General features: G+C 33.5%; 1 protein-coding gene across 1 annotated transcript; it reads right to left on the bottom strand.

Moving 5' to 3' along the window:
• Positions 1 to 214,879: 214,879 nt before the first annotated feature.
• On the bottom strand, positions 214,880 to 216,478 carry LOC149545385 (borneol dehydrogenase, mitochondrial-like). Its single transcript, XM_089790637.1, has 2 exons — positions 216,320 to 216,478; positions 214,880 to 215,833 (listed from the first exon to the last, which is right to left on the bottom strand). Exons 1-2 carry the CDS (start codon positions 216,355 to 216,357, stop codon positions 215,038 to 215,040), a joined length of 834 nt encoding a protein of 277 aa, XP_089646763.1. The 5' UTR covers positions 216,358 to 216,478; the 3' UTR covers positions 214,880 to 215,037.
• Between the last annotated feature and the right edge of the window lie 71,880 nt (positions 216,479 to 288,358).

Genomic DNA, 288,358 nt, shown 5'->3' with positions numbered 1-288,358 from the left:
TGTTGGTGCATTTGCACGACACTTTTCTGTATAGAGAAAAAAATAATGTCAACAAAGTTACTTTTATGTGCCAATGATGAAACAATTTATTTTCTAAAATCATGTATGTTTTATGCATATTCTAATTGCCTAATTTATAATTTTATACAAACTACAATTTTTTGTTTGGAATGTATTAGATTTAAACATGTCATGATGTTTTACATACAATTTCACTATTAAATAGTGGTTTCATGTGTGATTAATACAATGTGATCCTTTTAAAGACGATGTGTATTTTTTTCATACTTTGATAATTTAATACTTCAAATGATATTGCTAGATTAGTTATTTGTTAAAATTTTGTATTCATGTGTTTTCCAATTAACTTCAGTTAAATAGAATCTTTATGTAAAATAAAATTTTGTGATGTATTAAAAAGTTCATTATGTTTCTCATTATATATATTTTATGTTATAGATAGTATTCAACTTAATACAAAATGGGTAAAAAAATATTGCAATTATATCATTGAAATGTAATAGTAACAAGAATAAAATATTGTCAATTTATATGTAAAAGAATAACCAGAACAATTATTTTCATTGATATTTTTAAAAGTTTATATGCTAATAATTTCTACTTTTTTGGAAAATACATTAAAATCATATTTACTTGTTTAAAATTTTGTTGTCCTCATCCCTAATTTTATAATAGATATTAGATTAAAAATCAATTCTTAAGCAAACTTTAATATGTATATCAAATTATTTATCATATGTATTTGATTTTTGAGATCATTATGATCTTGATTATTATATATTATTCTATTTTTTTTAAAATACATAACATTTTGCACAACTATTAAGTATATGACTACTAAATCTAGATATATTATTTTCACTATCTCTTCATTGTATCACCATAATATTTTTGTTCAAGATGGAGTAGTACTGGGATGGGTGACTGATAAGTGTTCCATTTATTCTCATGAGAAATGGAATCATGTTGATAATTTAATACTTCAACTGATATTGCTAGATTAGTTATTTATTAAAATTTTGTATTCATGTGTTGTCCAATTAACATCAGTTAAATAGAATCTTTATGTAAAAAAAATTCTACGATGTATTAAAAAGTTCATTATGTTTCTCATTATATATATTTTATTTTATAGATAGTATTCAACTTAATACAAAAGGGGGAAGAGATTATTGCGATTATATCATTGAAATGTAATAGTAACAATGATAAAATATTGTCAATTTATATGTAAAAGAATAACTAGAACAATTATTTTCATTGATATTTTTAAAAGTTTATATGATAATACTTTCTAATTTTTTAGAAAATACATTAAAATCATATTTACTTGTGTAAAATTTTGTAGTCCTCTATTGTATTTGAAATTGTAGAAAAATTAAAGCTAAGGGATATAGTCTAAACAGTACTTTGCTTATTGATTTTTAGCTACGCCACCAAGACGTGACAATTTTTAGTCTGAAGATGAGAGAAGACAATATCAAATAGAATATCAAAGCGAATATAGGCATAGACAAAAAGAAAATATGGATGATATAGAAAAGGAGAAAAAATGTCTACTCTATAATGAGAAATGAAGAGAGATATGCTAGAAAAAGACAACACGTGATGGATACAAAAATAAATAATGAACATAAAATTACAAGGAGTACAAGAAATTTAGGTAGTCCAATTGTCTCTAAACAATATAGACCATTAGAAGTTGATAATGAATAACTCTCAATTTGATCTTTTAACTTTCCTTCTATAGAGAACGACATGCTTCAAATATCTCAAGATCAAATGGACTATATATCATGTGAACATGGAGAGGTAGCTGAAAGCCAAACAAAAAAAAAAAAATTGCACTCAGTATAGTGTTCAACAAGATGAGCATAATGCTGGACACATGGAGAGAAGACTGTTGGAAGGAACACAAAGTGGAAACATGTTTGAAAGAAATGTGGGTAGAAGGAATTGTAGGAGACAATATCATAAAGATTATAGAAGACAACAAATAGATGAAATGAATGAAGTTGAAAAGGAAAATAAACATCTCATTTGCAACCAACAAGATAGGCAATGTAATGCTAGAAGAAGAGCACAGAGAATATTAGAAGAAACAAAAGTCCATAATAATAGTTTGACAACTACATTAGTGGGTGAAAATTACCATCCTACATTGAGAGGTGTTGCACCACTAAATTCTATGGATGAGAACATGAGTAAATAAAATGAAGATGTTGGTTATGCTATAGAGACTAAGAGGATCTCCAATGAAATATTTTGAAATAGTTATCAAAACCTTCAAAAACTCTTTCAAAATAAATTAGATAATTTGGTTATGCCTACAATGTGCTACATGTGTCAGGAGTGTTATGTTGTTGTTAAAGTTAATCATATAGAAGAAGGTCCAATCTATAGTCAGTGTCAGCAAGAAAATGGAAATAACAGATTCTCATTAGAAAACAATATGGACCCAGGTTTACAACCACCTGAACTTGCAAATTTGACTCAAGTAGAAGAAATGTTAATTGCATGTGTAAGTCCAATTCTCCACGTAACACATGCAATAGGGGGGCAATATAAAGACAAGGGACACACAATAAGTTTCCTAAAAAATATTGAGCATGTATATCAAAGTCTACCATGCCCAATAAAAGACTTACCCATAATAATAGTTCAAAAAATAGATCAGTGTGGCGCAAACTACGACTTTACAGTTAACAAAATTCGGGTGTACCATGCTCTAAGGTATAAAATTGAAAATGAAAATTTTTATACTAATGTTAATGTAAATACTCATGCATTGGATGATATTCAAATGCATAATGATTGTAATATATTCCATCAACTAAAGACTGTTCATGTAGATGTTGACAATGAATCAAAACAAATTATATGTCTACAAAGTGAGATGGATGAGGTTAATGATACAAACATTAATTATTCCAAATCAATGGCAACAAGACTAGGGAATCTTCAAAAGGAAATGGAATTCATACATGCATGGGTTAATAACCCCAATATAGATCCTATGAGTTTGATTCACTGGCCAGAAATAGGTACATCTCCAGTGAATGAATACATAACACCAGGTTTAATAGACATGGCCTTTCCAACATTGATTCCAAATGGACAATGTGACTGGTTAGAGCCACGTCTACGAAGAGTATACCTTAATGAATATGTGAAGCATCTAATTTGTTATAGGGATCATGCTTTGGTAAAAATCCCCATTTTAGATATTACATGGAAAACATGGTAATGAGGCATCGCGCACAAAATTCCAGTTCAGTTTTTGTAAAACAAAACATTGAAGAGTTGCTAATGACACTTGATGAGTAACGAGAACATATGGAAAATTTGTCTGGCACACACCTTACTAATAAATTTATTCATTTTGGAACAACCTTAAGAGGTACAAGGTCATATTGGAAAAAAAGTCAGGCATAATTATATGATTTGCTGAAACAACTGGGGACTCCCAAAATTTTCTTTACACTTAGCATAGCTGATTTGTATTGGCTTGATCTACATGCACTGATGCCTGGAACTCAACCATCAGATCCAAGGGAGGCATAGAAGTGGAGGAGACAAAATGTTATAGATTATCCTCATATTGTTGCACACTACATGCACCTTAGACATACAATATTTCGTAAAGAAATTTTGGAGAAAGGTTTCAATGTTAAATACTTTTGGTCAAGATATGAATGGCATGATAGGGGTCTCCACATGTACATGGATTTTTGTGGCTTCATGGAGCTCCAAATATGGATAAGTTAGATTGGCATAATGAAGAATAGGTAAGATAAGTTGAATCTTTCTTCCATCGTATTGTGCATGCATGGAATCCACGGGCATGTAGTATAGAAAAAATATGTAGGTATTTCTACACTGAGTTTCATTACGTAGACATTTCTATAAAAAAAATAAAAATCATTAACCGTATATTTTCACACCCATCTTTTTATTTCTCCATTTAAAAGTCTTTATTTTCATCAAGGCATTTCAGAATTTTGCACAACATCCATGTCTTAGAAACACAAGCCAAATACTAGATATTAACATGGATGATGATTATGAAGAAATATTGAATACCGTACAATGACATATAGTCTATAAAGAGGGAGCATGTCTCAGAAAGAAAAAGGGAAAAATTGCATGCAGGTACTATCTATTTCATTTGTCCTTGATAGAACTATTCCAATAAAATATTTATTGTGTTGTAGCTTTCTTAACTTAAATTGTAGGTATAATGCTCCTTGGGCAGTAAATAGAAATGGATCAAAATTGTCTATAGACACAAAATCTGGAGAAAAAAAGTTTGAACCTCAAAGGAACAATGATAGAGTCAACTCACATAATCGTTACATTTTTCAATTGTGGAGAGGAAATATAGATTGGCAACCAATTTGTCATCACATGTTGTTATTAAGTATATTGCAAAGTATGCATCCAAAGAAGAGAAAAGTTTTGAGACCTATCATCAAATGTTGAAATGGTTGGTAGATATAGAGAATCCTAATGACTTTGCATCCAAAGTCTACAAAAAGCTTTTAACTAAACTATTATTGAAAGAGATGTTGGAGCCTAGGAAACATGTCACATGCTCCTAGAACTTCCATTGGTCGAATGTAGTAGAAGATTTGTTAATTTGAATGTCTCTCTGTAATGCCCCGCCAAAGGATCCAAAGAATTTAACCTAGAATTTCACTAGTTTGGTAACATTTTTTTTATGAAAGTAATTACCACATATAACTTATGCACGATAACGGAAGCAATAGCAATGTCCATCTAAAGAGTAAACCTAACATACATAACAGATTACATTCTTTAAGATCCCCTTAACGTGAATTACTTACATGAATCCATCTAGTACAACATCCACATGAATAAATAATGATAAGTCCAATGTTCAATTATTACATATCCAACTCCTCATTCATCCTCTATACATGTCACAGGGTATGAAGGCTTAATAGAATATACATATGTAGAATAAGGTACATCATCCTATTCTAATCCATGATACATCAAAGTAAAGATAATCACATGATACACATCATAGAAGTCTTATACATCCATCAAAATGATCAACAAAATAAACTAAGTGCACGGTTCCTCCCAACCGTTAATAGCATCATTAGACCATCGTGGGCCCTAGCCATCCCTCCGTGCGTAACATTCCAATTCATCGAGAAGATCATCGGTATTAACATAGTAGGAATGTCACTCCTAATAAATACAACATCATATGTAGAAGTAATCTAACATTCAAACATAAGCATAAGCTAACATCATCTAACATATGCTAATCATCAATGAAAGGATACATATCCACCATCACGAAGGACGCATCAGCCACGATGTCTCAATGAATCTCAAATGATAATAGTGAAAAATACACTACCACCCGACCGTGTGGTACCTATGTGGTCCACTCCCACCGTGCTAAGGAGATAATCTCAAGTCCCAAACAGGCTATCAAAACTACATAGCACAAATCTCTAAAGTCCAGGAATCCTAAACGTATACTAACTCAAGGGTTCCAATCACAAAATAGACATCTACTTCCCAAAGGCACACAATGACATGTAGAAACCTACTATGCAAGCGGGAAAGTGTCATCGCATTTATCTCGTACAAGTTACCCTGGCAGTTAGCTAAACTCCACAGGTCCATACAAATCTCATGCGGCCACTAGTATCCTTTCATACAGACAAGGCATACTATGGAATACAAGGTCGCAACCATGCATTCTCTCTACTCCCATCCTAGCCTATACAAGCACTCAAGGCATGGGCGAGAACCAAAAACTCTTATCTTTTTTAGGTTCATTCAGTTAGTATTAAGTGTGTGAATATTATCACTTATTAATCCAACTCACAATGAGTTACCCTGGTAGCCTCTTAGGGCCCCGGCCCCCATTGCAAGCCACTTCCTGTCACTACATGCAGATATCCTACCCTAATGCTCATGGTATCATAATCATAAAGAGAGTCCATAAAATCATCAAATGAGAATCATCAATTATCCATGATAAAATCATCAAATATGCATAAAAGCATCAAATCACCATGAGCAAACATCCATAGGAAATCATGAACACAACAGCTCTCTATTGGCAACTGAAGTATCACTGATAATCAAAATATCCATTAGTTCTCAATAACCAAAATATATCTCAAAATCATACTGATTGAAGACTCCAAAATGGTTGAGTCAAACATGTCACAACATGACATCATCAATAATAAATCCACATTTCAGTCCCATCATGGCGACTGGAATATAACCAAGGATAACTGATCGATGACCAAAAATAATGGTTAAGTCAAGGGTCTCAAACATAAGAATCTCAAATTTAACAATCAGTAATCACAACCAATACATAGAGCATTCCATCACATAATCATGGTTGGGTTTATAAAGATCGAGAATAGAACATCATCATGACATCACATTCACATAACCCCCAAGCCTCTGGTAGACGTCCGATACCGGTCAACACTAGTCAACCCAAAACCCAAAAAATTAGCATAATGAATACACAATGTAAACACATGTTTTGGTTTTGCTAAGTTTTCAAATTTGAATTCATATGCAAAGTCTCAGTTTTTGTATTCCAAGTTTAGAGGAAGAACATTTTCCTACGTTTTTCCATGTATTAATTTTTGGATGGATTAAAAATTCCCTCTAAACTTCAGTTTCCAATTATAATATTTAAAAGACGTTTTCACTAACTTAATTTTCATATGCTTCATATATTTTACAATCTTAAACTATTAATTAATTCATAATAGTTAAAATTATAAAATTACAAAACTATTCATCATTAAAAAAGATGAATTCATAAATCTTTTATTATCAACTTTAAATCTTTTAATAACATATATATATATATATATATATATATATATATGTTACATATATACATATATATATTTATATTTAAATATATACATACGTACATATATAATATAATATTTATTTTTTTGCATTTTATAAAAACGAAACCGAATTTTTATTAGTTTTGATTCATATCACATAAAGGAAATCGAATAACAAAATTTCCTTAAAACAAAGCTGAATCGAATATGCCGTCGGCTGTCACTGTTGTGACATTTGCCGCAGGTACCCTGCGACCGATACAGTAGCGGGTACACTACGTAGCAGGTACCGTGCGACCCTTTAAAGCACGGGTACGGGGTGCGATTTCGCCCCCACCCAAACATGCATTAGTATTTATTTTAACATACAATCGCAACGCGATTTAATAAGTTGCAAAATATGTTTATTAAAACGTTTTTGCCACAATAAGGTTATGATTATATAAATATATTATATATATATATATATGTATGTATATATATATATATAATAAGGTTTATGTATATATATATATATATATATAAAATATACAGAATCACATTATGTTTATAAAAATACAAGCTTTCATTTTCAGAACCTGTCTATGAAACTTGTTCTTTTAAAAATTCTCTGATGACTAATTCTAATGGGTTTGTCCATGAATTTCAGCCCTAGTCCGTATTATTTTCAGATCTAAGCATATAGAATCCTTAAATAAAACTTAATTGCCCAAATTGAAAATGCACAATGAAGACATATGGAAAATACGAAGAAGACAGGGGAGAGCAAGATGCAAAAGTATCGTAATGAAATCACAAGAATCTACCCGGATTCTGATGCTAACTCGCTTATCCTCAGATAACCCGCAGAGCAAGCTCCCCTTTTTCATAATTTTCCCGAATCCTCCAATGCTTCAACTGTTCTCCATGCTAACCACACTATCCATGCTATGTCCAAGCTATGTCCAAGCTATTAATGAATGCCCGTATATAAAGAGCTCCCAAGAAAATCCTAGAATGCTTTTGGAACCAGCTGGAGGATGTCACCAACTAAGCACGGTCCATTTTCCAACCTTTTTGGTAAAGCCCTAGGGTTGTAGAGACCATGTGCTTAATTGATGCACTAACCCCCGTGTTGTTGACACATGAAAAATAGAGAACTACGTTAATTCCCATGCAATGCTTATAACTCCAATTACTTTTAAATAATTCCCATTTAAACATTTATAACTCCCACTTTAATCTTCATAACTTTTATTTTAATTTTTATAACTTTTATTATTAATATTTGTTTATTAATTTATTAATATTTTATAATTATTATTTATTTTAATTTCCAATTTTCTTTTAATTTAATTCCTTTATTTCTCAATTAATTCACCTTTAAATTAATTATAATCAAAATATCAAAAATCATGATATTTAATTTTCTCAAATAATTAATTTATTAATTAAATCTATTTGTTAAGACTTAATTAATAGAAAATTCACCATAGACCTTCATGATAAAATATGAACACCCATTATAGGACAATTCATACAAAATCAGTCTAAAGGATTAAAAATCACAAAATGTATCATCCGACACATTCAGTGGGTACTCAACACTGATACTTGTCCTAACTCACTAGGACAAATGGTTTTAGGGTTTGGGATTTGGAATTGAGAATTTATCTCCCCTCTCGTATCATTGAGATAGTGTAATAGGGTACGCTCATCCTGGCGATTCAGGGAAGTCGATACTCGGTACCTACAACCTGCAGAAAAACCATGCATGTACATATAATATATATAGTGCTAAGCTAAACCGGCAGTGGTAGGAAGTGGTGCATCGTGTAGATCCCGACTAAGCAGGTGACTACGACTCCCTTCCTTAACCACATCAGAAACACCATACAATAAGAAAACACGCACACCATACACATGCAAGTATGGCGTAAGTATCCATAATAAAACTCATGAAATAATAACCATCTAGCTAATCATCAACAATAACTAAAAACAATATAATGATCATCATACATACATGAAATGTAAAGTCTAGATGAACTCATCATATAATAACTGAATCCATAACATAATGTCTGATAGTGTCAAAACAATACCACTAATCCATCTACATAGTACTAGTCCATCAAAGTCTGACAATAATAGCAATAATATGTCCAGAGAAGATGTGAACGAGGGTAGGCACTACACTCTCAAAAAATATTCAAGCCTGTTATGACAAAGAATGAAGATTGTATTGAAAAAAAAATAGAATCATTCATAGATTCATATATAAGAAGACCTATTTCCATGGACTCCATCAATTTGATTGATGCCTATAGAGCATGGATATATAATAAAAAAAGGAAGAAAGATAATAAATGGGAGCATAGAAAAAAGGTTGCAATTGTTAGAGTCTTTCCAAAATTTATTTCTACTCTGCCATGTGTATTAGAAAAGTTTGTTGATTTCTACTTTTTAGAGTTGTCTAAACCATTCCGTGACATTCAACTTGATATTGGTGATGATAATATGACAATAGTTTCAAACTGGGATTCACTAGATTATGTTCCATGGCATGTTGAAAGAAGAGTGGATGTAGAAAGTAGTGATGGTAGTTCTGAATCTGGAAGTGAGAACAATGTAATGGGTCCTCGTAACATTATAGAACATGAATGGGAAATCATCTCACGGATGAATCGTGGTCGAATGATGGAGATTTCTGAAGTTGATATGCTAGGAAAAAGGGACATGGATAGGCAACATAGTTGGTCAGAGCAATACAAGTCAAATGAATATACTTTAGATGTAATCAATTTTATTAGTGGAATGAGAGAAAATGGATGAACTATAAATCTTCAATGTGAACAAGAAATTAATAACAGTAAATTGGGTGAAAAGCATAAAAGGGCATTTGAGATTATTGCAACACACTATAATAGTGGTGATAATGAAACACCCCTCTACATGATAATTCAGGGTACAACTAGTACAGGAAAGTCATTTTTGATTGGTGCAATCAATAATTTTTTTAAAGATTCTGCATTCCCTGAGCATTGTCCATTGTTAATTCTAGCACCGACAGGAGTGGTTGCATACAATATATGTGGTTCAATAGTACATTCCAAATTGAAGATTCAAGTAAATGATTTTAGACGGTTGGAAGGAACACATTTGACAAGTTTCCAAGAAGAACTTAGTCAAATATGATATATTTTAATAGATGAAATGAGCTTTCTTAGGGAGAAGTTACTTGAGAATATCGACTCTAGACTTCGTCAAGCATTTCCTCAAAGCTCCCATCTTAACTTTGGAGATATTCTATAAAAAAAATATAATTGATGTAGTAGAGAAACTAAAAAATTAGTGTCAATATTTTTTTATTTCAGAATTGCTAATAAATATTTTATATTTTTTAAGGTATCTCAGTGATTTTGGTTGGTGATCTTGGCCAAATCCCTCTTGTGAAAGATAGGGTAGCATATGACAGTAGGAGCCGTGCAAAAGTACTATGGGAAGATTTCAAGATTGTGATTACATTGGAAAAGGTTTATAGACAATAGGGAGAGAATCAAGATCAAAAAAAGTCCGGCCAGTTGCTCACAAATATTAGAGATGCTCAACCAATAATTGACAATTGGAAATTTCTAATGTCATGTACAACATGCAATATTCCAAAAAATTTAAATGATGATTTTGACAACAATGTTCATTTATTCTCTACAAATGATAATGTTCACAAACATAATCGAAGAAAATTCCATTCCCTTCGAGAACCAGTTGCACATGTAATGGCTACAAAGTTGTCAAATTATAGTTTGGTAGATGATAATTGTGTTGATGATCTTGATATTGAATTATTAATTTCAAGGAAATCAAGTGTTATGTTGACATCAAACCTCTAGATAGAATTAGGACTTGTAAATGGAGCTCTGGGTTATGTTGAGGAAATAGTCTACAAGCCAGGTAGTGGACCACCTCAACTACCATTATATGTCATGGTAAAATTTGATGCCTACTCTGGCTTTCCATTCAATAATGAACACCCTAAAGTAGTACCTATTAGTGCTATACAAAGAGGTTCTACAACTCAAATGCCTTTGAGACTGGCATGGGCATTGACAATACGTAAATCGCAAGGTTTGACACTTGAAAAAGAAACAATTGATATTGTACTAAGAGAAAGAATAGGAATGACATTTTTTGCAATTTTCTATGTAAAGTCACTATAGGGTCTGAGGATAATGCTACCATTTTCTTTTGATCGTTATGAGAAGATGAAGAATGGAAAATAGTTAGAAAAAAGAAAAGTTCAGGAAAAAAGGCTAAAGGCATTAGAAATAAACCATCATGATTGTATAGTTTAGTAAAATCTTTTCTACAACTGTTACATAATATGGATTTGTATATAGACATGTTATAAACATAGGAGTTATACTATTTGAGCAAAGATAATAAAATTGGACGAAAAATTAATAAAACAAATATCTTGTTGCTTTGATGTTCATCGTTCTTAATGAACTTTGTACTTCTTTTATAACTTCTTTATTCTTTTGTATAACAAAGAACTATTGGTAAAGAATTACCAAAAAAAAAATTGTGGAAAGTTTAAAATTGCCATTTGATATATATATATATATATATATATATATATATATATATATATATATATATATATATATATATATATATATATATATATATATATATATATATTTTCGTCAATTATTTGTATTTAATATGTTGTTGGAACTTAATGTGGTTTAATAAATATTATTTATAAAATATTATTTTGATGTTCATCATTCTCAATGCACGTTGTACTTCTTTTATAATTTCTTTCTTCTTTTATATAACAAAAAACTGTTGGTAAAAGTATACCAAAAAAAACTAATGTGGAAAGTATAAGATTGCCGATAAATGTTTTATTATTCTTGTTCATCAATTATTTGTATTTAATACATTGTGGGAACTTAACATGGTTCAATAAATATTACTTATAGAATAGATATAAAATGTAATTTCTCTCCTTTAATACTTTTATTTCTATTTTTAGATATTAAAATGGGAAAAATGTGGAGGTAAAGAATGATTAAAGTTGATGACACATATCATCACTTGGATCTTCAGACAATACATGCTCATGAAAGAACAATTTATTTATTTTTTAAAAGAAATCTTTTAGAAGTAGGGTTTTTGAAATTTTATCCCCCAACTCTTCAAAATTTTGGTCACTTCTACCGAGATCCTGATTTTTCATATTTGGTTTGTTGTGAAGACTGTGACCCTGCAGAGCTTTATTTTGTTCCTATAGAGGTTTGGTTTGAGAAATCTCCTTATCCAATGTACTCTATAGAAAATGGCCCTATTTGGTTAGAAAAAATTCTACGGTCTCCACAAACTAGTACTCAAGGTCTAGTAAACTATCATTATCATGGTAAAAATTTTAGATTGCTGTTTGGTGGATTATAGAACACCCTATGGAATCAAGTTGTAGTAGATAGACGGTGACCTCAAGGGGTCTTCCTGAATCTATCAATCCATGAAAGAACAAGGAAGATTGTTGCAGAGAAAATACCAACATGGACACAAACTACTTGTGATTTTCAAAGAATAAGGTGAGGAGTTACAAACACATGGTGTTTGTGATGTAGAACTTATGAACATCTCTATTGGTTTGATATTTTGGATCCTATGGACTCTGTTTTTTTTCAACGAAACACTGTTCAATTTGATGATGATAGTGATTCTAATTAGAATATTTATCTATCTATTATTTTATGCAAACAATGTAACTTTGATGTTAATATAAAATTGGTGAACATTCCAAGTATCTTTATATGGATTATAGATAAAGTTTATAAAAAATATATCAGTTTACATTTATATATTCTATATGAATATTTTATTTTCACAAATATATGATTTATATCCATTTGGGTGTACTAATTTGATGTATGGTAAGTCTTGACATTTTTTTAGTTGACATATGCTATCTTTTCAGCTCACCTATGTCTCAAACTCAATATGAATATTATATAATAGTTGTACAAAAGAACTTATGAATATGAATATGAGACAAATGCATATTATTTAACAGTTGTAGATATAGTCATGATGCTTTATTTCTAAATTTTTTAGCTTTTTTCCTTTGGCTTTTCATTTCACATATGTTGTCTTTTGGGTTGACCTATGTTATATGTTACAATCATTAATCTCAAATATATATTTTACAAAAAAATTTCCCTTCATCTATTTCTCTAGCTCAATATGAATATTATTTTCCTTCTTGTCATTTGGGTTTTCCTATATTTGTATTATATATTTCTTTTCTTCTTCAATTGATAAATAATAATAGAATCTGATTCTCTCTTCAAATATTTGCATGTTTAGGAATGATTAAAAAATGGATTTATCAAACAATGAATCTGACATCATTGCACCAAGTCCCATTGTTTCTTTAAACTCAAATGGTTCACCTCAAACACCAATCGATAAATGTGAAAAGTTTGTGCTACAATGTCGTTACCAAATGATTCAGCATTTTGAATCTACAACATTGTCGGTAGATTATGTTTTAGATAATGATATTTTGCGAATGTTGATTGTTGTGGATAAGATACAGGAGATGTTTAATCGAGTATCTCGATTTCCAAATATTTGGAAGAAGTGCAACATGATCACAATGAGAATGAAGGCTGTAATACTATTCTTATTGGTGACTATTTTATGAGGTCATTTCATTGTAATAATTAGTTTGTATCATAACTTTTCATGGTTGGAGTTGTTTACAAATATGCTTACAATTCAGATCCATGCCCGATAGAAAAGACCATAGTAATGTAGTATATATACATAATAAATCAGGTTTATGTTTTGTGGCATATGTTACACTTTCATTTGAGTAGACTTTGAAAAATGTATGTTTATTCTTATATTTCATGCTTAGTAATTTTTATAGTTGGTAGTAGTGTATTGAAGAGATATGGATTATTTTATACAACTTACAAATAATAAAATTATTGTTTAAATATACAATATAAATAAGCTTTACAATTAAACACTCATCCACCATAGAAAATAATAATAATAATATTGTTTAAATATAAAATATAAATAAGCTTTACAATTATTTTGTGACTTTAATTTGAAACTCATTCAAAATCTAATGTTATGCTTTTGATTAGAATAGAATTTAAAGGTGACTTAAGTGCAAAGGGATTAGAAAAAAGAAGGATATCAAGGGAATAAATATAAATATCTAAACTTTATATACCTTAGAACCACTAAGTTGTGTGTCATTTTTGCATTCTAGCAATAAAAAAATAAAGCAAAAAAAGAAGGAGACTAGGCGAGAAACCATTTAAAAACCATCCAAACTAGGTTCAAAATCTTTCTTTGTGTTCACTTAATATTTTGTTGACATTTTTATGTGTGTCTTTAATTTGAAATTGAATCAAAATATATTTTTATGCTTTTCATTACAAAAAAATTTTGAGGTGACTAGAGAGTGGGAGGTTCAAAAAAAAGGAAAATATTGGGACAGAAAATAAAAATATGTAAAACCATTTTGAGTACTTACCCATACATTCAAATAGGTTAAAATTTAAGTCTTAAAACTAATTTTAATTCTTTATATAATTCTATAAAACTTTGAATATATATATAAAGACACACACACACACGCAAAATATAATAAGAATAAAATTAAACCTACATTTTTAAAGTATTCAACTAAGCAACTACAACCCCAAACCTACATTAAATTAGATCTATTTGTCAAATTAAAAAATTGGTCTTTTACATAATAGAACTATAGAATTTCATATTATAAAATTGACCCAAATAAAATCATAACCTTAAACTATTATTAGGTTTAAGGTTATGATTTTATTTGGGTCAATTTTATAATATGAAATTCTATAGTTTTATTATGTAAACGACCAATTTTTTAATTTGATAAATAGGTCTAATTTAATGTAGGTTTAATTTTATTCTTATTATATTTGTGTGTGTGTGTGTGTTTATAATAAGAATAAAATTAAACACACACACACACACACACAAATATAATAAGAATAAAATTAAACCTACATGTTTAAAGTATTCAACTAAGCAACTACAACCCCAAACCTACATTAAATTAGACCTATTTGTCAAATTAAAAAATTGGTCTTTTACATAATAGAACTATAGAATTTCATATTATAAAATTGACCCAAATAAAATCATAACCTTGAACCTAATAAACTTTTAAGTAGTAAGTAATCCTAAACATAATACTAAATCAACTAAACCCCATATAATTAACACTAAACTAATTTTAACTACAATTATAAACCACAATAAAATATATAAATATTATATAATTAAAGAGTACCTATTAAAAAATAAATCTAGATGTGATAGACAAAAAAAATTAAAGACAATCTAAAATTTAAAAAAAAAATCTAGATGTGATAGACTGAAAAAAATTAAAGACAACCTCAATTAAAAAATATATCTAGATATGATAGACTAAAAAAATAAAGAAAAATATTTTTGTCAGCCAAATGATTAATCTAATGTTATATAGTAAATTAAGTAGAAAACTTATATTTAGGAAAGTAATCCTAAACATAATACTAAATCAACTAAAGCCCGTATAATTAACAGTAAACTTATTTTAACTATAATTATAAACCACAATAGACTATATATATATATATTATATAATTAAAGACTACATGTTAAAAAATAATTCTAGATGTGATAGACTAAAAAAATTAAAGACAATCTATAATTAAAAAATAAATCTAGAAGTGATAGAATAAAAAAAATTAAAGACAAGCTAAAATTTAAAAATAAATCTAGATATAATAGACTAAAAAAATAAAGAAAATTATTTTTTAGACCAAATGTTTAATCTAATATTATATAGTAAACTAAGTCGAAAATTTACTTTTAGAAAAGTTGTATCATCATAAATTATCTTAATAACTCCACATATGACACACTAATAAAATCAGTGTTTGATTTACTTTTTAATGTGATATGAACACCTATGTTCTATTTCTATTTTTAAAAATAATTGAACAATAGGTTTTCTATTAAACCAAAATAAATGATAATACAAAATCAAAGTTAAAAGAAATGCTAACCCCAATTGATCAAAAATTCATTCTTAGTGCTAACCCATAGATTCAACTAGTTTTTTTTTTTTTTTTTTTGTCTAAAACCTAATTTTTAATTTATTTTTCTACACACACAAGACACATACACATATATATTGAAGAGAGAGAGAGAGAGAGAGAGAGAGAGAGAGAGAGAGAGAGAGAGAGAGAGAGAGAGAGAGAGAGAGAGTACATTGAAAGATAGAGGCAAAAATAAACCAACCTAAACTCTAACCACAAAAGAACCTTAAATATGCTAAAATGTTAAATCATTCATTAATTCATTACATAGTAACCCTAGCATAAAGTGCACCCTATTAGTGACTAAATGTTGACCCAAATTGAATAATAACCTTAAACCTAATAAACTTATAAATGATAATGAATCCCAATCATAATAATAAATTAACTAAAAATCATATTCTTAACACTCAACTAATATCTATCGTCACTATTCTTTTAACATCCCCTCCTGATGCTACTATATATATATATATATATATATATATATATATATATATATATATATATATATATATATATATATATATATATATATATATATATATATATATATATATATATATACATTTAGCCGAGAGATATTGAGGCTTTAATTTTTTAGTATAAATATTTTTGTGTGTAAATTAAAGCCTCAATATCTCTCACCTAAATGTGTGTGTGTGTGTGTGTGTGTGTGTGTGTGTGTGTATGTGTATAGTGTAGATTCTTGTCATATCACATATTAGGAAAAGATAAAATATGAAAAATTTATAATATTGTTTTATTCAACATTTTATTAATAAGTATTGTCCTTAGTATAAAATGTAGAACACAAAAATAGTGTAGAATAGTATGCTAAAAAGAGATATTAAGTATAAATTGAACCACACCACAAAATTAGTTTGAAAACATACATAATAAATTGAATTATTTTAGTATAATAATATGTTAGAAATAGATATTTAGTATTAAACAATTTTTATTGGCATATATTTGTAAATGCAATTTTAACTATCTTGAAAATTTGTTGAAACATTACAATTTGGTAATTAAATAGATAGCGACAACAAAAAAGGAAAGATACCCATAAGATGCATTATTTAGATAATGTGTGTATTGTGTCTATTCACAAAAAAAAAATGAATTGTCATATTTTAAAACTAATTTTATTATTTTTTTTTAAACTAGCAATTGTCATTTTATATTAAGAACATTGAGTGATATAATATGTTCAAATGGAGTGATTCTAAAGTAAAATTGGTATTCTCAAGTTAAGATTTTTGCATTCTACCTATATCAATTTAATGTTTGAATTTCACAACACAAAAAAAAACTATAAAATGTTGTTTAAAAAATATTAATTTGAAATGCCAAAAAAAACTTGAATAAGATCATTTAACATTTTTATAGAAATTTTTATCCTTTATATAAATTACACCTCAATACAAATATGATGTGGAATAGAATGTTGGAAATATATATTAAGTATAACTTGCACCATGCCACAAAAATAGTTTGGAATAATGTACTACAAAATGGACTTTCTAGGTATAAGCCATAATATTAAGTGATAATATATTAGAAAGAGATATTTAACATAGAAAATAAATTTGTTGGCATGCCTTTATGATTGCAATATTAAAAATCTAAAAAAATTGTTGAAACATCACAATTTAGTTATGAAATAGATTGTGACACTTGAAAATGAAAAACATACACCACTTATGTTCTTTAGAAAGTGTGTGTTGTGTCTACCCACAATGACTATTATGAATCATAAAAAAATTTAACTTTTTTTTAATTATACTTTAATTATTTTATAGAAATTATCAATTTATATTACGAAAACCAAGTGATATAATATATGCAAGGAGGTTGATTGCAAAGTATAATTGGTAGGCTCGATGTTGGGATGATGTTGGGATTCTAGGTTCTTGTTATGTATATTCAAGGTTCAAGTATTTTCATATCAACAAAATATGTGAAAGAGTATTACAAAAGGATAAAGAATGAAATAACAACAAAAATATAATAACTTCATATTTAAAATGTTAATTCTAACTATAGGTTTCTTATTTAAAATTTTTATTTTAACTATGTATTTCTTATGTGTACACTAGACACCATTTTTTTTAATCAAAACATTAGGACTGTGCATAAGATTTGAACCACTTAACCTTAAATTTAAAAATAAAAAATGTTTTTTTCACAAACTAAATTCAGCATAATACAATTCTTGTGCAGATTTTCAACTTTGTCTTCCAAGTTTAGGTTTACCAATTTTAAGAAAGAAATAACCACTGATACCCATTTTTGTGCACCATCATTATAGATTTACCTTACTCTAGAAATGCTGTGTTACACATGATTGTAAAATAGAAAAAACCATATGCATTTTTAAATTGTTCTTAATGTGTAAAAATTCACCTCGAAGATGAACAATTTAATTAAAACTACAAACTTATAAAAGACACTTAATTCTACAAAATAATAGTCATTCAAGAAGCTAGGAAAAAAAAAAAAATTGAACCATATAAGCTAATAAAAATTGAGATATGACCCGAATTGATGATCCCAAAAAGGAAAAAAATCATGTAGTTTCCATACAATAAAACATCTAGAGTGAGAAAGTGACACCTTTCGTGAATGAAACCACAATGTTAAGGCCAAATAGTCTTAGGTACATATTTCTTTAATGTAGTAACTCCTTAAATAAATGTTTCATTACAAAATATTTATTAAACAACAAGAAATCAAGGTTTTTTTCCATGTGGAAGCTTTATAGAAAATTTCTCATAGGACAAGCTCCAAGAAAATGAAAATGGTAGAAACCTCTTATAAACAACCAACACAATTTTAGTAGATATCTATATATGGTTGTGATGTTAAATTTATTTTTTTACAGATGCCAAGATGGTAGACTAGGTTCCACACTATTCAGAAGACATCCTTAAAGGAATTAATATACCATCTTGTAGATTGTAATCTAGAGATCCATTATTTCTTCTTTCAACCACTAAGCCTTTGTTGATTCCATCCAATATATATATATATATATATATATATATATATATATATATATATATATATATATATATATATATATATATATATATATATATATATATATATATATATATATATATATATATATATATATATATATATATATATATATTCATGGTCAAGTCACATCTCATGAGTTTCAAGTTATGAGAATCTTGAAATTAACAAACTTAACCAAATCTCACAAGTTTTAATGTAACAAATAAAGATAAATGTATTTCTTAGAGAACATGGAAACTCAACCGAATTCATAAAAAATATTATTTTTCAAAAAAATGTGTGCAATAGATTCAAAAAATATGGAGTTTTCAATTGAAACAATAAAATTTTTGTTGTGCCAAACTAAATCCAAATTGTAAAATGTTTTATTAGGTGTTAAATTTGCATAGTAATCTTCTTCTTCATGCAATACATATTTAGGCTCCCAAAATTGTATAACAATATCTCTAATATTTGAGATTGTAGTCATTAATCCTTAGTTAGTATACCTAATTGGATTTGGAGGTGTTAAGGAAATAATAATGATTTATTAGAGATATGTGCAATATTTAGCTAGCTAAATGTGACTCAATAGTCCTAGCTAAGGAAAGAAATGTTAATCCATAGACAAATTAAAATGATAAGGTACTCTAAATAATAATCATCTATTATTGAAGAATACTAACCAATACATATTATTTCTTCCTAGCATGACTCACTGTGTACAATAATAGGAATTTAAAATTCTTTGGTATGAAATAAAATATATGTAAGAGGAGAAAACATAAAATATGATTGATTGATTGAATTTTATTTAAATTATATGATTCTACATTAATATCTAAATGTCATATGACTATTGCGATTCACATTCAAACAATCAGCCTAATGAAGTCCAATTGACATAGCCATAGAATTTGATGTCCTCTCCTTACTATTATAACATGAGAAGATGACTAGGCCTTGAAAGGATCTCAGTGTTTCTAGAATTTTTCTAAAAACCTTCAAATGAGATATACTAAAATTAGATCAAAATAAAAATATCGTATCCTCCTAATTTATGAAGTATTGATTCACTCATTAATCAAAGATTAAAAATATTACATTTTTATAAGTTCACAAAATCCACCTCCACTAAGAAAGCCCTTTTTTATTGTGATTAACTTCTTTGCAACCTTGGAAAATGCATCTGCAAGAACATCTTGTTGCATACAATGTTAGAGAAAAAGGTTAATTTAATTTAATTTATTAAATTACCTTTTCTCCCTTCTTAAGATTTTGCTCTATGTATTTTTTTTTCTCTATTTTATAATTAAATAGTAATTATTAAATAGCTCTTACCTTTAGGTTACCCTCTTTAACTTTTAGGTTACCCCTTTTGTTTTTCGATCTCCTTTTATAAGGATTGGTCTCTTTGTAATTCATTATCTCTTTTTTTTTATCTAAGAATGCAATTTTCATGTTTTCAGAGCAAACCCTTGCCTCCTCTCATCTTTTTCTTCTGTGATGGATGTTTGCATGCAGGTGATTGTTGGGAGCTATGTGATTGATCTATCATAAACTTCAACATGGTATCAGAGCTCCAAATCTTCATGCCCCTATTTAGTTTATGAGAGATTTTTAGTGGCTTTCAGATATGTGCTTTTTTATTTTAGAGGGTTTCATTTTTCACAAGCATTCTGTATTGAATATGGTGGTTCACTAATTTTTGAGTCACTTTGAGCCCATAAAGACATTACTATTGAGCTCAGAGTTCCCAAAACCTCTATTTCCATATAAAATTTGTCCAATTTGGACACAGTTAAAATTTGAGGCAAAAAATTGCTCCCAAAATTGGGCACGCTTCATGAGAAAATGATTTATTTTTAATTAAAAAATAAATTTAAAAAATAAAAAAATTTAAAGAAGGAAGAAAGCACTTTAAAAAAAAAAGGCATTTTTTTTTCCAAAAAATTCAAAAAGCACTTGCATGCTTTCTTTTATTTTTATTTTTATTTTTAAAAAATCATATGATGCTTATGTCAGCAAGGTATTGGTACATGTCAGTTCAAGTACTAATAGCTGCAAGTGTTTACATTATCATTTTTGGGTTAAAATTTGACAGCCTTCAAATTGTCACCTTCTTTTAGTTTTTTTGTCATAAAAAGCACTTGGTAGTATTTTGGCTGTAACTTGAGGATATAGAGGTCTTCTTTCGATCCAAAAGAAGTCTTGAAAAGCTGGCTCTAAGATGGAGATTGTGGTACACTATTGTTTTGGCTTTGATGCAGTTTGTTTGCCTATTTGAATAGTCAAAGAAAAATGTTCTATTTTTCACTCCAAAGGGAATATCTTGAGTGTCCCAGCTCCGTTTTTTGAAAACATGATATATTTGGAAAGATGGTTCAGTCATCTTTCCAAAAATGCTAGTTTGTCTTCCAAATTTCCCTCCAAGATCTTTCTATTATGTTTTTTTCTTTATTGCAGTATGGTGGATATCTTGGGTGTTTTAGGTCTAGGAATCATTATCATGGCATGGGATCTCTTCTTTTGGGTTGTACTATCTGTTATATCAGCTCTTTTACCATTATGATCCTTGATGATATTATTTGTAAGTATTTTAATGCAAAAACACTAAGATAAAGTGCCACTCCTTATTTTTTGGGATCTTTTTCATCATTGTGATTTATTGTACTTGCACTACATAAAGTGCCATGGGGGGATAGTTGTTTGCATTTTAGTGCCCTCTTTCTTTGTCAAGTGAGTGTCCCTTCCATGACATTAGCCTCATGGTGTGTTGATGACAAATGCCTTTATAAGTGTTTGTAGTTCTTCCTCATTCTCAATGTTCTTGGTTCTTTTTGTTATGTAAGAATTTTTTGGCCCACTTTCCCTATTGCCTACCACCTCACCCTTGTCTACATTAGGGGGAATCTTCTATTGTTTCTAATACTTCCTTGGCTCATTGGAGTGAGCTATGTATTCAGTATTTGATCCTATGTACTAGGTGATTGTAGTGAATGGATACCTATGTATTTTGGTGAGATGGATCATCTACCATATAGACACTCTTCTTTTTGTTCTTATTTTGGTTGCAACCTTTCTTGGTTTGATTGATCAACTCTATAGGCTTTGATGTTTCATGCCTTCTATATTTTTGAGTTCAGTTGTTTGCCTTTCCTTGCCTCCTAATTTGGTGTAGATTATAGTCTTCTCTACCTAGTCAGGTTCTATTTTAGAGAAGGTTCTACATATTAGTAGTTTTCTTTTGATAGAGTTTGTGGCTTCTTCATGCTTCCTTGGTTTTCTTCATGATCCCTCTTTGTTCCTATTTTCTAGAACATTCCTCTAGTTGGAGGCTTCTATAGTCCTTCACTAGGTTTTTAGCTATCTCTTTTTGGAGTAGAATTTTTCCTGTCTATTTCTATGTTTCATAAAGATTTTACTGTGATTGGGTACCTCATTAGGCCTTGTTGCTAGGACCCAAGTTTGATGCAGAGCCACAGCTTGGAAAGCTCAGTAGGAGAACTCACTCAATTGAGTTACATCAAGGGGCATCTACAACAGCAAGGATCGAACTCGAACCAAACTAAATGCAAATCTTCACATGCACACCAAGATCTTTAACTCGGAATGTCCTTCCAAATCAAATTGTTAAGGCTGAGACTCAAAGAAAATGTATTCCATCTCCGTGCCGCCTACACTTCAATGTGATCGGACTCGGCAAAGGTTTGCATGAAGAATAAAATGGAGTGATAGAACATGTAGAAGATCCACCAGAAAATAGACTGTAAAAGAATGTTATAACGTCTCATACTAATCCTCCTGCAACATCATTCAAAAATTTGCACCTTTCTGCTTTCGCACGGACTCACCACAATCTTTCCTCACCTTTTGTATTCCTATCTTAGAAAATCGGGTGCAACTGAATCATAAATGCCATGCTTGAAACAACAATCTCAAAACCATATATCTCTGCTGAAAAACATCAAAAACACCATAGAAAACCGAAACTTTGCGTAATGGAAATCATTTCATATTTTCCAAATGGAAACCGAAAAATCTCAGCGATTTTTGGAGAGTTTTGAGAAAAAAAACTGACAACTTCAATGAGACTTGCACAAGAAAACCAAAACGCATTTCATACTAAAAACTGAACCATGCACCAGGAAAATAAGAAGAAATGTTCTATTCTCTCCAAAATTCGATCTTCCAAAGCTGAAGAGACACACGAGAAAATTGCAACTTTTCTATTTTACTCAAACTCAAATGAATCTCTTACATAGCCGAATGGCTTATTTAAAACTGACTCTCCTTTTCTAATAAAAGGATGAGAAATGTTTTTTCGTCTTCTACCCCAAGAAAAGGATTAGAATTCAAAAATTGCCTACTACCTATTATTGGAATCTGACAATCATGCAGTAGGCCACATGTTTTTTTTTCCGTCTTCTATCCAAGAAAAGGATAAGAATCTGAAACTGCCTACTACCTATTATTGGAATTTGACAATCATTAAAACTATTCTAATTTAAAGAATCTACACCCGGTCCTAGGTGGCTATATCTGGAGAGCTCATCAAACTGCTACTCTAGGTATGCCACCACATGTAGGACGTTTATTGAAAACATTAAATTTAAAATACACAAAACATAAACATTTCTTATTCTATTTTTCGTTCTGCTACTGCAGCAAAGTTTTCTTTCAGCATTGCATTGTAGTTTCCTTGCTCTTTTTGCATTGTTTGTAACTACATTGTTTCTCATCTTAAGGGGGGTGTTAGAGAAAATGATTAATTTAATTTCATTTATTCAATTACCTTTTCTCCCTTCTTAAGATTTCACTTTATGCATTTTTTGCTTTCTCTATTTAATAATTAATTAGTAATTATTAAATAGCTATTATCTTTAGGTTACCCTTTGTAAATTTTAGGTTACCCTTTTTAGGTTTTAGTCTCCTTTTATAAGGATTGATCTCTTTGTATTTCATTATCTCTTTTCTTTATGCAAGAATACAATTTGCACATTTTCAAAGAAAACCCTTGCCTTCTCTTGTCCTTTTCTCCTATGATAGGTGTTTGCATGCTAGTGATTCTTGGGAGCTTTGGGGTTGATCTTTCATCAACTTCAACATAAAAAATAAACACTTATATCTCATAAGGGAATCTTGTTGAATGGAATATTTAATTACAATAAGTCTATTTGCCACTTCTAAATTTTCAACCAAGATCTTTAGTATCTCACAAGCACAAATAATATGCTTAACACTACTAGCTTCAACATATTTTAGATTTGGAGAACACCTAATGTGGAACTGTAAGACATATTCCTTAGGGTTAATTATGTATATAAATTTCTCTATTGTGGCTTCATTCAATGACCCTCTACCAAGCATAAATAAAAATCTCATGTTTCTCATGTTAGCATCACTACCTTTTCCCATACCTTCCTTTCTCATTCATTTTATGGTTCCAATCATATATTGACATAACTAGAACAAGAGAAAAAAAATGGTTGTAATTATAACATCTTCTCTTTTTACCACTTTAATGGTTTCTTTCTATAATACTAAAAGGACAAATACCACAATATCAAGGCTCCATTATATCCTCTTGCCTCACAAAGCAGTTCCTACATTGATATTAACATTTATAAATGTTTTTGGGGATGCTACACATCATTTCATGGCACTTATTTCTATATTAATAACCTACAATAATATCTTAGTGTGCTCTTATATGTCTAAAAATTGTATCCATTGGGGAAAAATATTGAATCAATACCAAAGATAGTTCTATAATTCATGACAATAATATTGAGAATTTGTAAAGATATCTTCTAGGCCCATGCTAACATTTTTAGTACCCACTTGTCTTAGAAAGTGAGGTTTACCAATACAACTAAGAGGAGGGGGTGCATCAATTATATGAAAACTATAACTTAAATGCAAATTTTTAATTCAATGTCAATAACTAATATAGTGAAAAATGCTAAGAATAAAACATGCACAATGACACAATTATTTGTTAACTAGGTAAACTGCAGTGGGGATTGAACCCTTAAGAGAATGTTCTAATATAAAAATTCCTTGTGAAAGGATGTGACCCTCTTAGTAGCTAATTAAAATGAAATTAGTACATATAGGCCTTATTGTGATATGTTAGATTCCCATCAAAATATTGTAGCCCTACTAGGAGTATAAGGAAGACAATAGAACACACTATCCAAATTGCTTCAATGCTAGTATATAAAATAAATCTTTAGGATAAAAGATCCAAGTATTGAACTGACCAAACTTGCAACTGAACTACAATGTAGTTGCTTTAAATTTCACAAACCTAAATCATCCTAATCCTTTAGTCTTCTCTGGTCAAACTCAAATCCTCAACATCTGATCATTAATTATGAGATCACTTTACTATCTTGAATTATAGTTTAACCCAAGGAAACAATATTTCCTTTTTATATCTTGTCCTAAGACGTAATTGGGTTATCCTTTTGAGATTCCCCAATGTATAACTAATTATATAGGATGACATTAATATGTTGCAATAAAGTGCCACGTGCAATATTACACTTTACAACATCCAAACTAATTCCCAATACAAGAGTTTGCTAACAATGGACATATAACATGATATACTTCAACATCCTTTGTATAATGATATGTAGAATCTAATATCATTAGGAGAATTTATTCAAGGATGATCTCTGTATTGACATATAAGTCAAGTTTTTTATTAGTAAAACACATTTATTCAGATTGTGTATAACTATCGAGCTCATTGTACAATTTATAGTGTTTGCAAAGAATTTTAGTTGCTATCAAGTTCTATAGTTTCTACCAAGTCCCTTGGAAAAATCCTAGTGATTATCGAGTAGATTCAATTAGTGAGAAGTCTAGCAGTTTAAACGATGCATTTTAGTTGTTGTTGATTTTATCAGTGTAAGCTAAGCTATGCAGTGCTCACCAAGTTTGTAGTCAATGTGATGCAAATCCAATGTTAACCAAGCTACTCTATGATTTGGTTTATACCAAGCTCAAGGTGATAGTGTTTACAAAGTTTTTCCATGGTAAACATGTGATTCAGTTCATGCCAAGTTTCACAATATCTACTGAGTCATCAATGTAGACGAATTTCAAGATTACTTGCAAGTGATAAGTATGGATTGAGCTTCTATTTCTATCGATTACATGATGATTCCATGTATTGATAGTGGACATCAATTATCATAACCTCACCGAGTCAATCTTCAAAACCTAATTTTCTTCGTGTGGGATGACTTTGTCATATCTGTTTAAACTTGTATTATGACCGACTGTGTAATTATGTCAATTGGACTAATATATATATGTAATGTATTGTATCATATCCAAGCATATGTATGTAGTGCAATGTAAGAAATACAATCAATAAAGAGCTAGAAAAGAGTGAATTACAAAGGCCATAGTAGTATAAGGAGCAACAAAGACGTACCTATCACAAAAAGGTGATTAGTACAAAAGGGAATCTGATTCAACAAACCAAGTTGCAAATCAAAGATCTATTAGTGCTTCATCCTAATAGGTGAATTAGTCAAAATCCTTTAAGAAGGTAGGCTCAATAGTATTTCATAAATGTCTTTACCAAGTTCATACTTCATGGTATATTTTAAAATCCTTTCACAAGGTGAATCTAGCATTTGTTATTGTTCTTAACAGGGTAGATGATCAGAAGTGATCAATGTAAGCCTTAACAAGAAAATTTTATACTATAGTATTGAAGTTTGTGTGTATTATCCCATCCCAATTTTACTTTCTATTTGAAAGGATTTTGAGTCAGAAAATCTTTGTGTCAAAAGTGTTATGGATACTTTCTTGTTTTTACTTCCTTATGCACTCAATTAGATTAGGTTATATGTGATGAATTAAATGCCATTTGGAATTGAAATTGTTAAAGTTTTAAAGGTTACTGATTCACCCCTCCCCTCTTAGTAACTTATCCTAGTCTTGAATATTTCCAACAATTTTTATCAGAGCATTTTGGTTCTCAAGAGAAAGTTGAAAATCTTGAACAAAGATCAAGGACATGGAGATATTCAAACTTGACAAAGCTAATTACAATGAGAAGTTGGATTTGGAAATTGCTATTTCCCAACTTATGAAAGCAAAAGAGAAACTTTCCCAATCCCTAAAAGGAAGAAAAAAACTTGAAATTCAAATAAATGATCATCACTACATTGAAGAAAGAATTGAAGAATTTCATCCTTCAAGAAACTTAGATGAAGCAAATAATGCAATCAAAGAATTCCTAGAGAAGAATGGTTCACTACAAGAAGTGAGAATACTAAGAAGAGAACAATAAATTCAGTTAGTAAGGCTATGCAAAATCATGGAAGGAAAAAACAAAACAAAAGAAGAAATGAAAGGAAAAAATAATGAGATTCAACATATATCCCTTCAGTAGACCGACTTCATCAATCATCTCACCAATGTAAATGAAGAAATAATGAACCTAAGATCTAAGAATGAAAAATTATAGAATGATCTAAATTCTAAAAGGAAACTCAATGAAAGGATGATGAAATCCCAAGTAGACATGAATCATTTGAATGAGAAATAATCTCTATACAAAAGAAAATTGAAAGCAAGAATTGCATGCAAAGAAGAAGGTGAATCATCCAAAGAAAGTACTCAAAAGAATCAAAGACGAACTTGCAATCACCATGGTAAGATAGGTAATACATCAAAAAAATGTTGGAGTAATGGGAAAGAAAAATTTAATGGAAAAGCTATAGTTGCAATCAGCATGGTCATAGGGCTAATGAATGCAAAGAGAAACCAAAATTTGAAGGCCAATGTCACAAATGTAAGAAACATGGACACAAGTCATCAAAATGAAAACCAAGACATTGAATCATGTAGAAAAAATTGTGAAAGCTATATTTGGTTGGGACTACAACATCTAGTATAGATGCCATTATTATGGAGAATTTGGACACATTGACATGAATTGTGTTAAACGTCATATGAGGAAAAGAGATACTGCGAAAAGATGTTTCACTTACACAGAATATTGGTATATGAATATTGGTAAAATTAAAAATGAAAAGAAGGCAAAGGCTGATAACATCCAGAAGTAGATGAGACAACAAAGGCTCCATATGTCTACTGAGGATACCAATTCAAATAATGATGCTCATGTCACTCAAGAATTTGGTGACTCTACCATTTCTAATTAAGTTCTCAAGAGAGAACTAGAACTAGGCTATCAAGAAGACATCTGAATCTATTCTAGTTAAATGGTCACAAAGATCCAAATTTGTATTTAGGATGAAAAAGGATCATAGAATGATATGGATACTAATTTCTACTAAGTTACCTTCTCTATGGAGTAAGGTTGGGTCATAGACTCTATCAAGCAAGGTTGGGAGTAATAAACATACGTATGGTTACTAAGTCATGAAGACATCACCAAGTGATCAATGCAAAATAGTTGATGATAGTCTTTCAACATATCTACTTTTTTACTGAGCATTAATGGAGAAATTTCAACAAAAGGAATGGAATCAAAGTCATTTCTTACCATGAAATTTTGATTTCTATTGCAAAGTGAAATATTCAATGCAAACAAAGTGATTTGAGAAAATTTCTAGAAATTTTTTTTGAATTCTCTCAATCTACCAAGTAAAGATGGCATCTAGTAATAGTAAGGTTAAGTGAGGAACTGACATGTTGGTTCATGGAGTTGAGTGGAAGGCACAAAATTTCAGGATCACTCATGCATTTACAAACCCCTAGATCCAAGCAATGTACAATGTCAAATTCCTCCAAAGGTACTTCTAATTATTGACATTCACACTCATTTCAAATGTGTTATTCAAGAGATAGGTACATTAGAGATGGACAATGCCTTAGGTCAGCTATGTGTGAATGAAGTTTTTAAACCCAAGCATCAACATCTAGAAACCAAAGGGTTGACACATGTCCCTCACATGCCCCATGAATTTCAAATCAAATGGATTAGGTTTATCCTCAACCAGGTGTATAATAAGAAACTATGGTTAGAACAACCAATTCTAATAACTTAGAAGCTAATTCATCGAATCATTGGGCTTCCAATGCTAGCCAAAATGAAAATGAAAAAAAACTTAGGTTTGGCAGAATTGGAAAACAAAACCCTAGTTGAATGGGACATCAGAGGAATGAAAATCAACAGTATCTTAAATGTGGAATTGAAGTTTGGTATTCACATCATTACAAAAATATATATAGATCTAGTAGACTAAAAAGTGTGTCATGTGAAGCCATGGACTTTGGATAAAGGTGGTTAAGAACAATTTATAATATGACCTTGCCGACCTATTGTTAAAGTAGCTCAACAAGAACATGGAAAGCATAAGGAAATCAAAGAACAATCCATGTAAGTTTGGTTCTTTGTTAACTTGCCTATTGTTTTATGTACATAAATTATTTCCTTCTAAAAGCACTTAAGTTTTAAGAAAATATGTGCCTATACTTTACCAATTAAATGAGTATATTGTTGAGATGGGTGAGAATTACACCAGTATCATGGACAACTACTTTGATGCATTTAAGGAGAAAATGAAAAATAGGTTTAAAATTCCCAAGAAGTTAGTTGAAGACTATAAAGATGATGTATGCTTCATCTTGGATAGTGAAAAGGTGTACATTCAGGGAGTTAGGCCTAGAATTGCTTGGGTAAAATATATTGGTTATGAGGTTAATATTGATGAGACAAAAGACATCATTGAAGCTCTTTTCAATTAACCAATTGATCCTAAGGCCATATACTTTCGAATGTATCATGAAGAAAAGGCCAGGATTGAACTTGAAATAAAGCTTCCTTAGGTGGATTGCAAAAGCTAAAACGAAGCACAACCCTTTCCTTAGTTGAGGGAAAAGGTGAGGATGTGCAAGGTGAGGAAGCAAAGGATGAGGAAGAGTCAAAAAAAGAAGAAACTTTGAAGAAGAAGGGCAAGGTGATCATCATCAAGCCAATAAAACCATCAATTATAATATTCACCAAGAGGTCAAGGAAGAAACATGACAAAGAAGGTGGAGGCATCATATTCAGCAAACCTCCACCCAACTTTTAGGATAGTTTAAAAGAATTGAAAGATGGAGTAGGCATAAAAAATTTCAAGGCTTTGAAATATGAAAATAGGAAAAATGAAGAGAAGAAGAAAATAGAAGATCTAATCATAGACAAAATGGGAAAATGGAAGTACTCATTTGATCAGATTGCTTCTTAGATTCGCAATATCTTAATGGAAAAATAAAGCCAAGGTGGGAAATTCCATGCAAACTATTAAGGATATAAATGGGAAAAACTTGAGGTTGTTATTACTAAGCATATCTAATGTAGAGGTAAAGGAAAACTAAAGAAAAATGAAGATAAGATGACTCTTAAGTTTAATACGTGCTTAATTTTGATGAAGGATATTGAATATGTTGTGAAGAATGCTACAAACACTTTGAAGAATGTTTATCATCTTCACAAGGCAAGTGCTTTTTTAGTTGATGTGAATGATGATGATGATAATGATGATGAAGAAAAGGAAGAAGAGGATGATGAAGGTTCAACTCATTTTGTTATAGTTGATTATGAAGAATACAAGAAGCAATAATTTTCCAAGGAAGAAAAGCAAGATGATGAGGAGACTAACCCAATAAAGGTAGCTATAGTAGTCATTGTGTCACTTTCACACTTCCCAAGAAAACTTGTAACTATATGATTCATGGAGAATACCTTATGAAGTTTGATTGTGACCACCAATGATAACTCAAACATCTAATCACTCTTTACCCCCACTCAACTCAGAACATCATTGATAGAAGTAACTTCCACTCCATCTACTAAGCTATAGACTCCTTCTTCATCAACCAAGTTGGCATCATCAACTATGCATACATTGGATACTTCAATCTTGAGAACATCAGTTGTAAGTACACCAGTTTTTATTACTTTAGTTTTAGGCTCTACAAATTTTGGCTACATCAATTTTGAACTCCTCAAGTGTTTCTATAAGTATTCCTTTAGTTAGCATAGTATCATTTTTTACTACTAGCCCTAGTATGTCTACCATTATTTCTATTTTGGATATAAAAGCAATAAGTTTAAGGATAGTTGAGCCCAAGGTTCAACTAAGCACAAAATTTTTGGGGAAATGAAAGGATATAGAGGAAGACATTGATTTAGATGAGAGAATAGTAATCCCAAATTGGGATATTTATAAGCTCACTTTGGACCAATTATAAATATTTGGTGAACTCCTCCAGAAAAAGGCTACACAAAAAGGGCTAAGAGAGGACAGAGATAAAGAGTTTAAGATAATTGAAGATGCTAAGAACATTTTGACAGAAGCCATAGGTATTGAGGTTGATTCTTCTCAACCTATATTGTATCATCTAGTAGTAGTCTAAAAATTTAATGAAGATACTGATGGACAAGATAAGCTAGTGCAAAAGGCTAAAATGAAATTTGACAATAAAGTGTTGGAGCACATTGCTCAGTAGATAGGGATTCATCAAGTAGAACTGTACACAATTTTGGGCAATTTTGAAACATCTTGTTCAAATGTGTCATCACTTTTTGGGAAGCTTTTTTGAGGTTTCAAAATTTTCCAAGGAAATAGAGGAAAAATTTGGCCAAAATAGATGAAGATATGAAGGCTAGTGCTCAGCAAATGCAACTTGACCCTAGTTCAATCTTTGCACATTTCAAGAAAATAAGATTTTTGTTAGATATGCAAGAAAAATTGCTTAGAGAAGAAGCATGTATCAGATCCACTTTGACAGACATAAAAAAATATGATCCTTCCCAATATGAATGTGCTGAAAAATATATTTTACATTCAAAAACTCTCATCCCTAACAATAACTTCTATATTACATACCATATGATAGAATTGTTAGCCGAGGTACAAATTGCACTTCAAACATGCAAGGTCCTACAAGATAATTGGGATAAAACCTTAGAAATCATTCTCAAGGTACATTTTGAATTCTTATCCTATTTTGTTGTTTATGTGTGAATAAATAGAATAAATCTTTGGAAGTACTATCAAAAATGCGGAGAGACACATTATATAAGGAGAAAGCAAATATGAGGGAGAAATATGCTATGGGGGAGAACTTGCAATAAGTAAGGTATGTATAGTAAGACTGTTTGTATATAGCAAAAAGATGCAAAAATATCTATAATATACCTACAAATCAATTTTGAATAATCTCAAAGAAAAGGCAGTCCGAGCTAGTGTAACATGGTGATGAATATAAGGTATTCAATTTTGGTTGATAAGTATTTTTGTCACTAATGCCAAAGAGGTAGATTGTTGACATATCAGTCAAATTTTTTATTAGTGACACACACTTATTCAAATTATATATAGCTACCAAGGTCATTGTATAGTTTACAAAGTTTGATAAGCATTTCAATTGCTACCAAGTTCTACAATTGTTATTGAGTCCCTATTAGAATATACAAATGGGAACATTACATCTGAGAAGGGGGCTAAATCATAAGTAACACATTTTAACCATAATTTTTTAAAACTAAAAATAGATTGCATGCATGTAAACATATCAGATAAACATAAAGTAAAGACATGCACCAAGACACATAACACCAAATTTTGGTCAGCTACAAACCCTCTGAAAATGAGAATGTAAAACTAGGGTGGGGATGATAGCCACAAATTATCACTATAGAAATATTGTTTCACCACTTGCAATGGTCTACCTTATGAGAGGCCTGCCCTATTGAAGGCTTTACAATGTATCAAAAGTGACCTGTTCAAAGGATGTACAAAAAATTATTCAAAGTATTACCCTATTAAAGGATTTATCACCTTCTTAAAGGTTCTACAAAATAACTATTAAGCTAACCTATCAAAATAAGATTTTCCTTCCTAAGACAATTTCTAGAAAGTATTAGATTGAATTAACCTAATAGATTACAATCCTTTAATTCTAATTTTAGGCTCTTGATCTGCTTACTCTATTCTAATCCTCTATGGTCTAATGTTTGTGCATAACCCTTCTACTCTGTTCTGACCAATTGTATTCTACGGTGCTAATCAATTTTCTAAGTCTTGAAATCCCTGTTGTAATTTGTTTTCTTCAAAAATTCAACTGCTCAACAACTTAGCAACCTAGAAACTCTAAATCATGGGGTCTTTACCTTCATATAAATGCTTCAAAGACTTAGGGTTAGGTTTGAATTCACTAACTTATTTTCTTGCTCAAATCATTGCACTTTTCCCATAAGTTTCATTCATTCTCCATTTTTTCTAATTGGCTTCATGTTGATTACATAGGTAATGTAAAATATTTGATCTTATCTCTAAAATCCTTTGTGATTCACCTTGAAAATGGTTTATATCTAAGTTTTTGAAGGCTCAAACTCATATATTGAGTTTTTGTTACTTGGCACATACTAATTGCTAATGCTCAGCACATATAGGATTTTGGCTTGCTTAGTATCCGTTTAATGCTTGGCACCTATAGTGACTCAGCACATGTAGTTTACCTGACACCTAAAGTCACTCAACACATGTATCTTCCTTGGCACCTATTTGAGTTTTGACTCAGCACATACTATAGCTCAACATGTATAGTTTACATAGCTTAAACTTGAAATTTGGTTAAGTGTGTTGACACTCTATTGTCAAAACCAATTTGAGATTAAAAAAACTCCTTCTTTTACATGAGTGTCAAAAAAACTTAACTAGGTATTATATATCTAATCTTATGTTTAAAATATACATCCTATTTGTCATATGTACAAAATTTCAAAAAATCTATTCAAAATTTTGTATAAGACAATCTACCTCAAAATCTTGTAACTCCCCATTAGGCAATGTGATACTTCTTTATCCAAAAATCTAAGACACTTTATGCTAGATCTATCTCATCCTAATATATCTTTTTCTTGTCCCATTGTCCCTTGAATGACCTATTCTTCCTAATTTTTTTATGCCCATTTTGCACTTGATATTTTTATTCAATTTTCCTCTTACATCATGTCACCCCCTTTTGGCTATCATAGGGTATGTAAAATCTTCCCCTTTAGTTATTCTCCCAAAAAGAATGTAATTATTCAAAGAATGTAATTATCTCCCCCTTTTATTTATCCTCCCCCTTTTTGAAATTTATGTCAAAGGGTCCTAGGGATGAATCGAATATAAAGTTTGATTTACCTGCAAAATGCTTCTCACTTTGAGCTAGATCTTTAGGTATTTGTGAGCTAGAAATCTTTAGATTCCCTTCCAAACTCAGTAATCTCTAGCTTCTTTCCTATGTGAAAAATGATGAGTCACACAATTTTGAGTGCAATGAGAAAATGTTCTCAAGTACTATCTTGTCCTTTTCAATTTTCTTTGCTAGGTCTGCTTGGGTAAGTGTTATTTCACTAGATATCTTCTCATTGACTTTCATCTAAAATTTTGTCTTAGACCCCTCTAATAGTTTAACATTTGTATCAAGGTCTTTATTATGTATCTGGTCCACTATGTTGGAAAATTGCTCCATAATGGGCTTGGTTTCATTAGGTACTTTTAGGCTGAAGGGATCAAGAAATGTCTTGAGTCATAGCTTGGCACGAGTATTTCTTTGTCATGTTTAGGTTCTCCATAATAAAGTACACTTGTCACCTTTGTATATCTTGAGCCTGGTGCTAATATTTTCAAAGGTATCATATAAGTGCTCAACTATTTTGTGGGAGTTCCTATTGTAGGTAGATTGACCAATGTCTAAATTTCTTATTGTTCCTTCTCTTTTGGGGATTTCTCCTCTTCCTTGTCCTCTTCTTTTCTACATTGATCAATGATGGTGATCTGAGGAGGTGGACCTTGGGTTTGTACTATAGGATCAAAGATGTCTTTCTGTCTTGTACTGTCCTTGTCCTTGTCCTTAGTAGTAGTGGTGACTATCACTGATTAATAAACCATAGTAATTACATCATGTTTCTTTTTCTCTGTTGGTTTTCCATTAGTACCTCTAGGAGTTTATAAAGGTGGTTCTTGTGTGCTCACCTTCTCCTTTGTGATTTTAGCTACTACATTTTACAACTCCTATACACTCACCATGACAAGGTTCAAGCATAACTATGATTGCATGGTTATCTAGTGAAGGATCTTTTTGAGATATTTTGTAGTCAAATGATTTATCTTCTGACCTAAAGTGTCACAAACATCCTTGAAAGTTACTATTTCTGCAGGTGTAGGAGTGACATGTGGAGGACTTGGTGGTGGTATTTAGGTATCCTGGACACTTTTGTCTTCCTACTACTCTTTAGTTGTTGCCTCTTCACCATGTTGTGTCTTCTTTACTATTTTCTCTTCTTTTTCTTTCTACCTTCTTCCTCTTTTTCATTCCCCTTTTCTTCTTCTCTTTCCTTCCCCCTTTCTTCTTCTTATTTCTTTTCTTTCTCTTCCTTTTCCTCCTTTTCTTCATCATTCCCTTCCTCAAACAAATCTTCTTCTCCTTCCTTGACTGTTTAGAGTCCATATAAAGCCTTCCAGATGAGTGTGGACTTCTGCACAACATCTTCAAATTGATTTTGCAAAATCCTAAACGCCCTGTATTTGGGTACAAATTTTCTCCCATGCTTCTTATTTTCCTTTTTAATTTGACCTTTAGTCAATTCTAGTATCACATGAGCTAGTGTGGACTCTGTATTCTCCTTTTCCATATTAAGGTAGTAATGCCATTTATTTTCTACAATGGAGCTTAACTCCTTAGGCATTATATTGTCCAATTCAAGTGGGGTGGTCTTGAACTTAGCCATCATAGTGTAGATAGACTCTTCCACTATGTTTTGGTCTTCCCTTGATAACTTATTAAAATTAATGGTATTTAAACTAGTTAAATCAGCATTATCACTAATTTTATTGCAAACATTTTCCAATTTATATTTGGTAGAATGTATTACCAATCTATATTGCTCCTCATCAAACTCTATTTTTCTTCATCTAATTTTGGAGATGCAAAATATTTTCTTCTCTCCTTTGGTTCTGTAGGCCCTCCTTGCTTTTTTCCCTTTTGTCTCCGCAATTCTTTTACTACTTGTGTAGTCTCCCTACTGTCTACCCTCATAGTTGGCTTGTCTAAGCTCGGCTTTATTTATTTCTTCTTTCTTTTGGGCTATCTAGCTGGCTATTTTTGTGTTTTTCTCTTCTTTGGCTCATCCTTGGGTGCTTCTTGCTCAACACCTTCCTCTTCTTCTATATCCTCCCCCAAGCCTTGTGTCAAGTTTAATGGGCACTGCCCCTGTTCATCTTCATCTTCATCACCTTCATAATCTTCTTCTTCCTTGGCTTCTGCAACTCCTCTAAATTTAGCCTTCAAATTCTTCACCAATTTATCTTTTCTTTTAACAATGGAAGCTATCTTCAATTCCATATCAACTTTGGACCTAAACACATCACAAATTCCAAAATTAGGTGCACTCTTATCAATCCCTTTTGCAATAAACATTGTGATTGCTACAAATGCCTCATCTACGTTAATATCATATCCTAGAGGCTTGAACCATCCGATCCTTGGAATACCTACCTATATATAGGTGTAGTCAATATCTACAAGAAAGGATACATCATTTACATGCTTTTCTACTAAGAAAATTGGTATTCTTAGCCTTTCCTTCCTTGACTTCTTGAAGTCTTCAAAGTAGCAAGTCATAAGGGTTTCAAAATTAGTTCCTATATACTCAACATATTCATTAACTTGAGCTATTATTGACCTATTTTCTTTCCACACTACTTTACCAAAAGAAGGAAACTCATTCTACACAAAGAAGAAAATACAAACCAAAATTGCACCAAATTTACACTGTGCACACTTGTTTCTCCTTATTGCTCCTAAATTCGCATTAATTTGTTGCATTTGTAGCTCAGTAAGATCATAGGTATGATCTTTCTTAACAAGATTATATAGCACATCTACTAAAATGCATGGAATGTTGTTAAGTCTATTGGACTAATAGAATATATGGGAGATGACTCTAACATCAAATTTGATGAGGGTATCCTAAATGGTATCAATTTTCATCCCTCATTTGATCCATTTTTCTCCAGTGTTTTTCTCAATAATCTCCTTGGAGTCACTTCTTAGGGTCTTTGGCTGATCTAGGGTTGGGTACCCTTTAATTTTGTGCACAATTCTTTTGGAAATTTTTACTAGGTTATCTTCTAACCATAGGCTCCCATCATGAATCTTTCTTAACAATAGTCTTATCCATTATGTTTTAAAGAAAATGGGTCAAACCCTTGGTTTCAACAATTTTGTACTCATCCTTCAGAGCTCTATCTACACATAACTTATCATATGCTTCCATAATTTCCATAACACCAATGGCTCCTATCTTACAATTATAGCACCTTCTAACATCCTAAACCATGACAACTTTGGGTGGAATGATGGATAGGGAACCAACTGGGTCATTTTTGTAAGAAACTTTGGGGATGGGAAGAAAATTTGGTTTCTTAACCAAGTTGGATACTAGTTGAACCTCAAATGACTCTTTATCTTGAGTTTTCCTTGAACTGGATGCCATTACTTCCTTCTAGGGTTTGATTTTGAAGAAAAATAGAGATTGCATAACTCGACACTTGAATAAATTCTTTTAGATTGATGTAATTGTGCTGAATTATGGTTGAAATCTACTCAAACATTGGTTTGTCTGCTCAAAAATCACTCTTCTTTCTTTTTCATCTTCACTCTTTGATCATAATGAAGAAATATGAGTGGAAAACACAATCATATACCCTATTTTAGTAGCATTTAATGCTTAGTGCAATGACAACTATTCAATCAATTTTTTAAGCATTTTAGCATTACTCGACATCATTTGATTTTTAACCACTTGACATCCACTAAAGTTTCCCTTAATTGGCATCAACTAAGATTAGCTTGGCAACACTGCCAACTTAGTCACAACTAACAACTTGGCATGTACTAGGATTTTACTTGGCATCTAAGGTAAACTTAGAAACACTTTCCAAAACTTGAATTTTTAACTTTGCATCTTTACTTATGCTGATTTCTCCTTTTTAATACTTGTTTGTCTTGGAATTGATGCATGATATAGCTTTGTATATCAGTCCCATACACCTTCTCTTGCTTAGTTAAATGAAGTGTGACCACTTGACCTCTTGAGCGAAGTGATCCCTCCATTGGATATGTTGCCTCAATCTCTTCTCTTCCATGTTCTATTCATTACTCCTCTGATGTGTTCAACATCAATCTTTTATTTTCCTTTGTTGAAATCAAAGTTAGGTGCCTTCGACTTTGTTGGAAAAAACTTGCTGATGTGTCCTATCTTTAGACAACTAAAGCAAGTGGTTTGAGTCAACCATCTATTATAGTTGCCACTGAAATGTGTTCTTATGCAATTCTCAAGAATCTGCCCATACTCCTGACAATAGTGACAACTTTTCCTAGTATTATAGCCCCAATTGTAGTGGTGTCCATGGATTTTAGTCTTTGCTAGTTGATTTTGTGTCCACATAGGCTTTGATTTGTACTCAAAAGCTCTATGATGATACTTCTTGCAATCGGCGTAGTGACCATCAAATCTTGTTGTCCTTAAGGTTTTGGTTCTACAATCTTGTGTTTGATGTCCTTGCTTATTGCATTAGTGATGGTGACCCTTGTTGTTGGGTTTATCCTAGTGATTAGCCTTCTTACTCCTGCATACATTAGAGATGTGTCATTTTTTACGACATAAATGACACATGGGTTTAGTGTCCTTGTCTTTGTCACTTCTTTCCTTTGCATTTTTTGATAACTCTCCTTCTTTAGTGCTACTAAAACCTATTCCTAAAGTGTCATTGCTATATCTACATAATTTTATTTGTTGTTTAAAGTTCTTGACAACTTCACTTGATTTGTTGAAGTTATTTTCTATCTCCTTCTCTCTTCTAAAATCATTCTAAAATTGTTCATTTTGCATTTTCAATGAGGAGATCTCAATGTCCTTGATATTTAGCTCATGATGGGCATTCATCATTTGGCTAAGGGTGTCTAGTTGCATGTTGGAAACTCTTGCAAGCTCTATTGACTTCTCCTCCAATATCTTGGAAAGGTTTCTCTTATCATCTTCAATCATAGCCCTATTTTCCATGGCTCTTTTCTTTTGTTCAGTTATCTCACACAACATCATAGCTTGTGACTCTTGATCAATTTTGAGAGACCTTATCTCTTCTACTTAAACTCTATTCTTCTCCATCGAGTCTACTACTGCTACTATTAACCTCATAATGGTTTTTGACACTTGAGTGCCAACACACTTAATCACATTCCACATTGGAACTGAGTATACCATGCATGCCGATTAATCTTCATGTGCCGAGTAGTTTTTTGATGTCGAGTGAAGATCAGATATAGAGTAAAGATCAGATACTGAGTAAAGATCAAATATCAAGTAAAGATCAGATATCGAGTGAAAATCAGATACCGAGTAAAGATCAGGTGCCGAGTAACATAAGGTGTCGAGTGATAAAGTTTTGTTTAAGTGCTGATCTATCCAGGAAACAACATGTGTCGAGTATTAGCAATACTTCACGAGCCGAGTAACTCAGTATATCAGCATAAGAGTTTGTGATTGCACAAACTATGATGCAAATAGTTTTTGCAGCTGACATAAGGTAAATCTCAGAGGATTTAATGATGAAATTGAATCTTTTATTTTACCTATGCAATCTACACGCAACCAATAAGAAAAATGATGAAGGCATGCAACCAATAGAAGAAGTGCAAACAATAAGCAAGAAATGAAGATTGAATATGGATCGTAGATCCATACCTAACCCTAAATTCTCAAATGCCTTTATAAGGAAGATGAAATTTCATTGTAAAGGAGGTGTGAAAAGACATACAAGGGTGCACAAGGAATTCTATTTTTAGAAGGGAGGATTATCAGATCACAAAAGGATCAAGATCAGAGGAAGCAGAATAGGTGCCTGCATTCAACAATCAAGGATTGTAATCTATCAGGTTCATGATACCTAATACTCTTTAACAATTGTATTAGAATGAAAATCATATGGTGATAGGTTAGCTTAATAGCTATTTTGTAAATCCTTAATTAGGTGACTAAATCCTTTAACATGGTGGCACTTCATGTTAAGTGTTTGAAATCCTCTAACCAGGTCACTATTGACATAGTGTAAAGCCTTTAACGAGGTAGGCCTTTAATAGGGAAGACCATCAGAAGTGATTGAACAATATTTCTGTAGTAATTTTTGTGGGTATCATCCCCACCCTAGTTTTACCTTCTTATTCCTGGAGGGTTTCTGGGTTACCAAATTCCAGTGTTATGAGTTATTGATGCATGTGTTTAATTACATGTTTATTTAATGTATTTACATGCATGCAATTTACTTTTAGTTAAAAGTTTTATTGCCTAAAGTGTGATACTTATGATTCACCCCCCCTCTCATAAGTACTCTTTCCATATTTGAATATTCCAACAATTGGTATCAGAAAAAATCTAGGTTCTCACAAAGAAAAGCCTAATAGCTTGGAGGAAAAGATCTAAAGATGGAAGCTTTGAAACTTTGAAAGATCATTGAAAATTAGGTGATAGATGTGCAACTTTCTCTGCATAGCTTGGAGGAATTTAGAAACAAGTTGAGAAACTCATTAAAAAAAAGGAAAGATCTAGCCATAGCTGAAAATGATATACACTACAAGGAGATTGATACCACCAACATATTTTCCAATGGAGACACTAAAGAGTTTGATGTAGCAATAGCAAAATTGATGGAGAAAAATAAAATTCAAGCAGAGGAGATAAGATCTCTCAAAATGGAACATGAATCATAGGCCATAATGATATGTGAAATTACTGAACAAAAGAAAAGAGTAGTTGATGATAAGGTCATGATGGAAAATGACAAAAGAAATCTTGCAAACAGACTTGAAGAAAAATGTACTGAACTGACAAGGATCTCAAACATGCAGATGGATACACTTGCCCAAATGATGAACCTTCATCATGAACTCAATGTGAAAGATATTGAGATCTCTACTTTGAAGATGCAGAATGAAAAAATTTAGAATGAATTGAACAGAGAAAAAGAGGTAGCAGAGAATCTCAACAAATCAAGTGAAGCCATCAAGTATTTTGAATAGTTTTTGAAATCCCCAAAATCTGCCCATGATACATAAGGACTAGGATACAATAGCACTAAAGTTGGGGAATCATCAAAAAGTGCTGAACAAAGAAGTGATAAAGGTAAGAATGCAAAAACCACTTGTCATTGCTGTAATAAGAAGGGACATACAACTAATGTGTGCAGGAGTAGAAGATTCAATCAATCAAACATACCCAAAAGTTTCTGTCACAAGTGCAACATGCAAGTACATATGACACAAAATTGCAGATCCGATGTCACAAGGACTCAAAGATTTGATAGACATTGTTACAATTGCAAAAGGTATGGACATAGGGCATTTTAATGTAGATCGAAACTTATGTGGACATCAAATCAACTAGCAAAAATAGAAGGGAATAAAAGCCATTATAATTGGGATTACAACATGAGGTACAGTTGTCACTATTGCTAAGAATATGGACATATACCACAGAACTGCATAAGAACACATTTCAAAGGGAACTACAAAAGGTGGTTGAATCAAACTACATGTTTCAGTTGTTTGAAAATTGGTCATATCAGCAAAAACTGTCCTACAAGATCAAAGGCACCCAAGACTGAAGAAAACAAAGGAAAACAAAAGATCGATGTCGAAAAGATAAGAGGGAAAATGAATAAGACTTGGGAAAAGAAAGATGAGTGCAACACATCAAGTGGAGGGATCACTTCACCCAATTGGTCAAGTGATCACACTTCATCAAACTAAGCATGAGAAGTACACAGGACTAATATACAAAGCCATATCACACATCAATCCCAAGACAAGGAAGCTAAGCAAAGTATAAATCTACATGAAACAAGATGTCAAGACAAAAACTAAATGTTGCTGCCGAGATGACTTTGGATATCGAGTTAAACTCCAACAGATGTCGAGCTCCCAATAGTGACCAAGTTGATAACTGATGCCGAGTTGGATAACTCCAATGAAAGCCAAGTAAAATGAAAATAGTGGAAGCCGAGTTAGGTCAAAATTTCTTCAGAAGCCGAGTTGGTAGCTGAACATTTAATGCAATGAAAATAGGGTATATTATAGTGATTTCAATCAATTTTACTCATCGCGATCAAGAAGCAAAGAAGAAGAAAGAGAGCTGAGCAACTTCATAGAAAAAATCCAGCATTTCAAGTAGATTGCAACCTCATTCAAATGTTTTTCATTGATCTTAAGGTATTTTCATTTGTGCCGAGCTACATAGTTTCATATCCTTTTGTTGTGAAAACCCTAGTTTGCATAAATGGCATCAAATTCAAAGAAAATTGAGGAAAAAAAGTCTTTTGAAGTCTAGTTAGTTTCAAATGAGGTCAAGCATCCTGATTTCCATCCTATTCCTGAAGTTGGCTACAAAAATGACCTAGCCGAAGCTCTCTCCCATATTCCCCCAAAAGTTGTAATGGTTGAAGACATGCAGAAATGTTACAACTACAAGATAGAAGCTTTAGGAGACATGGAAATTAGAAAAGCATATGATAAACTGTTTGTAGATGGAGTCTCGAAAGAAGAATTCAAAATCGTAGAAAGAAAGGGTTTGACCCGAGTTTTAAGTTTTCTGACTGTATCCAAAACAGAATGGGTTAGACTTGTACTAAGCAAAATTCATGGTGGAAATTTGTGGTTAGAAGATATTCCCATCAAATTAACAAGGGAAATTATACATAGAGTAAAAGGGTACCCAACCCTAGATCGGTACAAAACCTTGAGAAGTGAATCAAAGGAGGTTATTGAAAAGAATATTGGTGCACAATGGAACAAAAGAGGAATGACAATTCATACCATATAGGATCCTCTAGTTGAGTTTTCTGTTAGAGTCATCGCCCATAAATTCTATCAATCCAATAGACTCAATAGTGTACCATGCATTGTAGTAGATGTAGGTTACAAATTGGTGAAAAAGGATCATACTTATGATCTTGCAGAACTGCAATTGCAACAGATCAATGAAAACCTAGCTGCCATAAGAAGAACAAAGGGCACTCAATGCCAATTTGGAGCAATCCTAGTTTGCATATTCTTTTATGTCCAGAATGAGTTTCCTTCTTTTGGAAAAGTAGCATGGGGGAATGACAGAACCATCATTGCACAAATTAATGAATATATAGAACAAATGGGAGAAAATGTTGATACCTTGATGACAAGCTATTTTGAGGATTTCAAGAAATCCATGAAGCAAAGATCAAGGATACCAGCTTCCTTAGTAGAAAAACATACAAATGATATATGTTTCTTAGTTGACATTGATTTTACCTATATTCAAGCAGTTATACCAAGGGTAAGATGGCTAAGGCCATTTGGATATGAAATTAATATTGATGAGGCATCTGCAACAATAACTGCATTATTGGAAGAAGAAATAGATAAAAGTGCTCCACATTTTGGCACTTATGATGTGGTAAGATCAAAGATAAACATGGAATTAACAACTTCTTCCACATTGAAGAAGAAAGAAAAATTAATAAAGAATATTAAGAAGAAATTTGGCAAAGAAATTGAGGTTGAAGTAGAAGAAGAAGAAGAAGAAGATAGTGATGATGAAGATGAGCAAGAACAAGGGACATTGGAACTAACTCAAGGTCTTGGAGAAGACAAGGAGGAAGGTGCAAAGGAAGAAAAAGCCAAGGAAGCACTAATTAAAGCTAAGCCAAAGAAAAGAAAGGCAACAGAATAGCCTTCAACTAAGCCCAGATCAAAGAAAGTTGCCATGCCATCACCTCAAAAGCCAACAACACGAGCATCAACAAGGGCCTCCACTCAAAAGGCCAAAGAGGAAGTTACCAAGAAGAAACAAGTCTGGGAGACATAGGAAGAGCCGATGAAGAGAAGAAGGTATGTGGCTCAACCTGACATTGATGAAGAAGACCAATCTGAAAAGGTAAGCAATTCATCAGTTGATACCTTATGTAAAAAGATTGGAAATGGTGACTTGAGTAATTTAAATAAAGTTGATTTTAGTAAATTTACAAAAGAAGAACAAAATAAGATAGAAGAAATAGTGTATGGAATGATGGCACAGTTCAAGTACACTCCACTTGAACTAGATGGTCAATTGCCAAAAGAACTGTCAAAGATTGTAGAAGATAGATGACATTTTTGCTTAAAAATGGAGAAGGAGATGAGAGAATCAATCCTAGCAAGTGTATTACTGGATTTGACCAAGGAACAAGTAAGGAAGGCAGTCAAAAGGCATAATAATAGGTTTACACCTAAATACAGGGCATTCTTCATACTTCAAAAAAGGATGGAAGAGATTGTTCAAAGAACAATGAAATCATGGAAGAATTTGTACAAAAAGATTGAAGATTTTCTTGAGGAAGAATACAAGGAAGAAGCTATTGTACCAATAGAGGAGAGGAGAAAAAGGAAAGCAGAAGAAGAAAAGAAAAGAGAAGAAGAGAGGAAAGAAGAAAAAAAGAAAAGAGAAGAAAAGAAGAAGGAAGAAGAAAAGAAAGATGGAGAGGAGGAACAGACACAAAAATAGGACAAAATGGCAACATCTGAGCAACAACAGCAACAACAATTGTCACCCCCTAGACATACTCAAGAATCCATATCACCTGCAGACACTGTAACTATTACTAAAGTTCCTAATACTTCTGGTCAGAATATCAATTCATTAACTGCAGAAGATCTTAAAAGGATTCTTGACCAATATACACAACAAGCAATATTGCGTACAGATCCAATATTGGTCAGTATAGATGAATTGCAAAAAATAGTATAAAGTACAATCAAAGATAAGGTGAATCCATAAGAACCACCTTCTATTACAACTACTAGTAATCAATTCCAAATGCTAACAAGAATAATTGATGCTGCAAGACAGAAGAAAAGTGTAGCTGTAGAAAAAGGAACAGAACAAACAAGACAGACTATTACATCTGATCCTAGAGCACAAACACAAGGTGCACTTCCACAAATTACAATAATTGATCATGGTAGATAGAAGGAGAAGGAAATAGTGAAAACATCTAAAGAATAGGAGGCAATACAAACATTAATAAATTTTCCTACCTTGAGAACTCCTTCACACCAGCCATTGCAAATATCTATACCATCATCTAGTACTACCAGAGTTGCAAGGGTACTTCACTATGGAGACCCTGAATTAGATGAGGAGATAGTCATACTGAGCTATGACTCAAAATCAATAACTATTGATCAAATCAATCAGGTGCAGGAAGCACTGAATAGGAGAAAAAGACAGGAGATACTCAGGAAGGAGTATAAACATAAGCAAACATTATATGAGATTAAGGACATCTTTATGGATGCCTTCAATTTCTAATCACCAGATGAGTCAAAGCATATCACAGAGCAATTAATAGATATTGTTGACCAGGTGACAAATGAAGACTTAGAAACAAATGCAAAACTTATGGAATGGTCAGAAAGAAAATTTCAAGGGAAAGTGAATGAGAAAATATCAAGACAAATTGCACTTTCACAAGTTGAATTGGAAAAATTTATTGACAAATTAAAAAAGGTACTTGAGAATATATTCTCACTGTACAAAACGTTGTGTGATTTTTCATACTTCACACAAGAAACAAGCCAAAAGATACTGAGCCTGGAAAGAAATTTAAACATTTGAAGCATGCAACTACCAAATGATCTAGCTCAAAGTGAGAAGCATTTTTCTCAATCACTTCACACTCACAAATAAATAGCTATATTAACAATAGATGAGGCTAATATCAAGGCCAAATTAGTACAACTCCAGTCCTCCATTACCCCACATTTAGAGATACTCCATAAAGAGCAAGTATATGCTGAAACTGTTCTCAAGAAAGACCCAAATCTTTCTACATTAGATGGACTTACTCATCTTGCTACCAAGACTGCCATCCAGCATAAGTCACTGGAAATTGCTTTGAACAATTGGGCTGTAGCTCTCAGGATGATTATGGAGGTAAACAACACATTTTTGGCTAAATATGGTCTTAACCCTTAAACATTCTTTGACATAAGTGTCAAAAAGGGGGAGAAAATAGACATAATAAGGGGAGTTATACAAAATTATAAAATGAGAAAAGATACAAAGGACGAGCTTGATATATAGATAAGGCACAATCAACTCAAGGGGAGTTACAAAATTTTTGAGGTATATGTTGTAAGATTTTAAGTTACAAATTTTGATCAAGTTTTCTTTAGAGTCTGTACATACCAATCAGATCAGTAAATGTACTTATAAGGTTAGTTAAGTGTTTTTGTCACTCATGTCAAAGGGGGAGATTGTTAACCTCATAATGGTTTTTGAAACTTGAGTGCCAACACACTTAATCACATTCCACATTGGAACCTAGTACACCATGCATGCCAAGTAATCTTCATGTGCCGAGTAGTTTTTAGATGCCGAGTGAAGATCAGATACCGAGTAAAGATCAGATACCAAGTAAAGATCAGATACTGAGTGAAGATCAGATACCAAGTAAAGATTAGGTGCTGAGTAACATAAGGTGCTGAGTGATACAATTTTGTTCAAGTTCTGAGCTATCCAGGAAACAACATGTGCCAAGTATTAGCAATACTTCAGGAGCTAAGCAACTCAGTATATCAACATAAGAGTTTGTGATTGCACAAAATATGATGCAAACAATTTTTGCAGCTGACATAAGGTAAATCTCGAAGGATTTAATGATGAGATTGAATCTTTTATTTTATCTATGCAATCTACATGCGGCTAATAAGAAAAATGATGAAGGCATGCAACCAATAGAAGAAGTGCAAAAAATAAGCAGAAAATGAAGATTGAATATGGATCGTAGATCCATACCTAACCATAAATTCTCAAATGTCTTTATAAGGAAGATGAAATTTCATTGTAAAGGAGGTGTGAAAAGACATACAAGGGTGCACAAGGAATTCTATTTTCAGAAGCAAGGATTATCATATCACAAAAGGATCAAGATCAGAGAAAGCAGAACAGGTGCCTACATTCAGCAATCAAGGATTGTAATCTATCAGGTTCATGATACCTAATAAACTTTAGCAATTGTATTAGAATGAAAATCCTATGGTAATAGGTTATCTTAAAAACTATTTTTTAAATCCTTAATTAGGTGACTAAATCCTTTAACAGGGTGACACTTCATGTTAAGTGTTTGAAATCCTCTAACCAGGTCACTATTGACACAGTGTAAAGCCTTTAACAGGGCAGACCATTAGAAGTAGTTGAACAATATTGCTGCAGTAATTTTTGTGGGTATCATCCCCACCCCAGTTTTGCCTTCTTATTCCTTGAGGGTTTCTGGGTTACCAAATTTCAGTGTTATGAGTTATTGATGCATGTGTTTAATTACATGTTTACTTAATGTATTTACATGCATGCAATTTACTTTCAGTTAAAAGTTTTATTGGCTAAAGTGTGATACTTATGATTCACCCCCCCTCTCATAAGTACTCTTTCCATATTTGAATATTCCAATAGCTACATCAAACTCTTGGGTATCTCCATTATTAAACACTTTTGTGGTATCAAAATCCTTGTACACTGTGTCATTCTTAGCTATGGAAATATCATTTCTTCTCTTTAAAGATTTTCTCAACTCTTCTTTAGCTTCCTCCAAGTTGTTTGAAAAAGAGTTGAATGTCAATCATCTAGTTCTCTATGACCTTCCCAAGTTTTTAGACTTCCATCTTTAGATCTTTTCTCTAAGCTATAAGGTTTCTCCTTATGAGAACTTAGCTCCCATACCAAATATTGGAATATACAAATGGGAAGATTACTTCTGAGAGAGGGGTGAATTAGAAGTAACACATTTTAACCATAAAATTTTTTAACTAAAAATAAATTGCATGTATGTAAACATATCAGATAAACATAAAGTGAAGAAATGCATCAAGGCATATAACACCAAATTTTGGTCACCCAAAAACTCTCCAAAAATAAGAAGTTAAAACTAGGGCAGGGATGATACCCACAAATTATCCTTAGATCAATATAGTTTGACCACTTTCAATGGTCTACCTATGAGATCCCTACCCTATTAAAGGCTTTACACTCTATCAAAAGTGACTTGTTCAAAGGATTTACAAATAGTTACTTGAAGTGTTACCTTGTTAAAGATTCTACAACATAGCTATTAAGCTAACCTATCAATATAGGATTAACCTTACTAATACAATTGCTAGAGAGTATTAGATTGAATTGACCTAATAGCTTATAATCCTTTATTTTTGATTTTAGGCTCCTAATTTTCTCACTCTATTTTTATCCTCTATGATCTTATGTCTATGCATAACCCTTCTGCTTTGTTATGACCAATTGCAATATGCAATATTGATCAATCCTCTAACTCTTGGCACCCCTGCTGTAATTCACTTTCTTCAAGAATTCAATTACTCAAAAACTTAGCAACCTAGAAACTCTAAATTTTAGGGTAATTACCTTCATATGAAGGCTTCAAAAAGTTAGGGTTAGGTTTGAATTCACAAAATTATTTTCTTTCTCAAATCCTTTAATTTTTCCTATAGGCTGCATATATTCTACATTTTTTTGATTGGATGGATGTTGATTACCTAGGTAATGTAAAAGATTCAATTGTATCTCTAAAATCCTTCATGATTCACCTTGAAAATGGTTTAGATCTAAGTTTGTGAAGGTAAAAACTCATATGTTGATTCTATGTTACTTGACACATACTAATTGGTGATGCTTGACACATATGAGATTCTAGCTTTCTTAGCTCCTATAGTAACTCTTTCTTGCTCAACATTCATTCACTACTCAGCATCTTTAGTGACTTAGCACATGTAGTTTACTTGGCACCTAAACTTTCTCGGCACATGTATATTGCTTGGCACCTGAAGTTCACTTGGCACCTATTGGATTTTTGACTCGACACATACTATAGCTTAGCATGTATAGTGTACTTGGCTTCAACTTGAAAGTTGGTTAAGTGTGTTGACACTCAATTTTCAAAACCAATATGATACCAATAGCTCCTTGGACAAATCCTAGTGATTACCAAGTAGATTTAGTTATTGAGAAGTCCAGTAGTGTAAACCATGCATTTTCATTATTGTTGAGCTTACTAGTGTAAGTCAATCTGTGCAGTGTTTGTTGAGTTCATAGTGTATGTGATGCAAATCCAATGTTAACCAAGCTACTCTATGATCTAGTTTATACCAAGCTCAAGATGATAGTATTTACCAAGTTTTTCCTTGGTAAACAAGTGATCCAGTTCATGGCAAGTTTTAGAATATCTACCAAGTCACCAGTGTAGATCAAGTTCAAGACTACTTGGAAGTGATCAATACTCTTCTACATCTATTGATTGCATGATGATTTCAATTATTGAAAGTGGATGCCAAGTATCATAACTTGATCGATTTAGTCTTCAGATCCTAAGTGTCTTCATGCGGGCCAACTTTGTAATATTTATGTAAACTTGTATGATGACCAACTTTGCAATTATGTTAACTAGACTCGTATATATATGTAATGTATTGTATCATAACCAAGTGTATGTATGTGGTGCAATGTAATAAATTCAATTAGTGAAGAGAATAAAACAGTGAATTACAAAGGCCATAGCAGTATAAGGAGCAGTAAAGACCTATCTAAGACAAAAACTTGATCAGTACAAAAGGGAATCTCATTCAACAAACCAAGTTGTAGATCAGAGATCTACTACTACTTCATCCTAATAAGTGAACTAGTCAAAATAATTTAACAAGGTACACTTAATAGTCTTTCATAAATGTCTTTACCAAGTGCATACTTCATTGTATATTTGAAAATCCTTTCACAAGGTGGACCTAGCAGTCCTTATTGCTCCTAACAACCCTAGATGATCAGAAGTGATCAATGTAAGCCTTAATAGGCCAACATTATGCTATGGTATTGAATTTTGTGGGTATCATACCCACCCCTATTTTACTTTCTATTTGGAAGGTTTCTGAGTCACCAAATCTTTGTATCAAAAGTGTTATGGATGCTTTCTTGTTTTCAGTTTCTTATGCATGCAAATAGATTAGATTATATTTGATGAATTATATGTCAATTGGAATTCAAATTATTAAAGTTTTAGAAGATACTAATTTACCCCTCCCCTCTCGGTAACTTAGCCTAGTCTTAAATATATTTCTAGCACTATGATCTCTCATCTTCATTCAATCTCACTCATTAGATATATGAAATTTATCACTTACCTATTTTCCTACACACTAGCCTATTACCAATCTTTGTCAAATCAAATATAACTCATCCAATTATTGATACTAAAATATGTAAAAATGGATGGAGTATGTAAATGCATGCCTGATATGAATATAATCTCACATAGCTTATCATGTTGATACCCAATATCAATGATCAAATCTACCAATATGATATACAATATCTCTATCTATCCCATACCAAATCATATATCTATTGACATCAATGACAAACCTTTCACTAATGCAATGAGTTGAGATGTAATCATAGTGCCAAGCACTTCCCTTAATGCTAATAGTTTCATCTTCTTTACACACTTTTATTGTCTTGTTCACTACATACCTAAAACAATCCTAGAGCCAGTTATGTCATCTAAGAGTGCATATACTCCAGCTTCACTATCTAGTGACCAGTAAACAAGTTTATAATTTAGACAAAAAAGGAACACTCTGCATAGAAATTGTATGAAATGAGAATATTCAACTCTAAATCTTGACATAAAATATAAAATTATCATTTTATCATTAGGTAGAGTGATTATTTTCCTTGTTAGAAACTGTGACCACTCTTCCATTTATAGAAAGAAAAGATCCCATTGTTACCTAGAGAAAAATAAATTTATAAGTAAGAAAAATGTCCCCAATTGAAAATACATGCATGCTTGCATAAATTTATTCTCCCCAACCCTATATAAATGAACACATTATCCTCATTTACATGTTAGAATACAAATACCATCTAGAGGGGGGTGAATCAGTTGTTTAAAATACTTTTCAAAACTTGAAACAATTACAATCTATAAAAAGTTAATACATGAACAAGATAGTTAATAAATAACAAAGTGACACAATATTTTAATATGGAAAATCCCTTAGGGTAAAAAACTACTTTGAATCTAAAACTTTATTGGCCTCTTGGGAAAATCTTTTAGAGCTATAACTGCTAGAAGTACCAACACCTTGTTTTAGAAACACTAATTCATGGAATACCAATACCTTACACCTGAAGGAAACCTTTATGTATACAAGAAGAAAAAAATTCCAAAATGAAAAAATGAGATATAAAATTAGAGGATCATCTATGTTACAACAAAAATCATGAATCACTAGTTTCAACTTCTTGTTGAAAACATAATGCAGGATATACGTTTATTCTCCTCAAAACATCCAATATCCAAATATGTTTTCTTTTCCCATTAAAGCATCTAATCAAGCACTGATGTGAATGAATAAAGAAGGAGTATGTAACCCTTCTTCTATCTCTGATAAACTTCTTGAATGAAAACCAAATCACAAACATGAAACAAGAAACATAAAGCATTACCCTCATCTTTGTTGTTAAAAATTTGCCTACAAACTATTTGGTCTACAAAGAATTCCACATCAATCCTTGAACTTCTAGACAAACCACCTATTATATTCTTTAGAGAAATGTATCCTCTACTTATAAACCAACAAAGGTGAAATTTTGGAGGCAGGTACATACCCCAAACTTCTAGTACACCAAAACAACTCAAAGCTACTAAAACTTTCATAACAATTTCGTAATTGTTTATGATAAGAAAACTTTTTCTCTTTTTGTACATGTGTTATGAAAAAGCTAAAAAAGTTCCATTTTAGCTAACTCAAAGAATTTTGAAAAAAGATATGATAGTTGGGATCTTTCAAATAAAAATCCTTGTCAATTTTTTCATAGACCAAAACTATTTTTTGTAACCATTTTCTAAACCAATGTGAACATTATCTGATAATTGTATAACACTTAACTTGTATTTTTCTTGAATATATTTCAAACAATATTCAAGGGAATAAAATAATATGATTAGATTATGTTAAACATACCATATGCTTATTATAATTTCATTATTGACATCAATGACAACAATCAAAGACCAAATTCACTGCCTATTTTTTTGTTTGTTACTATGTCCTTTTTGCCTTTTTGTCTTGGCTTTTTCCTATGTCATTTCTTGAACTATCTATTTCTAGTATTTTCTTAGGACTTTGTTAATTAGTTGGGCCTCGTGCTTATTTTCATCCTTTGGACTTGTACTTTTTGGCTGGGCTTTTCACGCTTATTATCAGCCTTGTTTATGTTTAAACTCTTGGGTTTTAGGGTCCCTGTAAAACCTATTTATTTAATAAAAAACAATCAAAGACCAAATACCAAGGGTCCAACATACTCCCCCTTTTTCATTGATGTCAATACCAACTTCCACCTATATATTCATGTGTACCTATATATCATAAATATGTACCTGTATAACCTTGTATCTATACCTTTCTATCCATTTATACGTATACCTATATATACAAATGTAGATATCTTCATCTTCATTTTTCTCCCCCTTTGACACCAATGAAAATGAAGATATACCAAGGTTTTAGTGTAACAAAAATATTAGAAAAATATGCTCCCCCTAAAACCTATCACATTTATGAACTTTATGCAATAGAAGAAAGGGATAAAACTGGACATCTTGTTCTTAACCCTTCAAATATGGCTCTTGAGAGAGGTTTCATAAATATGTTAGCAAAATGATTTGAAGAAGGAACAAATTCTAATTCAACATTACCATTCAAGAAATGTTCCATCACAAAACAATAATAAAGATCAATGTGCTTAGTGCATGAATAGATAACCAGATTCTTAGAAATATTGATCGCACTCTAACTATCATAATAGATAGGAACTAATTTAGACACAATTACTTTCATATTGTAAAAGTTTGAACCATCGAAAGAACCTGCTAACAACAAGAACATGCAGCTATATATTGAACCTTTATAATAGCAAGTTTAGTAGACTCTTTCTTCTTACTATGCCAACACACTAGCTTGTTACCCAAGAAAAATGTTTCTCCTAAAGTACTTCTTCTTTCATCTAGATAACTTGCACAATCTGAGTTAGTATAAGAAACAACTATGAAATCATCATGTTTAGGATACCAAATCCCATAATCCAAAGTACATTGAATATATCTAAAAAATCTTTTAACTACCATAACATGAGATTCTTTAGGTGAAGATTGAAATCTTGCAACCAAACATATAGAATCAATGACATTAGTCCTCAAAGTTGTGAGATATAGTAAAATACCAATCATGGATCTATAAGTAGTTTGATCAACATCAGGAGAATCATCATTTTTAGTAAGTTTACATACTATTGTTATTGATGTTCCCATAGGGTTACATTCTTCCATATGAAATTTCTTTGACATTTTTTTTGAATACTTAGTTTGGGATAAGAATGTACCAATTTCCAACTGAGAAATTTTCCACCCAAGAAAATAAGATAGTTCCCCAAGCATGGACATCTCAAATATCGATTTTATAAGCTTTGAAAAACCTTGACTTAAAGAATCATCACTAGATCCAAATACTATATCATGAACATAAAAAATAACAATGAGAACATCATCACATGTACCATATATGTACAAATTTCTATCAACACCACCTCTTCTAAAGCTATTTTTGATAAGATATTGATCCAACACAAATGCCAAACCCTTAGAGCTTGTTTCAAACCATAAAGAGCCTTTTTTAACTTTTAGACATTATTAGGATAGTCTTTATTTAGAAATCCTTTAGGTTGATCCTTATAAATCTCTTCATCAAGACACTCATTAAGAAATTCCATTTTAACATCCATTTGATACATTTTAAAGCCCTTGAATGCTTAATATGAAATAAAGATTTGAATTTCTTAAATTCTTGCCACTAGTGCAAAAGTTTCATCAAAGTTCACACCCTCTATTCATGTGTAACCCTTACAAACCAATCTAGAATTTTTCCTTGATATCTTTCCATTTTCATCAAGTTTATTTCTAAAGAACCATTTAGCACCTATTACATTTTTTTTCTTTAGGTATAGACACTACTTCCCAAGTTTTTTTTCTTTCAATGTGACTTAGTTCATCTTTAATAGAATTAACCGAAAACTCATCCACACTAGCTTCTTCACATGATCTAGGTTAAATTTGAGGTAACAAATAGAGATGGACACATTCACTAGATGTAGTTCTTGTTCTTGTTTGAATACCTGCATCTTTATCCCCAATATTTTGTTGTTGAGGATTATACTTCTTCAGTCTTGTTCCTATAGCCATTGTACCTATGGGTTTTGGTGTTTCTATTTGATCTTTTACCTCCTCTTCCCCTTCAACAACTTTATTATCTTCTTCTTTCGAGTCTTTAACACTCTCTTGTAGGAAAGTATTATCCATTCTAATTTTGTTTTAATCCTACATGACTTTGTCCAATTTCATATGTACAAATTCAACAAGTTTATTCAACCTTTTATTAGAACATTTGTAAGCTTTAGTTTGAGAATAATATCCAAAAAAATTCGTTCATCACATCTTGAATCAAAGCTTCCTATTTTATCATCAGAATTTGTAATGAAGCATTTGCTTCCAAATATTTGAAAATGCTTAATAGATGTAGGATATGCATACCATAAATCATAAGGAGTGTACTTAGATTTTACCCTTAGTTATGCCCTATTTAAAATATATAATGATATTTGAACTGGCTCTTTCCAATACTTGTTCAGTACTTTATATTCATCTATCATAGTTCTTGCCATTTCTTTCACTATTTGGTTCTTTCTCTCAAAAACTCCATTTTGTTGAGGTGTCCTAGATGCTACATATTGTCTTTTGATGCCATGTTTTCCACAGTAATCAACAAATTCATCTGAAGTAAACTTACCAACTTTACTTGATCATAAACATTTAATCTTCTTGTCTAACTCATTTTCAACCATTTTTCCTAAAAATATTAAACTTGTTGAATGCCTCTGATTTAATAATGTTACCCATGGCATTCTTGTATAATCATCTACAAATAATGAAATACTTTGCACCATTTAATGACATTGTCCCTATAGGACCACATAAATCAGTATGTACTAATTGTAATGGTTTAGAAGAAAAATATTCTTTTGAAGGAAAAAATGCCTTTATTTGTGTACCATGTTAACATCATTCATAAATAACATTCTTTGGCTTACTTATACATGTCATACCTCTTACTTTTTGATGTTTACTAACTTTTACGAAGTTATCAAAATTTAAGTGCCCAAGCCTTTTGTGGCATAACCAACTTTCATTCACTTGTCCCATAAGAAAAATATCTTCATGATTGTTAGTATTTGTGATATACTTTAACTTTTGTACATTCACTTTAGATATTTTACCTGACACAACCAACTATCTAGATTTTAATTTGATTTGGCAACCATGGTGATCAGAAACAACTTCATATCCATGACCACAAATTTCACAAAAACTTAGTATATTTTATTTCAATCCATCAACAGAATACACATCATGAATGGAAATTTTTTCACTAAGTATCAAAGAACCCAAACCTTTCGTTTTCCTTGAAGAACCATTACCAAAACTAACATTGCCGCCATTGTAGTTAATCAATTTGTCAAACTTCATTCTATCTCATGTCATGTGTCTAGAACAACCATTATCAATTATCCAAAAGTCCCTTTCTCTAGAATGTAGAGCCAATTGAATGAACATAGACTTATTAATACTAGACCTCCATATCTTAGTCACTTTAGTAACAAATTCTTTATCAACTTGTAGACTAGCATAAGATTAATAATTCTAAATTGACTTAGTTTTGCAATTCATCATAACATGACCAAAGATATTGCATTTATAACATTTTAAACTATCAATTTTAGGAAAGTAATAATCAAAATTAAAATTTGAATACCTCCTTGACATGTATCTTCAATTACTTATTCTATGTCCACATTGATGACACATGAAGCACTACCCATGAAAGAAAGAAGCGAACCTGTTTGAGTATCTTTTACCCGTGAATCAAGTGCTTCATATAACCTAATTTTTATCATTATAAATCTGATTAAAATCTGCATTTTTACCTACATTTGAGGTGGTAGCATTCTGATTTGTATCCTTAGTTTCAGATTTAAATATCTTGAATAAAGATTTATCTTTCTTGTCACTAGAACATTTTCCAAGTTTAAAACCAACTCATGTTAGATCATCAGTTCTTCTTTGTTTCATTAGCATGTCACCCAAACTAGTGTTATCATATTTTAATAAACTTCTTCTATATCTACTTCATACATTAACCTTGTAAATTCCTAATCTTTAGAACTTAACTCTTCCTTAGTGACAAAGAAAATTCTTTTTTGTTCCTCAACTTTTTATTTCAATTCTATAAATTGTTGATTTAAGTCCTTAATTTCTTTTTCAAAGTTCTCTTTTTCTTTTTAGAATAAATATTCTTGAACACTTAAATTCCTTTTTGTCCTTAGTTTCTTTTTCAAAGTTCTCTTTTTATTTTTATAATAAATATTCTTGAACACTTAAATTCCTTTTTAATTCCTTGATGTTTTTAAGTGCATAAATAAATTCACATTCTAAATCAGCCTCAACAAGTTCAATATCATCATCACTATCTGATACTGGAAAAGTAGTTTCTATAGCCATGAATGAAATATCATTTTTATCACATTCAAAACTACTACAATCACCATCTAATACATAAAAAATCAAACTCTTCTTCTTCTTAAAAAAAATCTTTCTGTTATAGTATTTCTTTTTACTTGATTTCTCTTTGTCATAATCTACTTCATCATGACTATTATAAGGAAATTTATATACAAAGTGTCCTAATTTATCATTATCAAAGAATTTGAAAGGAATTTTACCTGTTTATTTACCTTCTCCTTTATTTAATTTCCTAGATAAATTCACTTCAAGAACATCTAGATCTTTTGATTATGAAGAGACTTGCTTCACATTCTTTACCACCTTGAATGTTGCTTCTTTACTTGTGGATTCCTAATTGCCAAACTTTCTCATTTCATACCCTACAAGTGCTCCATGAATATCTTCCATTGTATAGCTATAAATATGTCTAGTTTATTATATAGAACATATCTTAGAATAAAATTTATTAGGAAGAGATCTCAAGACTTTCTTTGCAACATCAATATCATCAATTTTTTCACCAAGTCCTCTTATGCCATTTACAGTTTCATCTACCTTAGGGAGATAGTCTTCTACCTTTTCATCATTATCCATCTTAATGTCTCCAAATATTTACTTCAAATTTTTTATCTTCACTTCTTTAACTCTATGATTACCATAATATGTGTTTCTCAATTTGTCCTATAATTCTTTAGAAGAACTGGAATGCATTACCCTAACAAAAACATCTTTAAATAAATTGTTAAGTATAGAAAATTTAGCTTTCGTATCAATTTCATACTTCCTCATTTTATTAGGATCTATAAGTAAAGTATTAGGAAATTTATAGCCATTAACAACTAAAGCCCAAACATAAACATTAATAGATAAAAAATATGTTTGCATCATTACTTCCCAAAAAGCATAATTGGATCCATCAAAAATAGGAAGCTTTGAAAAACTATTTTGAAACATAAAAGATAAGTATTCCATTTAACCAAAATCTACCCAAATTTGTTAAAATTAATATAGGAAACCTTGCTTTGATACCACTTGTTGGAATAATTAGTTGTTTAGCATACCTTACAAAACATGAAACAATTATAAGCTATAAAAAATTAACACATGAGAAAGATAGTTAATTAATAAAAAAGTGACATAATATTTTGACATGAAAAGACCTTTAGTGTAAAAATCCAATTTCAATTTGAAACTTTATTGGCCTCTTGGGAGAATATTTTAAAGCTACAAGTTTGAGAAGCACCAACACCCTATTTTAGAAATACCAATTTCAAGGAACACCAATCCTTACACTTAAAGCACCAACTTCATGAATACAAGAAGAACCTACTTACAAAATGAAAAAATGAGATATAAAATTATAGGATCATCTCTATTACAACACAAATCATTAATCACTTGTTTCAACTTCTTGTTCAAAACATAATGCAGGATATACTTCTATTCTTCTCAAAACATCCAATATCAAAATATATTTTCTCTTTCCATTAAAAGATCTAATCAAATACTGATATGAATTAATGAAGAAGTAATATATAACCCTTCTTCTACCTTTGATAAATTTATTCAATGAAAATAAAACCACAAATACAAAATAAGGAGCATAAAGCGTTACCCTCTTCTTTGCAGTTAAAAGTATACCTACAAACTATTCGGTCTACAAGGAATTCCACACCAATCCTACAAATTCTATCAAAACCACCTATTGAATGTTTTAAGGAATGTATCCTCTACTTATAAACTAATAAATTCAAAATTTTGGAACTAGGTACATACCCCAAACTTCCATTAGACCCAAACTACTCAAAATTGCTAAAATTGTCATAATAATTTGGTAGCTATTTCTGATAAATAGATCTTTTCTCCTTTTGTACATGTGTTATGAAAAAGCTAACAAAGACCCTTTTTGGATAACTTAGAGAAATTTCTAGAAAGATTTCATGGTTGGGGTCTATTAGATAAAAAACCTTGACTTTATCATAAACCAATACTTTTTTATAACTATTTTTGAAAACATTGTGAACATTAAGTGTTAATTGTATAGCACTTAAGTGCTTGCCTTGAATATGTTTTGAACAATAATGACGGACATCAAATAAGTAAATTAAATTATGTTAAGCATATCATATGCTCATAATAATTTCATTATTTACATCAATGACAATAATCAAAGACCAAATACCAAGGGTTCAACATTACAACCATCACATTTATGATTCTCTTAGGATGTGCTCCACTAGACAAAGATGAAAAAACATTGATAATAAAACAACAAATTAGGATAATATTTTTTTAGTTTTAGAAAAAAATATGTATTGGGTTATATTTTTAAGTTAGTCGATCAAGAAATAGAAAAAAGAGCTAACAATTAAAAATCTCCATATAATTAGAGTTAGGTAATATGCCTCATTTAAATAGACTGAACTCATAGATTAAAAAATATCAACATTCAATTCCATATAGAAATTTAAAGAGGAAAACAAGAAAATGTGGTTATAGGATTACCAAAAGGAAGTAGCATAATTTGAGTCCTCAAATTAGAAAATCTAAAGATAAAGAAAATGTACAATTTTTATATTGTAAGATTTTACGTGAAAAGTTGAATGTCAGGGATAAATTGAGTTGTTTTGTCTTTGCAATATGCCTTGTGTCCTTTTTGTCAAAATTTTAAACACATCATTTTGAGTTATCCTCCAGCTAATTTAAATAGAATATTATGTTTGATCATTTTCCTTCCATTCTTTATCATGTTTTATGTTTGTGGGAAGAAATTCTTTAGCTTTATCTTTGTAAGAATGTGGTTGCAAACTCTATGAGATAATGCATCTTGGTACATATTTGGGAAAGTAAATGTCAAGCAATAATTTCTAGCCATTTTTTATTGTTTTTTAATTAAAATATCTTCTTTTTATTTGTTCTTAGTTGAAGACTAAGCAACAGAGTCAATTTAGGAAATGTCTATTTCTATAGCTCCACGCTAGTGAGATGGAATGTTTGAGAAAACTCCAACAACTTATTAAGTTTCAAGTGTATCCCTAATGTTACCCATGTACTATTGTTGTTTAGAGCTTGAGACTTGGCTTTCTAGCCTATGAGATGGTTGTTATGTAGTTTCCTTGGATTGTTTTTGGTTTTCGAATCTATGGGATGGCTAATATAGTCTTCTACTATTAATTTAGTACCTACAAAATGTGTTTTAAGCCAATTGACTATTGCTTTCTCTATTTGTAATTTTTTTAAACTAGATTTCTTCAATAAATAAGAAAAAATTTAATTCCATATATATTTATATATCTTAAACACTAACTATGCTAGGTAGCTTTACTATAGAATCTTGAGAAACTATGCAGTACAACATGAAATGAGATTTAGCTAGGTGATATGGAATTGTTGATTGGTTTTGACAATTGAGTGTCAACACACTTAAGATATTTACTAAGTTCATGCCGAGCTAGTAATACATGTTGAGTTTAATATGTATAGATGTCAAGTTAGTCATCTCTTGAGTCAATCAAGTGTCAAGAAAATAGAGAGTGGCAAGAAAATTCAAGTGCCAAGTAAATTGTAGATGCCAAACAAGTTCAAGTTTTGAGTGAGATTAAATTATAGAAAGTGTTGAGCATTAGTATTGTTAAGTGTCGAGTAACATAGAATGGACCTACTTGTTTGTGATGGCACAAACAACTATGTAAACCATTTGTATTCCAACTCATGGATAGATCTCAAACCTTAGAAGATAAGATCAAATCTATTTGGCTTTCCTATGCAATCAACATGAAACCAATCATAAAATTTGGAAAGGTTAAATGGAAAAAATGATGAATCTTAACTGTAGATTCATACCTAACCCTAAGTCACAAAAATCTTTATAAGGAAGTCAAAGCCCCATAATTCAAAAACATAGATAGAGAGTATGTGAGTGAAGAATAGAAGAAGGAAAAGGGTTGAAAATACTTGGAGGTATTCAAGATTACTTATCATAGTGAAAGAATTATAGAATCAGTTAGCAAAATAGAGGATCAATGATATCACATATTCATATTAGATTAGAGAGGATCAAGATCTGAAATTTTCAATACAAGGTTCTAAGTTGTTAGATCAAACATTCTACTATTACTTTCTAACAATTGTATCAGAAAAGTGAAATCCTTTGGACTAAGATTGACTTAAAAGTCATTGTAAAATCCTTTAATAAGGTGACATTCCAAGTGAATATTAAGTAAGTGCTTTAACTATGTGTGCTTCTAACAGGGTGTTAAATTATTTTAATAGGGTAGGATCTAATAGGAATTTGTAAGACTTTAATAGAGTAGGCCTTTCATAGTGTAAATCATGAGAATGGTCAACTTTTGTAACCTCAATAGGTGAACACTTTATTGCTACAGTAGTGATGGATTGTGGGTGTCATCCCTACCCCATTTTTACCCTCTTATTTGGAGGGATTTTGGTTGATCATATATGGTGTCAACTTTTTATGTGCATGCATTTACTTTACATGTCATTTCAATAAGTTTCATGCATATATTGTTTCAAGTTAAAAGTTTTATTGGTTAAAGGTTATGACTTCTGATTCAGCCTCCCTCTCAGAAGTATATTTACATTTATAATTTTAACAGTTTCTATTATATCCAATTTCTCATCAAGAGAAGCCTTATAGCTTAGAGAAAAGATCCAAACATGGAGGTCTACAAACTTGGGAAGATCATTGAGATCCAAGAGATTGAGATACATCTCATTCTGCATTAATTGGAAGAAGCTAGGAAGGAATTGAGAAAATCGTTAAAGAGAAGAAAATAAATTGCCATTGTAGAAAATGACACACAGTACAAAGAAATTGACATCACCAAATTATTTGATAATATATACTCAAAAAAGTTTGATGTAGCAATAACAAATCTAATGGAGAAGAATAGAGCTCAAGTAGAAGAGATCAAAAAACTCAAAATTGTGCAAGAATCAAAAGACATAATGTTGTGTGAAGTGACTAAACCAAAGAATAGAGCTATTGAAGATAAGGTCATGATAGAAGAAGACAAGAAAAAAATTTCCAAAAGATTGGAAGAGAAGTCAACTAAGCTTGCAAGAATATCGAACATAAAATTGGATACCCTAAGTCAGATGATGAATGCTCATCATGAGTTGAATGTCAAAGACATTAAGATCACCACATTGAAGTTGCAAAATGAACATCTACAAAGTGATCAGAGAAGAGAAAGAGAGATTGCTCAAATATTCAACAAGCTAAATGAAGCCATCGAGTACTTTGAGCAATCACTAAAATCTCCAAGATCCAACAATGATATGACTAGGCTAGGCAATACCAACATTGAAGAAGGAGAATCATCCAAGAATGCTAAAGAAGGGAATGAAAAAGGTAAGAATTCCAAACCCACTTGTAATTTTTGTGTTAGGAAGGGACATATTGCTAATGTGTGTAGGAGCAAGAATGCAAATCAGCATGACAAACCTAAAAACTTGGGTCACTATCACAAGTAGAATAAAAAAGGTCATCAAAGGCAAGAATGCAAGACAAGAACCATGAAAGAACCAAGATTTGAAGGTTACTACTACAACTATTAGAAGTATGGAAATAGAGCTTTCGAGTGAAAATCTAAACCCATGTGGTCACCAAATAGACTAGCAAAGGTAAGAAGTCATGGACACTTCTATAATTGGGACTACAATACTAGAAAAAGTTTTCACTACTTCCAATATTATGGACACATTCTTGATAATTGTATTAGAACACATTTTAATAGTAACTACAATAGATGGTTGAGTCAAACCACTTGCTTTAGTTGTTTGAAGATAGGACACATCAACAAGTACTACGCAACAAGGTCAAAGACACCCAATTCTGAGTTCAACAAAGGAAAGGGAAAAGTAAATGTTGAACACACCAGAGGAGAGATGAATAAAACATGGAAGAAATGAGATGAAAGAAACACATCAAATGGGGGGATCACTTCACCTAATAGGTCAACTGGTCACAACTCTTCAAACTAAGAAAAAATAGGCATGTGGGACTAATATTTAAATGCTTTATCATACATCAATTCCAAAATAAGTTAGTACTAAAAAATATAAATTAGCATGAGAAAAATATGCAAGGAAATGAGGAAAATCCAAAGTGAAATCTTCAAGTTTTCACATTAGTGTCGAGTGTGAAAAGTTCTCCTCAGATGCCAAGTAAATGCTAGTAAGTGCCATGTTGTTAGTCAAAGGTAGTTAGAGACAAGTAAGTAGATGTTGCTAAGAAAAAGTAATGTCAATAATTTCTAAGTAAAATGTTAAACAACAACTGAATGAAGGGAGATCTCTATGAATGTTGTGTAAGACTAGAAACATATAGGAGCTGAGCTTACATATGCACCATGCATTAAATGTGATATTTTGAAGGGTATAATGCTGATTTTCATTCATTTTTTATCATTATGAATCCAGAGCAAGAGCAAGCAGAGTGAAGAGTGTTTGCAAAAATTATAGTAGAAATCCAGTGTTATTTCATCGATCTAAAGGTATTCTTCACGGGTCAAGTTACAGAGTTTTAAATTTGTTAAAACCCTAGTTTGCAATATTTCTTCTAGTTCAAAAATGTGAAGCATAAAGAGACATCTGAGGTTTAGTTGGTTAGTAATGAGGTTAAATAGCCAAATTTCAAGCCCATACCAGAGATTGCATATAAACAAGATCCCTTAGGCACATTCTCAATGATTCTTCCCAGGGTTGTAATGGTACAAGGTGTGAGAAAATTCTATAACTACAAGGTTGGAGGGATTGGGTACATGGAAATATGTTAGGACTATTAAAAACTATGTGAACATTGGGTATTGAAAGAAGAATTTAAGATTGCAAAGAGAAAAGGGTTAATCGGTGCCCTAGAATATCCCACCATTTTCAAGACATAGTGGGTTAAGACAGTCCTTAGCAGAATACATAATGGATGCCTATGGTTAGATGGTGGACCCATCAAAATAACAAAGAAAATTGTGCATAGGGTTACAAGTTACCCAACCCTACATCGGCCGAAGACCCTAAGGAGTGAATCAAAAGAAGTGATTAAGAAAAACATTGGAGAAAAATGGAACAAGAGAGGAATGACAATTGACACCTTCATAGGCTCTCTTCTTGATTTTTTTGTTAGACTATTTTTTCACAAATTCTACAAGTTAAGCATAATGCATAGTGTTCCATGTAGAGCAGTAGATGTAGGTTACAAGATTGTGAGGAAAGATCATACCTATGATCTTGCAAAATTGTAGATGCAACAGATAATTGAAAACCTAGGAGCAATAAGGAAATCTAAAAGTGCTCAATGGAAGTTTGGTTCCATATTGGTATGTATATTCTTCTATGTGAAAAATGAGTTCCCATCTTTTGGAAATTTAGGATGGAAGACCAATAGGTCAATTTCTATGCAAATAAATGAATACATTGAACAAATGGGTGACAATTTTGAGTTAGTAATGACTAGCTTCTATGAGGACTTCAAAAAGTCCATGCAATAGAGGTTGAGAATTCTTGTTTCATTCATAGAACAACATTATAATGATATCTTCTTTCTTGTATAAATTGAATACACATACATTCAGGCTATATTGCCTAGAGCCAGATGACTAAGACCTTTAGGTTACAAAATCAACATTGGTGAAGCCTCACCTACTACCACTACACTACTAGTAGAAGAAGTTGATAACAGAGCCAAAAATTTTGGTAACTATAATGTTGTAAAGTCTAAGGTTGAAATGGACTTAAAAAATACCTCAACCTTGAAAAAGAAAGACAAAATGGGAAGAAAGCTAAAAGCTAAATTTAGAGAAAGTGTTGGAGATGAAGTACATGAAGAGGAAGAAGAAGAACAAGGTCAAGAACCTCTTGCTTTAACCAAAGCTAGGGGTGAATATGTAGTAGAAGAAGATGTTGAGGAAGAAGAAGCTAAGGAAGTACTAGCCAAACCTAGAACAAAGAAGAGGAAGGATAAGAAATAGGCTGCAGCATAGCCAAAGGAAAAGAAAGTAGCAAAAAAAATCTCTACAAATCCTACAACTCTAACAAGAAGATCTAGTACAAGGGCCACCACTATAAAGGAAAAGAAGCAAGAAAAAGAAAAGAAGAAGGCTACTAAACAAAATGGTCCTATGTAGAAGAAACCTAGAAGAAAGTACATTTCACAACCAAAGATTGATGATGAGACGACTGAGTTAGAGCACAATAGTCAGTTTAGAGTGGTAATTCATGCTCCCAAATCTGATTTAGAAAAAAATTGTGACAATGTTAGGGATAATGTAGACATAACTAGATTAAAGAACATTAATTTTAGTAAACTGGGTAGAGAAGACCAAAATATGTTAGGAGACACAATTTATGCCATGAAGGAAAAATTCAAGAATGCTCCTCTTGAAATTGATAATACAATGGCCAATGAATTATATACACTTATTGAGAAAAAATGACATTATTTTTTAAATCTTAAAAATCAAATAAGGGAATCAACCCTTGGTCAGGTGATGCTAGTGCTATCAAAGGGACACATTACTAAAGAAAATAAGAAACATGTCAACAAATTTTCACCCAAATATAGAGCTTTTAGCATTTTGTAGAATAACATTGAGGATGTTTTCAACAACTCCACTAAAATGTGGAAGTTAATTTATGGCTTGACTATTGTTAAAGAAGGAGAAGAGGATCCCTTTGAAGGAAGGAATGATGGAGAAGAATAGGATAATGACAAAGACCAAGAAATACAAAAGGAAAATCAAGAGAGCATACTAGAGGATTCACAACAAAAAAAAGGATAAAATGGCAATAGTTGATGAGTAGCCAAAATAATAGAGTGTGCAAGACACACAACTGCCAACATTAAGCCCTCCAAATGACACAAACACACCTGTAGACACTATAATAGTGAAAGATGTTCTTGATAGCTCTTCTTAGAACATCAATCCATTAAGTGTAGAGGATCTAAAGAAGATCCTTGACCAATCCACAATACAAGCCAAATTGTGTGATAATCATTTATTGGTCAGTGTGGATGAGCTACAGACAATAGTAGCTAACATAACTAGGGATAAGGTAAATACACAAGAACCACCTTTTGTCATTGCTACAACTTCTAGTGGTCAATATCTAGTGCAACCATTAGATGATACATCTACAAAGGTTGGCACAAAAATAAGAGTTGTTATGGTTGAACAATAGACTCAAACTATCAAGGTAAGAGATCCCACAAATGATCAAGAAGGATAGATAGACGTATCTATGCCTAACACACAAACTCAAGGTGTAGGACAAATAATTTTTATTCATCAAGGTAGATCAAATGAAGATAAGGACATCCCAAAGGAGAAGGAGGAAGCAGATATCCAGACATTGGTAAATTTACCAACAACTTGCACTATTACCAAAGTCCTTCAAAAATCAAGCACTGAAGCAGTACCACTTTAGATTTCAACACTACACTCAAGCTCATCAAAATTTTCAAAGTTGCTTCACTATGCTAACCCAACTCTAGATGAGACAATAGTGATACAAAAATATGACTATGCAACCATAACCTTAGAAGGGATAAATATAATGCAAGAGGCTATGGAGAGAAAGAAGAAAGAATAAATACTCAAGAAAGAGTATAAGAAAAGGCAAGGACTTCATGAGATCAAAGACAGCTTTTTAGATGCGTTTAGCTTGCAAGCACCTGATGAATCCAAGACCATATTTGAGCAATTGTCAAAAGGGAAGGAATAGGTAACAAATGAAGACTAAGACACAAATTAAAGAGTATAAGAAAAGGAAAGCACTTTATGAGATCAAAGACATCTTTTTTAGATTCCTTTATCTTGTAAACACTTGATGAACCAAGTCCATATTTGAGTAATTGTCAAAAATTAAGGCATAGGTAACAAATGAATATCATGACACAAATGCAAAACTCATGCAATGGTCTAAAAATAAATTTCAAGCCAAGGTCAATGAGAAAATATCAAGTGAAATTGCACTATCACAAGTGGAATTGGCTACAAAGATTGAAAATTTAAAGAAGATACTTGAGAATATATTCTCATTTTACACAAAATTTTGTGATCCCACACTCTTCACACAAGAAACGAGTTAGAGGATATTGATTCTAGAAAGAAACCTAAAGATATGAGGCATGTAATTTCCAAAAACCCTAGCTCAAAGTGAGAAGCATTCCCATATAATTCTTCACATGCAAAGGAACTAGTTGTATTAATAGTAGAAGAGGTTAACACAAGAGCCAAGATAGTCCACATTTAAGCTTCCCCGACCCCTCACATGGAAATACTATAGAAATAACTAGACTATGTAGAAACAATATTGAAGAAAGATCCTAGTCTTTCAACTTTGGATGACTTAGTTCACCTTGCAGCAATGAAAACCATCCAAATAAAATCCCTAGATGTTGCAATGGACAATTGAGATGCTACTTCAAAGATTGTACTAGAAGTCCACAAGATTTTTTTTGCCAAATACTCAATCAATGTATAGACACTCTAACATAAATTTCAATAGTGGGGAGAAAATATTCAAGCGAGAGATATGCAAGAGGAGAAAGTAGAAAAAATAGAGCATATTAGATAAATAAAGAGTATCAAGAAGAGGCAAATCTACTCACAAAAGAAGAGATTTTGGACACAAATAAGACACATAAACTCAGGGGGAGATACAAATTTTGAAGCATACAGTCTATTTATAAAATTTCAAACATTTCAAAGTTTTGGATATATGGTGAACTGTAAATATATTATACTTGAGAAGACTATATTTTCTATGTATAGTAAGTTCTTTTTGACACTCATGTCGAAGGGGGAGATTGTTGATTGGTTTTGACAATTGAGTGTCAACACAATTAAGATATTTACTAAGTTCATGCCAAGCTAGTAATATATACATAGTGTAATATGTATAGATGTCAAGTCAGTCATGTGTCGATTCAATCAAGTGCTAAGGAAATAGACAATGACAAGCAAGTTCAAGTGTTAAGTGAATAGTAGGTGCCAAGAAAGTTCAAGTGTTGAGTTAGACTAAATTAAAAGTGTCAAGCATCAGTATTATCAAGTGTTGAGTAACATAGAATGGACCTAGTTGTTTGTGATGGTGCAACCAACTATGTAAACCATTTATATGCCAACTCATGGATAGATATAAGAGCTTATAAAATAAGGTTGAATCTATTTGACTTTCCAATGCAATTAATAGGCAACAAATAAAAAATTTGGAAAGGTGAAATAAAAAAAAGTATGAATCTTAGTCATAGATTCACACCTAACCTTAGGTCACAAAAATATTTATAAGGAGGTCAAAGCTCCATAATTTAAAAATATATAGAGAGAGAGAGGCTATGTGAGCGAATTACAGAAGAAGGAAAAGGGGTGAATTGACTTGGAGGTATTCAAGGTAACTTAGCAAAGTGAAAAAAATGTAGAATCAATTAGCAGAACAAATTATTAGTGATATAGCATCTTCATATTAGATCAAAGAGGATCAAGATGGACAGAATCAAGATCTGAAATCAGCAATACAATATTGTAAGTTGTTAGATCAAACATTCTACTATTACTCTCCAACAATTGTATCAGTAGGGTGAAATCCTTTGGACTAAGGTTGACTTAACAATTATTGTAAAATCCTTTAATAGAGTGACATTGCAAATGAATGTTCTATAAGTCCTTTAACTAGGCACACTTCTAATAGGTTATTAAAATTCTTTAGTAGGGTAGGATCTAACAACCCTTTCTAAGATTTTAATAGGGAAAACCTTTCATAGGGTAGATCATGAGAATGGTCAACATTTTCTAACCTCAACAGGTGAAAACTTTACTGCTGAAGTAGTGAAGGATTGTGTGTTTCATCCCCACCCCAGTTTTACCTTCTCATTTGGAGAGTTTCTAGGTGATCATATCTTTTGTCAAATGTTTATGTGAATGCATTTACTTTACATGTTATTTTATTATGTTTCATGCATATATTGTTTCAAGTTAAAAGTTGTATTGTTTGAAGGTTAGTCCCTTTGGGTGATCATATCTTGTGTCAAGTGCTTATGTGCATGGATTTAGTTTACATGCTATTTTAGTATGTTTCATGCATATATTGTTTCTTGTTGAAAGTTATATTTTTGAATATTAGTCCTTCTAATTCACACCCCTTCCCCCCCCCCCCCACACCCCACCCATTTGTAATTCCAAAAAAAAAGTGTTAATAAATCCAACCATAGATTTGGTTATGAAATGAAAGAAAAAATTAAAAATGGTCAATGAAACATATATTCCCACTAGCTAGAAATTGGAAAAAATATGGAATATTCATTACTATGTGTGCATGACCTACTTTAGGTAGCTCTTTTAGCTTGTAATATTGTCTAAATGTCATTGACTAACCTTTAACAATAATCAAAATTGTGATGCACCACATTAGTAACCCACTTGATGGGAATGTTTTCTCTTTTCAAGGTCCTTTCCTTCATTGGCGTAGATTAGCCCCATAGTAGTTCAATGGATGAATGGAATATTAATTCAAGAAGCATATAGAATTGAAATTCTCATTTGAAAAAGGGTGGACTTTTCGGTTGAACATTTGACAACAAGTGACAATAAAAAATATATTCTTCGTCATATTTATTTCCACACTGCTATATGGATAATACAATATATTTAAATGTTAATGTTCATGAGGACACCACATTCAACTGCATAATTTTTCCTTTTCACATAATAAATAAATACATTTTTTTTTGAATTATGAAAAAAAATAGAATGTTAATTTTTCAAATTAAATTTGTATTAGTATTAGAGATTATTTTTAAAATATGAATGGCAAACCTTTCATAATGTCTAAATTTGTTTCTTAATTTTATTTTAATAATTTAAGATAATAAATAAGTGTGTGTTATTTGTATTTACCATTTTTTAAATAATATAAAATAAATCTATTATAGTTCTAACATTATTATACATTTTAACAAGATCGGATAATTTTTAATATATGTTTGTATACTCCTTAAAACACAAAAAAGAAAAATATAATAAAGGTAGATGATAATGATAGACAATGATTTATCAACTTGCACATTCATTAGTATATAAGAAAAAAAATCATTGGCATTTCAAACCACAATATACAATCGACACTGAGTAAATAAATTAAATATTAAAAAAAGTCACCATTTCAAGATCTAATAATGGATGGAATTCTTAATCAACTTTTTTAAAAATGTGTCAATTTATAGTAAATAAACATTACTAGAAAATCTTATAGTAGAACTTACTAGAGATTCTTAATGACACCTTCCTATTTCACCTCTCTTCTGTCCATGAAGCTAGAGCTTAGAAGACCCTTCTTTACTAGTATGAGATGGTTTTGGGATAGTGTATAAATTATCAAAAAAAGAAAAGTGTATTTTTTAATACGGAAAAGGATCTAAGGAGGATATGTATCCTAATCTTGGAATCCTAGGATGTGAGCTTACTATATACCTATCTTAACCTCCCTCTTATAATAAAACAAGTGTCCTCAAAATACTAGAATGGGTTGGTGGAACACTTATATAGAGCAATCTTATAGGATAGAAAGGAAAAAAAAATGAGTAGTGCAAGGAAACTTTTGTTGGAGATGCAATAGGAAAAGTAAAATTTGAGGGGGGAGGAGGGGTGGGGGTTGAATAAGTTCTTGAAAATTTTAATGATAAAATCATTCACCTCACATCCATCTCATAATTCAATAAGCAAACTGAAATACTAGATCAAGCGTATACATCTAAAGCATGTAAATTGGTAAACATTATCACAAATGACATAAGATATGATTACCTAGAAACCCTCCAATGAGAAGGTAAAAGTGGGGTGGGGATGAAACCCACACATCTCTACTACTGTAGCTATAAAATGTATCTAATGAAGGTTACAATTGTTTCATAATAAGATATGATCTACCCAATGAAAGGTCTGCCCTGTTAAAGTCTTACAAAGACTATTAGGTCTCACTATGTCCAAGGATTTCAACACCCTATTAGAAGTGTGCTTGTTTAGAGGACTTCAACTCACAATGAAGTAAGTACCTTGTTAGAGGATTTCAAAACAACCTGTTAAGACTACTCTGTTAAGAGATTTAACTGATTCACCTATTAAAATGTCTCAGGAATGATCTTGAGGTTAGCACTCTACTACTAGATAATAGATCACCTCTTTGCATGTATTCTCAATCCTCCTCTAATTATATGTATCTATTCTACCCTTTGACTTCTTTTCTATGTTCTCATCTAACTGAGTCTGCAATGCTTTTCTCTTGATCACTATTCCTCTCTTGCACTAAAATTCTCTCTTTGCATGCACAAACTTCTCTTCTTTCTCTATCTTCTCCTCCACACATACTTTGTAAATAATGGTTTTCCCTCCTTAAGAATATTTCTTTGACATAGGCTTAGGTAAGAATTAATGACTGTGATTCACCCATATTTTTTCTTAATCCTTCCCTTTTTCTCATCAAATGCACGTAGTGCATAGGGATCATCAGTTAAGACTTATCCCTATTATCAAGGATTAAAATAAATCTTAAGTCAACTCGAAAATGTTATACATAGTAGTTTGTACCATTACAAAAAAATATGTCAAAACTATATAACTCAGGATTTGAAGTCTCCAATTCTTTTCATCAACTACAACTTCAATTTTGTCACTTGACATCTGAATGGCTCAGCACACACTATTGACTTGACACTTGAATCACTCAAAACATACTGTTTCTTGACACTTGAGTGACTCGATATAAACTACTTACTTGACACTAGAATCACTTGGAACATACTATTGCTTGAAACTTGAGTGACTTGGCATGCACTACCTGACATGTTATGCTTGACATGCATTACTTGTTTGCAATGAACTAAGTACATAATTTATAAATGACTTAAGTATATAGGCACTCATTTCTCAAAACCAATATGAGATCAGCAACTTGGACTTCTCTTAGATTCCTTATTGGGCATCCTTTTATAATTCCTTTCATTTTTTAAACTCCTAGGTAGATATAAAGAGATTATTGCAAAAAATTCAAAGAAATTTCCTATGGTCTAGAGTGGAGGACAAGAAAAGAATAATTTTAGTTAGTTGTGAGAAATTTTTCCAACCTAATTCCATGAGGGGACTAAACAATAGAAGAATTGGGAATTTGAGTAAGGCCTCACTGGCTAGGGTTGGATGGACACTTGTTAGCTCCCTGGGAACTTTGTTTAGTGTTCTTAGGGCTAATTATCTCATAGGTGAATCATTGGACCAACATATTTGGACCATGATTCTCTCCCCTAGAGAAAAAATTTGGAACCATATTGTAAAAACCCACAAAAGTGTGAAGAAGGATACTCATTAGATTTTTGGGAATGGGAAGAATGTTGACTTCTAGGAAGATCACTACTTACAAGATGGCCCCCTCATGAATACCAAGTTCCAACCTCTAAGACATTCATGTACTAGGCATTATGGTACTTTTGTTTATAGCTACATTAACCTTGCAAAAGAATGGAAAATACCTTACAATTAGGACAATCCTAGAATGAGGCTACTTATGTAGCCCCAGGACATGTTACAGAATTGTTCTATCCCCTCTAGCTTATTGTATGATTCTTTGCAATGGAAATTTACTCCCTCTGGGAAGTTCACAATGAAAAATTCTTATAATTCTTGTACTAAGGGAGGTGAAGGCCTGAGGGAATGGAAAAATGTTTAGCACCCCTAGATCCCACCACAAATAAATTTCTTTCGATGAATGACTCTACACAAGGTAATCCTTATCATTGATAATCTATAAAGGAGAGGATTCCAACTAGTTAACTATTGTGTTTTATGTTATTACATAGTGGAATCCATTCAACACCTTCTCATACATTCTCCCTTTCTCTATGGAGGTTTGAAAGGAGATCTTCTCTATGTGGGAGATTCAATGGTGCTCAAATGACAAGACTCCATTAGTTTGTTAATTGGGATTATCCTTCTAACCACCCATACCTTAAAACCTTCAAGAGAGTCATCCCCCCTTATGTGTCTTGGAAAATTAGGAAGGAATGGAAAAATCACATATTTTGGTTGAAGGCTTCTCCTAGCAAGGTGGTGTCTCAACAAGTGATCAGGATATTGAAAGGTTGTAGTGGGATCTCGTAGTGGAATCTGCCATAAGGGACCAAGATATTATATGAGCTAATTATTGTTACTTAAGTCTAAGGGTGGAAATATTTGATAGCTCTAAATTTTTTCCTAGATGTAAAATGATTTGGCAACCACCACCCCTCCCAAAGGTTTGTTGAAACTCAACTTCAATGTCTTGGAAATTCATGGGAGGATAGTGACTCGAGGTGTTGCCCTAGATAATACTAGTAAGCTGGTGGTTTTCAATGCTAGGAACTATGGGGGGAACAAATAATGAAGTTGAATTTTTATCCCTACTATGAGGAATGAGGATAGTGAGAGCTAGATGGATTAATGAAATGGCTATTGAGGAAGATTCATTGTTAATCATCAATATTGTGAAGGAAAAAGTTGGCCAATGTAACTAATAGATAACCTTACACAATTAAAAATAATAATTTTTTGACTAGGGAAGCCCTTGATGACAAGAAAAATCATTATGGGAATGGAAACTATAAGGAAAAGGACTAATATCTAAGTTCCTCATCAAATGATTCGACCATGTTGGGAGTCAAAAACAAAGCATTTGGAAAATTAGCTCATGTTAAAGGAAATATTTATGTTAGGAGATCTTGAACCCTATTTAGAAGGTTCCCCTAATAGGAACTCATGTGTACTAAATATATTTCATTGATTTCTAATAGGGGACATATTTTCACAATGAACTTTTATATTAGTACGTCATTTTGTGGGTACCATCCCCACTATAGTTTTCTCCTTGATCAAGGGTTTCCCTATTTAACATATCTAATGTTATTGTGCATGTTTATCTTTCTCTAGTTGTTTCATCTACTATTTATACATATTTCACAATAAAATAAGATATTGAGAGTTGGTTTAATTACATAACTTATTCACCCCCTCCCCCACTCTCATTTATCTTGGTGGACTTTAATTTCTAATAATTGGTATTGAAAAATTAGATCTTTGAACGAAAGCCTTAACACATTAAGAATGTCTATGGCATGCTTCAATAAAGAAAGTTTGAAGTTTGATAGAGTTAACTGTAATAGTTAGAAGGAAATATGAAGAAACATCTCCTATGCATGCGTCTAGGTTATTGATTGATTATTGCAATTAAAATATATGTAATTGAAGAAGACAAACTTAAGGGTTATAATGAAATTGAAAAAAACATATTCATGTATAATATGGTTTCTAGAGAAGCACTATTATAAAATATTCCTAAAAATCAATTTAATTAGTTAAAATATTTAGACTCTTTCATGAAGGTTGGAATGATTTGTGAAGTAAAACCCTCTCATGAATCATGACATGTCTCTACTACTTTTAGCATGGGTACCATGGAATTGACCACCAAGAAGCATACTATGGACAAAGCTTTGATTACTAACTCTTCTTGGATGATACAAAAGAAATATCCCCCTATTTGTCATGAGCTTATGTTTGCCTCCCTAATTAATTTCCCCCATCCAAAATACCTCATCCCCCCAATGCCCATATCACCTCCTCCCCAGTTTGGACATAAATTTTTTCTTGCATGTGGAAGTGGATCTATAAAGTTTATGGATCAATATGAAGAAGTATAAGGATATATTTATTGAGTTGGACTTTCATTTCATGACCTCAGCTAATTTGGGGTCAAGGTCATGCATATTATTGCAACTACCCTCCAAATATTGCAATAGGAGAAGGAGAATGGTAGAGAGGAGGAGCAGGATGATGTAGGCAAGTTGTATTGGTTCTTGGCTCTCTATGGAATGGATGTGCTCTTGTTTAGGCCCAACTAGAATGATAAAAAATATTGAGGAATTTTCCTCATTGTGTGCTTTTGTTTTTTACTTTTTTAATGTTTTTCACTCTACTTTAAACTCATTATCCTTGTGCATTTATATTCAAAATAATTACAATATGGTTTTAACAGTTGTTATTATGAACTATCCTTTATTACTAAGATTAGTCTAGGTGTAATTATAGCATGGATGGTTTTCTTTTCTCCTATCTGTGGGACCTAGTTTGTTAGTACATTGTTGTTCACTACTATCTTTTTATATTAATTATGGGTATATAGTTTATTGACTATGGGTCCATGAGTTGTGATTTTTCTAATAGGGAATCTGTCACTAGGTTTGTGTATGTTGGGTCAGTCACCCAAATTTTGATTTCTTTTTAATAAAAAAAACAATTGATGCATTTTCTTCAAATTTTGATAAGCCCAAGAAGGGAAAATTGGTGTTCTTCTATTGAATGAAACTTGGCCATGATATAAAAAAATTTTGAAGATGAAAATTGATCACTTTTCTCATCTTCTCAAAGAGAACATTATCAAGGTTGTGATTTTGTCAAGTCAAGGTCATCTCAAGGATCTTCAAGGAAAAAAAGTAAGGAGAAAGAAAAGTCTAAGGTCATAATTGATTTTGTCGCATGACAAGATTCATAGGTTATTGATGTGGGAATTTCACATCACATCACTTTGTCAAAGAATTTTTTCCCCTCATTTGAGTCTTGTTCTATACTAACTATTATTTTGGGTGCTGGTACTCCTATTAGAGTTCTAGAAGAGGTTTATTAATGTGGTAGAAGAAAAATTTTATGATGTCCTTTTTGGTTGGTCTTTCTAGACTAATCTCTAATTTCTTTATTAGATCAATCACATAGGATCTAGTAAGTGGCTCATGTTTAATTCAAATTTCTACAATTGTAGTGGGAAATGAAGATCATCAATCTAAACTGCATCACTTCTCTCACTTTTTTCTTAATTTATCTTAACTTGCATTACACACTCACTTAGATGAGGTGAGTTAGTTGTGGCATCAATAGTTTGACAACCTCCTACCACTACCTACAATATCCCAATCAACATGTTATCATTACATGGTTTGTTTCTATTTTGTTTTTAATTAATTTTGTAAAGGATAAATTGTCAAAAAGCATGATAAAGAAAAATTAGATTAAGGAAAAGAATGGCAAGCCACACAACTTTTGGATCTAGTGCACACTGATTTGGCAAGACCCTTTCCACATTCTTCATTTAGTAAATACAAATTGAATTTTAACATTCATTGATGATCTTTTTCAGTATATATATATATATATATATATATTCTTTGAAAAAAGTATGAATTCTTTGAATATATTTAGGAATTCAAAGTTTTTGCAAAGAAATAAACAAGAAAATCCACAAGTGTTACAAATTAATAACTAGGGGAATATGTCAGCTAGAGGTTTGATAAATTATGTACTTGATAAAGAATTAATTTTCACCCCATATTTCCCTACATTCCACAGCAAGATAGAGTTTCAAAATGAAATAATTTGTCCATAAAGGAAATGGAAAATTATATGAGCAACTCTACATTATTGGCACCTAGGTATTAGGTAGAGGCCAGAAATTGTGCACGTTACATTAAGAATGAGGTTTCTCATCAAAGTATGAAGGGGGTAACTTATTTTCAATCATAGAACAATAAAAATCCTATATTGAAATGCTTTTTATTGGTTGGGAATCCTACATGGGCCTACATTTTAGCAGAGAAATTCAAAGGTATGGATCTGTAAAGTAAGTCTTCTATATTTTTTAGGTATCTAGATTGTTATAATAGGTATAAGCTTCTCCATTACAACACATATGGAATTTTTCCTTTTGAGTAGGGTAACTCCAATTTATCTTTTACCACTTCTTTGGTCACTCATTCTTATGGATATAGTATGACTACATGATGACAGTTCTTCTTAGGATTTATATCCTCTTGATCTAAATGAGAAATCTTCTTCTACTTTAAGAGATGATGATGAAGATCCATCATCCTCCTCTCCTATTCATTATTTAGAGGATAATTCTCCTTCAAATTCTCCACCTGATATTAGGATTTGTTATAATTATCAAACAGTTTAGTTAGTAGGTCATTGGCTTGGTCATCGTTAAGATGAGATAAAAAAAATTCCACAATTAATGAAAGCTCGACATTTATTCATTTATACAAATTATTTTCTATAATCCCTTCAGGATGCTTATGGTTTCCATAAGTGGGATTCTTTTATGCAATGGAAGTTCATCTTTTTAGAGAAGAAAAATACTTTTTATTTAGTACTTCTTCCTAGATGGAGAGAACTTCTTCAAAGAAAGCGTATTAGAAACATTTTTTTTACAAATGGGCCAGTTGATAACATAAAGTTGACCTAGTCAAAAAAAGATTCTAAATGCTTCTTAGATTCACCTAGTTATCTTGATGGATTCAATTTGACTCGTCCTCTCCATAGTTGCATCCCATTGCTAGGAGGTTCATTAGAGTGACGTGAAGAGTGTTTTTCTTTATAGAGACCTTCAAGATGAGATCTATATGAAGAATCCATGAGGATTCATTCTAAATCCTTCACATGTCTTCTACCTTCAAAAGTCCTTGTTAGATATAAAAAGTTAATTTAATTTAATTTATTATATTAAGTTTTCTCCCTTTTTAATATATCTTCTTTATGCACCTTTACATTCACATATAATAATTAATTAATAACTATTGAATGGATTTTCCCTTTCAGGTTAACCATTTTTGGGTTTTGATACCCTTCTATAAGGATAGATAATTTGTAGATATATCTTGTCTTTTTTATTTTTGAGAATACAATTTGTATATTTTTAGAGAAATCCCTTGCCTCTTCTTGTCTTTTTTTTCTCTGTGATAAGTTTTTGCATGTAGATATTCTTTAGAATTTGTATTGTGTATTGCTCAAATCCTACATGGTATTAGAGCCACATCTTCTATATCTTCTTTGGTATTAGGTGAAAAAGGAGAATGAGGGCTTGATAGAGTGGATGTGGAGTTTTTTGGGTACTTTTCTAAAAATACGGGGGGTCTCTAATTTTTGGAGTAATTTGATAGAAAAGAGACCTCACAGTTCCATTCAAAAGATGTCAAAACCCCCATTTTCATATAAAGTTCATCCATTTTGGACAACATTGATCTGGGAAGCAAAAGAAAGTCCCAAAAGGGATGTACAACCTCTTGTACACATTACAATGTGATTTAAAAAAATAAAAATAGACCACAAGCCATTTTATAGCCAGTGGACCCATTTTCTAGCACCATTATAAAATCACTACACTTTTTAGCCCCCAAGGTTACTTTTTCAATAGTTACTTCTGCTCCAACCTGCCAACCTCTACCAGAATCCATCCTACTACCACCAGGCTTCACTCAGCCTCTTCCTTCACCATTGCTTCCAATAGTGGTGCTAGCACCTTCCACCACCTAGCCACCACCATCGCTCAACTACTAATGGTGTATTTTTATAAAAATAGATTCTTTTTTTAAAATATCTTTTTTATTGCTCACATGGGGCCCTATCCATTTTTTTCATGATATCATGAAATGTGCAAGGAGCATTTGATTGCATGTTGTGTTGCCACTTCATTTCTAGGCAGATGTTATAAACAATGTTGTCTATTTGATAAATAGAGGACCTTCAATTCCTTTGGATGGTGGTATTCCAAAGGAAACATGGACTAATAAAAAGGTATATCATTCATTTTTTAAAACTTTTGGTTGTGAAGCTCTTTTCCATGTTGATAAATAAAATAGAACCAAGCTTGATGCTAAATCTCATAAATGGGCCTTCATTGGATATGGAATAGATCACTGTGGTTATTTGTTATGTGATTTTGAAAATCTGAAAAATAATTAGAAGTAGAGATGTTATATTCAATGAGAAGGTCATATACAAAGAATAGTTGTAGGAAAGGAAGCATGAATAGGTCAAAGAAGATTATGTAATTTTGAATGAGACTCCTAAAAAAGAAATACCACTAGTACCTAATTTTCATCAACAATAGGTTATCCCACAAACTCTTGTGAGTTTTAGACATTGTACTTGACTAAGTAGACCTCCTGAGAGGTTTTCTCCTTCTTTATACTCTATTTTATTGACTATTTTTGGTGAACTAGAGGAGTATAAAAAGGCAATACATGTAGATGCCAATATATGGGTTTATAGGCTAAAGGAGGAAGGTGGAGGAAAGAAAATTTATAAGGCCAGACTTGTGGTAAAAGATTTTTCACATAAAAGGGTATAGATTTTGATGAAATATTCTCCCCTATTGTAAAGATGACTTTAATTAGAACCATACTAAGTCTTGTTGCTATAGATGACTTGCATCTTGAATAGCTAGATGTGAAAAGAACCTTTCTTCATGGAGTTGAAGGAGGAAATTTACATGCAGTAACCAAAGGGATATGACATCAAGGGTAAGGTGAATTTGGAGTGCAAGTTAAGATTGATTTTGTATGGCTTAAGGTAGGCACCCCAGTAATGGTATTTAAAATTTGATAGTTTCATGGTTGAACAAGGTTACCATATATGTCATTCTGATCATTGTGTATATTTTAAGAGATAGGATAATGGGAGTTACATTATTTTATTACTCTATGTTGATGACATGCTTGTTTCTGGGTCTAATATGCAATAGATAAATAAACTTAAGAAAAAATTAGCAAGGTCATTTGCTATGAAATATTTGGGTGGTGCCAAGAAAATACTTGGTATGAGGATCACATGAGATGAAAAATAGAACCTTGAATTTGTTCCAAAGTGAGTATATAAAGAAGGTGTTGAAAGTGTTTAATATGCATGATGCAAAAGCAATCAATACATCTTTGGCTAGTCATTTTAGATTGAGTAAGTAGATGTACCCAAAGGCACAAGAAGGGGTAGATAAAATTTATAACATCCTTTGTTCATCAATAGTTGGCAGTCTAATGTATGCAATGATATTCACATGGCCAGATATTGCTCATGTAATGGGAGTTATTAGTAGGTATATGAGTAATTTGGGTATGGAACATTGGAGTGTTGTCAAATGGATGCTTTGATATTTGAGACCTACTACTATGAATGCATTATGTTCCACAGGATCCAGTTCTACTCTGAGTCATTTTCTTGACTCTTATCTATTGAGAGATGTTGATACAAGGAGGAGTATTATAGGATATGTTTTCACGATAAGGGGTACTACAATTAGTTGGATTTTTAGATTGTAGAAGGTTAATGCACTTTCAACCATTGAAGATGAGTATATAGTTGGTATGGAAGCTAGCAAGGAGATGATTTGGTTAAAATATTTTCTAGATGAATTGGGTCAAAAGTAGGAAGATCGCTCATTGTACAATGATAGCTAGAGTGCAATTCATCTTGCAAAAAATTCTACTTTTTGTTCAAGGACAAAGCACATGCAGCTCAGGTACCACTTTATATTGTATACTTTGGAGGATGGCCAACTATGGCTTGAAAAGTGATATGTTCATGAAGGTAGTCCCCAAGGAGAAGCTAGTTTCTTTCTTAAGCTATATTGAGCTTCTTGACTGATGATCATGGAGATGATACATAACAAAGGCTTTTATCTAGTAAGAGCCCCATGTGGTAGCGATATTGCTACAAGATGAGCCTCCAAGTGTGAGATTGTTTTCTAGGGTGGAGTCTAATCACTCCCTAAGTGGTGATTCTTAGTTTGTGGTGAGAGAGATTTTTGTAACCCTAAAGTAGGAATATATCATATAAGATAGCCTAGGATTAGGGATCAAGGTAATCCCATGTATAATGAGATAGGATGTTCTTGCAGAAGGATTGAGTTGTAAGGGTTTGTATTGCAATAATTGGATAATAAGAAAGGTTGGATGGCTATGTAGGTGTACGTAGCCTAGGTTTTGCATACATGTTAAATCTGTGTATTATCTATTTTTTTATGGTTTTATTCTTTTGTTTCTACATTTAATTGTTTATTCTTATATTGTTCTAGGTTGTCAATTCCTAATATTTTTCAATCTAAAAGAAATGTCAAAAAGCTTGTTCTAAGACAAAGATGATAGTGTATATATTTTTGGAGAGGATATCTAGATTGGTACATGTTATTGCACTTGAAGTTTGTTGATGAATTTTATTTTTTGAGTGCATAACTTCTTTGTTATAGCTATGATTTCTGATCCAAAAAAAGTAACATAAATCTCTTCTTGAGAACTTTCCAGATTATCTATCATTTCACTAGTAGTTTATACTAGGTATTTTTTATTCATTTCTGAATTTTTTTTTCTCTTCTCTCATTTACAAATTCCTTCTAGCAGCTATGGTTTTTTTTTTTGCATTGTGAGGGGTGTTTCTCTATATTGTTTATGTTATTTACTAATGTAAACTAGAAATACTTTCAAAAATAATTCAACACCTTATAAAATAAAGGTATTGACTCCTTGTTTAGAAAATTTGACCACTCATAGATATCACACATGGAAGATCTTGATGTCACAATTTCTCTGGTCAAATGGGTTGTGGTCTTGTTGTTGGATACAATTTTCTAATTGTGTGTAGTCTTTGATTTTACACAAATGTCAAACTAGTTATCTGTCATTGTCTACCGAGCTTGGTTTGTAAGATGATTTTAGTGTCTAGCAAGCATTCCTGGTTACTACTTTGTGTAAACAATGTCTACCGAGTTCACTCGAGCATTAAAGGATTTTGTGGCAGAAGTTAGTGTTTACCGAACTTGAAAGGTTAGCAAAGGGAAGTTAGTGTTTAATGAGTTCACTTGATCAGCAAAGGATTTTGTAGGATTCATAGTATCAACCAAGGTTTTGATGGTTAACACAGGAAATCATTTCTAGAATAGTGTTTATCAAGTAGGGTTAGCCAATGAAGGAATTTGTTAATTTGTGACTTAAGGCTTAATTGTTTTAAGTATTATTTCTAGCCAACTATGGTTATGATTATTGGTGATTGTAACTCATGAATGAGCCAACATGATAATTTGAATGGTATATATGAAAGGTAAAATTGAGAATTCTAAGTGTGTGGAATGAATAAATTTATGAGCACAAATACTAGTGGATTGATTGAGAAAATGTGAAGCAAATTTTGAAGGATGGCTAGATATCCTTGAGGAGAAACAAAGCTATATTTGATCAGGAAGGATCTAGTGGAGCAGAATAGAGATCTGTAATTAGCATTTTCAAGTGCAACTCATTTAGGTCATTTAATTGTTACTTTCTAATCATTGTAGTAGTGATTTCAAAATCTCTTAATAGAGTTGGTCTAACAACCATTTTTTAAATCCTCTAACAAGGTGACACTTCTATTGAGTTGTTCTAAAGACCTCTAACAAGGCCACTCGTAATAGGTGATTAAGTCCTTTAATAGGGTCACACCTAACAGTGTGTTTTGTAACCTTTAATAAGGTTGGCTCCTAACAAGGCTCACTTTAGAAGAGTGAAAATCAATAGCTAGGTATATTGGTGGTTTTTCCCATATTGAGTTTCCACATTAAATTTGGTGTCTCATGTGTTCATGCTATTTCTTTTATGGTTGCAAGTTATTTCTATGCATGTTAAAATCTATTAAAGTTAACATTCATTGCATTTACCAAGTTACAACATTTTATGAATTTTTACTGAGTGACAATAGTAAATAGATTTATCAGACATCTAAGGGATCTTTGGATTTGGTTTTGTGGTAACTAATTCACAACACCCCCCCCCAGCTCTGTTACTCCATCTATATTTCCAACAATTGGTATCATAGCTTTTGGTGCTTGCAAAAAATGTTTCAAGGACATAAGCTAAAGATCAGAATGTCTTACAAAAGAGAAATTTTAGGGCTTAATAGGGACAATTTTTTTAGCATGGCAGAGACTTATGAGACTTCATCTAGCTTCCACTTGTGATACAATACTGAAATACCTTGATGACGAATATCTAGATCGTACTAGCACATTATATGTCAATGACATTGCTGAGAAGAAGACTCATAACACCATGATGATAGACATTGCAATTGTCCTAATCTATGAAGGATTTGATGAAGTGAAGGACTATAAAACTACTCATGCAATGTGGATCAAGTTAAAGGAAATCTATGGAGGTGATGATAATTTAAGGAGAGCCAAAGTAGAAAGCATAAGAGGATGGTTTGATTAGATGAGAATGAGAGAGGATGAAAACATTGCCAAATATGTTGAAAGGATTAAAGCAAGGTATAGTGCACTTAGAGCTTCTAGAGGAAAAATTGAGGAAGAGATTGTTATAGGTAAAGTTCTTAGAACATTACTTTCTATTTATGCAATTAGAGTATCTACCATTCAAGAAAGAAGATGTGAAGAAAATCACAAGATAAATTTGGATGCCATAGTGGGAAGACTGATAACATTTGAACTAGATAACTATGATGATTATATTCTAGCTTCTAAGAATATTGAATTTGCATTTGAACCCAAGCTTTGACTTAAGGAGAAAGACAAGAAGATTAAGTGAATTTAGTTAGAAAGTGAAGAAGAATTAGAAGAAAGTTCTAACAATAATCTTGAAGTTGTTGAAGCATTGCTTGCAAACAAATATTCTAGAAGTAGAAGAAAATACAAAGGTAGAGTTCCATTAATCTATTTTTTTGTGAAGAAATAGGTCATATTGTAGCTTGGTGCCCAAAAAAGCAAAGAAAGATCACAAGTGAAATATCAAAAATGATTTAAAAAATCACAAATCATTCAAGGAAAAAGGTAAGAAGACATGTTTTATGGCTAAAGATTCTAAGGATTCAGATAGTAATGAAGATGAAACTATTTACGTTGCTATAAAAGATGAATCTAATAATGATGAAGAAGAAGATGAGATGGCACTTATCTCTCATGCATGAAAAAATGATACATGGATTATAGATAGTGGATGTTCACATCATATGATTGGTGACAACAGAAAATTTGAAAACTTTAAAGACTATGATGGTGGTAGTGTAAGGTTTGGAAATAATGAACCTTGTTGTATAAAAGGAAGAGGTAGAATCTTATGAACCAAAAAACTTGTATGCGATAATGCATATTGGGTTGAAGGATTCAAATATAACCTATAAAGTGTAGCATAGTTGATCAACATTGTATTCAAGGTGGAAGTCATGCATGGCAAAGAAAGACTGTTGGATGAAAAAGGAAAGTTGATTGGATCAAGAAAATAAACAAAAGGTAACTTTTTCTATCTTGATCTTGGTGAATGCTCATACTTTTATCCTCAAATTGAAGAAAGCTAGTTATAGCATAGAAGGTTCTTCCATGTAAAATTTGATAACATGTTGAAAATAAGAACATTCAAGAAAGTAGGAGGGATTTTTAATTTGAAGAAACCTAATGTTGGTCTATGCAAGAATTGTCAGATTAGTAAGATGGAGAAGACTAGTTTTAAAAGAAAAAACTATCAATCTAAAGATATTTTAGAAAGTTTGTATATTGATTTATGTGGACCCATTGGAGTAGAAAGTTATACTGAAGAAAAATTCTTTATTCTTTTTGTTGATGACTACTCTAGAATGATGGCTATTTTGCACTTAAGACAGAATTTATAGGCATTTGAAAAGTTTAAATGGTATTTATCAAAAGTGGAAAAGGAAACAACGAAGAGATTGAAATGCTTGAGATCAGACAGAGGTGGTGAATCCATCTCCAAAGAATTCAATAAATTTTGCATTGAAAAAGAAATCAAAAGTTGGTATCAGTCCTTGGTACTCCTGATCAAAATGGAATAGCTAAAAGGAGAAATAAATCTATCACAAATTGTGCGAGGACTTTAATGACTGAAAAGAACATTGCTATTAGATACTAAAAAGAAACTATCAACACTAAATTTCATACCTTAAACTAAGTACAATTGAAGAAGAACTCATTCAATACCCCTTATGAGTTATGGTATGGCTATAAACCTAATGTAAGTTATCTAAAAGTACTAGGAAGTAAATGTTACATTTTGAAAGAATCTAGAAAAGGAAAATTTGATGTTAAAGGTGATGAAGAAATATTATTAGGATATTTTTCTAAAGTAAGGCATATAGATATTTGAATCTAGCAAATCATAAAGTTATAGAAAATGCACATGTGAAAGTTGACGAGTTTGCAGAAAAGAAAGAAGAAGAAGGAAAAAAGGAAATTGAAGATAATAGGAGATTTTTTTCATTGATACTTTTCCAGACACATCTGTCAACAAGAAGACTACACCTACTAAGCCCAACATAGCTAATGAATTACAAGAAGTTCAAACTAAGTCACAAGGACTTGAGTCTCAGTCTAAAGCTATTGAGCCAATGCCTACTAAGACTAAGCAACTAGAACCTAAATTTGAAGTTCAAGAGGATAACAATGAATTTCATTCAAAAGGAAATGAACCTATGTTAGCCAAATATGTTAGGAGGCATCATGCACTAGATCTGATTGTTAGAGACAAATCAGAGGATACCATGACAAGAAGTAAGCTAAAAGGTACATGTTTACTTGCTGATTTTGAAACTAGAAATGTCAAAGATGCATTGGAAAATGAAATTTGGATTGAGACTATGAATGAAGAAATAGGAAAATAGAGAAAAACAAAACTTGGACTCTTGTACCTAGACCCAAAGATAAAAATGTGATTGGGACTAAATGGATATTCAGGAATAAGTTGAATGAACATGGATGAGTATTAAGGAATAAATCTAGATTGGTATGCAAATGATATTCTCAAGAAGAAGGAATAGATTATAGTGAGACTTTTGCTCCTGTCGCAAGATTGGAAGGTGTCAAGACCTTAATTGGATATGTAGCACATAAAGGATTTAAAGTATATTAAATGGATGTAAAATCTACATTTCTCAATGGCATTCTTGATGAAGAAGTCTATATTGAGCAACCTAATGGCTTTATTGATCTAGACAATAATGACATGATCTATAAGTGACACAACATATTATATGTTTTAAAACAAGCTCCTAGAGCATGGTATGAAAGATTGCATAACTATCTTATACATATTGGTTTTCAAAGAACTAATGATAAAAATATTTTTTCCATCAAGCAATGACCAGATAACAAGATTTTTTTGATAGAAATCTTTGTTGATGATACTTTTTTTTATAGAGAATGATGATAAATGTAAAGAATTTTTAGAGAAAATGAACAAAAAATTTGAAATGTCTCTATTTGGAGAGATTAAATTCTTTTTTTGTCTTTAGATTCAACAGAACATGAATGGTATCTACATTACTCAGTCAAAATATATCAAGGAGATACTCAATAAATTTTCTATGGAAGACTTAAAACTATTTGGAACCCCCATGTGCACAGGACTAAAGCTTACAAAAGATGATGATTCAAAAGAGATAGATCAGACCTTATATAGATCAATGATTGGAAAATTGCAATATGTTGTTCGTACAAGACCTGATATTGCTTTAGTAGTTGGTATAGTAGTAAGATTTTCAGATAAACCTAGAGAAAATTATATGATGGTAGTAAAAATAATCTTGAGATACTTGAAAGGAAGAAAATATTATGGATTCTAGTATAAACTTGGAGGAAAACTAGATTTGAAAGTGTTTATTGATGTTGATGGGGCAAGAAACATTGATGAAAAAAAGAGTACAAGTGGTGGTGCATTCTTTCTTGGAAAAAGATTGGTATCTTTGATGAGCAAAAAGGAAAATTGTACATTCCAATCTACAATAGAGGTTGAGTATGTTGTAGCAACAATGAATTGTTCTAACATTTTTTGGTTTAGACAATTGTTGGAAGGCATGAAGGTAGAGATCAAAGAACTAGTTGTCATGTTTTGTGATAAGATAAGTGCAATTAAAATTTCAAAGAATCCAGTGATGCATTCCAAAACCAAGAACATCACTATAAAGTATCACTTTGTTAAAGAATTGGTGCAAGACAAGGAAATTAGATCGGAATATGTTCATACAAAAGAATAATTGCTAACATATTCAATAACCCACTACCTAAGGATTTATTATTGTATCTAAGAGGTAAGTTAAAGGTCATTCCCCTATTTGAAGCTCACTAAAATAAACTTTTAGTGATGCATCAACAGAAACCAAGTTGAAGATCTATTAGTTGATGCAGCATAGTCAAGAGAACATTGCATATGAATCAGTAGTTGAGGTACATTGAAACTTATTTGATATGTGTTGTCTTTGGCATGTGTTTTTAAAGAGGGGGAGTTTACTATCATACCTTTCTGAAATTTTCTTGAAGATAAAAGTAAGAGGGAGAGTTTATTATTATATCTTTCTAAAATTAGTCAAAGTGAGAGTTTTTTTTTTGATTCCATGTAATTCCTTCATAGAGGGAGACTACTATAGACAAGTGAAGACTGAGGTGTAAAATCTAAGATGGAGAAACTTTCTATCAGAGAAAGCCTTGTTTTCAAATTTCATCATGCTATGATATGTTGTGTTGCCATGAATGCCAAAGAGGGAGATTGTTGGATATAATTATCCAATTGTGTGTTGTCTTTGATGTTACAAAAATTTCATACTATTTATATGTTACCATCTACCAAGCTTAGTTGGTCTATAAGATGATTTTCAATGTCTACCTAGCATTCTTGGACATTACCTTACATAGAGAGTTCCTACCAAATTCACTCAGGCATCAAAGGATTTTGTGGCAGAAGTCAATGTTTGTCAGGCTCACATGGTTAGCAAAGGAAAGTTAGTGTTTACCAAGTTTGCTTGATAACCAAAGGATTTTTTAGGATACACAGTTTTAATTGAGCTTCTGATGGTTAACACAAGAAATCATTTTTGGAGCAGTGTTTACTGAGCAGGGCCGATCAATGAGGGAAATTGTTAATTTTTGAATTAAAGCTAAATTATTTCAAGTATTACTTCTAGCTGAATATGGTTATGATTATTTTTTATTGTAGCACATGAATGAGATGACTTGATAATCTAAATGGTATATATGAAAGGTCAAATTGAGAATTCTAAGTGTGTGGAATGAATGAATTTATGACTGAGCATGCAAGTAGATTGATTGAGAAAGTGTGAACTTTGAAGGATGGTTAGATATCCTTGAGGAGAAACAAATCTATATTGAATCAAGAAGGATCTAGTGGAGTAGAATAGAGATCTGTAATCAACAATTTTAGTTTCATCTCATTCAGGTCATTTAATTATTACTTTCTAATCATTGTAGAAGTGATTCAAAAATTTCTTCATAGAGTTGGTCTAACAACCATTTTGTAAATCCCCTAACAAGGTGATAGTTCTATTGAGTTGTTCTAAAGAGCTCTAGCAAGGCCACTCCTAATAGGGTGATTAAATCTTCTAACAACGTCACACCTAATAGTGTGTTTTGTAACCTTTAATAGGGTTGGATCCTAATAGGGCTTACTTCAAAAGAGTGAAAATTAGTAGCTAGTTACATTGTTGGTTTTTCCCATATTGGGTTTCCACATTAAATCTAGTGTCTCGTGTGTTTGTGGTATTTATTTTGTGGTTACAATTCATTTCTATGCATGCTAAGATCTAATGAAGTTAACATTCACTACATTTACTAAGTTATAGCATTTTATGAATGTTTATTGAGTGACAACAATAAATAGATTTATCAAATATCTAAGGGATCTGTGGGATTTTTTCTATGATAACTGATTCATCCACCCACCCCACCCACTCTCAATTACTCTATCTATATTTCCAACACTTGTTTAGATGTTTCACACCTAGTTTTATAGAGGTCTTTTAAGGTTATCCAACATAGGAACAAGATGGGTGACATAATAGGATATATTAACTTATAAGTCTCTAATAGTCTACAATTTCATGTTGATGGGTACAATAACCCTATAGCTATGTGGACCAAGCTTGAAGGCTTGTTTGGTATAGTAAATGGGTGTAAGGAAGTTTAGAATAAGGAAAAGCTTACATCTCTTATACCAAATTATTTTCCTTCTATTGAGGACTTCTTTATGAAATTCGAAAAACACATATCTTTATTGCAGTGTTTTGGGAAAACCAAGACTGATACTGGGTGCATCTACTTGATTCCTTTTAAGCTTCATATAAATTTTCATATTTTTTCCTTTTCCTTCTTCTCCACCAAAGATGTTTTAGGTAATATATTTTCCATGTCATCCTTTGAGGATTTTTTTGATCATTTGACTCAAGAGAAAGCTAAGCTCTCTCAGTTGGATTTTCTCATAGGCTCATAGACTCATGCATTGGTAGATTGACCATCTTCAGGGAAAAAGGAGAACACTCAAAAATATCACTCTACAAAGTCTTAGATTGATTCTAGCACTCAAAGTTCATTAGGTTCACCTCCTTCTAAGGGAGAGAAACCAAAGAAAGAAAGGTTGAAATGTTCTTATTTCAATAAGCCTAATCATGATGAGTCACATTTTGATGAGAATAAATTAGATTGCTATGCCAAATAGGTTTCTAATATGACAACTCTCCTTCAAAAGAGAAAGATTAATATTCCTTCTACTCCTTACTGAGCTTCTTTAGCATCATCATTTCAATCTAATGATAAAGATACAAGAAAGGGTAATGCACTATGTACAACTACTATTCCTTATTCTTCTAAATGGTTACTGGGTTTAGGTGCTTCACAAAATATGTCATCTTCTCAAGATTTATTCTCTTCTTTTAAGGCTACTCCTACTCCACACATTTTGATTGGGAACAAAAAGGTTATGAGGTTATATTGACATCGATGATGGTACATTTTATTATTTATTTCATGTTACATCTATGTCCTCTAACCTTCTCTTTATTGTGAGATGGGAAATATTATTTTTATAGGGACTATTGTACATGCTTCAAGCCTATATTCCTTCTCATGTTTTAGTCCACCATCTTCACTATCAAAGGCTCGCTCTACTTTTTAATGACATTCTATTCAGGTGAAGTCAAGTCTCTTGAACTCATGTTTTGTTCTTGACACTGGTGTTATGACTTCTACAACTCCACCTCTTTTTCAGATTCAATCTATTGTACAAGATTACTCTTTAACATTGTCTATTATTGTAGCTTCAATCATCAACCTACCTATTAAAATTGTTGAGGATGTATTAGAGGACACACATGTCCTATCAAATGATAGATTAAAAATACCTTTTATTCCACCTTGATTGGAGATTCCATTCTTGGATCCTCATGCTTTTTCCTTTGACCATTAGCTAGGACTTCTATCCACACCCTAATGGGGGCTTTCATTATACTTATGGTCTTGACAGATTCTCTTGAAATGTGTCATTTGTGCATCTATTTTTCTATTTCTTTTTCGAGTGGAGTTTTCACCACTAGGTTTTCTCTATTTCTTTGTTTCATAAATATTTTATCGTGATTGGGTACTATTCATTAAAAAAAATTCTTCCTTAACATATTGGCTTATGCCTCGAATTTTTACTTGCCCAATGGCTTATGGAGAACAAAAAATTTAACAATAAAATGGGTCAATGTAGTAAACTATCAAAGACCCCTAAATTGAAAGGTACATCTCCCTTATGAGTGCAAGATATACAATGAATTTTTCTTTTGGGTTTTGGGGGTATGGTCTCAACCAGAAAGTAGAAGAGAAAAAAAACAAGTTGTTCAACACTTTAAACAACCTAGTCAAAGAAAGAGAATTAACTCAAAATATATAATATATTATAGTCTAGATGTGAGAAATGCAAACATACATAGCTAATTACAATAGCAAGAAGAAAAGAAGAGATGGTGAAAATAGTAATTCCCAGATTGCATGGTTTAGATAATGATTTGACAATACCCTGACTTTCTATCCCTCAGCTACTCCACACAATAATTTTTGGCTTCCTTATGTAATGAGTTAAACTAAACACACAAACCATGACAAACAATAAAAGAAATAGAATACATGCTTATCATGAGGATAGCAAGACTTACAATGTATTGAATAAAGAAACACAATAATGTTCAACTTCTAAACTAGATGAACAAGAAAACTTAACATAAACTCAAAGTCACACACAGTAGTCCTAGCTAAATGGGTTTACCCAAAGTAAATTTTGATGATCTTATTAAGTTCATCAAATCTTAAATTCATTGGTCTTACCAAAATTTCTAGTTACATTGGATGATTACCTTTGTAGAGGACCTCTAAATAGAATAATCTAAAAATAGAACAACCATGAATCATTGTGCATTACAAAGACTACCAAAATTCTATGAACGGTGATAAAAGAAAGAGGAGGTGAAAAATGAAATATGTCTAGAAAAACATTAAAATGTTGTGTTTTCTTAGAGGTAACTAATTTAGATATATAAGCTTTGATGGCTTTGATTATTTGATCTAGCTCTTCAACACCTAGAATGAGGGTATTGTTAGCTCAAACAATCTATTTGTCACACATTTCTGTCACTTCATCAATTCTTACCACAATTTACTAAAATTTATTTTCTTCCCTCATTATGATTGCATCCCCTACTAATATTTCATGGATAATGGACACTTGGAAGTTGAGCAGCTTAGTGGCTTTGTCAAAAAATTCCAAGAACTTGGATTTCATTCATTCAATGTCCATTAGCTTGCTATTAGTAGGCACAAAGGACTCTATGTGCAATATCTTCAAATACTAAAATAACTTTTCAATGATCTTTTGTACTAGGTCATGCACATCCTTCAGTTCATTTGCAGATCTTACAAATATTTTTATGAGAAACTCCAAGGATTGCTTCTTGTGGAATAGTGACTCCTTGTTGGTCTTAAAAGTCCTATAAGAAATGGCTATATTGGTCTTCACGTCTATCACTTCTTGTACAATGGCCAATTTCTCTGTCAACTTGTTTGTTGCCTTCTGTATAGTTGTTTGATGGTTTAAATCTTCCTCTTTGATCTTCTGAACATTTAGCACTAGGCTTCCCAAGTTTATATCTAAGAGGGGGCCGTAAGCATTGATTTGATCTACCCATTCCTGACCTACTTGACTAAATTATCTTTCTTCTTGCAAATTGAGGAGTGTGTTCTTGTTCCCCTTTGTATTTTGGTTGAATTGACTAGAACTACTCTCAAGTGCATATTTTATGTAGTCCTCTCGCTCTCTTTTTGAGGCCTTCAATGTGTCCTTATCCACTCTAAGCTCTTCTAGACTATCCTCAATTTTCTGATTATTTGACTTCGACATGTTCACGATGGAGTCATGGACTATAATACCAAGATCCAGTGTTATAATTTCGAAGTCATCCTTTGAGAGTTGATGAAATCTTCCTTTCTAGGGCTCTATGATTTTAAAAAGCATATGGGTAATCATTTAATTCGTAGCTGTTACAAAGATTTTTTTTCTTCTTCTTTATCTTATCTAATGGGTTAGAGGATATGACTTGTGTGATCAAGTCCTTTCATGGGGTTGTATCCTCATATCTCCTTTTGTTCCTATCAAAGACACCTTTTAGCCAAGACTCTACAGAGGGCACATTGATAGAAAATTATACACATAATCCCAATTCATTTCTTCATTTTTTAGGCCCACTCTTCCCATTTTTTTGATATCTTGATTTTTTTCCTTTCTATGAGAACCTCCATTGTGTCAATGACTAGGATTGCAGCTAGGGTAAATACGATTTGTGTGCCCTTTACCTTCTCATAAGATGTGGGGTTCATGTAGGATCCATAATCTAAAAGGTTACAAATATCCATAGAATCATTATATAATTTTATTTCCTCAATAGTCAGCCATAAATAAATTTTTTCCTGAGTTTGGTACTCATTGAGACACCTAGACTAGAAGTCTTCAATATTTGGCACATGCTTGAAGGCATATTCTTCACATTTCAACACATGGTGTTCATTTATAGAATTTGTCAACATATCTCAACTAGAACTACCTTGCCCTTTGGATATATGGTAAATCCATTAGAGGATACTATTAACAAATAGGATAAGCTCAGGAACTAGATGAATGAGCATTTGAACTTGTTTATGGAAAAAATTTCATTTTGTGAAAATATCATTTTTAGGCATCCTTGCAATTCTTAGCAAAACCTCATTGTAAATGCATTATTGGTAGCTAATTACTTCTCATAGCTCCTTTGTAGTTGAAAATATGGGTAGAATTCATAAACTTTGGTGCATTCATCATAATTTGGGGTGCTAGGGAGATCAGGCTATAAGTGATGCATGCTTCCCCACTTTTTGTTCTCTAACTGATTGGAAAAAGTAAGTTCTTGTATCTTAATGAAATAAGAATATTTTATTTCTATTTTGAGTCTAGGTCTAGCTCTCTTTGGGTTAGGCAAATCTCTATTAGACTTTCCCTTTTCTCCCTCTCCTCATTCCTAGGTTAGTGGTTTTTCCTTTGCCAAGTAATCTTATGGGTGGGATAGTTTCTAGTCTAATAGAGATTCATTCTTACTCATTCTGAGATCAATGATATTCTACAATCATTTTTGGGTTCTCACTCTTTGAAAATTTGGCACTAGCAAAAATTTGGAAATCATCTTCTCCTTGGTAGGTTTGGATGATTTCTCATGAAAGGCACCAAATGATGCATGTATATCAAAATCATTCAAGGGACAAGGAATCCTATAGTGAATTATGTTTTCATTTATGAATTTGACTCCCTAATATGCTTCAGCTTCATTGTGGCCCTCATAATCATCCTTGGCAAAAATCACAAAACAAAATTCTCCTCAATGGGTTTTCAACCCATGAAGTTGGTTTTTTGAAAAGGTAGTTTAGAATGAAAAGAAATGTTAAGTGACCCCTAAGAAAGTCTTCACATCTCATTTAGACATTTCTAACTCCAAGAGAAGCAATTGTCTAAAGTTTGACTGAGAAAGGAAACATTAATGGAGAAGTGAAAAATATCTTCTCCTCAATAGGTTTTCAACCCATGAGGATAGTTTCCCAAATTCCAAAGAAAATCAAGTTAATGATAATGTTGTATTCACAATTCATGTTTGGAATATAGAAGAATGATACTAAAGAAAACCTAACTATTACAGTGAAGAAATGAAAACCAGGATCTAACTTGGTGGGCATTCTCCCATGGATTAATCTAATGGTAACATCCTGGAACATAAAGAAAAAAAAGAATGTAAGTTATGGATATATAGAAAGTTACCATTGAACTCAATGGAATAGTGAAAAGACCTCTAGATGTTTGCTAAACTCTCACATTTACTATTCAATGGTCATCTCCTTAAATTCATTTGTATGGTGCTAATTTAGAAGATCAATGGATGAATTTAGGTTCCCATATATAGAGATATAAACAATTGAATGAGATACCACTCTTTCTTTAAATTGTTATTCTATTAATGTGAATAGCCTTTTGAAAATCAAGTGTTTTTTGCATTAACCATTCATTTAAATTTCATAATTCAAATCTTGTTCTCAAAATCATGGCATCTACATTCGCAGGTTTTGATAGATTAATTGTGATCACATTCCAATTGCATAATTTCACAAACACTTCTCTTTGATTCTACAACATGGAGAATTTTTAAAAGAGGATAAGGTCTAAGTGGATTCACCCATCATTGAGAAACTTTGAGGATGGGGGTTGGTCAAAGCAACTAGTTTTCCAATTGTAGTTCAGGTCCTAGAGCTAATCTATGAATGCATATATCATTACTGTCAACTTGGAGACAAGGCAGATTGTGCTACTTGATGACACAATGTTGATTTTAGTTGACAAGAAAACTATGGTCAATTTCCTCCATGTGCCAGAATGAGAAGAGTTTTTAGACTTGACCTTTGGGGGATTTATTTCTGAGTTCACTACAAACAAGATGATTTGGATGAAAGAAATAATACAAACATAGGTCTAGAAACCACAAAATGCTAAGATTAAGGTTCCTAAAACCTTGTGTTGGACTAGCATCAAACAAAATACTTTCAAATGATATCTTGGTTCTCTTACATTGGTTGAAATTTGAGGAAGAAGCCTTAAAATTTGTTGATCAGTATTGTTTTTTAGTACAATTAATTTTCTTTGACCCTGAATACATTGATTGGGCTCAAGAGCTAAGCAAAATTCTGTCCAATATTCTTTGAGTGGCCAAATTTTATAATATATTCTATATTTCATCTTTCCTCATTTATATGTTTGACTCATTGAAATTATGGCTAGGCCTCCCAAGGCCATAGAATTTTTGTGATGATGTGAAATATTATGAGTTTTATCCATGGTTACAATTACAAAATACTTATTTAGAATATATGAAAGTAAATGATGTATTTATTATAAGGATTTGTAGGGAGCTATAGGGATGTTAAGAAATGGGATCCATTCATAAAGCCATGGCAACCATCAACTAGTTTGGCAGTTATTTTATTCAATTCTCATGTTTCTCTTATTTGTGTCTGGTAGCTTTCGATGGTTTCCCCTTTGAAGCTACAAAGATATCCTAGTGACATCCTCATACTAATCAACATTGTGTGATAATCCATTCAAGTAAACATATTGAACATGATCTTAAAGAAGAAAGGATATAAATTTCCTATGAAGGTTGGGACTTTTAGCTACAACACCTACTCTAATGCTAAGAACATGTTGAAGCCATTTGAAAATAAGTATAAATTGGACATGTAGAAAGTCTTGAGGCCCATGCTTGACACAAATGGGTATGCCAAGGATTTTTTGTAGATAGGAAGTGTGATAAAACATATCATCACCACTGAGGATTATTGTGTTGACTGCAAGGATATGTTTGAGAGTCCTTGTCAAGCCTTAACCAAATTAATAGTCAATGAGGTGATTATCTACAAAGTTAATATTGATGTCAAAGGGGTGGAAGATGATGGCCAAAATACATATAGTACCCCTTACCTAACTAAGCTTGTAAGCACTCCCATAAGCTTCGAGCCTTACAAAGACATTGAAGAGGAGCTGGGGAAAATGATGGCTCAAATTTACAAGAAGACTAGAAAGTTGATCAAATAGACCATGACATGAAAATGTAGGAGCAAAGGTACAACTATCTAAGCATCTCCAAATGTAGGCACAACCCCTTCTTCACAAAGTGATGCCACAAGTACATTCTTTTCTATCACTAAAGGGATTTCTCAGCTACCTAGTGGAGGTGATCATCCACCTAACAAGAAAATCTCCCCTTAACAAGACTTGTTAGGATGGTTCAATGCTGGTAATCATAATTGAAATAGAGGTTGAGAAGAAGAAGGTGAAGGAATTGAAAGATAACACAGTAGTAGTGGCTCTCCCTCCCCACCCATAGTATTCTGATGTCATCTGTGAATGTTACACTACTCCTACCGAGTAGTCCCCAAGTACCAATGGTGGACCTTGGAGGTGGTGGAAGTAGTGAAAGCGAGTCTACTAATTTTGATGAAGGTGCAAAGAATATTTTATAAACAAAGAAATGTCTTGAATCTTTAAAGCTCATTTCATAGGTTGCAAAGAATCCTTTCTCTTCAACTACAAAGAAATTGACTTTGGTCAAAAGAAATATTTTTAATATAGACACACTCTGGACTGCGTCCATGGTGATTGGCATACAATCATGGTTAGAAGGCACCTTGTATAAGAAAAGGAAGAGGAAATAAGAGGGAGTTCCCAAAAAAGAAACTCCATCCCTGGCTATCAATTCTAGATCAACATTGAGTAAAGTGAAGAAGTAGAAGGCTCTATTAATTCTTGGGCAAGATCCTAACATGAGGCATCTAATTATGGAGATTTCTAAGCATACTAAAGAAGGGATGATTGAAGAAATTTTCCATGGTTGATTTTTCCTTCCATTCTGTAGATCTTAGAGAACTTAGTAATGATACCATGGTGGGCCTATGGAAGTCAATGAATGATAAGATAGAAATATAAATTGAAAACCTTAATCTAGCTAAAGTTAGAATGAAGGTAGAGATCCATGGACTCAATTTATTCAGCAAAAAATTAGTTGCCCCATTGAAAAGCATCTTAGGAATTTCAACCTCCAGTGATTCTACAACCACTGTCATTCAAGCTATCATCTCCTAGTTATAAGAAGACAAGAACATTAGACAAATTGGTAGACAGTGTAGTGGAAAACTCAAATTTGAGGGACTTCTAATCATAGATCAAATCAACAATGTTGTATTGAGGCTTGAAACAAAGAAGGATAACATCTCAACTAATAGGGATACCTTGGTAGTAGAGAAAACTAAGAGTGAGGATTACATTTCCTTATTTAAAATGGTCATCTAGATAAAGGATAATGAAGCTATGGTGGAAAATATTCTATGTAAGGGACATGAACTCTTATTTGAATGGTTGTAGATCATGCAATTCAAATATGAATTGATCCTAGAAATTCAGGAAAGATTGAAAATAATAGAAGGTAAAGTTAAAAGGATCAAGACAGAGACTATAAGCTATTAACAAGCATACATACAAATTCCCAAGCTAGTGGATAAGGGGAAGGGATAGTTGGAGTTGTTTTCATGCAAAAATAAATTTAAAAAATCTCCAATTCTAGATAGTTTAATAGAGAAGTCTTTTGATTAATATAATAGAGTGTTCAAACTCAGTGGGTGCATACATATAGGAATGGAGGAAATATATAAGAGAATGAGTACCATATATTACCTAGTTAGAGAGAATTCTAAATGGCTCTGAAGGTACACTAACATTCATGTCACCTCCAAAGCCTATAAGGTGAAGTCAAACATAGGAAAGAAGGTGAAGTGATTCTTATCCCACCCTTTCATATTTTTATGTAATGATTGTAGCTAACAATTGGGTCCTTTCCATTTGTCAATTTTGAGGAGATGAAGTGATTTAAATCCCATTTTTAATGATCATCTTAGGATCCTATATGTATCTAATTGAAATATTAATAGAAGTTCGACTAATTTTTGGTGTGAAATACTTGATGTTGCAGAGAAAAATTAATGGTATTTTGTATCAATCATTTCTTGTTCCATTTTTTTTCCATTTTTTTCAATGTTTCTCTTGCATTTAAATTGAATCAAGGAATGAATAGATTTTCTCCTCTATTTTCAAACAATGACCAAAGTTAATAAGAATTTTTATTTGAAGTACAAGTGTGATTTTTTTCCATGCTTTCCTTTTGAACTAGTCTTTCCATTCCTAGAGATAGAATCTTGTTGACATCAGTTTAATTGTAGATAGTATTCATTGCTGAATTGTTAAATGTTGCAGGTTTATAAGATGTGTTAATCTACAAATTTGACTAATCCTAAAATTTTGAATCCTTTCCCAAGTTAGTTGTTACTTAGGCCTAACTTGTTTCACCATTCCTATTATTAGGATAAGAACATATCCCACTCTCAAATTAGAAACAGGCATAATTCATTGCAATTTACAAATACAAAAGGTAGTTGTACCTAAGAATTTTGAAAGAAGTTAGTCACTTAGTAACAACTTCCCAACTATTATAATCATTTGTTGTTCAAAAATAATGGGCATGCAAAGAGTAAAAGAAAAGAACAATCTATTTACTAGAGAGCAATGTATTTACTAGCAATGTGTTGCAAAAGAATAGATTAAATATGAGGACATGTAGAATTTCTTGAATCCTATTGCAGAATTTTACCATGAATTGATTTTATCATAGATGCTCTATGTCTAATCAATCTTCATATCCTCAGCACATATTTCCTACATTAGGAAGAAATTTTCCTTGATGAAATCCAAAATCTCCTCTTCTCCCTTTAGTTAGAGGAGGAGTGTGAGGATATCCATGATCTCTTGCATTATATTTTTTCCAAACAAAGTATTCAAAAAATTTCTCTTCTTTGAGCGACAAGTCTCGAACTAGGTTCTTTGCATTTCTTTGTGTCTAAGGGTCTTCTTCTCATGCAAAATGGATGTGGATGACCCCAAAATGGATATTACAATACCACTCTTGCATAGGAATGCCAAATGTTGATTACATCAATGCTTTGTTAATTTATATAAGAATGGACTACTCTAGAAGCAAAATCTTCTTTGTTTCTAGGTTGTACCTCTCTATGTACTTGTTCACCAACTCAGGTACATGAACTATCTTTTGAAAACTAGCTTCTCCTACCAATCCACTCTAATTAATATTTTGAGTGATTCGGTGTATGGATTGAGAGTTAAGCCTCATATGGAGATCACCAAGATCATAAATCTTAAAGGATCTATTTGTAAAGTCTTTTAAATCACTTTCTAACCAAGTCAACTTATCATATCCAACAAATCTAATTATCATTTGCTACGATTTCATAGGATACATTTCTCTATAAATAGTCATTAAAATATACTTGAGAAAACCAATTGCATCTAAATCTGATGAAACAGGTTTCATAATTAGACTGTTGGCACCACACAAATGAAATTAAGTTCAGCTAATAATTATAATGGTGGGATTTACCTATAATTCCATGAGTAATGGCTATTTAAACTTTTTTTAAATTTTTACATAAAATACTAAGTTCCTAAAATCACTCTTACTTTACTTAAAGTAAAGTGATATGATTAAAAGTTGTCAAACAACACAACTACTTAGCTTTGTGGAAAATGTCTCACTTACTTTGGAATCCATAATGTAGAAATACTTAATAACATTAACATGTGTAGGAGAGAAAGAAACACTTAATTTTACCTCAAACCAATTTTCATTTTACTCAGAATCTCAACATGAGGAATAATCCTTTTATCAGATTGTGCACTATGTTCTCTTACTTTTCACCTAATCCTTTTAACACTACCTTTCGTTCATAACAGGTTCACATCTCCAATACTTACTTCTCTGAAAGAATCTTCTAAGCATCTCAAAAGGATATATGTATCTTAGGGTAACTTAACTTTCTATTCTCAATACATCTAGATAAGTTTTCATTTTCATTTCCTAGGAGCCAAAATCTCCCTTTTCAGCAATATTTTCCAAACTGAAGCACAAAATACAACCTTCAAATTAATTTTTCAATTTTTTGGCCTCGTAGTGAACCCTAAAGAATGCCTTACTAGTTATAAAAATTTAAATAATTATTTGAACATTATGCTCAATTATTTGATCATTTGAACTAAAATTTGGCTCAAGTTGATACAACTATAGAAATAGGACCCAACAACTTCATTACCATGAAGATTTAGTTGGGTAACCAAAGACCCATATTCCCTAGTAGTACTTGATCTTATCTCTTTACATCTAAATGAGACACACCTAGCATCAACCCATAACTTTATAGGCCTTTGGGTTTAGAAAAAACCATATTCATAGTCTATTAATCATTTTCATGGCATCATCCATTAGATTTATACTTTCTTCGTCCACTAGTTTTGCACTTGATATAATTCCCACAAGGGAAAAGTTGGCTCAAAATCTTAGAATTGATGAGGAATAAAATGTTAGAGAAAGTTAATAGAGAATAAAATGTAGAACATGTACTTCTCATTGAGAGGACACAATATCACTCCCCAACCATACCTAAATCACTTAATCCCCATGTAGACTAGCAAAATAGGAAACTCACCTAGAAAGACTAGGCAAGAGTATTGCAAAGGGAGAGCTAGGAAAAAAAGTAACTAGACCACTTGGGAAAGAGGAGAAGTAAGTGACCTAAAGTAAACTTAGACATGACTCTCTCAGAACTCACTCACATCTATCAATGACCTAAAGCTTTAAAAGGGGTAAGACTTAAACTTGGAAACAACTAGATATGACTAGGGACTTAGACATTGCAAATATCTTAGAAGGAATCCAAAATCTCTAGTTTCATGTATTCAAATGAAAAGTATGGTGGGAAACTATAATAAGCATGCCAAGATAAAGAAAATCTAATCTAGGAGAGGAGGAAAGAAAATCATGGAAAAACAAAAAAAAAAAACTACCTATTGAAAGACAAACTATAGGGGCTACCTACTTTCAATTGTGAACTTGAAAGAACTTCATAATTTGGCCATTCTAAGAAAATGGCATACCCTCTCTAGGAAAATATGGAATAATTTGGTATAGCTCTGATGGGGACACAACACAAGCATAGAATGGACACAACAGGAAAAGGGAAATTGTATTAACTGTGAAAATAAGTTAGTACATTTAGTATAGAGAAAATAGACTTCATAAAATGCCCTGTGGGCTTACAGTAACATAAATCTGGAGATAATTTCTCCTTTTAGTACCTCCTCTCAAACTCCACTTCGAACTGCCTTTTACAATGCTAGAAATGTCCTTAAATGGACCCCAGAGGGTTAAGGACTAGGAATACATTTTAGAAAGTTCTAGTAGGCATCCACCTACCAAGTAGAAGGCTCCAGAAGCAACATTAGAAGTTGGTGCAAATCCAGAAGAATCCAAAAATAGTAACCAAACTTCCGGGAGGCATAACTTTTGAACTGTAGCTCCAATTGACAAACCGTTTACATTTTTGGAAAGCTCTCAAAGTTCTCTATAGCCCTATGGATGAGCTTCACTTGTCCCCCATTTTTTGACCCTTTTTGAGGTCATTTAATGCCCCTAACCTGACTTTGAAGCATTCTTAGGAGGTCTCCAAAACTCGAAAAAACTGTGATAACTTTCAAATCATGGGGCCTTTTGACCTGGTTCTTTTTCAAGAATGCTCTAAATTACAATTACATTCATTTGGCCAATTTACAACTCCTATTTCACGAAAATGATGGCTCAATTACATACTCCTATTTTTTTGGCATTTACACGTATCCCAAGGTGTTTAAATACTCTATTCTAGAACATTGATAGTGGAACTGTGAGAGTTGGAACCTTTATTTGACCCAAATGGGTATCTAGAAATGAAAACACATGAAATAGAAACTAAGCTTAAGTACATTTTTTGGGTAACACAGGATTGCCCTTATACCTCTGGATGCTCTTGCATCAGACACCCAGGGTAGATTGAAAAGTGACCTTGTCTCTTTATGAATGGTAATGGAAATCCCAAATGGGAAACCTCAGTTGCTGAAATCTAGGTTGAGTCCTCTATCAGTCATCCTTTCCACTTGACCAAATACTCTTCATACTACCTTTTTCTGGTACTTCTACACACACGATGATCTAGAATGTCTTCTATCTCCTCCTTCTTAGAAGCAGGAATTGGACATTGCTTTAACATCAGCTCCTCATCTACACCATCATCATGATACTCTGTTAATTCTGCAATGTTGAAAATAGGAGAAATGTGAACACCATCTGGAAGCTCCACCTCATATGCATTTCCTGAGTCATGTTTCTTCAGAATTATGCAGGGGCCAAATTTCTTCATTTTCAGCTTGTTGTAAGTACCGACTGGAAATCTTTCTTTTCGTAAGTGCACCATGACTAGATCCCCTACTTGGAATTCCTTATGTCTTCTCCTTTGATCAGCCCTAGCTTTATACTCTTGATTCATCTTGGTAATGTGTGCCTGAACCTCCTCATGTAGACACTTGATATGTTCAGCAAATTCTTCAGCTTCAACACTTGTCCTCTCCCCTTGCTCTATCTTCCTCAATTCTGGTGCAGTCCTTGGGCTACTTCCATATACAATTTGGAATGGTGATTTTCCAGTACTCCTATTTATAGAGTTATTGTAAGCAAACTCTGCTTGTGGTAGAATCAAATCCCATCCCTTGGGCTTATCCCCAACTAAACATCTCAGCAATTGCCTAGACTTCTGTTTACCACTTCTGTTTGGTCGTCAGTCTGTGGATGATGTGTGGAATTGAATTTCAAGTCTGTTTGTAACTTTTTCCACAATGTCATCCAGAAATACCACACAAATTTAGTATCTCTGTCAGAAACTATACTCCTTGGAAGACCATGTAGTCTTACCACCTCTTTGAAAAACAAGTCTGCAATATGGACATCATCATGAGTCTTGTGGCATGGAATGAAATGTGCCATTTTGGGGAACCTATCGACCACCACAAATACTGAGCCATTACCACATTGTGTCCTTGGCAATCCAAGAACAAAATTCATACTTATGTCCTCCCATGGCCTTGATGGAATAGACAATGGCTGATATAGTCCAATATTGTGACTAAATCCCTAGGAAACTTGAAAAACCAGGCAACTTTGTACAAACTTCTTCACATCTTGTGAAATCTAAGGCCAAAAATAATGTTCTCTAAGAATGGCAATGATCTTATCTCGACCAAAATATCCTGCCATCCCTCCACTGTGTTTCTCCTTAATCAAATTTTCCCTCATGGAACTCCTTGGAATGCACAACTAACTACCCTTGAACAACATGCCATCCTGAATCAAATAGTCTAACCACTTGGTCTTATCTACAACAATAGGCTCTTGACAAGCTTTCCATGCTTCAGTAAAATTGAGATCCTCAGGGTACAAATTCTTGAGTTCATCAAACCCAACTACTTCAACCTGCATTACTATAAGAAACAACTGTCTCCTACTTAGTGCATCTGCAACCCTATTAGATTGTCCACTTATATGCTTCAACACAAATGTATAACTCTGCAAGAACTCTACCCACTTCATATGCCTCTGATTCAATTTACCTTGTCTATTTAGGTACTGTAATGCTTGATGATCAGTATATAAAATAGATTCCTTTTGCAATAAATAATGCCTCCATTTCTTTAAGGCCTGAAGTATTGCATAGAACTCTTGATCATAAACAAAATACTTCTTTGCATCATTCAATTTTTCACTAAAATATGCAATAGGCTTACCTTCTTGGCTCAATACAGCCCCAATAGCACTGCCACTAGCATCATAATCCACCTAGAACACCTTTTTAAAATTTGGAAGTGCCAACATAGGTTGTTCTATCACCTTCTTCTTCAGCAATTCAAAACTTCTCACAGTTGTTGCAGTCCATTTGAACTCTTTTTTATCTCCTCTTATTGTGTCAGTTAGGGGTGCACATATACCACTAAAATTCTTAATAAACTTCCTGTAAAGACTAACCAGACCATGAAATGATCTTACGTCAGTAGAAGACCTTGGAGTAGGCCATTCCAAGATGGCTTTTACCTTCTATGGATCAATTTTGAGACCTTTAGGTGATATAACAAACCCCAAATAGACTAACTCCCTTTTTGCAAAGATACACTTCTTCAAATTAATTAATAGTTTCTCTTCCCTTAACCTTTCAACGACACTACGAATATGCAATAAATGTTCTTCCAAAGTCTTGCTGAAAATTAAAATATCATCCAAATAGACAATAAAAAATTTCCCTAAGAACTTCTTAAGTACCTCATTCATAAGCCACATGAAGGTGCTTGGGGCGTTTGTCAATCCAAAGGGCATGACTAACCACTCATAAAGACCCGCCTTGGTCTTGAAGGCTATTTTCTAGTCATCTCCTTCTTGTATCCATATCTAATGATAGCCACTCTTGAGATCTATCTTTGTGAAGTACTGAACTCCACTCAAGAAATCCATAAGATCATCCATCCTTGGCAAAGGAAATTGGTATTTGATGGTTATACTATTTATAGTTCAAGAAGCTGTACACATCCTCCACTCTCCATCCTTCTTTGGTGTGAGTACTACAGGTACTGCACATGGACTTAGGCTCTCCCGAATCAAGCCCTTCCTCAATAGCTCCTGAACCTGTCTATCTAGCTCCTCTATTTCAGTAGGAGTCATCCAATGAGCAGCCTTGTTAGGAAAACTAGCTCCTGGAATTAGATCTATCTGATGACTGATTTGCCTTATTGGTGGCAATCCTTCTAGAACATTATCAGAGAAAATATCTCCAAACTCACCTAGTAAATCTGAGACTTCAACTTGTATTTCACTACTACCTTCTTTTTCTTTCCTAGGAATCAAAGCATAGCACATACGCTGATGTTTCATTCCATCTAAAAACTTCCTTCCATCAACAAGACAAATCCTTGCACTGCTACATATCTTTTGACCTTCCTTTTTCATGGGCTTTAGTTTTTGGTGAACTCCATCCTTTGTTAGAGAGTACATGTTTGCATGAACATCATGTACTGCATGTCTATCAAACTGCCATGGTCTACCCAACAATAGATGGCAAACATCCAATGGAATAACATCACAGAGAACTTCATCATGGTAACTCCCAATTTTAAATTTCACGAGACATTGTTCACTTACCAAGACCTTATGATCATCTTTCACCCAAACAATCTGATAGGGTTGAGGATGTCTCTCCCTCTTGAGTTTTAGCTTAGAGACCATCTCTTCTGATACCAATTTATCAGTGCTACCACCATCAATGATCACATCACAACATTTATCCTCACACTTGCATCGAGTACAGAACAAACTCCTCCTTTGTCCTGGTTCAATCTCACCACTTAATAGGACCCTTTCATTTACCAAGGTCTCTCCTCTTTCTGCATCCTCTGAATGTGATGACTGTGCATCCTCATCCACATGAGCAACCCTAGTTTGACCCTCAACTCTCCTATCTATCCTTCCTTGTCATTGAGGGAATTCAAAGGCACGATGACCTTCTTCATTCCAATGGAAATAGGTACCATGAAAGCCTCCTCTTCCTTGTCCATGTTCTCTACCTCTTCCTCTTTGATTTCTAAAATCTTGATCATGGGAGCGGTTGAAACCCTCATTCCTTTTGTTCCTACTAGTACCCACATCTTCATTTTTCTTTTGGGTTTCATTTTGACCTCCAGATGACCTACCGCTTCCCCTTCCTCCTTGACCACACCCTCTTTGTATCCCTTCAAACCTCTTATTCAACTTCTCTTCAACTCATAGGGAAAACTGGTATGCCTCTTCAACGCTGGTCATTCTTACTAGACTTAATTCCTCCTAGATGCTAGGTCGCAACCCACTGATATAATGAGCAACCTTCTCGTTATTTGCTTCTGCATGCCCTGCTCTAATCAAAAGTTGATAAAACTCCTCTATATATTCTTGGACTGATCTTCCTGCTTGCTTTAACCCATGCATCTTCTTAAACAAATCAAGCTCATAGTCCACAGGAATGAACTGCTTCTTCAATTTGTCCACCATGCGATACCACCTTGTGATCTTCTCCTTTCCTCTTCTGTTTCTTTCCAATTGAACCTCTTGCCACCATATTTTGGCATGGCCTTTTAGTTTGGCCTTTGCAAACTTAACCCTATTTGGGTCCCTGATATCCTCATACTCAAAGTATTCTTCCAGTTCATTGATCCAGTCGATCAACTCATCTAGTTTCAGATTTCCTAACAATATACCCACATCAATTGTAGGTCTTTTCCCAAATTTAGTAATGGCCCTAAAAAGCCTTTCCTCTGCCTAATTCAGAACTTCCCCATCAAATTCCTCTTCTGGTCTAATTTCTTCTTCTTCATTGTCATCCTCACTATCGTCACCTGCGGCAACATTTGTTCCTCTACGGAGCTCCTCCTGCAATGCTTGTACCTACCTTTGGAGGGCTCTAACCTCCTCAAGATTAACAACTTCAGCCCTTCCACCACACACTCTTCATGGAGGCTTCTTCTTAACTCAAACCCACAACCACACAGTCCTGGTGCAAACTTCCTCATAGTCAGTGCTCTGTCTACACACTCAAGAAAACTGGCTCTGATACCACTTGATGGTGACACAACCCAAGCATAGAATGGACACAACAGGAAAAGGGAAATTGTATTAACTGTGAAAATAAGTTAGTACATTTAGTACAGATAAAATAGACTTCATAACATGCCCTATGGGCTTACAATAACATAAATTTGGAGATAATTTCTCCTTTTAGTACCTCCTCTCAAACTCCACTCTGAACTGCCTTTTACAATGCTAGAAATGTCCTTAAATAGACCCCAAAGGGTTAAGGACTAGGAATAAATTCTAGAAAGTGCTAGTAGGTATCCATTGACCAAGTAGAAGGCTCCAGAAGTCACGTTAGAAGTTGGTGCAAATCTAGAAGAATCCAAAAATGGTAACCAAACTTTCTGGAGCATAACTTTTGAACCGTAGCTCTGATTGACGAACCGTTTACATTTTTGAAAATCTCTCGAATCGCTTTATAGCCCTATGGACAAGCTTCACTCATCCCCAATTTTTTATCCTTTTTGAGGTCATTTAATGCCCCTAACCTAACTTTGAAGCATTCTTAGGAGGTCTCCAAAACTCAAAAAAATTGTGATAACTTTCAAACCGTGAGGCCTTTTGACCTGATTCTTTTTCTGGAATGCTCTAAATTACAATTACATTCATCTGGCCAATTTACACCTCCTAGTTCACAAAAATTATGGCTCAATTACATACTCCTATTTTTTTGGCATTTACATGTATCCCAAGGTGTTCAAATACTCTATCCTAGAACACTGATAGTGGAACTATGAGAGTTGGAACCATTATTTGACCGAAATGGGTATCCAGAAGTGAAAACACATGAAATAGAAACTAAGCATAAGTACATTTTTTTGGTGACATAGGATTTCCCTTATACCTCTAGATGCTCCTGCATCAAGCTCTCATACCATGTAAGAATTTTCCTTAGGGAAAAACTCACCCAAGACAAGGAAGCTCAACAAGTAGCACAATAAATGAAAGGAAGTATGATAAAAAACCAATATGGTATTTAATTGATTTGATATTCTATCATTGAATAATCTAATATCCAAAGAATTAGTTATTCATTTTCATATTATTATGATTATACATCATGTGGTCCACATTATGCTTTGTCTTGTGCTTCTTGATCTTGGCATTATTTTTCCCTAAGGAAAATTATTCATGATATCATAGCTATACCAAATTCTTATAGAATAAGCAAGTACAATGGAATTTCTCTAGTTCACTTGTATAATCTTGAAAGGGACCTTCCAGAGTGAATCAAACTTGTGATGCATGCCTTTGGTCTCATGCCTTCTATCCAATAATAGGACTAGGTCACCTTCCATAAACTTCCTTAGTCTAGCCTTCTTATCAAAAAATGACTTCATGCACTTCTTATTATTTGTACTATGATCAACCATCCATTCACGTTCCTCTTCCAACAAGCAGTGAGATAGATGATGCTCTTCTCCAATTAGTCTTAGAATTTTGGATCCATGATCACTTTCTATAGTCTATAGATGGATAGCTCTAGTGGGAGAGGAAGACTAGCTTGAACTCTATAAACTATTTCAAATGAAGAAATCTTGATTTCCTTCTTAGGTGTAACTCTTTCTTTCTGAAGTGCATTATATAATTTCTTCTGCAAGTTCTTTTGGTTCTCAGTGACGAATTTCTTCATGATATTGATCAAGTTTTTATTGCTTGATTTTTCTTGACCATCTCCCTAAGGGAAGTAATGTAATGAATGATTTCAATGTGTACCACTATCATAGGAAAATTCTATAATTTGTGTAGAAGAAAACTAGGAAGTATTAATCCATGAAAAGATTCATTGGCACTCCAAACCTTATCAAGATATTTTTTTTTAATGAAAATAGGGACTACCTTAGAAGTAGTCTTCTTAGTTGGCTTGGAATTCACCCACTCAGTGAAGTAGTCCATAGTAGTGAAGAAATTCAAATGACAAGAAGATTAGGGTGGAAAGATTAGTGCAATGAAATCAATTCCCCATTGCCAAAAGGGACATTCAATTACAACTACCTTTAAATAAAGAGCAACTAATTAAGGGTTTCTAGAGAACATCCTACACTTGTCACACTTGGTCACCCATTGATACACATCCTTGAACATTCCAAACTAGTAGTAGCATTTCGTTAAGATCTTATATGTTGTGAATGTTGATGAAAAGTTATTGCCACACACCTCATTGTGGAAGCTATGAAGCAACATCTATTGCTAGGGTTTATCCACACCTCTTAGAAAGGTTCCATCTATTTCTCTCTTGAATAGTTGGTTAGAATATATAACATACTAGCTAATTTGATTCTAAAATATCATTTCTCCTTGTATGTCAGTCCATTAGGGTAGTCTTCATAAGTTGGAAAGTAGGCAATATTAGTGAACTAAGGATCCTAGAGATTGGCCATTAGGGCCCTTGAAGATTCATCATTTTGGCTGAAATCCTAGTTTTCTGTAATCATCTTGCACAAATCATTCCCTTGTACTAGTTTGGTTGGATTTATCTTCATGTCATACTATTGAACCTTTTCTATTCATGCATGTCTAGTGTTGCAACCTTTCTCTTACTAAGTAAATATACTTTGTATAGTGGAATCATCTACAAAAATAACAAAATAAGAGTGTTGTAGATAGAATCTACAATTTTTGAGAGCTCTTACCATTCCATGGACATGCTTTTCCATTTGAGAATATCTCAGCTCATGCTCCTTAATGGGGTACTCATGAATGAAATTCTTTCTTGGATGCCTTCCTTGTTCTCTTGCATGACTATGGTAGATAGCATATGAGCCATGGCATAGAAAAATAATATGAGCTCCTTGGTGTAATTTGGATAGAAAAACATGGGTGCTTTGCCTATGGCATCCTTAATTTGACCAAAGGTCATTTTTCCATAATCATTCCACTTGAAGTTATGACTTCCTTTCATCATATCAACAATCCATTGGTGGTTTTGGGATGAAGCATCTTAGAAAGTTCACTCTTTTGAAGAATGAATTGACTTCAATTTTTCCTTCCAGAAAATTTAGCTACTAGATAGCTCTAACATGTTTTGGGTCAATCCTGATGCCTTCCTAGGAAAATATGTGAACTAGTAGTTTTTATTTTATAATACAAAAGGTTGATTTGTTGGGATTAAGTGAAATCCCATGCTCCTTGAATCTTTTCAACACCTTCTCCATATCCCTTCAAAATGATTTTTTGTTTTCTTCAAGAAGATTGTCAATTCATCTAGGTAGATAATTATGTTTGTATCCTTTAGATAAGATAAGTATGAATTCATACCCCTTTAAAAGGTGGTGCAAAAATTAATGAGCCTAAAGGGAATTCTACTATATGAAAATATTCCCCAAGGAATGGTGAATATAATCTGGAACATATCTTTTAGGTTAACCTCAATTTCATTGAAACCTAAGAATCCTTCTAGTATGGATATCATTTCAGAGTAGTCAATATTTGTAATAGATGATCTATATTAGGAAAGGCATAGTTGTCCTCTAGAGATGCCTAATTCAAATTCCTAAAATCCACACAAATGATAATCTCCACACTATTTTTCTTGACTGGGACAATATTAGCTATTTACATTAAATGATGCATGGGGTAGATAATTTTGGGTTCCGACATATTTTGTACCTCCCTAAAGATGGGATCAAAGACAATAGGGTTGTAGTTACACTACTTTTTCCTAAAGGGGGTAGTGTCAAGATTGAGGGGAATCTTATGCTTGAACTCACCATTTCTAAAGACTTTTAGGCCATTATATCCACAAGAAAACACATCCTAGTACTCTGTCAACAAATATTTTTCTTTTACTCTTTCCTCCTTTAAGAAACTACTACTGATATTAACCAACATGGGTTAATATTTGGTTTTAATGTTCATCCCTTCATATTCTTTGAAAGTTCCACCTTTCCTCCCTCTTTCCATTAGAATAAATGCATCATCCCTACCAAATGTTTCTGAAGGGACACAAGGTGATAAGGGATCTTGTCACCTTTGAGTTGTTTAGCTCCAAGATCCAACTCCTTTTGTGTGTTAGTAGAGAAATCCTAATAGGCATTTTCATTCCCTACTGGTCACTAAAAGATTTAGATCCATCCATAAAAGATTGGATTTTCTTATCATCGTCAAATACTTGCCAGGTTTCTATGTTATCAATAATGTTTGGTATGAAAAAGACATCAACTTGATACTCATATCTTTGAAATCTAGATTGGGAAGTAGCAATGAGGATAATGTGGGTAATAAGTCTGCCCTTGTATTTTTCTCTGTTAGAACAACTTGAATTGGGAAGACATTCATAAGCTCAATCTCTACCAAACTCTATTTCTATAATTTCTAAACCGTGCATTCTTTATAGTGTACTAAGCTCAAATTTTCTTAACTATAAGCTCAGTGTCTCCTTGAACTCCTAACATCTCAACTTCTCTCTACTTTTTAGTGAAGATACCAAGAAACAAGGCTTCATACTTCATTGTTTTATTAGTATTTTTGAAGTGTAGCTTTTAGAAAAGTTGAGTTATATTTCCACTTGGGGACACACGCACAACACCAGCTCCAAACCTACTAGTAGCACAACTACCATTGAACTCCAAAGTCCAAATTCTTGGATCACTAGGAGGATCTAGGTTTTCCTCTAAATAAGTAGAATCAGAGAACACCATGTAATTTTTAAACTCCATTTCTTGATATAGAATCTACTCCTTAGGGTCATAAAACTTTTAAAATGTGAATTTGGCCTTCTCCTCAAGTTCCAACTTGATTTACTTATCCCCACAGGATTAATAGCATGAAAAAAAAATATTCTCCTCAAAAGCATGACATAGCTTACTTAAATGTCTACTACTAGGATGGTTAGTTGCATTCTCTTTGTAGGTTGAGTAGCTAATACTATTTGCACATCCTTTACTTTACCTATTAAAGGGACCTTCTTTGCATCCATAGAATAAGAATGTCCAAAATTTTTGGTAAGGGTCAAGCCAATGACATAAGAAATTGAAGAAGGCATGGCATTATCAAAAGCTCTAGAATTGATAATGCAGTTGCTAAGCGTATCATCATTTATGTATAAAGACACATAGAAGTGTTCCCAATTTGGACTAGAGGAGGCAACTAAAAATGATGCTTCTTATACTTTGAGGAGCATAGGAAAAATATGGTCTTCATAATCTAGTGGGTCACTATCCAATTAAGGTTGGTCATTTCTAATGGTAGAGTTGACATTAGATGAGTTCCAACATTAGCATCATTTTTACAATAATATACTATATTATATATTTTAGTGGGATGAGTTGTGAGATAGGGGAGAAACCTAGATATGAACATATTTACAATATTATATAATATCAAATGAGGAATGAGGCTTACAACTTGGTTTGAACTTTGATTCTTCTTTCCTTGAGGATTCGAAAGTAGATACTCCAGTTGTAGCTAGTGAAGGGGCAGTGGCTATGTTCTGTAAAGGAACAAAGTTCATCACATTTTTATCTCTCTAACTTCTTGTGGCCATAGCAATTTGAATTCCATCTAAGGTGGTGAATAAATCAGCTCCAACCTCTGAATCTAATTCATAATCCAAAAAGAATGTTCCATAGTTTCCATATAGAGTAGAATCATCATTACTTTTAGTATACTCAATGGTTAGCACATTAGAAGTGAATAACTACTTATATCTATTCATTTCTAGGTAAGAATCACCATCATGATGATCTCATAGATAAAAATTAACATGTTTTTCTTCTTGGGGGGTGCCTTGATAGCAAAATTTTGTTAAGTAGTTGACAATTGGATTGATCTACCTTCATTTTTCCTTTAAGGAATATCGTGATATCTAGTTGCTAGAGAAAAGGGTCAAGTTTTCCCATTATATCTTCATAAGAATCATTTCATTGGAAGATTTGGAAGCATTGCTTTAGTATTGTTAGTTAAATCATGGATAGAACTTGTTGAAGCTCCACTTTGAATCTCTCTCTTCCATTTCCTAACCCCTATCAAATCATCCTCCAACTCACTTGCCAAATTTTGAGCACCAACCAAATTAGCCACATTTTCATGTCTAATTTAAAATCTTATGTCAAGGGAAATGTAGCTAATGAAGAATATATTATAGTTATCAACAATAATCCTTCTTTTAGTAGGGATCCTATTGACCAACTTATTGAATTTAGCAATAAAATCTCTCATGGAAACACTAGGCTCCTTCTTGATCTAGTTAAGTTGAGTCAAGAGAGTATGCTCATCCTCTATACTATTATTGTGTGTTTCAAATCAGGTTGACATGTCATCCTTGGTTGTAATACATCCCAATGGGAGGTACTAAAACTATTCAGCAACATTGTCAACCAAGGTTTCCACAAACATCCTCACAGCTACATCTTCATGTTGAGGAAAAATTTATTGGATGCAGCAAACCAATCCATGATGTGTTCGTCAAAAGAAACCTTCCCATCATCGTTCCACTTTGGTAAATTCTTCCTAGAAGCTTTAGACATTTCATTATTTGTAGCAAGGTGAAGAGGGACAATAGAATAATCCAATGGAATAGTCATTGAAGTAGGAAGGATTATTGGTACAGGATAAAAAATGAGAGTAGTAGGGGTAACAAATCTAAGAAGAATGAGGGTGTGTCATAATGATGGAATTTGAATGCAAATATTAGGAGGTGAAGATGAATGGCTATGCATCTAGAAAATAGGATTTGGGGGGGGGTTGGAAATAATATCACTATAGATACCTTGATATACTAGATCTTGAGAGAGTGGTCTATTATAAATAGCGATTACTATGATGGGGGGTGAATCAATAATCAGCAAACTTTAGTCACCAACTAGATATTATTTCTACTTTAAACCATACATAACAAAGTAATCAAGTAATTTTGAATAGTAATAGTAACCATGCACAAAGATAACTCATAAAGCCATATTTTGTTAACTAGGGAAACCCTGGCCAAGGGAAAATGCTAGTGGGGATGATACCCACTAGATAATATACTAAAATATAAGTTCCTTGTTAGAGGATGGACACTATTAGTTGTTAATGATCAAATTTAATATAGAGAATCCCTATTAGGAGACTTTGAATCCCTATTAGGAAATTCCAACCCTATAAGAAGTTGTATCAACCTTGTTAGGAGTTTTAGTATAGTAGATGCAAGATGAGCCCACTACCCAAACATGAACTTCTAATTACAAGAAGGTCTCACTTCCCAAACAAGTAATTAGTATTTTGGAATATAGATTCCTTCTTAGTTTAAGTTCAAACACAAATATAGCTTCCAAACTTTATATATATTACTTTCAAAGTAAGTTTGTGTATCACAATACCCACACAACTTCCATCACAATTACACTTCTTATGACAAGATATCCTTCGCATAAACACAATGCCTCTACATAAATTTTTTCTGGGTCAACTAAGACCACAATACACTTTTCCAACATAGATTAAACATCTAGGTTGTCAGCCCTAATCGGACAAGTAATTTTTTTGTAAACAAAATAATTCCTTTCATTTAAGTCTGCTACCCTGTTTCACTAGTAAAACACAAATATCTCTTTTTCACACAATCTTTACTAACTTTTAAGGTTAGACATGTCATCATCAACATTTATACTATGTATATATAACTTTTATAGTCATAATATGGCGCCACCAACAAGTTACAAACAAAAGAATACATTGTTGTATACCAAATTCATACTTAGACAATTTTTTGAGTACCAAAGGCTAAGTATCTTTATTTTTGAGCTTTCCTATAAGCATGTACATTATGTGTTGCCATAAATAAAAATAATGACATATTTTCATTAGCCAATTTTCAACAATCTCCCCCTTTGACATTGATGGAAGAAAAGTAGGGAAAATTGGCTAAGTGACAAAAACTTAACAAACATAATAAAATAACATTACATCTATTACAACTTGTCCATCCTACATATTCTCTCCCTTACAATAAACTTTACAATATTATTTCCTCCTTTTGACTTGATTTAACTACAATTTTCTATTGCATCTTCTCTTGGTTTGGCATCAATGACAAAGGTTCAGATGTCAAAAACTATCCAAAAACTATCCATCTACTATTAAATCTCTGTAAACATCTGACTTAAACAGATAGTATCTTCACACAATCATCAATGTTTTCTTTAAGACTTTCCATAACTTTAGTCCATGTATCTTTGACTGATTTAATAGAGGTGAGAATTACACATAAGGCATATGATGCAATCTCAACTACACTAAGGTTGGAGTATAAAAAGTTAGAATAAGTGTCCTTGGCCTTCACACATTTCTCCAACTATTTCTCAACAAAAGATATTTTCAAAAATAATAGGCTCTCTAAAATCTGATATTATTTTTTAAAAATTTCCATTCTAAAGTTAAATTTTCTTGATATCCCTAAGAATATTAGCCACTTGTTCTTCAAAAATATCAATTTTACTAGTTGGATGTTGTATCTGGCTAGATAGAGCTTCTAGCTCACTCATTTTTCCTCCAATCTAATTATCAATATCCTTAGTCATCTTGTGATATAGAGTAAACTTAATGTATAGTATCTTGTCATCCTATCAACACTTATAAAGTTCCTTGATACAAGTATCATGACTTATCAGATCATTTTTAATATTTTGACAAATGGTGCTGAACAAGTTAGCATCATGTGAGATTTGTGCCTTTGATTCTAAAACATTAAAAAAAAAATTGTGAATTTCTCGTGAAATGGCTTTAGGACTGCCTGTGTCCTTTTTTTTTGCATCTATTTCAGTGTGCTACATTGCAAGCCCACTACGCAATGTGTCAGTAACCTCCATAAATTTTTTCTATAGGTTTTCTACTTTTCTATTCTTCTTAATGAGTTTTTATATAGATGAGATCAAATCAATTTGATTATCATCATCAGTTGTCATGCTGGAAAGTGAAAGTGGAGTAGATGAACTAGAAGGTTTAGTGTCATCTTCACTTTGCTTCTTGGCTTCCTCTTTGACTCTTCTCTCTTCTTCATCTCTCTCCTTCCTTTCATTTTCTCTCTTTTCCTCTTCTTCTAATCTCTTCTTGTTGTCTTCCTCTATTTTCCTTTTCATTTATTCTCCAATCATTTTTTTCTTTTCATCCTCTATTTTTCATTTCTTCTCATCTTTAAGCAATTTTTTCTTGCCCTTTTCTACTTTCCTCTTCTCTTCCTCTAATAACCTCTTCTCTTTTTCAATTGCCTTAGTTTGTCTTCTATATCTTTGGAATGAAATTTAGGTGGTTCTAAAATCTCAAGTAAGTTAGTATCCTCAATCTTAATGGTAATATTGGTATGATTTAACAACCAAGGGTTAATAAAAGTAAAAGGATTAAAATTAGCTGTATAAGTTTTTTAAATTTTTTCCTGCCTGGCTCCTTGCAGTTGGCTTCAACTTTAGCTTTGACTTTGGCCCCTAGATTTGATCTGGTCTCTATGCCTAGATTTGACTTTGGCTTCAAATTTTGCACCTAGCTTTGGCTTTAGTTCCTCTATGGGTCCTACTCTATATCCTTTATTTGGCTTCGGTTTGGGTTTTTCCCTGTGTTGAGTTTTATGGTGATCCCTTCAGCTTCTAGGATTTTTTTCCCTAGTGGTTGCTCTATAATTTTTTGTTTTTTTTTCCCACTTGGATTCCTATACCTGGCTTCAGCTTTGGCTTCTTTGGCTTCAATCTAGCTTTTGTGTCTAGATTCAACTTTGGCTTTAGCTTTTGTGCCTAGTTTCAGCTTTGGGTCCTTCATGGGTCCTGCTCAAAATCCTATGTCTAGCCTCAATTAACATTTTTTCTTGTGTTTGAATTTATGGTAGTCCCTTTAGCTTCTAGCATTTGTTCACCTGGTGTGGGTGGTTTGGCCATTTCCTATGCTGATGTGGCTACCTTTGAGGCTAGCATTTGTGGTCTTATTGAAAAGTTAGGGTTTCATGATACCATGCATTCAGGGGTGCTGATTGTGGTAAGTAAACCATTAAAGATTGATTTAAAATCTGATATTGTTGATGAGATCTCTATCTGTATGGCTAATTTCTTAGCCAATGTTGCTATCTTTTATTTTAAGGTTTTTTGGCCTTCTTTTTTAGACCTCCATGAATGGATTTACTATTTTCAAGACCCCATCATTTCAGAGATATCCCATATTTACCCTATGCCTAGGAGGTTTTTCATTGTTAAATTTGAATATGCTGCAGATAGAGATGCCATACTTCACCATGTTTTCTATTGGGAAGTGAAGTTTCCTTTGATGTTTAAACCTTGGCATAATGATTTCAACCCATTAACAAAATCTTTTAATAAGTTTGCTATCTGGGTTAGGCTATTGAATCTCCCCCTTCATTATTTTGGAGGAGGTGAGGAGATCCCTTGGTGGATTCTGCTTGATAGATAAGGATTCATTCAATGCGTTTCAAATGACGTATGCTCACATTCTGGTAGAGATTGATATTTCTAAGGGACTCCTAGAAATGATCTTAGTGGTTTCTACTTTAGGATTATGGAATATCCTTCTTGACTATGAGGGTATCCCCTTCCACTGTAAGAAGTGCCAAAAGGCTCGTCACCTAGTTGCGAGCTACTCCATTGGTAAACTTAGACCAAAAATGCCCCCTTCTTGGTGGAAGGGTGTCTTAGAAGATCACTACATGGTCCACAAGGTCCTCTCTACAGGGGATGATGACTCTCTTCACTATATTTTGGTGGAATATTCTTCTGCTATTCCTAGAATTTTGACAAAGGATCATCCTTTGGCTCCTTTGGTTGTAGTAGATCTTTGGATTCTATTGTCCCATCTTCTAGTGATTTAATGGAGGATCCTCCTTTGGATCCTTTTGTAGATGAAGCTGATCTTTCTTCAAGTGCTTTGAGGGCAGCCCCCTCTCTGGCTTCATCTTAGGTTGATGTTCCTTCTCAAGTTTCTACTCTAATTCTCTCTGTTGTAGTTTTTACCTTGGCTTTAGGGGTTTCAGGGTCTAGTTGTGGCTTTGCTAATTCATAGAGCAAGAAGGTTCCTAGTTTGGTGGGGGATGGAAGGACCACAGTAAAAGGAAATAAGGTCATTCCTGCCACTTCTAATATATCAAGAATGGACCTTTTTGTGGCTCCTTCTCAGGTTTCAAATGTTCTAGTTGCAGTCTCTTCCCTACTTTTTGGGATTTTTGAGATTGGCTCTAGTGCTGTTGATTTATGGTGGCAGAAGGTTATCAATTTTGTGAAGATGAATGGACAATAGTAAAAGGATAAAATATCAAGCCCTCCAATTCCTCTTTTGATATGGCATTATGGTATCAAAAGAAGGGATCTAAGGGGAAATCCTGATTGGTTTTTTTGGCTTGTTGTTCTTCATTTTGTCCCCTAGCTTTTGGCCTATTGTTCTTTGTTGTTTATCATGGTTGGGGACATTTATCCCTTTTCTTAATTAGGTTTTTGGAGCCTAGTCAAAACCTGTGTTGGTGGTTGTTGAGTTGCTACATTGGACACCTTTTGTTTGGTCATTGTCCTTTGGCTAGGCATTGATTTCTTATTTTTAGCCTTTTGTATTGTTTTAACTTGGGTTTCAAGATCTGTATAAAAAAAATTTATCTAATAAAAAACAATGGTATAATTTGTATGCATTCTGTCACTGCTCATTGACACTTTCAAGGCTATAGGTATAGGTGAAAATGCTACCTTAGACTCTATCATCATCTAACTTGTAGTTGTCACATCATCACTTCTTAACTTTTTCTTCTCACCCACCATAAAAAAAATGGTTTTACCTTGTTCCTCAAGTATAGTGCTATATTGTTTAACAATCTCTTAATTTCTAGTTCATCATTGGTCTTGCAAATAATTCTTAGCATAAACTTTCAAAGTTCTAAATCTTCTTCTCTAGCTAGGGTCTTCTTGTCAATAATTTTGTAATAGACCTTTTGGTTCATCATGCCTTCAATATCCTCTAGTTTTAGATTTTTGGCTATAATATATCTCACAATTGAGGTAGCAATCTGATCTTTGTCAAATTTGTTATACAAATCATAGAATTTGTTCATCTATACAAAGTTTCCTTCATTAGCAATAGCTGAGTTTATCTTCTCTATCTTTAGCTTCAAGGACTACCAAGTTTTTTCTGCTAATAGCTTAAAATTTGTTATCTTTTTCTTCTTGTTTAACTTCTTGTTCTTCTTATTCACTATACTCCACAATTGTCAATAATGTTTTTTCTTCAGTTTCCTTTTCTAATGGCTTTTTTCTTGACCCTTTTAGTCTTTCTCGTCACAACTTCCACTGATCTCTTAGATTTTCTCATCGGGTCACTTTTCTAAAATCTAATGTACTACTTCATAAGGAATTCTCTATTATGAAGATGTCTCTATAATAGATACTAAAAAAGGTTTCACATTTACTATACCTTGCTTTGTGGGTTGCCTAACTGCTTATGACTCACTCTCAGCCATACCATCCTCTAATAAAGATTTCTTCATAATTATTTCAATATTCTTGTGAGATTCCTTCTCCAAGAATGTCTAATGAGCTACCTGGGTAATCTCATCATAATTTCCAAATTTGTATTCAGCTTGGTCATTCTTTTATTTCAATAGTAAATCAATATACCCAACTATTGTTTCATCACTTAATTCATAACCTAAGGGATCAAGAAATGTTTCCTAAGGTTCTACTTGTGTGTGTGAAATGTGAGCCTCAGATCCTCACAAAAACTCCAACATTATCTACTAGATCATCCCAGAATAAAAATTGAATTATTTATCTAAAGAGTATAATAGAATGACCTATTACCTTATAGCTAGAAGGATTATTTCGTTTCTCTTAGAATGAGAAGTAGGAAACCAAATCTCTAGAATGAAGGATTTATGCAGCTAAATTTAAGTGCAATTAATCTAGATGAGAGATGCAATTGTTAATCTAAGAAATGAAGAAATATACTATGTTAAATGAATGCATTTTTCAAGATAATTTGAGATTGCAATGTAAGAATTAAACTAAGAATGGAAATATAAATTAAGTCAATATTTCTACATAAGTTTGACACAAATTCCAATTTTCTTCCTTAATAATGAGAAATGAAGAGCTTCTTTTATAGAATCCAAGGGGTAATTGATGGTCAATATTAATCTAAATTGAAGATCATGATTGAAGAGGAGAGCCAGTCATAAAGGAAAATTCCTCATGAAAAGGGAGTTAACTAGTTGCCTTTAAGTGATAAAAGGAGTTAATTGATTTCCTTTTGATTGATAAAAGGAGTTAACTAGTTCCTTTTTGAGTGATAAAAGGAGTTAACTAGTTCCTTTTTGAGTGATAAAAGGAGTTAATTGATTCCTTTTTGAGTGATAAAAGGACTTAACTAATTCCTTTTTGAGTGATAAAAGGAGTTAATCCCTTTTCAAGAATATTTAATTTAATAAAATAGAATATAACCTCATAAATGGATAACTTTAATTAATTGAATAATCAAATTCAATAATTAAGAAGAGGAGAGATTCCACCCTCCAATGCCCAGTTGCATGCCTATGGTGAGTTCTACATGAGAGATTCTCCCCTCTCCTTGAACAAAGATTATGCCTCCTTTTGAAGGTAAAACAAGTAGTAACTTACTAAGACTTTTTTATTTGGCTTCTATTCATATTAATCCCTGGTGGATTTAGAAGAAAAGTAGAGGACAACAACCCACACTAGCATTTGTAAGTGCACATAATTAACTAGCAAGACTGGGGTCGACACCAATTAGTGCAGTATACAAAGCCTCTTCTTGATATGTGATATCAGAATGAAGAAGAGGAAATTAATATGGCTTTAGATTCTTTCACTCAACAAATCTTCTTTATTAGAGTGAGATAGAATCTCCAGCAAAAAGAGTGTGCTCACTTAGGTCATCCCTAGAGGTTAGATCACTCCAATAGGCCCTATAAAGGATTAACTCATATTGGTGTTTCAGATCTAAGGGTCAAATCTTTTGATTTCCCTCAAGGGGAAAGAGCATACTCCTCTAACTCATTTCCTTTCCCAAACATTCAAAAAATGTTAATCATTGAGTTAGTTTAATCGATCCCACCTTATATTCCAAGACTTTGATCCCCTAAAAAAAATCATTATCTCTTCATTAAAAGCTTCATTTGGGAGAACCATTAGCTTGCTTTCCTCCCTCATATGTTCTCTTTTAGAGGCTTCTAGGTTTCTAATTTACCTTTGGTCATGACCTCCAAGTGGTAAAGAGCACACTTTCCTATTCCCTTATCTTGCACCCTACAAAGTTCAAAAGCCCTATTTATACTATGTGTGAAAAGCAATAATAGAAGACACAACATTTATGTGGGTTTGAAATAAATATTTTTCATGTGTATCTTTGACAAGCATCCTATATTCACCACTTAGTATATGTTTGAAGTGTTCAGATAAAAGGTGTCTTTGTCAAGCATCCTACAAACCATTATTAAGCTATTGAAAACTAGAAATTAGAAATAAAATTCTTTAGAAAACATTATTAGTGAAATGAAAGCTTAACTATGGTAAAATAAAAAATAACCTTTTTTGTTCTTTTTTATACCCATAAAACAACCTAGAAAAAGTCAAAACCTATGAAAACATCAAAAGTAAAAATTTAAATATAAATGTCCTGCAAACTACCATAAGTTGTTGAAAAATAGATATCCAAAAGATATGCTTCGGAGGAAAACTGTCAGTCAGAAATCTTTAAAAAATTGTAATCTACAAAACTATGTTGCTGCAAAATGTCATGCAAGATTACTATCCTATTGCAAAATTTTATGCGAAATCTTGCACTAACCCCCATGAGGAAATTGAGTAGACCATAGAGAAAACACACACTTATGCACTTCTTCATGTGAGAAAGTGTAGAGGAAGATGTGAAATCTTCCTATCTTCACGCAAAAATGAAATTTCTCATTCAAAAATCTAGAAAACTATACAAACGATTGTGATAGAAAAATAAAAAATGTAGAAAATATTTTAAAATGAGGCCAAAATAGTTGATTTTTTGTGCCCCACGATGGGTACTAGAAATGTGTGTGTGAAATGTAGGCCTCAGATCCTCACAAACACTTCAACATGGTCATTATTTGTGAGATCATCCCACAATAAACATTGGATTATTTATCTGAAAAGCCTAATAGAGAAACCTTTTGCCTTCTAACTAGGAGGATTATGCCTTTGCTCTAAAAATGAGAAGTAGGAAACCAAACCTCTAGGATGAAGGATTTATGTAGCTAAATGAAAATGCAATTAATCTAGATGAGAGATGCAACTATTAATCAAAGAAATGAAAAAAAAAAATACTATGCTAAATGAATGCATTTTTCAAGCTAATATGAGATTGCAATGTAAGTACACTAAGAATTCATAAACAAATTGAGTCAATATTTTTGTATAATTTTGATGCAAATTCCAATTTTCTTCCTCCACAATGATGAATGAAAAGCTTCTTTTATAGAATCCAAGAGGTAATCAATGATCGAGATTAATCCAAATGGACGATCAAGATTGGAGAGTAGAGCCAGTCAAAAAGGAAACTTCCTTATGAGATGGGAGTTAACTAGTTTCCTTTGAGTGTTAAAAGGAGTTGGGTATGTGCAGGATCATGTTCAACCAACATCCGCCCTTAAGTGGCAATTAAAAATAAAAAAATTAGGGCCATGTCAACTTAATGTGCAGTTTTCTACTTGTTACTAAATTTATATCAAAAAGTTGAGACAAAAGAATATCTAGAAAATTGAATCTATTTTCTAAACTCCTACAACTTATAGTAGAAGAGACATAGAATATGATGCATCTTTTTGGGTTTAAAAAATGTTGTACCATTTGAAAGTTATAGTTGTTTTTCAAGTATTGTATTAGTCAGCACCTTATACATAACTCCATTAGAAAATAAGTAATAATTACTTAATAAACTCATAATTTGACAAACCTTACATTTATGGAAAGATAAGAACATTCTTAAGAATCTCTTTTCATTTCATCAAATTTTGGTGAAAAAATAATTTGTCAGCTACATGTTTGAAGTAAAAATCACATAAAAATATGTTGAAAGCACATTTTTAGGATGTTTTTAAAGTTGACCATATAGCTTTGGTATTAAAAAAATATATATATAGTAGACCTTATAAAGATATTAATTGTTTTCATTTAGTATTAGGGTGGGTGGGAAAAATTTGAAATGGTTTGAGGTATTTTAGAACTACAGATTTTTTAGATTGCCACTTTTTGGCACACCGTGATCTTTCACATACTCTGTTAAATGACTACCTTTTGGGTGATAAAAGGAGTTAACTAGTTCCTTTTTGAGTGATAAAAGGAGTTAACTAGTTCCTTTATGATTGATAAAAGGAGTTAATTGATTCCTTTTTGAGTGATAAAAGGAGTTAATTGATTCCTTTTTGAGTGATAAAAGGAGATAATCCCTTTTTGAGAATATTTAATTTAATAAAACAGAATATAACCTCATAACTGGATAAATTTAATTAATTGAATAATTAAATTCAATAATTAAAAAGAGTAGATATCTTATTAAATTAAATGTATCTAATTCCTTTGTCCATTAACTTAAGGGGTTAATTTTAATTTAGTTAAAGTAGAACATTTATAATTAAATTAAATCAAATAGTAGGTTTATGTAGATAATTTAAGGCAATACTTAGTAATTAAATAAATAATATGATTAATGTAGATTAAGATTTTCTGCATTTGACACCTAGGTCAAGTAGCTATTAGAAGCATTAGAATTGCCTAGTAAAATAGGACTTAGGAGTAATTGAATAAACCAAAGTTGGTTAATATGGCAATGTACAAATTCTGGGGTATTACACTACTACTTAAATATAGGTAAAATTTGTATCAACCATAATAAAAACATCATCTTTAAATCTATCTATAATTGCAGGTGCAATCTTGAATCTTTGCCTCATTTCATTCTAAAATGTGTTCACAATCAAGTTCCCACTATTAAATATGTTGTCTATTGGATGTCTTCTACATACTTTTGTGATCTATTCCATTATACATCTATCACTGCTCATAATCTCCATGATAGATAAATATGGAAATCTATTAAGCCCATGAAAGAATATGTGATTAATCAGTGACAAAAAACTAAACACATCATTCTTATTCCTTTTTATCTTTTCAAGGTTCTCTAGAAGTTGCATTCTTTAATTTCACAAGATTAACTTGTTTCTTCTAAATTAATATCTTGTAGGCTACATAGATTAATCTGGCTAACAATTCTTGAATCTCTAAACTTGCACATATAGGGTAGGCAATGATTCTACTTAGCAATCTTACATTGCCTTGCCTAATGTTTTTGATCAACATCGCCTTTCTATTATATATTACTTTGGTGTAACCCTCAACTATCTTAACCAATTTTTCACTTCTAGGTACACTTCCTTTCTTACAAAGACCAATCACATCATGAATAAGGTCAGGTAAGTCATCAACTACACTATCTTGCATCCATAGTTCCCCATCATGTATTCTACTAAGTATAGTTTGTGTCCACTCATTTGTGTCCAATTCTTGATAGAAATGATATTTGAACAAGTCTAGTTCCTTCAAGTGTTCAAATCTAGGTTTCACAGCCATATTATGATTGAAAAATAATTCCATATACTTGTTCATATACTCACTCCCAATAGATTCAAACTTATTGGTAAGATAACTTCCTACATCTTCCAAATACACTACATTGTTTAGAGTAATGGATAGTGCTAATTTGGGATTTCCTTCTATAGGTTTCACAAAAATAACCTTCAATTTTAGTCTCTCCTCATTCTCAACATTGTCAGCTGCTGACATAGCCATGATTCTAACAAATATGAACTTTTATTGAATAAATTATATAGATATAAAATAAAATATCTCTTTCCAAAAATAGAGTTTTCTTTGAAATCACCTTAACGAGTCACTTTTGAGTGCTCTCTACCTTGGATATATTCATAATGAAGTGGAAATCAAGTTTTTACTCCATTTATTCCATCAACTTGAACTTGCATTAATTGTGTACTTTGCAAACATGAAGAATCTATCAATCACATTTTGAAATCAAGAAAATGTTAAAAATCTTCTATCTGATCTTCAGATGCTACCCAAAATTTTCTAGAGCTTTTCTTCCATCATGAAAAAGCTCCACAAAACTTTGCTTCATGAAAGTTTTAGTACATAGATCTTCTGCTATAGAATTAGCAAGTTGTCTATCATAACAATAACTCTTAATTCCTTCACAACTAGTTTAGAAAAGCTCCAAGCTATAAGCAATCTTAGGTACCATATAAACTTATCTTGATACACCTTTTCCCAACTTTACTACCTACAATTCAATATCTAAATAAAGTTTCCAAATTCTAGTCTTGTGAGCAACCTTAACTCAACTTAATTGAATCAAACTCAACAAATGACTTTGATCTTCCTATCTCACCATATTCTAGCTTTTCTTTTGAGATGCCTAATCCTTTTACAAATGCCTTATTGAGTTCTTCTCAAAGTTCACTATCTACATTTCTTTGTTCCTCATTTTCTTTGTTTGTTCTGGAGTTCCTTTCATGGTTATTTCTATCATTTCTGACATTCCCTCCATCATTTTGTTTGTTTTTGAAGTTTATTCCATAGTTCCCTCTATCTATAAATTTTTTGTCCATTTTGTAATATTTTGTTGTATGTTTGAAGTTGTTGCATAACTGACATATTGGTGTTTTTCTTCTAGTATTTTTCTAATCATTAGGTGCATGAAACTATTGAGCTATATATCCTAAGTTGATACACTTATAACAGATGATCTATCTTCTTTCTTCATAAGGTCTTCCTTTTCTATATTTTCATTCATTAGATCTTTTTCTATTTGTATAGTTAGCATTCCTAGACATTCTACTATTGCTTCTATCAACATCATATTTAGGTTTCCTATAATCATTTACTTTATGACCCATACCATCAAAATTATGACACAAAAAGTCCTTAACATGATTAAATCACTTGATTGTGCAATCTTTTTTCATATGACCTATTTTGTAACATGAAAAATACTTACCTCTAAATTCATACCTAGTTTCCTTAGGAGATTCCACTTGCTTTGGTCCATCCAATATTTCAACTTCCTTGTCTTTTTACATTTATTAGAAGATTGACTAGATTCAATCTTATCATTAGATTTTTCTTTTTCTTTCAAATCAAATCTAATCTCAATTTTCTTTGCAAACATGTTAAATAGATAACCAAGACTAGTATTATCATAAGTGGGTTCTTGTATTGACATTGAATTGTCAATTTTTTCGTAATAGAAAAAAGCTTCTCAAGTTGTTTCTTTCACTGAGTTAATTCACCTTTCATAATGGCATTTTACTTATGAAGTTCCGAATGATCTTTCTTCAATGTTTCTAGATTAGATGTCTTCTTTGCTAGTCTTTCTCCAAGATTTGTATTCTTAGGTTTCAAATCATTTTCAACTTTGCTAGGATCATTCCTCAAAGTCAACTTCAGATTTATAATTTTCAATGCATGCTTTGAAATCTTATACTTTGTCTTTAGGTTCAAATAATCCTCACTAGTTGCATATTTAGTAGAATTAGTTTTGGATTTGACATGTTCAATATTTTCCTTCAGTTTTCCAATGTGTACTTTTATGTCTTCATATCTATCCTTTAACTTATCTCTTTAATTAGTAAGGAGATGAATTGTTCAAGTAACTCTTCAAGGTTCTTCATTAACTATTCCATACACATAGGGATCTTACTCAAGCTATTAAGCCTCTTCTGAGTAACTGGCCTTTGATGCCAATTGTTAGACATAGGGATTACTAGAGGGTGGGGGTGAATCAGTAATTGAAAAAATTTAGTTGCCAACTAGATATTATTTCTTACTTTAAACCACACATAACAAAGTAATAAATTAATTCTGAATAATAATAGTAAACATGGAAAAAGATAACTCATAACACCATATTTTGTTAACCAGGCAAACCTTGGCAAAGGGAAAACCCTAGTGGGGATGATACCCACTAGATAATATACTAATATATAAGTTCCTTGTTAGAGGATGGACCTTGTTAGGAGTCAACGATCAAATCCAATATAGAGAGTCCCTATTAGGATTTTTATTATAGTAGATGCAAGATCAGCCCTCTACCCAAACATGCACTTCCAATTACAAGAAGAGCTCACTGCCAAAACAAGTAATCAAACTTTTGGAATATAGATTCTTTCTCAGTTTGATCTTAGATCACAAAATAGCTACACAAACTTTGCATATACAATTTTTACAATAAGTTTTCTTATTACAAAACTCATAGAACTTACATCACAATTACACTTCTTATCGCAAGATGTCCTTTGCATAAACACTATGCCTTTACAAAAAAAAAAAAAAAGGTTACCTAAGAACACAATACACTTTTCCAACTTAGAGTAAACATCTAGAATGTGTTCCCTAATTGTACAAGTAATCATTTTGTAAAGAAAATAATTCCTTTACTTTAATTTTGATGTCATGTTTCATTGGTAAAACACAAATATCTCTTTTCCATACAATCTATACTAACTTTAGAGGTTATACACATCATCATCAACATGTATACTATCTCTATGTAACTTCACTAGTCATAATATGAAGTTAGCAACAATTTACAAACAAAAAAATATACTGCTATATACCAAAGTCATACTTAGTGAATTTTCTAAGTGCCAAAGGTGAAGTATCTTTATTTTTGAGGTTTCCTGCAACCATGTATATCATGTGTTTCCATAAATGAAAATAATTACATATCTTCATTAGCCAATTGTCAACATGTTCTCCCTCTTGCTATAGGATCTTCCAATATAAGGAAATCAATTTTCTACAATTCTTCAAATGCAACATCAACTTTCCCTTTACCACGAGTGTTTAGGTATATGTAGAAACTAGGGTGAACTATTCTATATCATAGTGAGAATAATTATCTTAATCTTCTTTCTTGTAAAACTCCCTATCATTATTCAACATTTCCTTCCTCTCTTTTGAGGGTGAAGCTTACTCTTCTGTATTGGTCTAGGGACTTTCAACTTTTCTAGGTGAGGCTATTCAATTTATTTATGATATCCTCTTGCTCATCCTTGAAATTGAAGTTATGTTGCACTACAAGGATTTGTCCCTCATGAGGAAACAACATTTCTCCTTAAGAATAGTTATAAATGACTCAAGTATTTAAGTGCCACAAACATAATATCTCAGTTTCTCAATAAAGACACAAATAGACATACTTAAGAGAACTTAGGTCGTATAAGAAAATTCCCAAGTAGAGTTGCCCAAAATTTTTGGTCAACAATTTTTCTTTCCCGATATACCTTGATTCTTTACATGCCCAATGGCTTATGGAAAACAAAGAAGTTAATAGAGAATGTGTTAGAGTAGTAATCTATCAGGAATCCTTGAATTGAAAGGTAAAAATCCCTTATGAGTGCAAGATATGGAATGAATTTCTCTTCCAAATTTTTGGGGTATGATCTTAACCAAAGAGAAAAAGAAGAAAAAACAAAGTTTTTTAACACTTTAAAAAACCTAGGAAAAGAAGGGGAATTAAATCACAAAATGAAATCTATTACAGCCTAGATGCAAGAAATAGAAACATGCATAACTAACTATAACAATAAGAAGAAAAGAACAGATAGTAAAAACAATAATTCCTAGATTACACAGTTTAGCTAATGTTTTGAGGATACCTAGATTGCCTATACCTCAGCTACTCTACACACCAATTTATGGCTTCCTTATAAAATTAAATAAACTAAACACACTAACCATGATGAACAAAAAAGAAAACAAAAGACATGCTTATGTTGAAGATAGTAAGGCATACAATCTATTGAACAAAGAAAAATAAGCAAGGTTCATTCACATTCATTGAACTCTACAAATTAACACATGATTCTATATACTCAAATTCTAAAATAGATGAAAAATAAAACATAATATGAATGTAGAGGCAGACGTAGTAGTATTTCTACAAGGGTTTTCCCAAAGTATAAATTTTTGACCTTATTAAGATCATCAAAGATAACATTTATAGACCTAAAATGGATTGTTACACTAGATGATTATGCTTACAGATAATCCTTGAATGGAATAATCTAAAAATAAGACAACCATGAAATATTGTTCATTACAGAGACTAATAAAATGCCATGAATGATCACAAAAAAAAGAGGAGGGAGAGAATAACAAATGTCTAGAAAAAATATTAGAACATCATGTTTTCTTAGAAGTAACTAATTTAGCTCTATAATATATCATGGCCTCGGTTACTTTATGCATCTCTTCAACTCTTGTAACGAGGATATTGTTGGCTCAGACCATCTAGCAATCACACAATTCTGTTAGCTCATCAATTCCAGCAACCCTTGATTGGAATTTCTTTGCTTCCCTCTTTATGATTCCATGTGCTTCTGATAGTTCCTAGATCTTGGACACTTGGAAGTTGCACAAGTCAATGGCTTCGTAAAAAGTTGCCAAGAACTTGGATTTTATTCTTTTAATGTCCACCATCTTTCCATTTGTAGATATGAAATACATTTTGTGCAAGATCTTGAAGTAGTGAAACAACTTTTCAATGATCTCTTGCACTAGGTCATGCACATGCTTGAGTTCATTTATAGATTTTAAAAAGCTTTCTATAAAAACCTACAAGGATTTCTTCTAGTGGAATAGTGACTTCTTGTCAAACTTTAGAATCTTGTGAGAAATGGCTACATTGTTATTCATGTCTATCACTTCTTGCAAAAGGGCCAATCGCTCAACCATCTTGTCTGATACCTTCTATAAATCCGTTTGATGGTCTAAAGCTACCTCTCTTAGCTTGTGAGCATCTAGCACTAGGCTTCGAAAGTTTTCAAGTAATTGAAGGGCTTGATCCTTGATTTGATCTAGCCATGCATGACCTACCTACCTAAATTATCTTTATTTTTGTATCTTGATGAGTAAGTTGTTGTTGTCCTCAACATTCAAATTAAATTGACCAGAAGAAGTACTAACAAGTGCAGACTTTATGCAATCCACTAGCTGTCTATTTGAGGAATTCAATTTCTCGTTATCTACTCCAAGCTCTTCTAGGTTGTCCTCAATTTTCTCAGTATTTAACATCCACATGTTCACCATGGAATCATGGATTGGCATGCAAAGATCCACTATTATGATTTGGAAGTCATCCTTTGAGAGTTCATAAAATTTTCCTTCTTTCTAGGGCTCTACAATCTCAACAACCATATGGCTATTCATTGAATCTGTAGGCAATGTAGTGATTGTTTTCTACTTCTTTATCTTCTTTGATGGCTGAGAGGAGGTGACTTCTCTGATCAAGTCCTTTGATGGGATTGCATCTTTGTATCTCCTCTTCTTCATGTCAATGGTCTTTCATGCCAAGACTCTATAGAGATCACATTGATAGTGGATTTTAGTTTTGTGGCATCAAATATCCTCCTTGGGATTAATGGAGTTTGCTTACTCTGGTAGAAAAGAGGGAAGGTTTCCACCTTGGTTAGCTTGAAAGTCCTAGACTATTCCCTTGCTAAGATGATTCTTATTCCTAGACATCCATGGGGTTAGTATCATCATCCAAGTTTATCAACACATCCTAGACTATGAACTAGACATCATAGCTTAAACACTGAATTTTCTTCTTCCTTCACCTTATCCCTACTATCTTGCTTTTGTCCAGTCTTCCCCATAGTTGAGAGAGGACCAGCTCTGCAGGTGGGAGTGAGTAGCACATTCTGTTCTAGAGGTTGGTCTCCTCCTTGGCCATTACCCTATGATGTCCCTAAAAATGTTGATGAAGTGGCCCTTGTGGTTTTTTCTATAGTTTATTGGGTGGCTCCAACTAATATTACATTTGTGGAAGTAGTACTCCAATTCATTTTCTTTCTTGCTTAGGTATGCTCCACCAATTTGTCTTTTCACTTGTTTATCCCTTGAATGAGAACCTCCATTGTGTTAATAACTAGGTTTGCAAGAAGGGTAGATAGGACTGGTCTACCCTTGATCTTCTCATAAGATGTGGGGTACATGTAGGCTCGACCATCTACAAGGTCAGGAACATCAAAAAAAATCATTTTATAAATGTATTTCAAAAATTGTGAGTTGTAAAACTTGATCTCTCTTTCAAAGATCTTTACTAGGTTCTAAGCATCTAATCTGGAGGCACATGGATACAAGCCTACCACTATAGGGAATGGAATCCCAATAATCTTCTTCATATTGAACACCAGATGTTCACTTCCAAAATATTTTGACATAGCTTGGCTAGAACTATCTTTTCCTCTAGATATTTGCACAATCTCTTGGGAAATCCATCATAGGCTCCTACCCACAAATAGGATAATCTTGGGAACTAGATGAATGAACAACCAAACTAGCTTATGGTAAAAATTGCCTCTGGTGAGAATCTCCTTTTTGAGTATCCTTCAAATTCTTAGTACAAGCTCATCATAAATTTATTATTGACAACTATTTACTCCTCATAGCTCCTTTATAGTTTCTGATGTGGGTCACATTCATAGACTTTGGTCCACTTGTCATTATTTGAAATGCTAGTGAGATAGGGCCATAGGTGATGTGTTGCCAAAGTATAGATTAAATAAGAGGACATGTAGAATTCTTTGAATCCTTCAAAAAAATCCAACCATGAAGTAAGCTCAGCACAAATGATCTGAGCCCAATCAATCTTCATATCCTTAGCACATATTACTTGCACTAGGAATAAATGGTGCTCAATGAATTCCAAAATATCCTCTTCTCCCTTCAGTCTGAGGAGGAGTGTCAGGATATTCACAATATTTCACTTTAGATTTGTGCCAAAGAGGGTCTTTGACATTTTTCTCTTCTTTAAGAGAGTATTATGGAACAAAGCCTTTGCATTTCTTCCTATTTGAGGGTCTTCTTCTCATCAAACATGGAAGTGGAGGATCTAAAATCAATATTACAATACTAATCATGCACAAGGATGCAAAATTTTGATTGCATCAGCACCTTGTTAATTTATATAAGAATGGAATTGTCTAGAAACAAAATAGTTTTTGTTTCTAGGTTGTATCTCTGTATGTACTTCTTCGCTAACATAGGTACATGAACTACCATTTGAAAACTAGCTTCTTCTACCAATCCACTCTCCTTAAGCTTCTGAATGATTAGGTGTATGGATTGAGAGTTAAGCCTCCTTTGGAGATCACCTAGATCATAGAACTTAAAGGATGTATCTAAAAAACATTTTAAATCACTCTACAAGCTAATAAATTTATCATATCCAATAGCTCTAATTGCCATTTGCTATCATTGCACAAGATGCATTTCTCAAAAAATAGTTGTTAAATTATACTTGAAGAAACCAATTGCATGAAAATTTGATAAATTATATTTGGATTTGCATTTAATTCCAAGATTAATGATTATTTAAAGTTTGTATTTATTTGCACATAAAATGCTAAGTTCCTGAAAGCACTCTTATTTTACCTGAAGTAAACTGATATGACAAAAAGTCATTAAACACCACAACTACTCAGCTTTGTGGGAAATTCCTCATTGAGCTTCAAAATCTAGAATGTAGAAATACTTAATAACATTAATATTTTCAAAAGATAAAAAAATACTTAGCTTTACCACAAGCCAATTTTCCTTTTATTTAGATTCACAACATGGGGAGTAATCTTTTTACTAGCTTGCACAGTATGTTCTCCTACTTTTTCCCTTAGGATTTTAAGACTGCCTTTCCTTCATAGTAGTTTCATGTCTCCAAAACTTACCTCTCTAGAAGCATCCTCTAAGCATCTCTACATAATATTCGTATCTTAGGGTAACTTGAATTTCTATTCTCAAAGTTTCCTAATAAGTGGTCTTTTTCATTTCCTAGGGGAAAAATTCTCCTTTTTAGCAACATTTTCAAGATTGAAGCACAACAAATAGCTTTCAACCTAATTATTCAATCTAATTGTCTCACAACCAACCCTCAAGCATTCCTTATTGGTTATGATCCTTTTAATAATTTTTTCAACATTATGCTCACATATATGATTGTTTGAATTGAAATTTAGATCAAGTTTATACAACCTCAGAAATATGATGCAATGGCTTCACTCCCATCATGATGTAGTAGAGAAATGAAAGACCCATATTCTCTCGTAGTACTTGATCTTATCTCTACATATCAAAATGAGACTCACCCCAGTATTAATTTACAACTTCATAGGCCTTTGGGAATAAAAAATATCATACTCACATTCTATTACTCATTTTCATGGCTTCATCCATTAGATTTGTACTTGATATAGTTCGCACAAGGGAAAAGTTAGCCCAAGAGCTCAGAATTTGTGAGATATGAAATTTTAGGGAAAGGTAGAAGAGAATAAAATGTAGAACACTTACATCTCATTAGAAGGGGACAATTTCACACCCCAATCATGCCTAAATCACCTAAGCCACATGTGCACAAGAAAAATAGGAAACCCACTTAGAATGATTAGGTAAGAGTATTGCAAAGGGAGACCCAAAAAAATAAGTAAGTAGAACACTCAAGAAAGATGACAAGTAATAATTGACTTGAAATAGACTTAGACATTACTCTCTCTGAATTCACTCACTTCTATCAATGACCTCAAGCTTTGAAAGGGGTAAGACTAAAACTTGGCATCAGGTACCTCATCAAGGCTTGTTGGTGGGACCCAAGTTTACTTTCTACATTGAATTGTAGTTTCCTTGTTCGTTATGCATTTTTTGTAAATTCATTGTTGTTCATCTTAAGGAGGGTGTTAGAGAAAAAGGTTTATTTTATTTTATTTATTAAATTACCTTTTATCCCTTCTTAAGATTTCTCATGTATTGACTTTTGCAATCACATTTTAAATGGCTTTTTTGCTTTTAGGTTACCATTTTTTGGGGTTGGATCTCCTCTTATAAGGATAGATCATTTGTAATTATCTCTTATCTTTTCCATTTCTAAGCATACAATTTGCATATTGTTAAAGGAAACCCTTGCCTCTTTGTGTCTTTTTTTCATTTTTGATAGGTTTTTACATCCAAGTATTGTTCGGGCTTTGTGGATTTGTATTGCATATTTCTCAAATCCAATAGTCCCTCCATGACCTTAAATAGGCTCCTTTATTGTGGTATACCAAGATGGAATCCTTCTCAATGGGTTTACTTGGTACTATTATGATTCAAGCATCTACATTTTGCACTAGGATGATCCTCATGATTTTCTTTTCTGACATGCAAATGACCTATTCAACACAAGAATTCACTCATCTCATATCATGACATTCATAACTACTCTTCATGGTTGGTTCTTGACATCAAAATTAGGCCTTCTCAAGGACTATTATCACTCAGTTAACTTATAGTATATTATCCTTACATGTTCTTTAAATTTGACATGGTTTTCTATAAGTTTGTATTGATTTCGTTTATGCCAGGGGTCAAATTTGATGATTTTTTAACTTCATCCTTGGTTGATGTACTACCTTGTATCATAGATTGGTTGGTAACCTCATACATTTGACTTTCATAAGGTTCAATGTTTCATATGTTGTGTGCATAGTTGGTCAGTTTATGGAGGAGTCACATGAACTACTTAGAAAGCATTTAAGAGGACTTTACATTACATCTAGGGTAGTCTAGTTATGCCATTCATTACGTAGCAACTACGGTTATTGATTTGGTAGGATATACATATTTAAATTAGATAGATAATTTTTAGGATCACTCATTTTAGTATTGCTTCTTTCTTTGTTCAAGTCCAACTCTTAGTCAAGCAAGAAGAAATCTTCTATTGTTCTTCTATCCATTAAGAGGGATTATTGTAGAGCCAGTATTGCATCTATTGATCACACGTGGCTTCAGAGCATCATCACTAACTTTGGAAATCCTTTTTCAAAGCCTAAAGTTATCTTTTTTGATAATTAGAGTTTCATTCAAATTCTGGATCAAGCATATTGAGATTCACATACACTACATTTTGGAGTTGAAAGTCCTTGAATTTTATTACTATTATTATTTCTAAGCCCTCAGAGTATAGGCTTTAATTACATTACGATGCTTATGAAATCATTCAAGTGTTAATTATGCAAGAACATTTGATTTTTTTCTAAGTTGCAACAAAAAAGGGAATAAATGTTATGTTTTCTATAGGTTATCCTAAAGCTTTTGGTGTTTTTAGTTCTAGTGTTTTGAAGTACTTCTACATCTTCTTGTAAAGTATGAAGGGAGAATTCATCAAAGTAATATAGATCTATAAATTGGCATAATGCTCCTCTTTTTCTTTTGTCTTACATTATTAAGGGCAATATTTGTATTTCAACATTCCATACATAACAAGTCATGGGCTAGATTGGAGGTTATTTCCTACCAGTACTCATAATAAAGGAAGGCACATTTGTAAATATATTAAATTAATAATAAATATTGTATATATAACTTATTATTTATCAAAATATAAAAAATAATTACTCTATAAGTTTTATATAAGATAAATACAATTAAATTTTATAATATGTTAAAATAAAACATTTTATATTACATATTATAATAGATAACTTATCTAAATCAATAAAAATTCATATAAAATAAACTAAATAGAAAATGATTTTTAATCTTTATCATTTATTATACCAGAAAAATACTATAATATACACAATAGAAATAAAATAAAATTAAAAAATTTAACTATAGTACTTACAACTTCTTTGCTACATATGATAGATAAATAATCTAAATGAATAAAAACATATTTAAAGAGATCTAAACATAATAATATTTATTATACATGAAAAATACTAATATATAAAATGGATATAAAATTAAATTTAAATGTAGTATTAAAACCTTATATGTTATATTTCAATAAATAGTTTTATGGACAAAATTATAATTAAGATGGGTAATTAAGTCGAGAGGTTTCTGGAAGCATTCTTCAATGTAAACATTTGACTATTTTAATAAAATTTGACATTTATTTGAATGTTTCATGAAGTACTGAATTGGAAGAATGGTGAGTTTGACAGATCATGCTTACATAATAATAATAATTAATAACATGTCCATGGAGCTATAAAGAAGGAAGGATGTTTAGTTGCATTTAACTTTTTAACTACAAATATTGAAGAGTCAACTACTATAATAATAACCACTGCGCTTGAAGATTTACCTTTGAGGTGTCTCTTTGTTGTGGAAAAAGGTGATGAGCGCATAGATGGTTTTCTTCTGAAATTTCTCCACGTCGGTGATTTGATGGTCGTGCATGCTTTCACCATGTTAAAGAAAAATTCTCTGTCACGGAGTCATTCGGAAGCCTTGGAGCTATGTATTCCACACCTTCCCTTCAATGATATCACTCAAACATTTGAAAGATTTGTAGGTTGCTTAGTGACAGGAGGGTGAGAAATGACGTGTGCAAAATATAAGATAGAGTTTGAGGTTTCATTTTTTGACGGGGACTTCATTGGTGCCTGAACAATATGTTAAGGGCTCCTGGTATTGCCTCAATTCTCAAAACTCGGTCGAATCAACCATGAAAATTGTGGATTTCTATTGAACAACGAAAAATAAATAGAAATTGTCTGAATTTCTCTCTTGTATGATATTATGAAAGACCAAGGTTGTAAGGCAAATATGGCATCCATTATAATTTTTAGGTGTTTCCCATAATATATGGAGAACAATGTTTGACTTGACGAGTTCAGACCTACACTTAAAATTAGTGTTTTGATATAATAAAGACTTGTGCAATGAATTTTCTTTATTTTCATGAGTTATGAAATATTATTTCCAATTTTGTGATTATTTTCTTATAAGTTAAATATTAATGTTTAAAAATATATATTGCTAAATTTATAAATAATAAATTGTTTAAGTCAATGGCTTATTCTTTTAGGAGTTGCAGCTGGTAATTTGGCATGGTCAGATGTTCTAGAAAAGGAAGACTATTAGAAATCATGCTCTACCCTTTTCTGCTTTTTCTTTTTAGATTTTCCCTTCATTTGTTAAGTGGAGAGGCTTTCTTCAGTGATATCATTCATCAATGTAAGCTTTTTATAATTTAAAAGAAAATGATGCTCATATAATATACTCTGAACTCAACTCTAAATAGTGTTTGTAACTCAAAAGCTTAATAAGAGGTTGATTATATAAGAAAGATAGTTTAGCATCAAAGAGGGAAACATTCAACTTTGACACAATAACATCACTATGAAATGGGTAGGGAATGCTTGTAAAAACACTAGTTTGATCCTCATTACCACTAAGTTCACTCTCACATCTTTACTATGCCAATGTTACTACTGGTATTCACCATTTTTTCAGAAAAAAATTACTTTATTGACATTTTTATATAGTTAATTCCGACATTTTTAAATGCTAAAATAAATGATCATTAATTTTTTCATTGGAATGTAAAGTGGCTACTATTAAAAACATTTAAAAATATTATATTTATTGCAATGACATCATAAGTTTTAAAAAATAGAACTAGAATAATGGTTATAAGTGTGAATTACATGCATCCTATTAATATTTATTTGTGTTATTGTATTTATGGAGACTATACTATTGCAATCAGTTGTACTTAACTAATTATTAAACTTTTCTATCTCAACCAATTAGATGAAAGTATAAGACTTTTAATTTTAAAAATTTTGAAATTAATTTTAGTTGAATTTTAGTAACTTATACATTTGGATCTTATAAGAGGGGATTTTGAGTGTAAAAATATTTTGTTATGCAAAACTATTATATCAATAATATGTTACTATACATCTATTTTTATAAAATATTTTTCTTTGATACTAACTTGTGACTATATTTTATGAATTATATTTCATATAATTTTTTTAGTTTGAATAAAATATTAATACTTTAATATAATACTTAATTAGTTATAATAGTATGATGATAGTTATATTTAATTATAAATTATTTTTAATTATAATTTTTTTATTAAAAATATTTTTTTCTAAATCAAAAATTATATTTTTAATGTAAAAATATAATTTCAAAAAATTAAAAATTAATCGAATTTTATAATATTAATTAAATATTAATAAAATTATCTTAAATTTTACCAAATTTTTAAGTTTACTACTCTATCTAATTAAAGTATTTTAAATTATGACAAATACATGCCACTATGTGGCACTTGTTTATACAAATGTGTCTTAATGAGTTATCACTAAAACTTGTCATAGGGATTTATACCTTGTTTGGTAAAGGATTTGTGGATATAGAAGATTGGCATTGTCTATGGTGCAAATTGTAGTGAAAATAATATAAAATTACACTATTTAACACTAACTATGGCTGCATATAAGCTGTCATCTAGCCATTGGCTAGAAGATTCAATTAATTTCTTTTTATTATTGTTTCTTACAAGCTTGATAATATTTTTGGTAGTGACTTTATTATTAGTCCTTACAGACTAAAGTTTTCGATAGCATTTTTCACATTATTTGGTTCCTTGAACAATGTGCATTCTTCCTTTAACCTTATGGTCTTTAGAAAAAAATTCTATTAAAATGATCTCTTTATTTACACTTTCTCTTTTGCCATTGGTTATGGGCTTTATTCTCAGTAGTCTTTTTAATTTCTCTGATAAAAAATTAGGAAAACTTTTGGAAAGTGCTAGAAACATTTGATGTTGCATGAAGTTTGATAACTAGCAAGTGTTAGAGATGGAAAATGTTAATAATATGTCTTCTTCATTGTTATTACTAATATGCTCCCACCATATCATTATCCTACTCTACCCTCACACCATTTCACTGTCCTGTCTGGTTTTCTGCACAAAACTACTTATCCCCATTGTCATACTCGGCTATTCTCATGCCTTATCCTTGCTCAACCATTTAATGTGTCACTAACTAAAAATTCTTAGAGAGATAGGGTTTCAGGAAATCAAATCGAAAAATTGGAAGAAATCTTCTACGACGGTTATTGTATCAGCTCTACAGCTCTATCAAAGGCAGATAAGAATGTGAGGTACTCTTGTTTCTTCTTTGGAAAATTAATTTTCTGTTTGAAATGCTAAATTTCTTGATGGAATTGTTGTCTGAACTGCTTTCTATGGTTTTTTCTCCCCTCTTTTCTTCTTTGGTACTTGGTTCTTGAGGACAATTTTTTTTGTATCATATTCACTCCCATGTCATGCCTGCTCTGTTGATATCATTTTGTAACATCTTGGTGAAATTTTGTATTCATAGTAAACAAGGGACAAAATTGAGTTTTGATAAAGCATTTTAAGATATATTTTAGGTATATTATTGTACATCATTTATCTCAAATAGTAAATATATCAAAGTTTTTACTATGGAGTTTTCGGTTTTGTTTCCTGTGAGCTCTAAATTTTTTTTTTTCAAATATTTTCCTGTTAAATCTATGTCATTATTCTTCATCTGCATTGTTCATAATTTTGTTACAAACAGCTGTCTCAAAGTCAAGGAAAATTTGGAGCAAAGAATGCAAGATGATACTAGGATTAATCTTTATCTACTTAGTATGCACCTTCTCTGCATACGTACATGCAGCTTTCTCTATCACCACCTTTGAATAGCAATATCAATTCCGTGCAGCTAAGGGAAAAGACGAGATATATTTATCAAGGCTGGACCCATAGTTTACAAATCTTTCCATGAAGTTCTAATCTATACAAATACAAAGTAACTATTTACCTTTGTTTGAATGCAGTACTCAAGGCTATAGTAGTCCTTAGCAACTATGATTTGTGGATTCCTATTTAAATGGCACACCCAATTATATTCCTTTTCTTTATAATGCTTCTGCCTTCTACAGTTTTTTTTTCAATTTTTTAAAACTTTATGACAGTAAGCAAACTATGATTTGTTCCCTTCAAATTAGATTATAAAATTTCCACGTCTACTGAAATAGAAAAATCTCCCGAATTATCAAAGTTTTGTGGGTTTTCTCCCTCCGAGCATTGCTCGACTCACTATTCTTTGCAAAATTTTGAGGATCCTCACATTTGATTTTGCCACTTTTTTTGGTGGATTTTCTTTATATATGTCATTTAGATTTACTGAAAATGTACTAAGTTAGCCTTGGGAATTAGCAAGTCTTCAGCCCTCTCTTGTAGTCTCAACTGACCTGAATGGTCAAATCTTGCAAGCCCCAAATGACAAGTCATGTTAATCTCCATAGAAAATAGGAAAATGGATTTTGGATATTTTATATTCTCTTCAAACGCATATATATTGAAGAATCTTCATAAAGTGATCAAGACGTACATATAGCTTAATGATTTATTGCCTTTATGTTGCTTTTTTTATTTAAATTATTTTATTGTTTAATTGATTCATAGGCATCTTCTAACAACTTTTGATTTTGATGAAGAGCGGGAGGTGCAAAATAAGTAAAATGTTTATGTGACTACTGCTAGTAAAAATTCTTCTAGTACCAACATTTAAATCTTAAAAAGTCTCCATATAATATATAAATAAAATAAATATTTGAATGAAATCAAATGCCATAGTAATCAGGGTTGTGAAACAATGTCTTGAATTGTTCCTATGCTGCTCATGATCATCTTCACAAGCCAGGAAGCGTTGAAATCTCTAACTCCGCATACACACTCCATCTTTTTCAATTTTAATTTTCTATTTCTAGATTTCCTTCTGGCATTCTTGTGGTGACTATATCCCTATTTATAGGGACAATTAGATGTATGTGGCAGTAGTTTAGCAAGATTAACAAACTCATATGAGGATGGTAAACTAAGGAAGGACTATCATTCCCAAAACAAATGGTGTATGACTGTTATAAGGACTATCATACTCAGTAGTTGGAATAGGTCTTTATTCTTTCAGACTTGCTCAGGTGCATGGACTTGTTCAAGTGCATGCATCTTTGGAAAGTTTTCATGGTCTTCTCTATGTATGTTTTTATCGTATAGTACATGGCAATGACATCTTCCTCTTATCATATTACTTACAAGTGGCAACTGGATGTTCTCCAACTTGTCTAAGCCATCTACCAACACATCCTCCTCCTAGCCTACAATAGGCAGGCACTTGAGCTGCACGTAGTCCTTATTATTTTCAAATTTAAAAAATTAGAGTTCAAAATAATTTATTTTAAAAATATTTGAAAAATTTATTCTTTATATTAAATTTTTTTTTAATGATATATGTTGTAAATATAAATTTCTGAAATTAGTAATTTTAGATGTATATTGTGGATATAAATTTGTAAATCTAATAATTTTAGTAATCTTATTTTTACAATCTTTTTACTTTCTCAATACAGAATTTATTGAGTTAATTGTATTTATGAATTTAGATATGTGAATTTTTTTTAGGTATGCTAGTATATACTAATAATAATAATATTATTAGAATAAATTAACTTGCGATAGAGAATAAATATAAATTAAATATTGAATTTAAATTTTTTGTAAATCATATTTTATAATTTATATAATAAAAAATAAAAAATCTAATAAGTTTAAACTATAATAGAATGCCACCTACCATAACTAGTTTGTGAGCAGATAAATGACAAGTGGAAAATAGTTGCTGCAAAAAAATAATGAACAGATAGGATGATGGAAACTGGAAAGTAGGACTTGTCAATGGATCTTTGGTCTACTTTGAATTTAAATAGTTCACGAAGAGCACACCAGGGATGAAGTCTTGTTGGGTGCAAGGATTTGACATCATAAGGATTTGATGTCTCTTAGTCCTTGGCTCTAAGTCGAAGAGGTTTTGTGCCTCACTTGGCTGCCTCCCAAGTTTGAACCCTCCACTAAAAACAAAAGTAAGACTTTATTTGCTACATACAATATTATTATTTCTCCCTTATATAATTTTTAGTTCCTGCCATGCAGAAAACTATTGCCCAAGGTTCATCTTAACTATTAATCTTTCATTGCACAACCAATCACAGCCACTCTCAATGCCCTTTTCTCTCTCTTATTTGTCCATTTCTAATAATTTATCTTTAAAGATAGGTGAATATGATCGATAGTTAACAGCATCAGCAGCAGCTGACTGATTTCACAATGTCCAAGGCCAGAGAAGAGGCGAGAATCAAAATGTAGACCTTGAGGTTACGGCTATTTCAGACTTCTTCCACATACCGAGCCTTTGGGCCCTCCGCTGCTATGGGATGATCAAAATCACCAGCTGGTGGCTAGGACCTCTTTTACTTCATGCAACTGTGACGCCTGTCTAGCTCTTCCAGCTGTTGCAGATCACTAGCTTGATTAGAGAAAGGAGAACCCCTCCTATACAAAGCAGCTATGAATACTTCCCCTGTGCAAAATGTTGTGCACAAACTACATAGGGCATACGGGTTAGACGTTTATGGTCATGTGATTTTGGAGGGCACACAGAGGTATGGGAAACCATTTTTGTTATTCTACTGTCTCTGAAGAATTTGTAGGTTCCAAGTTTCATTTGTTTCATTTTTGCTTAATTCCACAAACCCTCTTGCTCCATTACATGATTGAGATGTCGTGTCCACATTTTTTTGCTTTCTCAACCCTAGAAAGATGTAATATGTTTGTTTCCTCTCCTACCCAATTCTAAAATTTCTATGTTTGTTCCATCGGCATAAACCCCTGATCATTTTGTTAATATGCTTTTTCCCGTGTCACACCAACTTTTTTCTGCAATATTTTTACTTGAGCTTGGAGGGTGATAACAACGAACGTCTAGTTGAAGGTGTTGTAAATTTATTGTTAATTCACTGATGCTCGTGCCCAAAAAGAGGCAACTTCTGATTTATATACTATTTGTTTCTATAATGATAACAAAAGACAAGCAGTCATGGCAGGGGTGGTGCAAGTGGTATTGGAGGCTATTGTCAACTGTGTGGGTGTGCTGAATGAATGTTTTGAACCCTATTAGGCACATCCAATGCAATCTTCAAACTGGTCTTCCAAGATCTCATATCAAAATTTTCAACTCTTGGGACATTTCCCCCTTCATCTACTTTATGGCATAATTCTTACCATTTATGATACCTGTGTAAACAGAGCTCTGAATTTTATTCAAAGGGCTAATTTTTTTTTTGTTAATTTCTGCAAACTCTCAAAAGAGTATGTGTGAGGTTAATCGATGCTACTAATAAAATTGGCTAAAGGTTCCTCCTCTTGGGTGACTTTCATTGCAAAAGACTCTTCTTTAACCCTTCAAATTAGAATGACTATTGGATTCTTCAACAGTTTTAGTTGCTAATTTATGTAAAGACTGCCATGTTTGTCCGATGTAAGATTTCAATCCTCAAAACTAGCACATGGTTCTTAGGAATTTTACTGCAAACATCCTAAACAAAAAAAAACAATCATTTATTCTCTTTGGAACTATAAATTTTATTGTCTTATGAACAATGTAATATCAGATACTCATTTAATGTGCTACTGCTTTCCATGGTTTCATCAAGCTCTGTTATTTTCTTTTTATGTGAACCTGTACACATACTGATCATCCCATACTAAATGAAGGCATGCATTTTCCCTACTACCACATTTTGCATCCATGTCTAACAGAAGATTAATTCATATTGGGGCATTTTCATGTTTCTAATTTCCTTTGTAGTGTTATGAAATATTACTTCTAACTGAAATTTTATTTTCTTTTTAATGTAACTGGTTTTTTGGGCAGTGAATAACTTTTGGAGTTTTACCTGACAAAATAATTAATCAGTTTGAGAAAGAATTGATTTTACAGTTTCTAAAATTGACTGGAAATTTCATGTTTTGGACATACTGGAGAGGTTTAAGTCTTTTCCTGAGGGGTTTGAGAGGTTTAAGTCTTTTCCTAAGGGGTTATGGAGCTGAGAGTATTGATTATGTTTATCTCTATTTAATGTATATAACTATTATAAGAAGCTTTATAGATAATTTTTTCATTCTACAACTGCGAATGTTGAGAGTTTTCCCCTAGTGCAGATTGTACTATATTTAAATTATTCAACTTCCCTTAAAGTATTTTAAGAAGCTTTATGGATCATTTTTCATTCTACAGCTGAGAATTTTGGGAGCGTCTACTCTAGTGCAGATTGTAAATTTCCAGCTTTTCTTCAGCGGGAGAGCACTCTGCAAACAATTTTAGTAAAGTAGATTCGCTTCAAATTATTGCTGGTTAAATCAAGATGAAAATTATTTCAAAATGAATAAAGGTCTTGTATAACAAATTAATTCTTGGAGAGCACTCTGCAAACAATTCTAGTAAAGTAGATTCACTTCAATTATTGCTAGTTAAATCAAGATGAAAATTATTTCAGATGTCATCACTTAGCAAAAAGATTATAATATTAAGAATAGCAGGAGAAAAATAAGTTTCGTTTAGACCTTCGGTTTCTTATCTTACTCAATTGTTTCAGATAGCTGAATTCTACATTGAACTTTACATTAGTTGTGATTGACACAAATATAAACTTTGAATATTTGCAGTTGAACTGATTTAAGTGTTCAAATTAGATAATGTAGAGATTAATTTGTTCTAGCAAGTCTCCAATCTTGACCTTATCTTCAATTATAGCTTGATCTGGTTTTTCCATGTTAACCCTACTACAAATTAAATTTCTAATTCGATTCTGTTACATGTTGACACTACTTAAAAGAAAGACTGTTGAATTCTAGCTGGATTTGCTCTGCATGTTCTCTCATATTCTACCTGGATCTGGTCTTTACATGTTGACCAAACTGAAAGACTGTTAAAATTGTAGCTTGATTTGAGTCATGCTTTAGTTCTAACCATATGTGGTTCATCCATTTCGTTCACAAACTAGTGCAAGAGGCCAGTATTGTACTCTTATCATTAGTTTCAAAGAAATTTCTAATCTGCAACAATTTCAACGATTTGGTACAAGAAACCCATTATCAAGTGCTCTCTAAGATATGAATATATGTATTTGTGACACCACTTCCTATGATGCCATGCCTTCTTGATGATTTGAAATCTGATCACTGAATTTAGACGTTTCCTAATCCAAGAACAAAACCTAGTTGCCTTATTTGTTCCTGATCATACATAGCCAGACAATATTGAAAAAATTCCATTATCTCTGCTCTCTGCTCTACAAGTAGTGATTGCCCAAACCAAGAGCAAGGCCAAAACTCTCGGTATCCTACTTCCAATTGCAGACCACATAACTCGGTGGAAACATCAATTACTTCTCACTCCAATGCAAATGACCAGCACGAGTACAAACATTCCCAGCCTACCATCAAACCTGCACCAACTATCAAACCTGCACCAACTACGGCAGGAACTTGGCTGCCCTGCAGCTCTTGTTTTAATAGCAAACCAATGTATGATTAGTGGAATCATTGTACTCATTTCTGTATATACTCTGATTTCCTAGCGGGTCTATTCAATTTGAAAGTACAGATCATTCTTTTTCTCTCACCTTACTGTATGCAAAGTTTTCTTTCAAAATCTTTTATTCAGTAATCAGAAATTTGTATGTGATTTTTTAAAACTTCTCCCTTGCAAATTTAATCACATCATGGTCATGGCTTCTTCCTCCTCTCTAATTAGTGAAAAAATGAAATGACTTCTTCATCTTCTTCTGCAATCCTCCTCTTTATTAAAGAGAAATCATAAAATGATGCCTCCATCTCTAGATGTTGTTGGCAATGATATATCTCTACCTAGTTATAATGTTTTTGTCAACTATCATAGCCCAGGTCTAGAAAACACATTAGTTACCAGGCTTCACGAGAAATGACAATATCTAGGATTGAAAGTATTTGTAAATTCAAGAGTTATACGACTGGAATATTCTATACCTCCGAATGTACAACAAGCCATTCAAATCTCTTCAGTGCATGCTGCTATTTTCTGGAAGGGGTATCCCAATTCACCCTCATTTTTGGCTGAGCTTGTGCTCATGTTGAAACAAGGGGTCAGAGCAGTTCCGATATTTTATGATGTTACGCCTTCCGACCTTCACTCCATTGAAAAGGGCATATATGCCTCTGCATTTTCTACATATGTAGAAGATAATAGATACACAAACAGGGTTGAAGGATGGAAAAATGCTCTTCACGATGCCTCGTTGATCGCTGGTCTAGAATTCGATTCCCATAATGGGTTCATATTTTCTAAAATTTAATTATACCTCTTTAGTTTCTTTTCCAATTTACTTCCTTCCCTGACTGTTAGGGTTTCTAAACTAGAAACGTGGGGTCTTTGTGCATAAATGTTGTTTATATTGTGATTAAAGTATTGATCAAGACTAGAAGGTTAGGGAAGTTAAAAATTGTAGAACATCCAGTTGGCCATGATAATGCCATTCTGGAAATTGAAGCCACATTATCATCATCATCCACTAAAACTAGAAAATGAAGCAAGGGTAAGATTGTGGGGATAGTGGGAATGCATGGAATAGGATAAACGATAAAGAGTTTTACAACCGCAGACATCCCACATTTTGGAAACCATGTTTCCTATCTGATGAAGGTCAAGTGCACAGAAACAAGAAAATGGTGCATATGTGAGAAAGACTGATGCATGATGTAATTATAGCTCTGCAACTTTCTAGTATTAGTTTTCAACCCAGCAAGCCAAAAGAAGGATTTGGGGTAGAGAAGCTCAAATCTCATCTTGAGTGTTTGCATTTAGAGCCATTAATTATTGTAGATTGTATTGATAGAGCATATCAATTGGAAGCACTGGTGGTGAATGAGTTTTTGAGGTATGGGGCACTAGTAATTGTAACATGCCAGAATGTGAATATTTTAGAGTCATTTGAAAAGGCCATAATTTATGAGATGAGAGCATTGGAATCATCTTATGCCAAAGAACTCTTCTGCTGGCATGCATACCACCAACCAAATCCACCCAAGGGACAAGAGGAATCGATTGAAAACCATTTGAAAGTTTCACATGGGTTGCCATTAAACCTTATATCTTTGGGAAAAGGTATTTGCGCTCTCCTAAATTGATGTGGAAACATTCACTATGTGTTTTTCATTAATGTTTTCACCACATGGAAAAGTATATGATAGATCAGTTATAAATATTTCCTTTTTAAAACTCTGACTAAATTGATGGCCATTTGTAGGCTGGATTTTCAAAAAGTTTTTTTTTTTCCCATTTATTAAATAAGGGCACATTTAAAGGGTTTGTATATGATTGAATTTGTTTTAGTATGATATTTACTTCTGTCTAGGTTTATAAATAATGACGAGTATGTGACCAAGCAGTCAATTAAAGCTCATGTTTTTGCATTTTCTTTCTTTCATGATCATCTTTAATTTAGAAAATTACTAAGACTAAAATTTATGAAATATATTTTTATGTGAAGTGATTGGGCTAGTGACAGATTGCCAATGCAGATATGTAACTTACCAAGCAAGAGCACACCAAAAAAGTTATGTCTTTGGCAATGCATTATTACGTTATTGTAAGGGAGTGATAGGGAGTGATGCATGGACATCCTAGGGTAGTTTGCAATCATGCATGTTTGAGGCATTTTAGCTTGGAGTTTTGGACTCGGTCACTAGAGGAGTGGTGCTCGGTTGTTATTAGGTTTAGTGTTGGTAGAGGTGTTTAGTTGCTAAAAGTGCTTAACATATACTATTGTTGGGTGTATACTGTTGCTAAGAAATGCTTATGGGAGCTTAGAAATGCTTGTGGCTTTGCTAACACTTGGGAGGGCTTGTGAGATGGAGTTCTCACATATTTGTTCATATAATTTGGTACATTTATTGCATGAAGTTTGGGATCATAATTTGGATCAATTCTTGGAGTTTGTGTGGACCTAGTTTTGTCTTGGCTAATTGTTCTTGATGTATTTTAATAAGTTTTGTAAGCCTTTTAAGGAAGTTGGTATTTAATTTTTGTTGGAGGCCGACTTGTGGGTCAACATGTATTAAATGTAAGGGTTTATTGAATTTGTAGGTTACTAGGTCAACTTGTAGCTTAATTGGGTATAAGTAGGGTGTCTTGTGGAGTTTTTAGTGATTATTCATCCATCTTGGAGAAGAGGATGTGATAGAGGAGAGAACTTTGAGAAAAGCTAGTAGTTATAGCTTAAGAAACAAACAAATTACTTGGTGGGGTTGCAAGTGAAAGTTTAGATCTTCTGGTTGGAGGTTTCTACCAAGGTGGATTTGGACTAGCTAGGTTTTGGATTGTATATTGAGGGATGTTGCAGAACTATTACATGCTTTGTATCTGGTCATAATTGAGAAGGCCTTACAACTTAACACATTGCATGAAATTAGTCATTTTATGAATAAAGAATTACATTTGGTATCAGATTGTGCATTTTGTGTTGTCTTTCCATAGTGTGGTTATTTGTATGGGGCTAGGACATCTCCTTTGGGGATTTTCATGCCTTGTACTATATTAGATGGTATCATAGTACATTTATTTTTTAGCATGTAAAAATATTTCTAAAGTTGATGTAGTTTGCACCAGGACTTGGGTGAAGGTTGGAAGAGAAGGTTGATCTTCTGGAGCTAATTCATCTTCTGGATTTGTGGATTTATTGCTTGGGTTTATGAAAATCTTGGAAGATGCCTCCAAAAAGATTGGACCCTACAATGATCGATGATCTTAGTGATGTTGTGTAAGAGAGGATCTTAGAGAAGGTCAAAGAGGATTATAGATTTGAAATGAAGGAGGTTAGAGTGAGTTTCAAGTATGATTTAGTGTTCATGAAGAGTAACATGATTGCTGAGATCATAAGTGCTCTAGGTGGTGTACTTGAGCATGTAGGTACCAAAGATGGTTATGAGGAAGTTTTTGAAGACTTTGAAGTTTCTAGATTGAGTGGTGGGGACGAAATTGATCATGTGGAGAGACCTATGGGAAATAGGGCTGGTCATTTTGTTAGGCCTAAAAATCAGTTCAAGTTGAAGAATAAGATGGAGGTTTCTAATTTCTCAAGTACTTTGAATCCTAAAGACATAATTGATTGGATTGGTGAATTAGAAGTCTATTTTGAGCTTGAGGATATTGAGGATCTACTTAGAGTAATATTGGCAGAAACTAAGTTGAAAGGACATATTTCTCTTTGGTGGAAAGAATTGTAAAGAGTCAGAGAAGAATAAGTTGAATTAAAAATCACTAGATGGAGGTTGATGGTAACTAAGTTGAAGGCAAAGTTCTATCCTACTGATTATAAATTTTAGTTTAAGAAGTTCTAGAATCCAAAGCAAAAAGATATGACAGTGAAAGATTATATTGAGAAGTTCTACAAGTTGACTATTTAGTCTAGGCATACATACTTATCTAAAGAGAATGTGGCTAGATATATTAATGGTTTGAGATTCAATATCCAATATGAGGTTGGTATGTTGTACACTAATTTAGTTGAAGATGCTTATTATTATGTCCTAAAGATAGAAGATAAGTTGAAGAGAAAAAGTCAAGGTAATTCTAGAGTGAAGGAGAAGTAGGATAACTCAATGAAAGATAAACCAAGTGAAGAAGATGAACCAAAACATATTGATTAGAAGAGGATGACATGTATAGGAAATTTAAGGGTACTTGCTATAAATTTAGATAAGTAGGACATAGATTTTATGAATGTTTGAAGGCTGGTGATAGAAGAGTTGTTTTTGTGAATGAGGTTGAAGATCATGGCAGTCAACTTGAGTAAGGATAGAGTTTACTAGCTTGACAAGTACTAATTGGTTAGAGGACACTGGAATCTTGTTAGAGGAGTAATTTTTTTAGGACTCGTTCTAAGCCTGGTTGTAAAGTTTGCAATGTGATTATGGATGGTAGTAGTACTAATAACCTTGTTGATGAGAAGATGGCTAAAAAACTTGGAGAAGAAATAGAAGGGAGAAATTCAAAATAAAGCAGGTTTATTTATGCCTCTTGAATACTTCAGAAGGTTTTTCCATAATATTGTTTATGGTTTCGACTTTTAAGAACATTGGCCATATCTGTCAAAGATTTATTGAGAAGATTAACGAGATGGGAGAAACTTTGTGAATGCAATTATGGACAAGGGTATGTAATAAAGTTTACGCTGATGTAAATTCTATTTCATTTTACAATGATTTTTTGTTCTACATTTTTGGATATGATAAGTGATGATTTAGAAAGTCTCATAAAATGTAAGAAAACTCTTGAAACCATCTAGGTAATTCGATAGAGACCTTTTCTTATTTGATAACTATACTATTATGAGAATTTATGCATGCACACAATCACCACATGTGTTGCCTAGGTTTGTTCCAAAGAGATTGAAAATTATTGAATTCTTTTGGAAACTAATTTGATGAATAGAGAATACTTAGGGACTCCAAGGAGAATGGATACTTTCCTCTACAAAAACATTAAAATTAGGGATTTTAATATTGGAAAGGATATAATAGATTTAATATATGTTTCCTTTAGATATTATAAACTAATATCCTTAGTTACTATAATATAGGACCCTAATGATGTGATCACGACTACATTAAGATAGATGAGAGGAAGTAATTTACCTCCTAGTAAACCCTTATGGGAGGAGGATGCTATTCAAAATTATTTATATGAGAATAACTGTAGTGATAGGAAGGTGAAATAGAAATACATTATGAGGGTAGAAGAGGAAATGATAAGTAACCCTCTTTCCCATGTTTTTATCATGAAGAGAAGTATTTTGTACAAATAGATAAATGTGCTCAGAATTATCAAAAAATAATGGTACATATGCCAGCTGAAGTAAGGGATGAAGAAGAGAAAAGGGTTAACTCAAATTCCCCTAAAATTGATGTTGTTTTGGAGATAGCTAAAGAAGAGGAACAACCTAAAACTTCAGCCTGGAAAAGAGGAAGAAGAATGAAGGGAAAATTAATTAATATTCTCCAAAAGGCAAGAGAAAAAATCATTGCAAATTCTACGAGTGAGAAGTCAATTATTTACTAAAATGAGGTAGATTTTTCTAGTTGACTAGGCCATTAAGAGTGAGAAGGATGCTAGTGAGATAGAGCTTTTAGCAAGGAGGGTGGATGGTAGAACCATCCAATCCCAAGAATTTCTGAAGGATGATGATCTTGTGAGGAGTAGTGCATTTAAGAGTTTCTTATTCAAATTAAAGAAATATCAATTATCTCTAACATTATAGCTAAATGACTCAGATAAAAAGGTTGCTAAGTTAGTTGAAAATTTTCAAGCCTATGATCCCAAGAATAAAACCCTCACTATTGAAGAGGCTAGGGACTTGGTTAAGAGAAGTGGAATGCTATAATTGCTTGGCAGGGAATTAAGTTCCTCTTTTTTGACAAATTAGATAAGAAGGGAAGGAAAGCCCATTTTTGTTGAATCTTTGGGTCCAAGTAGTTTACAAAGAGGGCTAGCATACAACATAGATGCTTAAACCATGTTTTTCTAGAATATAGCTCTAGGATTGAATAAACCAAAATTTATGGAGGTAAGTGACATACTTAAGGAAATATAATTTTCTAGAGTGTGCAATCTACTCATGGTAACAAGATGTCTTGGTTGTTGTAGGCAATATCAGCAATGATCTCTAATAAGATGATCCAGATTAAGGATCAATTGGATCAAAATTTTAAAGACTATATTGCCACTAGAAAATAGTATGAGGAAGAAATGAAGAAAATGTATGTGATAGAGAAAGAGACCCATACTAGACCTATCATAGAGGCCATTGACAAAAGGAAGCTCAAAAAGAAGAGGAAGGGTTAGTACCCACTTTGACAACTAAACAAGAATCATATATGGATATAGATAGAGGAGATATAGAAAGGGAGATAGAGATCATAGTAATGAAAGGAATGTTATCTTCAATAAGATGAATATGTTCCAAATTATGTCTCAAAATACTCATAGTATGTATTTTTTTTTGCAAAGGTAAGAGCATCAATATTTTGAAGAACTTTCATTATTTTTTCCTTTATATAAAAGGTAGGCCCCTTATACCAATTCTTTGCTAAATTGATTCAAATTTTAACTCAAAAGAAATAATTGCAAAAGGAAATTATTGTTCCTACAAGTAAAATTATTCGAAAAGTAAAGAAGCTTGATGGTATTTCCCTAGAAAAATGTAACTAATTCAGAACAAGATGAAAGCTATTACTGATGGTGTATATGGTTTTATTCCCCCCATTATTGATAATGATGGAAATTTGAAGGAATGGTAGGAGTAGACTGCATCATTTGAGGATATTTTGAATCATGGAAGAATGATAACCTATTGTAATGACGAGGCTGATGTGTTTAGGTTTTATAAAGTAGTTGATATTTTTTACAAAAATGAGATGGACATGAACAAAATAGTTGTTGATGAAAGGGAAATAACGGTTAAAAGGTGGGCCAAGAGTGTAAATTAGTTAAGTATTGTTAGAGATGCAACATGGCTAGACATTGATATTAGGGTAAAAGCACAAACATATGTCATCATTTTGTAATAGAAAAGGCTAACAAAAGTATAATTGTTCACCTTCAATGACATAAAATTTGTATTATTATTTTGAATTTGAAAATGAAGTAAACTAATGAAATGTGTAGAAATGGATGAAGTAGAGGATTATAATTTTTAAAAATTATTTCGAATAAGAATTGATATATTTTCCTAATTTTTATAGATAATTTTTTAGCTACTAAAAAATATTGAAAATGAGGGGTCTAGCTCCCACCACAAAACTATAAGTAAATAAAATTATTTCCCTTTGAACTATGGCTATGTTATAGATAACATATATAGTTAGAAAATAAAATTTGGCTTTAGACATATATCTTCTCTTTTATGATAATTCAAATTTCAACTCACCTTGAATTGATATTTTTCATCTACCACCACATTTTTCAAAACAAATCCATTCTAACAAGGAGATAAATTATACATTCTTGAAGGGGACTCTCTCCTTTAGAATGTCATATAAATTTTAAATTTTTTCATATCATTTAATATTTTTGTCTTTCTCAAAATTGAAAAATTTTCAAGTGTTAAAATGCGTGCTTGTAGAATTTTGTAATTACAATATACTATATCTAAAAACACTGAGTATGTACAGGATAATGGTCAACCAAACTATGGCCTTAAGTGGTAGTGAAAAACCAACATATTAGGGTTATGTTAATTTGACACATAGTTTTAAAGTAGTTATGGGATTTATATCAACAAAATTGTAAGAAAATAATCTATAGGAAATTGAATGTAATTTCTAAACTACTAGGCCTTGTCTAGAAAGAAAATTATTCAATTTATCAAAACTTTGGATTTTAATATAGTAGTACAAAAATTTAAGGGTGAAAATAAAAAGTAAGCATATGTATGACTATCTTAATCAAAATCAAATGATAATAATTTGTAATATTATTATATATTTAAAAAGTAGACTCATGCCCAGATGTGACACCTATTTTTGGGTATTTTTTATCACAAATAAATAACTAACTATGAATTTTTTGCTATAACATTTTTAGAATGAAAAAAATTTCATGTCTAACCACCTTAACTAATTGAAATCTTTACAAAATTAATCATTATTATTTTTCTTATACTAGGCAAACCATAGAATGTCACACAACTTTTGGTTTTCAAAAATGTTAAACCATTTGAAAGTTATAGCTATTCTCAACTAGTATGTCAATCAATAGTTTCTGGACATCTTCATTAAAAATTAACTAATAAATACTTATTGAACACAAAATTTGCCAACAATTATATTGATAGAATCTTGATAGTGTTATAAAATAACCCTTTTCATTTCATTGAATTTTGATGAAAAAATATTATTAGATGGCTATTGGAAGTTTGAATGTCATTCAAACTTGTCTCAAACACATTTTTTGAGTTGACAAAATAGGTTTGGTAAATACCAAGCCTAATTGGGTACCAGATTCCAAATCTATTACATGATACTAGATTGGGTACTTGATCTGAAATTAGGTACCTAAAAAAGTGGTAGCCAATTATTTTTATAAAGATTCATAGCCCAAATTTTGGAGGGAAACCAAAAGTTGGGAAGTGTGGACATCATCATCATTAATATCATTATTATATTATATAGTAATATTATATTATTATTATTATATATAATAATACAATATAGTAATATATTATTACTATATTAAAATATATAGTGTTATATTGTTATTAAATGTAATATTATCAAGAACTACATCGAAAGGGGTCATAGATTTCCCTATGACCCCATTCAACCAATTCAATCAAATAAAAGAGGTCTCTAAGGATACTAGGACCTTTAAGGACATATGTTGTCATGAAATGTGTTGAAATTTGACCAATTCAATCAAATGAGGAAATATGTTGTCCCTAAATACCCCAAAAGAGGTCATAGGTTATCCTATGAACCATTTTGACCAATTCAACTAATGACCCCTTTCAACCCATTCAATCAAACCAAATAGGTCCCTAGGGGTCCTGGGACCCCTAGGGACATATGTTGTCATGAAATGTGTCATAAAGGCGCATGCGTTTTCGAATAACCCCTTTCAACCCATTCAATAAAATCAAATAGTCCCTAAGAGTTATAGGACACCTAGGGACATATTTTGTCATAAAATGGATTGAAAGGTGTCATAGGTTGTCCTTTAACACCTTTTGATGCCTTCAATTAAATGAAATAGGTCCCTTAGGATCTTCTGATATCTAGGGACATATGTTGTCATGAAATATGTCAAAAGAGGTCATAAGTTTTCTTATAACCCCTTTCGACCTATTCAAACAAATGAAATAGGTACCTAGGGATCCTACCAAACTTAGGGAACATGTTTCCATCAAATGCATTGAAAGGGGTCATGAGTTGTCCTATGAAACCTTTCAACCCATTTGATCAAACCAAATAGGTCACTAGGAGCACTAGGAAAGCTAGGTCTATATGGTGTCATGAAATGCATTGAAAGGACTCATAGGTTGTCCTATGACACTTTTTGACCCATTTGATAAAAAAAAAAAAGGTCATTTGGGGTCCTAGGACCCCTTGGGACATATGTTATGAAATGCACCGAAAGGGGTCATAGATTGTATTATGACCCCTTTTGACCCATTTGACCAAATGAAATATGTTGTCTTAGGACCCCTCAGGATCCTAGCACCCCTAGGGACATATGTTGTCATGAAATGCATCAAAAGGGGTCATAGGTTATCATATGATACCTTTCAACCCATTGGATCAAACTAAATATGTAGAACCCTAGGGACATATTTTGTCATGAAATGCATCACAAAGGGGTAATAGGTTGTCATATGACCCATTCAATCAAAGGAAATTGCTCCCTAGGGGTCCCAGGAACCCTAAGGACACATGTTTTTATGAAATACATCGAAAGGGGTCATATGTTGTCCTATGACCCCTTTCAACCCATTCTATCGAAAGAAATAGGTCCCTAGGGTTCGTAGGATCCCTAAGGACATATGTTTTCATTAAATGTGCTGAAAGGAGTCATAGATTGTCCCATGAACTCTTTCAACCCATTTGATCAAATGAAATAGGTCCCTTGTGGTCCTACGAAACCTAAGAACATATGTTGCCAGGACATGCATCGACAGAGGTCATAGGTTTCTCTATGACCCCTTTCAACAAATTCTATCAAATGAAATAGGTCCCTAGAGTTCTAGGACCCCTCAAGACATATGTTGTCATGAAAAGCATTGAAAGGGATCATAGGTTGTCCTATGACCCCTTTCGACTCATTTAATCAAACAAAATAGGTGCACAAGAGTCCTAGGACACCTAGGGACATATGTTATTATGAAATACATTGAAAAGGGAAATAAGTTGTCCTATGAGCCCTTTCAACCCTTTTTATCAAACAAAATAGGTCCCTAGGTTTCCTAGGACTTGTAGGGATATATGTTATCATGAAATGTGTTGAAAGACGTCATAGATTGTTCAATGAGCCCTTTTAATAGATTCAATCAAATGAAATAGGTCCTAGGACCCCTAGGGATATATGTTTTCATGAAATGTGTCAAAATAGGTCATATATTGTTCTATGACCACTTCTGACCCATTCGACCAAACAAAGGACCCCTAGGGATATATGTTGTCATCAAATGCATCAAAAGTTGTCATAGGTTATCCTATGACAAGTTTTGATGTATTTGATCTAACAAAATAGATTCCTGGTGCTCCTAGGACCCCTAGGGACATATGTTGTTAAGAAATGTGTCGAAAGGGGTCATAAGTTATCCTATGACCCCTTTTGACAAATTAAATCAAATGAAATAGGTCCCAAGGGGTCCTAGGACCCCTATGGACATGTGTTGTCATCAAATGCATTGAAAGTGGTCATAGGTTGTCCTATGACCCCTTTCAACACATTCGATCTAACAAAATAGGTCCCTAGGGGTCCTATATGTTGTCATGAAATGCACTAAAAAGGCTCATAGGTTGTTTGATTACCCCTTTCAACTCATTTGATCAAAAAAAATAATTCCCTAGATGTTTTAGGACCCCTAGGGGCATATGTTGCCATGAAATGCATTGAAAAAAGTCATAGATTTTCATATTACCCCTTTCAACCTATTCAATAAAATAAAATAGGTCGCTAAAGGTCCTAGGATACCTAAGGACATATGTTGTAATGAAATGCATTGAAAGGTGTCATAGGTTATCCTATGACCTGTTTGGACCCATTTGATCAAAATAAATATGTATCTATGGGTCCTAGACCCGTAGAGACATATGTTGTCATGAAATGAGTCGATTGGGGTCATAGGTTATGCTATGACCCATTTTCACCCATTTGATCCAACAAAATAGGTCCTTAGAAATCTTAGGACCCTTGGGACATATGGTGTCATGAAATGTGTCATAAGGGGTTATAGGTTGTCCTATGTCCCCATTCAATCAAACAAAATATGTCCCTAGGGGTCCTATGACCCCTAGGGACCTATATTGTCATGAAATGTGTCGAAAGGGGTCATATGACCCCTTTTGACCCATTTGATCAAATGAAACAAGTCCCTAGGTGTCCTAGGAGCTCTGGGGACATATGTTATCATAAAATGCATTAAATCGGATAAAAGGTTGTCTTATTACCTCTTTCAACACAATTGATCAAACAAAATAGGTCCCTAGAGATCCTTAAATCCTTGGGGACATATGTTGTCATGAAATGCATTGAAAGGTGTCATAGATTATCCTATTACCGATTTTGACTCATTTAGTCAAATAAAATAGGTCCTTACGGGTCCTAGGACCCCTGGGAACATAGACTATCATGAAATGCATAAAAAGGGGTATTAGGTTGTCCTATGACTACTTTCAAACCATTCAATCAAAGAAAATATATCCCTAGGGGACCTAATAATGCTAGGGACATGTGTTGTTATGAAATGCATTGAAAGTGGTCATAAGATATCCTACGACCCCTTTTGACCCATTCAATCAAATGAAATAGGTCTCTAGGGTTACAAAGACCCTTAGAGACATAAGTTGTCATGGAATGCATCAAAAGGGGTCATAGATTGTGCTATGACCACTTTTAACCCATTTGATCAAATGAAATAGGTCCATAAGATTTCTAGATCTCGTAGTGACATATGTTCTCATGAAATGCATCAAAAGGGATCATAGGTTGTTCTATGAACCCTTTTGACCCATTCGATCAAATAAAATAGGTCCGTAGGGATTCTAACACCCCTAGGGACATATGTTTCAGGAGATGCATCAGAAGGGGTCATTGGTTATCATATAACCCCTCTCGATCCATTAGATCAAACCAAATAGGTCCCTAGGGGTCCTAGGACCACTAGGGTCATATGTCATCATGAAATGCATTGAAATGGGTCATAGGTTATCCTATGACTCATGTTGACACATTCGGTCAAATGAAATAGGTCCCTAGTTGTCAACATATGTTCTCTTAAAATACATCAAAATGGGTCATAGGTTTTCCTATAACCCCTTTTGACCCATTCAATCAAACGAAATATGTTAGACATATCTTATTATAAAATGTGTCGAAAAGAGTCATAAGTTGTCTTATGACCCTTTTTGACCCATTTGATCAAATGAAATAGGTCCCTAGGGGTACTATGACCCCTACAAACATATGTTGTGATGAAATGCATCAAAAGAGGTCATAGGTTGTAATATAACCTTTATCAACCCATTTACGTAGGACACCTAGCAACATTTGTTGTCATTAAATGCATTGAAGGGGGTCATAAGTTTTCCTATGATACCTTTCAACCCATTTGATCAAATTAAATAGACCCCTAGGGACATAGGGTGCCATGAAATGCGTTGAAAGGTGTCAACAGAATTCATGACAATCTATCTCCCTAGGGGTCCTAGGAACTCTAAGGACCAATTTTGTTTGATCAAGTGGGTCAAAAGAGGACATAAGTTGTCATATGACCTATTTTGACACATAGGTCCATAAGGATCCACATATGCTATCATAAAATGCATCGAAAGGAGTCATAAATTGTCCTATGACCCCTTTCAAACCATTCGATTAGATGAAATAGGTTGCTATGGGTCCTATAACCCTAGGGACATATGTTATCATTAAATTCATTGAAAGGGGTCATAAGTCTTCCTATGACCTCTTTCTACCCATTCGATCAAATGAACAAGATCCCTACAAAATTATGTTGTTATGAAATGCATTGAAAGGGGTCATAGGTTTGTCTGTGACAACTTTCCACCCATTTGATCAAACAAAATAGGTCCCTAGAGTCTTTAGATAGCTAGGGAAATATGTTGTCATGAAATGCATCAAAATGGGTCATAGATTGTCCTATGAACCATTAGGACTTGTTTGATCAAACAAAATAGGTCTATAGGGGTCCTAGGACACTAAAGGACATATGTTGTCATGAAATGCATTGAGAGGGGTCATAGGTTGCTCTATGACCCCTTTTGACCCATTCATTCAAATCAAATAGGTCCCTAGAGTTCCTAGGACCCCTAGGGACATATGTTGTTATGAAATGCATCTAAAGGGGTCATAGGTTGTCATATGATCCCTTCTAACCCATTCAATATACAAACACATGTTGTCATGACATGCATCAAAACGGATCATAGGTTATCCTATGACCACTTTCTACCCATTTGATCAAAGAAAATAGGCACCAAGGGGTCCTAGGACCCCTATGGACATATGTTGTCATCAAATGCATCAAAAGGGGTCATAGGTTGTCCTATGACCCCTTTTAATGGATTCCATTTCACAAAATAATTCCCTAGGACCCCTAGGGACATATGTTGTTGTGAAATATGTTGAAAGGGTCCATAAGTTGTCATGTTACCCCTTGCAACCCATTTGACCAAACGAAATAGGTCTCTAGGTACCATAGGACCCCTCAAGACATTTGTTGTCATGCAATGTGCTGAAAGGTGTCATTGGTTGTCTTATTACCCCTTTCAACCCATTCAATTAAACGAAATAGGTCATAGGGGTCCTAGGACCCTTATAGCCATATGTTGTTGTGAAATGCATGGAAAGTGGTCATAGGTTATCCTATGACCTTTTACGAACCAATCGATCTAACAAAATAGGTCTCTATGGGTCCTAAGACCCCTAGGGATATATGTTGTCTTTAAATGGGTCAAAATGGATCATAAGATAATCATAGGTTATATGACCCTTTTAGACCCATTCGATCAAATGAAATAGGTCCTAAGGGGTCCTAGGACCCCTAGGGAGATGTGTTGTCATTAAATACATCGAAAGGGGTCATAGATGTTCTTATAACCCCTTTCAAACCATTCATGTTGAGATAATGGTTGTTGCACACATTGCATAATATCTTTATATTCTATTCTATTATTTTATTTTATTATGTAATGTTACATTTAAATGAATATGCAACATGAAAAGATTCCCATGGGATATACTTGATGAGTTGTATTGTAACATTGTCATAATATTTTATGTAATTATTTAAGATTGAGGAAAATAATTAAATTTCAAATTTTAAATGTTGGGTCAATGGGTGAGGTAGCACATGGTTTTAGCACACTATTTATGTAATACCACTTGGTGCTTTTGTGGGACTTTCCATTATATAAGCAGTCACAAGGGTAGTTGTTGTATGTGAAAAAGAAGAAGAAAAAGAGAAGAGTCAAATGGGACAAGGCTTGACAGGTTAGCAAAGGGAGCATTTGTGGAGGTTGGAAGCATGGCATGAGATGTGTGGATTCATGCTTGTTCACATCGATTTCTTGGTTATGGTTGTGGCTTTGAAGGCTTCTATGGTTGTATTGTAATGGTATTTATGCTGTATAATACCTCGTGATGGATACTTTTGGAGGCTAAGTTTTTTTTCCTCAATGAGGGTTTCCCAGGGTATATCTTGTGATACATTTTATGAGTATGTTGTCCATTCTCTTGCATGTGAATTTTAATTGCATATTTATTTTAGATCTATTACGAGTTATGTGGAAATGGTTATATTATTTCTTTCAAGTTTCCTTACAAGTGGTATCAGAGCTATGGTTAAGTTGTTGTAATCCCAGATTGAATCCATAGGAATGCATGAGAGGATAAAAGAAAGAACAAGATTTATGAGTTATTTATTGTAGATTTGAGGGTTTTGAGTTTTCTATTATGATGGAATATTGGTAGATTTTGAGCATGTGAAATTGTTGGACAAAAGGTTTTTTGTATGTTTCATTTAAATGAGGGTTTTAGCGAGAGCTTGCAGAAATGACCTCCTAGTCAAAAACGAACCTCACCATTGGACCTGGGTTGATATTTTGATAAATTTTGATATATAATATGCCCTAGTTTGGCCATGTTTAGAGGAAATGAAAGATTTTTTTTAGTTTCAACCCATGATGGCCATCAAATTTTATCCTGTTGAAATTTTTATCACAAAAAATATTGCAATGAAGATTCTAAAAAGATTGTCTTAGTAAAATGACCATAACATTCTCTTAGAATATTAGATTTTAGACTTCTTATATGTGTTGGAAAGATAATTTAGAGAAATATGAACTAGTGTAGGTTTGCTTTTGTAATTTTGAAATTCTGTTAGGTTTTAAGAGCCTAAAATTTAGACATTGTTTATTTTGATCATAGATTAGGGTATAACTTGGGCATATAGAGTCAAATTTTGGACTTTCAGTAGTCAATGAAAAGCTATTAGAGAGTTCTATACATTGGTTAAGATTTAGTGCATGTTTGGCATGGCTTATTTGGTGATATATTTATCTAAATATTTCATGGAAACATTGCATGTTTATGACATTATATGTTTGGAGATTTGAATTTGATGTCATTGTATACTTAGTTCATATTTCAAATTTCTCTTATGATGATATGGTTATCAATATTTGATTTAGATATGTATAATGACTTGTTAGATCTTTTCCCATTGATCTTTAATTATTGATGCATATTCAGATTGGTGGCTTGGATTTGAGTTGTCTATGTCCTAAGTCACATAATTTTCTAATTTTTTCATCTTATAGAAGGGACGAGATGTTTTTACCAACTATAGTCATGGTAGAGGATTTTGGTTAAATATTTTATGCTGATAGGTTAGACATATTGAGAGCCAGATGCTCGATTCATGGATTTGGTCATGGTGCCATTGATTTTTTGGAATGACATAATTGGATATAAAGGTACATCATTGATGATTTTTGGCTTGGATTCCTAATTTGGTTATAGTGGTATATCTTCTTGGTTGAGTATCATAGTTAATTGGTTTATTTTGAGGAGCTCATGATGTGCAATTTGAGTTATTTTATGGCTTTATGCCTTGGTTGATTCTCATGCTTACAGGATGGTTTTTTCATCATGATGTCATGGATAGTTTGGATACATAGTTTAGTGCGACCTTATGAAAGTGATGGGGTGACATTGCAATGTTAGTTCCTAGTTTGGTTTGTATCTTCTTAGGTTTGTAGATCTTGGTTTCAATTCATATTAACACTTTGGTTATGTGAGTGTGGTCCTAGATGATATTTATGTAGGATATGGATTCTAGGATGCCATAGGTGACTTGGTACCACAGTTGAGTGAGAGTGTTTTTTTTGCATTGATATATTTATTGAGTATTTGGAGATCTTAGAGATTTGTCTTAGATCTTGTTGCTGCAAAAGCATCTTTGACATTTGCATGGTGCACTTGTTATCTTCATGCTGTGTGAAGATGGTTAGATCTTGAGGACTCATGGAGTTCTTGTTTATCTTCATATTGTGTAGAGATGGTTCTTCATGGTATGTGGAGATGGTTTTCTTCATAATGTGTAGAGATGGTTGTATCTTGAGGACTCACAAGGTTCTTGGTAAAGGTGTGGTTTATGCTTTCATTTGACATGTTATCCTTGGTGTGTGGATGGTTTCATTTTTATGTCATGGTATACTCTTGATACACATTTAGGATTTTGACATGTTATAGTATGTTCTTATGGAGCATGTTATCACTTCGGTTGAGATAGTAAGATCATGTTTTCAAGTTTATGTTCTTGAGGCCATTGTTTGAACTTTGACAATGATCTTGGTTTAGTTTCTTTGTATTGAGTACATTCATCATAAGATGGATACTTCATGATATTTTTATGTTGAATTTGGAGTTGGCATGGATTGATTAGCTAAGGGTTCTCATGGATACTTACAGATGGTGGTGATGTTGATTTCTCTTTGATTAGAAAATAATTTGTGAGGAAAGTTGATCATTTTTTGTAGGAAGACCTAGGGGAATTCACCTGATATGGACTTGAGAGGAGATTAATCTTAGATGAGTCTTGGTTGGAGACTTGGATATCTTGGTGAGCATTCTCATTCCCCGCTCTATAAAGAAACTTGCAATAAAGAATATAACCATTTTCATATAACCCATAATAGATCTTAAACAAATATGTAATTAAAATCCACATGCAAGAGAATAAACAACATACCCACAAAAATTGTGACACAAGATATACCCTAGGAAACTCTCATTGAGAGAAAAACCTAGCCTCCAAAAGCATCCATCACCATTTATTATTCAACAAAAAATAGAATTGCAATATAGCCATGGAAGCCTTCAAATCCATAGCCACTACTAAGAAATCTATGTCAACAAACATGAATCCACACATCCCATGCCATGCTTCCAACCTTCACAAATGCTCCCATGCCTAATCAGTCAAGCCTTGTCCTAATTAACTCTTTCCCTTTTTCCTTCTCCCTCTTACAACAACTACCCTTGTGATTGCTTATATAGTAGCAAGTCCCACAAAACTACCAAGAAGTATTACATAAATCATGTGCCAAATCCATATGCTACCGAACCCACTAACCACACATTTAATATTGTAACTTTAATTCTTTTCCCAAATATTGAATAATTACATCAAATATTATCACAATGTTACAATAAAACTCATCAAGTATATCCCATGGAAATCTTTACATGTTGCACATCCATCTAGGTGCAACATTAATAAAATAATAAAGTAATACAATATAACAATATTATGCAACGTGTGCAGCACCCATTATCTCAACAATCTCCCACTTGTTGTATACATTTCATAGGATAAATCTGTAGCCACATAAATGAACACAGGAACAATTTCTCGCAACAAATCCACCATCATGGATCAAAGTACACCATGTGCTCCATCTTAGTACCCACAACAAAATAAAAGTATCAAACATCTCAAATATGAATGATCTCACCTACTATTATGCCACTACCGCTGGACATACATAGAATCCATCTAAAGAGAAAGCCACGCAACCTATCACATTAGAAGATCATAAAAGCCTATACCAATTGAAATTCCAAGCACAAAAAATTTGATCTAGAGGTAATCACATGTATTTGTAGTTGTCAAAATATCCATAGCTAAAATAGCACCCACAACAAGTACCAAAACCATCCAACTATCCACACCTTCAAAGGTGTACCATGTGAATCTCACAATCATCAATATATCCAATCTATAACTTGCAATCACAAGCCTAAAGAGTAATACCTATCACATATATACCAAGAAGCTCCCATTGAAAAAGATGATGTCAAATCTATAACCAATCCACTCACAACATCTCAAAGAAGTGAATCCATGTATTATCAAGGACATCCAAAAATGACTCTCATAACAAGTCTCCAATAGTCTCCCAAGCTCTCCAAAACCAATAGAGGAAAGAGATAAAGGAATAACCATGTCATCTCTTACATGAAATACATGAGCACAAACTAATGATCACAATCTCTAACCAATCTCAAATCTAATGTAAGTGAAACCAAACATTCAAAAAGATAACCAAGACCAAAGAGAAACTATGCAAATCATAACTTGTATCATGCCCTTCTACACATACCTCTAGATGTAAACTATGCAAGTATGATCTCCTCCATAAAACCCCAATCAAGATGCCTGAACAACACCCAAACCATACCATATAACTAGTCATGGATATAAGCCTCTCACAAGAAGATCAACTCATAAATCATTCCTAAACCAATGAATATGCCCACTATAAAATCATCTCCCAAGACCAACCAACATAAAAACATATGCAAATAGAGATAACCAATGCTAAACCATCTCTCAAATGAACCCTTCAGAAATAAGTCATGTACCATAGCTCAAGATCCATATCCATAAAAGAAAAGCATAAATATAATGCACCTGAGAGAAACAATGTGTTATACCTCTCAAGTAGCAAACTACTGAATAGACCAGGACTGGGGAATAATAATGCTCATCAAGATATCTGAGTCTCCAACCAAGACTTATCTAACAAAAATATCCTCTCAATGAAATTATATTTCCACAATCCATGATAGTTATGATACTAAGTTTCTACCCTTTTCAAATAATTAAAAAATAATAATCTTTGCTAAGGCAGGCAGGCCCAAGAAAGTGAAGTTTCAAAAAAAAGGGGGTTCATCTTTGGAAACCATTGGACGAATAAATAAAAATTATTATTAAAATATGTTTCATTAACCTTTCTTGGATGTGAGTTATGGTTATGCCCTCTTTTAAGGGGTTTGGAGGCATTTTGGGCTGATTCCAAAACTTGATTTTTGCTCATTTCTTTGTTATTCTTCAAAGGCTGCCAAACCTGTGGAGAAGGAAACCCAAGAACTAGAGTTTGCAGGTTTCCAAGGAGACCCAAGAATGGGAGTTTGTAGGTTTACAAGAAGGCTAAGGATGGGAGTTTGAATCCATTCCATGTGCATGCTCATACAGAGTTTGCCTTTGTGTTGAATAGTGCAGATTTGTGGGTTTTCAAGTGTGTTTTTTGTATGAGTTTGGTGTTTTCAGTTGAGTATTTCATATCAGTTTGGGTTACTGCTGTATTTTAGACTTTAAGGTGTTAAAATAGAGCTGAATATATGTATTGGGATGTGATTAAACTTCTGAGATAGATTATTAGTTTTTTTGTGGTGTTTCCGAGCATTTTTATGTTAATTTCGGGAGCCCGATGAGCATAGTTTTTGTCCTACATTTGTGAACTGTTGTGTAAAGGCTATAAGGATCTAGAAATGTCATTTTGTAGGCTATTATGCTGCTGATTTTTTTATAAAAATGTCCATTTTTAGATTTATTAATAATTTGTGAAGTGTTGAAGCTTTTGGCACTATTTTCAGCATACCCAATTTGGGGTTTCTTGAGAAATTTGGAGGATCTTTGTGATATTAGTTGTTTGATCATGAAAATCTGATTAGAGGTTGGAAATATCATACAAAACCAGTAAAGGAACATTTCAGTGGTATCAGAGCCATGATCTTGCCAGCCTGAGGGTTTGTAGATGTTTGCATGTCAGTTTTGACAACTACCCAGATCTTGCATTTCAGTTTTGAGAACTACCCAAATCTTGCATGTCATAATTTATGGTTGAATGTTGCTTCTAATCAGCTACATGTCAAAATTTATGGTTTCATGCTACTTCTAATCATTTGCATGTTAGTTCTTGGTGAATTTGGTGGTTGTAGAAGTTTGCATGTCAGTTTTGACAACTACCCAGATCTTGCATGTCATAATTTATGATTGCATGTTGCTTCTAATCAGCTACATGTCAAAATTTATGGTTGCATGCTACTTCTAATCATTTTCATGTTAGTTCTTGGTGAATTTGGTGGTTGCATGATGCTTCTAATCAGTTGCATGTCAAAATCTATGGTTGCATGCTACTTCTAATCATTTGCATGTTAGTTCTTGGTGTTTGAAGAAGTTATATCCTATTGGGGTTACACTCTACTTTACCTAGAATGGACAGGTATAGTACAGAGTCTCAGAGGACACAATCTTGGACAATTGATATCTAGAGTCAAAACAGTAGAAAGGATGGTTATTTAGACATTCGAGATAAACTTATGAAAATAAGCCATGACATGTCTGAACAATTGGTTGAGCACCACTGTATAATGAATGACATGTTGTCTAACCCAGCTAAGGTGGATAAGTTGACTGGATTTCTATTTGGCAGATTTTCTCATAGGACAGATGACACAATTCCCAAGAACTTGCATGAGGAGTTTGAGAAACTAGCTGATAGCCAGGTAGAGGTCTCAGATTCTACTCTACCATAGGAGGTGGTGGGAAAGGATATTACACAGATTGATAGTAAAGGTCAACTTGATACTCAAATTGAGACAATTGTTTACAGGTCGTCAAAGGGTGATGCCACAGGTATTCAGGATGGTATAGTTACAACAGGCAGTGAATACAGTGTAGTGGGTTCAGATGATGATTATGAGGATGTTGTTGTGCAGGATGGTGAGATACCTGGTAGAGATGAGTAGACATTGAGCATTCATGACTTTGCTAAGAAAGAGTACCAAGCACAATTAGATGCTTCATCACATGAGGTTGAGGCTAGTAGTACTTCACATGATTTGTCCAGCCAACTGAAGGTGAACAAAGATAGTATTGTGACTTCATTATCTCATCATGATAGGTATGTGGAGTTAGTTGGTATTGGTCATATTACTCAGGTGAGGAGTTTTCTTGAGTTACCAGTTGATTCTAGTTTATGGATATGGACTCAAGATTATTATATTGGCGTTTGGGATTCAGTTGACTGGAGATCTTTAACACTTTTTGGTAGCAATGTTTGTTTGGGTGCTATCATGGATTTGATTAGCAGATTACACGGTGTTGTCTTTTCTTGTGCCAGTATCTTGTCTGATGTTGGTATTAGTTTTTATACACTGATGTTGGGCTTTGTTCATATATCCAGTCGACCATACTTGCTGGAATGAGTTTATGATATTTCATATTTGGCAGTGTGTATAGATGAGTCCCAGGATCATATTGGCATTGATGACATCTAGGAGGATGCAGTGGGCAGTTTTGAAGACTTAGTTTCCTTGGGTATAGAGGAGTTGGAAAAAAATGCTAATGTTTTTGATACTCTGTATGTTGATATGAGCTTTAGATTTGATTCACAGGATATGGATGGTAATACTCTAGAGACTAGTAACTTTGAGGATACTCCTTTAGATAGTGCATCAGAGGAGGTTTGTAGGAGACAGTCAAGCTAGTGCCATCATGTGTCTAATCAGTTGAGAATTAGTGACCGAGACATTGCTATCACTTGCCAGCATTTCGATGCTACTTGTCAGTTGTTAGCAGTTTATGGATGGGGTTGTCCTACTAGTGATGAGCAAGGAGGCAATTATCTTTCCTTGATAGAGTTCCACTCTTTATGGGAGGCTATCCAGATTCTGAGACAGGATTATATGCAGTTGGTAGCCAACATAGATTATCTTATGGAGTGGGGCAGTACAGCATATGATGCATTGTTGGCCAAGGAAGATGAGGCGAGTGAGCTTACTAAGCAGCTTGAGGTGACTTTTGAGATTCTTGAGAGTACACAGTTGTCTTTCAAGGAGTCACAGTTTCATTTCGCTAAGGTGACCATGGAGTTAGAGTGACTACAGTCTTTACCTTATTCTATTTATTCACAAGCTATGGTGTTTGGTGATCCGAGGATGTCCATGGCCGAGATTGTCAGAGACAGTGGAGATGGGGATGTATCCATTCTTGATACTAACATTGGCATATCAGGTTCATTCCCACTAGAGTCAGGTTCAGTTGAGGTGGGTGTTGTAGTAGATTGTTGTATGCCTGACATGGTGGTGGCCTCTAGTACTGATGGCACGGAGACTAAAGATGTATCAAAGAACATGTGTGATGTTGGTGAGTCGGTAGTTGACATGGTTCCTGCTAGTAATACTACTCCCTTGGTGATATCTTCAGAGGTAGTAGTCAGTTCCAACATGGTTAATGATCAATTGTAGTTAGTTTCATCTGGATTACAGTCTGAGCCACTGACTGAGATTGGCACATTCTATCGGCATTACACTATGAGGTACGCTCATCAATTTACCTTTGATGACCATGTTGATAAGATGATGATACAGAGATGTACTTTGGTTCCTAGTGCTTATCATCAGTTATGGGACAGTTTGATGCCTCAAGATGAGAGTTGTGATGGGCATGACATGGTGATAGGTTTTGCAGTTGACAACTTGATAATATGTGACTTAGAGCAGGAGTTTGGGAGTGATGCTTTAGTGGGTTTTGTTATTTATTCTACTCCTTTGGCTATGAGATCTCCTGACTTAGCTAGTGATCAGTCACAGTGGGTTGTATCACTTGTTCATGGTGAGCTGTTGACTGAGGTTGGTTTTTTTAATCAACATTATATTGCAGGGTATGTACATCAGTTAGGATTTGATCCTTGTTTTGAGAAGTTGATGGCAGGAAAATTTGGTTTGGATTCCATTTCTTACTCTTTATCTTGTAATGTCTTTTCACCATCAGCAGTGCATGGGAGTTATGGTTATGAGATAGTGGCCAATGATTTGCAGAGTTGTGTTGACTGTAGGAGTTGTACAGTGTGTGGATTCTCCATACTTGGTACAGTTTCATTCGAGAGCATTCACCATTTTTGTAGAGTTGGATTGTACATTCTGTATAGGCCAGTGGGATTCGTTGATGGTATTTACTGTGTTGGTAGTTTGATTTTTCCACTTTACTTGGGTTTTGATGTTCTAAGAGTTTGTGTCTCATGGGTTTTTGACTATGGTAGTGGTGATTTTGGAGTTTGGTTGAGCTATAATTGTTAGTTTGATTATGGATTGCTCTTGGTCATATTGCAGAGGATATTGCAGGAGCCTGTGTTAATTGGTAGTAGTATAGTTCATGACTACATTTGGGATCCAGGTGGATTGATTGGTTTACTGTTCAGCCATTGCTTGAGGACAAACAATGTTTGGGAGGGGAGGACTTGTTATGTCCCCTTTTCAAATAATTAAAAAATAATAATCTTTGCTAAGGTAGGCAGGCCCAAGAAAGTGAAGTTTCAGAAAATAAGGGGTTAATCTTTGGAAACTGTTGGACTAATAAATGAAAATTATTATTAAAATATGTTTCATTAACCTCTCTTGGATGTGAGTTATGGTTATGCCCTCTTTTAAGGGGTTTGGAGGCATTTTGGGCTGATTCCAAAACTTGATTTTTGCTCATTTCTTTGTTATTTTTCAGAGGCTGCCAAACCTGTGGAGAAGGAGACCCAAGAATGGGATTTTTTAGGTTTCTAGGAAGGCTAAGGATAGGAGTTTGAAGCCATTCCATGTGCATGCTCATACAGAGTTTGCCTTTGTGCTGAATAGTGCAGATTTGTGGGTTTTCGGGTGTGTTTTTTGTATGAGTTTGGTGTTTTCAATTGAGTATTTCATATGAGTTTGGGTTGCTGCTGTATTTCAGACTTTAAGGTGTTAAAATAGAGCTGAATATATGTATTGGGATGTGATTAAACTTTTGAGATAGATTATTAGTGTTTTTGTGGTGTTTTCGGGCATTTTTGTGTTAATTTCGGGAGCCCGATAAGCATAGTTTTTGTCCTACATTTGTGAAGTGTTGTGTAAAGGCTATAAGGATCTGGAAATTTCATTTTTTAGGCTGTTATGCTGCTGAAATTTCTGTAAAAATGTCCATTTTCAGATTTATTAATAATTTGTGAAGTTGTGAAGCTTTTGACACTATTTTTAGCATACCCGATTTGGGTTTTCTTGAGAAATTTGGAGGATCTTTGTGATATTAGTTGTTTTATCATGAAAATCTTATTAGAGGTTGGAAATATCATACAAAACTAGTAAAGGGACATTTCATAAAACTGGCACTCTTAAGACCCTGGCTTTGAGAGCCCATAAGATTTATAATGATCATCATCTAAACCTTGACCTCAACCATCTCACCTAGTGTCTTTAGGCTTAATGGCTATTCTTCTAGAAAACAATTTCAGGGCTCTTAACCAAGCTAAGTCCCTCCACCTTGCCTCCTTGATTCCTAACCCTTTTCTTCTCCCCCGACCTATTTTTCATGCCTCCTTCCCTTTTGTGGAAGGTATTTCCCAAAAAATTGCTAAGATCCTGTCTAAAAATGGTTTGTGTGTAGCTTTCAAACCCCTCTCTAGCTCAAGAATCATGTCCCACCAATCAAATACCCTAGAGATATGTATTCCATCATAGGAGTCTACAAAGTGGTTTGATCTTGTGGAACACTATATATTAGTGAAACAAGCTACTCCTTCCACAATTGTATCAAAGAGCATGTGGCAGACATCAAACATGATAGGGTTTACAAATCTGCACTAGCTTTAAATTCTTTTTTCTACCAAACATCACATATGTTTGGAGAATACACAAAGTATTTCCAATGAGGACAACTATTTCAAAAGGAAGCTTAAAGGAGCTGTCAAAATTAATAACCGCCCCATCAACATCGATCATGATGATGGATAGCTTCTCAAACCCTCGTGGCATCCTATGTTGATGTCTAGGGACAAACACCCTCGATGTGATGGTTAATCTCTTTCTCTCTCCATTCCTTCCTTCTTGGTTGTTACCCCTTGCCTTGGTTCATGTCCTCTCTCCCCTTTCCTCTTGTTAGGTGCCCTACCCCCTTCCCCTAGGGTAGAACCTTCTTTAGTGTCTTTGTGACTCTTCCCCTCTTTTCCTTGTTCTTTCTTGTCTTGTTTGTGTTCATCTCTTTGTGGGTGGTGTGGTTTCCTTCTTTCTCTTTTTCTTTTCTCTTGTCTTTATTTAGGTTGTTGTTGTTGCCCTCCTTCGGCTTTTGGGTCCTATTAGTTGCGTATGTTGTGCCCTCCACCTCACCTTTTTGCCTCTTTTGTCCTTGGTACATTTGATGGAGTTCATCCTTACCTTTTGTTTTTATCCTTATTTTGTTTCCTTTTTATTTTTCTTGTTCTCTTAATCATTTGCATACATGCATACTCACACATAAATATTCATGCATATGTATGTATCTATATATACATATAGACACACACACACACACACACACATATACACACACATGCATACATATGTAGATACAGATGCATATATATATATATATATATATATATATATATATATATATATATATATATATATATATATATATAGTGGTTGTACACTAATTTATATTAATATTCATATATTCATATTCATTTATATATATACATATTTAGGTATATATATACATACATGCATACATACATACATCTATATATATATATATATAATATAGAATATATATGCAATATACACATATTACATATATAGAAGTATATATTATATATATTTGTAACATATATACACTTATATATATGTAATACATATTCATATTATATATATCACACATATATAACTATATATTATATTTATGTGTAATATATATATGTATATATATAAATATATATGTATATATATATGTGTGTGTGTATATATATAAATATATGTATATATATATAGAAAAAATTAATATTCGCATGTGTTATATGCATATGGGTGATATACACTATATATATAGATATTTATAAGTACACTATATATATATATATTCTTATATATATGTAGTATATATATAATAGAAATATATAGGTATATACATACACAGAGATATATATATATGTACATATATATACATATATATATGTATATATATACATACATATACAGATATGTACATATATATACATATATATACATATATATATATATGTACATATATATATGTATATATATGTACATATGTATATATATATATATGTACATATATATACATATATATATATATACATATGTACATATATATACATATACATATGTACATATATATACATATACATATGTACATATATATACATATATATATGTACATATATATATATATGTATATATATGTACATATATGTATATATATATATATATGTATATATATGTATATATATATATGTACATATATATATACATATATGTATATGTATATATATGTACATATATGTATATATATATGTACAGATATATATATACATATATGTACATATATATACATATATATATATCTACATATATGTATATATATATATATACATATATGTATATATATGTATATGTACATATATGTATATGTATATATATGTACATATATGTATACATATATATATACATATATATATATATATGTATACATATATATACATATATATATGTATACATATACATATATATATATGTATACATATATACATATATAAATATATATATGTACATATATATATACATATATGTACATATCTACATATATACATATATACATATATATATATGTACATATATACATATATATATGTACATATATACATATATATGTATATATGTATACATGCATATATGTATATATACATATATACATATATATGTATATATGTATATATGCATATATGCATATATACATATATACATATATATATACATATATGTATATATGTATATATATCACCTAGATTTAGATTGAATTTCTTTTTCTCTTTCCTTTTTTCTCCCCTTCTATTAACCTTATTGCTTGCAATTGTGTGGTGCCTTCCTAGTTAGTCCCCCCCCCCCCCCCCCCCCCCCGGTTTAGTTTTTAGTTTATTTTCATTTCACATAATTAATTATTAAATTTGTTATCTTTCATTTGTGCTTGTATTTTGTATCATTGTTGATATCATTGGTTTGGTCTCCCCTCCTATTTCAATCTTTATTTTATTTTATTTTATTTTTCTTGCATTGGGGTGTGTGTAATCCCTCTATTCCTAGTCTCCTTTATTTGGTGAACCTGTGCTAAATCTGCAACCTACATTGTTTTACACTTCTTGCTCTCTCATCTTGATGATGGATCACATAGTGTGATTCAAAATATTGATGGAAAAAAAAACTTTCCACAATCTAATGTAGAAATTTAGTACCATAACTATCATGGATTGTTGAAATCTAATCATATTAATAGATACCCTTCATGGGAGGCAAATTTGTTTCAAGTCCAAATAGCTAGAGATGTTAACGATTAAACTGATGAAAAAATTTATAGATTTGGCCTTCCTAAAAAGATGTTGTGACTCTCAGCTCATCCCTTCTTTTATGATGGATCACGTAGTGTGATTCAAAACATTGATAAAAGAAAAGTCTTTACACAATCTAATCTAGAAACTTAGTACCATAACTATCATGGATTATCAAAATCTAATGGTATTAATAGATATCCTTCATGGGAGGGAAATTTGTTTCAAGTCCAAACAGCTAGAGATGTTAACAATTAAATTGATGAAAAAAATTGCAGATTTGGCTTTCCTCGAAAGATTTCATGACTCTTAGCTCATCCCCTCTATTATTAGCATTAGTCACCAACTATGGAGTGTGTATACCAAGCATATCTTATTTCGAAAAAGTCTCACTCTCCTTAGATCTTTTATCAAGTCCACAAGGAGATCAATCAATATTGTAAACACTAGGTTACTCTCCCTCCATCTTGAGCTTGCATCCTCTTCGATCCAGATCTTTGGATACATCTTGACACATCAACTCATGCCAAAGTGTTGGGCCATCAAAAAGTTTGCATAAAAAAATAGAAAAAGAAATTTGAGGGGCTAGCTCACAAGTTCCTCTGCACTCATGGGATCTCCGCTCCTTGTGCTTCCTTGGGTTGCCCCTCCAACTTGTTTTGTTCTACACAGTACCAACCTACTAGTTGTCATGCTGGGAATGATATTCTATCTTAGAGCTTGTATCCAATATACCAAACATCTACCTCTGCTACTCAAGGGGCCCCAACATTATAGACCTGACCTTAGCAATCCAATGTTATAGGTGTTATAGTACAATGGCCTACAAAATCTAGCTCATTGTATAATTTGGAGTCTCTACACTAGCTCATTGATCTCCATGTTGCAACACCTTTGGCATCTCAAACTCTTGTCATCCCTTTGAGTGTGGATCAACTTGGCTCCCCCTTACAGACTGAAGATCCTTAATGGTCAATTTATTCTAGTGGCACTTCTTCGAATGTTGTAATTAAATCTTCTTTTGATGCATCCTCTACATTTTTCATTAGTGACACTCTTGAAGTCTCCCAGGTGGTCATTGCACCTCAAGCCCCTCTAGATGCAGCTCTTCACCTTTTGTCTTTTGATGATGTGACCCTCACATCATGTCAACTTGTAACTCTTGATCTTGCAATGTTAGGGGTAGCTTTGAACTTTGTGAGTGGTGGTCTCCCTAGTGTTTCCATTCACACCCATGTTTCTCCTTTGAGCCCCACTTCCTTGTTGATTAGGATTAGGAAGGTGGGGACCAGAGATGCTCTTCCCACTAGTCCATCTCCCACTATGGGTTCTTCACTATTTTTTCCTCCTAAATTGTCCTCTCTCAAGCCTTGACTCACCTGTCTCTTCTAATTTTGTGTCCAATTGGGAAAGCAAATTAGTTGTCAACTTATCCAGTGCCACTCTCGACCCCCACTCTTTCAACTTTTTGAAGCGGGGTCTCAATTTTGCATTGGTGCCTCATATCATCCCACAAGTTGACTTCCTTGTCAAAATTAAGAATACCATCTACACTCTCCCCAATGATGTTGCTGAAGTAATTAGGCAGGATTGTGCAGTCAGCCTCAAATGTGCCAAAGCTCTGAGGTGCAACATCCCCAAGGTAGAGCTTCTTGCTTTCAAAATTTTGCTGCATCATAATGACCTAGCAATCATCAAAGTTTAAAAGGGCAATGCTACTATCATTATGAACAAGTAAGACTATGTCTCCAAGATGCTAGACCTTCTCTCTGGCTCACACCCTTGAGGTAAAATCTTGAAAAAAGTCAAAGTGAGTGTCTTGGCCTCATCCTTTGATGATGACATCAAGAAAAGGTTGGTTCCCTCCAAGGAAGTCACTCCTCATATCTACAGGGTCCCAAAAATCCACAAGGGGGTCATCCCACATAGGCCTATAGTTGACAGCATAGGCTTGTCCACATATCCCTTGGCTACTCATCTACCCAAGTTAATCTCTCCATTGGTAGGAAATTGTAACTTGTTTGTTAAAGAATCAACCCACTTTGTCCAATTCATTAAGGATGCACATCTAGATAACAATGATGTGCTAGTAAGCTTTGACATGGTCTCACTCTTTACAAAGGTCCCTATCCCGAATTCCATTGAAATTGTGAAGTGCAAGACCAATATGGATATTGCCAGTTTGGTTGAGCTTTTCATTAGGTCAACCTTTTTCTCCTTCCAAGGGGTCATCTACGAGCAAGTTTATGGAGTGGCCATGGCATCCCCTCTCTCCCCTATTATTGCCAACCTTTATATAGAAATTTTTGAAGAGGTGGCCCTTTGTTCATTCCTCTTCAACCTAAGTGGTGGAAAAGATATGTAGATAATACTAATTTTTGTTGGCCTCATGGGCTAGGCCAACTAGAAGAGTTCCACCAGCACATCAACAACTTGACACCTTGTATTTCTTTCACCAAAGAGCTCACGTCTAGCAACCAATTGCCTTTCCTTGATGTTCTTCTCATCAAGAAATAGGATGGCTTCCTTGGTCATCGTGTGTTTCAAAAGGCCACCTGTATTGACCTGTACATACACCCATCCTCCCACCACCATCCTATCCGTAATAATGGCACTCTTAAGACACTGGCTTTGAGTGCCCATAGGATTTGTGATGATGATCATCTAAACCTTGAGCTCAACCATCTCCACTAGGTCTTTAGGCTTAATGGCTATTCTTCTAGGAAAATTTCTAGGTCCCTCCACCTTGCCTCCTTGAGTCCTAAGCCTTCTCTTCTCCACCCTCATTTTCTACATGCCTCCCTCCCTTTTGTGGAAGGCATTTCCCAAATAATTGCTAAGATCCTATCTAAAAATGGTTTGTGTGTAGCTTTCAAACCCCTCTCTAAGCTTAGGAATTGTGTCCCACCAATCAAAGACCCTAGAGATATGTATTCCAACTCAGGAGTCTACAAAGTGGTTTGTTCTTGTGGCACACCCTATATTGGTGAAATAGGCCACTCCTTCCACACTCGTATTAGAGAGCATGTGGCGGACATCAAGCATTTTAGGGTTTAAAAATTGGTGCTAGCTAAACATTATTTTTCTACCAAACATCACATATGTTTGGAGGACATGCAAATTATTTCCAATAAGGACAACTATTTTAAAAGGAATCTTAAAGAATTCATTGAAAGTAATAACCACCCCATCAAACTCAATCATAATGATGGATGGCTTCTAAACCCCTCGTGGCATTCTATGTTTATCTCTAGGGACAAACATCCTTGATGTGATGGTTAATCTTTTTCTCTCCCCATTCCTTCCCGCTCGGTTGCTCCCCCTCACCTTGGTTCTTTTCATCTCTCCCCTTCTCCTCTCCTTAGGTGCCTCACCCCCTTCCCCTAGGGTGACAACTTCTTTAGTGTCTTTGTGATTCTTCCTCTCTTTTCCTCATTCTTTCTTGTCTTGTTTCTATTCATCTCTTCATGGGTGGTGTGGTTTCCCCCTTTCTCTTTTTCTTCTTTCTTGTCTTTATTTAGGTTCTTCTTGTTGCCTTCCTCTAACTTTTGGGTCCTCTTAGTTGGGTATGTTGTGCCCTCCTCCTCGCTTTTTTACCTCTCTCATCTGAGTTACTTCTAATGGAGTTCTTCCTTGCCTCTTTTTTTTATCCTTATTTTTTTTCCTCTTTATTTTTATTATTCTCTTAATTATTTGCATAAACACATGCTCGCACACATCCATTCATGCATATGTATGTATGTATGTATAGATACACACACACACACACACACACACACACACACACACACACACACACACACACACACACACATGCACATATAGATAGATACACATGCATATATTTATAATAAATATTTGCATGCATTATATTTATATAGGTTAGATATATATACTATAAATATATATTTATAAGTACACAATATGTATATGTATATGTGTGTGTGTGTGTGTAATTTGCTTCACCTAGATTTAGATCAAATTTTTTTCTTTCCTTCCTTTTTTCTCCCCTTCTATTAACCATATTGCTTGCAATTGTGTGGTGCCTTCCTAGTTAGTTCCCCCTACCCCCAGGTTTAGATTTTAGTTTATTATCATTTCATAATTAATTGTTAAATTTGTTATCTTCGATTTGTGCTTCTATTTTGTATCATTGTTGATATCATTGGTTTAGTCTCCCCCTATTTTAATCTTATTTTAATATTTATTTTCTTTCTTTGGGGCATGTGCAATCCCTCTCTTCCTGGTCCCATTTATTTGGTGCCCCTGTGATAAATCTACAACTTACATTGTTTTACACCTCTTTCCCTCTCATCTTGATGATGGATCACGTAGTGTGATTCAAAATGTTGATGAAAAAAAATCTTTACACAATCTAATCCAGAAACTTAGTACCATAATCTCCTCTGAAGTCCATATTAGATGAATTCCCGTTGGCAACTCCAAATGTAACATGGCAATATCATGAAGTATCTAGCTTATGATCAATGTTCTCAATACCAAGAAACTAAACCAAGATCAATGTGAAAATTGCAACGATGGCCTCAGGAACATAAACATGACAACATGATCTTACCATCTCAACGAAAGAGATAACATGCTCCATACAAACATATTATAACATGTCAAAACTCTAAAAACATATCAAGAGTATACCATGACATAAAAATGAAACCATCCTCACACCAAGGATAACTTGTCAAATGAAAGTATAAACTGCACCATTACCAAGAACCCTATTAATCCTCTAGATGCAAAAACCATAAAGAAAATCATCTCCACATAACATGAAGAACCATCTCCACACACCATGAAGATAACCAAGAACCCTATGAGTTCTCAAGATCTAACCATCTTCACACAACATAAAGATAACCAAGTGCACCATGAAAATGTCAAAGATGCTTCTGCATCAACAAGATCTAAAACAAACCTTCAACATCTGTAAACGCTCAATTAATACATCAATACCAAAATCTCCCACTCAACTATGGTACCAAGTCACCTATGGCATCATAAAATCCATATCCTACGTGAAGATCCTCCAAGTCTACAGTCACACAACCAAGTGTTAGTGCCAAGTGAAACCAATATCTCCAAACAAAGAAGACACAAATCTAACCAGCAACTAATCCTACACTGCTACCACATCACTATCACAAGCTCCCATTAACCATCTATCCAAGCTATCTATGACATCATGATGAAAAACCATCCTCAAACCATGAGAATCAACTAAGGCATCAAACCATTAAACAACTCAAAATGCACATCATGAGCTCCTCAAAAGAAACCAAATAAGGATGATCCTCAACCAAGAAGGTATACCACCATAACCAAATTAAAAATCCAAACCAATGAATATTATGGATGTACATGTATATCCAATCATGTCACGCCAAAATCCAATGGCACCATAATCACATCCATGAACGAAGTATCTAAATTTCAATATGTCCAACATGTCAGCATAAAATATTCAACGACAAATTCTCCACCATGACTATACTTAGTAACAACATCTCATCCCTTCTACATGAAGAAAAATCAGTGAATCATGTGACTTAGGGCATATAAAACCCATATCCAAGCCATAAATGCAACCTATAAGTATAGACTACATACAAAATTTCACAACTTGTAGACCTAACAAGTTATCATAAATATCCAAATCAAACATTGATAACCATATCATCATGAGACCAATCTAAAATATGAATTGAGTATGCAATGACAATGAATCTTAAATCTCCAAACATATAATGTCATATACTTACAATGTTACCATAGTCAATATATATCATAAACTAGTTAGATTAATATACCACCAAATAAACCATGTCAAACCTACACCAAATCTAAACCAATGTGTGGAGCTCTCCAAGAGATTTTTATTGACTACTTAAACTTCACAATCTGAATCCATATGCCCAAGTTATGTCCTAATCTGTATTCAAATTTTTTAAAAAAGTACCTAAATTTTAGGCTCTTAAAACTTGACAAAATCTTAAAATCATAGAACCAAAAATACAATATGTTGTAGTACTCTAAATTATCTTTCCAATGCCTAGAAGAACTCAGAAATCCAATAGCCTGAGAGAAAGTTATTGCCATTTTATGAAGATAGTCTTTTTACCATTTTCACTATGATTTTTTTTTTTTTTTTTGTGACAAAAATTTTGATGGGATTAAATTTCAGAACCATCATATGCTGAAACTGAAAAATTCTTTCATTTCCTCTAAAGATGGACAAACTAGGGCATATTATATATCTAAATTTATGGAAACATCAACCCATATCCAATGGCGAGGTTTGCTTTTACTTAGGAGGTCATTTCTGCAAGCTCCACCGAAAAATCCTCATTTAAATGAAACATCGAGAAATTTTTTTTGACCAAACAATTTCACACGCCCAAAATCTACCAACATCCCATCATGATAACAAATCCAAAACCCTCAAATCTACAATAAACAACCTATATATCTTGCCCTTTCTTTTATCCTTTCATGCATTCCTATGGATTCAATCTAGGGTTACAATAATAAAACCATAGCTTTGATAACACTTGTAAGAAACTTTCAAAAAAGAATATAACTCTTTCCACATAACCCATAATAAATCTAAAACAAATATGAAACTAAAATCTACATGTAAGAGAATAGACAACATGCCCACAAAAATTGACATAAGATATAACATGGGAAACCCTCATTGAGGGAATAACCCAGCCTCCATAAGCATCCATCACCATGTATTATTCAATAAAAAATACCATTACAATACAACCATGGAAGCTTTCAAATCCATAGCCGCTACTAAGTAATCGATGTGAACAAGCATGAATCCACTCATCCCATTCCATGCTTCCACCTTCACAAATGCTCCCTTGGCTAACCAATCGAGCATTGTCCTACTCGACTCTTTCTCTTTTACCTTCTCCCTCATACAACAACTACCATTATGGCTACTTATATAGTAGCAAGTCCATAAAACCACCAAGTGGTATTACATAAACCATGTACTAAAACCATATGCTACCTAACTCACTAATCCCACATTTAATATTGGAACTTTAAATTTTCTTTTTCTAAACACTAAATAAATATATGAAATATTATCACAATGTTACAATACAACTCATCAAGTATATCCCTTGGGAATATTTACATATTCCACATCCATCTAAGTGCAATATTACATAATAAAATAAAATATTACAATAGAAATATTATGCAATGTGTGCAACACCCATTATCTCAATACACTCTTGGTAGACTTGGCAGTTTTCTACTTGAGAGGTATAGTCCACTATTCCTCTTAGGTGCATTTTATTTATGCTTTTTTTTTTAATGTTAGTTCTAGAGGGTTCATTTGAGAGATAATTTAACATTGGTTATCTCCATTTTCATATGTTGTTATGCTGCTTGAGTTTAGGAATGGTTTTATGAGTTTGATCTTCTTATGAGAGGCTTACATCCATCATTATATTATATCTTATGGTGTCAGTGTTCTTGATGCTTCTTTTAGGGGTTTTAAGAAGGAGATCATATTGTATAGTTTACATCTAGAAGCATGTGTAGAAGGACATGATACATGTTATGATTTGCATAGTTTCTCTTTACTCTTGACTATTTTCATGGATGTTTAGCTATCACTTACATTGGATTTGAGATTGGTTGGAGATTATGATCACTAGTTTGTGCTCATGTATGTCATGCGAGAGATGATATGATTATTCCTTTATCTCTTTCTTTTTTTGGTTGTGGAGAGCTTGGGAGGCTATTGGAGACTTGTTATGAGAGATTTTCTTATAGGTTATTGGTTTATGTATTATGAATGTCCTTGATACTACATGGATTCACTTCTTTGAGATGTTGTGAGTGGATTTGTTATAGATTTGATATTAACTTTTGCAATGGGAGCTTCTTGGTATATATGTGGTAAGTATTTCTCTTGAGGTTTGTGATTGTAGGTTACAAATTGGATATGTTGATGATGTGAGATTCACTTGGCATATCTTTCGAGGTATAGATAGCTGGATGCTTTAACACTTGTTGTGGGTACTATTACAGCTATGGATATTTTGACAACTATAGTTACATGTCATTACCTTTGGATCAAGATTTTTTTGTGCTTGGCATTTTAGTTGCTACGAGATTTTATGATCTTCTAATATGATAGGTTGGCTGGCTTTCTTTTTGGATGACTTCTATGTATGTCCAATGGTGGTGGCATAATAGGAGGTGAGGTGATTCATGCTTAAGATGCTGGATACTTTGATATTGTTTTGGGTACAAGGATGGAGAACATAGTGTACTTTGATCCATGATGGTGGATATGTTCAGAGGGATTATTCCTTTTTTTATTTATGTGGCTACGGATTGACCCAATGCAATGTATACAACAAGATTGAGATTGTTGAGATAATGGGTGTTGCACACATTGCATAATATTGTTATATTGTATTATTTTATTTTATTATGTAATGTTGCACATGGTTTTAGTACATGGTTTATGTAATTCCACTTAGTGGTTTTATGGGACTTGCTACTATATAAGCAACCACAAGGGTAGTTTTTGTATGTGAAAAAGCAGAAGAAGAAAAAGGAAAGAGTCAAGTAGGACAAGGCTTGATAGCTTAGCCAAAGGCACATTTGTGAAGATTGAAAGCATGGCATGGGATGTGCAGATTTGTGCTTGTTCACATGGATTGCTCAGTTGTGGCTACAACATTAAAGGCTTCCATGGTTTTATTTCAATCGTATTTATGTTGAATAATACATAGTGATGGATGCCTTTATACAGTGGTTTTTTTCCTTCAATGAGGGTTTCAAAGGGCATATCTTGTGTCACATTTTATGGGTATATTTTCTATTCTCTTGCATGTGCATTTTAATTGCATATTTAATTTAGATTTATTATGGGTTATGAGGAAAAAATTATATTATCTCTAGCAAGTTTCCTTACAATTTTATCAAACCAAATAGGTCCCTAGGGGTCCTAGGATCCTTAGGGACACGTGTTGCCATGAAATGCATTGAAGACCCATTCAATCAAATGAAATAAGTCCCTAGGGTTCCTAGGTCACATAAGGACAGATGTTATCATGAAATGTGTTGAAAGGCGTCATAGGTTGTCCTATGACCCTTTGCAACCAATTTTATCATATGAAATAGGTCCCTAGTGGTCGTAGGATACCTAGGGACATATGTTGTCTTGAAATGCATTGAAAGGGGTCATAAGTTGTTGAAAGGGATCATAGGTTGTCCTATGACCCCTTTTAACTTTCGATCTCCTAGGGACATTTTTTTCATGAAATACATCGAAAGGGGGTCAAAGTTTAACCTATGATCCCTTTTGACACATTCAACTAAATCAAATAGGTCCATATAACCCGTATGGACATAATTATAATATATGACTATTAAATAGAATAATTGTTATAATGTATTGCTATATAATTTTTTATATGTGTGTGTGTGTGTGTGTAATATTTAATTATAATAATCATAACAATAATTAGTATATTGCAATATTAAATTTAATAAAATACTAATATATAATAATATATAATTTTTTTCACATTTCCCAAACTTGCCAAACTTTGACTTCCCTCCAAAATTTGGGCACCCATATCGAGTGCCCGATATGGGATTGGGTACCCAAAATATTGGCATACTTTTTTCCAAAATATTTTGTCACTCCAAACCCAATCGTCACATTTTTTGGTTTCCATTTTCATCGGTTTGAAGAAAAATGACTTCTTGAGGTCCATACAATAAAAATTTTTGCTATAATGTATGATTACCTATCCAATATTGTTGTTTGAATGTGGAGCAATAGTTGTGAAAAGGCTAAATGCAAAAGGAAGTTATTGAATGAAGACATTATAGCATATAGGAAAAGGGACAACGCAAATCACCCAAGCAAGAGACATGGTATGTTAAATGTGAATCAAGTTGATGATGTTTTGATTGAAGGTGAAATCATAGAGTTAGATAATGAATATGTACATTTGGAGAATGAAAAATTTATCAATTAGTAATGATAATATATGGATTAAAAATTTAGTGAATAAATGTTTAAGGAAGTTCATAGTGTAAATTGCATTATTGACAATGTCGAAAATGAAAATGTGTAGGAACATTACATATCTCCTAATTATAATCGACACAAAGGTCCTAGAAAAGGAAAATAGATAATTGAAATTGATGTAATGATTATTACCAATTTGGAAGGAAAAAAATTACAAAGAACCATTTGATTACGAGCTTTAAGGCTATATAAGATGCTTTTTGACAACAAGACAATGGTGGAGCAATGTAAAATTTTTATGAACTTATTAAAGATGCAAAAGATGAGACCTCTGCTTTGAAAATTAAAGATATTTGTCAATAAAAAATTGGAAACAAATGCCATTATTGTGAAGAATCTTTTTAGTGTTCTTAATAGCATTGGGGAAAATAGCAAGGAGAAGGATAAGGGAGCTGCTCAAAGGGTTATTACAACCTCTTTGGTATGTGTTCATTTGAGAAAGGGTAGATATACGAGACAAAGTTGTTTTGACTTGAACCTAAATCATACTACTTTGAGAAGAGCACTTAGTAGACGAGAGAGAATTGATGATCCTCTTCAAAATGAAACATGGGATTTTGGTAGGAGACTTGTACATTTTAATAAGAAGATATCTGATGATGTGAAGGAGGAAATTACATAGTTGTGGCACTCCAGCTTAAGAGTATCACCCAATGCTAGAGATGTGTTGAAGTTGAAAATTAGCATCAAATACCACACACCACATCCTAAATATTATTTGGAGGTAGGTCAAACTATGTTGTTCAAAGAATTTAGAGAGAGTCATCCAAGATTGAATATACCACAAAAGGGCTTTTGAATTTTGAAGCCATTTTACTATGTGCCACTTAAAATTGGAAATACATATTGTTACAAATGTCATGTTGAGTTTTCTATGCTCCATGAACAGTTATGCCATGTCGGTTCTACTTTGCATAGTAAAGAAATGTTGGAGAATGGTGGTGCTTTTGGGCTTCCAAAATCATTAAGAGATTGCTAGATCAATTTTTATGTCATAGAGTTGATGGTTATTTCTTTTGTAAAAATGTTTGCTTAAATGAGAAGTGCTCAAAATATGGTGGCATATCCAAGGTGGGGGTGAGGGCTCTAGATGTGAATTGATTTTAAAAGAAATCAGTGTGGCTAGTTTTATTTCAGATTTCAACGCAAATATTTTCTACAAGTATGCAAGGCATAGTCATAGGTCTCTATGGTTGGATCAATAGTTTAAAATGTGCAAGGAGATTTTTTTATTGGTACTATTATATCAGTTGTTGACTTTGCAGAGAACTACACATTGTAGCCTCAAAATGAGACATAATCTCAGTATTACAACTCTATTTAGTTTGCTATTTTTCTCCACATAACATATAAATATGCCCCTAATAGTGTGGAAGATAATTGGAATATTATTAGCTATTACCATTTTTACATGAGTGATGATAGATCACACTCTAATGAGCTTGTGCAACATTGTTTTGAGAATTATTTTGATTTCTAATAGGAGCATGACATTGCCATGGATAGACATATCATTTGGTCAGATAATTGCATAGGTCAATTCAAGAATGCTCTCATATTTTGTTGGTTGTGTAGGATCCATGTAGAGATGGGGGAGCCTCATATTTGTTTTTTTTTTGAGTCTAGCCATTGGAAAGGGGAACATGATGGAGCAAGGGCATATGTGAAGAGAGCTCTAGTTAAGGAGCAATTCAAGATTTTAGGAGCATATCTTCTAGATGCTCATAGCATTGTAGATTGGTTTAGTTCAATATTATCACAAGGGATAACTCTTCATTCGGTAGTACATAGGTTCTTTTGGTTGGCTGAGGAAGGATCCATAGGTGATAGATCATATTGTGCTACAATTAGAGACTCATAAAACTGCATTAATTTCAGAGCTCTAATTCTAGTAGATGGACCATTTGGACATGAAAACTAGTTTTCTTTTGACCTAGTTATTTTCAATCTAATTGGGATCAATAAAAGTTGAGTGAGTGGATGGACACATGAAAAGTTCACTTAAGAATAACAATCCATCAGATCTTCTTCAACCAAGGCATGTATTTTTATTGGTTCCACCAAAGGGGAATGATGAGAAATCAAATTATTGGTCAGCAAATTGTGTAAGAGGTAAACAAAAGCTTGCACAAGTGATCACATATGATGATGAATTCACATATCCTACTAGTTCACTTGTTGTTATTGGAACATGGCTATGGAAATACATGCTTAGAAGGAATGTAATTCTTGTATTCGAAGACTATAAAAAACATAAAATAATTCTCATATATTCACATCTTATTATAGCAACAAATCTGAAGTTGTCAAAGCATCAAGGAATATCAAACTTGAAAGAACTTTTTACTATTACTAATGCTGATCATGAAGCCCTATTGGAGACACTAAATCAGAGAGAGGACCCTACAAGAATAGTCATCTAGGTATCTTTACTTATGTTATTTTTTTCATAATGATTTGGTGAACTGATGACTAACTTGTTTAGTACAATAAGTTACTAAAAATTTTATGATATTGGAATGTAGGTACATCATGAAGAGTAGCAATGCATGAAGGATAAAAAAAAAAGAGACTAGAATGAAGAAAAATTTATTCTAATTTTGACACTAATATTTTTATACAATAATAATGATGAAACACTTGAGATATTGAAAATTTAATCTTGTTGATTTAATGTAATAAAAAAATATGTTTTTTACTTAATGCAATTAATGTGGAGTGACCTCTAAAATGATGATTTTATATATACTAACACCAAACTTGCACTGTCCCCAATGCGAAAAACTTGAGAGAGGTAAAAAAATAATGTTTTTACTTAATACTAACCCTAATGACACTCTTCTTATAGATGTGGAAAGCCTCTATGATCATGTCAAGGCCTACAATAACCTATTACATTTTGAAGAGATCACATTCTATTTGGATTCGGCATAGTGATCTCGCTCAATGCCAAAACTCATAGTGTGCCTCAGTTCATAGGTACATCACTATGTAACTTTGACATTGTTGATCTTGGCACCAAATCATCACCATCATTAGCTTTGGATGGATAGGTGAAACCTAGTGATACCCTTGTTCAATTTTCAAAGAGCCTCTATTGTTTACGACCACCCCATACTGAAGAGTCTAGAGAAGGTGCTCTAAGTGCATTTCGAGGTCAATCCTCTGAGGGTTGTAACTCATAGCTACTAGGGGCTATCAATGAAATGTAAAATTATAAAGGATAGTCATGTCAAGGCCTATAATAACATATCTCATTTTAAAGATATCACATTCTATTTGGATTTAGCACAACAATCTTGCTCGATGCAAAAGCTTGTAGTGTGCCTTAGTTCATAGGTACATCATTGCATAACTTTGAAACCATTGATCTTGGCATTAAATCATCAATGTCATTACCTCTACATGAGTGTTAAACCCTTGCGACACCCTTTTCTAGTTGTAAAAGCATCCATAATTCATGCCAACCCCATACCAAAGAGTCTCCAAGGTGCTCTAAGTGCATTTCAAGGTCGATCTTTCGAGGGTCATAAGTCAGAGGTTATGTAGGATGTCAATGAAATGTCAAATACTATAGGATGGTAATGCAAAGACATACAATAAACTATCTCATTTTTGTGAGATCACATTCTGTTTGGATTTGGCATAGTGATCTTGCTCAATGCCAAAACTTGTAGTGTGCCTTAGTTCATAGGTGCATCGCTATGTAACATTGAAACTGTTGATCTTGGCATTAAATAATTAGTGTCATTACCTCAATATGTGTGGGTGAACCTTAGTGACAACCTTTTTCTAGCCACTGAGAGCCTCCATTATTCCCAACCACCTTGTACTGAAGAGTCTCAAAGGTCCTCTATGTGTGTTTCAGGGTTGATCTTGCAAGGTTCATAACTCAAAGCTCATGGGGGATATGGATGAAATGTCAAGTGCTATAGGAAATTTATGCTGAAGCATATAATAACCTATCTCATTTTTGAGAAAGAACATTCCATTTGGATTCAACATAGTAATCTCACTTGATGCCATAACTTGTAGTCTGTCTTAGTTCTTAGGTGTGTCACTGCATAACTTTGAAATTGATGATATTGGCATCAAATTGTTAGTGTCATTAGCTTTGGATGGGAAAGTGAACCCTAGTCACACCCTTTTTCTGATCACAAAGAGCCTCCATCATTCATAGCCACCCCATATTGAAGAGTCTCCAAGGAGCTCTAAGTGTATTTTGAGGTCAATCATCCAAGGGTTGTAACTCAGAGCTCCTAGCGGCTATCGATGAAACATCAAATGCTATAGGATGGTCATGCTAAGGCCTACAATAATGTATCTCATTTTTGACAAATTAAATTCCATTTGGATCTGTCACAACGATCTCACTCAATGTCAAAATGTGTAATGTGCCTTACCTCATAGGTACATCACTATGTAACTCTGAAACTACTAATCTTGGCATCGAATTGTCAATTCTTGGAAGCTCTTTTCTAATCATTGAGAGCTTCCATCATTTAGAGTCACCTCATATCAAAGAGTCTCCGAGGTGCTTTAAGTATATTTTGATATCGATCTTTTGAGGGTCATACCTCATAACTCATGGGGGCTATCGATGAAATTTCAAATGCTACAGGATGGTCATGTGAAGGCCTACAATAACCTATCTCATTTTTGAGAGATCACAATTTTTTGGATTCAGCACAACAATCTCACTTGATGCCAATACTTGTTGTGTGCCTTAGTTCATAGGTGCATCACTACATATCTTTGAAACTATTTATCTTGACATCAAATCATTAGTGTCATTAGCTTCAAATGGGTGGGTTAACCCTAATGAAAACCTTGTTCCATTAGCAGAGATTTTCCATCAATCACAACCAACCCATACTAAAGAGTCTCCAAGGTTCTCTAAGTGCATTTTGAGGTTGATATTTTGAGGGTTGTAACTTAGAGCTCATGGGGGATATTGATGAAATGTAAAATTATACAATATTTTTATGCAAAGACATATAATAACCTATCTCATTTTTGATAGATCACATTCCATTTTGATTCAGCTTAGTGATCTCGCTCAGTGCCAAAACTTGCATTGTCTCAGTTTATAGGTGCATCACTTTGTAACTTTGAAATTGCTAATATTTTCATCAAATCATCAATGTGATTAGTTCTAGATGGGTTAATGAACCCTAGTAACACCATTTTTCCAACTATAAAGAGCCTTCATCATTCGCAGGCACCTCATACTAAAGAGTCTCCAAGATGCACTAAGTCATTTTGAGGTTGAACTAGATATAGTGGGGAATATCAATGAAATGTTGAATGCTATAGGATGGTCATTCTATGGCCTATGATAAACTATCTCATTTTAAAATATCACATTCTATTTGGATTCTGGACATCGATCTTTCTTGATGCCAAAACTCACAATGTGCCTTAGTTCATAGGTGCATTATTACATGACTTTGAAACTACTGATCTTGGCATCAAATTGTCAGTACCATTAGCTCTAGATGTGTGAGTGAATTGTAGTGACACCCTTGTTCTAGCCACTGAGAGCCTCCATCGTTCATAGCTACCTTGTACTAAAGAGTCTCTAATGTGCTCCAAGTGCATTTTGAGGTAGATCTTTTGTAACTCAAAGCTTGTGTGGAATATCGATGAAACGTCAAATTCTATAGGATATTCATGTCAAGGCCTAAAATAACCTATCTCATTTTTGAGAGATCACATTCTATTTTGATTCAAAACAATGATTTTGCATGGTGCCGAAACTTGTAGTGTGCCTCAATTCATAGGTGCATCACTGTGTAAATTTGAAACCACTGAGGTTGGGATGGAATCATTAGTGTTATTAGCTCCAGATATGGGGGCGAACCCTAGTGACACTCTTCTTCTTCCTACAAAGTGCCTCCATCATCTACGGCCACCCCATACTAAAGAGTATCCAAGGTGCTCTAAGTGCATTTGGGCACGTGAACTATAGTGACATCACAAGGGATTGCAGCTTGATCATTTCAAATTAAACATATATTAAATCATTTCAAATTAAAATTTGTATCAAAATTTGATAATTATTGTTGTTAAAATATTATTCACAGATTATTGCATTTGAATTGAATATAACAAAAATGATTGAAATGAATGATATTACATAAACATGAAAAATATACATGATCCATGATAAATTGAATAATGCTATACTAAATTAATATGTATATCATTGTGTACATAAATGATAAAAATATATATAAAAATACATGTATCCATAGACAAATTACACAAATATATATCAAAATACATAGATCCATATACAAAATGTGGCTGATCATGCCATCAAAATGTGTATAATATCAATGTTTCTATGTACAATGTTGCATTTTCCATCTCAAAATTTCTCATGACAAATCCTATGACAACTATACTAGCCTATGTTGTTGATGGATGATCAAAATTCAACCTCTTCATTACACTAGGTGGATTAGATGCCTCCTATATTAACAAAAAAGGGAAAACCCAAAGTTAGATTAGTAAATTTATATGATTCTATGTATCTAACAGTGAATTACTCAAAAGCATAATGATATTTTTTTAATGAAGATTTATAGTATTAAACTTTCATCATAAATAACTCTCTTTTTTATTACCTCCACTGGTCAGGAGTCCTCTCATATGTCCTCAATAGTGCTTGAACCACATTGATTATGGTGTGTATATGTTCAAGTATATTTGTCAAATGAATCTATGACTTAAACTATAATATTATAATTCATAGAATACTAAATTTATAACATATAATCAAGAATTCAAACTATAAATTACCTCTGTTGAACCTTCCTCTAGATGTAATGGTTGCATCATCAAAGATAGAAGAAATCTAGCTTCCAACCTCCTGTGCACTAGGTGTTTCCTATGAGATACAAAATACTAGTTGTTAATATCACGAAAACTAGTTTTGAATTTATTTATGAAAATAAGGAAAATAAAAAATAAATGATACTTATACATATGATGGGGCTATCATTGCTAATGGAAATGTCAGAGGGTCTACAATGCCAAATCTCCCTAGACTCATCACCAATAGCCATGCCCTATAGAATAAAGAATGTAATTAAATTTTATTACCATAAACATTTTAAAAGAATACATTGATATTTAATCACTTTAAAAGCACCTAGTTACCTTTCTCTTGTCAATAGGTTGTGCCTCACCCCCTACACTTTGGCCCCACTGATAGGTGATACTTGCAAAAGAAGAGAAAGATTAGAGACCATATATGCTCAAATATCAAATAGAAAAACAATGAGAACACAAGACAATGTACCATAGATGTCTCAGGACCAGATGAAATAACCAAGAGGATGACATTATCAACCTACCTAAGATCCTCCTCAGTCATCAACTAAACATGAATGAAGATCACAGACATGTATAAGTCAGTATGGGTTAAAATTACTCTATTGTAAAGATTAACTTTAAATTGCATATGTTGTAACAAAAAAATGTATACATGTATCAACACAGAAGGATTCCATGCCTCTACATGCCCCTCCTCTCTCATGTTAGTGTGTGTAGACTTTGTACTTGCATCTAGTATATCCTTCTGAAATAAAAACTAATACTTAGAAGGATCACCTATGGGACGCAGACAAATATTCTTGCACTTTATGTAAGTATGGGGTACAAAAACATGTGATGAGCTTGCCGATGATGAACTCGTACCAACATCATCAACATAGGAAGGTAACACTAACCTAGCCTAAGATATCAATAGTCTACTCACTTGATGGATGGCTCTAATAGTTTGAGAGCTAGACTCTATAATGATATCAGGATGTTGAACTACAAGAGTAGTGGAGACATCAATATGGGGACAAAATTGCCAGCTTTCTTTGGCCAGGCAAAAGGTCTATTCTGAGGAGCTCCTCCTCCTACACCCATGTTGGGCCTCATGCTCCAATAGTTCACCTTGAGGTGCAACACAAATTTGACATACAATTTTTTAATGAAATAGAATGGCACCTCTAAATTGTTGTTTGGAGGGATGTCAAACCACATGCACGAATGATCCCAAAATTTTGCATGCATAGCCTCATTTTTACACCATTTAATTGATAATTTGGGCTTTGTGTATTCTACCTTTTTACTAGTTTTTGGATCTGCAAAAATGGTTAACTATATCATCTTTAGTTATATTTAGGGCCGCAATCTCATCATAGTCCAATCCATCATTAGACATGGCATGCATTTCATCATGCTAGTGAAGAGCAACATTGTGTTCATTGGTAAGTGTTTCAATATTATCTACTATGGTTTTTAATGTAGATAACATGGGAGCCAATGTGGGTATATTGTCAGATGTGGCTTAGAAAATACTTAGTTAGGCGAGATTTCCAGTTATGAAATCTTCAATTTGAGGATGATTTTGAGGGTTTAGGGGATCATTTGGGGGACAATTTTGAGGGGGTACTAGATTGTTTAGATGAGGGTCATGAGGAACATTGTTTCTTGGCTTGGTATCATCATTTAGGTTAGCCATACCTATTTATTTGCAAAACATAATTTCTATAAAAAACAACCTAAATTTTAATTATTTCTATTAAAAAAACCTAATTTTTAACAAACTATATTTTGAATAACTAATTTATAATAATATTCTTTCAAATCATAAAAAATAAAAAATAAAAAACTTACCTTTATCTGATACCCATTTGGAAATTTGATACCCAGATGGAGCACAAAAATAAAACTAAAAAAATGCAATGCAAAATAGCTCTCATTTTTTTAAAAATCTATGACATAGGTTTTGAGTATCTGATTTCATATCAAATGCCTGGTATCATATCAAGTATTTGATATGAAATTAGTGTTAGGATTAACCTCAAACAAAAATAACAGTTACAAGAAAATATAACCAATATCATAAAATAATAGATCACACAAAAGAGAACACAGGACACCAAGATTTAATGTGGTTCACCCAATCCTTGGTCTATGTCCACCAACATTAGCTCCAATATTATTATTATCTAGAGATTACAACTTGATTACAATCTAAAAGTCCTTACAACTCAATATCCCTGCAAGAACCAATTTTCACATCACACACTATGAAAATCCCCAACCCTAAGCCTTTTTATACAAGCTTTTTGCCACTTACAAAATTAGGGCTAGAATAATAGATAAATAGTAGCCAATCCCTATTACAATATAAGGGTATTTTTGGCTTTATAGGACCTCCCCCCAAAAACCCCTCTAGGGCATTGCTCCTTGACCCCACCCTGTATTGTGATAGGTCTTGGACATTGGCCCAAGACACCGCAAGGGTACTGTGCCTAAAATCCCATAGAAATAATATTGGGAGAAAACTATGCCAAATAAACCTCTGAGTTTGATTAGGCTCCACATCACAACAATCTCCCACTTGGAAACTAATCAAGCTCCACAACAATAACTCCCCACTAGAGAGTGATCATAGCACTGCTAAACCTGTAGCTCTCACTGGAGTATCAAACCACCCTAGACTCTATTATTATTTTATTTTGTTTAGTCTAGAAGACCAATAGAAGCTAAAGAGGAGTTCCACTTCTCTCTTGTTAGTACCTTGGTAAACATATTTGCTAGATTATCATTTGTATGTATCTCCTCTAGCTTTGACTATCCAATGGTACTGCAACTGTATGTGTTTAGTCTTTGAATGCAAACTTGAATTCTTTACAAGATGAATGAAAATTTGGCTATCTATGAATAAATAATTATCCCTTTGTGGGTGTCCAAATTCTTCTAAAGAATTGAAGCCATGTTGAATCTCCTTGGTTGTCTCTATAGAAGCAACATACTCTACTTCTATAGTAGATAAAGCATTAACCTTTTGTAACCTAGAAATCCTGCTCATGGTTACCCCATCAACAATAAATACATGACCTATAGTACTCAACCTGGTATCAAGATCCCTTGCCATCCTAAGTCAACATAGCTCTATAAATTAGTAGTAGATACCCCAAAGTGTAAAAACTTACTGGATGTTCCTCACAAATATCTAAGAATCTATTTAATTTCATCCCAATGCTCAATTCCTGGATGACTCATATACCTACTAACAACTCCCACTACATGTGCAATGTTTGGCCTTGTACATGCCATAGCATACATAAAGATTCCTATAACTGAGGCATAAGGTACATTAGACATCCTGCCCTCCTCTTCTTATGTCTTTTGACCCATTTCCTTAGTCAACTTCAAATGACTAGGTAAAGTTGTGCTGAGAACTTTAGCATTCTCCATAGAGAAATGTTCCAACACCTTCTTAATATAACCATCCTAAGATAAAGTCAATTTCCTATTCTTCCTATCTCTACAAATCTTCATACCAAGGATTTATTTTGCTACGCTCGAATCCTTCATAGAAAATGCATGTGCTAACTAGCATTTTAGCCTCTTAATATGATCCATGTTAGAGCTAGCTAGAAGTATATCATCAACATATAATCCTAAAATAATATAGTTTTCATCATAAAACATCTTAAAATAAACAAAATGGTCTAAGTGAAACCTGCTATATTCATGGTCATGCATAAGACTATCAAATTTTATATACCATTGCTGAGATGCTTGCTTCAAGCTATATAAACTTTTCTTCAATCTGTACACTAAGTTCTCCTTACCTTTGACCTCAAATCCTAGTGGCAATGACATATATATTTCTTCATCCAAATAACCATGAAAAAAGGTTGTTTTAACATCAAGCTGCTCCAAATGCAAATATTCAGTAGTTAGAATACTTAAAATAGTGTTAATAGATATCGTTTTAACAACAGGAGAGAATATCTCATCAAAATCAATGCCTTTTCTCTGTGCAAATCCTTTTACAACTAACTTGGATTTAAATATTTACTTACCTCTATCCTCTTCTTTAAGCTTGTAAATCCATTTATTTTGTAAAGACCTTTTACTTGAATGCAAGTTGCATAAATATCAAGTCTTATTTTTCAACAAAGAGTCCATTTAATCTTTCATTGTAGACTCCTACTAAATCTTTGTATCCACCTACATAGCTTCATCAAAAAATTTAGGTTCACCAACATCAGTAAGTAAAATAGAATATAAGGGAGGAGAAAATCTTTTTAGAGGTCTACTTAGCCTTGTTGACCATCTAACAGTCATTGGTGCATCTGGTATTTGTTGTTGCCATTGTTGCACACTATAAGGAATTGCTAGAACATCATCTTTTAGAATATCATCAAGCACTACATAATCATTTTATTTCTTCTCATGTTGTTGCAACAGATCTTTGTACAACACTTTCTCATTCAATATGACATCCTTGCTTCTTACAATTATACAATTTTCAAAGTCTCAAAGCCTATAATCAAATTCATTAATGCCATATCCAACAAATACATATTTCTTTGACTTAGCTTTTAGCTTGGTTCTATTTTTAGAATCTATATGAGAAAATGCTTCACAACCAAAGGTTTTAAGAAAAGAATAACTCACCTTCTTAGAAGTCCATGCTTCCTCTGGAATACCACAACCCAAAGGACTATAGAGGGATCTATATTAACCAAATATAGAGCAGTATTGATAGCCTCAACAAACATATTTAAGGGAAACCCTACATGCACATCATGCTTCTTGCACACTCCATTATAGTCTTGTTCATGTGTTTAACAACTCCATTTTCCTGTGAAGACCTAGGAGCAATTTTCTATCTAAAAATACCATTAGTAGAGCAATAATCTTCAAATTCAAGACTACAATACTCACCACCATTATCAGAACTAAGGCATTTTAATTTCTTTTTAGTCTCATTTTCAACCAACCATTTCCATTTCTTAAAAGTTTGAAATACATCAAATTTTTGTCTAAGGAAATAAACTCATACTTTTTTAGTCGCATCATCAATAAATGTAACATAATAATGAGAGCCACCAACATAGTGTAAAAGCACCTAATATAAAAGAAATGAGGAGGTAAATATTTCTAATGTGAGATATTTGAATTCATTTGAGTCCTTTGAATCAAGATGTAAAGGCTAGATAAGCCATTTGTAATAAGGTATTAAGGTTGTACAAGGAGGTCTTAATATGATCAATAATGTCAAAATGGTCATTTAATATGTGAATGGAACTATATTTATCCATATAAAGCCATTTGAGTCATAGGTGTGATCTAGTTTGGGCTTATACAAAAATTGTAATAAAAAAATGCATAAAGTACACAAAAGTTTGTGAAAATAAATGCATAATGTTGTAAAGGGCTAAAAGAATGTAATAAGTTGGTTTAAAAAATGGTTGGGAAGTTGTCAACTACCAAAACCATTACAAAAAAAAATGTAATGGTCATTCAAAAGGGAGATAAAGGGAGGATGTCAATTTGGAAAATTTGAGTATTAAAAACTTGTTATTTTGATTGGTTTCTTGCATTTAGTGTCTATTTCCAGGCCTTGTACGGCCATTTACAACCTGGAAATTCTATAAATTAGAAATGAATAGATAGAGAAATCAATCATCTTTCTCATTATTTTGGTTTGTATTAATTTTAATATGTTTTGAAAAAGTTATGTAAGTTTTGGAAAAAGTTGTTATTTTTAGATTTAAGGATGCTCGACTATAGTCAAATTGAAATGTTTGGTACAAGAAGATTATGATGAAACAGAATCTAAATCTATATTAATTGAAAAGATATATGAATTAGGTTTCATTTCCAATTGTTTTTGGTCTTTTTGGTTCATATTTGTCAAAGTTATGTGTATTTGAGTGAAGACTAGTTTTTATAGATCTCTGTTGGAGTTACAACAAAAAATATATTATTATAGAATGATTTGTTGATTGAAAAAATTAATGGTTTATGTTTTTAGAAACTAGACTCATAAAATATTGAATGGAAATTGGTTTGGTATGATTTGGACTTCTCTTGAAAAAGTTATTTGTTACCCTAGGTAGGGTTATTGGTTTTAAATCTACTATTTGATAGAAAATATGAGTATGGGTAGAGAGACCATAAATTCTAAATTTTTTATTGAATTTGACTCATCTTGAGATATTTTTGAGAAATAGTAATTTTAGAAAATTCCTCCAAAGGGTTTTGAAAGAAAGTATCATATTTGAAATTTATGAGTAACTTAGTTGAATATAGAAATCAGATTATGTGGATGGGGATATTGACTTACTCGCCTAAATGTAAGGGTTCTCTATTGAAGTCTTTGAGATATAATTAGTTCCTTGAGGGTGTTCCAACCTATTGTGAAGCCTATGAGTTGAAATAGGGTTCCTTGAAGCTAAATATAGAGCACTCTGCATTAGATAGGTATCAGAGCTCAAAAGATTCTGAGTATGTAGATTGAAGGAAATCTACACTAAGCAATGGTTAGGTTTATTTTGATTCTTGTTAGGTAAGTTTTGGTTGTAGGTGTATGTTCACTTGCTGCAAGGAGGTGGGCATGGAGGTCTACCTTAAGGATCATAGGAGATGATCTAGGGCTTGAGAAGGAAGTCCAATTATTTGCCAAAAGTCTTGGGGAGAGAGGCATGGAAGGGACTCCCAAGAGAAGAAAAAGTTGTTGGTTGTGGGGCAGCATGAAGGAGTGGACTTGAGATTATAAAAAAACATTGGAAGTAGCCATATCAACTTCATTAATGAGAGTAATCCCCATATTAGAGTGTGCAATAGAAGCATAGAATTAAAGTTTGTTGTAGATCACAAAAATACATTTCCAAGGGACTTGGAAAATTTTCAGCTTGGGGAGTATAGTGCAGAAGCACCTAATATACAAGAAATGAGGAGGTAAATATTTCTAATGTGAGATATTTGAATTCATTTGAGTCCTTTGTGTCAAGATGTAAAGGCTAGAAAAGGCATTTTTAATAAGGTATCAAAGTTGTCCAAGGAGTTCTTAATATGATCAATAATGTCAAAATGGTCATTTAATATGTGAATGGAACTATTTTTTTTTCCATATAAAGTCATTTGAGTCATAGGTGTGATCTAGTTTGGTCTTATATAAAAATTGTAATAGAAAAATGCATAAAGTACTCAAAAGGTTGTGAAAATAAATGCATAATGTTGTAATGGGCTAAAAGAATGTAATAAGTTGGTTTAAAAAGTGGTTGGGAATTTGTGAACTACCAAAACCACTATAAAAATATCGTAATGGTCATTAAAAAGGGAGAGAGATAAAGAGAAGGAGGATGTCAATTTGAAAAATTTGAGTATTCAAAACTTGTTATTTTGATTGGTTTCTTGCATGTAGTCTCTATTTCTAGGCCTTGTACGGCCATGTATAGCATGGAAACTCTATAAATTAGCAATGGATAGATGGAGAAATGAATTCTCTTTCTTATGATTTTAGTTTGAATTAATTTCGATAGATTTTTTAAAAAGTTATGCAAGTTTTGGCAAAAGTTGTTATTTTCAAATTTAAGGATGCCTGACTACAGTCAAATTGAAATTTTTCATACAAGAAGATTATGATCAATCAAAAGCTAAATCTTATGAATTGGAAATATATATTAATTAGGTTTCATTTCCAATTGGTTTTGGTCTTTTTGATTCATATTTGTAAAATTTATGTGTATTTGAGTGAAGAATGGTTTTTACAAATCTTTGTTCATGTTATAGTCAAAAATATATTATTATAAAATGATTTATGGATTGAAAAAATTAATGGCTTATATTTTTTGAAACTAGACCCATATAAGATTGACTAGAAATTGGTTTGGTATTATTTGGACTTATCTTGAAAAAGTTATTTGATACCATACGCTGGGTTACTGGTTTTACATCTAGTTTTTGACAAAAAATATGGGTCTTTGTAGAGAGACTATAAATTCTAATTTGTTTATTGTATCTGACTCAACCTGGGATATATTTGAGAAATAGTAATTGTAGAAAATTCATCCAAAGGGTTTTGAAAGAAAATCTCATATTTGAAATTTATGAGTAATTTATTTGGATATAGAAATCAGATAGTTTGGACAGGGATATTGACTTACTCGCCTAAATGTAAGGGTTCTCTATTGAAGTGTTTGAGATATACTTAGTTCCTTGAGGGTGTTCTAGCCTATTGTGAATCCTTGAGTTGAACTAGGGTTCCTTGAAGGTAAATATAGAGGGCTATGCATCATAAGGGAAGATACTTGAATTAGTCACCATACATCTATATGTGCAAGCTCTAATCTATCACTTTTATTTCCCTTCACAGTCTTCACAAAACTCACTCTTTTGTTTTCCATACACACAACTTTCATAGAAATCCATATTATGAAATCTTAGACCTGGTAAAACTTTTTTTAAATAAAGTACTTTCATACCTTTCTCACTCATGTGCCCAAGTTTTTTTTGCCACAACATTGTATCAAAATCTATAGTAGCTCTTTGTTCTCCCCACTCAACTGCAAGAACTATTCCTGAACATTTTTCACTAAAACAATCAAACTAGAAGGAACAAAATGACATATATAAAGATATAAGGTTCCTACTTTCACACCTTTTTTTACTACAGGGGAACCCTTTCAAACCTTCCAATTTTTATCATTAAAAGTAACTATACAACTCTCATCATCGAGTTGCCCTACTGAAATTGAATTCCTACTCAGCCTTGGAACATGTCTTTGCTCATGTAGTAGCCAATGATTCCCATTTTGCAACTTAATCTTAACTTTTCCCTTTCCAACAATCTAATAGGGTTCATTATCCCCCAAATAAAAAAACACAAAATCCCCTTAGACAAAATAAATAGAATAACCTCTATGAGGTGTAGCATGAAATGAAGCACAAAAATCTAAAACCCATGAATCATCAATACTTTCTAAATATAGAAGCAAAGCATCATCTTCAGATTTGTTAGTTACCACATTTGCCTCCATGTTCCCTATTGGTTTATCTCTTTCATTTTTCTTTTGAGTCCAACAATCTTTCTTCTTATGCCCTATTTTACCACAGTACTAACAATCTCTTGGTCCTCTAGATTGAGACCTCTTCCCCTTTGAATTTCTTCTTGATTTTCCATGATTACTAAAATTATTCCCTCCTTCAGTTGTTCTACCACTTCTTTGTGTGTTTTAAGCACTCCTGATGTAGATTCACATAAGTATTTTCTATGAGTTTCCTCACTCAAAATAACACTAATCATATCATCATATTTTAGGGTATTAGAACTAGAAATAGAGTTACTCACAACCATTACCATGCCAGTCAAACTTTCAAGTAAAGAACACAAAATCAAGAGTGTCCTAATTTATTCAACAACATTAATACCCATAGAAGACAATTGACTAATAACAATATTAAACTCATTTAAATGATCTACAATAGATCCACTTTCTGCCATTTTTATATTAAATAAACCCTTCATGATAAATACATTATTTGAAGGGGATGGCTTTTCATACAATTTTTCTAGGGTTTCCATCAACTCTTTCATCATCTTCACTTTTCTAATGTTAAATGTCACTGATGGTGTCAAGCATAACTAAATGCTTCCATGTACCTTTCTATCTAAAATTTCCCATTCCTCATTTGTCATAGTTCCCTAAATTTTAGTTTTTCCTTCCATGGGCTTCAATGAGTCTTTTTGATACAGATAGTTCTCCATTTGCATCTTCCATAACTAAAAGTTTTGCACATTAAAATTCTCAACCCTCAACTTACGCTCATCTACTACTGCTCTCACTCAACCATGAGACCTTTCTGTAGAGGATCACTAAAAAATAATAATGACCATTTGGCTCTGATACCACTTGTTAGGGTTAAACTCCAATTGAAATAAAAATTATATATAAATATAACCAATATCACAAAATAATAGATCAGATATAAGAGAACACAAGACACCAAGATTTAATGTGGCTCACTAAATCCCTAGCTACACCCACCAACAAAAAGTCCAATATTATCATTATCCATTGATTACAACCTGATTGTAATCTATAATCCCTTACATCTCAATACCACTGCAAGAACCAATTTTCACATCACACACTATGGAAAGCCCTAACCTTAAGCCCTTTTATACAAGCTTTTTGCCACTTACAAAATTAGGGCTAGAATAATAGAAAATTAGCAGCTGATGCCTTTAACAATATAAGGGCATTGATTGGTGGAAATTTATTGTTGAGATCTATGTTCATTCCCAAATAAATCATTGTGAGTTTAGAAGAAAATCATTTTATCTTCTAGGCAGTGCTTTATCTATACAAAGGTGATTTGCATTGTAGTAGTTGTTATTATTGGGGTCAAAATTATATTTGCTAAGTATAACTGTGTAGTTGTGTTTTATATTAAGGGTTACTAAGGTTATATTGGAGGCCATGTGTAAACTTGAGATTGTGGGATTACATGAGAAGTGGAACACTTTTAATCATCCCTTTATTTTTATGGTTTGTTATTCATGTCTTGGGGGTTGCAAGCTACAATAGGATTTGAATTTTTAAGTTTGGAGGTTAGAGATCACAAAGGGGAATGTGTTTGGCATGCTTAAGGGTAAAATTCATAATTTCATCCACATAGACCCCTACTCAAAGCTATGAAGGTGGGTCTTGGGTGGTTCATGACACCAACATTTTGAATTTCAAATTGTATCCAAGATTCTCTAAATCAAACAAATCATATTTCTATATTCATCATATGTACAATTATTGATAAGGAAAGAATAAGTGGTAGCAATCATGGATTATAATAATGAGACTAAGATTTCTCTACTAATTGAAGACAATAACTATAAAATGATGTTTTTCAAACCACCATTGCTACATTGAAAATACTTGAGGTCAGCTTGTAATTCATAGGTGAATGGATTAAATAGATATAGAAATTAGATCTAGTGAGTTCATTATTTGCAAAACTTCCTAGCATCTTCATCCATGATTTATATTTATACTTATTATGAAATTTCAAAAAGGGAAATGAAGTTACTCAGATCATCCTATTAAGAGTGGCTATGAGGGTGCTAGGCAAGTGTTTGACAAAATGTTTAACCAAGAAATATCAAGGAAACTAGTGTTATTAAAAGCTATAACTAGATAGGGTTTTTACAATAGTATCAAAGAGGTTTCCTGCTAGCTAGTAGGAATTGAGCTTAGCTATTATTTTGGTCAGTTATTACTTTTGAGATTGTTAGATTAATTTTTTGATTAGTATAGTGACATGGATGGTGACAAGAGATTTATTCCAAGTAGATATTACACTCAAACAAGGCATACTTCTCTGCCTAGGGATGGAGAATATGAGATATTGGGTGTTATGAAATAGTCAAATGATGCATTTTTTGGCATGTGTTCCCAAGATTATGCATTTGATGGTAATACAATGATAGTGGGAGTAGGAGCCTGCAATGATACAATCATACCAACATTGATGGCTACTTCTATGCCAATTGAGCCATCTATGGAGGAATTCAGTAATATGCATGGCATTGTTGATGTGTGTTCTGATGATGGTGCTTTTGTTGATGATTATGAGTTTTCATCAACTACAAATTCTATTTAGTTTTATGTTGCAGTAGTTAGTGTTGTTATTGTGTCCATATATTTTGATGTGGCTACACCTATTGTTGATACAGTTGGCATGAGTTCATATGGTTCTCTTGTAGGTACATCTTTTTCAACATGTGTTGGAGTTGATCAAGATTATAGTCAAATAAATATTATGTGGATGAATATAGGGAAGAAGAGGTTACATAGATCTTCTACAGAGTTTCCTTCTAGTGACATTCTAACTTCTACATCATCAATAGAACATTTGGATGCTATGTTGCAGGACATGTTGATGGTCCTAATGATATTGGCATACCTTTGGCTCAATGTCGATGGAGATACCATGTACTTCTTCATTTGGGATCTAGGTGGAGAGTGGAGTTCACTGTGTTGTTGAATTTCTTGAGCACAAGAAATCTCAAGGAGGGAGGATTGTAATGTCCCCAATTTTGTCAGCATTAGAGTTTCAAGGATTAGCATATTATTGTGATCCTCGTAGCTAATTATTATGAATAGAGGGTTTTCTATGGTAGCGACTTTTCTTGGGAGGGTCTTATCTTCTCCACATCTTAGTAAGATATAGGTTGGTCTTTGTTTGGCTTAGATTGGACTTTGTTTGGGCTAAGTTTTTTGTACTTACTATTTATGGTAAGATGGTGTTGATCAAGATTGACCCTTTCTATTTTGGAAAGTGCATTTGATCACATGGAGAAATAATACGTATGAATCCTATTTCATATGACATATATTTAAATGATGAGTACTTTGGGAGTTATAATATTTTTAGTGGCCAAATTATTATTAATTATTAAATGGTTTATTATAAAGTTATAATTTGACTTTATAATTTCATTTAAGTTGATAGTTGAGTTATCATTGGAAAGTCTCATGTATTATTTTTTTAAGCCAAGCCAAGTGAGAGAATCTAATGGAAGCTTCTAATTAATGCGGTGTGGTGAAGCTTCTTGAGTGAAGTTACATTTTGGAAACAAAATTGAATTTGGAGGCTATAAATACAAGCTCATTTAATTGGGAAAAGAATGCTTGAATATATATTTTCTTTTGTTTACTTTGTGGCTTTCATGAGTTTTGAAATGTGTGACCTTGTTGAAGTATAAGGGTTAAGTCTAAGACGCTCTTGGCAATTGTGCTAATGTAAACAACTAGCCAACATTTTGTACTATATTTTCTGTAGCTAAGGAGAATAATATTGATTATATATTAAATTTCTTGTGCAACTTGCTAAAGGGGTTTACTAAATTTTGATCTATGAATTGCATTAGCAATCATATTGAAGTAAACAATCAGCCAATTGTCCTTACTATACTTATTGTATCTATGGAGGAATTAGTTTCTCATTGAAGGATTTGTAAGAATTGTTTGCTAGACATTTACTGTGGAGATCTACATTCATTCCCAAAGCAATCATTGTGAGTTTAGAAGAAAATCAATTGATCTTCTAGGAAATAATTTATCTATAGAAAGGTGATTTGTATTGTGGTGGTCATTTTTGTTATTGTTGGGGCCAGAGTTTTATCTAAAGATGGTAATTGTGTACTTGCATTTCATATCAAGCATTGTTGAGCTTGTATTAGACGAACATGTAAACCTAAGATTGTGGGACTGCATGAGAAGTGGATTAATTTAATCATCCTATTGTTTTAATGGTCTACTAGTCATATCTTGGGGGCTGCAGGCTATAGTAGGACCTAAATTTTTTAGTTTGGAGGCCAGAGATCACAATGGATACTGTGTTTGGCATGTTGAAGTGTAAAATTTAGAATTACACATGCATAGACCCCTGCTACAGGTTGCAAGGGTGGGTCTTGGGTGGCTTACGACACCAACACTGCTAATTTCAAATTGCATCTTTGTTCAAGATTACATTGCAAGCCTCTTATCTAGGCGGTCTTGGGATTGAGTCAAGTCCAACTTAACAAATAATAATAATTAATCACAAAAAATAATAATAATTAACCTTTGCTTCCATCTCTTATTAAAAAAAAAGTGAATTAGATACATTGCGAACGTGCATTCTCTTTTATATGTTCATCAAGCACTATAAAATATTTTATTTGTTTTATAGTAGTCATGGAAAATGCTACTCTATTTCTCTTCAAAATCTATTTTCTACCACTTCAATACCTATTAAAGATGACAACCTTTAGATTCTTTGTTCAAGAATACATAAGAAGGGAGCACAAGAGTTCGTCCAATATCATCTATCTATTCAAGGGTTCATTTGTCGATGGAGGACAACTTTATAAACCTATTTAAAGTGTTGTTGCTCAAAGATTTAATGTTGAATTTACATCAAACTAGTTTGATGATGCTAAAAATCTTCGATGGCATTGGATATCATGTAAAATTTAAATGTGAAAATGCAGGGATGTCACTTCATCACTATCCTAATTCAACTTCAAGAGGGAGGTTGTTAGGAATGTGTAGCCTAAGGTCACATGACGTTTGACTTTCTTATTCCCATATTTTGCCCCCCGCCACATTTCAAATTTCGAAGTGCCTGCCCTCCCCAACGGTCCCTCCCTCCAGTTTAAATAATATTCAAAATCGCCTAGGAAATAAGAAAAAATTCAATATTTCTAACCTTGCAATATTTCCTAAGTCCCCTAAGTCTATTTTCTCTTACCCGCATGTTCCCCATCATTCGATCCGCGCAAATCAATGGTTAGGCACTATGTCGCTATCGAGATTTCCAACGCAATTCTCAATAGTGACATGGCACCCTTATGATGCGTGGCGTGGTGTGTCCGCGGGATAGAGACCAGTGTTAAGACAATGGGCCAGAGGATGACGTGTATCACCGGAGGGCGCCATGTCGCTAACGGGAAATGGGTCCTTATCGCCGTTAGCGACATAGTGCCCGGCCGGGAGGTGTGACAGCAAGCAAGTCTACGACGGGATAGTTTTGTGGCGGGAAGAGGTCAGGCAGCCAAAAAGTTTAGAAATGCTAGTGGGGTGCCATGGCGCCATCGGAAAACTCACGAGTTTTCCATTGGCGACATAGCGCCCAAACGAAAAACAGACCATGACGGACTCTTAGGCTTGGTGGGACCGTAGGACGGGACAGGTGGGATGAGCTATCTAACGTTGTGGCCTCGTGATTGGTCAGGGTGGTACCTCATCTACCACAGTGGCATTTCAGAATATGCCACGTTTGCATCAAAGGGTGAAATGGCAGTTGGGCGCTATCTCGCTATGGGAAGGTTGCCTCGATTTTCCCATAGCGACATAGCACCTTAGTACCACGTGGCAGGTCAGTGGGGCCAAGTGTTATGGAATTTGGCAGAATGGTGCTACATCAGGCCAATGAAGGACTGCCACATATGCCAGGTCAGAACACAGACATGCGGTGGCACTAGACCTTCAATGCAGCTAGCGCAGTCAAGGGTTGAGTTTTGAGCCATCAGATCTGCAGAGATCAAGGGTAGGCGCCATCGCGCTATGAGGAAGTTGCGTGAGGTTTACCATAGCGAGTTGGAGCCCTTTTGTCACGTGTCCTTAGGGCCCAGGGGGGATGTGCAGTTAACATCATAGTTATGATTGACAGTTAAGTTGCCAAGTCAATGATACAGTCAGGTTGGGGCATCGCAGTCACAGTTTGGTACCACCACGGATAGAAATAACTGTCGGGCGCTATGTCGCTATTAGGAACTTCAGGGCATGGCGCCCATAGTGACATAGTGCCCAGTCAAACATAAAGGTGTGGTTAGCGCGTGAAGAGGACTGCCAGGGTGGCAAAGGGGAGGAAAGTGATTGCCCCACGTGGCCCAGTCAGCATGTGGACCTGGTTGACTTTTTTGACCCTACTGTTTCGTGAACCAGAAAGGATAGAAATCATTTATTTATTTTTTACCGTGGATCTGATTTCATAACCAATTGCCACCAACTCAGAATGAATACCAAGTGCAAAGGGACACTCCATCGATCCAGTCGATCCATCTACCATGTCAGGGAATGTTGTGGTGCCATTCCTACCCCTTCAGTGCCCCTATTTTCAACAAGATATTGGATTTTCTGTACCCAGAGCCATGCCTAGATCAGATCCTTGATTGGATTTTGCAGATGAGGAATTAATGCCAGTAGGTGAGAAGTGAATGTAATGCAAAAAATCCTCAGTCGTGCCCAGATTATAAAGGCAATTTTGTGATCTTTTTTCAAGGTCGACTCTTCTTGATTTCTCTGCTGCTGCTTGCAGATTTGCAGTGTAAAAATCCCTTTGTCTCTGAGCTAGATGAACATCCTGTATCATCTCTTTCAGCCATCAACGTGTATGTGTATCATTTTGCCTCTCGTTGGTGCATTGTTGAGATCAGTGGTCTGCATACTGTATCTATCTTTGGCTTATTGAATAATATACAAGTGAAATCTTCTGTTCCTGGTGTTATTCAGTTGGTCTCCTAATTTGTATGTGGTTGTTGGTTGATATAAGTCTGAATGAATGTATGACCTTGAATGTTACCCTAGTTTCGTAGTGCATATTTGGGTGAAGAACGAGTCTGAACACTCTGTTTTTGGTGCATCACTGCCTTAGATTAGACTAGGTAGATTTGATGTAATGTTCTCTTTCTCCCTTTCCCTTCTGAGAATAGATAGGTGCACCCTGACAGTAAGAGGAAGCCGGCCTTCTCTGGAGACTCAACCTCGCAGTTCAAGTCCCATAGCTTGGAGGTTGTTTCCATGTTTCGCTAGGTTGTCCTTGCGCATAGGCCTTGGACAAGGGTGCAAACCTAAGTGACAACAGTTTTTGGCATGCCCGGTGGGACTCATATCAGAAGATTTCAGATCTACTGGTGTCAAGAAGAAAGAATTCTAGAGGTAAACGCTGAAGAAGTAGTGTTCACTTCAATTTTTGAGCCTTTAAGAGGCTGATTCTTCAAGTACTTGGCGACTCTAAACATCAAAAAGTTTGGTTCCAGACCAAGTTTGTAGTGATTCATGCCCAGGACTGAAACAAGGGCGTCTTCTAGAGGTAAATTTCAATATCAAGAGCTTTCTCTTTCAAATCCTAGGAGAAGAAGGACTAGAACTTCATTATCACCAGTTAGGGGTAGAATAACAGTTGATATACCTGTAAGATCTGTCTCTACTCCCCCTACTATTCGAACTTAGCCTAGATTGCCATCAACACTCATCAATAGAACACTTGTTTATATGGCACAGCCAAGAGTTGATGCTTTTGCCACCTTTAATGGTGGAAGTCCTCTGTTGTTAGCCCAAAGACATGATATACCAGTATCTACAATAAAAAATATACCTGATTTTACTGGTGAAACTTCTATTTCCCCTCTAGAGCATATCCAAGAGGTAGCGAATGTCTGCAATATTCATGGTATTACAGAAGATGATTTTGCCGTTAGACTTCTAGCCTCATCTTTAAAAGGAAAAGCATTACAGTGGTATAGAGGCTTAGCTCATGGTTCCATAACTGATTGGGATGGACTAGGAGCAGGATTATGCAAACATTTTGAGGATAAGAGTGACCATTTGTCACTACTAGAGCAACTGACTACAATAAAAAGAGCCCCCCATGAATGTATGACAGATTTTAATTACAGATTCGAAAAGACATGGGATAGGATACCTACTATAGTGAAACCTACCCCTGGTAATGCCTTCTTGCATTACCTTAGAGCTTTCAACAGTGACATTGCCACCACAATCCAAACTATGGGAGGGGATACATTACCGAATGCTTATGAGACAACTATAAAGGCTGAGAACATCCTAATACAAGGAGGAAAGTTGGCTCCAAGGCCTCCTATGCCTTTCTTTCCTAATGTTCCCAACCACCAACCAGCGATAGCCCCCCTTCCTACAATTTCTACATCACAAGCCCTTACTCTAGTTCCCCAAGCTTCCACATCCTCAAATGGAATAGATGAGCTCAAGGAAATGCTCCAATGTCTAGTGCTAAATACAGTGAAAAGAGAGAGGACTCTGGATAAAAAATTGCAAGAATAGGGGAAGGAGTTGAAGGACCAAGGGAAGAGATTAGAGGATAGTTTTTCTCTAATAAAAAAAATGAGTAACAAGGTGGTGGCCTTAGAAAGGCAGCAAGCCCAAAGTGGCAAGCCTCCCCAGTTACAACATCAGGCTCCAAGTGGTGGTAGGCCTCCTAATCATTGGAATAGCTCTTTTGATCAGAATAGGCAAAATATTAATGCTGCTGCTTCAAGCTCAAATCAGAGTAGAGCTTTAGTTCCTCAAAATAACTTAGCCCAAGATCAAGACTTATGTCCTTCATGTAACTATTCTTATACCTATTGCCTATGTCAGAAGGCAGAATCTTATTTGGCCCTAACTATCTAGGAGTCCGTAGTAAAGCAATCATACAAGGAAGATCATCCCAAGGAGGCCTCATATATTCAGAGGCAGGGTGATTGCTCTTTTATGAATCACCAGATGGAGGAGCATTGTAATGTAAACCAGGATTCCATTGCTCATAACACAAGAAGCAAAAAGAGAGCTATGGAACATACTGCCCCCCTTTCTCCTGAGTAGGCCTCAACTTCGAGTGTTATACCTCATATACGAACAACAAGGGAGCAGACAAACACTTCACAATAGCAAAGGCAAGGTCCAAGAAAGGAGGATGCAAGTGATCCCTATGTTGCTCCATCTCAGCCTCTCATGGGTACAACTCCCAAAGTTTCCGCCAAAATTCCTAATACACCCTTGAGTGTGGTAGAGCAAATGAAAAAGACCAATGTAAGCATCTCCATGTGGGATGCAGTTGCCACCATACCAATGCAAAAAAGGATGCTGCAGCAAGAATTGGAAAAGATTGAGCCCAAAGATCAGTCATCTACCATGGAGAGTGACACTAGTTTAGTACAACCATCAGGTGATGTGGAGACAAATAAAAAGGTTAGACCTCCTCCATTCTATGTTTCTCTGATTATAGGGGGCAAGTTAGTCCATAATTGCATGATAGATTCGGGGGCTAGTAGCTCAGTAATGCCTAGGAGTGTTGCTGATGCTTTAGGAATGAAATATGAGCCCATTATTAGGGATGTGTTACAACTAGATGGGAGTACTGTCAAAACCGTAGGCATCCTTAGGAATGTGGAAATGGCCCTACATGCATGCCCTGGTTGTACCGCGATTCAAGACATATATGTTGCTGAAGTCAAGCCCTATTTTTCCATCTGTCTTTCAAGAGACTTCACTGCCCAAATAGGTGGATTCATATCTGTTGATTGGTCTTATATGTCATTTAAGACTAGATATGGGGCCAATGCTTCAATTAGAGTAGAACCTCAAGCCCTTCATCACACTGAACCCTACACTCCCAACTTCATTAATATGAATTGCCCCATTTTGGAGATGGATGAAAATGACATAGTAAATGAGCCTGTCACCTCCATAGTAGAGATTCCTGATTTCTTCTTAGATGAGTGGGCAAATACATGTCAGTTTGAACCTATGCCAGAAACTCTTGAGACAGGCCTTAGTACATATTGCATAATAGAGAAGGAGGCTCAAGTTCCTGATCTTGTTGGAGCTAATGATGACATAAGTGGAATATGGAGTATGTACTTTGATGGCTCAAGGAATAGAAATGGATCAGGGGCTGGTGTTATGTTGATCTCTCCTGCACAAATAATATACTACTTCTCTTTTAGGCTCCAATTCAGTTGTACCAATAATGTGGCCGAGTATGAATCTTTGATCCAAGGTCTCCCACTTGCCCAAAAGAGGGGAATTCAAGCCTTGAAAGTATATGGAGACAATGAGTTGGTAATGAACCAAGTGAGAAATCAGAATATCACCAAAAATGGCCTTCTCAAGTCTTACAAACACAGAGTCTGGGATTTGCGTGAGGGTTTCCAAGCATTTAATATCCAGAGCATTCCTAGGAAAGAAAACAAATATGCTAATAGACTTGCAGCAGTGGGTGCATCTTATGATGTGCCAGGGAATCTTGAGGAAAAGAAGAAGCAACAAATAAGGGTGATAGTAAGGCCTGCTGTTCCTAATAATAATACTCATTGGCAAGTGTTTGAGTCTGATGAACAGGTTGTGAGTTCCTTGTAGAATGAAGCAGAATTTTCAGAAAGAAATCAGTCAAGACTACAAGACCAGTATGGTGATCAGATCATTCACCTCAGTTCCAACAAGTTTCCCAAGGGTCTCATTACCTTGGAGAGTGTCTTTAATCCTGATGATCAGACAAGAGGCAAAGGAATAAATCTAGCTACAGAAAAGGATGATCATGCTCCAGTTACTATTGCTAATGTAAAATCTCTTAACATGGGGAAGGTATGTTCTGAGGCTGAGCAAGAAAGTTTCATTCATCTATGTCAAGAATTTAATGATGTGTTTGCTTGGATGTATGATGACTTAAAGGGGTTTGACCCTAGTTTGTTTCAGCATACCATAGATTTAGTTGATAGGGTCAAACCAGTAAGGCAAAAATAGAGGCCAGTGAATCCCAAGATTGAACCCTTAATGAGGAAGGAACTATCCAAGTTAATTGAAGCTAACATAATTTTTCCTATCAAACACTCATCATGGGTGGCTAACCTTGTCCCTGTAAGGAAGAAGAATGGAGAAATCAAATTGTGTGTGGACTTTAGGGATCTTAATCAGGCTTCCCTTAAGGATCACCATCCTCTCCCTTCTATGGAGAAAATTCTGTCCAAGGTCAGTGGGTCAAGGAGGTTCTCTTTTCTTGATGGATTTTCTGGTTACAACCAAGTGTTGGTTAAAGAATCTGACAGGTATAAGACAACATTTACTACTAAATGGGGCACCTATGCTTATTGCGAGATGCCATTTGGACTAACAAATGCCGGTGCCACATTCTAAAAGGAAATGGAGGTGGCTTTCAAAAGATTAATCGACAAGTTTGTCTTAGTATACCTTGATGATATAACTGTATATTCCAAGAATGTAAAAGATCATCTTGATCATTTGAGACAAGTATTTCTAAGATGTAGAGAGTTTGGGGTTTCCCTCAACCCAGCCAAGTGTGTCTTTGCTACAAGCCAAGGAAAATTACTGGGACACATTGTATCTAAGGGTGGGTTGACCATTGATCCAGAAAGAACAAAAGCAATACTTGCCCTTCCTCTCCCTAAACACAAGAAAGGGCTGCAAAGTTTCCTTGGTAAGATAAATTTTGTAAGAAGGTTTATTCCTAATCTTGCCATCATGGTGAAACCCCTTACAACCATGCTTAAGAAAGATATGGTCTTCTCATTGACCAAGGAGGGGAAGGAGAGTTTTGAAGAAATTAACGCAGCCATAGCCTCAGCCCCCACTCTCATGAACCCAAATTTTGAGAAAGATTTCATCCTCTACACTTTAGGTGGTGAGTCAAGTGTTTTTGCTGTCTTAACTAAGACAAATGACAAGAATGAGGAGTAGCCCATAGCCTTGTTTAGTGAAGGACTCAAGGAATATGAAGATAAGTATAGCTTTGTTGAGAAGCAAGCCCTTGCAGTCATTAGAGCCTTGAAGAAATCTAGACACCTCTTATCCCACAATAGGATCCATTTGTTGGTGCCCCATGCGAGTGTAAAAGACTTCCTGTTAAGCAAGGACATCAATGAAAAGAGAGCTGGATGGATCTCTAGGGTAATGGAATATGATGTTGATATTCAAATTACCAAATTGGTAAGAGGGAGAGGATTGTGCAAAGAAATGTTATCAAGTCAGGATTCGAATGAAGGGACTGCTATGGTAATTGCAGAGCAGTAGGAGGAAAGGAATGTTAATGCCCCAAGGAGCTGGATGGATGACATGAGGAACTTTTTATCAGGGAATGGATACCCTCAGGGATTCGACAGAGCTAAAAGAAGACAATATAGACTGCAATCCATTCCCTATGTTGTGATTGATGATATCCTATTCAGGAGGGATTTTAATGGGACCCTGTTGAGATGTATTGAAGAGGATCAGGTCGAGAGGATGATTAAAGAACTTCATGATGGCCCTGATGGTGGCCACTTCTCTGCAAGAACAACCACCATGAAGATCATGAGGGCTGGATATTACTGGCCATCTCTGTTCCATGATTTTTATAGGTATGTGAGAAAATGTGAGAAATGTGCCTTTTTCTTAGGTAAACAAAGACTTGCAGCTCTTCCTCTTCACCCCATTCAGGTGGATCAGCCCTTCACCTAGTGGGGGTTGGATTTTATAGGCCCCATTAATCTTCCATCTAGTGCAAGTCATAAATGGATCTTGGCTGCTACCGATTATTTCACTAGGTGGACAGAGGCAGTTGCCTTGAAGGATGCTACAGAGCCATCAGTTGTTGAATTCCTTGATGGAATTGTATCTAGGTTTGGAGCTCCTTCTACTATCATTTCAGATAATGCTAAATCTTTTTTCGGAACCCAGATTTGTGCATGGGCAATGAATCACAATATCTATCTAAGCACATCATCAAATTACTACCCCTAGGGTAATGGTTTAGCTGAATCTTCCAACAAGAATCTGATCAGAATCATAAGGAGAACGATAGAAGACAGTCAGAGGGTCTGGCATAAAAAATTAAAGACTACTCTGTGGGCTGATAGGATAACACCCAAGAGATCTATTGGGAATTCACCTTTTGTGCTGGTATATGGTAGGGAGGCCAGACTTCCAATCTCGTTGGAATTCCCATCCTTGGAGTTGGCTCATCAGCTGGAATTGGTTGAAAATAGTTCCATGTCAGTAAGAATGGCAGAGTTGATTGAACTGGAAGAAAAGAGAAACAAAGCTATGCAAACCCTAGAGATACACCAGCAGCAGATGAAGAAGAGTTTTGATAAGAAGGCAAGGGCCAAAATCTTCAGAGAGGGAGATTTAGTTCTCAAGTGGGACTCAGATAGAGCAAAACTAGGAAGGCACTCCAAATTTGATCCACTATGGAGTGGCCCTTATCTGATCTCCAGCTGCAAACAGGCCAATGCGTTCCAGCTAAGTAGGCCAAATGGTGAAATTCTGCCCATTCTAGACAATGGGATCTATCTGAAGCCCTGTTTCTAAAAATTTGGGAATCCATGTACATAAGTAGTTTAGTTTCTTTCTGTTGTTCCTGCTTTCCAAGAAGTGCACGTGCATGGGTTTCTCTCTCTGAGTAGCTAGGTTTCGAAGTTTTGAGGTTGCAGAGGAGAAAGTTTTTGTTTTTTGGCTCCAATTGTAGGGTTTCATGTTTTGACCTCTCATAGGCAGTGGTTAGGGTTTTACAGTTCACCAGACCCATTTTTTGACTCCATAGCCCAATGGATACATAAGGCCACTGGTCTGATGCATAGCAGGCTTGCATCCCCTGTGAGTCGCCAGAATGTTACCACATTTTGCCCCCTGCCACATTTCAAATTTTGAAGTGCCTACCCTCCCCAACGGTCCCTCCCTCCAGTTTAAATAATATTCAAAATCGCCCAGGAAATATGAAAAAATTAAATATTTCTAACCTTGCAATATTTCCTAAGTCCCCTAAGTCTATTTTCTCTTACCTGCATGTTCCCCATCGTCCGATCTGCGCAAATCAATGGTTAGGCACTATGTCGCTATCGAGATTTCCAACGCAATTCTCCATAGCGACATGGCACCCTTATGACGCGTGGCGTGGTGGCTCCGCGGGATAGAGACCAGTGTTAAGACGACGGGCCAGAGGATGACTTGTATCACCAGAGGGTGCCATGTCGCTAACGGGAAATGGGTCCTTATCGCTGTTAGCGACATAGCGCCCGGCCGGGAGGTGTGACGGCAAGCAAGTCTACGAAGGGCCAGTTTTGCGGCAGGAAGAGGTCAGGCAGCCTGAAAGTTTAGAAATGCTGGTGGGGCGCCATGGTGCCATCAAAAAACTCACGAGTTTTCTATTGGCGACATAGCGCCCAAATGAAAAACAGACCATGACAGACTCTCAGGCTTGGTGGGACCGTAGGACGGGACAGGTGGGATGAGCTATCTAATGTTATGGACTCATGATTGGTCAGGGTGGTACCTCATCTACCACAGTGGCATTTCAGAATATGCCACGTTTGCATCAAAGGGTGAAATGGCAGTTGGGCGCTATCTCGCTATGGGAAGGTTACCTCGATTTTCCCATAGCGACATACCGCCTTAGTACCACGTGGCAGGTCAGTGGGGCCAAGTGTTATGGAATTCGCCAGAATGGTGCTACGTCAGGCCAATGAAGGACTGCCACATATGCCAGGTCAGAACACAGACATGAGGTGGCACTAGATCTTCAATGCGGCTAGCGCAGTCAGGGGTTGAGTTTTGAGCCGTCAGATCTGCAGAGATCAAGGGCAGGCGCCATCGCGCTATGGGGAAGTTGCGCGAGGTTTGCCATAGCGAGTTGGAGCCCTTCTGCCACGTGTCCTTGGGGCCCAGGGGGGATGCGCAGTTAACATCATAGTTATGATTGATAGTTAAGTTGCCAAGTCAATGATACAGTCAGGTTGGGGCATCGCAGTCACAGTTTGGTACCACCACGGATAGAAATAACTGTCGGGCGCTATGTCGCTATTAGGAACTTCAGGGCATGGTGCCCATAGCGACATAGCGCCCAGTCAAACATAAAGGGGCAGTCAGTGCATGAAGAGGACTGCCAGGGTGGCAAAGGGGAGGAAAGTGATTGCCCCACGTGGCCCAGTCAGCATGTGGACCTGGTTGACTTTTTTGACCCTGCTGTTTCGTGAACCAAAAAGGATAGAAATCATTTATTTATTTTTTGCCGTGGATCTGATTTCATAATCAATTGCCACCAACTCAGAATGAATACCAGGTCCAGAGGGACACTCCATCTATCCAGTCGATCCATCTACCATGTCAGGGAATGTTGTGGCACCATTCCTGCCCCTTCAGTGCCCTTGTTTTCAATGAGATATTGGATTTTCTGTACCCAGAACCATGCCTAGATCAGATCCTTGATTGGATTTTGCAGATGAGGAATTAATGCCAGTAGGTGAGAAGTGAATGTAATGCAAAAAATCCTCAGTCATGCCCGAATTATAAAGGCAATTTTGTAATCTTTTTTCAAGGTCGACTCTTCTTGATTTCTCTACTGCTGCTTGCAGATTTGTAGTGTAAAAATCCCTTTGTCTCTGAGCTAGATGAACATCCTGTATCATCTCTTTCAGCCATCAACGTGTATGTGTATCGTTTTGCCTCTTGTTGATGCATTGTTGAGATCAGTGGTCTGCATACTGTATCTATCTTTGGCCTATTGAATAATATACAAGTGAAATCTTATGTTCCTGGTGTTATTTAGTTGGTCTCCTGATCTGTATGTGGCTGTTGGTTGATATAAGTCTGAATGAATGTATGACCTTGAATGTTACCCTAGTTTCGTAGTGCATATTTGGGTGAAGAACGAGTCTGAACACTCTGTTTTGGTGCATTACCGCCTTAGATTAGACTAGGTAGATTTGCTTTAATGCTCTCTTTCTCCCTTTCCCTTCTGAGAATAGATAGGTGCGCCTTGACAGTAAGAGGAAGCCGGCCTTCTCTGGAGACTCAACCTCGCAGTTCAAGTCCCATAGCTTGGAGGTTGTTTCCATGTTTCGCTAGGTTGTCCTCACGCGCAGGCCTTGGACAAGGGTGCAAACCTAAGTGACAACATTTCTTTGTACTCTTCAATTGTTATATAATGCTTGTGTAAAAATATGTGTTCAAACAATGTATGGAATAGTATTTCAAAAGTGATTAAAGATATTTTACACATTGACATTGTATGTAGCTAATTTATAATGAACCATTATAAATCTTGAGCTTTCATATAAGATTTTAATATCTTTTCTATTCTTCATTATTTTAATTTGTTTATGTTTTCATTAACAAATTTCACCTAATAAATTCTTATGATTGCAAGATTATATATATATATATAAAACTTTACAATATAACAACAAAATACATACTATAGAACCATATCAATAATCATAAACAAGAGATAATACAATATTTAAAGATCTATATCTTTATATCATATAAACATTAGTTCCTGTTGTCCTTTATAATATTTATTGGATATACCATTACACACCAGCATACAAATACAATTTAAAGACTTCTCCTATATAGCCTAATAGATTTTCTAACGGGTTCCTTATCAGTACTTACCAAAGACTGCAGTTTCATCTAATACAACTGTCACTCCTCCGTCCACAACCAAATTGTGACCACTAACATATTTCGAATCGTCGCTGGCGAGATACAGAGCAGCCTGTGCAATATCCTCTGGTTTAAGATTGACATCCTTCAATGGGGCTTGTTCCTCAATCGCTGCCTCTACCTTGGCCTTTCCCTCTGCCGACCTGGCCACTCCCATCAAATCCATTACCGGATCCGTAACAATTGCAGCCGGAGATATACAATTCACTCGTATACCGCTTTTCCCCAACTCTGCTGCACCGTTCTTAGTCAGCCCAACAACGGCATGTTTGGAGGCAGTGTAGGAATAAGGAGTAAACCCTCCAGCTATTCCTGCAATACTTGCTGTAGAAATAATGCTCCCCTTTCTGTTGGGGATCATTACGCGGGCTGCATGCTTAATCCCCTGCATTACTCCTTTTACATTGATATTCATCACTCGCTCGAACTCCTGCATATCATATTCTGGCACGCTCACTTTTTGGACGTTGCAGACTCCTGCGTTATTAAACATTATATCCAATTTACCGTACTTTTGCACTGCCCAATCAACTGCTGCTCTTACATCTTCCTCCTTGCTCACATCGCAGTGGACATATATTGCCCAGGGAGAAAGTGATTCAGCAACTTTTGCACCAACATCGTCTGAAATATCAGCAATTATGACTCTGGCTCCATGCTTCGCGAATAATCGAGTAGTGGCCTCTCCAATACCCCTTGATCCGCCTGTGACCATTGCAACCTTGCCTTGAAGTCTGCATTTAACAGATATAATTTTGCTCAAAATATGTTTTAAAAACTAGAATTTTTTTTTTTTATTAGTGTGGCCAGTCTCTATTTTTTATGTGTTCATGGTGGAAAGAAAATTTGGCATTCACTCGCAAAATGAGCATAAAATCAGCATAAAATGTACTTGATAAACGAGAGGCTTTCAAAAAGAAGAATTTCATTTCAAAACTTATCACGAAAGGGAGGAAAATTCAGGAAAACAAAACACAAGACACCAATAAGTAGTTGCTGTAGAACAAAGAGAAAAACATGAAGATCAACAATAGCCAGCCAAGAACATAGCTGAGGCCTTGACACAAATAGAGGATTTGGGAGAAGAGGAAGCATTAGAACCTAGGAGGATGAGGCATAAAATCAGCATAAAATGCACTTGATAGATGACGAGGCTTTCAAAAAGAAGAATTTTATTTCAAAAAAATCACGAAATGGAGGAAAATTGAAGAAAACAAAACCTTTCGCAGAGACCAGCGGCAACCTCTGTAGTAGACATGATCCAGAGATTGAAATTGCCCTTGTATGAAAGCTTTTGAAGAGCTGGTTTTATAGCCAACAAATTGCGGAATTTAATTTTTTTTTTTTCAAATTCATTCACTTAACTACGTAATTATAACAGAAATATTATAAACTACTTGTATAAGCTTTTCCCTAATACACATTTTAAATCAAACTCGATAACCGTATGGTTCAAAACGTTTTACAAGCTAATGGTAGGTATTAAAAAATGTTAAAAATCATAGAGGATCAATGATTAGATATTTGTTCGTATGCTTTGACATTGGCATGCATTGATCAATTTGTATACTTCTTGAACCTTTTTTTCTTGAACATTTCATTTTCATTTTGACTTTTTAGTAAATAGGGAAAGATGTGGAAATTAAGGGCACTGCCACTCTCAGAAAATCAGATATCTGTCATTTCACAAATAAAATATTTTATCTAAATTTTTCCTATGAATTCAAAGGCAATATCGATATGATTGAATAAAATTTAAATATTTTATGTTTGTTATAAGATTATAGAACAAAACAGGAAATTTAGAAAATATTATTATTACATCATTTGATAGAGATGTAGAGAGTTGGAAATTAAGGACACTGCCACTCTCACTTTTCTCTAAAAGAAGAAAATCATATGTCTGTCATTTCACGAATAAAATATTTTATCCAACTTTTTCTATATGCGAATTCAAAGACAATATCATATGGTTGAATGAATTTTGAATATTTTATGTTTGTTATAGGAGCACCGAATAAAACAAGAAATTTAGAAAATATTATTATTACATTATTTGATAGAGATATAGAGTGAGAGATAGACAAGGACACAAAAAGAGTGAGTACGAGATACGAGGAGATGTAAATAAAGGGTTAGTAAGATGAGAATATTATTATTACATTATTTGATAGAGATGTAGAGTGAGATAGAAAAGAACACAAAAAGAGTGAATAAGAGATAGGAGGAGATGTAAAAAAAGGGTTAGTAAGATGAAAATATTATTATTACATTATTTGATAGAGATGTATAGTGAGATAGAAAATGACACAAAAAGAGTGAGCAAGAGATAGGAGATGTAAATAAAAGATTAGTAAGATGAATATATTATTATTACATTATTTGATAGAGATGTAGAGTGATAGATAGAAAATGACACAAAAGTAGAGGGCAAGGGATAGCAGGAGATATAAATAAAGGGCTAGTAAGATGAAAATATTATTATTACATTATTATTCCATGCCTTTGGACAGAAGACGAAAGCTTTCAAGTCACTCATTTACAATTAATAATCTTTTTGGAAACTGTATCTATGTTTATATGCTATGCTCTAACTGTAATTAGTTCATTAAACCAATTTTTCTGCATTTTTTTTTGATTGGGCAAGGTTAATATTGTTGGCAATTTTTTCCTTTGATGTAATTTGCACAAAGCATTGATATAATTGTCCCTGCACCTTATCAATACTTACACATGTCATATGCATTGAACAGGTGGAACATAATTGTTTTTCCAGAAGCCAGATGACATGCACATGTCCATGTGTCTAACAACAACTCAGAAGCCAGATGGCACGCTCTTAGAATGCTGCACAAGTTACCATGTTTATAATGAAGCTGTATCCATTTTTTGTTTTTAATCCTAAACAAATTGAACAAATTTGGGTTGATATCATTTCTAGTTTGAGGAAAAAAAATGAGCTCTTGAGTGACTTATGTTTATCATGATCTTCTTCAAAATCGCCTCTTATGTTTCAAGTAGCAGACCATGGGTGTGGTCTATAGATTGTAAGTCAAAACAAAAGCTACATCAAAAGCTGCAGCTACCCTCCTCACGTAAATCTGCGATATGATGACTATAGAGAAATCGAGTGGTTCGATAGAAGGTTCAGAGATAGGGGATCATTGGCACCTACAAGACTTTTTGTTCAGAAAATTTCTCCTAATGCCACGTTAGCATATCTTTTTATCTTCCTTGTGTTATAAAACTTTCTATGCTCTGATATTACATTCTTCCACACTTTGAACAACAAAAAATCACAAAAGTCCTATTTACACCACTATTTTCTGATAATTATTATTGAAAATGATTTAAGCACTGTTACGTTTGCTCTTACTAATCATCGCTCCATTCAGAAAATTGAAAGACTTTTGCCATATCACTTAGCATGGGCTTGTTTGGAAATTTAGATATTTGGGCCTGTTATTGGTTACAAATGCTATCCCCTTGTCCCTTTTTTCCACCACAATAAGGTCATCAGATTTCTCAGAGCCCACCATTGTTTGAGTTCTCTGTCAAACACTCTAATCAGATCCATAGATTAATTACAAAAATAAAACATAAAATCCAATTGAAATACTCAAATAAGAGATGATAAAATTTGGCCAATTTCATTCGAAGAAGGTAATCTTGATAAAGACCTCTTGGTCACGTATCAATGTGGATATATTTTTTTGAAAAATGACTTGACATTCTCTGTCAAACAATTTGAGGCAGTGAGACAGAAGCTCTTATCACACTTATTTTCCAAGAATTTCAAATTATAATGCAATGAATTGCATTTTATATTAACATTTTTTAACTAAGTACTAATCAATTTCTCTTTTGTGTGCTAAGACATTTTACTTGCTAATATAACTAAATCTCATTTTGGTAGCAAATTTATAGTGAATTTTAAATTTAAATGTATATTATATATAATATAAATGATTTTATTAGATATACATAAATATGTTCTGATTTTATATATAAATGGTTGTGGATAATTAAGGGTGTAATTATAATCTCTCTTTCTGTATTAAAATATTTTGTTAAAATATAATTATTAATCATTTTGTTATAAAATTAACATCTGAATTTAATTTTAGAAAACCTTGTGTATCATGTACTATATATTTTGTTCAATATTCAGCTTACTGCAAAAATGAGCTATTTGGAATTTTAATTTCTATGCTTTGAATTTTTTACAAGCTTCAAGAGGTGATATGTATGAGTGTTGTTGCAACCACTTACATTCTCACATTCTTTGCAGAAAGTCCTAACACATTTTAAGTTGATTTATTTTTAAGATAAAATGATTAGGTGTTACTTCTTACATTTGGAGTTGAGTATCATTTGCATTTATGTATTTGAAATACAAAGAATAAGCACTTGGGCTTATCCTCATATCCCTTATTTGTTTAGGCACCTTCTTTCTATAAATGGTTTGACAATAAGGTCTTTTTATAGATTCTTTTACTTGCATCTATTTTAGGAGTACTATATTCTAAAAGTAATCATAATTTTGATGGTTAATTTTATCTATTTTAATGGAATGTTTAGAATTTTTAAGGAATTTTTTCCTATCACTAAATCTATTTTTACTTTGAGGCCATTGTGGGCTTGATTGGAATTTTCTTGTACTACAAGGTTCAAAATTTGATGTTGTCTAAGCTTCCACGAGAGAAAGTGCTAAGCAAAATAAAATTCACCATGAAAATATCAAAATGTATAGGATAATTTTATGATTATTATTTTTTATTGTGGAATAGATTTTATCAATAGTCAAGGATGTCTAGTTCTTGTTTTTTATGTAACTGATTAGTTAATAAGTAATTCAAAGATATTTGAGTAAAGTTTTTTCTTTTTGCATAAATTTATTATTGAGTCAGATTTGGTTTAAAGGCTCGTTGCAAGTTGGCAAGGAATTTTTTTTCCTATCAACTAATGAAATTTTGCCACTTGAATTTAATTTGGTCTTTTTTATTGTTAGTTGCTAATCAAATTCTCTATTGGAAATTTACCTATTGCTTCTTATTAATACAAGAATGTCATGCATTTCATTTAATATGGTCATTTCAGGTGATTTAATATGAATTAAACTTTTCTTCCAAATTTATTTCTCTTATTTTGCAGGATGGGTGGTGTGTATTCAGGATTATATTAAATCGAAGTATATACCTAAATAGAGAAATTCCTTCTCCAACTAGCTAGAAGATGGGTGTGCCTTTTAGGGAGTGCCACATTGATGTAAAGTATTGTTAGGTCTAAGTACACTGTAAGAAAAGATAGTTAGATTTTATTACCCCATTTATAGGTGATATTAGATATCTTTGGGGAGTAGGAGGATTTTGACATGATTATATTTCTATTTCTATTTCTTGTAGGAGAAATGACCTAGTTGACATGTTGAAGAAGGTGCAGTGTAGGATGTACACTCTTTTTTTTATGAAATTCTTCAAAGGGATGCAAAAATGGAGAATATATACAATACTTTGGTTTTTTTTTAGATTCTAATTATCACTTCTATTTATATTATAATTGATTTTGTAACTATCACTTTTATTAATACTATATGGCCATCTATTTTACTAAATTGTATTCTAGAGTTCTCTTCCCATCTTCTTGCAGTCATACATTGGAACTTATGGATATAATTGTTCATGAGGTTGTGTTAATGTTTGTTCGTGATTTTATTGTGTTTTTTCATGAGGTTGGGTATTAGAACTTATAGCTATAGTTTTTTTTTTTTTTTTTCTATGTAACAGTTCTTCTTGGCGCTTGCACTTTTAATATTTTTGGATCAAACTATTTAATATGATGTGTAATCTTGAGATAACATATTTTGTTGGTTGTGCTTATGGAGGCTATTTTGTTGTGTGATGAATAATATTACAAGGGATTTTATAATAGATCTAAGATCTCTACTTGTAAAGCATAAAATTAGGCTTCTATATTTTTTTATGTTTGGCTTTTTGATATTAATTTTATCATATCAACTGAACCAAATTATATTGAGTAGCTAGCTTTTGGATAATATGATTATTTGGTCATATCAATTTAGGTTTGTTAGTTCTAAATAACATTTTTAAGGTTCGAATAGTATAGGATATTTTATGCTTAATTAATTGAAGTAAAAAAAATATCAAACAAATTTTTTTTAATTAAATTTATTGGAAGAATATATTATATTATAACTTTACATTCCTTAACTTTATATTCCATTTATAATTTTAGAAAAAATGAAGCACGAATTTCTAAAACTTAGAAATGGAAACCTTTTCAACTCAATATTAGTGTTTATAGATTTATTTATTTTTAAAACAATTTTTTGATTGATTGTATTATATTTATTTTATGTTTAATTAAATGAAGTAAAAAAAATATTAAAAAAAGTTTTTAAAATTAAATTTATTGGAAGAATAGATTCTATTATAACTTTCCATTCCTTAACTTCAAATTCCAATTGTAATTTTAGAAACAATGAAGCACAACTTTCTCAAACTTTTTTTGATGAATAGTCCTTTTCTATTAATAAAAATATACAAAGATTACAATTCACAAAAAAGGGGTTGGGGGATACTAGATCACCTTGCAAGAGTTCACACAGTTGAAGCTGAAATAAGAAACTATTCATTAAAGAAAAACATAAAAGCAACCTATCAGACAAGTAAAGTAGTGCCAGCTAAGGGGAGCGGGTCATCTTGATCATGAAATCCCCAGTCATCCTTGGGGTTGGTAGGAAAGTTGCAAACATTCCAACTATTAGTAGCATCAATAGGGTTCTAGTCAACATCCTTCATTTCAAGTCATGGAGGAGAGATGGCTAATTCTAGGTGAAAATGCCACTTTCTAGAAACCATCCACTGAGGACCAGGATGACGAACTGACAACTAGTCAATGCCACCATGGGCTGGGGAAACTAAGAAGTACATCCACCCACCATCAACACCGCTAGGAGAGTGGTGGTGGGAAGCCTAAGAACACAACGTGTGTGAGCAGCAACCTGAAGAAGTTCACCTCTAGCGATGGCTTCTAGGCATCAAGGTATCAACCAAAGCATATGGAGGCTAATAGTGCAAAAGGCATTGCCTCAATGATTAAGAAGTTCTCGAAGGTGGGTCACCTCCAAGGCCGCCTTGTTTGCTTGAACTTGAATCTACATCATTGCATTATTACAAATGCATTCCTTAGAAATATTTATATCAAGAGAACTATGAGTGAAAAGAACGACATTTCTATCTTTCTATAGAGTGAACCAAATCTCAATCCTAAAGGTATGCCAAATCTATGTAAATTTTCTAGGGATCCTCGGAGAATCTCCCAAAATAACCATGTGCCAAGAAAAGGGTTTAGGCTGAAACGGCTTTAAAAAATCATGAATCTAGTGCCAATAATTTTGAGCACATCTACAAAACCAAAAAATATGCAAGAAAGATTCTGGTTGACCACAAAAAGGATATCTAGGATCTGGAACCCCAATATGCTAGAGCTGAGGCCTAAGCAAAATACCTTGAAAAGACATGCACCAAGAAAAATGGGCAATCTTGGGCTCTGTAATGAATTCCAACTAGTGTCAAAGTGTTTTGTCCATTGAGAAAGGGTAGATTGCAAATGCCATCTCTGATTGAGCATTTCCATCATTAGCAGATGGGGAGAAAGCCATCTATAACCCAACCTTGGTTTGTAACCAATGAAAGGAGTGGTGGGATACCACTTCCAATCAGTCCACCAAGGTTGAATAGACTAGATACCCACTTTATGAATTAAGTGACCTAGAATTACAAAAAGTAATAAGTCAAAAGTTTGTCAATCTGAATGAGTAAGACAATACTCAACTTGTGTATCTTCCCAAGATTTGAGACTGATGGAGACCCTAGAGAAAATATCTTTAGGAGTCTTGATGCCTAATTTGAAAAAATGCAGAGCACTAGCACCTTGATTCTTGGCTAGGGTAATAACCTAGATGGCAAATAGGGAAGACCACCAAATGTTTTGTTGATTCAAAGAGAGCCCATCATGAAACTCATCACCAGATGAGTGAAGCCATGGCTTAATAGCTTCCCAAGATTTTCATATGCTCTTGATGAGCCCTGAATATGCATGGCTTCTCACATGATGAGAAGGGTTTGAAATCCAATACCCTTCCATGCAAGTATTTTGATAGGAAACCTAGAGGAAAGGCAATGCTAAGCCAGATTCTTCCAAGCTTCATCTCCAGTGATGGCACAAATAATCCATTTGGCACATAGAGCAAGGCTTTTCTTTTGAGTGGAGTGAAGGTTAGGGCCTCCAGACTCTTTTTGGAGGTAGCAAAAGTCCCAAGCAACTTTGTGAAAGCCATGATGATCGAAACCGGAAGCCCAAAGAAAATCATAGAGAAATCTCTCTAGTTTATTATACAAGGCTTTTAAAGGAGCCCAACAAGAGGAATAATGGACATGCGTAGCAACAAGAGCTTTAGAGAAAATCTAGAATTTTCTCACAAGAGAAAGCGGTTTCATAAGCCAATAATCTAGCTTCTTAGTGGGGTCAAAGCACAAACCTATGTCACCCTTTTGTAAAGGAAAAGGTTAACAAAAGTATAATTGTTCACCTTCAATGATATAAAACTAGTATTATTATTTAGAATTTGAAAATGAAGTAAACTAATGAAATGTGTAGAAATTGATTAAGTTTAGGATTTTAATTTTTAAAAATTATTTAGAATAAGAATTAATATATTTTTGTAGATAATTTTTTAGTTGTTGAAAAATGTGGAAAATCAAGGGTCTAGATCCCACCACAAAACTATATGGAAATCAACTTATTTCCCTTTGATCTCAGACTATGTTATAGATAGCATATATATCTAGAACATTGAAAAATAGAAACTGGCTTTAGATTTATATTTTCAATTTTATAATCATTCAAAGTTCAACTCACCTAAAATCAATAGTTTTCATCTCCCACCACATTTTTCAAAACAAATCTATTCTAACTAGAATAAAAATTATACATTCTAGAAGAGGACTCTCTCCTCCAGAACATAATATAAATTTTAATATTTTTGTTATGATTTAATATTTTCTTCTTTCTCAAAATAGACATCTTTTCGAGTGTCCAAATACGTTCTTGTAAATTTTTTTAATTATAATATACTATATCTAATTAAATCACTATAAATTCTATATGAGAATATTCTTGACTTTGAGCTCTATAAAATGGTGTTGATAAGTTATTACAAATATATCATAAAGAATAGTAAGAGTTATTGAACGGTCAATTTTATAAAATAATTACATTTCTTTAGTGATTGGGTACAAATTAGTATAAAACATGCATATAATAGACATTTCCAATTGAAAAAGTGTGATACCATATATAACTTAGCTAGAATGAATTTATCTAGATCATATATTTGAAAAAAATTGATTTGTAGATAGAAATACTCAAATTTAGTCATTTTGATAAGTCAGCCTAAAAGGTGACACAACTTTGTACTATTATCTAGTGATCTTGGCAAGCACAACTTTACATAGATCCATTGGTGATGCTTGAAAGGTAGAAGGAATGACTAAAAAGTGGAATATCTCCCCATGAGTGACCCATTTCCATTCAAACTAGTTAAGCTAAGGAGGAACTAGCAAAAAGTATTGGTGATAAGAGAGCATTTTATGCCATTAAATAGTAGAGCCACAGGCTTGACAAAGAGTGTTAATGCCAAAGAGCATTTTATGCCATTGAATAGCAGAGCTAGAGCCTTTAAAAGAATGAGAAAGGAATCATCAGTAAAATGACCATTAGCCAATTGAGAAGAGGATTCTGGTAGAGAAATGCCACAAACCAAATCGGAGGACACGAAGTAGGCTAGCAAGTAACCAAACCTTTCAACAATAATAACATAAAGTGTCAGAGCCAAAGGGAAACCTTGCCTAATGGAATGGAGAAGCCCAAATGCGTCGGATTGGGAATCATTCATGGTAATACAAGAATTAGCAACTCGAAAGAAAATCTCCATAGATTGCAGGAAATTGGGACCAAAACCAAGAGCATGGAGCATAGCCAAAATGAAAGGCCATTCAATCTAGTTATAAGCTTTAGTAAAATCAATTTTCAAAAAGATAGCTAGCTACTAGGACTTGCAATCCCACTCCATACCTTCCCAGATAGCAATGATGTTATCAAGCATATATCTACACTTGATAAAACTAGTTTGCCTAGGCCACATAATTAAAGGAAGGAGATGGAAAATTTTGAGAGAAATTTCCTTAGAAATAATCTTATAAGACACATTAAGAAGGGTAATAGGCTTCCATTTACAAATATCCTCAAGATCACTAGCTTAAGGTATGAATTTCATGTTTTTTTTATTGATAATAGCTCCTAGGCTCTTAGAATGATAAGCTTCTAGATAAATTTTGTGCAGATAAGGACGAATATACTGTGAGAGGTGTTTGTAAAATTCACAAGGGAACCCATCACCCCCGAGACATTTATCATCTACCATAGAGAAAATGGCCTCTTTAAGGTCTCAAAGGCTAATAAGTTGCTCATAGAAAGCACGTTGCTCAACTGCTATGGAGTTTGGAGTAACATAAATACATTTTCTAAGAGCTTCTTCCTAAGAAACTAAATTTCCTTGCAAAGAAAACACATTCTCATAGTGATGACCAAATTCTTGTAGGATGTTAGGGAGACTAGATAGAATAGAAGCGTCTTGTTTGAGATTTTTAATCCCAAAATTGGTGTGACGGGCTTGAAGAGCCTAAAAGAACTCTTTTGAAGCTTCATCGCCAACCTCCAACCAATGGAGGTGAGCTTTGATTTGGGCCCCTTGAACAACATAATTATTTGTAACTTGTTTGTCATGGAAAAATTTGGCAAGTTGAATTTGCAAATCAACATCAAAAGGGTAAAGGGTTGGAGCCTCAGAAGCTTTTTTGAGAATAGTAGTAGTGGATTCATAAGACTTCCTTTTGAAAACCACCAACTTCCATCCATAGATATGAAAAAAGTGAGCAGTTCTAGTAATGGCATGCATCAACACTGAAATGTTGAGGAAGAATTGAGATCTGACAACTCTCTAGACAACTATTTGCCATGTAAAATAAATGTGATAGTGGTTAGATAATGTCACATCTGGAAAGAGAATGGTAGGTGACTCTTGATCCTCAGAAAAGGAAAAAAAAGATTGTGCAGTAATCATGGCATGATTGAGACACTTTAATATGCAGTTAGAGCCTACTGGAAAGTTGGACCAATTGTGCCAAACCCCATTATGTTAGTGGCAATTAGTATTGGGATAAAAAAGACCCAATTTATTGTGCATGGAGTACTAGGCTTCCCTTTCCCCAACTATCTAGTGAAAAGGAAAAATTCCATCTTTGTCAGAGGCCAACTCAACCATATTGAAGTCACCACACATAACCCAAGTAGCTAGAGGCAATTTTTCAGCCATCCAGCACCACAATTGAGATCTTTCCATAGCATCATTGGGAGAATAAACATTAATGATTCCAAAAGAATGATTGTTAATGGAAATCAAAAGCCAAATAATTATGTGCATGGGTTTAGAATATTACAAAATAATAGTAGAATGAAGATGAGGTGACAAGAGAGTAATTACACCACCCCTACTAGAATCATGTTAAGAAGAAAACATAATGCCATCTGGCCAAATGATGCGACATGTAGTGGAAAGCATGAAACCTGAGATCTTAACTTCTTGCTGTAGACACCTAAATCCTTTAGAAAATAAAGTATTTTTATTTTCTGAAAAAGTCCCTGATGATATCATCATTTATTGATTAATTATTTATTTAATTTAATTTAAATTTTTTTTTTATGCCATTAAATTGCTTTATCTTAATTAAAAATATTTAATTAAAGAATCCCTCCCAAAAATGTTTAAATCTTATTTAAACATTTTTCCTTATTTATTAATTATTTAATTAATAAATTGACCAGAAATCCAAAAATAAATTATTTATTTATGTTTTGCCCAAAACTTGGCCAATTTCCTTAAGAACACTAACCTCTTCAAAAATCTTCTAATCCTTCTTTAATTTCGATTAAAGGCTAATCCCATCATTTCATACCCCTAATCCCAACTCAAAATATTTAATTAAGACTAAATATTAATGCTCGTGTTTATTAAATATTTTAATAAATATCTCCTCAACCCAAACCCTTGAAATAAATAAAACTCTATTTATTTCCTAAAAATCTTATTTATCCTCATCCTAGAAAGTTCTAGACTCTTCTAGAAAGTCCTCATCCTCATTCAAAACCTAGACTCTTCTAGAAGATGTCAATCCTTATCTTTGACCCTAATCCTAACCCCCCCTCCCCCCCAACCTTGTCACATTTCTTAAACATGGGTTAAGACTTGCTAACCCAAGCCAAAGACAACAAATATCTCCTCCTTCACCCACCCTCATTAAATGCCATCCACTTGCCCATCTCTAACAAGCCTAATCTAATCTTAATCCAAGCCTAATCCAAGCCTTAATCATTTGCACATTCCTAAGTCAATCTTAAGACTTTCGTAATCCAACCCAATTCAAAATATCTCAACTCTCTCACAAATATCCCAACCATACAACTTTATGGGGCCCACAAAGCCATAAATGACTCTTACAAGCCTATTCATTGCTCTTACAAGCCATTATGAGGGTCTTTATGAGCTTTGAGCCTCCTTTGTTGACCCCTCAACCCTTCTTAGTCTAACCAATGACCCTATGACATGTGTTACTCCCTGATTGGCTGTAAGGAAGTACATACCATGTGCTCTCCTCTCATTCAATCTAAATCTTCCATAAGCTTTCTCCCATCCTTGCATCCTAGCCCTTTGCCTATTTAAGAAATCCTCTCCCAAGCCATTTTAACACAATTTAGAAAGTAAAGCCATAATGTCATTTTGAGAAGCCTTTTTACATCAAATCGATTCACCAAAATCTATCAAAAATCCTCCATTGAAGCCCATTTGAGCATTTGAGCATACATACATAATCAAGTCATCTTAGCTATTAGACACACCTCTACATCAAGTGATCATCCTCACTGAGAGAGCCTATCCATGGCTCATATTCTCATTTGAGGACTTCACTTTGTCTCCCATGAAGTTATGCTAAATTAGTATGCAAATACTTTTTGATTGTTTTAATTTAGTGTTTCTAACTTACTAAAGTAGCATATACATTTTGGCACGCTTGGTGGGACCCTGCATGGGTCATCTTCATTAGATTTTTTAGTCAAGTTTGGTATGTCATTTGCTAATTTTGGCTAATTTTTCTTGTTTTTATGATTGGTAGGATTGTATAAATTGGTTTTGTAGGTCCACATGAGCATGAAGAAGACAAAGCAACTCATAGTCTATCTCATAGTGTTTGCAAATTTTTCAAGCTTATAGGTGGACAGAGCACTTGGAATTCTTTTCTCTCTTCTTGTCTATATTCTTCTTCTATTCCATCTACTTCTTCTTCTTCTTCTTGAGGGATCTTGGCCTTTATTTTTAAGGAAGAAAAATCATACACACTTTTTTTTAAGTGCTTAAAATGAATCCCCAAATCATACTTTTTGCAAAAGAAATAAAAATATTTTAACAAGTGAAACTAAACTAATTCAATCATTTGCATCCTTGAAACATCAAGGTTTTAGATACATTCATGCAAAGTTAGGAATACTTCATTTTTGGAAATTTAAAAAGAAATTCAATTTTCCATTTCAAAAGGTTCAAAATCAGCACTAAATGCACACTAAAACCTAAATCAAACTCAAAGCATCAATCAAGGATAAAATGAACCTCATTTGAAAATATTTTAAAGTTCTTTTAAAAATGTCATGAAAACTAAGAGTCCTAAATGGTTGCCAAAATTGTCCTAAAAGCTTTGTTATTTGTTCCAAACAAATGTCTTGTTGCAAAATCTTGAATATTTCCTAGGTTTTTCATGTATCAAAACAATCGAGAAATATCATTTTTTTAGGCTTAAAACATGCAAACTAGAACACAAAATCTCAAATGAAAACCAAAGTCCGAAGAGTCATTTTCACTTTTGAGTCCAAAACAATCTTGAATGGTCTAAGGTTAAAACAAAGCACTTCAAAGTTCTTAAAACAACACACAAAATTTCAATCTTGAATGCTCAAAGGAAAAAACTTGAATGTTTAATCACTTGTCTTTGAATGCATGTTGCTAAAATCACTCTTGAGTGCGATGGATTAAAATCAAGGTTTTTTTTTTAAATTTTTATGAATGCATGATTGAAACAACAAATCCAATCTTGAATGCCATAGATCAAATAATCATCTTTTGGGGCATAAAAAGAATCCACATTTTAGAAACTTTCTAAGTTATAAAAACAAATAAAGAGACTTTGAGTGAATTTGTTGTTGGACTCACCCTCTTTAATCACTCATCATTCTAACCATTGGTTGCAATATCAGTGCCATATATGGGGATGGGTCTACCTAAAAAGGTGTTAAGTGCTCCACAAAAATAAAATTACACTCACTTGAGTTTTTATTGGTTTTTCTAAGATAACAAATTTCTTGAATGCACATTAGTCTCACTAACACTTCATTTGAGCATAAAAATTGAACAAATCTTGACGTGGAGGGCCTCCAGGCGCATTCTTGAAATTGAGCTTTACACACATCTTTGTTTTTGCCTTAAAATGAACAAACACCAACTCTTGAATGGCTTAAAGGAAATTAATCGATACTTGACATGGAGGGCCTCCGAGCACGCAGGTTTCCTTTCTTGTTAACCCCTAACTCTCCTTTGTGTATTCATTCTTCAATCACTTCTCTTTTGTTGGCACATTTCAAATTGGAATTGAACCTTGCATCTTAATCACATGTGTTTTCAAAAAGTCTAGATCATAAAACTTAAGCATCAGTTGGAAAGGAACTTTGTCTTTTAGCCCAAGATCATCCAAGTCTTCTCTCCCCTTGTCATCTTTTGAGGCCATCTTGGGTGCATAAGATTAGGATCCAAAATATTGTTTAAGTTTTAGGAGGCCTGCTCAAAGATTTCATCACCCCTTGGGATGACCTCAACTCCAGCGTTCCGACAGAGTATAAAGATCGGGAGGTGAATCCAAAGACACCTCTCTTGGGATCAAAATTCTATGACTCAGGCTAAGCCTCAAGGAACTTTATACCTTTGAGAAGTGAAAGAGGAGAAGTGGGTTACCACTCCTCTCAGTTGTGTGACATCTTTTGGGTTTCATCTTTGGATTTGGGCCTCACGTACCTTGCGTATATCGAGGACTCCCTAGCTAAACACAATTTTATCCTTGTAGAAAGCTTCCTAGGATGTTGGTGTGTTTGATGTGCTTGCTCCAAACTTTTGTCTGCTTGTTTGTTCATAGCTTTTGAATGAATTTTTGCCAACTTTGGTCAAAATCCTAGAAAAGCAAAAATCTCCCAGCTCAAGGCATACTTGGCGTAGTCACTGCCTCATCAGAAAGTCATCCAGGCTCCCCCACCACAATCGAATCTATCTAGTTCTTTGCTTTAGAAAAATCCCAAATCCAAAGTCCATCCAAATCATCCCCTCAGCCAGCTAGCAACCCAATCCAAAATCACCCAAGCCTTTAAGGAATTGTTGTTACTCTGCCAGAGTTTGCTATCCAATCAATCTATCCAAATCCCTCAATCTTCCCAAGGTTATCCCTTTGACAGAGCTTTTTCTAGGGTAATCTAGCCTTGTCACTTGTCATCCTTCATCACCTTAAGCTAAAGGTTGGGATCCGCATGTGGTCAATCTCGTGTCATGCCCATAGGATCATTTGTCTATCCTCAAGTTGACACCAAAAGCCACCAATCCCGCACATAGGAAAGCAAAAATCTCACTTTTTGATAACATACCCTTGAAGTCTTCCATCCATAGGAAAGCCAAAAATCTCTAGCTAATCCTCCTTAGGTGTGTCATGCAACTTTGACTCTCCCTAGGAAATATTTCATCAGCCAATCCAAAATCTACGCTTAATCCAAATCCAACCATGAGCTTCCGTGTTCATCCATATGCAAGACCCCGTCCCCATCCAACTCATCATCGAAACATGAAATTCCAATCCTATCATGATGAGTTTGGTCGCATTGTCCTTTCTCTCGCTACATCCTATTCCAATGATGATGAAAATCCTATTGACTATGACGGGTATCTTGAGAGCCTTAGATGCCTTTCGCCAACTGTCCCCCAAAATCCAAGCATTCCTGCAAACTATCTAGTCATGCCATCTCATATCCCAGCTTCTCCTCCATCACCCAATCAACCAAGCTTCCAATCTTCCACCCCCATCACACCAGCTATTCCTGTCAATCCACCACCTCCACCTCTGACACACGAGTCTCCCAGGAATCTCCTAGAGGAAATACAAGAAAAGCTACCTCCAACAGTCAATAAGCCATGTCATCTAATCCAACCATGTGAAGTAGTTAGTAATGAAGCTTCCCCATCTATAATATCACCTCCATCTCCCATAGCTATCATCCCCATACCATTTATCAAATTCCTTAAAATCCTTCCACTTCCCGCAAGCATCAAAATCCCACCACCCGTCAAATCCCTCCAAATCCTATTCACATCACCTCCAAGCATTTCCCAAATCTCTTGTAATGACCCTTATGCATCCATCTTCTACTCAGCCATCTCCAATATCGAATCTCCCATCTATCCATCTGCTACCTTTGAAGAATCCATCCCTTCACCTCCTATCGCACCATCCACTCCAATCCAATCCTATCATGATCCTACCCAAAAGCATGTTGACATCCCCCAAAGCATAAATGAAGATATCATCATACCATGTCCTCCATCCATAGTGCAGTCGCCATCCCCTCCATCTCCAAAAACTCAAGCCATACCTCCTCTACTGCAGGATATGTTTTCATCCCATCAGCTAAATCAAGATCCTATTCTACCATCTCCTCTGCTTCATGCTTCCATCTTACCACCTATCCAAGCTATTCCACCATCTATAATCTACCCTCTTGGTTCACTTACATTCATCCATGGTGGCCTCCTCTCAGTAGAAGAATTAAGAACAGTATCTCCCCATTGCAGTACATCTAATAAAGCACTTCTACCATTTTCTACAAGCAAAAAGTTTCCTCAGCTCGTTCAAATGCTCAATTGATGGCATTATCAAGGTCAAGGTTTAGGACCACAAGAGCAAGGAATCATAAAGCCTATTATTGCACAAAAGAATTCAGGATTTCATGGTCTCGGATATGTATCCAAAGGCTCACCATCTAAAAGTGTTGGTACACACCATCCCCAAACCAAGCCTATCTCTAGGCCCACCATGCCAGCCTCCCATCACTCCTTCAAGAAATCTTATGTCATCCCCCCTCCAGCATCTTTGCAACCCAAAACAACCTACCATATCCCCCCTTCATTTGCTAAATCCATTTTGGGTCCCCATGTCCCAAAATCTACCATCCTGCATCCTTCTATCAACCATCATAAAAATCCTATTCCCTCCATTCCTACACAAGATCAAAAAAGGCACATATCAAGGCACATCATCCATCATCATCTCGCTACACACTCTTCCATAGCCTCTCCATCTCACAAAGCTTCTCCTAACCATCTTCCCAAAGCTTACCATAGAAATGTGAAAACCAACTTAAAAATGCATAAAGCTAAAAATCCACATCCTAGGCAATCATATGTATATTCTAAAATACATACTCCAAAAAGGCAAAATCCAATCAAAGAATGCGAAACAATGCAAAACCCTATGAAAAGAAAATCCAAAACCATGTGGATGACAAAGAAAAAAGTTGAAACCCAATGAATAATGGCATCCACCATTGCTAATCCCCCATCCAATGATTCATGTCCCACATCTCCTAACTCCATCTTGGGTGCCTATATCCCCAAGCGCGCTTCCACAAATCCTCCATCAAGCCTGCATCTACCATCTATCCCCCATATGCTCTTTTCACACCCATCCCAACATGTGCCAATGTTGATCCTACAAGCATCCCCATCTCATGCTTCTTTCCAGCCTTTTCATCCATCCATCTCCTACCATAAATCCCATCTAATCTAATCTATTGCATAAATCACACATCCGATGTACCAACAGCTAGCAACAAAATTGAACATTCCAACAGCTAGTGAAAAAATCCCAAAAAAGCCAAAAACAACTGAAGAAAGCCAAAATCATTACAGCTAAGTCCAATTTCAAAGGGAAGAAAAATAAAGCATCCATTGGTGAAAACTTGGCAATTCAAGTGCCCTGGACAAGTACCATGATGAAAACTTGGCAAACAAGCATCATGCATAATCTAGCCATCCCCAGCTTAGCCTATCATCCTCATGCTTTTGGTCACATCTTGCCATCTAGCTCTATCTTCCAATTTATCCACCTATCTTTCATCCTCCAGCTTTTATCTATCACTATCCACTTATCTTTTGCAACCTCACCCCATCATCCCAGCTATCATCCATCTCCCTAACACCTTCAGCTTTTCCATCCTAGCTTCAATCCTATCACATCCATCGTAAGACCTCCTTTCGCATGTCATCTTTTGACTGGGGGTACTGTATTCCTTGGAGATCTTATCTTTTCCATCCTCCCTTGTCATTGGTATCTCGCTCTAGGCTATCCTCATGCAAATCCAATGTCATCCTCTCATTAGCCATTCACTCTAGCGCCATCTATCAGCTCAGTTTCCACCAACCTTAGCATTGTCCCCATCCTTGGTTGCACATTTATCATCATCATTGGTTGCATCATGCCAAATCCATATCTTCTGCTATCACCTCATCCTTAGCTTCTGCATCTTTCACCAACTTGAGCCATCCTGTTATCTTATCATTCGAAGCTCCTATATAGCTTGTAAATAATCTTGTATGCAACGCTTGTATCATAGCTTGTATATCCAATCTTGTCCAAAACAACTTGTACATTTGTACCATATCTTGGTCCACCAGCTTGTACATCCTCTTTAGCTTAGTACCATTGTATCTGTCTAGCTTTCATGTTAGTTCATCCTTGATCAGCATCTTGCACACATTGCACAAATCTTGGTTAGCTATTCCAATGCATCCTTTAGCTAGATCTCCTATCACCAAAGTGTTATCCTTCTTAATTCAGCTTACTAGATGCACCACTCATCCAAATCCACCAGCTTAGGTGCTCTCTAATAGATCTTTGTAGGATATCGCTTTCCTCATGTCTGATCTTAGTCTGTTAGTACCTCGTCCTACCCATCTCATTGGAAAATAGTTCTCTTTTGGATTTTTCCTTTATTTTGATTTGGAATCTTCCCTTTTGGGTCTTGAAGTATCTTTTCCAAGCAATCTTTTTGTTCCCTCCTCAAGGTTTCCATGATCTTCCATATCATGGTATGTTGCAAATGGGGCACTCTAAGCATACGATTTTGATCAAGTCTTTTGTTTGTTTCTTTTTTGCTGATGGGTTACCCAGTGTCGATTCCACACTATTTCCTCCAGGTTTCATGTGTGATGCTGGGGAAATCCTTGTGTGTTTGTTTTGAGTCAATCCGTCAGTCCTTTGGATGGTTGGTGACATGGCCTTGATGTTCTTGGTAACCTTGGCAATTAAACAATAGTCCTATAGCAAATCTAGTGCTCAATGACATGGTGGTAATTCTCTTTGAAGTATCCTCCTGCTCAAAAAGCTTCAATGGATTCCCTTCATCTCCATTATCCCCCATCCATATCCCGCATCTGTCTCTCCTACCCTCGATTATGCATCCGTATCTCTTTGAATCAATTTTCACTCTTAGCTTTAGGGATCCACAATCCTAGTCTTAGGGATCCACCAATCCAATCAATCCACCAGGCCTCATCTTTTGAGATCCACAATCCTAGTCCTAGGGATCTCTGAAACCCATCTTCTGCCAATCTGACTCTTTGAAATCTTGTTGCCTCAGATTTATCTCATCCCATCATCTCTTCCCTTATCCTGGATTCCTTTTTATGGCGCTTCGCTCCTTCATCCTCCATCTCCCCTGAAGTCTTAAGCTTACTTACTCTTGTGCCTCTGATTCTCCCTTTCTCATTCTCCCGTAGTGAGAGTTTGAGCTAATTTAGCCCCTTCTCTTTGCCAATCTGAGTCTCCTTGCTTATCCTAGATTCTTGTATTTTTCAATAAGCCCTCGAGCCTCATTTTCTCTCCCTGCTGCCTTCTTGAGGGGGCATCTCATAGTCTAATCTCTCCTTCTTATCCAAGACTGGGGCAACTTTGTTGCTAAAACATCTTCCTCGTGTCGTTTATATTCAAACTTCTTTGAAATAGTGTTATCTCAACACTATGTCAAAGAGGGGCAAAATGTAGACACCTAAATCCTTTAGAAAATAAAGTATTTTTATTTTTTGAAAAAGTCCCTAATCACATCATCATTAATTAATTAATTAATTAATTTTTATGCCATTAAATCCCTTTATCTTAATTAAAAATATTTAATTAAGGAATCCCTCCCAAAAATGTTTAAATCTTATTTAAACATTATTTCCTTATTTATTAATTATTTAATTAATAAATTGACCAAAAATATTTCCTTAAGACCACTAACCTCTTCCAAAATCTTCTAATCCTTCTTTAATTTTGATTAAAGGCTAATCGCATCATTTCCTACCCCTAATCCCAACTCAAAATATTTAATTAAGATTAAATATTAATCCTCATGTTTATTAAAAATATTTTAATAAATATCTCCTCAACCCAAACCCTTGAAATAAATAAAACTTTATTTATTTCCTAAGAACCTTATTTATCCTCATCCTAGGAAGTTCTAGACTCTTCTAGAAAGTCCTCATCCTCATCCAAAGCCTAGACTCTTCTAGAAGATGTCAATACTTATCTTTGACCCTAATTCTAACCAACGCCCCCCCCTTGTCACATTCCCTAAACATGGGTGAAGACTTGCTAACCCAAGCCAAAGATAGCAAATATCTTCTCCTTCACCTACCCTTATTAAATGCCATCCACTTGCCCATCTCTAACAAGCCTAATCTAATCTTAACCCAAGCCTAATCCAAGACTTAACCATTTGCACATTCCTAAGTCAAGATTAAGACTTTATTGATCCAACCTAAGTCAAAATATCTCAACTCTCTCACAAATATCTCAACCATAAAACTTTATGAAGCCCACAAAGCCATAAATGACTCTTACAAGCCCATTCATTGCACTTACAAGCCATTATGAGGGTTTTCATGAGCTTTGAGCCTCCTTTGTTGACCCCTCAACCCTTCTTGCTCTAACCAATGACCTTGTGACATGTGTCACTCCCTGATTGGCTATAAGGAAGCACAATCTGTGCGCTCTCCTCTCATTCAATCTAAATCTTCCATAAGCTTTCTCCCATCCTTGCATCCTAGCCCTTGATCCCTCAAGCCCTTTGCCTATTTAAGGAATCCTCTTCCAAGCCATTTTGACACAATCTAGAAAGTAAATCCATAATGCCATTTTGAGAAGCCTTTTTACATCAAATCCATTTACAAAAATCTATCAAAAATCCTCAATTGAAGCCCATTTGAGCATTTGAGCATGCTAACATAATCAAGTCCTCTTAGCTATTAGACAAACCTCTACATCAAGTGATCATCCTCATTGAGAGAGCCTATCCATGGCTCATATTCTCATTTGAGGAGTTCACTTTGTGTCTCATGAAGTTGTGTTAAATTAGTATGCAAATGCTTTTTGATTGTTTTAATTTAGTGTTTCTAACATACTAAAGTAGCATATATACTTGCATATAGAGAAAATCTAAATTTCCAAGTCTATGATGAGTATCCTTGACATAGTACTTTTTGAAGAGGTCTGTAAGACCTCACACATTCCATGATAAAAAAATTCATGAGAATTCTTCCATATCTTCCTTGTCCTTGAGAGAGGAGCAGCTATTTTGCCAGAAAATTGAAATTGGGTTAAAGCTAGAAGGAAGATCCTCTAGACTAATGGCTCAACGTTTCTCCTCTGGTTTCTTAGCACATCCCGGAGGACTATGAGAATGGTACACATTCTAAGTCTCTATGGAAGAAGCAACAAGAGGGGTTTGAATCACAACCGAGGTGTTGGCCCTGGTGGCCAACTTAATCCCATATGAACCAAGGTTTGAATCTTGTAAAAAACTAGGGTTTGGTTCTAAAAAAATTGATTGCATTCCTACACTGGTTAGGGTTTGCGCTCCTATTGAGATAGGAGGAACCAAAATGATAGCTGCATATGATTGTTTAGGATCCAAGGGATCCTTTCTTTTGCAACTAACAGTAGTCCATTCTTATTTTTTCCCTTCTGCCTCTTTTACAAGAGCTTCTTTAGGCAAGCTTTTAACCCTAGGTACAATCAAAGGGCAATCCCTAATCTTGTGTTTTGTTGGATGGCACTTATAGAAGATGTTAGGTAGGTTTTAATAATATACCTTCAGGGAGAAGGTTTGGGAACCAATTTGTATTTCCATAGAATCCTTGAGTTCCTTAGAAAGATGAACCTCAATGCAAATGCATTTTTTGAGGACAAGCATTGAAAAATATTTGTGTTCCTTTGTAATAACTTTTCCAAGAGTATTGCCATTGGACTCAATAAAAGGCCAGCATGACAAAGGTAACCCCATGAACTCGAAGATTTTTATCATCAAAGATAGTGAAATCTCTCAACCATCATGAAAAAACAAGTAGGGATGAATACATAGACCAAGGACCATTATTAAAAACCACATCTACTTGTGATGGGTTAGCAAAGAAAAAATAAAAAATACCTTTCGTAAGGTTTTGCATAGCATCAAGGCAGACTCCGTGAGGAGTCTAGCTCTTGTTAACCCATTGCTAGAGCATAGCTTTGGGAGGAATCCTATGCACAAAATATCTTATTATGGTATGTTGTTCTAACCAATCACAAGCAGCATCAAATTCTTGCAAAGGAAAAATAATATTAGGATTACCTCATGAAAAACCTTCAAGATGAACTTGCGAGGATGCTTTTTCAATGGAGGTGCCATGGCTTTTTGAAGTAGCAACATGAACACTAGTATCAAAAACTAGGTCAGTATTGGTTGAGGCAATTATAAACTAGCCTAAAAACTCTCACAGTAAATGTGGTTTGACAAGTGGAGGACACAAAAAGAAACCTTAGACAAAGAGCTATATGCAAGGAAACTCAAAGATCACATGAAACCCTAGATGGAAACCTTTTCATTATAAATTTCCATTCCTTAGCTATAAATTCATGTTATAAATTTAGAAACAATGAATCATGACTTTCTGAAACTTAGAAATGGATACATTTTCAACTCAATATTAGTGTTTATACATCTATTTATTTTTAAATCAATTTTTAGATTCATTGTATTATATTTTTAATTTTTAATTTGAAATCTTAGTTTTGTTTGTTATTTTGTTCTATTTTTATATACTGACTTTAGTACATTTGAAAATTTTAATTTGAAATTTCAATTTCAATTTCAATTAGGAGACTCCAACTTCCTAAAAGAACTAATATAAACTTAATATTTTTTCTATTCCTTTTTGCTACCTATAGAATTATTTCTATGTTTTAAAAATATTTTTTACCCCTTATATGAATAATATAAACTATATTTACTATTAACAATTATATTTATGTTATGATTGTTGGTGTAATTAAATATTCACTAATTACACTTACTTAAGCTTACTTAGGATAATGCATTGAATAGTAGTTTTTGATTGACACACTTAGGAGTTTGCACTTCAATTAAAAACATGGTGTAGGAGAATTCAACTATAGTTGGACATAGTTGTTATCTTATTCGACCTTTAGTGCACTTATCACATTATCATCCTCATCATTTCACATACTTCATTGCATAATGGAGGATGGTCCACCTTTGGTGGACGTATGATTCCACCTTGTGTGGATGATATGTTAGCTTCTTCTTATTAGTGTCTATTATGGCCTCTCCTATATAAGGAGGTCTATTATGTACATTTTAAAATTAAATTCATTATATGCAAAACAAGTCCATTATCAATAATAGCATTCTTGCATTTTCATGCAATTGTCTTGTCATTCTCTTGTGGAATTTATCTTGGTCTTTCATTTGATCCTGGGGTTGTTGTAGAGTCACCTAAAACTCTAACATGGTATCGAAGCTCTCATGGTGTAAAGACTTCTTCTCAAGAAGTGCAATCTTGGCTTGACTTATTGTTGGCACAACATTTGGCAATTTGGATATCACAATTTGGTAGAGATTTTGGAAGTTCTATTTTGTGACTTTCTATTGCAGGCAAAAATTGGAGCTTGTTGGTGCAAATCAGAGGTTGTTATCATATAGAGGATCTCCAAAAACCCCTAAATCAAATTTTGTTTCATCCAAATGAGACATCTAAGGCCAAATCTAGAGCAATTTGATTTTTGAAGGTGCAGTAGTGGTGATTCAAAAAAAAAAAATTCAGAGGTGATTTTCAAATAGCGATATCTCCCTCATATGATCTCTTTTTTCTGAGCAATTTTTTTTTTTTTTTTTGTGATAGAATTTCACAATTTGTATAGTGGTGTAGGTGATTTTGGATATTTGTCTCTGAATTTTTTTGAAAATTCCAAATCTCATATTTTGCAACTTTTAGGGCTTTATTTGGGCACATTTGGTAACATTTTCAGGTGTCATTTGTTTTGAAAGTGCATAATTTTTCCTCTACTTTCTAGATCTATAATTAGATTTCAGCCATTTGGAGTAGGCATATCACTTTTAGAAATAGGTCTTTTTGGGTTATATTTGCACTTGGTGAATACTTGGATTTCAATTTTCTTAATTGAGTCAATAAATTGAAGGAGTTATTAATTGATTTCAATCATCTTTTGATTTCATTCTATATTTTTCAAAAGTTCCATTACTGATTACCTATAACTATCATGAATGGAAACAAGTAGCTTCTAATCAGTTGACGAGTATTGGATTGCTTATAATGATTCATAGATAGGATCTAGAACTAGCTATAGGTGATGCAAAAAGAAGGAAATGGTTTGATAAAATGGATAAAGCACTTGGCTCTCTTAGATCTACCATCTCCAATGATTTGATATCATATTGCATCTTACAGAAACTCATGATGCATAGACTACATTGGAAGGAATCTTTTGTAAACCTGATAGAATAAGCAAATTCAAGTTGGAGAATGAGCTTATAGGTCTAATTCCATGTTATTTTGACAATATTCAAGACTTTTTCTCTAAGTTCAATTTCATTAGGTTGAAGGTTTCTAATTTTGGTATTACTAAAGATGATGAGCAATTGATATTATCTATTCTTTCCAAGCTAGGTTGTGAATATTCAATCTTTGTTTCAACATTCTATGCTACTATAGATGCTCTTGGTAGTGCATACAAAATGTCTTCTCTTGATGAATTTGTATCTCAACTCACAAGGGAACAAGAAAAGTTAGCACACACGGTTCAATTGAAGCCTTCCAAGTATAAAGCGTTGGTTGCAAATGACTCCTCTCCAAAGGCTCCCAAAGGAAAAGGAAACAAACAACACAAGGATCCTAAGCAACATGAAAAAGGTGATGATCCTCCTTCACAACACAATATTGAATCCAAGTCCTCTTCAAGAGAGGAAACATCTAGAAGAAAGAGAGATAAATATGCTTATTGCAAAAATTTATAACATGATGAGCTTAGTCACATTCTTCAAAAGAACATTATCTAGTTTCTCTCATTAGCGTCTTCTTGTTCTTCTTAATATCAGGTAGCTACTACATCTAAAACATCATCTAGAGGCAAAGGACAAGCACTTATTACTTCTACACATCCTGAGAAAGGTAAATGGCTTCTCAATTCAGGTGCATCACATCATACTACATCTTGTATGGATATGTTTTCTTCTATTGAGCCTTGTACTTGTTGGCCTATATTGATGGGTAATAATACATACATGAAGGTTTGTGGGAAAATTTCTATTCCTGTGGGACAAGATACATTTAATGATGTTCTTTATGTACCATCCTTGACCACTAATCTCTTTTCCATTTACCAAATTACTCATGGGGCACAAGGTAAAATTGTTGAGTTCACTCCTGATTATGTCTATATTAGGGACATGGAGACTAGAGATGTCATAGCTATTGGAGTTGTTGATCATACATCATGCTTGTTTTCTTTTTCATATTTTTTTGATAATGATGATGATATTCATGATGTACCTAACCCTTTATCAAGGGTGAATAATTCATGTGAGGAGAACATTGGATACTTGAATAATTTTTTTCTTGAGACAAGTGTTGAGCTTCCTACTCCTCCATCTCCTACTTCTTCAAACATGAGTTCTACTATTTAGTGGGATGATCTTTATGCTTTAGATCTTGTATTGTAGGATGAATTCTTGGATGCTCTTTCAGATGAGTCTCATAATACAGATTTGGTTAATACGTCTGACTAGGTTTCTCTTTGAGATACTTCTTCACCTTCTTTGGAAATTGGATTTCCCAACTCTTCATGATCTCTTATTTTTTCACATCTCATAGGTCAGCTTCATGGTGTGACAATATCTTTCAGCTTGGAGACGCATATTCAGTCCTTAGAGATGCATACATGGAGACATTCTTCCTCCTTCCTCACTTTTTATATGGAGTGGCTTCTACATCTTTTTATGTATTTATCTCTTTCTAAGGAGAGACATGTTTCTTGTAGGCATTGGATTATGTTTTTCTTGCAAGTACTCTTCATATACATTGGAGCTTCTTCATTATGGAAGGGATATCATGTCTCCTTATTTCCTTCCTATGGGGGGATCATTCTCTATATATACATGATGTATGCAATATTTGGGGGATCTTGAGTACTCCATCCATCCATGAATCCTGTTTTCATCTCTCTTTTTGGTGGAGGGTTTTTCCTCGGAGGTTTTCTCTCTTTCTCCACTTTATGAGAGATTACATTTCCTATATTGCTTTGCCTATTGTACATGAGTTCCTAAAATGGCCTTGTAGTTAGGACGCATCTTACATTGTGAGTTCAAGTGCATTACCCTAAGCTATAGTTAAGGGGGCATGTTGTTGTAATTAAATATTCACTGATTACACTTACTTAAGCTTACTTAGGATAATGCATTGCATAGTAGTTTGTGATTGAGACACTTAGGAGCTTGCACCTCAACTAAACACATGGTATGGAGAATTCCACTCTAGGTGCTCATAGTTGTTATCTTATTCCACCTTTAGTGCACTTATCACATTATCACGCTCATCATTGTACATAATTCATTGCATAATGGAAGATGGTCCACCTTTGGTGGACATGTGATCCTAACTTGTGTGGTGATATCCTATCTTCTCCTTATCATTGTCTCTTATCACCTCTCCTATATAAGGAGGCCTATTATGTACATTTTAATATCAAATCCATTGGACATAAATCAAGTTGATTATCAATAATAACATTCTTGCATCTTCATGCAATTGTCTTGCCATTCTCTTGTGGAAATTATCTTGGTCTTTCATTTGATCTTGGGGCTATTGTAGAGTCACCTAAAACTCTAACAATGATTTTATAAAATAATTTTTTCTATTGTTTTAATTATTAAAAAGGTATAAGACATGGATGTGCAAATAGGGATGAAGGTTGAAGTCTGTTCGGATGAGCATGGTTTTGAGGGTGCTTGGTTTGAAGCAACTGATATAGGACGTGATGACAATACTACAAAAATCAAGTATTGTGTTCGATATGAGCATTTCATAACTGATATAGTGGTTCTAGAATCCCTTGTGGAAGAGTTTTCGAAGCCCCTTGTGTTAGATATGTCCACACAATTTTATATGTCTGAATTGATTTAGTTTCAAATGATTCATTAAAAGCCATAAAATAATAATGCACTAAAGTATTTTATTATTATTAATTTTCACTTAATTTTTCATGGGCGACGATGAGTGTGAAGATGTTTCCTCTTGAATTTGTGGGGACACAGTTGAATATGTGGCGACAGAGGTGCCATTAGTCAATGTCCTCAAAATGCAGCAATGCCCTCTCTATCTCCCCTTCTATTACTTGCCCAAATAGTAGCTGCAACATTCAACATAGGAGCTTCTACAATTCATTCAAAATTAAAAATACCAATATAAGATTTTTCTCAATTGGAAGGAACAAGACTCACTAGTTTTCAAGAAGAAATGACATGTATCGAGTATATTTTGATTGATGAAATGAGCTTCATTGGTCAAAACATGTTGCAAAACATAGGCTCTTGACTTTGACAAGCATTCCCATAAAATATAGATATAAGATTTGGAGGTAAAAGGCTTCACTTTTCCTCATTAACAAGTACACCATAAATCTTTTAAAAAAATGACACTTCTATTTTTTCATAAAGATTTGTTCAGTTATCAATTAAAAATGAACTTAAAAACTTAATATTACTTATTATTCTAAATTATTTTATTATTTTTTATTAATTTATTTTTTTAACATCCATACTTTCTAATTTTAAAATACTTTCTATTATATTTTAAAAGCTTACTATTTGATAAATTCAAACAATATTCAACCAAAATACAATGTTTCCATAGAAACTTTGTTAAAGATTATTTGGATGATTTTTTGTTCTGCCATTTCTATGAGGTATTATCTTATTTTGAATCAAATGAATCCATTTTTCTATTTTTATTTCATTTATATATTTTTTTACTATTTTGAAAATTGTATGTATAATTGCATAATTTAGTATAGTTTCAATTAGGAGACTCTAACTTAGCATAAAAACTAACATACAAATTAATATATCAAATTTTCTATATTTTTTTATCTATCATAATTATCTTATACTTTCTTTGTTAAGTCAACTTTCTAAAATTTTAAAATAAACTTAATACTTTTTCTATTACTTTTTGTTACCTATACACTAATTTCTATGTTTTAAAAATAGTTTTTCCCCCTAATATGAATAATATAAAGTGTATTTACTATTAACAATTATATTTATCTTATGATTTAAAAAAGTAAATCTTTCTAATGTTTTAACTATGCAAGAGGTATAAGACATGGATGTCCATATAGGGATGAAGGTTGAAGTCTCTTCTGATGAGAATGGTTTTGAGGCTACTTGGTTTGGAGCAACTATCATAGGACGTGATGATAATACTAAAAAAATAATTTATTACTATGTTAGATATGAAAATTTCATAACTGATGAAGTGGTTTTAGAGCCCCTTGTGGAAGAGGTTTTTCCTGAATATATGCATCCAGTTCCACCTCAACTACCATTGCCTTCAATTATAGAAGTTGACCTTCGTATGGAAGTACTAGAAAATGAGTGTGGGTGGAGGGGACTAATTGTTGATACATTTGAGTCACCTCTTAGTATGAAAGATTTATAAGAAATATATTTCCCTAACTAATTACGACCAACACAAGAATGTGTTAGAGGTCAATGGATTCTACCACAATCATATTGAACAACTTAGTGTATTTTTGTATTCATATGAAGTACTATTTGAAGTAAAAAAACACTATTGTTGAAAATGTTGACAATACATTGACAAATAATATGTAGAATATTTTTACCTTTTTCAACCATGGATGGATTGGTAATAACTCTACATTTCCACGAAGAATTTTTCGTACTTTAATTGATAGAGTAGACTTTACATGAAATAATGTAGCTATGACATAATTTGCATGCAACAACTTGAAAGATGTAATGACTTGGTGTATTTATTGTACAACAAAAATTAAGAGTAGCTATCAACCATTCTTCGAGTGGACCCTTGTGATAGATAATTTTAGATTCTCCTTTAAGAAATTTCATAAAATTTATATTGAGCTCATCAGAGAAAGTGTGCCTCCTGACATTTACTATTAGGATAATGATAATTTTAAAAATGTATCCTACAAGATAAAGATAACAAATCTCATGGTACGAAGCATTTGGCCATTTGTAAAAGTCTACAACTTCGATCTGAAGGTGATGAAATTCGACATCTAAGTTCATCTTCATTTTTGTGGCATAATGGAAGTTGAAGTAGAGATCATAGTTATAAACTTTTAATTGATTGTTTCTTGGACCATTGTTTATAATTTGACTATTTATTTTATCCCTTATCCAATACCGAACACTCAACTCACCTATATGAAGGATGACATTTTGTAGAAGTCTATGATGAAAATCTCGTAACCACCAGTACACCCATTCTAAATGTAGTTTTTCTGAGATCTTTGTAAGCTACATGGAGATTATGAAAATAAATTATATCATTAAAACCTGATAAAGAATATGACTTTTCAAAAAGGAAAGAAATTTTGCATCAAGGATAGTAACCATAATAATTAAACTAAGGTATGCTACATGAATAAACGTAGAATATATTTGATCAAACAAATATCTTGACACACATTTTTTAATGTTAGTATATTTTATCTTGAAAAAAATTATTCAACAAAGTGATAAAAACTTTTAACGGCATAAGAAAATAAGTGGTCATTTTCTTTAATGTAAGGATACTAAAAATAATTTACTAGGGTATATTAAAAGTCTATTTATACATTATGGATGTGAAAACATGTATTTAAAACACTTGAAATGTGATTCAAGGTATTTTACAAGTAAATGGAAACTTTATTTTAAATACTACAATCATACAACAGTATAGTAAGTATAATCAAAATTACAAAATATCAAAGTGGCAAATTAAAATTGTACTTGCATTGGACAAAGTATTGAAAAAAAAATTATTACATCAATTTTCTTCTAACAACTTAAGTCTATTTTCTTCATCCTTGCGCTTGGTGATTTGTTTGCCCTTTTTCATTTTCTCATAGTGATCATATATGAATGGAGGCATTATTCTTAGACACTATAAAGATTTAACACAAGAAATCTCCGCAAATATCAATCCTATTCTTTCTCTTGGTCCTATATCAAATGTCACTTTTGGAAGAGTCAAACCATGAGATTTATGTATAGTAAGTGCTCATGCCAATCTTAAAGGCAATTAGAGTGTTTAACCCTTCTATATTGGTGCTATTGGAATTGTTTTTGGATGATGGTCTCTTTGGAAATTAAAATGGATATGATTACCCAAAAACCCTCCAATGACAAGGTAAAACTGGGGCAGGGATGACACCCACAATTCTTCAGTACTACAACAATAAAGTTTGCTTGTTAAAATTACATGATTTGACCATTTTCATGATTTTCCTTTGGAAAGGCTTGTCCTATTGAAGGCTTACAAAGGATTTTTAAATACTACCCTATTAAAGGATCTTAACACCCTACTAAAAGTGTGCCTGGCTAAAAGACACTCACTTGGAATGTCACCCTAATAAAGGATTTCATAATGACTGTTAAATCAACCTTAATACAAAGGATTTCATCATGCTAATATAGTTGTTAGAAAGTATAGTAGAATGTTCGATCTAATATACTTACAATCTGATATTGCTAATTTTAGATTCCAATTCAGTTCGTCTCGATCCTCTCTAATCTGATATGAAATTGCTATAACTTTGATCCTCTATTCTACAAACCAATTTTGCAATTCTATCCTTTTTCTAAGTCAACTTGAATATATGTTGATCAATTCACCCCTTTCACTGCCATCATCACCTTCTCACATGCATTCTCTAATGGTCTCCTATTCATACATAAATTATTAGGCTTCATCTCCCTTTAAAAAGAATTAGGTGGCTTAGGTTTAGGTATGAATCTACAATTGAGACTCATCCAACTTTCTTGCTCAATTCCCTTTACTTTTCTGATTGGTTGCATGTTAATCACATAGAGAATCAAATAGACTTGATCTTATATTCAAAGCTTCAATATCTATCCATATATCCACTCAAAAATGGTTTACATAGTTATTTGTACCATCACAAACAACTAGGCCAATTTTTTTTTACTTGGCACTTGTTGATACTGGTGCTCGACACATACTTTAATTCTATCTGGCTTGACACTTGAACTTGCTTGGGACTAACTATTCACTCAGCACTTGGAACTTGTTCAACTTTGTCTATTTTCTTGGCACTTGATTTACTTAGCACATGAGTGACTTGTAACTCATTGCAACTCAATATCTATACATATTATACTCAGCATATGTTACTAGCTCGGTATGAACTTAGTAAATTTCTTAAGTGTGTTGACACTCAATTGTCAAAACCAATTTTGAGATCAACAATCTCCCCCTTTGACATGAGTGGAAAAAACACTTAACTATACATGATGGATGTAATTTCCTCGAGTATAATATACATTCTCTTTGGCATATACAAAAAACTTCAAAATTTAAGATCTCTCTTATAGTAGATTTGACTCTTGCTATTGATCTTTGTCTTCAATCATTGTGCATTCTAATACTATTTATCTAATGTGTTCTAATATTCCCTGTTTCTACTTTCCTATTGTTTTATTCTTTCTTTCTTCTCTCTATTTTTTTGTAACTCCCCCTTTCACATGTCTCCCCTTGCATAGCTATTTCTCCCCCTTTAAATATTTCTTCCCCTTTTTGATAGTAATGTCAAAGGGTTTATACATTAACTATGGATTTATTAAGGAAGTTCTTATTTACTTCTATTACAATTTTGAGAGTAGCATCCCAGTTGTCTATTGCAACATCTAGTGATTTGATTTGGATGGTTTTATCAATTGCAAGGTGAACTAACCCATCTAATGTCAAAGGATTAGGATCTTTCTTGAGTACTATCTCAGCATAGGCTAGTTCTTTTTGTAGGATTTCCATGTGAGGGGTTAGGGAGGCTTGAATTTGAACTAACTTGGTTCTTGTATTAGCCTCTTCTGCTATCAATACAACTAGTTCCTTTTGTGTGTGAAGCATGGAATGAAAATGCTTCTCACTTTGAGTTGGAATTTGTGGTAATTGCATGCCAGATATTTTTAAGTTTCTCTCCAGACTCAAAATCCTTTGGCTTGTTTCTTGTGTGAAGAGTGTGGGGTCACACAATTTAGTGTACAGTGAGAATATATTCTCAAGTACCTTCTTCACTTTTTTCATTTTTGGAGCCAATTCCACTTGTGGCAATGCTATTCCAGTAAAGATTTTCTCATTTACCTTTCCTTGAAACTTCTTTTTAGACCATTCCTTAAGTTTTGCATTGGTTTCCTGGTCTTCATTTGTCACCTGTTCAATAATTTTTGATAGTTTTTCCAATATTGGCTTGGTTTCATTAGGTGTTTGCAACCTAAATGCATCTAAAAAGATGTCTTTGATTTCATGTAGTACTTTCCTTTGCTTATGCTCCTTTCTGGGTATCTCTTAGTTATTTTTACTTTCAAATGCCTTCTGCATCTCATTGATTTGTTCAATGTTCATGATTGCATAATCATAATTTCATATGAAAATTTCCTCATCTAATGTTGGGTCTCCATAGTGAAGTACCCTTGCAACCTTTGTGGAGCTTGAGCCTGGTGCTAAAATTTGGAGTGGCATTGCATCACTACTCAGCTTCTGAAGAACTTTTGTAGGAGTTCTAGTAGCTAGTAGATTAACCAATGTTTGAATTAATTCCTACTCCTTTTCCTTTGGAATGTCCTTTTCTTCTTGTTATCCTCCTTGATCAATCACAATATTTTGTGGTGCACCTTGAGTTTTTTCAATAGGAATAGATATCTCTATCTATCTTGTTTGTTCCTTTGTTGATTCCTCAACAGTTTGAATTTTTTGTCCAATCATGACAAATTTAATAGTGGTATTAACCTTAGATGATGTATCCTTTGATGCTTGCTCTTGAGGTTTTCCACTAGTAGCTGTAGGGATGACATAAGGTGGTTCTTGTGTATTCACCTTATCCCTAGTTAGGTTAGCTACTGCCTTTTGTAACTCATCTACATTGACCAATACTGGATTGTCACACAACTTTGTTTGTAATATTGATTGGTCAAGGATCTTCTTTAGATCCTCTATAGTTAGTGGATTTATGTTTTGAACTAAACTATCAGGAACATCCTTTACTTTGATTATGTTTGTAGTTATGTTGATGTTATGTGGAAGGATTAATGGTGGCAATTATGTGTCTTGTACACTTTGATCTATTTGCTCCTCCTCAGCAGTTTCCATTTCTTCTCCTTTTTGTGGTGCCTCCTCCTCTTTGTTTCCTTCCTTTTCTTTCTCAACTTCTCCTTCTTTACCATTCTCTCCCTCTTCTCCTTTATTTCTTCCCTCAAAGGGAAACTCCTCTCCTTCCTTAATAGTAGTTAGCCCATATATTAGCTTCCACATATGAGTGGACATCTTTACAACATCTTCAATCTTGTTTTGAAGAAAGCCAAATGCCCTATACCTAGGTGCAAACTTGCTTCCATGTTTCTTGTTTTCCTTTGTTATTTGTCCTTTTAATAATTTTGGCATCACTTGTGCCAATGTGGATTCACTTATTTCCTTCTCCATGTTTAGGCAATAATGTCATTTATTCTCAACAATTGAATATAAATCCTTAGGCATAGTGGTGTCAAATTCAAGTGGGGTATTCTTGAATTTTTCCATCATGGCATACACTAATTCTTCAACCTTACTCTGATCCTCTCTATTTAATTTATTGAATTCAATAGTTTTCAAACTAGTTAAGTCTGCATTATCCCTAATGCTATCACAAATGTTTTCAAGATTAGACTTGTGTGCATGACTTACCACTCTGAACTAGCTATTGTCATCTGACTTGGTTCTCTCTTCATCGGATTTTGGTTGTGCAACATATTTCCTTCTTATTTTCTTTTGCACTAGACCTGGTTGCTTAGTAGCCTTCTTCTTCACTTTTCTTTTCTCTTTAGCCTTCTAAGTGGTGGCCCTTGTAGTTGCTCTTGTACCTAGAGCAGTAGGCTTGGTAGGGCTTGGTTTTGCAATCTTTTTACCCTTGGGCTGAGCTACAGGTTGTATCTTAGCCTTTCTCTTCTTTGGCTCTTCTACTGCTAGGGCTCCCTTGGTTTGTTCTTGTCCCTATGTTAGGGCTAGAGGTTCTTGTCTCTACTCTTTTTCTTCTTGTTCTTGTTCTTCATCATCATCTCCTTCAACACTTTCACCAAATTTTGCCTTCAATTTCTTGACCATTTTATCCTTCTTTTTGAGAGTTGATGTTGTTTTCAACTCCATTTCAATGCTGGATTTCACAACATCATAGTTTCCAAAGATCTTTGCTGATCTATCAATGTTGACTACAAGTAATGTAGTGATGCCTACTAATGCTTCATCTATATTGATTTCATACCCCAATGGCCTTAGCACTCTTACTCTAGGTGTTGTGGCCTAGATAAATGTGTAGTCAATATCTACCAAAAAGAAAATGGCATTGAAGTACTTTACCACTAGGGAAACTAGGATTCTCAATCTTTGTTTTATTGATTGTGTAAAATCCTCAAATAACTGCTCATTACAGATTCAAAATTGTCTCCCATTTGCTCTATGTACTCATTTATTTGTACTGCGACAGACCTATTGGTCTTCCATCGTACCTTACTAAAAGAAGGAAACACATTCTGAACATAGAAAAATATACATATCAAAATTGAATCAAATTTACATTGGGCACTTTTGGATCTCCTTATTGATCCTAAATTCTCCATGATTTGCTGCAACTATAGCTCAACCAAATCATGAGTATGATCTTTCTTCACAATTTTGTATCCTACATCAACCGCTATGCATGGCACATTGTTTAGTTGGCTTGATTGATAGAATTTTTGATATACAACCCTCACTACAAATTTTAGAAGTGGATCCTTGATGGTATTAATAGCCATTCCCCTCTTATTCTACTTTTCCCCTGTGTTTTCCTCAATTGCTTCTTTAGAATCTCTCCTTAGGGTTTTGGGTTGTTCTAGGGTTGGAATCCTATAACCCTATGCACAATCCTTTTTAATAACTTCATAGGCCTTCTTTCTAACCATAGACATCCATAATGGATTCTACTCAAAACAATTCTTATCTATTTAGTCTTAAAGACAGTGGGGAAATCTAGGGCATAGGTTAAGCCCTTCCTTTCAATGATTTGAAATTGTTCCTTCAACTCTCCATTTTCAAATAGTTTATCATATGCTTGATGAATGTCCATGTCTCCTATCCCTCCAACCTTGTAGTTATTGCATTTCCTTACATCCTGAATCATCACGACCTTAGGTGGAATGATCAATAATGCACCTACTAGGTCATTCTTATTTGCAACTTTAGGAATAGACCTAAAATCTGGTCGCATAACCTTATTACTAACCAGCTAAACTTCAAAATTTTCCTTGTCCTTAGGATTTCTAGAGCTAGAAGCCATTTTGCAAAACTAGGGTTTCAATAGATATTTAATTGTGTAATTGCATAACTCAGCACATGAAGAATACCTTTGAATTGATGGAATGATGCTTGATCTTTGTTGGAATCTATGCAAAAGCTTCAATTTTTTCTCGCTAATCACTTCTTTGCTCTACTTTCTCTTGCTCTATGTTCATAATGAGTAAAAATGGGAAAAAAATTTCCTTATACCCTTTCAAAATATCACATTTAATGCATGGTGTATGTACAACTATAAACTTGACTTCCATAAAATTTTGCTTTACTCAGCATCCATTAGAATTTCACTTACTTGGCTTCAATAGAAATTTCCTTTCACTCTGAAACCACTACTAACATGATTTCAACTGGCTTTGGCTAATAACTTGGCACACACTGGAATTTACTTGGCAATTGAAGAGAACTTTTCACACTCAATAGTAAGATGAAAACTTAAAGATTTAATCTTGGTTTTTTTTGTTGAATACAAATCTTTATTAATGCTAATTTGTTCTTCTTAGCACTACCTATGATGAGGCATTTAAATACCAGTCCCAATACCTCCTTTTTCTTAGTTTGATAAAGTGTGACAACTTAACCCTTCAGGTGAAGTGATCCCTTCATTGATGTGCTACATCCATCTTTATTCTTCCATGTCTTGTTCATCTCTCATTTGATGTCCTCGACATCTACCTTGCCTTTTCCCTTGTTTGACTTTGAGTTAGGTGCCCTTGTCCTGCTTGGGTAGTGCTTGTTGATATGACCAATCTTCAAACAACTAAAGCATGTAGTTTGACTCAACCATCTACTATAGCTACCTCTATAATGTGTTCTTATGTAATTCTTAGGGATGTGTGCATCCTCTTGACAATAGTGATAGATATGTATTGTATTGTAATCCCAATTATAGGAATTTTCATGGCTTCTTCACTTGTTTGATGACAATGTGGAATTGGATCTGCATTCAAAGGCTTTATGACCAAACTTCTAACAATTGTAGCAGCATCATTCAAATCTTGGTGCATGCATGGTTCTAGTTATGCATTTATGTTCCTGATGACCTTATTTGTTGCACTTGTAACAATGTGTCATGCTCTTTGGCTTGGCATTCTCACTAGCATTTTTGCTCCTACAAACATTAGCTATGTGTCCTTTCTTTCCACAATGATAACAAGTAGGTTTAGAATTCTTTCCTTTATTTCTTCTTTCCTTAGCAACTTTGGATGATTCTCCTTCTTTAATACTTGTGTAGCCCAATCATGATGTGTCTTTACTAGATCTAGCAGATTTCAATAATTGCTCAAAGTACTTGATGGTTTCATTTGGCTTGTTGAAAAATTTAGCAAATTCCTCTTATTTTAGGTCATTCTATAATTGCTCATTCTGCAACTTCAATGTAGTTATCTCAATGTCCTTGACATTCAATTCATGATGGGCATTCATCATTTGGCTTAGGGTGTCCAATTGCATGTTTGAGATTGTGGACAACTCTACTGATTTTTCTTCCAATCTGTTTGAAAAAATTTTCTTGTCTTCTTCAATCATGGCCTTGTTTTCTATATCTTTCTTTTTTGTTTGGTCACCTCACATAATAATATTTCTTTTGATTCTTGCTCCAACTTGAGATTTCTGATCTCCTCCGCTTGTGCTCTATTCTTGTCCATGAGATCTGCAATTGTTCCATCAAAATTTACAAGTTACCATTTGCAAATATTTTTGTGGTGTTAATCTCCTTGTAGTGAGTGTCATTTTAAAGCTATAGAAATATCTTTCATTCTCTTTAATGAACTTCTCAAGGTATCTCTGGCTTCATTTAGTTGTTGCAGTAATGGATGTATTTTAATCTCTTGATTCTCAATAGTCTTTCCCAACTTGTAGACCTCCATCTCAATATCTTTTCTCTAAGTTGTAAGGCTTCTCTTGATGAGAATTTAGCTTTGATACCAACTATTGGAAATTTAAATGGGAAATGTATACTTCTGAGGGGGGTGGGGGAGAATCAGAAGTATAAAACTCTAACCAGTAAAACTTTCAACTTTAAAGCAATGCATGCATAAACATATTGAAATAACATGTAAAGTTAATGCATCCACATAAATACTTGACACCAGATATGATTACCCAGAAACCTTCTAATGAGAAGGTTAAACTGGGGTGAGGATTATACCCACAATTCTTCACTACTACAACAATAAAGTTCACCTATTAAGGTTACATGATTTGATCATTCTCATGATCTACCCCATGAAAGGCTTGCCCTATTAAAGTCTTACAAAGGATTATAACACCCTATTAAAAGTATGCTTAGCTAAAGGACTTTAGCACACTCACTCAGAATCTCACCCTGTTAAAGGATTTCACAATGACTATTAAACCAACCTTAAAACAAAGGATTTCATCCTACTAATATAGTTGTTATAAAGTACAGTAGAATGCTTGATCTAATACACTTGAAATCTAATATTGCTAATTTCATATCCCAATTCAGTTCATCTTGATCCTCTCTGATCTAATATGAAATTGTTGTAACCTTGATCCTCTATTCTACAAACTAATTTTTCAATTCTGTCCTTTTTCTAAGTCACCTTGAATGTATGTTGATCAATTCACACCTTTTACTACTATCATCATCTTCTCACATTTATTCTCTAATGCTTTCTTATTCATACATAAATTATTGGGCTTCATCTCACTTTAAAATGACTTAGATGGCTTAGGGTTAGATATGAAACTACGATTGAGATTCTTCCAACTTTCCCACTTAATCCCCTTTATTTTTTTGATTGGTTGCATGTTGATAACATAGGGAATTAAATAGATTCAAGTCAAAGCTTCGAGATCTATCCACATGTTGGCTCAAAAATGGTTTAAATAGTTTTTTGTGTTATCACAAACAACTATGCCAATTCTATGTTACTTGGCACGTGTTGATACTGGTGCTCAACACACACTATAATTCTATCTGGCTCAACACTTGAGCTTGCTCGACACTAAGTATTCACTTGGCCCTTGGAACTTTCTCGGCTCTATTTATTTTTTTGATAGTTGATTTACTCGACACTCATTGTAACTCAGCATCTATACATATTATACTTGGCATATGTTACTAGCTTAGCATGAACTTAGTAAATTTCTTAAGTGTGTTGACACTCAATTCTCAAAACCAATTTTGAGATCAACATGTCTTAAAATGGTAGTCTAAAATAGTTATAAAGCTCAACCATCACATATGTTGGAGGTTCAGGTGGAGTGTTGCCTTGTTTGTAGACTATATTTGGAACGTACCCAAAAGATTCATTTACACGACCTACTTGTGCCAATAGATTTGAATTTAGCATGACCCTTGCATCCTTACAAATTAGTGAATCTAGATCAAGCTGATCATTTAGATAATCTTCAAATGCATTACCATGTCCTTCTTTTGTCACAACACTATGTGCAACAAGATACTTCAATGAATGCAATATTTTTTTATTATGACTATGAACATTTTCATTTGTTTGGAGTAGATGGACAAAATTTTCAAACTATAAATTTGTTGCAAGATCTATGCTGTTAGGGCTGTCTTCAATTCTTGCCATAACAACTTTCCCTTCTATTAATGTCATATTTTGGTCTGTCACTAACTAGAGGAAGCTTGCCCAAATCTCCTACCAAAATAATAAATACACCTAAATATAAGAATGAAAATATTTATGTCAGAATAAATGAAAATTTTTAATTACATTTTAGTAATGTATTAGTCTATATTTTGTACATTATGTACTTGATTATGAGGAAAAGTGAAGCCTTTCCCTCCAAATCTTATATATGCATTTTATGGGAATGCTTGTCAAAGTTGAGAGTCTATGTTCTCCAACATGTTCTAACCAATGAAGCTCATTTCATCAATCAAAATATACTTGATATCTTAAGGATTGTGAAGACCTAGGGTTATGTATGGGTCTATGACCCATATTGAATCTTAAGTTCCCTCTCATTCCTTGCATTTTTCTCATTGGTTGCATGTCTTCTCCATTTTTTCGATTGGCTACATGTTAATCACATAGGAAATGTAAAATATTCATTCTAATCCTTTTTCTCCTTCAAAATCCTTCTATGTCAGCTCCAAAAATAGTTTACATATGAGTTTTTGAGAGCACAAAATCATATCTTGATTCTATGTTACTCGACACATACTAGACTACTGGTGCTTGACACATATACTATCTTGGTTTGCTCGGCACCTATTACATTCTATCTTGCTCAGCACATGTATAGTTCTGGCTCACTTGACATATGAAGCATTCTGACTTTCTCGACATCAACTATGACTTCATAGCTATATCACTCGACACCTATATAATGCTCAACACCTGAAGTTACTCGACACCTATTGGAAATCCGACTCAACACACACCGTGGCTTGGCATACATAGTGTACTTAGTGTAATGAACCCTTTTTGGGGGTCCATTTTTTATGTGCAATTTTCCTTTTTATTTGTCTCTCTTCTTCTCTAATTTTTCTTAAATGATACCCGATGCTGGAGTTCTGATTTGATTATAATTCTATATGTATCTAATTATAAATATAGTCTACAAAGTAGTAATAATTGTTGCTCTTGATTCTTGCCAATATGATTCAAATGATGGCTTGATATGATGATAATTATCTGTAATATACTTTTCTTGGATCACCCTATACTCTGCCCTTTCTCAGTGCTAGTTCTAGATCTCACTAAAATATCATCATGGCTGTTGGGTTTATACATTTCTACAACTAAATGATATCTTTGAGGAATACATGTTTTTATATTCTTGATTGATATTCTTCTTGTTGGTCTGTTGATCTCCTTATGTCAGATTCTAGCTTGCATCGGTTTTGTCTGATTGCCTCTCTCTATGTCATTAGCTGGATACCCTTCCCTCCACACTTTGCTTTAATGTCATTCCATGCTTTGTATTTTGTGAATGGGATTTGGTGCAGTCATAGCTGATACTATCTCCTTCTATTCCTCCAATGTGGATACTTACTACTCACGACTTGGTATATATCCCAATGCGGTGATGATTCACGTCTTTGTAATTGCGAATGATGTATTCCATGGTGTATAAACTGATCCTCCTTGTTCCATGCCATTCACATATAAACCTCTAATCTGAAGTTCATTCTGTCTGAATCCCTATTCAATGATTTATTAGCCAATTCTATAGGTTCTTTCCTTCCTACGGCGATGGTGAATCTAATGTATTTCTCATCCAATGTCTGCTCATGTCCAAACCTTTGACTTCGTTATTTTTTCATCCATACCTTCGTATTTCTATCCTTACATTCTTAAATAGGTTGAATCAATTTGGAGAGGCGTGAATGAAAGGAGGCAACTCATGTTTATGATTTGATTTGTTATTGACTTTTTTATTTATCGCATATATGTATGTTGAATATATATAAAAGGCATTTGTAACATAATTATATAAGAGTTATAGTTATTTGAAAGAGTATTTGTAGTTGATATATTTTTTATAAGATATTTGTTATCATAAGTGTTTAAATGTGTTATATAATATTATATGTTATAATAACATATTTAATTATATGTGATGTAAATATAATACCACATTGTATTATTATTTATATTAATTCTTATATCAATAATATATATAATATTATACTGATTAATTTATTAATCAAGTTATTATCATTAGTTATTAATTCAAATGTCATAATATTTAAATATATTGTAATCTTTTATTGGTATATAGTGTAACTATAATATTTATTTATTATTAAAATATATGTAATACAAATGCAATCGGCTTGGCATATATTGCATATATTTTATTTATTCATTAATGTATATTATTAATAATGTTTATATTTATTATTATTATGAATAATATAAATAATTAATAAATAGTTCATAGATATTTATCCATATCAATATTATTTCTTTTTGGAATAGCATATGAATTATTATTATATATTATCCAATAAGTATAGGATTCTCTTTAGGAGGGGTCATGACAAGTCCGCCCCTCTTGAATTTGTTTGTCCTCAAGCAACAAACATTTTCATATTTGTTTCACCTTATATAATGAGATTGACTACTAGATCCTGTTCAAATTTTTACTTATAAGATTACTTCATTCTATTCTATAAAGAGCCACACATGTAGTATGTATTTGAAAGCAAAGTATACATATGAATGTATGAAGACACAAAGAAAACATGAAGCATACACATTGATGCATGAAGACACGAAGTAGACACAATGTAGACACATGATGCATGAAGGCACAAAACATAGATGATGTAGACACATCATACATTCTTTGTTGATTTTTTACAATGAAGTAGAGTAAAAGGAATGAAAAATATACTTCCCCAATACTCCTTTTGATCATGGATCCTGCAAACACAAATAATTATTAGTATATAATAGCTCTAAAGAAAGATGAGTCTTGTGATGATTCCTTCCCTTCTTATTATGATCATCTTGAGATGGTATATTTATGGTGCAAAGGGTGCGTGAAAAAAACTACAAGTGGTTCCCTGGAGGATATCCATCATGTGCTCAAATTTACTCTGCCTCTCCCTCCACCCACTCCCTACCTTAGGATATCATAATGTGGTTGAGAAGATTAATCTAATGAACATAATTATTTTACACTGGAATATTTCTCTTTCCTTATTATGATCATCTTGAGATGGTAGATTGATGGTGCAAAGGGTGCATGAAACAAGCTACAAGCGGTTCCCTAGAGGATATTCGTCAGGTGCTCGAATTTACTCCGCCTCTCCCTCCACCCACTCCCTATCTTAAGAGATCATAATGTGGATGAGAAAATGAATGTTAATCTAATGAATATGAATCTTTCTCTCTCCTTATTATGATCATCTTGAGATGGTAGATTGACGGTGCAAAGGGTGCGTGAAACAAGCTACAAGCAGTTCCCTAGAAGATATCCGTTAGGTGCTCGAATTTACTCCGCCTCTCGCTCCACCCACTCCCTATATTAAGAGATCATAATGTGGATGAGAAAATGAATGTTAATCTAATGAATATGAATCTTTCTCTCTCCTTATTATGATCATCTTGAGATGGTAGATTGATGGTGCAAAGGGCGTGTGAAACAAGCTACAAGCGGTTCCCTAGAGGATATCCATCAGGTGCTCGAATTTACTCTGCCTCTCCCTCCACCCACTCCCTATCTTAAGAGATCATGATGTGGATGAGAAAATAGACCCCTATGTACTATCTAATCACATGGCTTTCCCTTCTATCATAATTGGTTAAATTCTTTATTTTTCCATTGTCTATTGTTATTAGAATACTAGGATGGTCTTGTTTATGCAAAATCAATTGCACTCTCTATCCCTTAATTCAATATTATATTTCATTCTTCATTTTTCATATATATTTTTTCATTTTCATATATTATGATTTCATTTCTTTGTAACTAGGATCGTTGATAGATTATTCCATATTCTATACAAAAATGTGTCAATAATAAGAAAGTTACTAATAATAATATTTCATATTAATAATTTTTTCAAAATAACAATATAAAGAAAATATCTAACTTACCTCATACCTTGTGTGATAGGGTGATGATGTGTTAGACTAAATTCTCTTTCACAAGAAATAGTGCCATCTTGGTACTTGCATTTCCCTATATTACTTTTGTGCTTTTTCACTCCTTAAAAAACCCTTTCTTTTGAAGAGCATTAAATATTTTGTCCATGTGTGTTCATATGTTTTAATATCTCATTCCTTCATAATTGTCCTCATCTTATTATTTATTTCCCAACTGTCTTACATCTTCCTCTAATTGATTCTTTTCTTTAATGTTTTTGCAGATGTATTGCATATTATATGTCTGTTTGAGTTTTATTTTTGTTATTCTGTAGCTTACTGTTCTTCTCAAATAACAACTATATTCACCTTGGCAACTTCACAAAATTTGGAAAGGATTTGTGATTCATACCTTAAGTAACTGTTTGACTACTCAAGCACTTAAAAGTCAGGCTTTTAATAACCTCCTTCCCAAGAGATATGAAATGCCACTATGTTATTGCCTTTTGTCATTTTCATGCATATATTTTGATGCAAGTGATTTTATATTAATGTTGGATGCAGTTCCATGTTCGGTTCTATTTTTCTATTGCAATTCTTTGTCTCCTGATAACTATATAAGCATTTCCTACCTGAAAAGGGGAGAATTATCCATTTTCTTTCAGTAGTATTGAAATATCCACGTTCTTGAAATATTTTTTGTGTTATTTGCAGTTTTACAAAGTTCAAAGTCTTGATCATGTAGCATTGCTACTTCAAACTCGAGTGCTTCCTCTTTATTCAATGTCCTTGGATTCTCCTTATCTTATTGCCGATGCTAATTGGTTGTTAGGAGAGCTTGCAGATTGTCTTTCTGGAGGGAGTTGAGGTTATATTTATATTTTTATTTTTATTTTGTCTCCTAGGCATATCTCTTTTCTGTGGCTTCAATCTTGCATGCACATTGATATTGTCCCTTATCTTTATCTATTTTGCCATTATCTTGGTGATGCTAAATCTCTACTAGCTACATCTATCACTGGGAATCACGTGGAGGTGGACACATCTATTGTTTGTTCCTTGAAGGGACCATTCTAAAGCAAAATTTCTCGCGCGAATTGAGGATCTAATTCTGATGTTTTCATTCATAGCCTGTTTTGTGTTGATCCAAGCCTCTTTAGCAAACATTGATCTAATGTGAGGTTGAACCTCATCTGAAATACCAAGAAGAATGATCAGTTTGACTTTCTTGTTGGCCTTACCAAACATTCTCTGCTTGTTTCTGATTTATGCTAGTGTATTGATTTGTCCAGCTATAGCCACCAAAACATCTTCTCAATTTATTAGTGCATTCTTTCCAATGCTCCTGCTCCAGCATATGTTATCTACTTCCTTATCCTCCTTTCTTTTTCAATTGCTTTTGTTACCTCTGATTGATTTGCATGAACTATTTTTCACAGGTTGGCAGGATTTCTGCTCTGATACCACTTGTAATGAACCCTTTTAAAGGGTCCATTGTTTATGTGCAATTTTCCTTTTTATTTGTCTCTCTTCTTCTGTAATTTTCCTTAAATGATATCAGATGCTAGAGTTCTACTTTAATTATGATTCTATATGTATCTAATTATAAATATAGTCTACAAAGTTGTAATAATTGTTGCTCCTGATTATTGCCAATATGATTCTAATGATGGCTTGATATGATTATAATTATCTATAATGTCCTTTTCTTGGATCACCCTATACTCTGCCCTTTCTCAATGCTAGTTCTAGATCTCACTGAAAGATCATCATGGCTGTTGGGTTTATACAATTCTACAACTGAATGATATCTTTGAGGAATACATGTTTTTATGTTCTTGAGCGATATTCTTCTTGTTGGTCTGTTGATCTCCTTATGTCAGATTCTAGCTTGCATCAATTTTGTCTGATTACCTCTCTCTATGTCATTAGCTAGATACCCTTCCCTCCACACTTTTCTTTAATGTCATTCCATGCTTTGTATTTTGTGAATGGGATTCGGTGCAGTCATAGCTGAAAATATCTCCTTCTATTCCTCCAATGTGGCTACTTACTACTCGAGACTTGGTGTATATCTTGATGTGGTGATGATTCATGTCGTTGTAATTTTGAATGATGTATTCCATGGTGTATAAATTGATCCTCCTTGTTCCATGCCATTCACATATAAACCTCTAATCTGAAGTTCATTCTGTATGAATCCCTATTCAATGATTTATTAGCCAATTCTATAGGTTCTTTCCTTCCTACGACGATGGTGAATCTAATGTATTTCTTGTCCAATGTTTGCTCATGTCCCAACCTTTGACTTCCTTATTTTTTCATCCATACCTTCGTATTTCTATCCTTACATTCTTAAATAGGTTGAATTAGTTTGGAGAGGTGTGAATGAAAGGAGGCAACCCATGTTTATGATTTGATTTTTTATTGACTTTGTTATTTATTGCATATATGTATGTTGAATATATATAAAAGGTGTTTGTAACATAATTATATAAGAGTTATAGTTATTTGAAAGAGTATTTGTAGTTGATATATTTTTTATAAGATATTTGTTATCATAAGTGTTTAAATGTGTTATATAATATTATATGTTATTATAACATATTTAATTATATGTTATGTAAATATAATACCACATTGTATTATTATTTATATTTATTCTTATATCAATAATATATATAATATTATACCGATTAATTTATTAATCAAGTTATTATCATTACTTATTAATTCAAATGTGATAATATTTAAATATATTGTAATCTTTTATTGGTTTATAGTGTAACTATAATATTTATTTATTATTAAAATATATGTAATACAAATGCTATCGGCTAGGCATATATTGCATATATTTTATTTATTCATTAATGTACATTATTAATAATGTTTATATTTATTATTATTATGAATAATATAAATAAGTAATAAATAGTTCATAGATATTTATCCATATCAATATTATTTCTTTTTGGAATAACATATGAATTGTTATTATATTTTATCCAATAAGTATAGGATTCTCTTTAGGAGGGGTCATGACACTCAGCTTCAATGTAGAAAGTGGTTAAGTGCATTGACACTCAAATGTCAAAACCATATAAGACCAACAATCTCCCCCATTGACATGAGTGAAAAAAACACTTAACTAAACATTACTAATCTATCCTTATGAGTACCTTTTTCATTCTGCTCAGCATAGATGCAAAATTTCAAAATTTGTTCAAAATTTTGTAACCAACACAATATACCTTATAACTCCCCCTGAGTTAATTATGTCTTATTCATTCTTGAAACCAAAATTTTTTCCCTAATACTCTTTTTCTTTTTCCCTATTCTTGTATTCTATACCTATTTTCTATATTTGATCTATCAGAGCTGTGGAATTCTTGCATTTTGTATCATATCTTGTATGGAATAGAGCTATCTTCCATATGATTGCCAAAAAATTTGTATCTCCACGTCATTTTGTCTTATTACTTATCTCTCCTCTTGGCTATCAAAATTTATAGTATTCTCCCCCTTAGTTATATCTTCATCAAAATATTATATCTCCCCTAAAACATATATCTCCCCCTTTTTACACTAATATCAAAGGGTTCTAAGGATTAATACCATACTTAGCCAAAAGGTTAATATTTACCTCCATTATTATTTTTAGATCTACATCACAATTCTCCAAAGCAATGTCAAGTGACTTGTGCTGGATGGAAGTCTCTGTAGTAAGGTGTACAAGTCCATCAAGTGTAGAAATATTTGGATCTTTCTTTAAAACAATTTCTACATATACTTGCTCCTTGTGGAGGACTTCCAAATGTGGGGTGATAGAGTATTGAATTTGCATAAATTTAGCCTTTATATTGGCTTCCTCTACTGTGAGTACAACTAACTACCTTTGAGTGTGAAGTGATTGTACAAAATGCTTCTCACTTTGAGCTGGGTCCTTTAGTAGTTGCATTCTAGAAATTTTCAAATTTCTTTCCAAGCTCATTATTCTCTGACTTGTTTCTTGTGTGAAGTTGGAAAAGTCACATAGCTTCTTGTATAATGAGAAAATGTTCTCAAGTACAACTTTGACCTTGTTTATTTTCTTGGCCAACTCAACCTATTCAAGTGCTATACAACTTGATATCTTTTCATTTACTTTCTGTTGAATTTTTTTTTTGACCATTCCATAAGTTTAACATTGGTGTCCTAGTATTCATTGGTCACCCAGTCAAATATATTAGATAGTTGTTGTATTATGGGCTTCACTTCATCTGGCAACTACAAGCTGAAGGCATCCATAAAGATGTCCTTAATGCCATTCAATGCTTTCATTTTTTTATACTCTTTTTTGAGCATTTCTTGCCTCTTACTTCTATCTAATGCATCTTGCATTTCATTGATTTGAGCCATGGTGATGGTCTTGGAGTCATAGGAAGGTATTATTATGTCTTTGTCTAATTTAAGGGCTCCATAGTGAAGTACCCTAGCTAATCTAGTTGAGCTTCAGCTTGGAGTTGAGATTTGCAAAAGTGTGACTTTAGTGCTTGGCTTGTGAAGGGTCTTCTTAGGAGTGTTTAACTTTGGTAGTTCTACCAATGTTTGTATGGTGGCTTGCTCCTTTTCTTTTGAGGTATCATCCTTCTCATCTAACTTTCTTTGCACTGCACTTGGCTTCTGTATGGTGTCACCTACTATTATAGGTGGTGGAAGCATCAAAATTCTAGTCTTGGTAGCTATATAGGTGAAAGGTGGTTCCTTTGGTTTCACCTTTTCCCTTTGAGGTTCTACTACTATCTTTTGTAGTTCATCTATACTCACCAATATAGGGCTTGTGCATAACTATGCCTGTAAAGTAGATTGTTGAAGGATCTTGGAGATATCCTCTGTAGTTAGGGGATTGATGTTCTGAGTTGAATTGTCAGAAACATCCTTAGTAATTATTGTGTCCACAGGTGTGATGGTTGCATGAGGAGGGCTAGGAGATGACATTTGTGTGTTTTTCTCACTCTATTCTTCTTCTTGCTACTGTTCAACTATTTCCATGTCTTCTAATTCATGTGTTTCTTCCTTCTCACAATTTTCTTTATCCTCCTCATCTTTGTTCTCTTCTTCATCTGCTCTAATTGTTGCTTCCTCTTGCTTCTCTTCCTCTCCTTTATGCTCTTCTGCTTTCTTTTCCTCTATCTTTTCCTTAACACTAGTCTCTACCTTATTTGTTTCTTCTTGTTGTCCTTAGTTATTTTATAAATTATTTTCCACAATTGTGTGGATTTATTCACCACATCCTCAATCTTGTTTTGAAGGATGTTGAAGGCTCTATACTTAGGTGCAAATTTTCCATCATGTTTCTTATTTTCCTTTGTTATTTGACCTTTTGTCATGTTAGGCTTTACTTGAGCTAGGGTACATTCTCTAATCTCCCTTTCCATTTTTAGACAATAATGCCATTTATTCTCAACTATCTCATACAGCTCCTTAGGCATGGTATTGTCAAGTTCTAGAGGCGTGTTTTCGAATTTAGCCATCATGGCATACACAGATTCCTTTACTTTATTTTTCTCTTCTCTACTAAACTTATTAAAATAAAGAGTCTTTAAATCATTTTAATCTACATTTGTAATCTTTTCACAAATTTTATCAATTTCAGACTTAGGAGGATGGCTTACAATGCTGAATTAGCTAAGGTCCTCTAACTCTATTATCTCCTCATCATCAATATCTGGCTATGCCACATACTTTCTTCTTTTCTTTGGCTCTTTAGTAGGCTATTCACTAGCCTTCTTCTCTTTTAATTGTTCCTTGGCCCTTTGTGTGGATGCTCTTGTAGTAGCCCTTGTTGCTGGAGCTAGCTTGGCTTGTGTAGGATTAGTGACCTTCTTAGGCCTGGGCTGAGTTGGACACTGAATTTTAGCCTTTCTTTTCTTTTTCTTTGCTTGAGTTGGTGCTCCCTTGACTTATTCTTCCTCAAAACCTTCCTTCTAGTCTTCTCCTAAGCCTTGTGTCAGTTCTACTAGGTCTTGCCCTTGCTCATCCTCTTCTTCTTCAGTTTCTCCTTCTACTACTTCTTCTTCTTCTTTACCACCTACTTCTCCTTCAATTCTTGCTCCAAATTTCCTTGTTATCTTCTTTACTAGTTTATCTTTTTTCTTGATAATAGTGACCATCTTTAATTTAGTTTCAACCTTTGATTTGACAACATCATATGTTCCAAAGTAAGGAGTTTCCTTATCTATTTCTTCTATAAGAAATTTTTTGATTGCTGCTGAGGCTTCATCTATATCATGCTCATATCTAAATGGCCTTAGCCATCTTACTCTTGGTAATGTTGCTTGGATGTAGGTGTTGTCAATGTCAACCAATAAACTTTTAGAGTTGCTTTAGAATAATTGAGAGGGGGGGGGGGGGGGGGGGGGGGGCGTGTGGGGGGGGGTGTGGTGGGTTTGTTGTGAATCAATTATTCAAGTTCCAAATGTCCTATTCAAACTTTTCACTGAGTACAGTGAGCCTTTTCAACCATTCATTCATCCAAACTTTAACTTAACTTATTAGCAAGTTACTATAAATCAACATGCACATAAAAAATCAACACATGACATAGTGATTTATGTGGAAACCCAATTTGGGAAAATCCACCAGTGACATGCAACTTAATTTTCACCCTTCTGAAGTGATGTCCTATGAGAGGCCTTCCCTGTCAAAGGCTTACAACACACTATTAAATGTGACCTTGTTAGAGGATTTAACCAGCCTATTAGAAGTGGGCTTGGTTAGAGGACTTTAAAACATTCACTTGGAATACCACCCCGTTAAAGGATTTACAAATGGCTGTTAGGCCAACCTAAGTCCACAAGATTTTCAAATCTAATACAATTGCTAGAGAGTATTAGAAAATATTGACCTGACTACAACATACAACTTATCTTGCATATCTCAAATCACTTCTTAGCTCATACCCTTGCCTGGCCTTCAATCTTTGCAAATCTTAACATCTTGCCCTCCTTTCAAGATTTCTCTCCTTGAGTCTCCATACTCAATGTACTAGTGCAATCATCTCTTCATGACCACTTATAGAAGTAGAGCCTACATGCTCTTTTTTCTCCTAGATGTCTCCTTCTTGACACTCTTTTCAACCACTTTGTAGATTTGGAACTTTAGTAGCAATAGTATTAGTAGTTCTTTGCTTCTTGGTCTATGACTCCTTAAATAGAAGTCTTGAAGTTAACTTTCCCACTCGATTCTTCCATTTCCAATTTCAATTCGCATGGATTAGGTAGGATTCATTGTATCTAACCCATATTTTTTTTCCTCTAGAAACTTCTCGAATAAACCTTTAGAATTTTCCCAAAAATGGTTTACATAAGATTCTGTGCCAACAACTCATCATCCTTATCTTCCAATTCGTTCACAAAATTCAATACAACCACTAAGTTAGATTAGATTTGGCAAACCTTCATTATTTGAAATAATGTAGCAGCTCAATACTATTGAAATACTAGTGCTCGACACATACTGTGTTACTCGACATCAACTATGTTTTCCCTAATGTTTGGCACTTGAAGATCACCCGGCACCAACTTCAATTTTTCTGATGCTCGACACCTAATATTCACTCGACACTTGAAGATCACTTGACACACACTAGAAATATCAGTTACTTGGCTTCTACTAAGAATTTTCTTAGCTTCAACTAACTTGCTTAGCACCTACTGATGATCTTAGATAAATCTTTTCAGTCAGCCTTGTTACAACTTCTTCCTCCAATATATCTAAGTGTGACCAACCTCTATATCTTTGAGTATGTCATCAATACACTTCTTAACCATTGTCTTAGCTAATCCTTGCACTTCATTACAACATCATAACTCAACCTTTCCCTTAGGTGCTCTTGTTACATCTTATTGATCAAATCCTCTTCATCAATCAACTAAGTGATAGTGCTTGGATCTTATATGGAAATATCATCCCTATAAATAGTAGGTTTGACATCAATGGAAAAACAATGATTGAAAAAATTCTTTACAACAATCTCCCTCTTTGATCTTCACAAACAATGGGCTTTTCAATCAGATTTCCAACAATCTCCCTCTTTGGAATTGATGGCAAACCAAACTAATCAACCATTAGACTAAACTACTCAACCACAAACTAACTAGGTTAGAATAGTAAGTCAAATGCCAAAAAGTAAATTGTGACATAAAATCTCCTACTACTATTCTGATTGATTCATTTCACTCCTCCTTCTTTGTTGTTGTATCTTTTTATCTTTATCTTTCTCCCTCTATGTTATTCATCTTTTGTTTTTCTAATCAATCTCTAAAATCTTGGTTTATCTTTACTTGTTCAGTTGTCTACTTGTCCCTTTGTCTAAATCTTTTATCTTCAATAGTTGTTGATCAGTTGTTTGCTTCTCCCTCTTTGACAACAATGCCAAAGACATATGAGCATCTTTAATATGTAAGTGTAGCTTTTACAAGTTTGGTCAATTTCTCCCTCTGTCACCTTGCTTGTGAATGATTCAAGGTTTCAGCTCTTCTACTACTTTGGGCATGAATCTCGAAGTAAACATCCTCTGCATCAATGTGTAAAATCTTCAACACTTAGCTCATTTGATGTAGGGCATTCTTACTTTTGCTTCAAGTAGCCTTAGCTAGGGGTATCACCCCTAACTTACCTCTAAGATACTCAAAAGCATCTTTAGGTAGTGCTTTTGTGAACATATTAGTAATCTATTCCTTTGAGCTGACATATTCCATCTTCACTTGTTTGTCTTCCACTAGCTCTCTTACATAGTGATACTTGATTGCAATATGCTTGGTTTTGGCATGCATTACTAGGTTCTTTGATATATTGATAGCACTTGTATTATACAATAAAGTATCATAGGCTTAGTTATCTCTTCCTTGATACCTTGTAGAAAATGTTTGATCCACACAATATTGGTTCAGTTTATAGCAGCTACCACATATTCACCTTTAGCTATAGATTGTGAGGTGTAGATTTGCTTTTTTCTTATCCATGTAATCAATCTCTTTCCTAAGAAAAGTGCTCCTCTACTGGTGCTTTTTCTATCATCAATGTTACCTCTCCAATCTACATCAGTGTAAGATTTTAGTTCAAACTTCTCACTCCTCTTGTAGTATAAAAAAAAGTCATCAATTCCTTTTAGGTATCTCAATATTCTCTTCACTACCATTAAGTGATTTTCTCTTGGATTGGCAAAAAATCTTGCTACTATTCCAATAGCTAATGTGATGTCTGGTCTACTATGTACAATTTATTGTAGCTTTCTAATCATTGACATATACAATGTCTAATTTACTTCAGCAGATTCATCATTCTTGGATAGTTTATGACCTATTGCCATTGGTGTGCTAATTGGTTTTGAGTCTTCTATCCCAAATGTTCTGAGTACTTCCTTGATGTATTTGGATTAAGTCACAAATATGCCATACATTAACTGATGTACTTGTAATTCAATAAAGAATTTGATTTCTCCAAACATTGACATCTCAAATTCATGCTTCATTTGATCAACAAAATCTTTGCATAAAACATCTTTTACTCCAAATATTATGTCATCAACAAAGATTTTTGAAATCAAAATGTCTTTCCCTTCTTTAGCTTTGATGTACAAATTGTTGTTGTCATCAGTTCTTTCAAATCCTATCTTTACAATATATGTGTAAAACCTTTCATACCATGCTCTAGCCACTTGGTTCAATCCATAAAGTACTTTCTATAGCTTGAAAACCATGTCCTTATTATTCTCATCAAAAAATCCTTCTAGTTATTCTATGTAGACTTCCTCTTCTAGTATACCATTAAGAAAAGATGACTTCATGTCCATCTAGTAGACTTTGAAACTTTTATATGTAGCATATGCAAGTAATGTTCTTACTCCTTCCATTCTTGCAATATGGGGAAATGTTTCCCCATAATCAATCCTTCTTCTTGTGCATAGCATTTGCAAACTAGTCTAGATTTTTTCCTTTTCATCTCACCATTTTCATCAAGTTTATTCCTAAACACCCATTTGGTAACAATCAAATTCTTATCAGCTGGTCTAGGAACTAGAGACCAAGTTTTGTTTTTCTCGATTTGATCTATCTCTTCTTTCATGGCCTTATACTAGTCATCACCTTGTAGTGCATCTTTTACTATTTTGGGTTCAAGCTTACTTAGTAGACATGATTCATTCCTCAATCAATTCCTTGTCATGGTTCTAGCATCCTTGTCACCAATGATTTGATCTACAGGGTGATGTCTTCTCACATACTTGGCTAATTTGTGTTCACTCCTTTCCACATTTGATTCTTCATCTTCAAAGTCATTTCATTCTTCTTCACCTGGCATTTTGTCAATTATTTCTTGCATACTATTTTCAGAACTAGAATGTGCATTTTCTACATTCTGTAGCTCAGCTTTTGAATGCAGCTCGACATTAACAAGTTGAGACTTGACATATACTAAAGTTTTTTGTTGATTCCCAACTTGATTTGCAACATTGTTTTTAACAGTCATTCCTTCATAGAAGTATACAAAGGATCTATAATCCTCTATTTACTTTAACTCATCAACCTGAACTTCTCCATGCTCATCAAAATTTACATTTGCACTCTCCACAACTTTGTTAATGTTAGTATTCAAACACTTATATGCCTTACTTCTAGTGGAGTATTCAAGGAATATTCCTTCATAACTTTTTGCATCAAACTTGTCATTTCTAATGTCTTTTAGAATATAGCATTTATAGCCAAACACTTTGAAATGTTTAACATTAGGTGAATGACCATACCACAATTCAAAGGGTGTTGCATTTGTACCTTTCTTGACTTGAACTCTATTCAGTGTGTAGAATGCAATACTTACAGCTTCTCTGTAGTATTTTAGTGCAACATTTTTCTCCATCATCAAGGTTCTAGCACAGTCAATCACTGACCTATTCCTTCTTTCAACAATACCATTTTGTGGAGGAGTCCTTGGTGCTGATATTTTCTTTTTGATACCTTTGTCATTGCAAAATATTTCAAACTCTCTTGATGTGAACTCACCTCCTCTATCTGACCTTAGGAATTTTAGGTTCTTCCCTATTTCCTTCTCAACTCTAGCCAAATATCACTTGAACATTTGGAACACATCAGATTTTATCTTTAAAAACATAGTAGTCATCATCCTGGAATAATCATATACAAATAGCATTATATATCTATCTCCTAGGTAGCTTTGCACTTCTATTGGGCCACATAAGTCTGCATGAACTAACTCTAGTACTTCATTAGAAGTGTATGTTTTTCTTTTTAAACTAGACTTAGTCATCTTCCCTAGTTGACATTTTTTACACATTGTGTTTTTAGGTTTCTCAACTTGGGCAATCCTCTGACTTTGTTCTTCTTCCTAATGCTGATCAGATTATCAAAATTAACATGATACAACCTTTTATGCCACAACTATACATCATCAAGTCTAACAATAAGACATGTTGCATCTTCTATATCAAGATAAAATAGATTACTCCTAGTTTGTTCATCTTTTCCTATTAGATTTCCATAAAAGTCATAGATCTTGGTAGTTTTTTTTCCAAATTCAACTTTACAACCTATAGTGCCTAACTGTGATACACTCAACAAGCTGTAGTTCAATCCTTCAACATAATATGCATTATCACATGAAATTTTCTCTATAAGTTTGATAGAGCATTTTCTTTTGATTTGACATGGAGCATCATTACCAAATCTAACACTATTTACATCATATTGACTAAAGGTAATGAACTTACTTTTATCTCCTATCATGTGATGTGAGCATCCACTGTCTATGATCCACTTGTCATTCTTGTTCACACAAGTAACTAATGTTGTTGCTTCATCTTCATTTTTGTTTGATTCATCCTTCATAGCCACATAGACTACTTCATCATCATTCTCATTAGAATATTCTTCAACTATGTAGCATCTCTTGCCTTTCTCCTTGTAGTCTTTTCTTTAATCTTCTTTCTTATTCCTGTACTTGCTTCCTTCTTTGTATTTCTTCTTCTATGTACATTTTGCAGAAATATGACTTACTTCATTTCAATTGAAACATATCATAGAAAGCTTAGCTTTAAATTTTCCTTTACCTCTATATTATCTCCTGGCTAGTAGTGCTTTTAACTATTCCACATCTTCCTCATTTGTGCTACTATCACTGGATGCATGTTTTCCTCTTTTTTTTTTTTCTCTTTCTTGATGTGCCCCCCTCAATATCTTTTATTGTCATCTTGGCCTTGAAAGTTGATTCAAGGTTCTTAGGTCTATAGTTGTCAAAATTGGATAGCTCAAATGTAGTCAGTCTTCCAACTATTCCTTCAAAGGTTAGTGTATTCCCTTGCACACACTTCAGCTCTTGGATGGCTGAAATTCTTATAGTATATATAGGGAGCAAAGTTCTTAAGGATTTTCTAATGGATGTTTCTTCTCCCAATTGTCCACCTAGACTTCTAATTACACTCACCATTTCCTTTATTCTTGCAACATATTGAGCAACATTTTTACCTTCTTCCATCTTCATGTCATCAAACATCCCTCTTAGGCTTTCTCTCTTTTCTCTCTAGATATTCTAATCTCCTCCATAGATTTCTAATAGGGGTTTCCACATTTTGAATGAAGTGTTATAGTCTTTGATGTCATCATATTCAGCATAGCTAAGTGCAGATGTAATTTCCAACATTTCTTGGTTATGCTCCTTTTTGTTTAAGTCATCTGTAGTAAGGGGTCATGCTAGAGTTACATGCTCTGTTCCAACTAAGGTTTGTGCATAGTCACCTATTGATCCAAGGTGCAATTTCATCAAACTTTGCCATGCAAAAAAGTTGTCTTTGTTAAGCTTGGGAACTTCTCTCTTGGACATCTTGATCTTCCTATGTCTAGTACCTTGAAACTAAATTAGTAGATGGCTCTGATACAAATTGTTAGAATTTCTTTCGAATAACTAAGAGTGGGGGGTGGGGGGTGGGGGGGGGGGGGGGGGGGGTTGAATCAATTATTCAATGTCCAAATGTCCTATTCAAATTTTTCACTAAGTATAGTGATCCCTTTCAACCATTCATTCATCCAAACTTTAACTTAACTTATTAGCAAGTTATAGTAAATCAACATGCACATAAGAAATCAACACATGACACGTTAATTTACGTGGAAACCCAATTTGGGAAAAACCACTAGTAACATGCTACTCAATTTTCACCCTTCTAAAGTGATGCCCTATGAGAGGCCTACCTTGTTAAAGGCTTACAGCACACTATTAAATGTGACCTTGTTAGATGATTCAACTGCCCTATTCCAATTTCAATTTGCACAGATTAGGTAGGATTCATTATATTTAACACATATTCTATTTCCTCTAGAAACTTCTTGAATAATCTGTTAGAATTTGCCCAAAAATAGTTTACATAAGATTCTATGCCAATAGCTCATCATCCTTATCTTCCAACTCATTCACAAAATTCAATGCAACCACTAAGTTGGCTTAGATTTGGAAAATCTTCATCATTTGAAATAATGTAGTAGCTCGACACTATTGAAATACTGGTGCTTGACACATACTATGTTACTTGGCATCAACTATGTTTTCCTTGATGCTGAACACCTGAAGATCACTTGGCACCACCTGAAAATTTTTTGATGCTCGATACCTGATCTTCACTCAACACTTGAAGATCACTCCACACACACTAGAAATATCAGTTACTTGGCTTCTAGTAAGAATTTTCTCAGCTTCAACTAACTTTCTTAGCACCTATTGATGATCTTAGTTAAAGCTTTGCAGTCAACCTTGTTACAACTTCTTCCTCCAATATATCTAAGTGTGACCAACCTCTATATCTTTGAGTATGTCATCAATACACTACTCAACCATTGTTATAGCTAATCCTTGTACTTCATTACAACATCATAACTCAACATTTCCCTTAGGTGCTCTTGTTACATCTTGTTGATCAAATCCTCTTCATCAATCAACTAAGTGATAGTGCTTGGATCTTATAAACAAATATCATCCCTATAAATAGCAAGTTTGACATTAATGGAAAAACAATGATTGAAAACATTCTTTACAACAATCTCCTTCTTTGATCTTCAACAATAATGGGCTTTTCAATCCGATTTCCAATAGAAGCATATGTCATTTATGTGCTTTTCTACTAGGGAAACTAGTATTCTCACCCTTTGCTTCATGGATTTCTTAAAATATTCAAAGTAACTTGTCATTTATGCCTCAAAATTGTCAATGATTTGATCAATGAACTCATTGATTTGTGTAATTGTAGTTTTGTTAGGGTTCCAATTGACCTCTCCTATAGAAGGAAACTCTTGCATAACATAAAAGAATATACACATAAGAACTGAACCAAATTTGCATTGAGCACCTTTTGATCTCCTTATTGCTCCTAGGTATTCATTAGTTTTCCACAACATAAGTTCTGACAGATCATATGTGTGATCTTTCTTTACTAGTTTGTATGCTACATCAATAGCTATGCATGGCACACTATTCAATCTACTAGATTGATAGAAGTTTTGGGATATTATTCTCATAGAAAAATCTAGAAGAGGATTAGTGATAGTATCAATAGTCCTATCCCTCTTATTCCATTTTGCTCCTATATTCCTCTCAATGATCTCTTTTGAATCATTGCACAAGGTCTTGGGCTGATCTAGGGTTGGGAAACTAGTAACCCTATGCACTATCCTTTTTGTGATCTTTACTATTCATGTTTCCAACCATAAACATCCATTGTCAATTCTACTCTAAACAATCCACATCCATTCAGTTTTCAATCCTGTAGGGTAAACTAGTTCATTGGTTAAATCCTTTTTCTCAACTATTTGGAATTCGTTCTTTAGAATCTTGTTCTTGCATAGTTTTTCATAAGCTTGAAATATTTCAAGATCACCTATGGCAAAAATTTTGAAGTTATAACATTTTCTCATGTCCTACACCATGGCTACTTTGGATGGCATAATAGATAAAGCATCGAATAGACCATTTTTATATGCAACCTCAAGAATGGGTTTGAACTCGGGTTGTTTGACCTCTTTGCTAACTAATTGAACCTCATGACCTTCCTTTGCTCTGAGGTTTCTTGAACTAGAAACCATTCCACCAAACTCGAGTTTAAATGTATTAAAAACTTTAACTCTGCATAGCTTGGCACTTGATAAATACCTTAGAATCAATGAATTTGTGATGAAATATGGTTGAAATCCATGCAAATGGTTGTTAGGTTGTTGTATGATCACTCCTTCACTCTTCTCATATTCACTTTGTGTTTGAATGGTGTGAAAATGATTAAAATTTGACGTTATACCTATCAAGACCTAGCATTAAATGCTTAGCTATAAAATTGGCACTTGAAGGTTTTACCATGACTTGGCTCCTATTGTATTTCATTTACATGGCTTGCACTAGATTTCTATTTCACTTGGATTCAACTATTAACTTGATCACTATTAGAAACTCGACATCCATTGGAGGTTTACTTAGCATTTGAGGACAATTCGACAGTATTTGTAAAAACTTTAAATTTTGACATGGCATCTTTTCTCATGTAGATTTCTTCCTTGTAGTACTTCTTTTTCTTGGAGCTAATGTATGATATAACTTGGTATATCAATCCCATACATCTTTCTTTCACTTAGTTGCATGAAGTGTGATCACTTGACCTCTTGGGTGAAGTGATCTCTCCATTTGATGTGTTGCACTCATCTTTCATTTTCCAAGTCTTGTTCATTTGCCCTCTTATTTGTTGAACATCAACCTTCTCTTTTCCTTTGTTGACTTCTGCCTTGGGTGCTTTTGACTTTGTTGGGCAATTCTTGCTGATATGACCAGTTTTCAAGCAATTGAAACATGTAGTTTGACTTAACCATCTATTTTAATTTTCTCTAAAATGTGTCATTATGCAATTTTAAAGAATGTGTCCATACTCTTGACAATAGTGATAGCTATACTTGGTGTTGTAATCCCAATTGTAGCGATGACCATGGCTATTTCCTCTTGCAAGTTGATTAGGTGTCCACATAGGCTTTAATCTACATTCAAATGCTTTATGTCCATATTTTTTGCAGTTGTAGTATTGATCTTCAAATCTTAGTGTCCTCATGGTCTTGGTTCTGCACTCATGTGTTTAATGTCCTTTCTTTTTGCACTTGTGACAAAAGCTAGCATTGTAGGCTTATCATGCTGATGACCATTCTTGCTCCTGCACACATTAGAGGTATGCCCCTTTTTACCATAGAAATGAAAAGTAGGTTTAGTGTTCTTACCTTTGTTACTCCTTTCTTTTGTAGTCTTGGATGATTCTCGTTGCTTAGTGCTAGTGTAACCAAGTCCTGAAGTGTCATTATTAGCCCTTAGTGATTTTAGTAATTGCTCAAAGTTCTTGATGGCCTCATTGGGTTTGTTGAAGCTCTCTTCTATCTCCTTCTCTCTTTTCAATTCATTCTGCAATTGCTCATTTTTTATTTTCAATGTAGAGATTTCAATGTCCTTCATGTTTAATTCATGATGAGCATTCATCATCTAACTTAAGGTGTCAAGCTGCATGTTTGAAATTATTTCAAACTCAATTGTCTTCTCCTCCAGTCTATTGGTGAGATTTCTTTTGTCATCTCCTATCATAGTCTTGTCTTCAATGGCTCTCTTCTTTTTTTCAGTCACTTCACAAAGCATTATGGCTTGTGATTCTTGTTCAAGCTTAAGTATTTTGATTTCTTTAGCTTGTACTCTATTTTTATCCATTAGTTTTGCTATTGCTACATCAAATTCCTTGGAATATCCATTGGAAAATACTTGTGTGGTATCAATCTCCTTGTACTGTATGTCATTTTAAGTTATGGCTATATTCTTCCTTCTTTTTAAGGACTTTCTCAATTCTTCTCTGCCTTCTTCTAGTTTGTGTAGAGTGAGGGGCACGACAAGTTTGAAGACTTCCATCTTTAGACCTTTTCTCTGAGTTGTTATGCTTCTCCTTGTGAGAACCTATTGCTCTGATACCAATTGTTTGAATGTTCCAAATGGGAAGAGTACGTCTAAGCAGGAGGGGGGGGGTGAATCTCAGAAGTACCACACTTTTAACCTTTTTAAATCCTTTAAAACATATAACTGAAAAGTAAACTTCCTGTATGTAAACATATAAATGAACATAAAGTAAACACATGCATCAACACATAACACCAGATTTGGTAACCTAAAAACCCTCCAAGAATAAGAAGGTAAAATTTGGGTGGGGATGATACCCACAAAAATTACTACAAAAATATTTTTTTTACTACTTCTAATGGTCTTCCCTATGAAAGGCCTACCCAATTGAAGGCTTTACACTATGTTAATAGTGACCTAGTTAGAGGATTTACAAACACTTTACATGAAGTGTCACCCTGTTAAAGGATTTAGTCACCTCTTCAAAGGATCTACAAAGTAGTCATGAAGCTAACCTATCAACATAGGGTTTTCACCATCTAATACAATGGTAAGAAAGTATTAGAAACCTTTGACCTAATTTCTTACAATCTTAAATTGCTGATTTTAGGCACTTGATTTACTCCTTCTAGTCTTGATCCTCTGAGATCTGATATTTGATCATGTCCCTTGTACTATTCTGATCAATTGGATGTGTAATTGCTACTCTGTTCCTCTAAGTCTTCCACACTTCACACTAAATTTCACTATAGTTTCCTCGTACACTATTCTCAGCCACTCACACAATGGAGTTTTTTGACCTTCTCTTTAAGATTGTGAAGACTTAGGGTTAGGTATGGATCTATGATCCATATTGAATCTTAAGTTCCCGCTCATTCCTTGCATTTTTCTCATTCGTTGCATGCCTTCTCCATTTTTCTGATTGGTTACATGCTGATCACATAGGAAATGTAAAAGATTTGTTCTGATCATTTTTCTCCTTCAAAATCCTTCTATATCAGCTCCAAAAATAGTTTACATCTGAGTTTGTGAGACCACAAACTCATATGTTGATTCTATGTTACTCGGCACATACTATACTAGTGGTGCTCAACACATATACTATCTTGGTTTGCTCAGCACCTATTACATTCTATCTTGCTTTGCACATGTATAGTTCTAGCTCACTCAAGATATGAAGTATTTTGACTTGCTTGGCATCAAATGTGACTTGGCACCTATATAACTTAGTACCTGTATAATGCTCAGCACCTAAAGTCACTTGGTACCTATTGGAAATCTGACTCGGCACACACTGTGGCTCAGCATACATAGTGTACTTGGCCTCAATGTAGAAAGCGGTTAAGTGTGTTGAAACTCAAATGTCAAAACCATCTAGGACCAACACATATTACATATAAAATTGATTCATACAGTAGTATACTCTTTTCTCTTATAATCAATAGACCTATATGTATGTTTCTATGTGTATCTTCTCCCAAACATGTCTATTTCTAAGCACTCTATGTTTTGACCATGATGCAACCTAGATATAATCTCCCATTTTTGTTATGTTGTATTTTTTTGTTAGAGAGGTTCATCAAAATTTGGTGGTATGTTTCTAAGATTTTCTCTACTTTTGCTACATATTTGGCAATGTATTTCACCATAGCATGTTTGAAAAGAACGGGCTAAAAATCTATATTCACTCTCCATAGTTATAGTACATGGTAATTAGGTGAATTGAATCTTTTATCATTTTTAGTTGGTTCAAATTTATTTTCACCTATTTCTTTGTCTTCATATAATTTAAATTCCTCTATTTTTAATTGTGAAGGTGCATTATACCTATAATAAATATAAGAGAGATGTGTAATTATTCATGTGATGTTTGTGACCAATTTGTAATTTTGGTTTAAATATCACACTATAATGAAGTGATTACCCACAAAACATATGCCCCCTTTTGTTATGCACCCTCCTTACAAATTGTGTGTCTTTCTACACAATTTAGGATCTCCTCATAGTCATGATCTAGATTGACCATTGTAAGTCATCTCATATTTTTGAGACATGGGTGTTGTTGAAAATTAATGAAAGAATACAATTCAAAATAAGTTGAAGGAGTAAATTAGCTCATATCAAATTATACCAAAGAATACATATTAATAAACATACCTATATATCTTGCTGGTGAGGATCTTCTCTAGGGTTCCATGCATGAACAATAGAATGAAAATATCTTTCAACACTTTTGTGTTCATCCTCATTTGACTAGTCAATATTGCCCTTATTAGGTTCCCCTTCGATCCATATGAATCCATGCACATGTGGGGACCCCCTATGTTGCCATTCATATCTAAACCAAAAAATCCTTGACATTCATTCCATTTTATAAAATCTCTTTTCTAAACATAGAGTGTCCCAAGTGAATATAGTGTGCCACAACGTGAGGATAATCAATTATAGTTTTCCTACACCAATTTTGAGCTTCGCATGGATTAGTTGGCATTATTCGTGGCATTAGCACATGTAAATCGGGCTAGTAAATATCTACTGCACTTAGTGTGAAAAAAATTGAAGGAAAACCAATTTGATGAAGCAAATCTATCAATTTTGCACGAGATGTTTCCCAGCATGACCTTGTTCCCCTTAGCCTTGTACCAAACTACATCAGTATATATTCCAAACTAGAGTGATGTGTAGTTTCCATATGGTGTTGCAACTCATTGATGGTGACTGGCTTGTCTTTAAAGTTTCTCTTTACAAACATAGAGGATGAATTTTGTGTCTCATGATCATGTTATTCACAAAACATCTAAATATAGGATATTTTCTAAAACAATGATCCCTATATAGCACAAGATGCTTTACAAATTCATGAAGATATACATGTCACAATCGTGGTTCTAAACAATCATAGGTATTGTTGGTGTTTTAAAATGCACTAAAACTACTAAGCAACAAAATGCTTAATACCAAGATGATAATACTCATACAATCTAAAGATCAGCCAATTCTTGTTAACAATTGCATGTGTAAAACATTTGGATCCAACTTCTACAAAACCAAAGGTGGTTTTCTACTCTTTTGGCTCTGTAAAACTAGGGTGGGTATACCCAGGGATGATTCAAAACTGGAATAACTGTATGAGGATTATTCTTAATTTCATTCTGATTCTCATTTCAAAATCCTCAGACATATGCATAATTCTTACTAACTTGATAAAAACATCCCATAAAATAGTTATGGCCAAGAATTCTTCTATAAATCTGTAGATGTTCTTAGCAATAGTGGCTAACTGAAGCTAAAACATTCTATGCAAATAAATGCTGGCCAGCTTTGAAGATCTACAGGAAATAAAAGTGAAATTTGATTTGATGTTGCATTTTGATAATCATTTATGATATATTTCTCCTTCAGCTGTATCAACTTGATTAGTGTCTAATCCATTGGGGTTCAAATTCTATAGCAAGTTCTCAGATCTAGTTTGTTCCCTTACAACAAATTCTATCAGCAATTCTTATCAGAATTCATCATTCAAAACCCTTTCCACTACTAAAGAAACCTTATCACATTCATCAAAGCTTTTATTTTACCCATTGAATTAGCAGTAACGATAAATAGATATACAACCTAACTAGATTGCATTCAATTGCACAAGCCTTTATTTATACAATATCAAGACAACCAAGTAATTGAAAGGAGACAAGATTCAGAAAGAACTGATATCGGGATAGTTCACAATTTGTATTCATTTTCTTTGAAAATGGTATATCCTTTACAATAGACTCAAAATGACCTTCAGAAAGAAACACAACTCATTCTATATTCATGTATTCTCACAGAATTGACAGAAAAAATACATCGTAAACTTTCTTTCAAAATTTGGACCAAAAACTGACTAAGCATATTACTCAAAAAAATAGAATTCGGACCCTTCTTTAGCCTCAAAATCTCACATAAATAGTGTGAGATGCAACAAGCTTCTGGCTAAAAGAAAGTGATATGTGTTCTTTTACAAAATTGGGTAAATTACCCCTTTTCAAAAGAAACCAAACACCTTAACTCAAAAAAGGAACAAATAAAACAATAGTAGATGATAGCTAGAGCATAAAATCTTCAATTTTGTCCTTTTCTGTAACTACTCCCTATTGGTAGTTCTTTGATTTCTATGATTGCTTCCCAGACAAATATTTCTCTTTTTGTGGGCCAATTGCATTCCTTAACTGTTGTTAGTTCATCCATAGTTTTCTGCCACCTAGCATCAGTAATCACCCTTCCTTCTATGGTAAACCTATTCACTTCAGTTTCAATCTTGAAAAGGGTATCATTTAGTTTATTGAAAAGACATTCATCAATACCATCTTGGAGAATGGATACCACTTGTGGCAAGTCTATAATGTGATCAAAAGGATGAGACCACTCATTAAAATCTTTTAACTTATCATCAGAATCAATAATAGAAGGAATCAAAGAATAGAAACCATTTGTTAGCATTTTCAATTTACTTTGAATTACTGCCAACTTCCCTATGAAGATTTGCAATAATTCTTTCACTTTGTCCATACCCTCCTTCATAGTAATACTTTTATCTGGGAGGTCTGGCTTCTTGGCTAACAAGGGTATCAACCTATCAAAAAATTGCATATATGGCCCCCATTATTGAAAAATAGGCTCAAGCCATCTAACTGCATCCATGCCTACCTGTTCTGTAGATTATAGACTGATGAATGTATTATAAGCATCTTGAGATATTCTTTTCAGAACGCTTATTCTATGATTTAATACATTCATCAAAGCACTCTTCTTGGTATTACTGTCAGCTTGGGAAACTTTCGTTTCCACACTAATCATAGGCACTAGCACTGTTGTTCCTATAGGTATTCCTTCTGTTTGGGCCTCTACTTCTACTATGTTCCTTCTTTCTTCTTCTTGCCTTGGTGCATGTTCTGCCTCTACTGCTACCTTGAGTTGTTCTTTAAGGGATTTTATTTTTGTTTCCAGCATTTTTTTTTTTCCTCCAACTCTTCTATTCTTTGTTTCTCTACATGGCTCATTTTGAGCTCTTCTTAATATGTTCTTCTAATATCAAGGCATTCATTGAACATTACAGCTAACTTATGCTCAATTTCATCAACCTTTTCCTCATTCATGAGAGCAAAATGTTTGACCAAACTAGAGATATCCTTCCCAGTAGTGCTCTCTAATGTCAACACAATCATATTGCCCTGAGCAGTTTCTTTTATATCCATCATCTTAGGCTTCTTAGTGTCAGTGGCCACACTCCATACTGCTAGGGTTTTGGTGTCCACATTAAAACTTGACCCTCTTTTAAAGCCTTCACTGCTAGTGGCTTCATAACTGATGGCCTTATCTTGTCTTCTCATTTGGTCCAACACAAAGGCTTTCTCAATATCCCAATGTGGTATTAGAATCATACCACTCCTATGTACCAATTCTCTAGCTTCTGCAATAGTCATTGCTTCACTTTTAGGGTCATAAGCCAATAGTTTTTCAACTAACTCTTTATTTTTATCTGGATCTTCTCTTGGCACGAGACTCAATGTGAGTTCATTTTGTTTGATCCTATATAGAAAAATTTTAAAATCTGATGATTTAATAAAATCATCATCTTCCATGAATTTCTCAGATTGAATGAGCCTATCATCCAATCTTGATGCTGCAATTTGTAGATAAGTAGAAGCTTTTCCTGCTTCAGTAGCCCTTTGGTGAAAATAATTTTTCCTAATATCAGCAAAATACTCACTATTTGCAGACATGACTTGTATAGCTCTACTTACCACCTTTTCAAGAATGCGCCTTGTTTTTTGTCTTTTATTTCCTTGTGGCACCCAGGCTGAAGTTGATGGCTCCTCCTTTTCTAACTTAATTTCCAATTGTGTATCTAGCTTAGGGGATTCTCTATTTACAATGGCTTCCTCTCCCTTTGGATCATGAGGCATTTGTGACATAATATGGTCAAAATTTTCAACTATCTTTCTCAAATTATTAGGATATGGAAATTCTGTATAGAAATCCTTAAAATCAGGGCTGGTTCTCTTCAAAGCATTCTCCACTTTCCTTATTTACCGATACTTCCTTAATAACTCATCTGCCTCCCCTATTGCTACTATGTTGGCAATTAGGTCCTCTATAGGTATAGGCTTGGTTGGAGGCAGAATAAAACCCCTAATGGCCTTAACCTCATTTGCAATATAATTGTCAGGGTCATACATCCTATAGGGCCCAGTAGAAAATTTATATTGACCTAAATAGTCACTTAATTCCTCAAATGTATTCTTTCCTATTTCAAAATCTCCAACTTGAAAGGTTCTACATACAAAAGTAGGCTTATGCAAAGAGGGAGGGATCATTTCTCTATTCATCGATAAGAATTGCCAAAAGAATTCAATAATGGCCAATCTAGGGGGTAGATATTTAGGCAATAGATGAGAAGGCTATGGGCATGCAAAAACTCTGATTAAAGTACATTCTTTAAACAAAAATATACTTCCCCAGTTATGATCTAATTTTTTTTTTTCATCTAAGAAAGAGGGCCTAAGAAGAGTCTTCAAAATATTGGGTGCCCTAAAGAAAGTATGATCTAGTTGCCTCATAATAACAGAATTGAACAAATTAAAAAATACTAGGGCATTTGAATAAAGGAAATCTTTATGCCAAATACGAGTCCAGAGTTGCACAAGTAACTCACAAAATTCATTAGAAGTTTGATCAATGAAGTCTCCATTGATGTACCCAATGTTGCTATATAGGATAAGGTGCATCAATAATGAATAATGGTGGAACTTGAAATCTTTCAGCTCTCCTTTCTTAGCATCACAAATCTGCATGTGCATACTGTCAATGATAAAGGCCACATAATCATACTCCTTATGGTGAAAAGGATCTTGTATGTCACATGCCATCAAAAAAATTGAACCATATACACAATCCTCTGCACCATCACTCCGCAATACTTTGTGCAACCCACACACTATGTTTTTGAAGTAATTTTTGAACCTACTCAAAGGTAAAAAGTCTCCCACCTTTCTTTGAATTATCCCTGCTTTCTTAACTCTGTAAGGAATATGTGGAAACATGACATTGTTTATAAAATAGGTTTTATTCCTAGCAAATTTTCTTTGTAAATCCACAATGTCAATAGGTACATCCATTTGTCCCACCAATCCAAAAGCCTCAACAAAAGAAGTTCTGTCCAGTGTACATAATACACTCCCATTATGCCTGTGGAAAGTCCTAATTACTGGATTGTATAAATTTAGTAGGGCCTTCAACAGATCAACATCAATGAACACTTCTGGGAATATTAATTTTGCCATATTTCTATTCCATGGGTTACATACTGGCACATTCTCTATTCTATTCTAATAAAAGTACATGAAAAGATCGTAACGAGTCATTCTAGGGCATTCAACATCTTGAACAAAAGCATAAGGGTCTCTGAATATGTGATTGTTTGCAAAAATTTCATTTGACAACCCTGGAAGGAGTTTTAGCCAGTCTTCTACATGCTTGTTTGGTTTTCTGACCCTTGTCCTCTTTTCTATCTTGACAGCAGATTTCTTTCTTTTTCCTTCTCATGTGACTTCTACAACATCATCACCTTCATCCTCGACTTCAAATTCTTCTTCATGCATCTCTTCAACTTCTTGGTCAGCCATGCTTTCTTCAAACTATACTTTGAATTCTTTTGCAATTGCGCAGGATACATAGAGCTCTGTAACTTTCAAATTTCAGAACATAACAGAAACAAGCTTCTTGATGCTGACAATTCAATCAAATCCTTGACTTTTTAATTACATATCTACAAGCCTTTTTTAATAAATTTAGCATGCATAAGCTTTAAAACTTATGATCACAAGTTGCCATCAGGGTATATGAGCCGCAAAATTAGATTCTGATGTACTTTCCAAGGCTTTATTTTGCTTGGCTATAGTAATTTTGTCCTTTTTTCTTATCTGTCATGACACATCAGATGTTTTTTTTTATGACTGTCTTCCATTCTTATTCTGAGTCAAACCTTCAATCTTCGTAATGCTGGAAGTGCCCTCGATGGATCTCTATGTTCACTTGGAGAGGCTTCAAAATGCCTTAATCATAAGAATGTAATGGTGCCTTAACACTATTTTGCAAATCCCTTTTACATTCTTACAATGCCTTTTACCATGTAGGATCTCAAGCCCTTTTACTATATAATTTTTCTTTTACGATTTAAGCTTCTTCTGTATAACTATAAAAATCCTTATCTCAACCTTCTCACCTTTTACGCTTATACGCAACCCTTCACACCAAAACATTGGAAACCTTTCTACTAACATCTTCATTCTTATGATTTGACCATTCCTCGTGTGAGCGTAAAACCTTTTCTCAAGCTTTCCTTCTATCCTTTACACTCATACGTGAATGTATCTATGGAGACCTTGGAAATTCCTTCTACGTTGCTTCGCTTACTTCATTTCTCAGGACAGCGTAAGGCTTCAAAACTTATCTTCTGCTTTTACGACTAGGCTTCAGTCATAACACCAGAGAGCCCTCTCAATTGATATTGTCTTCTTACATTTACCTTCTATCGTATAAGCATAAAGCCCTTTTTCTTGATCTTCCTTTATTCACCTCTTCACGCTTACACGCTGAGACTGAACTCGTAACCACGGAGAAAGGAAAAGAAAACCCTTCATTCATACACTTAACTTGCAAGCGTAAGGGCATAATGACAAAAATTGCTCTTCTCATACATCAATGACTCAGATCTGATCTCAAAAAAATTAAAAATAACATCACCATTGATTTTGTGCACATACAAAAATCATACCTTAAGTCATGTTCCACGAGGGATGGGCCCATCTGACATAGATGTCATGCCTCCACCTGATTCATTACAACTGGGCCCTTCTAACACTACAACTAGTCCCACATGATGCCTTGACCATTAAAAAAAGGCTTTACGTTTGTCCACAAACCCAAGAATCATAGGCACGTAAACACCATTGAACGTTGCCTCTGTTCTTTCACTCAAGCTGCTTACTCATAAGCTCGTAACAAGAGTTTTTAAAAGTGCGATATACCTTTACGCTTTTTCACTTACAAAACCATTCGCATGATTGAAAAACCTGTGGCCAAGCCATTTTTCTATTATGAAACATAAAAGCGTATCCTCGTAAAATAGTGAAATCCTTTACGCTTCTTCGTTGTGTTACAAAGCATGGCCACGAAAACCAAAAGCAAAAGGCATTCTGCTCTTACATGAAACCTCACACCATAAGACCATAAAGGATGAACTTAAAACATTTTAAAACTCCTCAAAAATTCAAAAGAGAAGATAGGGTTTTTAGACTTTGGACAATTTCATGGCTATGTTAGGAGATTAACCTTGAGAAGTTAATACAACTTGACAACACATGAAATAGGGAAAAACCAGGGCAATCTAAAAACTCCTAGAATATCTTGAAATAAAACCCCTAGTCTACAGCATTTAAAAATCACATGATTTTTCACCAAAATTTTCAAAATTTTTGCAAATGAACAAATAAGACCAACAGTGGCTCTGTCTGGGGATGATAGACTATTTGAGTCTTTGCAAGAAATTAGAATCTATGGGAGAGCAAACCACATATTTGGAGCAAAAAATGATAACTTCTTCAGAGAGCATAGAGCAACACACAGAAACAAACAACCAGACCGCACAAGGATGTTTACAAGGATTTACAAAATATACAGAAAGTACAAAATGCCAAGAAACCCTAAAACTACTGTTCATGGAGAAAATAATTATTTTTCAAGAAAAATACCTCTTTAAGAACTATCCATGAACTAGCACTTCAAGAATACTGTCAAATACATCTTTGAGTATATAAGAATCTTGACCCCAAGTATTTTCAATTAGATATGGGCCTAACCAAATAGGATCAAATTTGTCATGTTTTCCTTTATCCTCAATCTTGGAATTCCACATTAGGACTAAATCTCCCTCTTCAAACTTTCTTCTTATAGTTCTTTTGTCATATAGTGTCTTAACTTGCAGTTGTAACTTTTGGTTCTTCAGAGATGCTTCTCTTTTGGTTTTTGTCAATCCTACCAATTCATCCATTCTTTCTTGCATTTCATCTATAGTATCTTCATCATACAACTGAATGTAATTGTAGAGTCCCATAAAATTGTTCTGAGGCATTCTTGCTTGAATTCCATACACTAAATCAAATCGAGCTATACCAATGGGTTTTTCTATAGTTACTCTGTCAGCCCAAATTGCCAACTGTAACTTGGAATCCCATGCCTTTTTATTATCATCCAAGGTTCTCTTAATGACCTTCAACAGGCTCTTATTTGTGGACTCAGCTTGTCAATTCCCTTGTGGGTGATATTGGGAAGATGATGACCATGTTATTCCATATTTATCACAAAATTTAATGAATTCCTCAGACGTGAAGCACATACCATTGTTTGTTACAATTTTCTGTGGATAGCCAAATCTAGAAATAATATTATTGAGTAGGAAATTATTGACAACTTTACTTGTAGCATTTCTTTTGGGGATAGCCTCTACCCACTTTGTAAAGTAGTCAGTAGCCACCAAAATCGAAGAATACCCAGTGCTAGACTTGGGGAAAATTTCTCCTATGAAATCCAGACCCCATTGTTGAAAAGGTGCTTCAATCTCCACTGGCTTCAATGGAGTATTTGCTGAGAATTTCATTTTTCCAACAAACCTCTAACAAGGGTCACACTTCCTAACCATAACATGGGCATCCTTGAAAAGGGAAGGCCACCAAAACCCAACCCTCATTATCTTATGTGCAGTAGTTTTGGCCATATAGTGTCCCCCACATACTCCAGCATGCATCTCTTTCAAAACCTCTTTTGCCTTTTCTTTATCAACACATTTCAACAAAACTCCCTCAAAATTTCTCCACCATAGGTTCTTTTGGAAAATTATATACCTAATGGATTGCAATTTAATATTTCTCTTTTCATTTTTAGGAAAATGAGGAGGAGCTTTCATATGTTGTAAGTAATATATGACATTGGTGTACCAATCACAGTGGTCCATGTCACATAAGTTAGCTCCGAGATCATCATTTACTAGATTTATCTTATTAGCCTCTAGATTGGTTTCAACCATGAGTTTGGCCAAACCTTGGCCCCTTACTAACTTTTTTATCTGTATATCAATTTTGAATTCCTGGATTCTATTGATCCATCTGCATCTCTTGCCTGATACTTCCTGTTGAGAAAATATATCCTTGACTGCAGCACTAGGTACAAAAGCAATAATAGTAGCACCTACCAAGTAACATCTAAAAGCTTTTATAGCCTTTAGTAAAGAATATGCTTATTTTTCATTTATTTCATACTTCAGTTCAGCAGGCTATAGTGACTTACTGAAAAAGGCAATAGGCTGCTCATATCGTTCTTGATTCTTTTGCAATAAGACTGCAGCTATAGAATGGAAGGAAGAAAAAGAAAAAATATGCATGGGTTTTGCATAATCGAGGGTTCTCAGTATTGGAGCATTTTTTAATGAAATTTTAATATCCTGGAAAGCTTGTGAAGGCCCACCATTCCAATCTATAGTGGCTCCCTTCTTGAGCATCTTTGAGATGGGTCTACCAATCTCTAGAAAATTTGTAACAAATCTTCTAAGGAAATTAACTTGGCTAAAAAACGATTGAATTCCTTTTACATTTTTTGGCTTGGGGACTTTGTCAATAGCCACTACTCTCTCAGGGTCTATTTTCATGCCATCCTTAGACACTATGTGTCCTAATAATTTTCCTTTTGTGACCCCAAATGTGCATTTCTTTGGGCTTAAAGATACTCCATATTCTAGAGCTTTGATAAAAAAAAAATTCCAAATGTTTGCAGTGATCTTCAACCTTATTAAAATAAGTTGTAAGATCATCCTGGTACACAACCATATATTTATAAATATAATTATGAAATGCTACATCAATGGCTCTTTGGAAGGTAGCTCCTGCATTGATTAGGCCAAAAGGCATCCTCACATATACATATGTTCCCCATGGGGTTGTGAAGACTATCTTGAATGGTTCACTTTCCTTTACTAGACCTTGATTATATCCAAAGAAACCATCCATCATTGACATTAATTCAGAGCTAGTCACTTGCTACAACATGGCTTCCATATTAGGTAAGCCATAATTGTCTTTCAGAGATGCAATGTTTAAGTTTCTAAAATCCATACATAGTCTAATATCTCTATTCTTCTTCCTAACGGGAACAAAATTTGAAACCCAGGTGGAATGCTTGATTGGTTTGATTATCCCGCCATCCCTTAGTTTCATCAACTCTTCTTGCATTTTTGGGGGAAGGGTAGGATTCACTGGTCTCTATTTTTTCCTGAAAGGTTTTACATTGTCCGTCAATGGTATGACATGCTGGAACAGATCCTCCCTATAAGCGTTAAGGTCATCATATGACCAAGGAAAACCATGTCTGTATTTTCTAAGTAGGTCAATCAATGTTTTCCTAATTTTAACAAGTAGATTTTGGCCAATATAAACCTTTTTAGG

Source organism: Cupressus sempervirens, chromosome 7 (assembly GCF_028749045.1).
Source record: "Cupressus sempervirens isolate cs-2001-9-10 chromosome 7, ASM2874904v1, whole genome shotgun sequence".
Lineage (NCBI taxonomy): Eukaryota > Viridiplantae > Streptophyta > Pinopsida > Cupressales > Cupressaceae > Cupressus > Cupressus sempervirens.
Note: the sequence above shows the minus strand (reverse complement) of the source record. Positions and strands in the feature narration are given on the sequence as shown.

Coding starts and splice junctions, on each gene's coding strand:
- LOC149545385 (XM_089790637.1), bottom strand. CDS start 216,357: ATGTCTACTACAGAGGTTGCCGCTGGTCTCTGCGAAAG. Junction 215,834..216,319: donor GCCGCTGGTCTCTGCGAAAG/GTTTTGTTTTCT, acceptor TGTTAAATGCAG/ACTTCAAGGCAAGGTTGCAA.